Raw genomic sequence first — 271,219 nt, 5'->3', positions numbered from 1 at the left:
TCAATAAAACTGCGAGAGAATTTTATTTCTGAGGCTAATTTTAGATGGAAGCAAATAAAACTAGGAGTCCAATTGTTTCTGCGGTTTCCTAGAGACGCACGTTGTTGTTTATAAACAGCAATTCGGGCTACTTTACCTGTGGGCTATTTCTGCTCATGGAGGTGATGTTTGTTTTTTTGGCCGGGCAGCCACTTTGCGGTTCCTGATGTGACCGCGTAGAGTGGTATTCAAAGTCTAGGTAACATCCTGTTCCTAAAACGTCAAACAGAAAATCCGAGTACTTAATGTCTAGGCGTTTATGGATTTTTAATGTCAAGGTCATCATTAAAAGAAGACCAATGGGAATAAAGAGGACGTAAACAAAGTGCTGCTGTTGCTGTACCAGAAGTTTTGATTAACGTCAGAAACCCACCCTTGTGACTGACCGTGGCACTTTCCTAGTGTTTGGATTGGATGGAACATGGCACAATTCAGGATAGATTGTGTTGATTTTGAGACAAAAGCAAATGTTTTACAACTCCTGGAAGCCCTAGAGTTTTGTCAAGCTTATCGGACTTGCATTGCGAAACTGCCGTGTGATCATTGCTAATTGATTCCAAGTCGCTAACTGGCCATCTCCTAGGTTCTTAATCATTCTCATTTTTCAGAATGAAACAAATCAGTCCAGTTCAAATACGTGCAATCTATTTCAATGTTAAGGATTCAGCATGTCATAAACATCATGCCCCTCAAAGAGGTTAGCAGAGGACAGAATCCATACAAAATGAGGACTCGTTTAGTCTATGTTCATGGATTTGGATGTCTACGTAGAAGCAAATCTACATGGTCAGAACAGCCAAATTAAAGGGAAAATGAACGCACATCCAGCAGTAGTCATAAACCCATGGCTAAGCTCACAGAGACTCATTGTGAGATCACAGCATCTGTCAGCATCTGTCCTTTTTGACAAATGACCAATCGTGACCTTGTGGAGTGTGTGGCGATGAGTCTGCCGTCAGGCGATGCCGATGCACTCTGTGGGAAAGCCGTGCAAAAAGTTTAGAGCCCTCCGTCCCACCCAAGGATTTGTTTACACAACCCTGCCTTGTTGTTTGTTGAGCAACCTTTAAATGCCTGATCGCACGCTCCAGCAGGGACCAGGCCTGGACGCAATTTGACCAACATGACCACAGAATGTGAGCCGGTTTTTATGGGATGGACCACGACCTGATACGTTGAGGTTTTACAAGCTGATATCGGGTTTTAGGCTCATATCAGTGGGTAAATGGAGACAGACGCTCCTGACGGGTCCAGCGTTGCTGGTTTATGGTCTGTCCTGCTGCCATGTGTGTCTGAGGGTGTCTGTGGGGTCTGGGAACTGGGAAGTGCTTTGTCATTCCTGGCTGTGGTCTGGAGAGCAGGGGCAGATGGGAGCATTACAAGGCGACTGAGGGGAAAGGGTGACTCGGCTCCTGCTGGGATTGTGACATAAACACATGCGTTCACCAGTGCGGCATCCCCCTTCCTGGAGGGATGGAGAGCACAGGGGAGGGTTGAGGAGGGTGAGCTTCACATGGGTCAGAGAGAGACAGCGAGAGAGAGAGAGAGAGAGAGAGAGAGTAGGAGAACTGTGGGATTACCTCCTTTCAAGACCCATTTCCCTCCCTACAAACAGGGATACGGGTGACTCTTCTTCTGTCACTGTCTCTCTCTCTAAAATGCAGAATAAAGAAACCCTCTGGGCAGTTGAGATTGATGTTAATCTCCCCCAGGAAGGCTCTGGACCAGCTGCTCTGTCTCATGGTAAATTCTGGCCCCATGTGGAGCAGCCCAGTTACATCACACCCGCCTTCTGACAGATTACGCCAACACCATGCCCATGTCTCTTCCCATTCCCAAACCTCAGAATCCGGCCTCTTCATCGTGCCACCACGGCGCGAGCTTCGAGGAGGCCCCCTTCGCCCATCGAGGCCTCCTCATTGGAGGAAGGCCTTTTTTTCCTTCTCCTCACCTGGTACAAATCTGCAAGAACAAACCGACAGCTGCCGTGCGGGGTTTTTTTTCTCTCCTCGCGGCAATGGCCGATGGCTGTAATGGGAAACAGGTGAGGACATCAGTCATGTGTGACACCGTGCTTCGCCGAACATCTGAACCGTGCGATGAGCCAGTGGGAGGTGACTAATGGAAAAAATTAAGAAAGCCCGCCAGTTTCAGTCTTTCATTTTTAAATGTCTTCATTTGTGACTTTATCTCAATTATTTATCTGACCCCAATGGTGCTAGCAGTAGTTATATTCCCACAGTGGTACAGTGCATTTCCCTGTAGCTAGCTCTAGGCTGTTTGGCAGATGGAAAAAACATTAAAGAGGGAAAAAAATGCTAAATGAAAAAGGCTTGTAAGTTTTGTAGATAGTACAGTAATTTACCTATGATTAAATATCTGATAACTACATACACATGTAGTATCACATATGTTCTACTTCCTCTGACTCTATTTGGTCCTGTTATTATGCATACTGTACTTTGGTTTAAGGGCAAAAAGTCACAACAGCCTTGTGTAGTATGCTGTTATCAGGAGCTGAATTACTGAGTAGAATATTTTTTACGTACAGTAAAGAGGCATTGTGATGATGAGCTGGCTGAACACATCTTCCTGAGACCCCATTTTTATTTCTGCCCACTGTAGGGGACATGAGTCCCTGGTCTTAATCTCAGGAATCATATATTTTACATGCTGAGACCTACACTACAAGGACATTCAATAAAAAACAAAATAAATTATATGTTAAAAAAATTTTTACTCTAACAAACAAGACACTTGTATTCTGTAAAACAAAAATTATAATACTTAATACTCTGCTGGGTCTCATGTGGATATTATACATGATGTGGTATTGATGTGGGGAAATTTGATCAGCAAACATAGTTCGTTTTTCATCTTTTACTTACAATGGAACATAGTTAGATTAGCATCACTAGATGGCAGAAGCAACTAAAAATGCTCTTCAGAATGTGAAGGTTAGTGCGCTCAATGTGTACCTAGTTGAAGGGGGGTCCATTCCCATGTAGGGAACCCAGTCATGCACCATTGCTCATATTTATATGTCTCTGAGAACAATTATCTGGAGGGGAACCGATGGGTCTCAATCAGGACGCGATCAACCCCCGGTGGTGGGTGTAGCTCACGGTACCAATTCTTTACTAACAGACAGATCCCTTTCCCAGCGACATTTCTGCTGAGTCGGGACTCTACCGTGAGCGGTATACATTTATGCAGAAATTAGCGGCCCGTGGAGCTTGCTTTTGATGGTTCGCTTCAGACATCTGAGGTGCACATGACCGCAGGCCGGTCCAGGGGAAGAGGAGCGTATCAATGAAGGGCCGTGTGTGCCACATTGCCCCGTAAGTTCACGGGAAAAGGAAAGGAAAAAAAAACACAGGTTTAATGCAACAACAAAAAACTGGAATAGAGTCACTGTGGAAAATGTTACGGGAGCCACTGTTTAAGAAGTGATGGGGAGATATCATGTTACAAGCTTAGAGCGAGCTGTTTTTTCCATTTCGTGATCGGCTGCATTTGGAAATCTCACATTGAACAAAAACAAATTGACAGCCAAGATATACTGAACGTGTTTGTATACACTCTTTGCCCGAGGTCAAAAAAAGAACGGCCCATGAAATTGTGACTTCCAGTTTTGTTGTAACATGTAATAGACTAACCAGAAATGAGAGATTGTAAAGTTAAGCAAATAAATGTTTTTTTAAAATGACAGAACTTTAAAGTTCATATAAAAAGTGTAAAAAGACCTCTTGAGCTGAAGTGTAGGGTTTATTCCTTCTGGCCTGAAGGAGGCAGTAGATGATTAATTTAGGTTATCAAAATTTTTGTTAGGTCTTCTTCTGTTTGTTTTGTGACCTAACAGTCATACATTCCAAACGCCCTGAATGCTACATTACATACAGGGTTCTGTTTGTGTTTACAGACCTTATCTCACTGTACTGTAAATTGTGGTTTTCCCCAACTCTCCCACCTACTATTCAAGTTCTCTTTTAATACAAATTCAGCTCTTAAGAGAGTCTAAGAGAGAGAGTGAGAGAGAGAGAGAGAGAGAGAGTGAGAGAGAGAGAGAGAGAGAGAGAGAGTTGTGACCCTGAACGGGGTGGGGGCGGGCGGGGGGGGGGGGGGGGGGGGGGGGGGGTTTGGGGGGTTTGGGTGGAGAGCTGAGGACATTACCTATCTTGTCTAGACGGCTCCAGTGCATGACCCACCATGGGTAAGGGTGTCACCATGATGATGACTCAGCTCGTCTTGAGGCATCCCCTCCACATGTCAGGGCCTAGCAACCCATTAAGCACTTGAGTCATGGAAGAAGGACAAGGAGAAATGCATATAAGGATCTTTAAGATCCATTACTGTTTCAGGAAGGAATGAGAACCAGAGATGCAGGGGAATTTGAAGGTGTCATCTAGCGGTTTCTACTACCTGCCCCCTCCAAGCTGAGTCTTCTGTTTGTTCTTGCTGGAATGGGGGAGAAAGACTTATTAGTCTGACACTGAGTAATAACCACACAGTGATAGGGGCCAGAAGATTAATCGCTGAATTGTTTAATGTTTATAATTTAACTGAGCGTGTCATAAGGCCATGGGTCGAAAGGCCTTCAATTACAGGAAAAGTGTATTAGTCCAGACATTGTGTGTGTGTGTGTATGTGTGTGTGTGTGTTTAAGGTGAGGTTAGAGATTTGTGCAGACACATTTTTTGCTTCATGGGTTAACATGGATTCTAATATGATTGAACATGCATGCTGTATGTGCAGGCGTTTTGTGTGATTTGTTGTGTCTGTGTAGGTTACATATGTGCATGCATATGCATGTCTAGACTGTTAACTCTTTTTTTCTGCAGTTTTGTTGTTCTTACTCACTTACGGGGCACTTTGACAACTGCACATCAAAAAGATTAAAACTACAAATAACTTGCTTCCCAAAAGTTTTCTGCCAAGGGAAAAAGCACCGAAGTGCTTTTGCTCCAACCCTTGCTTTTGGACCAGTCTAAGGATGTAGCTCTGTGTTAAACCCGCATACCGACACGCATGGGCTATACCAAACAGCCTGGAGCTTGGCATTGAGGCCGTGGCTGAGCTTTGGGCCGGCAGATCAGGGTCCCCCCCCACTCGCTGATAATTATGCCTGCCTCAACGTTAACCCTGCATAGTGATCCGATGAAGCTTTGGATACTTTTCACCCAAGCCCTTCATTCACAGCTCTTGCGTGGCAAAGTGGCTCATTTACTCACCCATTAACACGGCTCTGAACACTGCGTAAGCCGGTATTAATCAAATAAAAGCAGCCAGGGCACATTCAGTCATTTTAATGGCATACTTATCCTTTAAGATCAAAAGCACCACTGCGCCTGATGTAATTTAGCGCTGTGGAAATTGCTTGAGAATGAGCTTATTAAAGAAGCATTAAAAAATGTGAATGAGTTGAGTTAGCATCTCATGAAAGTATATGATTGATTCAGACCTTTAATGGAAGCATTGTAAATCTTGTCGCCTGTGTGGATTTCAAATGATTCACCTCGCAAGCATCCTTTGTGGTGGCTCAGGCTGTTCCCATGTGGCAGACCATAAAAACAAAGGCTAAGTATAAACTAGAACATGACAATATTTCCGTAAAAGGAAATGATCAAGAAAAGTCACGGAACCTTCTCTCCAAAAATTTTAAAATACATTTTAGACCAGAGGAAATCACCACTGTTTCAACTTCTTCTATTTCTTTTGCATTATGACGACCTTCAGCAATAATGCTATTATTAGTAGACCAGGATTTATAATTATTTATCAAATACCAATATAATATTTAAAACTTGTTTTCAAAAGTGTCTAGCAAGTTACCGTTATGCTACCTGCATCCTCATTAATAACACTGAAGCTGAAGCATGTGCACTCCTCTGATGTACAGTACTCACCTGTGAGGCAGTGATTATATTCTACACAAGCCACACAGTACTGCAGGAAAGCTAGCACCAGTGTTGCCAGCTGCTTCTCAGAGGAACAAGCTCCCAAGCTTCAGATTTGTCCCTAGAACTTGTCTATTTGCATATTTGAATCATGTAATTTGCTCATATACCCAATGCTCACTGTATTTCCTTTGCTGAAGGCATGGAACTAGATACCATTCAGACAAATTAATCATACTATGTGTAGCCAAATCCAAATAGTACTGAAGACATTGATAGATTAAAGGAAGAGGAAGTGACAACGATCTGACGGATGATGGAAAAGCAACAGAGCGCCTACGTCGCCCCTATGTCACCTATGGCATTTGTGCTGTCTGGGGAAATTGTGAATATGTTCCGCTCATATTTGTAGCAACCAAATACAATTGTGAAGTAAGCAGAGAATTGGGAATGTACTTTCAGTGCCTGATTACAAGTTTTCAGCATTTCATAATGCGATTTGTCATTATGCAGCAAAGATACACAAGGGCCCTGTGCTAATCATTGGGCTAAGCAGGTTGTAGACTGACACCAGGTCTGGTCCTCTGCCTTACACAGTGTGTCTCTCTCTTTCTTGTGGCAGCTGCTGCTGACAGCTTTCACTTACTCCTCTCCTCTCATTTGTGAGGCCCATTATCATGAAACACCCAGAAAATTATAATGGCTACAATATCTCTGACAGTCCAAAAAAAGTAGCTACATTTGTTACTCGTCATCTTTGAAAAATACAGTCACTGGGTGGTCTGGAAGCTCACTGAATCTAGTGACAGCTGACGTGTCACTGGGAGGAAACATGGCCAGCCTAAACCCCTGGCAGGATGGAATTGATTGTCTCTCACCGGTCATAACAGAGCCAAGGCTCAAACACATGATATTAAAGCTACAGCTTTAAGTCGAGAGACCTCTCAGATTGTGGTCGAAGCAAAACCACAGACGGCTGAAGGGTTTTCCATTCACTACAGGACTTCCTGAATACTTTCCCTTCCAAGAGCACAAATATAGCTCACGGTTTCTTTTCCACTCATTAAAATAAAGAACTCACATGTAGTAAATCCCATGTCATCAGAATTCTGCCTTAAAACAATACAGCAATGTGCAGATTCAGCATTTCCTGTATAGGTCCTCTTAATACTTCATTTTATTGAGTGTTCAGAGTGAATGTAAAGTGCACTTCAATGCTCTGCTCAAACATACTCAAATATATGTGTCCTGTCTACACATTTTATATGTCATTTTTAAAAATATACAGTGGTGGACAGGACCTTTCAAACCTCCTGTTATACATCGCTTTATGAAAAAAACTAACTTGCATACGGAGGAGTGTGGCACAGTGGGTAAGGAACTGCGCTTGTAACCGAAAGGTCGCAGGTTCGATTCCCGGGTAGGACACTGCCGTTGTACCCTTGAGCAAGGTACTTAACCTGCATTGCTTCAGTATATATCCAGCTGTATAAATGGATGCAATGTAAATGCTATGTAAAAAGTTGTGTAAGTCGCTCTGGATAAGAGTGTCTGCTAAGTGCCTGTAATGTAAATAATGTAATAAAATCAAGACCATGTTCTCATGGAAACAGTCTCAAAAAATTGTGTGATCACAATCACTGGAACAGTGTGCAATGAATGGTTTTCATTTTATGGAAGTTAGTATACAATTCAGGTACTTCATGCAAACTACATTTTGCTAGGAACTTTCTAATTTTGCATGTTCAAAAACACAAATTAGGATGCAGTATGCCCATGGGGCAAGGCAAAGAACTCAGAAGAAACAATTCAATGGGGTATTGCCTGTTATCAGGAGATGGTTTCAAGAAAATACAAAGCTAAAGATACCATTTTTCCCCAATTAGGTCAATAATGCAGGAATGTAACCCAGCATTGGTGGTAACAAGTGTTTGTTTACACTGAGAATGACAATTCTATTTTCCAGAAGTAAATCAAATTAATAAAAAAACTTGTTCTGTATTTTACAAAGGTCTCTAGTTTTGGGTTGTCAAGGTCCGTCACTAGCTTCCCCTGAGATTTATGCAGGAATCTATCCAGAAAGATATCGCCGTAAGGCCAGTCTGAGGACGTTGCGACTAGACAATGATGGCAGGACTGAACCCTCCGTTTACTTTAGTCCACACATTCTGTTCAAGGACCCCAGATGGTAAAATGATACACCATGATCCCGTATAAACAATGCAGTCATGTGACGGAATTCCCCGGCTGAGTCTTCCAGGACAAACAACCCATGCCTTCATCATCAGTCTGGATTCATGTCCTTCCTTGTTTGTTGAATGTAAACTTAGGCAAAATTAATGTCCCTTGTAAGATCATATGCATCTTCTTATTGTAAACTCTGATGCCTTACATGGTATTTCTGGGAGGGTTTAAGGACAGCCAGAACAATGTAAAGTGTAAGTAATCGTCTGGCCTTGTGGCTATATACACCAAGACTGATAACACCGGCTCGACTCAGGGTGAACAAATGTCCTGGCAGATGATAACTGCAATGTGGTGGCAGCACAAAGCCATCATAAAGGCCTTCAGATTATTCTTCTGTTGGTCTGGAGAATTCAATAGGAATGTCTGTGACCATGGAGAGCTTTCCAGATGTTCTTTTCACTTAACCACAATAAGATCTGTGGAAAAAAGCAGTGAAGAAGACCCTGTGATTTCCCCCCTCGCGGCAAGCCCATGCACTGTGTTTGCTAGCAATGGAACAGCAATTGTTTGTGCTTTTGATGTGAAAGGGATGTTCAGTAGAGTATGTATTGTGCAGACTGGGCCAGAGAATGAACACAGTATAGGAGTCATTTGATTGCCAGCCATGAAACGCTAAGTGGCTACTCCCTTGATAGTTGAAATATGTGTTCCCATTTTTATTTTGCTTTGTTGTAGCAGTGGGAAACTGAAAACACACCACGCACACTACGGATTAACTAAACACTGTGTTCCAATGAGAGTTGCTGATTGTTTTCTTACATTTTAAATTCCCAATCATTTCACTATCAGATGTATACCTGTGATCACAAACTGACAGGGGCAAGGCAAAGACCACACACACACACACACTCACACATTCACAAATTCAAGGACATACAAGCATGCACGCCCGCACACACAGACGCACATATTCTTGTTCTTGCTCTATCTTTACATAAAAATCATTCCAAATATCTCCCATTTTTCAGTAGAGTTGGTAATGAAATTGAAAACACCACGGTAGGTGTTTTTCGTCACTTGTCTCCATAAGAATTATAGATACTTTACTAAGGATTTTGAATATATTTTGAATGGTGTGCTTGTGATGCAGGAAATTGCTGTCTACTTTAATTTAGTTTTAACTTCCCAGAAGAAAGGGTGGACCAACACCATATTAATGCCCATGATTTTGGATGAGATGTTGGATGTCGGGTGTCCACATGCTTTTGGCTATGTAGTGTATAATCACAATTCACCCTACATTGCAGTTCTTTCCCATCAGTCAGCCAGAAGTTTTCTTTATTTTTCCTCACACTAGAGGAAGGGGCCACAGACATAGCAATCACCGTGTGAGCAGCTCAGCTACTGCTGTAAAAACATATTATCACTAAAGACACTAGAAGGAGAACTGCTCACCTGAGAATCCGAATCCAATGTGAACATGGCCAGGTTAGCTCTTGTATGATGATCACCACCTTTAGCATCCCCTTTTTTCACATCCCCTATACTCGTCTCAAAAATAAACAATGAACAAAATAGGTGTAGGTATTGTACATTATCAGTGACTCTGGTTTGAATCAGAACTAGTGCTTGGTATGGAGATCTGATCATTTCGATTTCTCCGTACATGTCAGGGAATGATGGGGTCAGGGAGGCAATACCCATTATGTGGTTAGCGAAGCCTCACACTCCTATGTATTGTATGTATACAGCTGTACGGCAGAGTTGCCAACTCACACAGTTTTGGCGTGAGGCATATGCTTTCAGGCTTTCACGCTATCCAAAGACAATCTCACCAAATAAAAACAGCGTAACTATCATCAAAGCCACACCCTGCTTGAGCAAATAGATAAAATGAACCCAACACCCCTGCCCCCCTGCACCATGTGCGAATGAAACCACTCTCTCAGAAATAAAGGTACAGCAGAGGTACATTTTTGTTGTTTAGGGAACGCATTTCCCACATGTACCCTGAAAGTATAATACTGTTCTATGTGGATACAGTAAATACAATTTTCTAGCAACAAAATATACAGCTGAATTATGTATTGCTGGCTAGGGGTACACTTGTATGTACCTATTGGGTGCTACCTCGTGACAAGCATTTGTACCTTTTTTTAGTTTTTGGCACTTTTTCATACCTTTCATTCTCAGAGTGCCCCCTCTCCCCTTAGTGAACACAATAAGTCTATCCCCAGCCAGCTGACCAAAGCTGGCAATTCCATGTAAGGCACAATCCAGACCAGGGACAATCAAAATGTGAACCTTGCGCAAAGCCAGCACGGGGCATCTGTTATGTGCGTGCATGCAACTCAAGAGTGAGATATACATTGTCATGTTTCTAAACCATTTTCTTTGCCTTTTCTTCTTCTGAAATGCTACCCCAGCTGCACAAGTAAAACCACTATAACCACTGAAACCACTGCAATTGGCTTTCAAGAGAATGCTTATCTCCATCTGGGGTGTGTTAGAGACCACAACCACAGAAATGAATGGAAATTCAGTTGCATGTTCCATTTATACCCAAAATCAATTGCCTTTTGCTGTGAGTGATTGCTTGTTGCCATGTGCTAGCAATGCTGAGTAACATAAAGGCTTTGGTATGTATTATAAATGCTCTGTAAACAGCTGAGCTCTCCAACTACATTTTGCTAAAGCTGAGCTCAAGTTATATGTTTTAAGTTGACGTAGATACGTTTGCAACGGTTGTAGGCTAAACCAGGCTACCTTTCCTAAACGGCTTTTATAATTCTATTCAAGCTGTGCAGACACTGTTTATCTTAAAAAATATTTTAAAAAATAAAAATGTTTCAAACAGAGCTGACCAAAGCAAAAACTTTTTTTCTTTTTTTGATACAATGGCAAAGAGTTTTTTGCTTTGTCCTGTGAGATTCTTTTTGGATTGTGGTTTTGTTCACTCTTGTACCATCTGCTGAGGAGCTCAAATACTGTTAAATCACAAAAGCGATACATGTTTTAGGCCCTCACCTTTATGACCATGTTTCTCAGGTCATAACAGCAATAAAAAGGACTGTGACACTGTTCGCTATGAATGACCCTATATCATTAGACTGGATAGGATCACATGAAAGTGAGTTATGTAAGACAGATTCTCTTTTCTTGCTTTTCTTCCCAAATGTTTTAGAGTTCAGAGGTCACAGGGAGCCCCTGGCTTTGAAGTGTTAACCACATTAATTTTAGTGAAGGACACAGGTTACAGCACAGTAGAGGCACTTTAAGCTGAGCATTTCTGAATGCAGAGAAAAGTAGTCACGGTCAAAACAAAAGTAGCTGTCAGTCTCCACCTTTTCCAATGACAGTCATGTTTAAATGCCCTCTTTCAAAGCTATATTTAGACAGTGGTGTACCAGTTCTTTTGTTTTGTTTTGTTTATTGAGGATATTGCATCCATCATATAGAATGTTATTTTCTCTTCCTCAAAGAAATGTATGTATGATCCTATGATTTTGACTTGAGGGCAAAGTTGTCTATGTTTTTTGAGAGGAATGGTATATTTTGGCTGTAACTAAACTGCCGTGGAAATAGTTGCTCTGCCCACAATGTCTGCAGCTCCCCCAAAGAAAGGACAATACCCATGTTTTGACACTAGGTGGCAAATTATCCAGGTAAACTTCCTAAATAATGGTAAATGGACTGCATTTATATAGCGCTTCTATCCAAAGCGCTTTACAATTGATGCCTCTCATTCACTCATTCACACACGCACACACTCACACACCAATGGTGAAAGGCTGCCATGCAAGGTACCAATCAGCTCGTTGGGAGCAATTAGGGGTTAGTCTTGCTCAGGGACACTTCGACAAATAATCTAAGCATCAACGAGTGCCTGTTCTCGTATGATAGTCATTAGAAAAAAAACCCTAGGGCAATAATGTATTTACTTAATTGTCACAGATACACACACACACAAGCACACACAAACTCACATACACACACACACAATCAACATTCACAGAATGACATTTTGTGCTCTGTGTGATGAATAAAAAGACAAAAGATGAGATGGCACTTAAAAAAGTCTTTTTTTAGCTGGAATCCCATGGCTGTATTATTTTTGGACTGTAAGCCTTAACAGAACTATATGCTACAGCTGCTATTTTGAGAAGAAATTACCACACACCATGGCCAATAAAATGTGTTTACTTCATCTTAATTTCATTGGATCATTACATAGTTAGGACAAGACTCTCTTACAGCTAAGAGCCTTTTCATTTAAATGTTTTTCCACTTTAGTCCATGTGTTTACACCTTTTAGGTATTCTGCCAATGGTAATTCATCTTGCCAAATGCCAGGGAATTAACAACGCTGACTATATCAGCTGTGCCCATTGAATGGCATGATATTTCATGATTGCCCTTTGTAATTTTGTAATAACATAGTACAACTTATAATGAGGAGATGGGAATGGTAATATTGCCATTATAATTCCCAGTAAATTGACAAGAGGATGGATAGCATCGCCAAATTCACTGCAGCAACAATAACAAAAGGCTTAGGATGTTCAGATATGCACAGACATGTTTCAACCAAGGTCTCATCAAAGAACTGTTATTATTTTCACAATTTCAACTCTATCAGGCCTGATTTATTTATTCTAAACATACCGTACATGTATTCTGTAATATATAGGTTCATGAAATTAGACCTTAAAAAAACATGGACTTACGCATACCTGGTCACTAGATGTCACCGTAGCTCTGCAGAGACGTCTCCTTCACTTGCTGGTTGCGGGCAGGGGGAAACATTTCTGCTACATTGCTCTTGGACAGTGTATAGCACTACATCATTTCAAGGCTTTCAACCCCCCATCTGCAGTCTACATTCCAAAAGGCCCACCAGAGAGAGATGTGAAGGGAAGCAGAAAAGTCACTTTTTCCATTAGAGCATTTCACCTTGTTGTGAAACTCTACTCAGGTAATCTACCAAAACAAGCTAAATGTAATGTATTTTTTGATCAGTACCAGCATTCTTCATAAGCCACCAAAATGGTTTAAGTATTGAACAAGCCACCAGTGCCAATGTTTGAAACATTGCTATTTTGGAAGGCCTTGGAAGAAGAAAAGTTATATTTTACAAAGAAGGGCTTTCCGGAACCCTCCTCCCCCAGGGAGTGGCATTCAAGGGAAGATACAAGCGCAGACACAGAAGATGTTAATCCAATTAGCCAGCACGTATGTTTAAACACTTATCCAAACCCAAAATCTAATTCCCAGGAAGGACTGAGCGATTACTCTGCCCTTACTTTCCCCTACGGTGTCATTTGACGGCCATGTATATAAAAAGCATCACAGTGTGGTCGAAACAAATCATCCAACCAAATATAATATAACGGCTAGGAAATTAATTTTATTTGAAGCTGTATCATAATTCAGATGTTTACAATGTGAAATGAATTGTGAATGTTGACAGCTCATCACATGAAGACAGCATTGATGGGCTGCTGGGCGGCCCATCCTGTTAAGGCACTGTTCCAATACACAGATGGGCCCCACAATCTGAACTACAGTCCAGAGTGTGCGAGTGCTGAATTTAGCTGGCAGCCCCATGGTGTGAAGCGCACTTTGCTCCAGAGTCACCAAGGGATGGAAGGGCTTCAGTGGGCCAAGATTACAGCGTCTGTTGGATGATTGGGCATGAGCAAATCTGCCTAGTGAATCCAACTGTCAAATGGACTGACTGATGAGAATAAGGGGGAAAAACATTCTAAATAAACCAACAAATACAATATTGATTGACTGAAACATAAGATAACATTTTTCAATCTAACATGAACTTCTCTTGTGGTGTAGCTTCCCGTTTTAAAAAGGTCAAGGAATCGAAGGCTTTAGAATGTTAAACAAAGAGGATGTTGGAAGTTTTTTCTGTTAGAATGGCCCAAGCCTTTGTTTGTGTCTCATTGCACTTCATACCTGATATTACATCTTGAAATTCACATGATAGACTAAAGGGAGATTAAATGAAGACAAATCATCAACTATAAATATACAGTAAAATGTGAACTGAGATATATTTAACCACCAAAAAAGGGTAAGCAAGACAGCTGTGTTGATGGAGACAAAAAAAAAAAAAACATTTCCCAGAAATCCCAGAAAAAGAATAAATACAAATTCAAATAACAAATTTGATTTATATATGACAATATTACACAATGTGTCTTCGTATTATTGAAATGATTTCTTGGAAATGTGCTGATGTATTTTGGGAAATGTAATACAACTGATCCTAAAATTTTTATCTACTTCAAAAAAAAAAAAAAAAAAACTTAAGGGGCACCAGATGCTACTAAGTCTTGTTATTATCAACTATAAACAACTAAAGATATTATCATAGCCTTCCAAAACATGGGACGTAGAGGTGAGTCACTGGATTTTAGTACTGATATGTCCACATGAAGAAAAATCGTCAACATGATGCAGAGACACTTTAGCACAAAACATTTCCACCACTTTAATATTAGAGTGCCATGAAAAAGTATTTATCCCCTTCCTGATTTACTCTATTATTGCATATTGTCACACCGAATGGTTTCAGATCTTTAGACAAAATTTAATACTAGACAAAGGGAATCTGAGTAAACATGAAACACATTTTAAAATTATTATTTCATTTATTTAATGAAAAAAGTTATCAAACACCCATATCACCTATGTGAATCAGCTTCAGCTTCAGCTCATGAACATGTGACTGGACATTCTCCTTAAGATTTTACGGCACAGAGCAGAATTTATGGTTCCTTCAATAATGGCAAGTTGTCCAGGTCCCGAGGCAGCAAAGCATCCCCACACTATCGCACTACCACCACCATGTTTGACTGTTGGTACGATGTTCTTCCTGCGAAATGCTACGTTTGCTTTACCCCAGACCTAAAGGAACCCGTGTCGTTCAACAAGCTCCACTTTTGACTCATCTGTCCATAGACTATTATCCCCAAAGGCTTGGGGATCATCCAGATGTTTTTTTATTTTTTAATGTGAGATGCGCATTGGCGTTTCTCTTGGTTAGCAGTGTTTTCCGCCCTGCTACTCACCCATGAATCCCAGTTTTGCCCAGTCTAACCTTTTGTGGAGTCATGAACACTGAACTTAGCTGAGGCTAGAGAGGTCTGCAGTTCACTGGATGTTCTTCTGGGACCTTTTGTGACTTCCTTGGTGAGTTCTCCAATTAGCACTGCTCATAGTTCCGTAGATCCTCTTCTTTTGACATTCACATTGTTCAGAATAAGTGAGTGCTGTTCCCTGGTCTGCATTGCTACATGGCACCACAACCTTTGGAATTATTTCGAATTGGGGCTGTTTACTGTTCATTCACATCCTGGCCTTAGCTTTGGGATATTTCTGCTACCTCTGCTACCTCCCTTGGTGCCCATGGTCATGCGGTGTAGGAACTGGACCTGCACATTCTCACTTTCTCAACATAGTGTGTTTCTGGATGGACAGATAGTTTCACTATGGTTGAGGATGTTATGGTAAGATTGGTTTGCAAACATTTAAAAAAAGTTCTCTGAGGGAGTAAGCCTCTCTATCACAGGGTCCCTCCAAGATTATTAAGGAATATTTATGCAGGTATTATTCAAGCCCTGCATCATGTGTACCCCAGTTACGCATCAGGGCTACTTGAGAGCAATTACCTCTTGGCACCTGTGGTTTTATAGTTCAGTACAAATGAAATATGTATCTGGGGTGAAAAATAACGTCTCATTCAGAAAACGCTGGCCGTTATCCTCTCTGCTTGTACATTCAGGCCATCCAGGTCATTATTTCAGATCAGACATCCAAGTCTCTGGCATACGATGATATGCAGTATAATATTTTCACTGCAACATGATTTTATCATCTTAGACACTTATATTATATAAAAACATTTAATATTGTAACTTTTCTGCCAGGTCTCAGGAAGATATCACCAAAATGTGCATTTATGTTTTTAGAGAATCAGTTGTGGGAAAATGTTCTTTAACACATTTCTAAAATGCCTATTCTTTTATTAAGCATGTGGAAGCAATTTTTCCAAAAACTTATCTAGCCTGAAATTTTTAAAGATAATTGAACTTTTGATATTTTTTTAATAATGAAAGAAATATTTCTAATAAAAGTACACCCTCAATCCATTTTAAATATTTTTCACTTGCCTGATTTGATCAAGCTTGTTTAAAAAAATAAACAGAGCAAAACACACAGTGAAATGATGCACCTGGTGGTGATTGAATGGTACTGGCAGCACATTTTTTAATGTATTTAATTTCGCTTGAGGTCCTGTTTCTCAGGCCAGTATTTCATTGAGTTCACCTTTGGCTCATTGCTGTAGGATCTTTAATGATGCTGAATTGGCTCAACATCGCAAAGTCTTTAAAGTGTCTCCTTTATCATAAACGAATCTCTTCAACCAGCAGATGAGGGGAAAAGAAACAAGCTTTTGCCAGGGAAGAAACCAAACAAGAACAGGCAGACTCCTCAGCCTGTTGAACAAGCTCAAACAACAGCCCCTTCATAATATGTTCCCAGGGCTTTTAATGGTTTGGCCACAGTCACAGTCTCTTTAGCCTTCTCTTTAATCTCTGAAGTTATCTGCCGTATGCCACGTGTTTGGGATGCACTGCTTGTTTTAAATGGATGGTCTGAGGTTCTCAGTTATGTTTACATGTTTTAATCTTCTTCCCTGCTTGGTTTGGCTCTTTCTCGTTCTCTGACATTCCTCTTAAAATGTCATTAGCCTGCCTGTCTCATAATGCATCATAGCAATGAGTCAATTTAAAATGGAAAATTTTATTTATTTTAGTAAAATGTGTATTTTAAAATAACAATAAAACCATTTTTATTGTGTTATATTTTCTGAACTGCTGTTCCTTTCAATGCTTTCAGTATTAACAAGTAAACAAAGGTAACAGGACTAAATGTATGTTCATGTGCTTGCTGAATGGATGTGTGTTGGGCAGTTGCGTGGGTGCGGAATTGGTGTGTGGGGGTAGTGGGGAGGTGTTTGTGGATGCGTGTGTCTGTGTGTATATGTTTGTTGATGGAGGCAGGCGCGTGCATGCATGCCTGTGCTGGTGGGTTGGTGGGAGTCTGTAACTAGTAAAAATAGCTTTTCTGCTTGACATGGTTAAATACAGTTAAATGCAGTTAAAAGATTTACACAGCTGAATATATGAAACAGATCAAGAATTTTGAAAACCATGGCAGATTTGCACCTATCTTTATTTCTCCAAATGAAAGTTTTATTTTCGTAAGCTTCAGTAATATACATGCATTGTACTTCCTATATATTCTAAATTGTGGCAGGCAGGTTGCTCCACAAACAACTGCATAATTTGGTAACAACAGCAATTCTTATGTCACTGTGTATTTTGGTTTGGGGGCTTTTTATAGATAATTTAATATTTGTTTCGTCATGTTTTGTTCCGTGTAATTGGAATGGTTTTTGGCCTCTGTAAGAAGCTCAGTCTTCTGTGTCTCTTAATTGACCGGATCTACTCTTTCTTCCCATTGTTCATTCCAATTTGATTTATTAACATTCCATCAAACTCTGGCCTGACTACTGTTCATAATCAGAAACAGTGGAACTTGTGTTGCAAGAATGAAATGAAGAAAATGCAATGTCCTATGTGGTACTGGCATATCAGAGCAATGTACAATAAGTAATGCAGTTAGTGAAGAATGTAGACAATGCCGCACTAAAGGCACAGCCTAAATAACCGAACTAAACTCACAACAAATGTATAAAGTTTAATCTTGCGTTTTTTCTACATTGGCAAAGTGCTAAAACTCACCAACAACATATAATCCACATGACTCATTCCTGTAACATAACCGCTATCCACCATTAAAAAAATGTTTTCCACCCGCCCATAATCGTTATTTAATGGCCTTTTTGGGAATTTGTATAAGGAAATAAAAACTAAAAAATATGTCATACTATATATCAACAGAGTATGCACGTACATTAAACCTATATCTTCTTTTCTGTGAGGCAGAGTCCCCAAGAATTCCTATGTCATGGTTTCCAGTTGTAGTCCAGAGCCTATTTGGGAGTAGAAAATGTGCTGGAACAATGGCCCCCTGTGTCCGGGCGTCATACCTGACAGGCCCCGAGGGGCTATTCTCAGTAAGCCGACGCCGGTTTTATTTGCTCAGCTTACGCGTCGCCACGGCGACTCTCTGCACGGTAGCAGCACGGACGTGCGGCAGCGGCTTGTAAAATAAAACAGGCCATCCGCAGCTGATGGCCCTGTGAACCCTCCGACTAGCAGTTTCCATGGGACACAAAAAGTCTGGTCCCCACGCAGTTTCTCAGAGGCCGTCTCCAGACTCTACCCCATGCCACGCTGTTGTCCTACTCTTCAGAACCATTTAGAATCTTATAATTCAGTACATGTGGTTTACATTTACCCGCACACAGATTATAAACTTCAAATAGTCATACCAATTAATCTATTTATTGATACATCAATAAATCTATTTACATATTAATTTTAGCTTCATTAAGTTTTTGTTTCAAATCCCCAAATACATTTCTGTATGACATTGCATGTCTTTTCTGACTGTTCTTTTTATGAAACATGCAAGCTGTGCAGGTATAGCTTGGTGAACATTTTAACTTCCATTGTAGCTCTTTCCAAGAGGTCTCACAGGAAGAGTTGTTTGAAAGTCTTCACACTACTTTCTGACATATGTCCCAGGAAAACCATCTACCACACACGTGCTTTAGAACCGCACCTCACCAGCTCTGGCAACATGAAGACTGGCAGGAATGAATGTCTAAACTCTGTGGCCATTTACCACTGTACATAGCCCTGGAACTTCTTGCAAAATTAATTTGGCAAGCAAAGTTATTGCATGGGTTGTTGTGCTTGGACCTTGTGATAAAGAGAAAGAGTGCTCAAATCTAAAGCTTTTAGCAGCACGTGTGGTTGGATTTGTTTTATACATGGTGTAGTCTGACTTGAGAACTGGATTCAATCAACATCTGGGCTTAAATTACTCACAAGTGATTGTTTTTGTTTTTTTCACATACACAACTTGGCAAATTAATTGTAGTGATTCCTGAATTCACTAACCTGCGGTAATGAAATAAGTAATGAAAAGAACACTTCCTTTTATTTATAGGTCAAGTCAAGGATAAACGTTGATTGAATCCAGGCCTGAAACCATCTACTCGTAAAACAGCATGAATGAACAAGACAAATCATTTCATTGGTAGTCGGTGGTCTGGTTTAGCCTCCACTACACATACAGCAGCGACCTGGTTCTTGCCTTTTAAAAACAGTCCCTGCTGCGGTTTTAATGGGGGCGAAGTGTTAAATGTCCGAGTTCTGACATTTGTCCGTTTTCACGCTTGGGCAACGCGGAATTAAAGAAAACACCATCCAAGATCTGCAGTGACAGTGTATTTACATGTTAAAGATGGGCCTTTTTGTAGAGGAGAATATGGCGAGGGTCCATTTACCCTCTGTTGAATTGCCCTTGGGCCGGAAGGAGAGACCCAGCAGGTCTTTGTCCCACTGTGAAAGAGACATAGTCTGAGAGGATCTGGATCGTGTCCCTGACAATCGAAAAGTAGAGGCTGTGCCAATGTAAAGGATCTCCAGTGAATTTCCTGCCAGCTGTTTTCATACTGGAATAGCAGACAGCACAGGGGGAAGCTTCTCCACAGATGTTCCGTGGCATATTATGCCCTAACCCCATTCATAATTCAGCCCTTAGCTTTAAATGAAACTGCAGTGTTTGGAAACAGCTTCCGTCCATTGCACGCCAATTGCCTCTGTGTTCTGGGTCCATTAAGGATGTTTATTTTCCTTTGAAATTTGAGGAGTATGTTTGCTCTCAGAGAAAGGCCACATTCAAACAGCAAATTAGCCAAAAGAAACCAAAACTGCCAATGTCTATGTGTAGATTCAGATTTTTGCATAACTATGGGTTGGTTTTCTGAATAAGCTGGGAATCATTCAAGAAAGATTATGAAACACCAAGCCAGAAAAGCATTACAATAGTCCATACCTGAAAAAAATGAAATTGTTTATAATCTTTCTCGCATGTGACTTCATAAAAATCTGAGCTCATGTGTTGGTGAGTTGGAGAAAATTGAGATGGATTACATTTTTTCCGTCAGAAGTTATAAAAATGTCACAGTTTTATAACTTCTGCTGTTGTCACCTGACTACAGTCTGACCAACCACAGCGATGGGCCCATAATTCTTCTGCGCCTTAGTTGTGGCATAGAGAGAAGAGAGAAGCGGGGAAATTGATTATTTGTTATAAACATGACAAAGAGACATCAAAATTAACACTCAAAGCTAGTTTAGAGTTTTCTGCCAGGAAGCCAATTTCTCAATTTGTGGCAGATGTTGTGAGATGGACATACCAGATACTGGTTATTCATATCGAGGCCCCTTCAGTTACAATTGCTACCAGAAATAGAAGAAACCAGACCTCAGTTTGTCAGAATTTTCCATTACAGTTGATGCTACCATTCTGTTGTTTATGTACTGATCGCCACAAAAGAGCGGTTATCAGATTTGTGAAAACATTTTTCAATTCCAGTTCCCTCAGTTTCAGAAAACCATTATGAACTGTCATTTATGAGGTTATCAAGTAATCGTTGCTAACATGTGAAATCGTATAAGGGATAGTTAAAATAATTAATGGAGTAAAGTTCAGAGTGAATATCCCTGCCTATCTGTGGATAAGTCCTAAAACATCTTAGTCTTAAAGCTCCTGTTAACAAAGCAAATAATAGCATGTGGAACATTTAGTCAAATGTAATTGTTCTTGATTACACCATTACGTAATCCTAGTCAGGGAGATTATGAATAAAGAACAAAGGAAAGGCAAATTTTCCCAGTGTACCAGCAAAATAAATGAATGCTACAAACCTCAGCTTTTGACTGGCAGCAGCTAGTGTACAAGAAAGTTATTTTGTGGATAACACCATGGATCTGTGAAAGGGACTCAATATTGCTTAAATGATGGGGCACAGAGGTATCCCATGTAATTTCACAGAATATCACATTTCAATTTGTAAATGTCCACGAAAAAATGTTCTGCACTGCTAATTTGATTTTAGAGGAACACTTCAGAACTGTCGCGCTAAAGACAAGTTCTCTTCTTGCAAGGTAATAAATAGTACTGTTATATAAGCCTTGCAGACAAGGTACAAATCCTTTGAAAAATGTTAGGTAAAAAATGTTTGTGTGATCTCATATCTCATTATCTGAAATTTTTTTCCCTTTACTGGAAATCGCTCATTTATGACTTGTACAAAATGTATAAGAAGGGTAGTTGGGCATGTACACACTTGCATGACGGACATTGAAACCATCTGTTACTACGAATTAGTTTTGCTGTTTATGAATGAACCCTGACAGTGTTCCAAATATACCTGTTATTTACACACGTCGAAACTTTGGGACCCATATGTAACGTCACTTAGAGAGAAAAGTGTAATTCGCTCTCTGCCTTGACAAAGAAAATTATGCTTTTGCCAGTTTCAGTGGAAAAACATTGCAACTGCGAAGGAAAACCAACAGCATATGCACACATTATCAAACTAGTCTCAGCTGCTTTATCATATTTCTCCCTGGTGAGGTCAACATAATTTGGGGAACTATTTCGGCTAATAAAAAAAGACAAGGATGAGACCCAGATTGCAGGGTTTCAGATTTTCCTGGTAAGATCATAGCATTCAAATATGAAACACACTGTTATGTGTGTCTGCACTCTTAGAACCTTCTGACCGCAATTTCTGGAAAGGAGACACAATTATTCACTGATGGAACCAACGGAACCAGCTTCAAATACCATAACTGAAAAAGTACAAAATAAAACGAAGAGAAAAAAGAATCCTTATTGGCATCCCATATTGATTGAAATGCGAGAATTTTTTCCCAGTGGTACGGAAAATGTCACATGGGATTTTAGATTTTTTGCGCTTTTCCTATTTGAGGTAATGACATCTTTCCATCTCAAGCTCCAATGAAGAGTTCTTGCACAGCAAGATCTTTACTCAGACCTTTTGTACTATAGTTAAGACATAGTTAAGACCTAAAACATAGTTATAGTTTAGTTAAGACATATAGCAAATGCAGATAATGAAAAACAAATATAAACACAAAACAAGGAGTAAATTTACACTGGTTGAGTCACAGGTTGTGAAATACATCTCTCAAAATTCTCATTCCTCTTTTACTATAAGTTTAAAATGGGCCAGTTTGACCAAAACTGAACACAACCGTTAAGCACATACAGACTACTCTGTCTTGTGTGTGTGTGTGTGTGTGTGTGTGTGTGTTTTTAAACCAAAACAGGCTGTTCATGCAAATTCATGTACTATTTCAGGTTTCTGAGGGTGCTTTAATGAGATTTGTGTAAGATGAACATACAGCACAGACATTCGTGTAATGGAAAAAAGATCCACAGTGTTTGAAGAATTTTATAAAAAGCAGAAACTGGGAAGCATAGTGGGACTTGAAAAAAAACTGCTGCTTTATCTTGTGTTTTTAGAAAAACAAACTATTAAAGGTGCTTTTCTCACCTTTTAGGTTACGTAATACCTGTTCATGACACATTTACTCTTGGCAGAAAGTTCACCTGCTGGGGAAACATCAACAAACCTGTGGCGATGTGTTTTACTGGTCAATATATTCGCCACGTTGTATTTTCAACATTTTTATACAGTTAAACAATGTGTAGGATTTAAGCCAACACATGGACATAATTTATCAGCACATTCAACTAAACATTCAATGCAGTTCATTTGAGGAAGACATACCTATACAATGTTTGATTGAATAAGTGAGTTCATGCCCTTCTATGAAAAAGATGTGATGTGAAAGAATGAACCGGTTATACTTTCCCTCGTGAATTCCTGAAGGTTGATACAAAACCAGGACCTGGAAATCTTCCTGTTTCAAAATCGGTGCCGATATATGCTGGGCTTCCTCTTTGCTCTCTGCTGACTCATAAACTCTGCCTTAATAATTAAAAAAAAAAATTTACGGGAATGAAATTCTTCCTCTGAATTCTTCCCACTCCTTCCGATTAGACGGCAGCTGAAGGATAGCACCTGTATTTCTGGGCAAGGGCTTTCATTGGTCTCCTTGGAAACAGGGATTTGTGCCTGAACATCTACTCGGGGATTCCCCAAAACATGTTCACAGACAGAATGAAAACGGTGGTCTGTCTCGCTAATGAATTTATGCCTTTCCTCAAGACCATTTTGGGGAAAATACATTGCCATGGACTTTGCAATTAAGTGATCTTTGTGATTAAAAATATTTACATTAGGTGGGAATAAAGATGAACAGATGCCAAGAAAGAAAGGAAACGGAAATAAAGCATGACAGGGTTTTGCTGTTTTTGCATATCGTGATGCTGAGTATGGATTCACATTTGACTGCTTATGCCTTTACTGAGAAAAGTTCAGACAGGAGACGGCCACTTCCTAACAGAACATGTGCACACACATGCTTTTTCATAGAGTGGAAAAGACACATTACGAAAAAAAAATAATCAGTGATGTGGGATCTCTCTTTTTTTCTTCCAAGGGCTGAATGGAGATAGTCGGTATCCAAGCAACAATGTGTTTTTGAAAATGATTCCACCTCCAAATGGTACATTCAAGTCCTTGCATATTTTCCCTTTGACATTATAGCAGGGAGTAAGACTGCTTCTCTTGGGCCAGGGAACAGTGTGGGTTTAGGGAGATACTGCTCCCTGTGAGAACTTGAATGAATCAGGCAGGGATCTGAATCTGCTCATCAGCATGATATCCATCATTTTTAAAACACATGCTAATCAGCATGATATCCATCATTTTTAAAACACGATGCTCAAGGCGAAGGTGCTTGGTATTTATACATTGAGTTAAATGGTTTTTTCCTCCCTAGTTTTAGTGAACAAAAACTTGATACTATTAGATCTTTTGAGTTATTTATTATTTCTTTTATGCATAATTAAAATTTTATTCAGATAACATAAGTTTGCCATTCCACACGTATGAACAATCATATGATGGCAAAAAAGAAACGCCTAATGTCAATTTTTTTCATTACCATAGTCTGTAGAACTTGGCTAATTGCAAAATTGAATTTCAAAATGCATGGGCCAGCTTTTGAATTACTGGAACAGCACATTTTCCCAAACATGTTAGCATGCAAAAATGCTTTCATTCAAATGCTTTCATTAAAAATATTATTTTACTAATGAAACTTAATGTAGAGCATAGCTTTTCAGTTTCTGAAAATTCTCCAGCTTCATAATGCTGCTGCTGCCCATCTACTTTCCAGAGCATTTCAACACACACTATTTGGCTGTGATTAGAGGTAATAGGTCTGGAAACCATTGTTTCAATTCTTTATTCACTAAGTGGCTTCCCAACAAAGTAATGCTAGTAACAATGGTTTGCCACTACGGTAAAAAGAACAGCAAAACTACTGTTGAACTGAAACTATCCTGCTGTTTCTCCAAGGCCAGAATACCAAGGAAATACAGTGTTCCTATACTTAACTTTTTAAAAAAACTTAAATTCACCTTCAACCTACTTATTTCACATTTTTCTAAATTGTAACATACTAAGTATTGTATAGTATTACATTATTTTTAAATTGGGTAATTTTCATTTTTTAGCATGCTGATTTTGATTCCCATAATCGTTTATCAAAAAAACTGGGAATTTGCATCCTGAAAAGGCTTAATGGAATCAGCCAGTGGCAGTGAACTCAGTCAGTGACATTCCTGTGACAGGGTTCAGTATATTGTTTATCTTTTCACTTGCATGAGGCAAAGACTGGCCAATTGGAAGTATACAATGCTTCTAATACTATTGCTGTCCAGCTGTCTTTTGAATACTTGTTTATTAAGCCACTTGGCTTGGTGCCACAGCTTTTCTCATTATCTCCTCATAAATTTTATGGGTGTTTGTATTTTGTTCAAGACCAGTTCCACATCAGTTCTATTTATCATTATTTGTGAAGTTACCATGCGGATTCTCCTGTAAGTATATATTTTCACCTCTGTTATTGCTCCAGGTTGCTGGGTGTTCTTTCTTGTTCATTGTCAATGAGCCAAGAGTTTGACTGCCAGTTCAGTCAGGTAGCAAAAAATCTTTAATTTATTTTATGCTAAGGCAATTTTTCTACCTTAAGACTCTTTATTCAAGTAACATGTCTTAGCAGTGGATTCGTTTTAGGAGTTGCCAATTCCCCTGTCTAATCAGCTATGCAAAAAGTCCCTCCCAGGTGTTACCAGGAAACGGGCCTGGGTTGTGACAGTCTTTTTTTTCTTCCTTTTTTTCGTTTTGGATTATCACAGAGAATACAAACAGGACTGGATACGCGTGACAATTTTAGCTCGGTGAGCTGTGCATGTAGACGGGCATGGCAATTTGGAGGAATGCTGTTGGTGCATGCAGTTCTCCTGACAGATTTAGCAAGGTACTAGGATACACTGCTATCAAAATCAGCAAGCTGGTTAGGTCGCATGGGGCTCCGAGACCAATTTGAGGGTATGATTCATTCTTGTCAGCACGGTATCTGACATTCATGTGACATCTGTTTTTAAAATCTGTGCCCAACTGGTTGCTACTTCAGAAGGAATTGAGTTGGGATGAATCCAGTTTTTCAGTCAGACTGTGTGTCATCGTTTTATGGGATTAGTCTGCATTTTTTGGTATTTATGCATGCTAGCATAAAGACGGTGAGACACTGGGGCTAATGCAACAGACATTGCACAATGCAGTGTTGCCATAAAGATGATGCAGAGTGATCAATTCATCACTCCTGTTCAGAGAAATCAACAGATGAAGGTACTGTGTTCCTCAGTTTTGGATACTGAAACAAAACTTTCCAAATGAACCCTGAACAAACATAAGGTGTTATTTATTGTATGGAAAGTTATATCCCACCAGTTTCACCAAAAAGTTGGAAGAGTTTTGCTGAGGGATATTTTACAGCGTAATTTGACCATCATCTTGACTGTCAGAAGAAAATAAATGTGTTATATATCATCTTGTGACCAGGCTGTTTATTTGTGGGAAAGTGGTAGTCTGTATTTAAGTGTAGAAATTCAGTAATTGTAAACAGGCACAGGGCTTACTCGGGCTTAAGCTATAAATCAAAACTGACTACTCCACCGTTTAAGTCGCAATTTACTGTACAGAGAATGGAAAGATACACAAATGCAGATATTTTAGGATACTGTGGCCAGGATTCAAGAAACAATTGTCCTTATAGTTTGATGATTAAGTTATTATTGTATTCACATAGTGTGGTATCTTCAGCAATTATCAGAATGAACTTGCCAAAGCGTGTTTGCAAACAAAACACTTGTCAAAGGACAAATGTTAACTGAATCTAAGCCTATAATTTCTGTTTTGAAGGACATGGATGGAAATCAATGGAACCCTGGAGTATAGCCAGGTTTGAGGATGAAGGCATTGTTTTCAGGTATTTAAGGCAGTTCACTATGACATAAATATTCAGGTAGCTTCTGAAGGAAGACTTGTCTGCTACTATAAATGTGTTCTCAACAATAATGGTGAGTGAGTCAGAAATTCTGCAATCCTGTCTTCAGGTGGTAGACATTAAGTGGCTATCTGATGGTATTGTTATTATCATAACTGCTCAACCGCAAAAAATGGAAATGAATAACTATTGGCACTACTTTGTCATTCTGCAACTACCTCATGTCTTGAGAGATGTTCTGCACTAGGGCCCTTTTAAAAGTTTCTCTCTGAGCTCTGTTCCTTGGAAGTCATTGCATCTCATGAAGACCTCACAAAGGGCCTGGAAGTCTTTAGAAGCACAGGCTGAATGTTGCATTGTGCGCAGCAGAACGTTCTGTCTTTTCCTATCCTAGAGTGATGTACTACTCCCCTGCCCATCCAGACTAGTTTCAAAATCAAAAGCAGTACTATTCCTTGCTAATGAGGAAATCTGGAGAAGAAATAATGACACTCTGTTTAGATTTTTGACAGGTTGTTGAATTGTATTCCTACAGTACATCACTCAAGTTGTGACTCATAAATGCAATGTAATAATATAGTGAGAACAAGGATATAAATGCAGAGGAGCAAATTACTGGTTGATGGGTTACATTGAATCAAATTAAATTGAATAATGGGCCTAGAACTGTATTTTAATTTGGAACACATTTCTTACAGATATATTCATTCATATATATCTTAAGACTGAATAAAGGCCTTATAGCCATGTCTTAAAACTAAATACAGGTCTTTAAGCTGTATTGTAAGGACATCTCCTGTGGTTTTGTTTTTAAGGGGCATATGCTCTGAAGTCCACAGCATATGCCTTGTTTGTGTTTTTCACCAAAATTATAGATTAAACCATTCAAACATGTCCTTGATGTAAGTGACATTATTTCACTCAGTCAGAAATTCAAAAGAAATTCAGGACAATTCTGAGAATGAAATCACACTGCTGTGGAGAAAGAAGATGTCGTAAATGAGCCACAAAGAAAATGAAGACAGGGGACATAATTAATAGGCAATTGTATGAGATGGTTGCTTGTGATAATTACTTTGAAAGACCCCGACAGAGCTAGGTGAGAGAGGTAAATAATATTAGCAAGCATGAAAATAGTTGGTTGTTAGCCAAATAGATACTGTTGTCCAGCTAACAGGCTGACAATACATTAAATACATCAGTACTTGCCAGAAATAACAGTCTGACATACTTGAGTAAACACAACAGCTTGCAGCAAAGTGGAGATATTCTTGGATATTTCAGCCAGAATCAGTCCTCACCCTCATGCGAGCTGATAGAATCTGTAACTATGGATAACAGTAATTAAACAAACAGTAATTAAACAGTAAACAAATAACAGTCTGGCACACTTTGCACCAATACAACAGCTTGTAGCATAATAGACATATTCCTTGATATTTCAGATAGAATCAGAGTTGACAGAATTGCTGAGTTGCATCTTTAATTATGGATGAGAGTAATTAGCCTGGATGGCAAGATACTGTAGCTTGAAAGGTTGAAAAAAAAGTTGAAAAAAGTTATATAAACTATCCATGTAAAATGAATAATTTCAGATAGAAATACTACAAAATAATGATTGGTCTGTGAAATAAAAGCATTGAGAAAACTGACCATACTGTAGATTTCTGTATGAGGCTTCGGTGCCAATTTTGGCATCTCAGTCTCGCAAATGAATTACAGACTGGAAAACAGAAGAGGTGAAAAGAAATAAGAATCAACAGACGTACTGCACTGTACTGTGCGTCTTATACCCCGTCTGTTCCATGGAACCGTCTACCAACTGTTGCGCATACAGACCACAGTTTACGGCATCACAGTATTTTAATGTTTTAATTCGGTGAAGGAGTGTTTCCGGATGACGTTCGCTTCAGTAGCTGGAACGCGAGGACAGCGCAGAAGGCTGTGGGGAGAAGCCTAAAGACAAGGCTGCTTTATCGCTGTGGGTGGGCTCCGCTTGCTGCTGCTCTGGGCCACTCATGCGTGCGCTTTGAGTGTGAAAACAATTTTTATTGGTCTGGAGGAGAGGATCCGCCTGCGCCCTGACTGTACTTGACTTGAACCGTGGAACAAGGCAACGCACTTGCCTCTCCTCGTCCCAGGCTCCATGGTACTTTCAATACAACTTGTGTTCACTGTTGACCATTTGGTGAAACCCGGAAATATATAATGCATGCCAATAGAGCAGGAAGAATAAGGACAAAGATGCAAGTTACTGTCTGTTGGATTACATTGAATCTGGTTATACTGTGAAGTGGCTTAAAACCCTGTCTTAAGACTGAACAAGGGCCTTGTAGCAGTACCTTAAAACTGAATACAGATCTTTAAGGTTTAACGTGAAACTGAATGATTGTCTCATTGCTGTATCTCAAGTCTGAATAAGGGTATTAGAACTGCATTTATTTTATATTTGAGTGAAATGTAAATAGTTGAACTGATCTATTTTGATGTCTAGTTCATGGTGAATTAGATTATGAAGCTGTTGTAATTTGTTTTGGTTCAGTTGGAGAGGAATTTTCTTGATATGATTCCAGTCCCCTCTCAGCGAGTCAGGGTGGTCAGCGTATTATGTCAACCATGTTACCATACTGTCAGCTGTGTGATGAAAGTTCACATCCCTGACTGATGGGTTCTGACTCTGGATGGTTTTTCATATTGCTCAACACCAGAATCATGGCTTAAAAGATGACACACTTGTACATTTTGTGACATCAGTTAAACTACGACGAGAAAAATAATGGTCCACTGATTGAGACCTGATTGAATTAAAACACTGGAGTTTTAGATGTATTATACATACAAATTAAATAAAGCCAAATTATGACTCTCATTAAGACTTATTTTTCTTACTGGTACTGGTAAGAATTATTACGTTTTCATGCATTACAATGACCTTTATTGTGATGCTGAAAACAACAAAAACATTTTTTCGAAACTAATAAGAATTCCACATGGCATTGATTATGTATAAACAGTCTGTTTTTCAAAATTCAATCTGGTACATGCTGTTATTTTTGAGAAATGGGTAAAGTGGGCTTTATTCAGGTAGGCTTTGTTTGAGTTACCTCTGCAATACCTCCAAATGGCATTCCAGTTGCCCACAGGCGACCATTGTCTTCAGTATAACACCTTGTTGCTTAGGCCTCAACAGTAGCTCAGTGTGGCCCACAGTGTGTAAAATGGTCACTGGCTTGTATTAGAGTGTATCAGAGCAGTGCGTGTGATTCAGCTGCAGTGTTCCTGGTTTTGGATGAAGGTAGCCAGACATAATTTAAGACACGCAATTGCCAATTTCAAGTTCCAAGACAAATGCGTAATCCACTGCAATGCAATTTTTAGCTTGTGCGGTTGAGAGCTGGCAGACATCATATATTCCATATTTATTCTGGTTTGTAGAATTTATGATGGTATTGATAAAATTCTAGTTTTAAACAGTCAGCCCTCTGCGGAGGACTGGAAAAAGTGGATAGAAGATATTTAGGGCATTAAATAATTTATCCATTAAAACTGGAAAGAGGTACACCAGCTGTCTTGTGTATGCATGCCTATGTTCGTCTGTGGTCTGTGGATAGGCTGGCTGTTATAAATTCAGTGCCTACAGTATATGTAGGCTAAGTAAAGGAGAAAGGAGGCTGAAAATGGTTGTGGCCTGCAGGTGGGTGTGAACAATGGGAATGGCCAGAGAGTGTGCATGCAGCGGTTTGCCCACAGTGTGCATGCCAAGAAGCTGGAGGACGTCATGGCAACCAGTGTACTCGCTGGGAGAGTCAGTGAGCATGTGCCTACCCAAATTGGTGGAGGACACGGGAGTGGTGGGGCAGGTCTACATCAGTGTTTACTGATGAAGACCTGTGTTATCAGACACTCAAAGGCACTAATTAGAACATTTTCTACTTTGACTGCTTTATTTTTCTGAACTGATGGAAGCGTGACTACTGCAAGTAGGACGGGAGTTTGGAAGGCTACTATTATGAATAAAACCGTGAAACTAGAAAGTGGAAACTTTCAAATCCAAGGAAATTTTCAAAATTTCCACTTGTCAGTCCCCGCCACCCTCCCCTCCCCCTCACCAAAAAAAGCCAGAAAACATACAGTGCCTTGCCAATTCCAGCAGACGCACAGTATCAAATGGCTGTTTAGCCTAACGCAGCATGTACCATTGAAACATTCCATTTCCCAATTAACAATAAATCAAATAGCAGAAAGGAAAAATGACCCACTCTTCATTCAGTGCATTTGCAGAGTCCAGAAAGAAATTTAATATGAAGCGAACTGGTTGTGCTCTTGTCATTGAGGGCATCTGTTTCTCACCGCCCTGTATTCTTGTCTGGGATTTTCAAATGATGCCTGCGAGGTGTCCCAGACAAATGAACACTAAGAAAAATAAAAAATAAAAATAAAACAATAGCAGGCAAAAAATGCTGCCCTGTCACCCCGAATCCATTAATTTAATCTTTTGTTTTTCAGCAATAAGTGAATGTTTTGGTATGCCTTTTGAGACATTCCAGGTTTAGACACATATAAATCTGCTATTTTTGTCAAACTGAGTTGTAAAGCGACAAGCAGACATGTTAACATATCACATTTGTACAAGGAATGTTGAAACATTTTATGATAATTGCCTTGTTGGTGATGTCATGCATAAGAGGTCTTTAAAGATCAATACCAAATCCTCCAGCAGTGGGCACGTATAACTCATGTGTTATAATTTTTCTTTCTTTCATTTGACCGAGTCAGTTTACTCCTCTGAACGGAATCCCTGACATTGTATAATCTCCCCTGGTTGTATTTTGTTTAATAAAACGTCATGATACTGTTGTCGTTATTTCTTAGTTATAGCATAGAGCATTTCAACTATTTAGCTACAGGTTTAATAAGAATTTAAAGCTGACCCACGATATACTGTCAGGCAATGTTCTCATTCGGAAGGAGGTAAATTTGATCCAATCAGTTTCTCGTATTTATGAGATTTGTTCAAACCCAATTTTTGAAAAAAATGTGACAGTCCAACTCTGCACCTCAAAAGAACGTCTTGCGAGAAGCATCTGATTAGTATGTAATTATCCTCCTCTTCCATTGTAGCAGTAGGCTATGGAAACTGGCAGCACGCCCTGTGCAACGCCCACGGCTCTTAAAAGGAATTAAAAGCGGTTCTTTGATTGGCTATTAATAAATGCAGCTGCACCACACCCAGTATAACCCAGCCCTGTGTCCAGGTGCACCACAGGTTTTGCACCGTGAGTTCCTCGCCTCTGGTCCCTAAAATACGAACAACCGCGCCCAGTGCGCCACGTGCGGCGCCATTGACCGCGCCCATGCACCGTACGACATGGATTCCGGAAAACTGAGACCGTGGAGTCATTTCATAACATATTAATATTTTCAAATGAACATGGTGATAATATCAACAAAGATGTTTAAACCAGGAAAGGTTTGTTTTTATCCAAAAGTCTAAAATACACAATTCATGAATTATGAAAATATAAATTCTTGTATCTTAAAAATATTTGTAAAAGCGGAACTATATTTTCCATTTTACTGAGGGCCGCTTGGGAATCTTCCATGGACCCACAAGAAGTCCGCTTGACATCTACCGTACATACTGCGTGTCAATATATCATTGCATTGCCAGGGAAAATGCCACATCGATTCTCTGTAGTAGGTATCCATCAGAATTGGTCTATATGCATAAGTTGTAGACAACAGAATAAGAAATCATGACTGCATTCTAGTCAGCCTGAAGATGTTAAACATGCTGACTAGAGGGAGCTGTAGCAACAGATGCAAGTGGAAAAGAAGCTTGTTTTAATCAAATGCACGAGCTGCAGTGGAGGAAGTGGAAAGATTCTGGAGTCCTGTTGTTTCTGAGACACTATAGGACACCTCACAAAGCACGCTTTGGGAGCAACGTGTTGACAAATCCATGTTGGCAAAATGACTATTTCCACTTAATAGTGGAAAGTTCACGCCAGTGCACAAGTATGTGCTGTTTTTTTTTCCTGTCTGCAGATAACTGGATGGTCTCCAAAATAAACCACAAAGTCTGACTATACTCTTTCAACAAACACATCAACTACTGTGCTTAACTTGTTCCAGGAGACAGTAACTGCATTTTCAGGTGAAGCATGCAGCTACTTTGAAGCAATGGTTCCTTCAACAGACATTTTGTTTCCCACTTGGAGCTGAATTATTCTCCCTAGTTGAAAAGTATGGATTTTGGACTGATTTCAGATTTTTTTTTCTCCACCCAATTTCCATGCCTGAGTTTTGCCTCTTGGCTGCAACACCCTCCTTTGATTTGAGCACAGACAAGTATGTCCCATTCTTCAAAATTCATGCGGCCAACCAGTTCGTCTTTTCCCTGTGCAGTTCAGCTGCTGAGCTCAGTCATTAGTCATTAGTCATTGCATCTAAGGAGTGCATTTCCACTGGCACAAGCAGACATTTTGAACCAAAAGAGTCATGGGCACACGATGAGACGCAGGCAGTCTAAACCTTCTGACTCTGGTGGGGAGACCTGTTCACACAACTGCAACCCAGGAGGATCTGCAACTCAGCAGCCTCAAATGTTCATTTTCAGACCTTCCGAGATGTGGAACTTAATGAAAGCAGCTGTGCAAGATTCGATGGAAGCACTGCTGGGACAGGAAACGCTCATTAGATTCATGGGACTTGGTGGCTGAGAAGAGTAAAATGGCTTTATTTCAATAATTTACAGTGGGACTGCAAAAATAAAACCGCTCACAGAACACACCTGCACTCTCAGATAACCCAATAAGAAGGCGCAGTTTATCTATCTAATTTACTCTGAATTTTTCTTCATCCGCTTTTTAACAATTCCAACATATTCTGTGTCGATCGTTATCAATTACTTTGAGTCTGTGGATCAAGTGGGATCGCGCTGTCCAATCTATACATTATACATTTATTGTGTATACATTACATGCTCAGTTCTGAAGCAAATCACCTAGATTTGCTTCAGAACCGAGTATATAAGGTACACACAGTAAATCATACATTTTCAATACTATGACACGTTTTGAAGACGGTTTTGGATCGCAGTGTGAAGCAGGTTGGCTGTTTTACAATGAAGAGGTGTCTTTAGCAGGTCAGTGTGAAAATCAACAGTGTGCAGATGTAACTTTAGACCTTTCCTATTCCAAATGAGTGGAGCTCAATCTGTCCATGTTACAGTTTCCATAAATCATTATTGGAGAAACAATAGTGACCCAGTTTTGTTTCTTTATTCCTTTAACAGTATTTATGCAAGACACAGCTGGTAGGTTTCTGGCTTAAACAGAAGCTAGATGTTTCTGAGGAAAATAATATGAAAACAATCAGTTTTAAACATTTAAGAAATTTAAACATTCAACAAATACTTGAATGTATTACTTTTAAATAGGACTTTTAATGGCATATAATTCGGAATATTAGGTCTCTAACAGTTTTAAAAAGTGTGAATAGTTTAGAAGATGGGAAAATGACACAACTTGTTCTCTTGTCTCACTTGACCTGTTCAGAGAAGCAAGAAATGTAGTGAGGCAAGTATAATACATACTATGGAATGCATGAAAATCTTTCCGACTCCAAATGTACAGTATGAAGCTCGTGCCCTGTAATTGACCTCTGAGTAAAGCTGCAGGAACTATTTGTCATTTTCAATAGCTTACTGTATGTATATGTGTGCAAGGAGCACATATACATTCTGATGCCTAGACTTCATAAATTTGACATTTTAATACTTTTCAGTTTGTCATCCAAAGGCTTTATAACCTGATTAAAATAGTGGCTAGATTATACAAAGTGAACTTTGAAAATATTTTAAATAGTGCGTTAGTTACCATGTATTTATTATGGAATACAGAGTATGAAAGTATTGCAGATGCAGTAGTAGCTTTATAACTAGCAAATAGTGTCTGATTTCAACACCATAATCTGTAGTATTTTGGAGTGGCCAAAATGTTTTTATTTTTCCTAACTTTGGCTCAATAAAATAAAAGTTGGACACCCTTTGACAGTCTGTGCATAGGCTTAAAGCTAGAATTAACCAAAATAAATGTTTAACTATTAGTTAATCTACTATTACTAATAGATTGAACTGTAAGCCATATAACTGCTCATATGGTGGGGGGGGGGGGGGGGGGGCTTCTAAACAATTAATAATAAAATATGAATACATTTGCTAAACAACCAGGGAACATAGTCATCTTTAAATTTACTAATTTAATAATTAATCCTCTGCCAGTCACTAAGATGCTGAGTAACAGGCATTCTATACCCCCACAAAATTTAGGACTATTCCAAGGTGGGAGAGTACACAAATTCTGCAAAGTATGCATCATTGAGAGTGAAACAGGCCAAGACTAATTACAGCTGGACACTCAAAGTGTGGTGTTGGCTTTAAAAAAGGAAAACATCACACTATCCTTGGAAAAAGCTGACCAAATCAGCAACAGGAAAAAAAAAAAAAACATGTTCACAGTTCTGCACCTCAGCGCTGCCCATGTCCTAAAGGATACTGTGAAGCTCTGTGGTCTGAAAGAATTCTGAATATGTCACGCACCTGCAAGATGTCTTAGGGGATGCTGTGAAAGAAATGGTTGTTGAAATGTGCTCTTTTTTGTTTTTTTTTGTTGCAAATAATGCCTCAAAAAATGTGCCGGGTAGTGTGAAAGTACTGAAAGTAAACATGAATTTGAAAATGTGCAGGCGTGCAGTTTCCTGATGAAGACACACAGAGAAAGGTAATATTTCACTGAAAGGTCTCCATTTAGAGCACAATTTAGGAAAACCATTGAAGGAGAGCATTCTGAAAATAACAGTGATTGAGAACTCCATTCACTTTGAACAAAGAAGCATGTAATCCTCTGACTTAGTGAGGAGGATGCACGTGTCTTTGCAGCAACGATTCAGAGAGCATACAATACTGCAAGATCTCTCAGACAAGCTTCTGGTAAGGGCATTACGTCCTTACAGAAAAATCACATGGGATTGTCCTTTTCACATTTTCAGACGTGAATTAAAATATTCACGTGAAAATGAAAATTTTTGACCACAGTGGGACCATATGTACTCTGTTAGAGCTGATTGTGTGAACTGGACATTTTCACATTGGCTTTGGCTTTTTTTGTAAGGTTGGGCATCCACTGTCCTTCAGATACTGAAGACAATTGCTAGAATCAGGAAGAAGGAGCCAGAATTGAAGAAAAATAATTCGAAAAATAAAAAATATTTCAACACCTTCTGACAGCTTTTACTTAACTTACCTATGTTGTGTAACTTATGCATTCTGCATTTGTCAACTATGAAGAATGAATGGATGTGATTGTATGAAGTATGCTGGCTTTACTTGATTAAGACAGAAGTAATTTGCAAGCAGATGAGGAGCCTGTGGTCATTGTAGTTATTTCTGTAGGAACTCCTATCAGTGGTAAATTATGTATTTATTATTATGCCTTATCAAGGCCTAACTTATTGAATGCCATATTCAAGTGACTGTTGTCAGATATGGTTGCCAGGTTTGATTTCCTCAGAAGAAGCATATTGTTAGAAAACTTTATACATATTGTCTAATAGTGAATCATTTAGAATGTGTGGACATTTATGGACTAGCAATTGGGGAATTTGAACTTTTGCCTTTGGGTTTTACAGTGCAGATATGTGGGATTTAACCACCTGCATTCTCTTGCCTAATTTAAAACCTGCTGGCAGACCATTCATCATTTCTTTCATTTCAATGTTATTGAATAACAAATAAAAACTGGGTTAATAAATCTTAATGGTCAGGCCCTGACACAATGACTACACTAACTAGTATTGCATGTCAGATGGTAAAATCTCCTTCACATTTAATTTGGCAGTGGCTTCCCTGTGGCTCATCCTGCTAAAACACAGCATTCCAGTGTTTTAGCAGGATGAGCATGCACCCAAATACCTAGGGTGTAATCCTGGCCTTGCGAGTTTAAGACTTTTGTTGCCACACCTACAGGGTGGAGCATGATTGGCTATAGTTACAGCCAGATGGAGATTTTCTCTTGATAACATTGTCCTAATGTCATTCTGCCCCAAGCATCTACAGAATTTGTGTCGGACTGACCCAGGATTTCCTTTATTCCTCCATATTTTTGGCTAAACCTGATCTCTCTTGAGATATCAATGAGGAATGAGGCCTGGATTGAATCAGCATTCATCATACATTCTTATTAAGAAAAGGGCAATATCAGATATAGAATATGGCAATATAAGTTGCTTTTCTGGTAGGCCAAGGAAGACCTCAGCTGTTGATGACCAAAGAAATCTCACCATAATGAAGAAAAACCCCCACGTGTCCAACAGATCAGAAACATTATTCAGGAGGCAGGTGTGGATATGCCAGTAACTACTGTCCATTGAAGACTTCCTGAACAGAACTACAGATGCTACACTGCAAGATGGAAATTACTAGTTAGCCACCAAAACAGGATGACCAGGTTACAGTTTACTAAGAAGTACTTAAAAGAGCCTGCATAGTTCTGGAAAACGGTACTGTGGGAAGATGGGACCAAGATTCACTTGTATTAGAGTGATGGCAAGTGCAAAGTTCAGAGGCCAAAGGAACTGGTCAAGATCAAAAGCTGAAATGTGAATACAAATTTGAATTGTGAAGTGAAAGGGAATTTTTTGAACCACCAGAATCTTATTTTCCTCTGCAGGGCAGAACTTGAGCTTTGTGTGACATACAGTTCTTTAATCAACAAAACAAGCCACATGAAAGTTGACTGCGAAGGGAATAGCACATGACAAACTGACAAAACAAGTACCACTGGCATCTTGAAATAAGTTTTCTTTGGATGCAGTGAAGAATAATATTGTTATATGCACAGTATAATATTGTTATATGTTGATTTTGTCATTTGTGACAGTGGTAGAACAACCACAGTGATACATTTAACAGGAGCCTTTTCTTTTTCTGTTGGGACCCCTTTGTTTAACTGTGTAACCTAGATTCCGAAGGAAAAATGATATCCTGAAATCAATTTCAACATTAGATGCAGATGCCAAAACTATTTGTTTCTTCAGAAGAATAAACTTTTCAGAAAACAGACCACTGATTGAAATGTTTGCTCTTTAATTCTGAGTGTTTGGAACATGTATGGGGGGGAAGTCATTTTTTTCATGTTACAATTAGTTCCGCACTCTCAGGAAAAAAAAGAAAAAAAAAACCTTTTTGAGTTTGTCTCCAAAGGAGAACCCTTTTTAGTTCTTCATGGAACCCTCTGTGGTAGATGTGAAAAGTGTAAAAGTTCCCAGATTTAACCATTTTGCCTGACAAAGAGCCCTTGAACTAGATAATTTTCCTCTATGGAGACAAAGAGTAGCCTTTGGGAACCCTTTCATCTGAAACTGCAACTCCAGCCTTAACTCAAACAGTAACCGTAACTCTAAAACTAATCCTAGGATCATAAAATCCAACACAAAATTTATAGCGGGTTTGAACATGCATATCTGCTACACACAATGTTGAAGACACATCAGAGAAACAAATTATTTCACTTACACTGCATATGCATATACACATACATGAAAAAAAAAAAAAAAAAAAAAAAAAACAACTACCATCACAGGCCTGAGCCAACCACATCATAGTTGGAGTTGGCTCTGTACCCTGAAGCCAAACCCCATTCATTGTACTAATAGTTGGAAGACAAAAAAAACAATCAAATAAATTATAAATTAATATGGAACACAGGTTGCTCTGTGTGGCAGACACTTGTGTTGGTGTTGTTTCATTGTAAAATAGAGGCGAGTAAATAAATACAGAGGCCAGACAAAGTGAAGATTCAAAAGAAAACAAAGCAGCAAAATTGATGATCGATGTCCTCAATTCAGAACGCAAGCGACTGATAGAGCTTGTGAAAGACACTCGTGTCTAGCGGAAACTGGCAAGCTGCAAGTTTGAAATGTGAACAAATATATACAAAGACAGGGCACAGGGGAGGGACCTTGATGCCATCAAGCCTATCACACTGCAGCTTTAAGATCGTGTTCCTTTCAAAGATTGCATGCTTATTGGAGCATCGCCATTTAGTTTTGCCAGTTTTGTCAACAAGGCTATGTATAGAAGGCTATGTATTTACCGAACAGTTTAAATTCTTACTTTTTCATTTTAGGAATTAAGTAACACTTTACACAAACATGTCAAGTTTGTGTAAGTTTCAGCCAAGTTATACAAGAAAATGGACCCTAAAATGAGGAGGCCAATATCAATAGTGTTTCTGTAACCACCAGCCAAGTAAGAATCAGTATGTAAACTTTGGTGAATATACTTGTGCCTCAGTGAGTTTGGCAGGATCAATCTGTCATGTTTAATTTAAAAAATGTTCTTCAGACATAATGCAAGCAACCAGACTGCTACAAAGTGGAATTTTTATGTAGGAAACCACAACTGTTTACTGTTAATTGTTAATGAGAATGTTGATCGATTAATTTTTTTAATTAAACAGTTAAATATCAATAAACCATATCAATGAATAAACTAATGTTGGCGATTGAATTTTAGATTAGAGAGACATTTCTCTGTCTTTAGACACAAAATCCCTCAAATGGTGGAAAGTTGACGAGTCATGGTTCTCTTGACTGGCAGCATTAGCAAAATGATATTTGTCTATTCTTCAAACATAGTTGCCATGAGCTCGTCTTCTCAGCTGTTGGTATCACCTTCACCAGACTGCACACCAGACTGACCCTATAGAGCTTGCAGACATGCTCATATTCCTTAACAAAAATCTTTAGGTATTAAGTTAGGTAATGGCGTGTGTTGTTCATGTTTCGGCTATATGTTACAGCCTTCAGGAAAATAGCTTATTGGCTGTCTTTTGTTGGTGGTCTCACTGTGCTGCATTCTGTTGTACTTCTTTACTGACATTTTTTGTTTGCTGCACATCAATAGGCCTACTTGGAGAAATTGCTACTGTTTTGTTAAATGAACAGCCTATGGCTTGCACTAAGGAATACGATTTACACTATTGAATAGATTGATGTGTGTTTTTTATAATACCCTGTTAGCAGCTACAAGTCAAAACCACTTAATTTATTACAAAGTTAAGCATTAATAAGCATAATAATATCTTTTGTCACCATCGCAGTGGCAGTTCAGCCATCCTATAATAAAAATGTCAGCGGTCTCTCCTCTCCTGCACAGATTTTTCAATCTGTGAATCCACTTTTTGCAAATCCTATTTTAATAATTGTTTGACGATGTCTTAATAAAGCCCAACTTTGATATATGAGACTCATTCATTTGTAGGCTTATTTCAAGTCATTCTTTTTATAGACCATATAGCAGATCAGTTAAATCATTATTTTAATCAGTTAATCATTATATATTAATTATTTTCCCGTTCCCATCTTTATTTCAATGTACAATGAAGCTCAATAACTACATCAGTGTTTTGCCAGTTAAAGTGATAAAACATTCACTGCAACGAAACAGTTCTGTAGACGTCAAGGCATGATTAATGAAGGATTGACCTTTCCATGTTCACATCACAATGAATTAATCACCTTTGCATAAATCATTGCGCTTGCCCTGGGCCACCTCATCCTGTAATGGAATCACAGAAGCCATTGGTGTATATGTGTTGGGTTAGGGGACCCAGGCAGGCTGCAGCTGGGAGCACCTCACACTGTGACTGAACAGTACAGAAGACAGCCCTGGCAAATCTTTAGAAATAACAGGACCCGCTGAGTGATTCATGGGTAAACTGCCGCTAAATGTCAGGCTGTGGAAAAAGGGGACATTTCTCATAGCTTTGCATGAACACAAGTGCATTTATTTGGCAGTTTATTTTTGGTCATTTACCACTGCCAGTTCCACAATAATTTGTTTCATTCAGCTCAATTTCACATGTGAAGGACCTCTAATACAAATCTTTTCTTTTTTTTTAAATTCTAGCTCAGTGCATTCTCTTGTTAAAACAAATGTAATCACTGCACAAAATGTGAGGGTAAAAGTACATGAAAATTTCAAGTAAGTGCTACTAATGACAGGTTGCACTGACCAGTATTCAAGGCATTATGTGTGTGGTGTGGCTACAGGCATGGTTTTGATCCTACATGACTCTCAATTAAACAGGCACAAAGTCTAGTGACTTGAAATTCAATAATAATTCAATAATACCAAACATAATGTATAACTTATAATATGTAATACAAATAGAGCCAAATTAGCCTACTGTACTTGTGAGTGCACTAATCACAAGCAGTATATATATCAAGTCCTGTGAGTATAGATTGATTGCAAGATGGGGGCACTTATATTCATTAATCAAAACAGGTTCATGATAAGCGCTATTCTGGAAATTCTAGGAAAGCAGTACTGAAATCAGTCCCCTAGAAATTGCCATGCTTCACATTATGGGATAAGCAATCAGCCCATTGGGAATTGCCACACAGCACATTAGAGGAAAGTAACTCATTACGCAATACAGAACCAATCGAACGGGCATACCTCTGCCATTATGTTGCCTGAGAGGAAAATCACTGTAGATGGCAATCTCAGACTGTACAGCAATCAACAGCTCATTACACTTTGGGGGAAACGGTATTTCGTGGGGGCCAAAAGCCAGCACGCACGGAAAGTTCCGGGGCAGGGTTTGAAAATGTCCAGCTGCAGGCCTCATGCAGGTCATTGTGAGCATTGATTTGCACCCGTGGCTAATCTGCGACTGGTCCTCGTGATGGTGCATGAAATGGCATTTTTACTGCTTTTTGAACTTTCTTCCATAACGCACTACTGGCTTTCTTAAAAAAAAATAAATAAAAAAAAAAAAAAAAACTGTTGTGTGTGTGTAAAGCAACAGTCAGGTATGTCAAAGCGCTCCAGGGGATCCTCCATATGTATACAATAATGAGCATATAATGAGATGTGAGAACCATCCTTCAAAACACTCCCGGCTGAGCAACTCTCTGCTTGGTCCCTTGCGTATGAATCAGTCTCTGACCACAACTTCAGATATCTGTTGTCAAGACAGCCAGTGCACACATATCCAAAAGTTTAAAGGTAGGGAAACTACTACTAACAGCAACAATTATCAAGACGACCTTGCTTTGCTACCTTTCCTCAAAACAAGTACAAATATGTACTTAAATATGTACTAATACAATATGCCCTTAATGATACTGGCACATCATTCGCATTAGTTAGACCGTTTTCAGCACTGAGGAAACGATATAAGGATACACACAGTAAATATCTTCCCCTGTAGACATACATGTACCTACAAATTCAACAAATTAACACTGCTTGTTTTATGAGGCAGTTTCAAAGAAACATTCACTTTGTCTCAAAGGCATAACAAAATGAAAGTTGAAAGCGAAGGTGATTTCAGCTCAGCCTGGAGAGCCAAACTGCTAAATCTGAAAGCACATCTGCTAGTGCTTTCCACAGTCACCAAAGCGACTTTTTTTCCCTGAGAAGGAATTCCCCCCTTCCTAAAATGCCTGACAGCCACCGAGAACACTCTTAAGAAAACACGAGGTCGTAAATTGACAGAGGTCAGAACTTCTTGTGAATGATGAGCTGAACAATAGCACTGCATTGGTTTCTCTTCCAACGGCTGCCATCTTTAAAGGGTTGGTGAACATGAGGATGAGGACGGGAGACCCCAGGATGTTTTAGTGACGACACTAAAGAATGCAGGCAGCTGTCTCTAGGCATGAGATTGCAGGTTCATGTCTTGGGTAATTCAGTGGCTTGTTGTAATGAGAAAGCTGCAGCTGCATCTCAAAGTTGGCGTCAACCAACTGGATTATCCTGGTTACTATTGTGTGCACTCCTGCAAACAACACAACCCACTACCATTGGCCACCATTTTCATCTGAAAGATATGTGCCTTTGGCGTTAACTCTCTTCTTGCACAATACAAAATGGGGTAGGGTACAAAATATTCCTTGGTCATGGATGGGTGCATCAGACGACTGCTCACGCTACATCTGCAGGGCATGGACGACATGATGGAAACTCAAGAGGCATGATATATGGTGTCAAATTAAAAAGGTAAATACAAGATGAAAAAGGTATGTCAATGTACAATGTATGCTTTTATGACAGAACAATCCATTCCTCCTGCATATAAAAAAGTAGCTCTGAAAGCAGATTAATTTTTATTGAATCAAAGGAAAACTTTCAAGGGAAACCGTGGGTAGGAATCAGTAGGTGGTGCAATTTCCTTTACAGCACTTTTCTGTCCCTAGAGTGCAAAACACACATTGGCGTAATGTGTCTTTTTACTTAAGTGTGTCAGGACATCGCAGAAATAATACTGATATTGGCCCTTTGCTTTTCCGCGACAACACCAGATGTTTTTTTGTTACGTATTTCTTCTCTATTTTTTTGATAACTTTCAGTGTTCCGGGCATGAATTTTTTTTTGTTTGGAATTTGAGTCAAGATGTGTTCTCTCGTGGTTCTTTCATCAAGAGCCCTACACCAAGTCAAATGTGATTGATTGAGTGGCATAAATGCTTCCACCTCATGCTTCGATATTTACTTTGAGGCAAAAAAAAAAAAAGTGAAGGAAGGCCCAGTAAACAAAGCCGCTGAAGACCTGTCATATTTGTCGCATCCAATCACCTAATCATTTCTCAAGCTGGTGTGCTGCTTGCTTGCGGGTTGAAGAGCTGACTGTTTTCACCGCTGTCTAGATTTGTTGTGCTGTTATTCCATAATAATGCCCAGATTTACTGAGCATGATGTGCAGTGCTCAAAAGGATTGTGGGAACAGACAGTGAACAGAGACCAGGCCCGGACACTACCGCTTTTCCCCTTCGCCACACACAAAAAATGCACGTTATACAGTACAAAGCTGCAAAATGTGTTCATATAATTGCAACAAATACTTTGTTGGACCTAGCTCGCAAGGACTGCTTGTAACTATGAACTGTACAAATTTGTTATTTTTGACAATACAATGTGCATAACCAATGTAAAAAAAAAAATCAAATAAAAGCAAATATTAGGCACTCATCCTCAACAGTGCACCCAAGATATTTACCCATGAACCAGTTCCCCTAAACTCAGCACCACGCTGTCCTTGTGCTGATCCAACAGAATGCGTGGTTCACACAGTGGGAGGGTGCTCGTAACTCGGGTGATCAGAAGTCCACCAGAGCTTGTCAGATTCCACCACCCTGGATTTGACTACCGTGACCAGGGCAATAATGTTTACAGCAGGTACACCTCACTGCACGAAACCCAAACCCATGCCAGAAAAACTCTTGAAAAAACTGAAATTTGAATATGACATGGGAGAAATAAAATGTCAACTGAAGTTACAGTATTTGCAAAGGTTGGCACGACGAATAGATATTCACAAACAGTGAGACTGCAGCAGAAAAAGCGAATGTATATATGTCCAAATGTATCTGGAAGCCTCCTGTTCTGGGGCTGTTTTTCATCATTGGGGCTAGGCCCCTTACTTCCAGTGAAGCAAAATACTGAACAAAGAAAAATACAAAATAGCTGCAACAGAACTATAGAGGAGCTACTGTACAATGTTCCCACACGCTAAGAGGTGCACTCAATGTAAAGTTCGTTATAACACAGCCTAATTACTGTTACCATGTATATGGAATCATTCATGTTGCTAAAAATGCTATTGTCAATATCTCTGACCACCTCACCTCTTTGCTAGACATTTTGCTCATAGCCTTCAAGGTCAAATACTGCTGCCAAAGGTTAATATGGAGTATTTGTACGTTGTTTTTCAAAGCTAAAATCCAGATTTTTGCACAGGTTTTTATGCATTGACAGAATTTGCATTAAGAGAACTTAACATTTGATCAGTCATGATTCTGACTAGAGAGTGTCTTTAATAATAACACAGGTGCATCCCAAAGATCTATATCGGGGTGGGCAAGGAGGGCCGTATCTGTACTTGGATTTCATGCCAACTTCTGCTCTCAATTATTTAACTACCTCAATCACTTAATTGGTATCTGAAATTTTTTGATAAATTTTTGAATGGCAGCTGAACACTGATTGTGTGTCTCAACATGAAATGTCTTAATGTGTTTAATATTCTGCTAAACCAAAAAAAGTGTATTCAGCTAATTAGCTAGTGTAATTAGTGATAACAAAAACCTGCATACACACCAGCCAAGGATGAATGAAACTGGCCGCCCCAGATCTAAATAAACTGACGAAAGTTGTGAAATAATTAGATAAGATGGCGGTGATGGTCCTCTGATAGCAGATCCTGGCTTTGATGGCATCTGGACAGAGCACTAGTTCCCCACAAGGTCAGACAGATGGAGAGTCCCGTTAAGACACAGATGTTTCTGTTTACTGCATCATCAGGAGGTCTTTGGAACCTTATGCATCCATACAGATTAAACAAACAAAACCAAAGGTTCTTTGGAGTACAAAAGCCTTTCCTTAGCCCATTTCTAAATTTAAAATCAACACTACATTGTTTCAAATGCATCTGTTTGGAAACAGATCCAAAGTTAATGAAGGCAGGATTAGCCTGACATGTGACAACGATATTCTGGCTTGCATGCAAGCTTTTCCTCTGTCTCATTTGTAGGGGAAGTATTATATTTACCAGACTGATTAACCCATTATAGCCTAATGGCAATGAAATTAGACACTGGCATCTAAAAATAACATTTTCTGAAATTATTGCTTTGATTTGATCATGTGCAGTGCTACAACTGATATATCGTTTTTATCACATTTTTTATGCTTTTGTGAGTTGTGTGCCATGTGATTCTGTAAATTTGGAAAGGAAAAAGGAAGGAAAACTGTTGGGAAATGCTAGCATAAAGGACATGGGACTACTGATCACGGGCACAATATTATTGTAAATCATTTATGATTTGATTATATATTTTTGTAAAATAATTTTCTTAATAATTTTCTCCGTGTGGGCTCTCACCCAGTTATATTTCTTGCTATGAGCCACACCAGCTGGAGTAAAAAAAAAACAGTGTTTTGAATTGAGTGAATTGAGTTTGTGTGATAAGTAACCATTATGAACATGTTTTGTACATAGAAGCTCTCCAAAAGGACACCGTTTGACTGAAATGCAGGGCTTGGTCAAAAAGAGAAAAAAGGTAAATAAAGAATATTTGTTTTTTGGAGTTCCAGAGGGTACCACCCTCAATCAAATTAGCTTCTGGCAGTGGAATATACCTGGGAACGAAAGATATACCCAAACTTTTTATCCTGGTGTTGTATACATCCTGATGTACAACTTAAAAAAGGTTTCGTCCAGTATCAGAAGTACATGTAATCACTGCATTAAAAAAAAAAAAGAAAAAGATTTTTGGATTTCTTTGTAGTTTTTCAGAATAAACATGTCCAGTGTGTTTACTGAATGAGACTCGCATACTGTAGGATCAGAGGATTTTTGTCATTTTGGTACAAATGTGCTCTTTATTTCAGGCTTTTAACCATGTCTGTACTGTAAATAGCTTTGGAGATAATGTGGTTTATTTAAGACAGGGAGGGGTTCTAACAAAAAGCCCTGGGTTTTAAGTGGGTATTAATGGATTGAACACATACACTCACCGGCCACTTCTTTAGGTATACCTTCAACTGCAAACTGTACCCCTTAACGCAAATATCTAATCAGCCAATCACATGGCAGCAACTCAATGCATTTAGGCATGTAGACATGGTCAAGACAATCTGCTGAAGTTCAAACCATGCATCAGAATGGGGAAGAAATGTGATTTAAGTGACTTTGAACGTGACATGCTTGTTGGTGCCAGACGTGCTGGTTTTAGTGTTTCAGAAACTGCTGATCTACTGGGATTTTCACGCACAACCATATCTAGGGTTTACAGAGAATGGTACGAAAAAGAGAAAATATCCAGTGAGCAGCAGTTCTCTGGGCGAAAATGCCTTGTTGATGGTAGAGGTCAGAGGAGAATGGCCAGATTGGTTCGAGCTGATAGAAAGGCAACAGTAACTCAAATAACCACTCGTTACAACCGAGGTATGCAGAAGAGCATCTCTGAATGCAGAACACGTCGAACCTTGAAGCAGATGGGCTACAGCAGCAGAAGACCACACCAGGTGCCACTCCTGTCACCTAATGAAGTGGCCGGTGAATGTATGTTTGTACTGTAGGTAGTGCCAGATGCATAAAAGAATTTGCTCATGTTATTGCATATAAATATTTTCGGTTGGTTGTATACTTAAATCCTTCCATTAGGTGTATTTAAATTAAATGCCTTCCATTGCCTCAACTTAAACAAAAAATAAAATAAATAGCAGCCATACCACCATGTACCCTGCTCCTGCTGAATGGCTGAAGCTAAGCAAGTATGGGCTTGGTTAGTACTTGGATGGGAGACCACCAGCAAATACTGAGTTGCTGCTGGAAGTGGTGTTGGTTGCCCAGCAGGGGGGCAAGTGAGGGGGGCACTGTACTGTAGGAGACGCCGTCTTTCGGAAGAGACATTAAACCGAGGTCCTGACTCACTGTGGTCACTAAAGATCCCATGACATTTGTCGCAAAGAGTAGGGGGCTCCCCAGTGTCCTGGCTAAATTCCCAATCTGGCTCTCTCCACCTTGCCAACTAATCATCCCCTGATTTAATTGGCAAAAAAATTTCTCTCCCTCTCCACCTTAGCTAATGTGTGGTGAGCGTTCTGGCTCAAAATGGCTGCCGTGCATCACCCAGGTGGGTGCTACACATTGCTGGTGGGTGAGGTGAGTTTCCACTCATCACTGTAAAGCACTTTGAGAAAAGTGCTATATAAATGCAATGATTAATTTAATTAACTAATAAATAAATAATAATAATTATTATTGAATCATCAGTGTTGACCAACACCTGGTTCTGTCCTTCATTATAATTTTTATTTCTGCCATGATGAGTGCCACAAAAACTTTGTACTCAGCTAATGTGTAAATTTGGAATGTGTTCATTCCTTTCACTTAAACAATACATTCTACTGCTATGCACATGGCACTGTGTCTCAACCGTTCTCAGTGCTGCTAGCTCCTAGTTTTTTTGTTCAATCTCAAGAATGACATTTTGTTAATTTTCAAAAAAAATTGGATCTGACAGGATCCACAAATGAATAATAATATTAATAATAATTTTACACATACTCATAATTCATAAAAAGACATGCTAATTTATTAGTAACTATTACATTATTCAATATTAAGTAAAACTGAAGTCAAATTTAAACATTTCAAAGTTAGCCGGGAGTTCCCACCTTTCTTATTCCAAGCTAATGCACACAAATTTCATTGTCTGTGTCAAAAAACCATGTAAAGACACTGGAGAACAGTGTCTCTTGGGAGAGTTTTCCGGTAAATGGGTGTTCCTGAGACAGTCTGAACAAAAGAATGTGTGAGGATTACAGATTGCATTGCTTGAGGTCTAAGATGATGTGACTGTTACCATGCTGTGGTGACTCACGGGGGAAGATAATCAGAGAGCGAGCTTTGGAAACTTGCATCAGTAGCTGGGGTGAGATGACTCATAGAGATTTAAGGTCCAGACCTCTTAACAATGCAGTCGGATTACAGCAGATGGCTCAGGCATAGGCCTGGATTAAACATTAGTCCTTAACTTTGATCTAAAAAAATTAATGAATGAATTAAAGAATAAAGTAGAACATAAGCATTCAAGTTTATTTTTAGAGGCAGTTTTGGGAAATCCATTTTGGTGATTGGAAATCCCAGCCATGGTATGTACATGTGTTCAAAAAATACCCAGTTGTGATAGATCAGTAAAAGCGTCAATGCTTTCTCTGAGCAAGTCAGACTCAAATAGAATGCAGGTGTTTCTGATCCTGTGAGTGTAGACAGAACTGGGCTCTATGTCTGAGCTGTGAAGTCAATGTGCAAATAAAAAAAAAAACCCAAACAGAAAAAGACAGACTGCCAACTTTCAAATGAAAACCAGGAAGGTTTTCATCGGCATAATTCAGTACCAATAAATTTCCCTCCTGCTCCTCCCAGCTCCCCCCAGACAGAGTTAAACCACATGAAACGGAATTTAGTTGTTTCAAACTCTGAACCTCACTTCCAGCCTCCTCAAGTGTATGAGCTGTCCTGTCATCAATTACTGTGATTAACTGGTGAGTGATCAGGAGGAGATAAAATCGCAGCTTGAGTTTCATGGAGAAATGGGTGCATACGGACTGAGAAAATGTTGCTTTTGGGGAGAAATGTGGGTTGTGGCAGAATTAAAAGCCGAATTCAAAGAAGGTGACCACCAGGTCATACTCAATGTAGAATTGAAAGAAAAGGTCAGATGAATTTAACTTGTTGAACCAGGAACTTCCCCTCTTTGTGGTCTGTCGTTATAATCCCTATATCCCCCCCCCTCTCTCTCTCTCTCTCTCTCGCTTTCTCAATGTCTTTTCAACATCCACTGTTCAGTATGTGATTAGGCACGTTCCTGCTCTGGCAACTGCTTGACTTCTGGACTTTATCAATGGAGACCCTAAATCTGATACCGCAAAATGTTTAGCCCTGTGGACATTCCTGTGCTTTTAAAATACTTTTCCTGGTCTTTGGCCTCACACACGTCTGTCTCCACCATTTGGTAAATTACCTGGGCTGAACATCTGTATCCCCTCTCACAGTACCAGTTTCACATTTATTATGGCCAAGATTAAAACAGAATTCCTAAACTCTGACTTGCATAATTTTTGGACATTTGTCCATAAAAATAATTCCTGCCTCTAACCCTGGCACTTCACATTCCAGGCCTGTTTTCTGGATTTTCAGTCCTTATGGCTAAAGCATGAAGCCCACTGCAGGCAGGGGAAAGACAATTAACAGAGTTAACCATTTCTTTAAAACACCCTGATTGGTTAACAGATCTAGTGATACATTCAGCTATAAATTTAGTGACATTTCTTGCAGTCACTTCATCAGTGAAGATGCTCCTGCCCCATTGCATTTTAAGGTAGTTAAATGAGGTAATTAGATAATTTGAGCAAACTAAAAGCATTTATTAGTTGTGTACTGACTGGTTGATTGATCATTTGATTGACTGATTGATTAAATTGGCTGATTAACCTAACTTGTCTTACTGTCAAGTCACCAGTAGAGGGCCGGTGAATCCGATAAGATCAGCTGGCTGAGGCTTCTCTGCTCATGGTTTTCAAGCGCCTCATGGAAAAAGAAAGAAACGGATATCATTAGCGTGTCATTCAAAACGCTTTTCCGCGACCGGGGGAGCCAACAACAGATGCAGATCTTCTGTTTGATGACGGAGGGAGCCAAGCAGCTTAGCGCAGTGGCTCGGAGAGCGGGGGCGAAGGACTTCCCCCGCAGACGAGACGGCGAGACCGCACACGCTCGGCGGCCAGTGGGGATGGCGGCGGAAGTGAGCCGGTGGGAAAGAACGCGCAGCGAGGGGAGCTCGAGTACAGATGTTCGGGGCTCCCCTTGGGGAAGTTCCCATCATCCCGGAGTCATCCCGCTTACACTTAGAGGCGGGAATATTCACATAATCCAGGAAGTCATCTGGAGCAATCTTTCTTCCTGCTCTGAGAGAAAGAGAGACCAAAAGACAGACAGAGAGAGAGAGAGAGAGAGAGAGAGAAATGGAGTGATGGAGGGTGGGTGGACAGGACACAAAAAATGTTGTTTTATCTGGGATAACTTCACTTAACAGATAAGACATTGGCGAGATAGATAGAGAGGAGAGAAAGACAGCTTCCTATGGGAACTGAGGTTCACATGGGCCAGATGGGCCACTCTAAAAGCATTGTTTTATTGTTCTCTTGATTCCTGGCCAATTTGGGAACAAGGGCCGTAGTAATTCTCCGACACACGTGCGAGTTTGTCCTCTCAAATACAGAGACTATTTGTAATTTATACACTGTGCTTTGGCTGTTTAGCCAGCCAGTGGGAGAAGCTTCTGCATTTTGTAGTGGTATGTGCAGCTGGTGCCTGCAGTGAACCCAAGTTCATTAGAACTGGGAAACATACAGTATACTGCCATTATAGTCATTACTTGATAATGAGACCATGCTGTAAATACTGTTGAAGACAGATCTGAGGTCAGGTGGCTCTGCATTGCAACAAAATGGCTCTAAATACCTTTGTAATTACACTGCTGTTACTGCAGAACAGCTACCTGAATACCATTACAATTTCCAGTAGCATTATTGTCTTTTCCCATTTACCATTATTAACATTATCATGTTAATTATATTTTATTATCATTAGATCCATCTTTGTTGGCATACTACATAAAGAGGAAATTTCATCTTGAAAATAGTTTTGAATAGTTTGTACTATTGTACGTACCTGTAAGACGTTCAGTCCATGGGAAAAGAATGCCTTGCATTACGTTTTATTTTTAGAAATAAATAACTTGCCCGTTATACTGTAAAACTTTGAGGGAGGCAACACCTCTCTCCTCCTTTCAAGTCTCACTGGAAGAACAAAACAACCATACTTTAGTTATAAATGGTTGTTCCTGGGGTTTGTTATTGAAAGAGATCGTTCTAAGAGACATTTGTAGCATTTGACAAGGTTAGCATTTGTACATCCTGGAAATAATTGAAATGCTACAAGGATAATTTACATAAGACGTCCAAGCAGTCCACAACATCTGTTTGTGTGAACACAGAGCATTTATACATCTGTGGTTAAAACAGAAACATGTGAAATGGAAACTCATGCACACAATACATGAACATGTGTCTGAGAAGCTATATTTAGTAAGCTAATTGGTTGCTACACTAAGAAAACTATAAATCTGACAAGTGAGTCATTTGAGCATGGTAATCAGCATGGAGTACTAAAGAACCCTTACAACATGTAACAATATGTTAGCACCAATAGTCAGATCATACTGCTGCATCTAAGATAATTAAAGGGAGAGTAATTGAAGGTGTTATCCTGAACACGACAATCTGTGTAGTCATGTATGTTTTGAAGTATAAATCTGTAAGCTTTTGGTTGATTAATGTAATCTCCAGCGCACTGATTGTTTTCTAGTGCATAAACTATGTATAATGTATAGTGTTCCTCTGTCTGATTGGCTTGTTTCTCCAGCACAGCTGAGAAATACATTTTGTGTAATATGATCACAGACCACTCTATATCATAAATGCTTACTTCAGAAACGTACAGCCTGAGTAAAACAACACAAGAAAGAGAGCATGAGTTTAAAGGAGGCTTTGCCTGTGTAAAACTGTAAAACAGCCCATATCTCGCAGTCTCTTGTGGATAAAAATACTGTACGTGATGGAAAAAGAAAATACATTACAGATGATTACAGTACTTTTTTCTCCCCAAAATGATAGTGCCTTTTTTTCTTTCCGATTGCCCTCCACCCCCTCCATTTTGGAAACAAAATCAGTGTCCACAATCCAGTTCCGCACCCCCGGTTCAAACACTAAATCCTCCAAAAGCCCTTTCTGCAATGGAAAATGGGACCGCACTTGGGAGAGTGTTTCCTTCCAAATGTACAGTAGAGCCACAGATTGCTGAGGCAATTTTGATGTCAAGACTAAATGTGCAACTAAGCTTTTCTTCCTTGGTCTCACTGGTCCATTTCCAATACCAGTCATCTAGCTGATTGCAGACATTGTACAGTACATACAGTCATTACTTAAGTTCAGATACAAACTTTGGAGCTCTTTGATTCTTTCTCCCTGCTATGTGTTTATTTGTAAAGTCAGAAATCTAAATTAATTTGTGCCTTTTGTGTTTACTTTTGCATGTTTGGCTGCCTATCTGTAATTTCACATGTAGTCAAAAAGCCACTTACGGCTTTACGATATGACAAAATGAGTAGTGTTATTCTTCACCAGAGTTAATTTGTTATTGTGAATTGTGGTTTCACTGTGCCTGTGCTCAGCTCTTTATTCAGTAGTAACAGAAACACTGAATAGTGGAACTTTAAACAATTATCAACCACAGTTACTACAGTAGGCTCCAGGTCTGAATCTTACAAAAACGATGAAAGGCATAACATCTCAAATGCCATCTCACAATTCATAAAATTCTTATGAATACTTATACAAATAATAAAAATGAGGAACTGGAAATGTGCAATCAAACAAACTTGAGAGTACAGTTTGGACATTTGCACAATGATTAGCAACACCCTTCTACTCAATTAAACAGTACCTACAGGTATTGGGGCTTGTAATGATAAACTACCAACAATACTTATCATAAATCAAAATTGAGATAGGAATTTTATTGTATATTTTTTTGCTTTAGACCACAACCCCCTGATTGCATAATAGCTGCCATCGTAAAGCCAGCAGGTCATTGGAAATTTCTATGAATATCTGAAATATCGTTCATCATACACAAACCCTCTGGGCCAATCAAAGACATACACAAAATCCAAGATATCAACAAAAACTCCAGAAAGAGAGCTTTAACCAAAACAAAGGAAAGGGACTGCTCTGGCTCAGCCTTTGATGGTTTCCTTGAAAATTCACTTTGACCCTTGTTTTACCCTAATGTCAGCTTGTAATAGGAGTATAACCCCCACACTGCTTGTTTGCTGGCGACCAAAAGCATTTCAACCTTTCTTTTAAAGAAGCATTCTAAAATCATTAGCAGTCAGGGTAATTACAGCTAATTAAGGCTGAGGGAGGCTGAGATAAGCAAAGAAACCTCTAACCCCAATTACAGTACTAGAATGGGCTGGGTTGAGTTCACTTTTCTTTTTCTTTTTTTGCATTTCTAAATATAGCATTCTTGAAAGCTTCTTTACATCCTGTTTGTTTTTTGTTTTCTCCCTCCACCCCACCCACCACCTCAGAATTGACTTCAGATTGAACTCCCAAAGTTAACCTGAGCAATGCAAGATTATGTTCCAAGTCCTTTAGTCTATGGTTAAGTGTGCTCAGAAACACAGGTTTGCTAAGGAACTGCTCTAGAATAATCCTGCTTTGTTTTTGTCATTTCATAGGCTGTCATAACAAAGATCGACACGTCTTCATGAAAAAGGAGGATTGCATTACTGTGAACACTTTTCCTTGTTATATATGTACCAGTATTGTAACCTTGAGCTGCATTTTCTCACTCTGTTGACTGAAATAATACATTTGCCAAATGTGTATTAAACTTATCTATAGTATTTAATGATTTGTTTAAAGAGTTTTCAGAACAGCTATTATTTTCCTCTTAGTTGTATGATCCTATGTTGTATTTTTTGGCAAATCTTTTTGCTTCAAGCTACAATTTGGTAAATTTTGGAGACTGCAGATCAACAATGCATTTTTAAACTGTGCGTAATTCAGTTACTAATCATTTACTGTATTGTACCATACCATAAAAAGAATGCAGAAATGCATGCTGTTCTTCCAACTAAGCACTGAGTCAATGTCGATCCTGTTTTTTTTTTAAATACACTTACTGGAATTATTATTACAAATTCCAACAGCAACAGAGAAATATGTATCATTCTACCCAGTGCTTTGGTAAGTGAGAGCCATTCTGTGATTTCTCTAGTCTATGAGTAGCAAGCATGGTCCATGGCAGGCAATTATTCATAGAGGGTGATGGGAGAAGTAACATGTTTTTCCGCTTTATTTTACAAACAATGATCCCTGTTGCTTTCGGACTGCCGGGAAAAGACTTGGCAGTGACAGTGCACTGCGGCGGGGATGTCTGATCAAAGCCCTCCCACTGCATGCACAGAAAAAGTGTGTCTCCTATGAGAAGAAGCAAGAAGAATTTAGCTTTCCACCAGATCTGGGATAGATTTTCTTTTTTTTTTTTTTTGGCGGTGGGCTGCTGGGAGGTCATAGAGGAGAGAGAGCTGGCCTTGATCGTGGCGATGTGGGATGCGATAATTGTGAGTGACAACAGTAATACACATTGCAGGCGGCTGAGGCTATTGCACATCTCAAGGAGACCAAGCGCTCCTCGCAGCAGGAGGTGTCAAAACAAGTCACTGGCTTCTGCCTTCCGGAGTGGGCGGGGGGGAGGTGAGGTGATGTGCTTTCAGTAGCGTGCTTTGGTACTCAAAGGAGCAATATGTAATACAGCTTATAATAACAATAAAGGGGTCAGAGTAATCACTTGAAGGTTTCATGTTCAGGATAATTCATGCAGGTGTTTAATGACCACACCAAAACACCGGAAGAAAAAAGAATTTGAAAAAAAAACTTTTTTTTTGGTCATCCAGCCATTGCAGCATCAATTGAATCTATAAACATAAAACATGTGCATTAAACATGCCTTGTTTGAAGAATCACACTGGGAGCATAATGCAGGGTGATCAGAATCTGTAGCATATTCTGAGGTCAGACTGGTGAGAGAGATCGCATTCAAAAAGTGCTGGTGCTCATTCCTTGAAGTTGTGGGGAAAACTGGAAGGGAAAATGTGTTTAACACTGAATTGCAACTGGAGCTATGGCCCTGGCTATGTAATTATGTAATAACTAATGACTTTTCATCCTTGTGAACCATGAACCATTCCTTTTAAGATGCACTGCTTATTGTGGGTGCATCACAGGGCTACGCAACATGGAGGGGCTGTTTAAAGTCAGGAAGACAAAAAAAAATGGGGTTCCCCATTTAAAGTCCCTTGGCAGGTCTATGCATAAAAAGAGCCCCTCTGAATCATTAAGTGAATTCTCTGTTGAATGAAGCAAAACTACCTGGTTAATGTAGCTAAATGCAGCTTTAATTAAATATAGCTCAAATAATGTCATTTGCTCGCACGTAGAATACTGCATACAAGTGCTTACCATACTACAGTGGTGAACAGTACACAGTGGTTCACAGATTAAAAAACAGACAACCAAAAAATATAACCACTTTTAATTGAGTACAAAACAATAACCCAGATAGGCACTTGTACATTGCTTTCTGTCTGTTCGTTCATTAATTTATCAATATAGTCAATCGTGAGACTAATCTGCTATTTTGCATTTAAATGCCTTTAAAACTGTGTCTTTGGTCAAAAATATGCACTGGTATTCATATAATCTTCTCCATTACCTTTAGGGAGTTAGTTCTCAAATGTTTACTGCTTGACTACTTGACTCCTTTATTTTAGCACATGCCTTTGGGATATAATTTTGAAAAGCACTTACACATACGGCCAAGGCAGATGCATTTATCACATTTTATAACACGATTCCAGGGACGTCCTTACACTTCTGTGGGAAGGAAATGCTCCTGCACATTTACAACAGCAGACATGATTTAACAGCAAAACCATTTCATTTCTCCAGGAAAGCATTAATCCTGTGTACTTTTGTCTTGTCATGGGAGATTTATACCTTGGATCAATCTCTAACAAAAAAGTCAAAATTATTTTGAAAATTTAACAGCATGCGCATTTTGTGAAGAGGCTTTCGGCCAGAAGTGAGAGCAGATCACTTCACCAATGCACAGCGCAGTCCGTAAGTGAGAGAGTTTTTGTTGTTTTGGCTCTGTACTCCAGCACACTGGATTTACAAATTAAATGATAAATATGGGATAAAAGTGCAGACTGTCAAATTTAATTTAATATATCCAGTGATGCACGTACAGGAATTACAGCCATTTTTATACAAAGTCCTCCCATTTTATGGGTCCAAAAGTAATGGGACATATGAACATAATCTGAAACAAAGTCATTATATTTTGTACTTAGTTGCAAATCATTTGCATTCAACGACTGCCTGGAGTCTGTGACCCATAGACATCTCCAGACACTGGGTATCTTCACTGGTGATGCTCTGCCAGGCCTATACTGCAGCATCTTTAGCTCCTACTTGTTTTGGGGGATTCTTTGACTTGTCTTCAGCAAGTGAAAGACATGTTCATTTGGATTCAGGTTCCATTTTTGGCCCTGAAAACTGCTTTTTTGCTGTAGCAGTATGTTTGAAGGCATTGTCCTGCTGCAAGGTGAAGTGCCATCCAATGAGTTTTGAGGCAGATGGTTGAATCTGAGCAGACAAGTTGTTTTGGAACACTTCAGGAGTCATCTTGCTGCTACCATCAGCAGTCACATCATAAACGAAGATAAGTGAGCCTGTTCCAATCACAGTCAAACGTGCCCAAGCCATAATATGACCACCACCATGTTTCACAGATGAGGCGAGATACTTTGGATCATGAACAGTTCTTTTCTTTCCCTTTTTATCTTTCCATCACTTTGGTAAAGGTTAATACTAATTTTATTTGTCTATACAGTTTCTTTTTTTCAATTAAAGTTTTAGCAAACTCTAACCTGGCCTTTCTGTTCATGAGGCTTACTCGTGGTTTGCATCTTGCAAACCTCTAAGATTATGCTGGTGTAGTCTTCTCTTTATTTTAGTCTTTGACATCCTGTTTGACAGTAGTCTAAAAGGTCTTTGGACATCCACTACAGTGGTCTCCCATGGCCTGCCAGGTTGTTTTCTATTGATGAGCTCACCTGTGTGTTCTTCCTAACAATGCACCAAACACCCAATGTTTTGGCTATATCTCCACTCTGATTTATTCTTATTTCTCCACCATGGTGTCCTGCTTTAGCGCCACTGACACTTTGTTGGTCCTCATGTTGAGAGACAACACCAACAGCCTCCAAATGCAAATTCCAGACCTGGAATCAACTCATTGTATCTTTCTTGTGCATGAACTAAGCTGCAATAACACACAGCTGGCAAAGAAACAGAGGAGCAGGCAATCATCCAATTACTTTTTCTCCCTTAAAATGGGGGGTCAATGCGTGGGTGTACATGGTTCACTAGATATGGATATAAATACCTGCAAATTAAATTAACAGTCTAAACATTAACCTCCTTGTTTCATTTTGGTAAATGGACTGCATTTATATAGCGCTTTTATCCAAAGCGCTTTACAATTGACGCCTCTCATTTGCCAGAGCAGTTAGGGGTTAGGTGTCTTGCTCAAGGACACTTCGACATGCCCAGGGCAGGGTTTGAACCGGCAACCCTCTGACTGCCAGACAATCGGTCTTACCTCCTGAGCTATGTCGCCCCTGCGACCACCATTGGATTTTAAATCCAATGTGCTGAAGTACAGACCCAAACAACAAAAATTGTGTCACTTTGTAAATACTTACGGGCTGCACTCCAGTTGGCACGCTTACATTTAATAGACAACTCAGACAAGTATCTTATTTCTCAGAAACAAGTTACCTGTGTCCATCCAAAACTAATGTCATTGACACAAGTTTATGGAAATGCCAATGGACTTCTTTTGCAGCATTTTTTTTTTCAAAAACAATTTGTAAGCTTCTGTTATAGATTATGACATGTACTGTAACATTCAATATTAAGTCACTTTTTAATACGGCAAAGGCTTCTTATTGAGGTCATCTTGCCATATTTGTCAGTTAATAACAGGTGACATAGCATTACAATTCAGAAGACTATCATCAAAGTTTGAACATCTTGTGAATGTATGTGCAATTCACACATTGCTGAATCTGGGTAATAGGCACCTGTGTAAAAAGGTGTGTTTATGTGAAGTACATGCATTACTGACAGTTTTGAATAAAGTGTATATATATATATATATATATAGTTACTTATCGGTGCCCAAAAACTTGGAACGTTTCTTTACCTAGTTAGCTCCTCTACATGGTGTAGAGTTCATGTTACACCCAAAAAAGTCATCCGACACCTGCTTATTTCACACTTTCATACCTGTCACATCACCTCCTCAGTGATGATCTGATGATGTAATCTTTTCCCATTTTCGTTCTCTGAAAAGCTGCAGGCTTTTCTTGATTTTATGAAACGATTATCGTGTCAGCGGTGACAGCTGGTTGCCCGAGGCTGTGCATTACATCAGAAGGAAAAAACGATTTTCTCTTGTGTGACCCTACCATCTCTGATTTTACACCCTTTGGTACTCTCTCTTCTTTTTCTCATTCAAATCTGTGATATAATTTATGTCAACACCACCCCACCCAACAATCTGGTCACACTCCAAGTCAGAACAACCTCCAGAACTTCATGCAGTTTAATTTATTTTTATTTTTAAGTTTAATAAAATCAAATGGCTAAATAATATGAATTTAACAGTCCTTGAAAACGTCTCTTTGTATGCATACAGAGAAAGAAATTGTACATTTTAAATTAAATGACATTACTGCACGAGCATTTAGCTCTTATCCAGAAAACTGGATAACAAGAAGTGTACAGGTAAAATGCATTCAAATAGGATTTGACAGATGCACTTGTGACCCTAGATGAATTTTAAGGATCAATCCAACCTTCTCTGAAGGAGATATGTTTCTATTACTAGTTCCTGTTACTAGTTCCAATGCTATTTAAGTATATGCTGTTTACTGTATTTGAGTTTAGTGTCTCTTCAAACATCTATGGCTGCCTTCTTCACTATTCCTCCTTTAAAATGTCATATCTCCACGGAACTTTCTTTGAACAACAAAGGATAACTTAACAAAAACTAAGAGCAGCAGTACAGAAAAGTCATGTTGAACTTATTGGCTGAGGCTAAAAAAAAACCCTGAAAACGGTAGCGTGCATGACCGACTGAGCAACTGCAGTAGTAACAGCATGTTACCACTAGAGGCACTCGAGAATAAACAGAGGAAGGACAAAAAAAAAAAGGACAAATAAACCTTTGTCCTTTTCTAGGTTTTGACAATGTGTGTCCCTTACTAAAATTAGTTATTGTGGTTAGAGTTTAAACCAGTTAAATGGACTAGGCCTATTTGAACAGAGAATCTGGGAGAAACTGATCTGGGAGAGATCCAAGCCACTTTTGGAGTACACATCCATTTCAGTCTGTGTACAGTCGTTGTCTGTCTGGTCAATTCATACCTTAGTTGCTAGTTTATGGGGAGTGGTGTTTTATTTGCTTTGGGACATTTGAAGTGTATAGACTGTATGTCTTTTCCTGCTTATTTCTTGACATCACCCAATTCAGTTTCTCACCTGTATACTATAAAATAATAATATAATATAATATTCAGAGTGATGCATCATATGTGTAAAGCATGGTAGAATGACCCATGAAATGATAGCATTCTAAAATCCATAGCTGTTTTGGTCTGAGAAGTGTACTGAAACAAAAACAAACAAAAAACCCAGCACACTATATTGTGCATATTTCAGTTTCACTGACGACACAACAGAAAAAAAAAAAAAAAACACTGCAAAGCACTTTTCAGGGTGGGTTGAGGAAACAATAATTTTACCATTTGAAGCAACTGGAGAGTATTATGGAACATCCTGCCAGGCCACTCTTCACAAATCTGGTGAAATTTATTTTGTAGGTTCTTAAGTCTTGACCTGGATTTCCCAAAAAGTCTTGTCCCGAGGCGATAACTGATGTGCCCCCTGGATAGGGTCTCCTAGTCCAAAACCATCAGTCTTCAAACATGCTACAGACCTCAAGGGCTCCATCTTCAGATTTTTTTTCAAGTCAACTTGTTTCCATGAGATGTTTTTGCTAACGATGTGGTCACCTGGAAAGCCCATGCACTCGTTTGTTTGTCTTGGATGCCTCTACAGAACTTCCAGAACTTTCCAGCCTTTCTGGCAGTTCAGATGTCTGCCACAGAGGGAGAAGATTTGGTATTTCATATTTCCATGTGTGGTTGTTAATAAGACATTCACATTGATTTAGTGTCTTGGGTGAAAATGTGTCTCATCTGAAATGAAAACAGGACATTTATGATAATTAATAATCAATTATTATCTCAAAGCCTTCCTTTTTAATGATTTAATAAAATGAATTTCACTTCATCCAATGTACTAAACTGATGACATTTGCTGTTTCCCATCATGTGTCATCACAGAATTATACAAATCAAACTTAGATTTTCTTCTGGTTAACCAGCTAGTGCTGTTCTTGTGTGGTAACACTTACTTCAGAAAAGATCTTTGACCTCTATAGCCTAAAAAATTATAAGAAATGAATAGTGGAAGTTCACCTTCACCTTCCCTGTAAGTTTTTCTAAATGCACAGATAGTAGAGTGTACTTGTCAAAGTACAGAAAGCCAGAAAATAAAAAATAAAAAAGCATTAGAATAATCACGGCCGGCGGTGGCTATGGGCAGGGGTTGGCTCAGCCCACCCAAACGTGCGTCTTGCCCACCCAATCAAAAGTTAAGAAAAATAAAAATCAAAAATTTGTTCAGCCAACGGAAAAATAGCACAGAAAATACCAGTTCCATTTCTAACTTCTGATTGGGTAGGCAGCCTACGGGTTGAAACAGCTAATTTTTCTGATGCAGTGTACTGCCGGTTGATTTAATTAGCGGTATTAATGTGACCCCCCCCCCCCCCCCCCCCCCCCCCCCCCCCCCGTCAACAGCATCCATCGGCAGACCCCCCTCCCCCCGGTCAACCAAACTGGGTGACACTGACCCTAGTGACGCGCCCAAGTTGCCAACCTATTATTTCTACCAGCCCACCTTAATGTAGCAGGCTAAAACCAGCCCAGAGAATAATTACAATGCCTCCCAGAACATCACATAAAACATAGGTAAAAAATTTAAACAATTGAGCCACTTTTAAGCTCATATTTAAAGCAATGCAAAAAGATGCAAATGTAAAACACATCACTGTTTTGAAAGTACTGTAATCTAAAAGAAAACAAATAAAACCAGCATTACAAATTCAGAGGGAAACCCATGTTTTGTACACAAACAGGTGGCTGAACTTAGATGAACACAGGGAAGACTTTACTGCTGCGATCATCTGGATTTATGGGTTTGCTTTTCCACTGTACAGTGTTGAAGTGGCAGGGCTCATAGCTGGGGAGTCCAGTCACTCATTTCAGAGAGCTGGATCAGCAGCCATGACCACTGTATGGGTCAAACGATCGACCATAATGGGCACATTCACTTAGTCCAACATGGAAAACCATTGATATAATAGTACAATAATCTAAATCAAGTCGTACATATGTGAACAGCTAGGTACATGGAAAAAAGCATTGGCAAATTCTCCTTATACTTTGCTATGTTTATGCCATTAATCATGGCTGGGGTAGGTGTCTGTTGTTCAGTATCTTTTAAAAGCATTCTTGTCAAAGCACTCTGCTTCTTGAAAGCATGATTAATGGAGGATCAACATGGCGTGGTTTTAGAGTAAGGCTTCATACTGTGCCATGGAAACTGCTTTCCCCATTCTTTGATGTCAAGAACAATAAAATAGTGTTGTCATTACGTTACACTGAAATGGTTGTGTATTATAATAGTTTGAAAATCAGACTTATAACTGAAAGATAGCTGGGGCCCTGCCATTGTACCTTTGAACAAGGGTCTTAACCCAAATTGCTTCAGTAAAATATCCAGCTGTGTAAATGGACTGCATGTTAAAAAATGTAATGTACTGAAGGCGAATAAAACTTCTAGACCTTGTATTCCCCTTGGAAGTCATTGCATAGTTCCACAAACAAAAGACAGAGATTACTCCTCTATGTACTGCAAAAGGTTTTCAATTATAGTTTTGTTTTTCTTCCAAAACTGGCATCATTCCTTCCCTGAACATATGTAGGTAAACTTTCATCTAAAAATAAATAAAGTTTTTGGTCTGAATATGAATATCTCTGTGGCTAATAGTAAAAAGGAATTAGGAAAAAGGAATTGAACAAAAATTCTAGTCAGATGTTTACGTGAGCCATAATAATAATCAAAACTGGGTTGCTGATTCTATAAACTGTATTGTAGGATTCTGGCAGCCATGTAATGCAGTTTGGAACTGGAGAACAGGAGATACACAGTATGCTTTATTTCAGTTTAGTTGCTGTAATCTTCCAAAAGCAAATGTTATCTTTACTCTGAACTTCCCTCATGTTTCTCAGCAGCCCATAATTAAAGGTATAAGTAGTTTTAGTGTATTCCTAAACATGTTGTTTAAATAATCAGTGGTTGAGTGCGCAAGGTATAAACATCTCCCTCTTTCAAAAGTGCCACAGCAACAAAATTAGAAGATACATCTAGTGTGCCAAATTTATGGAGATTTTTTGTGTCACCAAACCCTCTGTGGTTCCATTAACTATGATTCAAACAGCAATGTGGAACACCATATTCAAAATATTTCGTTATTACGCTCTATCAAAGGACTGATAAACTGGCTGACACTTGACCAGCATAAATGGAAAAAAACTGTCCCCAAACACACCCCCTGCCACAGTTAACAAAATTATTTTTAATACCAGTTTCAGATATCCAGATTCTGTGCTTGGGATAGAGGAAGTCACTGTGTCTAAGGACTAAACCCTGAGGGCCAAACTGTAGGTGCTATAGATATGGAGTTTGGCTCATACCTTCCATGCCAATTTTTGCTTTCTTGCTCAATATCTTGGAGTGCCCTAGCAATACAGAATGAGGATGAATGTAGGGTTTTTGTGCCTCTTAAAGGTGATATGCGTTTCAGCTGTTTTACGGAAAGTACTGTATACCAACTGTCTTGTCCACATCTGTTTTCCCTTTTTTGTAATGGATTCTCTGAGTCTTTTTTACATGCTGTCATATGTCATGCTGGCTGTTCAAAGATCCCTGACTAACCCCTGACTAACCCCTGTACCATAGAGGTCAGCTCTGTGGTTTTACAGTCACCACTGGATAACTCTGTGAGCTTGGGGCTTTAGTGACTTGAGCACTAGAAGCACGCATTTAACAAGAGTAAGTTAACATCATCCACCATGCTCTGGCAAGGGGTCAAATTTGCTTCTGGGCTCCCAATAGGGGAACAGATGTACTCTGCAAGAGCCAGACGATCATGCTGGTGGATTTCTAGAACATACCTCGGTTAACCCTGATTTCACTTCTAGAGTCATTTACCTTACAGTATACAGTATGCTTGTTTAGGTGCTGTTCTCAGATCTCCCTAACTTATGAGGCCCCACCCTTATCGTGAGTTAGAGGTGTTTCTCCTCCCTCTTCCATTGTGGCATAGATCCTCAGGCTTGTTATTTCAAAAGCAAATTATTATAGTTTTTTTTTTTTTTTGTAATTCATGGGCCTTGAACTGCCAGTGTACCCAATCACCCCTGCACAAGGGAGCCTTATCAGCCAGCACTGTTCTCTGTGTTTGGAGATATGTTTCCTGTGTTTCTGTACAGGCAAGTATCACTAAGGAAATGTTAAAAGGAGATTTTTGTTTATTTATTTTTACTCCTTGAGAAAATTTATTTCCGTCTTCAAAGCTGTAATGGACCTTATAAACTGAACGTGTGGAAACGTGGGGCATTATTTAAAGATTTTCTTTTATTTTATCTTAGCCCAGTGAGAAAAGGCAGATGTTGGATTTTGCTCAAAGGCTTTACATATGCTCAGAATTGGGTGGGCTCTGTCTAAACAAACGTTCTACAAGGCATGGGCATTTAACCATCTCTACCTGTTCAACCAACACAATTGTCTGTATTTGATTTCCAATAGAAGACCAGATGTACTGTAAATGTGTCTTACTGGAAGTTGTGTAAATAAGCAAAACTGCCAGCTTTCTAGATAGCGTAATGTACATTTACATTGCAACTGTTCTGCTTTCAAGGCTTCAATCTTGTGATTTAATACACATATCATTAATTGTGAAGGATAATAACACATCATGTCTCGCTAGCTCATAATCTAACTAAAGCTGATCTGGTTTTATTGAGACACCAAACAAGCAACAATTCTAAAAAAGGTCATTAGTTGGCTAGCACTTGTGATTGTAACATTAGTTCACAATTTAGCTTGCTTGACAATAGTGAGAGTTAGGTACAGAAAAGCTGATGTTTGCAATCTTGCAGACAAGCAAATATTTAGAAAATAGTCATTAGCTACTTCTAGTGGACTACTAAGCTAACAGCTATAGCTAACTGGCTACAGTAGATGGCATTGGAAACTTCAAATTGAATTAATTCTAACAATAAAAAAGCCTGCCATCTAACCATATTTTAGATGCTCAAAATTGGCAGTGAAAGACAGACAGATGAATGACACGTGTCCAGATCCTACCCACTCTCGACAGTCAAAGGAAAATAATAAAAGCCACGGGTATCTGGCATCTTTTAAAAGACAGTCTTGATTCCAAGCCTTGAATGTTTTCTCTTATAATCCAGTACAGTGAAACTACAGATATTTGAACGCTTCAGGAATGGTGGTCATTTGGAAAGGTTTGTAACTTTTAAAGTGAAATTTAAATGTCTCAAACTGAATCTAACTCATTTATTGGAATAGTTACTTGCTTAACTCTGGCGTTGTTTCTTTTTTAAAGCTATTCTATTTTTGCTATGAATATTTTTTATTAACCAATTAACCCAAAGTTAATAACCAGTCATCACACAAGTCAGAAGATGGCTCTCTTTTACATCCCATGTTCGCTCTGGCCAGTTTGTTAGCCGCCGTGACTTGCGTGTAGTTGGCAGTTTTATTTCTGTGTTTATGTGCAACTAACCAGAAACAGTACACTTTGAGTTGGTGCCAGTATTTGCCAATAGATCATTGGTGATGTATGCAGTAAGAAGGGCACTCAGCCAGTGCACACGGTCTTAGTTCTGCCTGTCTTATGCTGCGCATGCCTCCTTTGCTTTCTGAGTTAATAAATGAGCAAAATAGCAGAAATGCAAGATTTTCCCCTGCCCCCCCCCCCCCCCCCCCATTGAAATGGCTACAATATCAACCCATCTAGAGTTTAGAACTGTTTGCAAGAACCGTTTCATGTTTTTAAAAACCAAAACACTGCAAACTGCAATCTATTATATACTGCTAATTCGAAGGCTCAATCTGCAAAACAAGGCCACAATATGCAAATGTTGTATCCCAGTTCTACGTTTCATATTTTGTGACAACACACCTTACAGTATGATTTGTTGGTCACCTTCGCTATCCATAAAGGATAACATGATAGATCCATGACAACAATGCTCCAAAATTATGTAGAACTATGCTTGACCTTACACATATCAGTTCACTAGGTTTTATGGAACCAATTCCTCAAAAAATAGAACTTGTGTTCAGTACTGCTCCGACACCTGAAGTGTGCCCACCTGGATCCACGCATAATAAACTAGACCCAAAATGACTCAGAGCGAGTGAAACAAACATTGTGGACAAGAATACTGAATTAAAAGCAAGATTTCAGCTTCTCTAGCTTGAGGCCAGCAGGTTTTGTTATCCAATTTAAAGTGATGCATTCTAGAAATTGATCATTCCATATTGGCTATATCAATGAATGCTAAAAGCCATTCTTTTGAGAGAGATTGTGGAGGTTTCAATATACATACAAGTATCATTTTAGCCAACCACAGGCACTTTTCCTTAGTTGAGAGGTCCAGATTTGAACTACCATTTAATAATAAAAAAGGAGGAACTGCATTTGCAAAGAACTAAACATAAGGAAAACTGTTGATAGATTTCTGACCGCTGTCCTAATCTAAAGACTGCAATTCACATAAGGCATTTTGAGCCTTCTTTTGTGGTTATACATATATGGCTGATGTCATAACCAAGCACATCTGTTGTTTTAAATGTTTTAAACAAATTTTTTGCCACCATTCACATAATTGAGAGGCACTGGCAAAGCTGGTTGGCTACTGCAAGGTGACAAGAATTAATTAAAACTGCAAGCATGAAGTGTTCCTTGGACCACAACGTTGGGTGAAACACCTCTTTACGTGAGGAACGTCAGATCCCCATCCGGCTGACTCAGACTCCCGACAGACCTATGATTAATGAGATGAAAAACCCAGGGTTCTTCAAATGAGATATCCTCCTGGCGCATGGCTATCCAATTGTTCACCAACGCATTAAAACCCACAAAGATGAAATACACTGATTGTAAGAGCAGATGAAATTCATATTTTTGGGGAGGGAGAGTTGGTGAACATATCAGAGCCCACTTACATTCAGACAAAAATGGCGTCATCGTCTGCCTTCCTTGTCCATACACAGCAATTGTAAAGCCAGGGGTATAAACACAATGTGCGTGGAGACTTTCCGAGCCCAAGACTGAAGTCTGGATGTATTCCCCCACAGCGTGTTGTAAACAACTGCAAAACACATGATGTATGCAGGAAATGACCGTTACCTGTTTTCTGCATTTAAAAGACCTCATATTTTAAAAGCTTCAGACAAATCTTGTGTTTTCCCATTAAATGTGCAACAAAGCCAACCGGATTTATTTCTTGTATGTTAAGCATATGGTGGTGTCTGTACACTTGCACATGCTCTCATTTGCTCAACTGTATTGTTTTTTTTTTTTTTACCAAAAGGAAATGGGTGCTGCTCTCTGGCTCTTCAATCTGGGACTCATTTTGTGGGCTTCTTGAGCTGAATCAGTCTACGACATCCACCCACACGGCTCTGATAAAATTCCAGCTCTAAATTCTAAAACCAGCCAGAATGTTTGGTAATCTTTTTGCCATGTGCGAGCCATCAAACAAATCTCCCATTAGCCTCCTCTTTCCATGGAAGTACATGGCTGTGGAGCTCCACAGAACCCAGCACCATAACACGTAAGGGCAAAGAGGGGAAAAAGTGTACTGTAGACCTTAACATGTTAGGTTTGCTAGTTACTGGCAGGAAGCCGCATGCTGAACTAGGCTGAACATGAAGTGATGTTGTGATGTCATACATGTGTGAATTTAGGTCGTACACATCATTCATGAATGAGTAAATGAAACAAACCATGTTCTTTGTTTTCTATCCTAGAGTATTGAAGACCAGTTTATTTATGATGAGAGCCCTGTGGTGGGCCCTCTCAAATTGCTCTTGGCTAACATATGACCTTTTTATGTGTGTTAAATACATTTGAATATTCTATTACATAAATTAATATCATACATTAATAAATTTTTATTTCAGGGATTCCCAAATATTTTTTTGTGTCCAAGGGCCCCTAATATGGCCCTTTCTCCAATAAGATAGTAAGAGCTCTGTACAGAACTTCTGACAGCTTTATTGAACACTCAGTATGGTGCACTACAGTGCAGTGGCTATTTAACACAGTCATACATGAAAGCAAATCATGATAGATTGTGAATCTATATAAGACTATTTTGTTATATTGTACATTATGAATATTTGAGAAATTATCCCAGCATTACAAAAGGTGTTTGGTTTTTTCTGAAAGTCTCAAGTTATGGAATATGTAAACATACATTAAATGTTCCCTAAAGGGGAAAAAAATCCCCCCACCTCAATGACTTTCAGAAATGCAAATACTCCACGCATGATGGTCAGACCCATAGCCTCAACTGCTACCCTCACAAGCACACACTGTCCCAAAATCCTTTGCTGTCTCTGGCAGACCCATTTGTTCTTCACAGGAAGTGACTGATTTGTGTTCTGAAACAGTGCTTCACATCATCTCTCGACAATGTACAAAGACATATGACCAGAGAGCTATGCATGACGACCTTTATCATTTTCATCTGGCTCTAGATTCCAGGTGTTCCTCCCGTAACCAATGACAACGCCAGGTGAAAAGAACAGGCATTTCCATGAACCATTCTCTTTAGACGTTGAAGCGGAAATAATTGCCTCTTTGGGCCAATAATTTGTGGTACAGATCACATTGTTGTGTAGAAACAAAAATCGGTGTCCAGACTGCTCATTTTTTCAGTTTACCTCACAATTACACCAACAGCAGTAATTATCAACACTATTATTTTCAAAGCAATTACTGTTGTAACAAGGCCCCTCATAAAAATTTTATTTTTAAGGTAATTATTGTTATCATAATTACCAACCCTGGGTACGGAAGGATAATGCATACTCCAGGTCTGTAAGGGGCCAAAATTTTTTTACATTTGCAGTTGTCTCATACGATCCCCACCCCCGGAAAACTGGAAGCAGTTACAGAATGGAGAGGAAATGTGAGAGGCCTACGCTTGGATGAAGCACGGGTTCTCCTGCTGAGGGTGCAGTTTAGGGGAACTGGATCTTTCCAAAATGTTCCACTTCCTCACACCTGGTACTGCATTCAGTGCACCCCCCCCCCACCCCCCTTTCAATCCCATCATCTAAGCCCCCAGTGCATTCTAAAACCCCCCAATTTTGCATTACTTAAACGGTACATTCCAAATTCCAGAATGGCAAGAAAGTGGTCTGTACATTGATGACCTCCCAGACTTGGCTGTCACATCTTGAAGACCCTCTCCTGAGTCAGAGGTATTGGTTCGCTTGTAATTACTCCTTTGCCCTTGCGGTAGTATGTGCTTCATGCTTTGCTGCATTGGCGAGATTTACAATTCAGAACAGTAGGAGAGCTACTGCAGACCACATGGAGGAGCTTTAAAGAGAAATGATTGTGCTCTCACTCAGGGACCTCCCACTTTGTTGTGGAAAGTCCCCAAAAAAGGACTAATTCATGGGTCATCATGTGGGACAGGAAGGATTAGTGGACGTGTCCCTAACTGCTACTGCAGCCCTAACACACAAAAAATCCATCATGATGAAGTACAAACAACACAGACAGAGATATATATTAGTCACGCGCTAACCCAAACACTAAAGTCATCAAATTCCTTGTTGGAGGAGGGGATTCACTATGCTTACAGTTCCTTTTTAAAAAAAATGTATATCCTCTGCCAATAGTGCACATAGTAAGGTGGACATTCAGACTCTTACCACTGCTAATCAAATGTATCAGTTTTGACAGCATTGTAGAGCAAGTGCTGGTCATGTAGCTCAGTGGTTGCTGGTTTAAATCCCAGGTTAGACTCTTTACCCAAATTTCTTCAATAAAGCATCCAGCTTTAATAAGTTAAAGCATTTGTAAAGCAAACACATTTTCAAAACGTCAATCTCTAATATAAATGTAAACTGTCAGCATTAAGCACCATGCAGTGCAGATGTGTGTAATATGCGGAACCAGAGCATTGAGGAGCCTATGTTTGCTGGACTGCTTCTATTTTAAGGTACAAACAAACATCACTCCAGTGCTCGGGTGAATCTGGCATTCACAACGTAGAGCACAGACCATTTGGAAATATACAAAAGGAAAAGAAAAAAAGGAAGGGAAAGGGAATTAAACAGGGAAAAATAAAACAGTTTATCTTCTTTTTATCTTTCTATTTCTTTTAATTCCTGCCATGTGTGACAATATTTGTGGATAATCATGTCTGATATGTCTGCTTTTCCAACTGGTTGGGGTGGAGTTGGCAGTTAAGTTATTTATATGACCTGTGAGTGAAAATACACGACACAGTACGTCTCATGCTTCTGGTCTTCCTACAAAATGTAAAGAGTATAAAATGTTTTTTAGACTTCCCAAAAAGGAAATAAGCAACATTCGTATTCCTTATCGAAACACACTGTGTATTTAAAATGTCAAAACAGATGCGGTTCTGCGGCATCATAGAGACAGCCTGGTGGACGTCACAGGCTCAGATGATGGATGGCTTGCATGTTATCCATTAGCCATATAAAGGCCGTATAAACTGCTGAAGCAATTCAGATCGGCACATTAACCCCATAAGGGACAAGCCAGTATAGTGTTAGCAGCAGCACAGTGGGCAAATTGGTGGCTAATTGTGAAAAACCACAGTCTTACGGCTTTACGGCTTTATTTTCCGGCTGGTGCATGGCTGGTTGCAAGCCATTGCATTGGTGAAGTGGCATTTTCATCATTTTGAGCACCTGAGCCATTTGCTAATTTTTTGACTCATTATGCACTGAAGTGGGAGGAGAGCCGCTGCTAGGGGTGTGTCAGTCAAAACTGTACACTGCACTGCAATTTTGGTGCAGCTCATCGCAATTGTAGTGTCAAAATCCACTCCCGCCTGCTTAGAGTATGTCTACGCCTCAAGTCATAGCCAATGATAGCTACAGTACAGTACAATGTTTTGCAACAATTTCTTTTTTTGGTATAATAAATTTAATATGTAATAAAAGTAATATCAGCATAAAACAAAAATGAAAAAATTATTAACATTTGTTGTTAAACAAGCAATAATCATTACACCTTCCTGCATTTACTACTGTAGTTTATATCAACATAATTGCACAGTCTAATATATCATACTGTTGAAAATTTTATAATCAGCTTGAACATTTATTTCTTTTAAGAAAGCTGAACTGCACAGTGTTTCCATAATTGTAGCAGTACTGTATAGGCAAGCTACAGAACGTTGCCTGCAACATATGCGAGAGGCAACTGCCCTTATTTTTCCCCCTTATCTTGAGAGAAACATCTGATTAGTACATGGTTATCCTTGTCTTCCAAACTGGCAGTATGCCCTGCATGAAGCATATGGATTTTAAAAGGAATGAGACGAGGCCATTTGATTGGCTACAAATGAATCTAGCTGCAACACAGCCACTGATAATACATTCAGCATAATCCAGCCCATGTTCCACCTGCGCCTTGTACTCTGAGCTATACGTTCCTCGCCTCTGGTCACGAAAACACCAACATTCATTACCCACAGCCAGTGAGCCCATGCGTTCCGCAATTGGATGTGCCCATGCACCGTATGACACAGATTCTGGAAAATAGAGCCATTCGATTCAGTCTGTGCCATAGAGCACATAACGCCCCTGGCACGGCTGCTTCAATGGCACACACCTCACCCCCATACCACCCTCATTTTTAATTAAACCCCACTCCAAGTGTAGATCTTTCAAAAGGCAGCGCGCATTCCCAAAATCAACATCCCACAACCTAAAATCCACATATCTGGCTGAAAGGTGGATAACGTGATTTACCCAAATAGGATATGTTCCTGGCTCAACATCCTCTGTGAGAGCAATGATTGGTTATTAGGAATGTTGTTCCAGGAACAACAATAGACGCATATCCATCTTGCCTAAATCACATTGTGTGCTGAAAGGCACTTGCACACAGGAATATTCTTCAAATCCTCAAACCCTCCTGAGAAACATATATGTTCTCGCTCGGGCCATATGCTTCTGTGCGTTCACTACAGACAAGAAAGGCAATAAACCTTCTCATGACCTCATATAAAAACTTCCTAGAGGCTGATATCCTAAAGGTAACTGCATACAAGAAACCTGTACCACATACAGGGTTCAACCAACCTCTATAATTTATACTATTCCCACATTTAGGAAATGAATTCATTATGAAAACAACCTATGTTTGATTTTGAAATGCATCTACTTTTTCTCTTTCTACAAATCGAAGAGGTCACATCATGGTTTTTGTGATGACATCTTTATTCAGAAATATATCAGCAGGCTCTCTTTCGGAAAAATTACAAACTGTCTATTGTCCATTGTTGTGGTTTTATCATAATATTTCAATTACATTAACACTTGTTCTTCACTAATGCAACTAATACTTGTATTATGTCAAATATAAGGACAAATTTTGGTTGGCTGACTCTAGTATCAAAGCACTAGTAACTACTGTGATTCAGCTTGCTATAGCTTGCAGTACGTGTATGCACAATAACTGAGAATGAGCTATGCTACACTTCAGAGGTATATAATCAGAGGTATACAATCACCTTGAAACACAAGGAAAGCACAATGATTCATTGGGTCTGTTGTCAAATCACCATGACAGTGGATCTGAAAAATATAATTGTACAACCACATCCTCAGGCATCTGTAATTACAGTCACTTTGAAAATGCAAGACATGCCCAGTTCTGTGCTCATTGTATAGTTTTGACCGCTACAAATCAAAAACTATCCATTTGAATTTTAAATTTATGATCTCTCAAAACCTTCCGGATTTTATTTTGGGGGAAAGAATTACGTCCAGCTATTTTAACCTGTTTTGTACATATGGATAAAAAGAAAATGTGCATACTATTGTCTTTATTGGTACGCATGGGGTTTCCTGTGGAGTTTGGCTGCTGAACTAAAGCAAGATTTGTGATTTAAAGCTGCCATATCCAGCGCGGAGAAGAATGCATATACATTCCTTTCACAAAAAAGATTAAGTGGAAACTCCTGCTATAGTATTTCACGGTATAGACAATTATTATTATTATTATTATTTATACCTTATTAGTGGCACAACAAAATCTTCCTCCCACAAATGGATTTGAAATTTCTGTAACATTGATTTAATGGTGTATAAATATATATTTTAATCTGTGTATGAAGTACTTCTACGGTGACCGGTTTAGACACTTCATGAAGCTCCCTTCATCCATCAGCACTTATGTTCACCTGTTGTAAGTTTTATTTTTCGTTCTCTTCCCATTTCTTTGATTACACATCAGATTAACTCTCTCTTTTAATAGACAGTGTAATGGCTCCCCATATTTCCTGTGATTACATTTATTGTACAGTACCTGGATGTAGTAAAAAAAAAAAAAAAAAAAAATGTTCCAAATCCATACAACACAAAACTGGAAACATTACAAGCCATTGCCCTAAGGCTGTGTTTAGGTGTCTTGGGTGTGTATATGTATAGTGCATGAGTCAGCAGTATGAAAACATGCAAGCTGTTATTACTGTACAAGGTACTGTACTGGTGCCAAGTGTCATCCTGATGCCTTTTGTGAGGTGGATACTGTTTGCCTGCTGTGGGAGACACACCCAAGCTGTCTCATGCCTTGTATCAGATGTACCTGAGCCAATCTTTGGTGTTTCATTGCTTTTGGTATTCCTGAAAACAATATGGAAGGAGAGCCCACCTGTTATTCATCGATTGATATTGCTACCATATCTTAGAGGCTACCTTTATTAGAATATCTCATCCAGATTTAGTAAGTAAAGGAACATTAAAGTAATTCATTTAGTTTTCATTTAAATAAATGCCTGTTAAGTCACTATCTATCACCGAATGAGGTAACACAATGGTGATTGAGCCTATGGTCCACTGATGAAAGCCCTTGCATTTGCAGTATTACCAAGTATTATGAACTGGGTGTCTGTGGCGACATTCCCAGGAAAAATCACAAGCAGCACACAGTTAGTGACGCGTTTTCCATCACCCAGCAGAGGTTGGTCCACCAGAGAGGGTAGGCGGAGCTAACGCAACAGGCTCACTCTTCAACTCACTTGTGTGTGAGCGGCGCACTGTTTTTTTCCGGTCTCTGCTAGCTTTGCGACTGCGAGTAAACGGTTGCTATGGCCGAACAAACAAAGAAACGATTGATGACTACAGAGCATGAAACTTCAAAAACAAGTGCAAATCCTAAGAAAAAGAAACAAATTTGACATTCAGATGAAGGCAAATAGTCAAAAAAGTCAAGCGACCTGTCAGCGAGGAAAAACCAGAGTTACCATCGGCGTTGCCTTGCCATGGTGGAGAGCATTGAAAGAAGAAAAGGGACTGAGGAGAAATACAGATGTGGCTCTCTTTCTCTTGTACTGGTAGGTACCGCTAACGTTTATAAATATGAAATCTACTCTACCTAAATTGTGGATCATTGTTTTGGGGTAGTCCCCAGGTGGAATTGCAGATTGCCTGTTTGTTCGTCATTAGGTTTGAAAACAACGAACGGGACCGTTTCGGGCCTAATTTATTTCCTCTGTTAGCAAGCTAGCTATGATAAAATTACCTCAGAAAATATAGAAGCTAAAGTTAGACCCTATCAGACTAGTTGGCTATCTGGTTGTCTAATTTAGCACGGACGAACATGACTCAAGCAGAGATATTGAACTTGACTCAAGCAGCCTGCATTTTATGTGTGGCGTAGCTTTGAGGTAACAGTTAGCTAGCTAGCTAATGTAATTAACATAATATAATGTCAGCTAACAATTAGAAAAAACGCTATCTAACGCTACCGACTGGTACCGACCTCGCAAACCGTCTCCTGATTTCAACGCTGCCTTGTAACGTTGCAATGTAACTAACATTACCATTATTTACATCGCCATCAAGTTCATCAATATAATGATCGGAATAAGTTAGCCTAATGTTAGACAATGAATGAGTATGTACATAACGTTACTTTTATAACAATCATTTTTTATTTAGTAAATAGTAAGTGTTATAGTTACCGTCTCAGGAGACATCATTCCCTTTTTGCTTTCATGTGCACTGGTGACCTCAAATTGTTATGGAGGCGTGGCCCAGGTGCCAACTGACTTACGTCACACAGGCGACACTGTTTGGATCTCTGGGACATGAGGTCCAAAAACATACCTGCAATTACAGCTTATCGCCATAGGTACCGCCAAAGACAACGAAACGGAGATCTTCAAGACTGTTACTTTAAGTGTTGCACTACCAGATCTGATAGTTCTCACATTTACAATGCTGCTTTCAATTCTTGGAAATGTGCTGTCTGCTGTACACAGAAATGTGGAAATATTTAAGTGAAGAATTTGGCTGTGTCATAACCACAGCGTGCACATACTCTAGTGATACATACATCAATAACAAAACATTTACAGAACTGAACTTAAAAAAAATAGAGCCGACAGGTATTTTAAAAGAGATTTTTTTCCACAAACCTCTTTATCTTATTCAGAAGTGATTATGGACATATTTCTGGAGTGTTGTCCCGCTGCTTTATGCTTTACAGGTGGTGCTCATATTGTACATATGAACGATTGCAGAATAGAGCAATGTAGTGTAGCAGACCTGGGTTAAATTCGTATTTGTTTGGATTCAAATACTTTTCTGTACTCTATTGATCTTTCCTGTAATTGAGCCTGCCAATATAACCAGAAGGCGGGGTTTGCTCTTTTTGAGAGTGTTTCATTGGTTCCAATACCCCAGACAAGCTCAGTAAAGTATAGAAAAGTATTTGAATCCAAAACAACTACATATTTGACCCAGGTCTGTACTGCAGCTACTGCAGCTTACTTTTTGTGTACAGTACAGTTGCTTTGGTTCCTCTGTGTTAATGACTACATACTGTAAGGTTCTGCTCTATTTTCTAAAATTGCTGCTAATCTGTGTGGAAAATGAGAAGTGTGTGCTCAGGAATTCTGTGCCTTTGCCTTGAACCCCCATCTTTGTTCAAAATGACCCTCATCTGTTTCTAATTTTGTATTTTTGGTTGCAAACCCAATTTCATCACTCAGGATGTTAAAATCCCCATTTTGATAAATACAAAAGTATGCCTGCCCCATACAAAAAACATAAAGTGGGCCTAGAAGTTAATAACCACATCAGCTCACACGGACATCTTCAATGTATTCACCAAAATCTAACACTGTATTTCATACTCAGAGTTGGGCAGTAACATAATGCAAGTAATGGGATTATGTACTTGAAATACAAAAAATAATAATGATAATAAAAATAAAAATGTAATCGTAATCCATTACAGTTACAGAAAAAAGGCTGCAATCAGAATGGATATATAATTACTTATATATCCATTATATAATTTAATTAAAAATATAATTACTTGATTTACTTTCAAATTTTTAATTGTTCAGAGAATAAAATTGTTACTCTAGCTGCTCTCCTTAACCCTAGAGGGTAGATAATTCTCACCATAATGAAAAAAACTCTCAAACACCTGTTCAACAGATCAGAAGCACTCTACAGGAGGCAGGCGTGGATGTGTCAGTGACTACTGTACACAGAAGACTTCACAAACAGAACTACCGAGGCGGCACTGCAAGACCAAGATTCACTTGTATCAGAGTGATGGCAAGAGCAAGGTATCGAGGCCAAAGGGAACTGCCAGAAATCCAAAGCAGCACGACCCCCTCCATCTGTGAAGCATGGTAGTGGGGGTGATACGCTTTGGGCATGTATGGCTACCTTAGAGACTGCCTTCATTGATGATGTAACTGCTGATAGCAGTAGCAGAATTAATTCTGAAGTGTACAAAAGCATTTTATCTGCTCAAACAAATGCCTCCAAACCCATTGGATGGTGCCTCATCCTATAGCAAGACAATGATCCCAAACCTACTGCTAAAGCAACAGTTTTTCAAAGATAAATCTGGAGAATTCTTGACTGGCTAAGTCATTCACCCAAACTGGATCCATTTGAAGATGTGTTTTATATGCTAAAGAGAAAACTTATGGCGACTAGACCCTGATACAAGAAGGAGCTGAAGATGGCTGCAGAACAAACCTGACAGAGCACCACCAGATAAGATACTCAGCACCTGGTCATGTCTATGGGTCACAGACTTCAAGCAGTCACTGCATGCAAAGGATATGCCACAAAGTATGTACCAGGAATACTGTCATATATATATGTTGTACCTTTTAACTACAGTATTTGTGATTGCCCCAGAACCACCCATTGTAAAATCAACAAGTTGTCAGAAATTTAATTGTGTCCTGCTTTTACAGAGACTAAAGTAGGCTAATTACACAGTCCATGCTGAAACCTGTGGTGCCTACATTATCAGGGCAAGAACCTTTTAAAAGCTGAGCCTCAGTAGTCTAAAATATATGAGTACAGAAGAAAAAAAACTTGATTTTAGTTCAGTTTCTTCAGTGACATTTAACTTAGATTGTATTTTGAAGTGATGTTGACAGAACATTAGACCATTTCAACTTATGTAGAACACAACTGTTACAAAATAAATGGGCCTCGTGTCATAATGAAAGGCTTGACTTTAGGCCATATAGGTCAGGTGGGTCATATGTCAGTCAGGAAGACCTGACACACATGTACACAACCTGTCCAGGTAGTTGTTAACCAGATTTCACTTTTTACCACTTTCCAGTAATTACAGATGAGAAGTAGAACAAACAGATGTTTTAGACGTCATAAAGCTTTCCCCCTTAGGAACTAATGATAAAGGGGTGTCTCTGGTACAGGTAGTTAAATTCTCAGAAAAATTCAGTTAAATGTGGAGGAAACTGAGGTTTTCTGACCCTTGCCCCCTGTCTTTTCTTTCTGTTTGTGGCACTGCTGTATTAACCGATCCACTTCACAAGAAAGGGAGAACTTTTTTTTATTTTAGAAAACAATGGAGCATTTATTTCATCCAAACCATGCAACTTCTCATGCATGTTGACCACTAGGTCTTTGTCCAGACACAAGCAGGAAATGTGGGAAATATTTAAATGGAAAATAATTTAGGGGCTGTCAATTCCCTATAAATGCACCCTCACTTTCAGTACATAGTTGTTGTAATAGGACAGACGCTTTCATTATTCATATGTACTCTAGAAAGTTGAGAAACTCTGTGATGTGATGGCAATACAATAATACATACAAAAATATATATACCAAAGCACTTACTGTAAATACAACTTCAAACATAAGAATGTCTGATAAAAAAATGTCTGATAAAAAAAAAAAAAAAAACAGATTCAATCCATCTAGATTCATCTAGCACTGTGTCAAGCCTGGTCTTGTGTACTCCAACAGTCAGAAAAGCTATGGTAGTTAAATGTGATCACACCATTTTCTTAATCTAAAGATTTTGGGTGTATATGCGATTATAAATCCTTATTAAAGTATTTCCAGTTTGTCTCCATCTTTTCAGTTAACAGCCTCATAAACTACTTTTTGGTATAACAAGGCGCTGTTGCAGTTTTGGGAAGCTCATACCTCTTTTGGCATGTCAGTGAGTGAGTGAAGAACACAACCATAAATTGCCCCCACCCCTTTTCTAGGGGAGGCTCTGAGGCTTCAGACAGGGTTTGGGATGAACCAGTTTGGTCCAAATGATGTGACCACTCTGGTGGTGGGGGATTAGCACGCTCATGATAATCTCCCACATTCCAGTGATTCAGAGAGTTTCCTAGCCAAGCTAGGGGATGCCAATCTGTTAATGGCATTGGATTACCAGTAATGCATGTTCCATGTGTTCACATGGAATAAACATTGAAACCCCTATCTCTAATCCCCCACAATTTGCACTACATTACACTTCATTTGGAAGACACGTTTGTCTTTATTTATTATTTTAGTTCTTATCATTTGACTTAAGTGCCGGTGTTTTCCCAAAAAAAAAAAAAAAAGTGCACAGCGGCTAAGAGACAATGATATTATCATTCCCAAACCATTCTCTTGCCCTTGGAATGACTGGGACTACAGAGTGGGACAGGGTGGGGAACCACTGAGGTGATGCTTAATCTTCCAAGGGGAATTAAAGAGTAGCACACAGGTAAAAAATGATAAGTAAAAAGATACAACTTTCTCTCATTTGCGCAACATTAAAAGGCACCCGCACCCCCAGCACATGTGGTCTGCATTAGGTTGTTGGCAAGGTCACATAATCTGGAATCTTCCTCCAGTGGAAGCAGACCAGGAAGACTTTTACTCATCTACCGTCTGACAGCTTCTTAGCGGAAAATCTGTGTTCGGTTATGCTGTAAAAACACTCAGGGCCCAACCTGGCCCGTCGCAACTGAAGAGAAACAAATCGGTACCCGAGTGCCACCATGACACATTAGAACAGTCTCAGACTGTTTCTGGACTCCTATATCAACACCAGGCAAATTAAACCAGGGGACAGACTGGGGACAACCCCACCCTCATACTTATTCCTTCATTCCACTACTGGGAGGACACACCTACAGAAGACATAACAAAAAGCTTTCATATAGAAGTTGAGCTAGCTTTGAAGTCGCCCAGCTTTTTTCAGTTGTGACATAAACAGTGTAGTTTCCCAAATTTACAGTGAGTGTCCGTTGTATCTTCATATGCAAAACACATGCACATACATTGTCGCATTTTGTGAGGAATTCTGGGATGCTTCAGGACTGTCTGTTTGTGTGCATGTATATGTGTGTATGCCTGTGTGAGCAAGCAAGTATGCTTGTCAGTGTAAGTGTGTGCGTGTGTGCACATGTGTGTTTGTCTCATCTCTACACTTCCTTCATGGTCAAGATCTGATGACCTAATATCTCAGAACACTTTAGGTTTGAGGAGGTTTGGTATGGGAGCACTTCGAGGACCTTCACTCACTAGTCCAATCGCCACGTAATGCCAACATTGTCAACAACGGCTACACAGGGTTAAGAAAACGTGAAAGAGTGAAAAGGCTCTTTTATTCAAATTCAGAAGTCATTCTTAAATATTATATAAAATGTTACAGGTGGCTTTAGTAAATAAAAAATTAAAAAACAGAAATTGATTAACTGCAGGTTCATTTCCATGGCCAAAAGGTACTGTGGTCATACCCCTGAGCCAAAGAAAACAAAAAAGGACTCTACGTGAGTGGACCGGACATGCGGTGGATCACAGTCTGTTAGCAGTTATGATTGTTTAATTTAACATCTCAGTGGCTTTGTGAGGCAACAACAATATATACAGCACATAAAAATCTATAAAAAACATATTGCCAAAAAGACAATCAACATTCAAACCACATTACGTGAGTAGCGCTTCCAACATGCCAAAGTGCTTAAACTATGTTCTTCTTTCAGCATTCCAGATGTTGTGTTAAATGTCTGATCCTTTTGTGGTCCAGACATTAAATATCCACTTTGGTGAACGTCTTGGAGACGGTATGGGAGATGGGTATCAATGCTTACCAGACACTAGAAGCTTCTGTGATGTGCACTGTGGTTCTTGTGTTACATATAGATTTCTCTACATCAATGTCAACATACATGTTGTAAACATATGGAAATGCTTACAGTAATGCACATTTTTTTCTCATCTGTATTAAGAGACTTTCTTTTTTTTCATTCTCTATTCCTGCCAGAACTGTAATGCAATTTTATGTATCAGGCTTATGGTAAGCTTATAATAAATACGACTAAGCAACTGCTTTATTATTATTTAAATGAATAACTGAAATTATGCTGCATGATGTGTATTTGCATCGTTGGAACAAAGATTAATAACATCTTAAAGTTAATTTTTAATGGCTCTTAATCCGTTTAATACATGGGCTTAAGTTCCCTGGCACGCGCAATATAATAACTAAGGGACAAATCTGAGTCTGCCCACAGGCGTTCTCTGTTCCAGACGGAAAGAATGTACAGAAGCCATTATTAGATACATAGCCAAGGAGACGGTGTCTTTCATACCACTTAAAAGCAGTCAGTTGGTCTTAAGCTGAACACAGTGTTTCAAACAAATTATTTAAACCCAGTACCAGCTACCAGGATGGACATATACTTCACAAAAGGCCATCCCAGATTTGTATAATCAGGCGAGACAAGAAGCAAAAATGACAAAGAGCCCCATAACATTTAATTCACAATGGACATGTGGCCAAAATAGTACTGTACATATCCTTCACAGCACATTTCATAACATCTGATTCGAGGGTTGAGTACGTCAGTACAAGTGCCTTCAGACAAGTTTTTCCACTGAGAGCCACAGAATGGATAACCTATCTGAAGCACTACAAGAGGCTGTGAATGACTGGCAGCTGGATATGACCAAATTATGGTGCATCAACACAGATGATGTGCCCAATGTAGCAGCTGCTATTAAGATGCTAGACTGGCCATGGTTGAACTGCTTTGGTCCTAATTTCAATCTAGCCATCACCAACACACTTCATGATGAGCGACAACGGACAGATCATGCCTTGGGCACCTGCTGCTCCATCATAGGAGTTTTCTTGCACAGATGGCTGAAAAAATGGGATCCAGCAAATGCAGAGGCAGAGCTAGATCTACCAAAGCATTCCCTGGTAACATCAAGTTATTAATACTAAAACAATGTTTTAGGCTATGTGTAATTTTATTGCACATGCTATTTTATGTCTAGTATGCCTTGGCAACTGCATTAATCTTAGGTCTGAAATAATGACCTATTTTGTGAATACAGCTTCAAATGTATTGTTTGTTTTGATTTGCAATGTTACGTATATTGTATTGTTGCCCTATAGGACTATGCAACTCGCTGGGGCTCCAAGTACAAGATGATTGAGAGGATTCTGGAACAGACACGCACAATAAGTTGTGTGCTGGCTGATGACTGTAGAGCAGAGGTCTCCCTGACCTGGCAAGAAGCTGATGTTTTATAGTCTGTCAGTGATGCCTTAAAACCAGTGAATGAATTCCCTGGGAAGTACTACATGACAGTTTCAGTGCTTCTCCCTTCGTTCCACCAGCAGAAAAATGAAATGTTGGCTTGGTCACAGGAGGACACAAACCCTACAGGGGACTTTAAAAAAAGGAAGTGCAGCATGATTAGTTGTTAAGTACAACAACATTAAAATACAGGAACTGATGCATTTGTCTATGCTTAATGATCCACTTTATCATGGAGATCATGACCGAAGCACTGGACCAAACTAAGCAGTTGATTTAGGAGCGAGCGGTCAACCTCGGAAGTAAAACCCAACACCCCCCCCCCCCCCCCCCCCCCCCCCCGAAAACAGCAGAGAGGAGAACGGGAGGGGGGCACACACTGCCAACCTCCCAAGAAAAAGAAGTCTGAAGGCATCTGACAAGATGGCTAATTCTAATTCTAATGACAAACCTGATTCAGGAGACTGCAGAACTACATGTGATAGAATACACACTCCCAAATTTACACAGGGTGCCGCATAAAGTGGACATGTTAAAAAGCAGCAATCGTGAATTTAGGAATAATCAAAGGGGATTAAATATTAGTTTGTTCAATGAAAATAAATCAATGAAGGAAGTTTTCACTGCTGCAGGATGTGAAAATCCACGGGTTCGGGTCACTACTGAGCAGAAATAATACGTTACGTCATTCGCTGTGTGTTTGAAGAAAGAACTAAGCCCAGGGGGGTCATCTGGGGAAGGGGAAAACCCAAGAAGTTCAACCTGAGGTACGCTGCTCAGACAAGCCAAATTTATTGACGGTGGTTAAAAAAGCATGTGGGGGTAAACAAAAAAGGAACTAAATCTTACATTTCTCGCATACTCATTGTCATTCTAATTTATTTACAGTGTAGGTAAGGTCATATACAGTTAACCTTAGAAAAGTGAGTTTCACTCCTGACACTGGTAGTTTACTTTGCGTGATGGGTTCAGGGCCACTTGGGCCCAGTTACTCATCATAGATTGAGCTTGAATGTTGTTTTGCATCTGACGGTTCTTGACAATTATGTGCTGCAAAATTGCATCGCAGCCCCTGCAGCTTCAGACAAGTCAGGACAGACACTTTCTGGGGACCAGCTGCCCTTCTGTTACACTGCAAGGGGCAGCGGGTTTGAGAAACCTGAAGCATTTGGTGGTCCTCACCTTTTATGTGCGTCAGGAGGTGAGCCTGACAAGCCGCCGGCTTCGCTGTGCTGGAATCACGGGGGAATTAGTTCATTGGGATCCGCGTGTGGAATGCACGCCGGGGTAATTGATTGATTGCCGATTGCACTGGGGTGGAAGCGGCGCAGCAGATTCTAGTTGGAATTAGTTCATGGGCCAGGTTATAAAGGGCACAGGTAAGAGGCAGAACAGAAGGGAGATATGCAGGATGTATGAATGGGTTTCCTCATGAGAGGATTTTAGCTTTGGCTTTTTTAGCTTTATTTTTGGTGTTGCTTTCTTTGTCGTTTGTTTGTTTTTTGTATGAGTGTGTTGTCTCTCGTCCGTCTGGCGGTGGCTTGCTGGAGGGCGGTCCCGGGGGAGGAGGAACGCTGCACTGACCCTGCGAGAGGTGCTGCGCTGGTCCTGTGAGAAGAGACGCCGTGCTGGTCCTGTGAGAAGAGACGCCGTGCTGGTCCTGTGAGTGGCGATGCTGCGCTGGCCCTGACAAGGGTGCTGAATGCAGCGAGTCTCCCGCTTGGCAGTACCGATGTTCGGGACCGGGCCACCGAGTGCGGGGTGCGGCGGTGCAGTCCGGGACATAGCCGAAAGCGGACCAGGTTTGGAACCGGTGCCTGCTCTCTCCTGAGCAGTGTGGGGTGCAGCGAGATCCTCGCGTGGTGGTCTCTAAGACTAGGTCGGAGTACAGCGTGCAGCAAAGTTTCCCGGGACGCAGTCCAGAAGCCTAGAGACAAAGTGTGGACGGGCGGAAAGCAGTCTGTGTGAGAACCCCTTTGCGTTGGTAACTCCCCCGCCCCCAGGAGGCTGAGTGGGGCCCCCCCTCCTGGAGCGGGACTGCGTGCAGGGGAGCCAGATTGGGGAACGATAATTGGTGTGTGGAGTGAACACGTGTGAGGGGAAAACCTGCAGTGGGCTACGTGTGTGTGTGCTGTGTGAGGGGAGTGTGCTCTTACCTGTGCTGGGGCTCCGTGGGAGGGAAGGGGGGCCAACGGCGGGTAGCGCGGTGTAGGAGTGGGTGGGGGAGGGAGCAGTAAGGGCAGGGGTTAGTGCGAGATCATGGCGTACCCTACTAGTACGAATTGTAAATTAAATAAAGAATTTGCCTTTTACCCGCCTCGTCCTGGTTTCCTTGTGGTGGGTGGGTTCCTGTTGGGAAAGAAAAACCTGGTTACTGTTGGGCGGCAGGAGCTAGCGTGTGCGACTCCTGACATGTGTTTGTGGTAAGGCCAGTGTCCTTATCAAGGAAAGAATGCAACAAACAATATGCATGGTAATTTGTTGTCCCGAAAACGTGCTAACTTAGGAACATAAATAAAATGTCCTTTGTTCAGTTGGCAATTCCCTGGAGGTATTATCGTTGTCCATTTTACCGTTGCGTACTGTACATGCCGAAAGTATTGTGCACATATGAATGTTATTATCTCCGGTTTGTATTGACTCTGAAACAAAATGCTGCTCAGATGAGTACTGGCCAAGTACCTTCTAAATAGAAGACTTGTCATTTGAAGGCCTTGGAAGAAATCACTCATCTGAGTGAATATTTGTGTGAAGGACAGTGAAAACTGCTTTGAGTCCACAGCAGAGGGTTTATTCAATAAAGGACCCATTTCATATCAGTGACCATCTCAATACATTATGAAAATATATTTATTATAATTCAGTATGCTTATAAATAAGGAGTAGGCCTGAGTTTAAATAAGAAATTTGGCAATGAATTGTGGGGTGTGTTTGATAACTTAAATCAATGGACTTTATAGCTAATGTAGTTATTTTCTGATACCTGATACCTTCTTTCAGTAATATTTCAAGTAATTCTGATTTTAAAAAATAAAAAATAAAAACTCCCAAGTATTTCCGTACAGAAGAGCCCAGGATTACACCTGTAGTCTAAAGGGTTCAAGAATACGAGCAGTTTTATTTTAGGTATGTCATTTTGAGACTCGAATTAAAAAAGGGTGCTACAGAAGGGGTTAACTTACTCATGTGCGGAAATGGAACCGGAGGGACATCTGGAGGGAAACTCTTTGAGATCTGAATGTGAAAAATGCTTCTCTATTTGCAAGCAGTTCCCCAGAAAACAGTCTTAACCAATAAAAAGATAAATAAAAAAATAAAAAAGGGAAAAAAAATCTAATATGTTTTCACTCATTTTCCTTTCAACAGTCTGGCACATTCTCTGCATTAAAAATCTAATAGCGTAAGTTAGTAAAAAATAATTACAATGATCTTCAATGTGCATAGAAGTTAAAGTCTTATTCCAAGGGAACTTTAGTTGTCATTTATCACGTAAGCTGCCTGGTACAATGTATTTCCCATGGTAAACATTTCAGTATTTTGTTTTAGTGTGATGACGTATACCTTTTGAATTATGAAAGCAGCTCATGCAGAATAACTATTAAAAGCTTGGGGTTAGATGTTGGGGGAAAAGGTCCAAAGTGGCAAATGAGACAACTTCCCAGCAGTAATGTGCTTGGAAAGAATCTCGAAGGTGGTATAAAACACGCACATGTTCCTGTGATTTTATTTGTAAGGTACAGTAATGACTTTTTTATTGTTTTGGAAGCTATGTCTCCCTCCGTTAATTCATATTTGTGTTCTGGCCATTTCTAGAAAGGCGGCAACCGATGGTACGTGGATTTATGTTATTTATACCTCTTAAACCAGGACCTCGCTGTAAGCCAGCAAGCTTTTATGGCACTCCACGCCATTTGACACCACATAGAGTGCCTGGCTTTCCTTTGAAGGGATGACCAGAGACCCATCTAGAACATAAGCATGAAAAAAATTCAGGAAGAACACAAACAAAAATTCTTTGTCAATTCAGCAAGAGCAGACAAACTTCTCCTCTGAAGAAAGTATCAAACGGCGCATTTTATCACATTGAAGTTCACAAGTCAGGCTCCCACAGACATGATTTGGAGGAAGACAATTCATGTGCTGCTTAAACAAAGGAATTGTGGGTGCCTGATCAACCAGTGAGGTTCACCGCACTCCAATCCCTGGGTGATGTACGAGCAAACTGTGCACTGCCCTGTGTGGCTGCTAGGCACAGCACTGACACAGTCCAGCTTTGACACATAGCTGACCGTGAGGCCCATACCCATCCAGACATTAGTGCAGCACCTTAACTGGACGAACCACCCAGCAGCCCAAAATGTGTATATATATATATATATATATATATATATATATATATATATATATATATATATATATATATTATATAATATATATAATATTTTTGAGCTATTTATTTTTTAATATTTTGTTTTCTGGTACTGAAATTCCATTCCTGACCCATTATTTTGAATGTGCAGCTTCAGCAACAATTTTCCATTTCAAGAAATATGAATGCCATGAGGAAAAGAAGGAAGCGTGTGCTCTGTACATGCATGGATGTTTATACATGTGCCATGTCAACTTTTCATTCATTTTATGGGGTAAAGAGGAATTTGGACCCTTAATCACTCTTTAATAACACGTCAGTTCTCCAGATCACTCCACTGTGTCCTTTTCACCCCAGTGATTTCCAGACCCAGATGAAATGAAGTGAGTTTGTGAATAAGAACCTGCAGTTCATTGGGTTTCCAGCCATGCTGAAGTTTTGCTGCAGCCATGCTGAAGTAGTCTTTTGACTTGTAATAATAATAATAATAATAATAATAATAATAATAATAATACATTGAATTCTGGCACTGCCAGTGCCGACTGTGGTTGGCAGTTCTGCAGGAGGACGCCCAGGTTGAGGTTGGGTTCAGTCGGCCAGGAGACAAATCTCGTGCCTCATTTCTCTATTTTTTCTAGGGTGTGCTGTCTTTTGTAACCTTATTCAGACAGAGGGAAAGCAGAGGGGGTTACAGACAGAGACAGGATCACAGTACCGAAACCCTGGCCATACTGAGCGATTTCTAAATGGTTTGAGTTGGCTGCACTATGCACTGTGTCACGCAGTCCTCTGGCTGTGGATTCTTTTAATTGAATTCAATTTTTTTATTTGTATAGCACTTTTTGCGGAGATGCTAAAAGTGTGATTCTCTGCCACTGTTAACAGCATGCGACTCAGAATCACACTTTCCATGCAGATTTGTGGAACAAACGTCCACTTGTCCATTGTGTGGATGGATGCACCTCTTAAAACAATATTGCCTTAATGGTAAACACAGGAAAACTTTCCTTCTGTATATTAGTGGAAGGTAGTTTATTTGTATTAACTTAAGCCAAAGATGTCGTTGCTGTTTAGCACATGACTGTGCAATTCCAATAACATACTTGTGGTTGCAACTGAAAAATATTCCTTTCATGACTTTCTGTGAGATTCATTTTAGTCCCAGTGATGCTTTAGCCCACTCAGCTTCTCTAGTGCTTCCTATATGTAGAAGTTTTCATCATTATTAATTTCTGTTTAATTTACCCCTATTTTCAAGTTACAAGACATAGCTTGTCCTCATGTTGCTTTGAGTAGATGATTACTGACATTTGGTTTGCTTTCATAGTATCAGATGTGTTTAAAAACAAAATCATAAATGGAACCACATACTGAAGTGATTTGTCTTTCAATGGAAGATTTTCAAATGTAATCATTTTCAGGAGACAGAAATGGAAGAGGTTCCATCCGCATGTAGAAGAGATCTGCTAGTTATTGATGAAAATGAATATTTAATAAAACTTCTTAAAACGAAATTGCTTTGAGGACATTTGTTAGTGCAATTAAGAGACACAGTATGATGGGTGTCTCCGGAGAACCATCAAGCAATGTTGTTTGAACGAATTAAATGATCATTTTTGCTACCCATCATCATTACACTGAAGAACAAGCACAAGCAGCAAACATTAGTCAAACAAATGAATGGGATTGATTTTAATTTCACTGTTATTTGTTCTTCTAGTTTGAATCATTGCACATATTCCATGTGTACTGAAACCCATAAAATGTTTTGTTTAAGAGAATATAAAAACATAATGTTCTTATGAGATCCCTGCTTTAATTGGTTTGATCTGTGTAACATAAAATGATTTATGACTGCACAAAGAGAGCCTCTATTAAAAAAGACAAGATCAATACAAGTAATTATTCCAAGTTTGTTCAGACCCCAGGAAGATTAGCTGCACACTGTGTATTGCTAATGGGGATCCTAAATAAATAAATACATAAATAAATAAATAAATAAATAAATAAATAAGTGATTCAAATGAAAATTGGTGGGCCTATATTTAGATGTTGCATTCTGAATCACCCCCATATCCAATGGCTTAATATCTCTTTATACTGTATAAGACCAGGTTTTCATGTTGAAAATTTAGTGTGACTAATTCCATGTGGAAAAGGTTTGCACAGAACTGAGATTGCCATTTGACTGTTACACAATGTGAAAAATAATCAAAGTTGCAATATAAACATTCCACATAGCATTGTTATTAACCTGTAGTCATTTTGTATCATTTTTATTGAAAAATAGTTACTGAGTATCAACTTCTGAGTTGCATTCTGTCCATGTGTTTGTTTAACAATCCCTGACGTAGCTGTCTGTTGGCTCCACATCAGCGTTTTTGCTGCTTTCATGTGCTGGTCAGAACCTTCCATTTTGAAAGCTTCCAAAGTTGGCCAATAAACAGCATCGCACTCACGTGCTATGTCATTGAATAACCAAATCCGGAAGACTGACAGTAAACAAACATCAACTTTTTGAGAGAAATGATTTGGATATGTTTGCAGTTTATGTTAGTTGTAATTACGGCCTCAAAACAAAATGCAGAGCATCCACCATATTCAAGTGTGAAAAGGTTTACATTACATAACTTCTCGGGACCTCTGTGTAGCAACATTTTCCAAGACTCTGATTTTATTTTCCAACTTTGACTATCGTTCATGTGAAATTTCCGATTTCCGGAAAGTCGTGTCTGCTCTGTTTGATAGCACAGGAACACACCATGTCTCTCTCTAACAAGTTTTGACAGAATACATTTTCTGTATTTTGATTGGCTTTTGCCAGTAACTAGTCTCACAAAGTTAGGATGTTTGCAGTGTGTTGCAGCTGAGTTACAAGCAGGTTCAGATGAGTGCTCAAATGCAACACAGTTTCAAGGGACACAAGTTGCACCATGTAAAGCTGGCCTAATGTACACGAACACACACACTTTTTTCCCTTCATTGTGATCAAATGTTTTATTATGATACGAAACAATACAATGGTATTATATCTTACCTAAAAGAAAAACTAACCAAATACAAATCATTTCTACATAACTGGCTTCGTCCTGTACTCCTCGTCACATGATGAATGGTGACTCATAATGCAAATACACAAGCCACCCTAAGTATGCTGCAGCTGGCATGTCCATAAAAATATTTGAGGGGTGGATCCGAATCCAGAGGCTCTGTTGACGACAATGACGCCAGGGCACAGCCAGTCCTGGGATGGGACGGGATGGGATGGGACGGGACGTCCGGAAGAGAGGAGGCGGGGTCGTCTTTTTTTATCCTCTGGAGGGACATCAGGAGACCTGTTTCCATGAGCAGAAAATGCATACCAGCCCAAATACAGAAACAGTTCCTTCAAACATTTATGGCATCTACAAAAAGCCAGTGATGTGTTTAATGGCTGTGGAACCATTCCTTCAGACTCTGCTTTCCTGTGTCATAACATTATTAAATTAGTACTTTATAATAAATAAAGCAAAATATATATATTTTAAAAAAAAAATGTTTTCATTGATTTATTTCTATGATTGTTTTTTAAACATTGCTGGGAAACATTACTAGTCAGGTTATCCACACCCACCATCTCCACACACCACAACTCATAACTCTAAAATATAAATATTTCACAACAGGAAAATATTTTTCCATTTTTAGCTTCAGTTTGCAGGTCAGTCAAAACTGCAACATTAACTGATCACATTAATTTATATTTACATTAAATATACTGAAAACAAGGAAAGTAATGATCCAAAAACCACACTCTGATGTGAACAACCTTAATGTGGACTTACTGCTAAAAAGTGGAAATAGAGTCATCTTAAATGTGTGATTGCTATATTAAGATGGAAAACAATTTAAACATACTGAAACAAAAAAACATGTCCAAGGAAATGTGTTTGAAGTAATTTATTATGAAAAACATGTACTGTATTTAACAAAAAAAAAAAAAAAAAAATACTAAAGACTATGGTGTTGCCTCAAAGAAATTTTGTCCAAAAGTAAAAAAAAACTATTGCCCTAATGCCAGCTCCTGAACATAACCGAAATCCTGTCTCAATGTCAAGACTCACTGTATTCCTAACCCTAATATCAGCCATATTAACTATTCATTCATTTGGAGCTTGTAGTTTCAATGTTTCGTGCAGAATGCAGACTGTCAATTATAAATTGATCATGAATTTTAATTGTTAATTTAACTTTGTATGTTTCTTAACATACCCACCTCTTTCTCTTGCCCTCTGCTGCAGCCGTACTTTGGAACATTAAAACCCCTGATTGTGAAATCTCCACTGTTTTGTGTGGTTTTGCTTTGTGCTCACCTTGATGTTTTTGAAAAAATAAAGCTGTACTTGGCAATGCCGATGGAAAGATAACCTTCAAAAGCTCAGACAAGTAGTAAAAGTAAACTAAGAAATAAAGTCTAGACATTCCTCAAAGCACTGAGCTAATCGAGGAAGTTAGCAGTACTCTAGGCCAAGATAGGTTTGATCAGAATTATTACTCCCGCACAAGATTCTGGAAACAAGAAATTAGGCCATATTTTTCACAGTAATATATCATTAAATTATTCCAATGAAGAGTGTGAAGGTTATTAAATTGATATTAAATAATCCCTTGTACTTTTATTTTTTTTTATTTTTCAGTTATCTATATTATCTATTATCTATCTTCACAGTCTAAAACGGATCAAACAGTTACACACTATTTGGCATGTCACAAGAAGCTACTTCATAGTTATGATTTTGATTTTTTTTTTTTCTTTTTGAAACTGTACAAGGATAAACACTTGGCGACATTATGTTTCTTGATCTGGGTTATTTTTTCCGGACTAAAATGTCACCATGGTTATAACTAAGTACAATAACTTTGAATGGTTATAAATCTCACCAATTTAGAGAGAGTTGTCCATCACCTTCCAAAATTCCTGCCCCCGCAGGGGTCAAGAGAAAGTTCTAGCATAGTGATCCCAATCACCCAAGGGCCATAACGGAATGCGTGAAAAAAGCCACAAAACAATAAACCATCGAGAAATAAGAGGTTTCACCTCGACACTTAAGGCTTTTTCACCTCGACACTTTAGGCCTTTGTAAATCTGTTTTTGCTTTTCAAAACGCAGACTCCTGTACCACCACCAGTTGTAGCATTGAGATATTGTCAAATGGTGATGATATACCACTTTGGCAACACGCAAGAGTGCAACGACAGCACAATTTTTGAGGGGCATGGAACAATAACAATGACTGGGTCCATTCATTTTGCTTGATTAAGAAGTGTGGCAGTTTTATGAATATGTCGACACGTCATCCCAGTTGTCTCATCTCATGTTGTAGGGTTCTTTCTTCTAATCAACTAAGAGAATGTGGCTAGAGATCAAAGACATAATGAAGTTCAATAAAATTAACTTAAAATTTTTCGGTATAAGTTACACTTAAGAGGAAAATCCTCAACTGAATACTGCTCTGAGCTAGTAAATGAACTTAGGCAGATCAGATGAACTGATCTTTATGTTGTCAATATACCTTGGATTTAGGCATGGAGAGCTGATAATAACCAACATTTGTTCAAAAGTTAAAGTAAAATATGTGAATGCAAGAAGGTTATCAGCACTGAAGTTGTGTGACACTCCCTCCCGAGACCTCTTGCCCTATGGCCTCTGGCATTCCTTATCATTTGACTAAAGGTCAGATTCCAAGTTAGATTTCTCTGACCACTGTTATCAGAGACCACCTGCCGAGGTTTGACTGCCCCAGGTCAGTGGTACGCTACCACCAAATGTGGTATTAGAATGTATAGGTAAATGTAAATTTCAAGAGACATATTTCTTGTCAGGCAAGTATGACAATTTTTTGTATAATGTGCTTTTTGCCAAATCTCCACAATTGACTTTTTTCACTCCACAGACTCCCTTAAGCCGTTGGTAGCCGTAAAAGAAAAGTTGCCGCAAAATGGCATCTGTCCTTTTTTAACGGCTTGAAACAGTGTCCCTCCCCATTTTAACCTGGGGGAAAGGAGTGAGACAACCAAGACAAGCACGACCAGTATTGGGTTTGCGACCGCCACTAATGGATTTCCATGAATGCCTCCACAGGAAAGTCTTCAGCAGCCCTTGGGGCACTATACACAGCAGATGGTGCACATCGTTGGTCTCTCAATGACAATGACTGTCTTGGGAGAATGGGGAGTAGGAATGGGACTGGGGGGGACAGATTAGCGCTGGTGGTTACTTCAAAACTGGTGACTAGAGATGATCCAACACTGTCTTGCTGAAATGGGGGCCACTCTGTCCAATCCCATTTCAAGCGGGCTGTTTTTATCATTGTTATTGTCCTGCTCAAGACATATTGTCCAGCTATGAGTCATCACTGGATACGAGATTGGCAGAGCAACAAATCCCATATGATTATGTCAGTTATATTGTAGAGCATATTGTTGGTGTTACACATATTGTATCTCCATTTTTGCTCTTTTGTTTTTTTTTACATACATTCAAAGTTTTCATCCTGCTCTTTATGAGCTCCATAAAGACCTCTAGCCAAGCATGCTGAACTGAACATGCGATTCGTATGCTGAAGAGAAGACTTAGGACTATGAGCGCCCAGAACAAGCAGGAGCTGAAGATGGGTGCAGTGCAATTGGGGAATAGAGCTAAATGAAGAAAAACTTTATCTGCTTTAAATATACATTCTGTCCCTCAGTTACCCATTTGTTTCCACCAACACCTGCATGCGTATACCACAAAACAATACCACAGTTAGACACAATCTCTAACAAAAGCTAGTCTGTCTAACAGTATCTGGCAAGCATACAGATACTGCTAGTATGGCACCAAAGACATTATGAAATTAAATGTAAACAAAGAACATAAAGGGCATATAGATGCTTGCCTGAGGAAGTTTTCATCAGTAATATCCCATTATCTCCATTATTATTATGGACAGGACAAGGACAGGATTCAGTTTGTGTCTTAGTTTCTAAAATGCTTCATTGACATCATGCAGTTAATACTACAATCCAAACCAGTTTATGGATCCTAATAGTTTTAACAGGTTCCATGAGCATCATCTTGAAAATGACGTGCATGGCTCAGTTTGTCTCAATCGCCTTTTAAGGCATCAGTGAGTCATTTTCCAGTTTTCTCCTTAACCATAAATGGGTATTTTTTTATTCCCTCTCTGGAAAATGTCCACCATGAAATGTTTTGTAACCTGATTATGAATGGCAACGTGGAAAATAAAGACTGACTGATAAAGATTGATAGGTTGTTTGTGATGACTGATGGTGCCTGACAGAAAGACTCCTTCCTATGAGGCAGCTGGAAGCAGAAACGGAGATAGTGGTGGTGCTGGTGGTCAGGGGTGGTTGGGAGGGGGAGACTGATGTCTGACCCACCTGGCCAGCCCACCGGATACTGTCTTTGGGAAAGTAAGCCGCGCTGCATTAATCACGGAAGCGCCGATTCAAACCGTAAAAACTGCCGACAGCTGGAGCCACAAAGTGCTTTTCAAGATTTTTCAAATAACCGTTGAAACCCCATTGTAAAACCATAAATGAATAAAGAAATAGAAAGGACGCCTATGAGAAATCAGTGTCGTTAGTCCGGGGCACAAAGGTGCACTCATTTAACTGCTTTTGAATAGCTGCGCATTCCGTAGCAGGCCCGAGGCTCTCTCCCAGAGAGAACAATACAGGCCTAGAGTAGCGCAACTCAACACCCTCTCCACCTGAGGCATTCCAACCACTCCCTACACTACAAATCCATGGGGACATTGCGAGCTCAACAAATGGGAATTGTCAACGGGCAGACATCTGTGTGGGCTCAAACTGAATCCCTTCGTTATCTTGTCCCTTATAGCGGGAGGGATATCACTGATAAGCACTTTCTCAGGCGGAGAGAAAGCCTAAGTGCATTTTTATGGCCCCGTGGACAGCAATCAGACGCCCCAGGACCTCTCAGTGAGTTTTTAATATATTATGCCCACACTGGTAGACTGGAAACCAGATGAAAAACTCAGTAAAGTAGGCCTTGGAACGGAGCGTCTTGGAAAACGCAGAAGCAAATGGCCTGTGGGTTTTAAACGGCAGGGTTGAACAATGGCGACGATTACATGGACTGTGCTGGCGTGTCGTACCAGTGCTGACAACTTCAAAGAGGGTTTTATGTGGTCACTTTCTTTTCTTTCCTTTTGTTCTGCCCATGTGAATAACGGCCAGGAGAAAACCACTGAAGATAAAAAGTGTGCGATATGGAAGCACTGGAACAGCTTACATTCGAAAGTCACCTCCACAAAATCTGAAGTGCACAAGTGTTTAAGGCATTTGGCAACCTTTGTCCCAAATTGTTTCCATAAAAGATAGAAATCCAAATTTAGCCCAATCAAAGCTATATATGAAGTAATATCATAACCACTAGCCCTAGCTCTGGATTTAAGAGACAAGTTTTAAGACCATCTGGCGATTATATGGTGCACTGTTACTGATGGACCGAACTGCCAATATCTAACCAGGAATCACGTAACTTTTTTTTATTTTTTTGCAAAACACATAATCTTATACAGACGGGCCTTTAAAAAATTTCAGAGTTCAGAATGTCACAGAGCTTAGGACACAAAGGACATGCAGTACGTAGAGCAAAGCTAATGCAAATAACATCTGCTTCACTATGTATATCTCAGTCAGGAAGTGGCCGGATGCCAGGGGGCTAGAAAAGTGTATTTTTCTTTTTTGTCACAGTGAAGAAAAATTATCTTTAAAAGGTAAGTGTTTCCACTGACATCATGACCAAGCTGAGAGCAAAATACACAGTCAGCAAAATCTTTGTTCTCCCCCTGATTGGGCGAGAGTCTCAGGCAAGTCCAGTTACCCTGTTTCTTTTGCGTTAAAAGGGGAGAGGGTGCCATTTAGCACCACGCTAGTCCACTAGCTCAAGACAACAGGGCACATACCACTGAACCACTTGTGGCTGCACCACTCACTCTAGGCCTTTGCCCAGACTGTTTTTAAAGTGTTTAATATCTGTGGTCACAATTCCCTCTGGTTTTCTTGTCCCAGGTTATTAAATCCTTTCCCTCTGTCTCTTTCTCTGTCCCTCTCTCCCCCCCTCATTTCCCTCCCTTTCCCTGCCTCTTTCAAGACTTTGCCCTTTGAAAATGAAAATCTTCATTCAATATATTTCTACTGTGGCTGGGCAGGTATCAATCAGTAGTCAGAACCATGAAATCAGAAATGAAAGGACACAGATATATTTTGTTCTGGGAAGCTTATGAAAGGAGGATGTGGCTTCCCTTTTTTGTGAGTAGGTGACGTACATTCTCGTGTTTGGCTTGTCCATTTCACCACTTACATTATTGAATAACGTTCATATTGACTGTCTTTAGAAAAGGGACTGTGTTTTTTTTTTTTTAAATGGGAAGAAAATCGTTTTTTTTTTTTTTTTTTTTACTTAAATGTACAGTACATTTTAAACACTCTATTACTATAGACAAGTATAGTAGACAGGCAGAAGTGCAGGAGTCAGTTTGAATACTGAAGAAAGCATGAAAAATTGAAAATGAAGTGCAATTAATGGATTTTTAAATGGGCTTGTTCCTACAGCTCTACCTGTGTCTTAAACCACTTTAAGAAACAACAAATGGCATGTCTTCACCTTGTTGTTGAAGCTGTTCTGCTTGAGGACCTGGTGAACGTCCAATTCGGTCTGGAGAGGCCGTTTCTTTGGCTTTCTACATTGAAAGCAATGATTTAGGAGTTCTGTCAGCCTGAGTCATACTCTCGAAGAGAGCACGTACTGTACAGTACATGATCATGAAAAGTCATGTCTGCGTTTATTTAAAGGCTGGAAATACACTTTGTTGAATGAATGAAAAGTCTGTCAGAGAAAGAGGAATGTGTGTGTGCGTGTATGTGTGTGTGTGCGTGTGTGTGTTGGGGGGGGATGTCAGAAGAGTGGGAAGAATGGTATGGGAGGTCTCTCAGACAGCCTCGCATTTCCGAAACCCCCTGAGAGAATTGAAGGCTTTATTTTTAAATGGGGGGGGGGGACTTTGATCATCATAAATGGTACTGCCCCTCTGCTGCCGGCATGCAATTACGCACTGGAAAGTTAACAGTGCTGCACTTTCCCAGCATCAGATCGGCTCTCCAAAACCTCTAATCGTCCCATTAATCTTCTATAAGCTCAATCAAATTTCTTCCTAAATAGAGAGCTTTAGCCCAATAAAAATGAAGATGACCACACACTTATGAAAACCACACACATTTTGTTGATTTCTGGGTAATGGCTTCAGAGAGGTCCTTCAGAGGTGCTTCAGAGTGTGTTCCCCCACACACTCTGGGATGGGATCAAGTCAGACTCATCAGTGTCTTAATAAAGCATCCAATCATGACAAGAGACCAACATCATGGCTTCCTGAAAGTGAGATTTATCCACTTTGGCTTGTAATAACTTGCTGTATGTATTGCATACAACAAGAGAATATATTCCGTGTTCTGTTTGCTGTCCACCAAGTTGCACTGAAGGTGGTGAGTTGTCTTAATACCTGGAAATAACTTCAATTATTAAGTTAATGGAGAAACCTGAAGGCCCACATATGGGCAGGGGTGACATAGCCCCCCAGAACTCCTATCAAAGATAGAGAAAGTAGGTGGGTTTCTGCTGTGACTAATGTTACATGAAGCATGCACAGTGCACTCCAAAAGTACTGTATGTGAATGGTAGACTGAAATGAGTTATTTTAGCTATATACTTTAGGCATTTGAAACTGAGACCAAAAGATGAATATGAGACAAAAGTACAGACTTGTATTTCATAGCGTTTACATGCATAGTTAGATCTCAAATACAGATATCTTAAGTACACTACATTGCCAAAAGTATGTGGATACCTGACATTCAACATCTCATCCAAAATAATAACTCACCCTTTGCTGCTATAAGAACTTCCCCTCTTCTGGGACAACTTTACACTAGAATTTGGAGCACTGCAGCAGGAATTTACTTCTCTTCACCCAGAAGACCATTACTGAGGTTGAGCATTGATTGGGCATGGCTTGCAGTTGGCTTTCCAGTTGAACCCAATAGGTATTGGATGGGGTTGAGGTCATATGCACCTCGCTGTGTGCCTGTTGGCATTGTCATACTGAAACAGGAGACGGCCTTCCCCAAACTGTTAGGGAAGGACAGAATTATCTAGAATGTGATTGTATGCTGTTGCATAAAGATTTGCCTTCACTGGAACCAAGAGGCCTAGCCCAAAATATGAAAAAAGCCCCAAACCAAGGGGTGTCTAGATACTTTTGGTCATATAGTGTAAATAGCGAAAATAACTACATTCCCATACTTTTGGAGGGCACTATATTTGCACATGGCCATTATGTGATTGATTGTGCAAGAGCATAACACATTCATGGACAGACATTTATGTATTTGCTAATTCTGTAAAGAAAAAAACTCAAATCTGTTTGAAAAAAGCAGAATGTTGGCCACTACATACATTAGCACCTTAAACAGTGGCTGCTTTAGAATATAAAGGTGAATGACATCTTGGCAGCTTTTTAATGATAATAGTATGTCATCCTTGGCAGGTTTTTTAATGAAAATAGCATTAAAAAGCTGCCAAGACTTCATCCAGCTGCATCTTCTAAAGCAGCCTCTGTTTAAGGTGGAAATGTGTACAGTGGCCAATTTCCTTCTTTTTTTAAAACAGATTTAGTTAATTGTTTTTTTTATTTTCTGGATTAGAAAATACAATGTTCGTCCATCTTGGCAGGTCTTTAATGATAATAGCATTTAGGTTCAGGGTCATCATACAAAAAAGGTTGCTGAATGCAGACCAGATCCACAACATGTTAACAATTAGTGCTTGCCTGTCAAAGTGGCAAACTGTCCAAAAAATGTACTGAGAACAGCCAACCTCAATGAACATAAGGAAGACATTGTGTGCATGCCAAGGCACAGACCTAATGCAAAAAAATGAAAATACTGTATGTTATGAACAGTGAAATGTAATGTTTATGCCGTTCATAATCAAGTAAATTGCCCCTGTTTGGAACACTGAAGCTGCCTCCACAGGGGTTACATAACACTTAGGACTAATATATGACAAATATACTCTAAGTAATGGCAGCAATGATTGTGTCTTCTTAATGTAACTGTGATTCATATTGGTTTTTCCTCTTTGCTCTTCTTAGTATTTGTTTATTTTTGTTGGCTAGTGTCATGGAGAAATAGCTAGTGTCTCTCAGAATACAATACATTCAATTCTTTGTTCTATAAAGTTATGCAATGTCAATGTGACAAGAAAAATCTAGACTTCTTAAAATTACTCCATAATGGTTGGATGAGGCATGCTATGCATTAGAGATAGGTTTGTATTATTTCTTTGATGGTTGGGGTTGTCAAGAAAAAATTCACACAGAGAAAGAAGTGCTATGTTGGGCTTTTTGGGCTGAAGGAGTGTACTATGTTTCTGATCTTATTCATTAGTGTGGTTAATTTTTCAGTCCACCCTGCGCCACATTGACTTGTGTGTTTTCTTCATTTTGTTTATAAATTTCCTGATAAAAAATTAAATGAGATAGTCGTGAAAATGTTTTTATGTTGTTTTGAGTAGTGTTACGCCAATATTGTGGTAGCTCTGTGAATTTTCTAATCAATAGCTGTAACCACATCTCTTCACTTTTTGCTTTTCTTAAGGCATCACTGAACACCATCATCTGAATATGACTTTATATTGTTTGATATCTAAGACTAACCCTGAACAGTACAACTATGGAAATAGCTTCATCTGAAAATAAAAATCCCAAAGCTATATATGGTAGTTAATGCAATACCATATTTAAATATGACACCTAACATTACAAAACGTTAACAGCTATGCTTTTGTATTGCATACCATAACGAGTTGGAAGCTTTTCAAAATAGTTATTTAAGACGCTTATAAAACATAGTAAGGAGTACAGAAAGCCACACATAGCTTTGGGGTACCCCCTCATAAAAACAAAGAAAGATTGTGCAGCGTAAAGCATCTACAGGCCCCAAGCTCTCCTGCTATGGAGGGATCCTCCATGGAAACTTCTGCCATGGCAAAAATAAATAAATAAATATAAAATCCAGCATGAATCATCCTGCTACTCCCTTCTAACCTCGCTCGATTAATTTTGTCTGTGAACCAGAAAGAAAAGGTTGAGAAAGCTTCTTTCTGGTCTGGGTCTTGTCTCAATTTTACAACTATTTAAAAAAAAAAAAATGCTTAATGAACCATGCACAATGGTCTTTACATTTGTTCATTATGCTTCATAACTGACAGCAATCAGCATTCACCGACCAACCAAGAGGGAATTCCCTAATAGCTACTGTTGCACACAAAATGTGGGACACATGAATGAATTACTGACACAACTTTTGTTTGGAATTTGTGTATATGGGATTCTGTTCGAATTTTGTTATACTGATGATCATTTAATTGTGGTTTATGATGACAGGGTTTAAGATCACAAAGAGTTTAAGTATATATTTTATTAATTAGCTGCATACAGTACATCATTATAGCATAACAACTTTAGATTTTTTTTTATATAATATGTGATGAATGTTATGTCACTAGTGTTAAGAATGCTTATATCACATTCCATAACCTTATGTAAGTTGTCTTAAACTGATCATGATACTCATGTATGCACAGGACAAAGCTCATGTCTATCATTGACAGCTGAAAAGATGCTATGAATACTAGATAATTCCTTGAATGTCTTGCACCTAATATCCTTCACCTAAAATAAAAGGTTATTAAATTCTATTATGAGAGTTTATTCTGTTACGTTCAATTCACCACTACCATTTCACGATTATTTTAGCTTTGTTTCCACAACACCATTGAATATCCCATAGTTTGTTTTTCATATATTGTCCATTAGTAATGAAGTCTGGCCATTTTTGGCCAAGAATAGATGACCATAGGAGAGTGAATCCAAAACTTCTCCTTCAAAAATGAGGCTTCACCGTGTCTATATTATTTGCACAAATGAAAAGGGGCAATCACTCCAAGCCATATGTAAATAATTTCAAACCACTGTCGGACACATGTGAATGATTTTAGTATAGTGAGAATGATGCCCCCCCCCAGAAGATCCTTAAGCGTTTCTGTAACAACTTCCTCTGAAGCCACTAGGATTTCACAGCTCTAAGTAACGATAGGCAGTTCAACAGGCCTTCACATCATACAGCATGTTCATGTACTGTAATACACGCCCATCTTTCACAACCTGCCCCGTAAGTCATCTTTGTTTCCATGAATTTTTGGATGGACCCCAGTGAAAACGACGTCTGACAGGATATTTTCCGTAAGTTTTGAAAAAAATTGTTTCCCCGGTCTTAACATTTTTTTTTTCCATTCCAGTAACTACCCTTTTCTTTGCATGGTAACTCACTTTTTTTTTTTTTTGACTGACCGTGTACGATTTCCTGCCTGTATAGCCAGCCCAGTTTCATGCATTAGAGTCAAACTTAATTAATCACAGAACGCCAAATTCCCTTTTTGTACAACACAGACCTGTCAAAGAACTGTACCCCCACTTTGGTTGAAACTCGAGGGTAACTGCCCTGGATGGAGGTGGGTAGGAGGGCTGCAGTAATGTTTCCAGTGCGCTCTGTCCTAAGTACGCCTCTTAGACACAGGCATCATGCACCATAATCACGTGCCACCTTGTGTTACATGTTGACATGCTTTCAGATTGGATGACTGTTGTTACAGCACACATATCATTTGCAATGCAATTCAATCAAACAAGACTTGTTGTTTCATATTCAGTTGAGCAAACCATAGCTCTTCAAGACTGGTGACAAGGTTGGAGGTTTTTTTTTAAGGGCAAGTGAACTTACCTTTTACAAACAATCTGTTTGCCCATCTCTAACATCACAATCCTCACTGTTACAAAACAGTTCATAAAACATAATCATAGAAATAATTAGTGATACACTTGAATATCATCATAGGTGATTTATGCAAAAATTTGGGAATACAATTATTGAATAATGTTGTCCTTTTCTAGTGTTTCCTTTCATATTTTGAGCATATGGTATTCATAAAATTGTTTTTATGTAGCATGGAGATGTGGGAAACAAGCGTTAAGTTATTTGAAATTCACAGAGGGAAAGTAATATAACCATTCAAATTTGATTGCGTTGCAGTATTCCATACAATACATTAATACATTTTTTGTGGTGCTCGAGTGTGATGAATGATGTAGTTTTTTTACAGACTTCATGCAGGCGGTAAATGTACTGTAACTTGCACCTCGTTAAAATGGTATGCCATAGTACCAGTTGCTTCCTGAAGATCACACAGCAGTATAAACATACACTAGACCACAAGTTACTTCATTCTGATTAGAAGGGTTCTTCTTGCTTCTGATGCTAGTATTCCTTCCTGCCTCAGGGCACCAAATACTGTAATGATATGCTTTAGCTTTTTTTTTTTTTTTTCAAATACAAGGTGCTTGGCTCATTTCTGTATTGCATTAAAGTAAATAAATGAGATTGGGCCATCAAATATTAGAATGTTGATGTATAATGAAATGGTAGTTTCTGAATACTACTGCAATGACTGTTTTGTCTGCTAAATTAACTGTAAGAATGAAGCATACACCCCACATAACTGATTTATCCACGTACTGAGTTATGGGAACTAGTTGGGAAATAGGAAAAACATATGTAACAAAACATGATTCTATGTGGTGTTTTGCTGTCCTTTCATGCCTGTGTAATATCATGCATCTCTGAATCAATGACCTCACTTGCGTGGGTCCAGGTACAGGTCTGTCTTTTAAAATAGCTTGGCAGAAGTAAATAAAACATTTTATAAAACTGCATTAGCAATGAAATTGAATCTGTGTTAGATTAAAACATCAGGTTTTGTTTGTAACAAGCCCTGGTGGAATTGGCCTCATCCTTATATATCCAAATATCTCATCCTTATATATCCAAATATCTGGCAGAATGGTAGAAAGTCATCTTGAAGTAGCAGCAGTCTGTTTTTCCAAGGCTTAATATCTTTCTGGGCTACAAAGAACATTTTTTGAATGAATTGTATGTGCCCTTAAACAGTCTTAAGCGGTAAGGTGAGTGCTTGGTGTGAGTGTGTGGTGCACATAATAACTTGGCTTTGGTTTAGACATGAATTATGTCACCCGCACAGTTAGACATATACTACATACATAATTTCCAAGCGCATACATTTATACAGGAAATAGGTAAAGCAGTGAATCAGACAATAGCAGTGAATCAACCGGAATCATTCCGGCACAAGTATATAGTGTCTCCCATAAAATAAATGAAGAATGGAAATGAGATAAGGGAAGTATACTTGATGGTAAGAACAGGCAATTCAGCCCATCTGGGCTAATCATTTTTCCTACTGTCAAGGGAGTATCAATCACTGGATCAAGCATGGTCATGAGCATTCCAAGGGTTTTTTGCTTCAATTACATGACCTGGCATGCCTTTCCATGCATTAACAATATCACAACAGGACATTTCATGGCACATATGGATAAGTAAAGATTGCCTTGATGATCTCACCAATAAAAGTTTTCCTTTTCCCCAAAATCATATATTTTGATTTAATGCTAAGTTGACAGGAAAGGCTGGATTTTGTCACACCTGGCAGTTTTGTGCATTTAGGACTATATATTTTATACCAAGTTCCAAAAGTTCATCAGATATACGAATGCGTGAACTACTTGAGTGAAAACAGTTCTACATGTACCAAGGCTATTGGTTTTCCTGAAGTTTGCTGTGATTCTTACTCATAGCTATCATAAGGAAAACAAACCTGACCTTGGGCTTGGGTTAAAATGGACAAAATCAACAGGCTCAAGTTAAACAAAGCACTCTCAGGTGGTTGGTATCCCCAGCATTCCTGCCAACCCTGTCCTGGACTAAACCATGTCCTGGACTAAAACCTGTTCTGAACTGAAATCTGTTCTGGACTAAACCCTGTCCTGGACTACATTCTGTCCTGGTCTAAAACCTGTTCTGGACTAAACACTGTCCTGGACTAAAACCTGTTTTTGACTGAAACCTGTTCTGGACTAAACCCTGTCCTGGACTAAAACCTGTTCTGGACTAAAACCTTTCCTGGACTAAGCCCTGTCCCGGGCTAAAACCTGTCCTGGACTAAAACGAGTTATGGACTATCTTCCTTGTGAACGTCAAAACATCCACCACAATTCTTATTCCTCCGGCCCTGCCATAGGGAATACCAGCTATAATGGATCCTCTCACCAAGTCACTGGCCCCTGTTTGATGATGTGACTAACACGTGCTAAGGAAAAAAATACATAACAAAACCCTAACCCTAAGTTTGTCGAACTTAAACAAATGCACAGAGGCATATGGGTAGTATTAGTTCTGTAAACTGGAGACTTTTGGTCTTCAGCATGGAAAGCTAATTATATATTGATGCACCATACAAACAGCCAGGGCCCCAGCTTGAAACCCACAGCGTAACTACTTACATTACAGCTGTGATCATAGAAGCCTGCCATGTCAAACGAGACCTTGCGGGGATGTCAGGAGAGGGAGGAAGTGAACAGAAAAGGCAAAGAAAATCTAAATTATATAGTTTTTTTTGGAGGTTGGAAAATGGAAAATGTATGTGCATTCATGGTTGATTTGGGGTAGCTCCCCCCAAGCAGGCCTTTATCAAAGGATCTCTAAGCTGGCCCTGTTTACTGTGAGAATGGAACTGGGAACTGCTCTTTGATAAACAGCCACATTACAAGAGCCATGTTATGAGGACCAGCTTCCAGAAAAGTCCAGCCTATTCAACCTTGTAAAAGTTAATCTACTCTTTATGGAGCTAACCTTCAACACTGCAAATAATACACTTCTGAGAGTAAAAAAATAAAACTTCAAATAAAGTCTGTCCAGAAGCCTTGTGTCTTTTGTGTATTGTAAGCTGCTATAAAAGCATGGTTGTAAAAGGGTTTCAAAATCTTTTGTGAAAAGACTTTCCTGTTTTCATAAATGGATGACATTTAGATATTATTTACATTTGAGCTTGTGGTTATTCTTCATAGTCCTTTTTGAAGATTTTGAGGTTGAATTAGATTTTTTTTGTAATTTTTATTTTCAGAATAAAGTGGTGATAATGAAGGCAAAAAATAGTAATGTTGCAATTATCAGAAATTAAGTTTTTGTGACTTCTGAATTTAAATTGAAATACTATTTCCAAAATAAAAGTGGTTCCTGTCAGCCTGGGAGCTCTGTAACTGCATACATTCCTGGTAACTATATTATTACTTTTCAGGCCTATTATTAGTTAAGTGGCTGGTATCTGGGAAACTACACTTTATAGCAAGGGTCACCAATCACCATTTCTTTCTAGTGTGTGACCCATAGGGATGTAAACTTACATTACAATCAATATCCTTGTGAGCCCCATAGGTAAATATTGCACAGAAAGCAACATATCCATTCAAACTAAATCTGTTCAATGCAGACACATCTCTCTGTACAAGTTAACGCTGGGAATCATCATGGAGAGAAGATACTGTTAAAAAACAGACCACAATTCAATTCAGTTGCAAAGTTTAAAACTTGCATTTTAATTGAATAGTTCTAATCAATTTAACTTTTCATTCGTATGGGAAAATAGCTGTAAATCATCATTGAGCAGCAATTGACTTTTCAAGGTGGATGCCTGGGAGGTGTAATGTGACAATTTTGCAACGCAGGCTATGAAAGATGGCTCTACTGGCCTTATGCTGAGGGATAACTGTGGGTGTGAAAACTGTTCTGAGAATAAAGGTGTCCCTAATTGTAACATAAGCACTTGTCGCTAAACATGTTTCTGGCTTATGTAATTATGCACGACAGATGTTACAATTATGGTGTAGTCACTGTGCTGAACTACATTTTTACACAAAGATAAAACTGCCTAATGTGAAGTGCGGTGTGTGTTTAAAAGGGTCAAAGAATAACCACCTGTACATATGAGGAGCACTGACATAAGAACCTTTTCCAGTTCATAAGCAACATACCTTGCTACTTTTGGATCAGTGTTATTAGCTCATCTGTGGAAATGATTCTCAGGTGACTCTTTTTAAAAGTTTGGTATTTGGCAATTCTGAGAAAGACATGTGAACCACAAATGAAACAGACCCTCAAAATCGTGTTGTAATTCACATGTCTCTTTACCCTGCTGAGCTAGACACGTGAACCACAATGAACCAGACCTTTAAAAAGCTCACTGTAGTTAACATGTCTCCTTGGCCATGGTTCTCTTAAAAGTTGTCCATTTCTCAGGAAATACAGCCCCTGCCCTGCTGCAATAGACATGTTAATCACAATGAACCAGATCCTCCAAAAGTTAATTGTTTGTTTGTTTGTGTGTGTGTGTGTGTGTGTGTGTGTGTGTGTGTTGCACAAGAGCACTTTCCAGCATGTGTGTGTTTGTGTGTGTCAGTCAGAACCTTTATTTAAATTCTCGGAGGTACAATTGAGGGCCAGGCCCTCATTTTCAATGTAGCCGAGATTACAAACACAATTAAAACACAATAGGTGTAATAAAAGATCATAGAATATAGCAACAGCAACTAACATAGTAAATAATAAAATAACAGTAATAAAATACAGTAAAATATGATAAAAAATAAAAATAAAATAAAATAATAAAATAAATATTAATATAAATATATATATTTATAAATAATATAAATATATATATATATATAATAATATAATAATAAAATATAAAGTGTGTGTGCATGCATGCGTGTGTATGTGGGTGTGCATTTATTCCATCACAGGGTAAGAACACTGTCTATTTAGCAGTGTTTTGAGATATTCAGTGATTCTGCAAACAAAAAAAATAAAATAATAATAATACAAGATGAAGAATTTTTGGAATTCTTGAAGGTGAAATATGATGTTTAATTTGGGTCACTGCTTAGGACCCTTTCTCTTTTCATTGTATTTGCTGCCCCTTGGTGATTTCATTATGAAACAGAGTATGGAGTTTCACTGCTATGTGGATGACACAGTTATACATCTTAATTAAATTCAAATAAAGCACCAAAGCTCCCTATGTTAGAGTCATGCACTGCTGATAATATGGCCTGGATGACGCTTATTTTCCCGCTGTTAAATCGAGCAAGAAATGTTGGTTTTAGGTCCCAAAATCTACAATAATTTATCTTACCTTTCTCGAAACCTTGACAGTTGCTTGACTGTAGCAAATTTGTCTGTGAAAGTTGAGAATGGGTGGAGCCTAATCTTAAAGAGCTCCTCTACTATGAATTAACCTTCTAAAACATGTTAGGAAATTGGACACAGTCTCAATATTAAGTGTAGTTTAAAAATGCATATTTACAGAGAAGCCTATAAAAAGTTAGTCTAGACACGTGGCTGAAGAAGCATGCATGATTAGTGTATAGTGGGGCAATAAACCTCACTTCCTGTCACCTATTAACAGCTGCGACCCCATTTTCACAAGGAGGCTCTTGAGGGATAAGTAGGTTTCTAGCCCTTTTCATGTCAGTGTGGATTTTCTGTCTCTGTCCTAGTACTTACTGGCAGGGTCATATGTTTTCATCCCCATTCTGTAGCTCTCCTACCCTTCTCTAGCTCTTCCCTAACATGTCCAACTAATGGAGCACCTGGCCCAAGTCTCAAGCCACTCTTGAACCTGCTGTCAGTAACACCACCCCACTGCCCACAACCCACTACCCACTCTCTCCACTTCCCCCCAACACCCGCTCTCCCCCCGTACTGCCAGCACTGGATGCTTCATACACCCACTCCTGAATTGATTAGTGAGACTGAAAGTTCTTGACCACATCTTTTCCCAAAGAAACTGGCCAGAAGAGGATGGGCTCCCCTTCTTAAGTTTAGTTTCTCCTAAGGTGTCTTCCTATTATGCCATCCAAGGCATTTTTATCTTGCCTCTGTCGCCTTTGGCTTGCTTCGTAGGGGTTTAAGCCAGGCGTATTGTGATAAATTCTTTGTAAAATGCTCTATATAAATAAAGTTTGTTTTTGTGTGAAGGAAGTCCTGCATATGTTCCACCGGCTGTCGGCGGTGAAGTCATGATAGTGAAAGCATCTGCCTGGCTGCCTGGTGCTGGGTGCAGTGGTAAAGCTTCCTTTCCAGGAACTCGCTCACCTGTCTGCTATTTTTGATATTTTTCCCGATACAAGTTTTACTGGATCGAGTCTGAAAAACGTCATGCAAAAATATTTTTCATTGCCTAACCTGTGTGATTCATACTTCTCTCGTTCTTCTCTTGTGAGGAGGACAATGACCTATGAGCTAGAAAAATAAAAAAATAATCATGTAAAATAATAAAACAGGTGTTCAAGCAAAAGCAAGCTTGTGACACAACTTACTTGAAAAATGGTAAGAATGCTCACAAAACAACAATGCATGATAAATATTTACTTAATGCATGACAAATATTTATTTGGTATCTTTGTTACGCAATTATTTTTTGAGAAGCTAGCGGCGAATGGCCTGAAATTTCAACAAACTTTAAATAAAGAGAGAATGAAAGGTTTCCACTGAATATGTCCATACTTTTATTATCTTTTTTATGCAATTGTTTTTTGAGAAGCCAGTGGCGAATGACCTGACATTTCAACAAACTTTAAAGGAAAATAGAATGAAAGGCTTCCATTGAATATGTCCAGTTTCATTAAATACCCAAACCAAAACAAAATAAAATGGCTGACTGAAGAATGTGTTCATTTACTGGTCTCCTTGCTTTTATACAGTTAGTGAGTGCATAGTAAGGCTCCTAAACTCTGGCCCCAGAGAGCTGCAACCCAGTATGCTTTCCGGTTCTCTTTACCTGACTGAAAACCTCAAACCTACTGAGGGAAACAAAACTAGCTCCACCAATGAAATCATTAGCAGAATGAAGCGATTGGAAGTCTGATGTTTTCCACACACCCTTCACTGAGGTCATGTGACCTTCTCCCTGCTCCACAGTCCTCAAGTTTTGTGAGCTTTCTATCCACATCACTGGACAAATTTTACTCAGAATAGAATAGAATTCCACAAATAAGTAGCAAATGCAAATGTCATTGCAACAGTGTGGTTAGGTTTTGTGGAACTCTAGCATTTTTACCTTTCTTTTTTATCCCTCCCCAAGTTGGTCCAGATCGTGAGCACATTCTTTTCATACGTTTTTACAGCAGGAAAATAGGGACAGTTTTAAGGACCTGTTTGTGACTCACAAAATCAGAACACAATGTTTCTATAACTTAAACAGCCTTTTAAACTGCAAAACCTTTCCATTGAATTTTACTTCTATACTGCTGTTCATATAAACACTGTCATAAACACATAAAGATGCTTTATGGAAAAACAGGAGATAGGAAAATTGGGAAATGCTGAGCCTGAACCCCCCCCCCCCCCCCCCCCCCAAAAAAAAACCTGCAAATGAGGTAATACAACTCCCCAGCGGGAGGGAAAAAAACACTCAAATTGTGGCGGTAAAAAACTCAGGTGGAGTCCGGCTGTAAAGGGGGAACACTTCCTCGGCTGACTGACCTGGTATCAATAAATACAGCTAGGCTAAATAGTAATAGGGAGGTAATAGGGAATCTGTTGGAGCAAATAATAGCAATCATAGTGATGGGCAGATTAAAGCCCGAGGCATTAAACTAGCTAGTGAAATGGACAATAATATGCAGTTCAGAAGAGCAAGGCTATACATCTTGGCCTCCAGGTTGCGTCATGGCATGTACTTAAACCAGTAAAAATGTCAAGGCTGGAACACTCTGTGAACTCAGGGTGGGGAAAATGGACACAAGCCCCCAAGGAAAAGAACAGGAACGAGAATGGGCAACTTGCAACTTATGCCTACACTCTCAGAAAAAAAGGTACAATTGAAGATAAAGAACTATACCTTTACCAGAAAAAAAGGTACCATTCAGTACCTATAGAGGTAAAAATTGCTTGTCACTAGTACCTTTAGAGGTACAGTTTTGTACAGAATGTGTACCCTTGTGTACCTTTATTTCAGAGAGCGTAGCATAGGAGAGTTCAGAAGCATAAGTGGGAATGTGGTGTCACTCCCTTGCCTGTGGACCTTGGTCTTCAGCTCAGAAAAACTAAATCCTGTTGTGTCATGCATGCAGTGAGATCTGCGGCAGGAAATCTGCAACATAAATGCCGCCCCAGTGAGCAAAAAATGGAATCTAGATATCTGCAGGGGTGGGAATCTAGGCTGAGAGACGTTTTGACATAAACAGACTAGGTTAACCCCAATATAGCTCAGGTTTTATCGGGATACAGCCTGGCTACATCATAGATAGAAACCTTCACTTTTCAAACAAAAGTAGCTGGGTTTTCACCTGAACGCCTAGACGCCGTTTCACCGACTTCACCAACTGTTCACGACAAATGTTCACAGGGTCATTAAACATGCAAACTTCATAATGCCAGTCCCGTTAGAATCACAGCTGTGGTGAGAAATGTATTCTGTCTTCCAGTAAAAGACAGAAAAAATCACAAATAATCCTTACTAATTGTTACGATATAGGCCTGATCGCCTGTACCAACAACAAAACTGTGAGCTTGCACAGAAAACAACATTAATCGATGCTTTCAGGTCCTCTTTTGTAACTCATTAGAGCAAATTAATGTATTAATTTCCACTTACAGCTGAACAAATAAGAAAAGATTTTAATCTATGGTTTACAGTTAAAAGACACGGTAGAACAACAACCAGTCTTGTTTAGCGGTTGGTATTTTGGGAAATCCCAAAACAGATATGTTCTTATGTAGAGCGGCTTTTTATGAGATGTATCCAAGGCAGCCGGCCAAATCCAGTGCAAAATGCCAAAACTGTAGGCATATTTTGGAGACCCGCCCACCTTGCGGCTCATTACTGAGGCAAATGAGATGTTGCAATTTCTCAGCATAAATGACCGAATGAACTAATGTTCATCCTCTGATTTTTCTCTCCGGTCCCAATGTAGTATCAACATGTCGTATCATATTTGTATCCCTATTTGATCAGCACAACGCCCTCTGATGATTTGGGAGAGGGTGTTGCGCACACAAGACATGCACACCGCCGTCCAAGCCGCAGGCTCACAAATGCATGCTGAAACTGCACCGAACATTAAGGGGAAAATTATGGAAACAAGTCAAAGACGTGCTATGGCTGGATTTTGGACTGACGGCTCTCATGGCAGATGGAAAAATTAGCGGTCTGAGCTCCAACACTCGAAAAGCGGCAGCCCTGTTTTGAGCCGGTTTAATTGCAGTGGACAGTCCTTTACTTTCCATAGGCATAGACAAGGCCTCAGCCCTGTGAACACACTCGTCTGGAAACAGAGCATGAATCAAACCGTGAAGAAATACATAAAATATCAGAAGAAAGTGTCCAAAGGTTTTTCCATCTTCATTAGGGTTTTTTTCAAGCCGTGGATCTAGGTTAACTCCAATGCCAGATGCCCAACATTATAAATCATTGCATTGAATTCCATAAAAAATCACAATTGAGAGAGATGCCAGACATTATGTGCTGTCAACAGGTAAATGCATCATTAGACAAAGACAAAATATAGCCTGAATTCAAAAAGCACGAGCAGACAAACCACACACCAAAGTAAAACCACAAAGGGCCTACAATATGTTCCAATCTTCCTTCATGTAATGCTACATACAACCTTCCAGTAATCCATGTTGTTCAGAAACTGTGCGGAGGACATTTTCATTTCTTTCATTGGACTGAACCATCTCTTGGCCCAAGTTACACATCCAGCACCACGTGGGCGTTGGATCAATGCTTGACATCCTCATCATCTGAAAAAAACACCTCACAGGTCTGGAGAGCGTTGTAAGAATCCCTGAGAGAGAGGGGCTCATCAGTACGTGTCTGCTGCAGCTAATATCCTCTCGGAGGCCTCCGGTGGTTTTATAAAGCTCAGATCTTTGTTTTGAAACTGAATGGAAAACCCTCTGATCTTTAAAAAGTCTGGACAGGCTGTCCCACGGTCTGCGACTGGGCGAGAAGCCGAAGCTGCAGCTAAAGGAAGGCCAGTTGTACCATCCAAAACATCTGACCACCACTCACACACACGCACACACACACGCACCGCGTGAACACGGACACACACACACACACACACACCACATGCACACACATACGTACACCACATGCACACTGAATATAATGCACCAAGGGAACGTGCCCCTCCTTCCCCGCCTCTACCCTGATTCCCGTTCACCTTTTCCACATCTTCCCACTCTATCTACCCTGTATTCCCCCCAAAAAATTCCTTTATCTACCTTCCTTGCCACATGTTAATTCTTGCGACTAAGGATTACCCATCGCTGCAGTATCTTGGCATGACCATTGCTCTTCTCATTAACTGGTACTTGAAATATTGGTGATTATAATATCTAGGCCTTCTCCTCATTTGCACTCATTGTAAGTGGGTCTGGATAAGAGCGTCAGATAAATGTCCAATTTGAAAATGGAAATGGAAATATTTTTACTTCAGAAATTTGTTCCACAAAATCCACAAGTGAACCTTCATTACGCCCATTCAAGGCAGAAAATAAGAAAGCCTCTTTTTTGGCAGAGGAAGAATCAGAAAATGACTGTAAAATGATCCCGAGCATTAAACCTTTCCTTTCGCAGTCACTACACTCCTGACAGTATCGCCTGTACAAACCCCCGGAGCTCTTAGGAAAAATAGTTGTTTGGAAGCCTCGCTGAAGGACAGCGGTGATTGTCACCAGATGGCCGGCACATTGCAGAAACCAGCCAAGCGGCACTCTCCCGTAGCGTGCCGCTGGGCGGGAGGCGCAGGCCGTACCCCACCTGCTCCGCTCCAGCCGCTCCAGCTGCGACTACGGCCCCGCGAGCCGGAGCCGGGGGATCCCGCGCTCCACTTAAATCCCAACGACTCGCTGGGTGGCACCCCGCAAGCAACTCGACCCGCGCAATTGCACAAACTACGCGCTTTCCTTAACACTGAGCCAGGTCATGAAAGCAAGAGTACCCCCCCCCCCTCTTTTCTTAAGTCACACCACACTCAGTCACTGGAGTGTCATGTCAGAAGTTCAGCTGACGGGGTTAGGCAGTGTATCCCTTGTACAGGCTCTAAAAGGAAGCTCAGCTGGGTTACGGTGCATCAAATTTTGGCATTAGATTTTGGGCCGGTGCTAAATTTGGAATGGTTAGGTGTTGCATCCTAAAATTCAGTGGTGGCGGGTTGGGGGGAGAGAGTGACGGTTGAAGGTTGGGCAACAAATACGTTGTAACAAATGGGTACAAACCATCTGCTGAATTTGCCAAATTATATCTGCAATATAGTCAGCAAATGCTAAATACTAGATGGGCTGTTAAACTTTGTACTCCCCATGAACAAACTTAATAACAGTCCACAATGTATTTAAAGAATGTATATGTAACACATCATGTAAACATTTGTTTTGTTTTCCATTCATCCATTTGCGATGCATAGAGTGTTTTAAGTTCACCTAGTGTCATAGTAAGAGATTTGTTTTTACCACCAAAAACTATTTGTCAGCTTCCTCCTTTGTTCATTTTTCTTATGCTGCATCCAAAATATTTCCCAACTGTTTATCCCCTGATCATAGGAGATAAAGAGTATCATTGTATTATATTTTAGTTGTTCCTAGGAGCTATTCATAAATCGTGGCTTGTAATCCCTATGAAATGTCTGCTGTATATCATAGGCTGATTTTGCTACATCCTTGTGGTATTCCTTATTGCTGTAAATTACATACCGGGGGGAGGGGGGGTGGGGGGGGGTGTTAACATCCACAGGTTTTCCTTATAACTAACTGGAAAAACTGTCTGGATTCTATAAACATTTGTCCAAAACTTTGACTCACAAATGGATGTGTTAGATTTTTTTTTCTTTCACAAGCACAGTCTGTCATTTGTGAGGGATAAAAAGTAAGCCCAGATAAGACAAGCCAGCCATTTTTATTCCCTCCTAAATTTGTGTTGCACTGTAGGCCATCTTTGATTTGTCACTGTGATGTATTTTTCAATATTTGCTTAACAGAGCCTTAACTAATCTCAAGCAGGAAATGGGGGAGGACAGAGGCCTTCAAATCTCAAAATTTATAACAACTGTCCCTGGATGTCCATATTGTACTTTTGTAGTGTATGTTTTTGACAGACTTTTAATTACGTGTGACTTCTCAGCTTTACAATTTATCAATCTAATCTATCAATCGGAGCTACAGTCTGTAAAAGTCCGTTTTTATAAGTGAAGGCATGAATGACGGCAGTACTCTATCATATAAACTGCAGCAAAAGCCAGTTAATAATCATTTAAGAATGAGGTATTCGAATAATGCAGTAGCCCTTGTTTAGCGGCATTGCACAATCACTGAAGTGCTTACTTTTTATGAGGACATCCAACCCTCTGTCTGCAGGGCTCAGATCAGAAGCGCACACCTCCTTCCTCAAGCTGTGTTTATGACTTCCTCTAAAGAGCTGCCTGTCTCAACCCTGAAAAAGGGCCCTTCATTGTGATAATTAAGCAAATTATTCCAATATTTAAGCATGCCAATACATATGTGTAGAGTAATAAAAATGACAAAGAAAAAAGAAAGCAAGGAAAGAATTTTTAGCTTCCAAACTTTATTGCAAATGGCATTGTTGACAGTAATTTCATTTTTAAAAGCCAAAAATTTAGACCAGCAAGTAAACACTTTGTGCAGTAAATATTTAAATACCTATGCATTACAGAGCTCAAATTGCCCTTTAAGGATAAGTATCTAAAACCATGTGTGGGAGAAAACAATGCAAATAAATAAATAAATAAATACTATATATAACATCAAGGATGTCCCTGCTGTTCTGTTCTTGAGGTAAAGAAAGATTTACAGCCAGAGAATAGCTATTGCAAATTTTCCAAAACCCTCTCCAAAAAAAGGCTGCTGCTTGAGTCCCAACCGAAAATCTCACATTTTTTGGGAGTGGTCCTTGGGTCTGTTCTGTGTGGATTGATTCTGTCCCTGGAAACAGGGAAAAATAAAATGAAGTTTTAAAAGAATCCTATCTTGACAGTTGCCGTGACTATCCGCAGGATCAGAAATGTAAATCCAGATGCACACGTGTATCGTATGAAACCTGCTCTGGGAGGAAGTGGTGGATTAGCCATGACCCACCTCTGGCACACAGGAGGGCTCTTTTAATTATTCCCTACTTCCCATTGGCGGGGGGTGTCTGGGATGGGGGCGGATAATTGTACAGTCCTGTGTGCCTAATTGAAAACAGAAATGGAACGGCTATAAGGCTTGTGCTTTTTTTTTTTTTTTTAGCTCTAATCTATGATGTGTTGTACACCCAGACCCTTGATTTTGCTTCTTTTTTTGGGGGGGTGGGGGGTGGGGAGGTGTTAAATAAAAGACATCTGCTGAAGCCTGGCAGGGCTTTGTTCATATTGTTGAAATATGGACGCCAAAGTGGCTCATCCTGTTAAGAAACTGATTCAGTGTGTTCGTGTTCCCCACATTATGGCATGAAACCCTAACCATGCCAATGTCGACTGGCCAAAAGCCCCACTGGGCAATGAATAACTGGCAGTGGTGTGGGGAGAAGAGGGATTCAGTCGGTGGAATTGTCTGCTTCTTATCACACACCAACCTCCAATATATCTATGCATGAATGCATGGATAAGTTTACTCCTCCTATGCAATTACTGTGAACAACTCAGCTCTTTCCCTGTGAAAAGAAGTTGTGGTTGGCAAACGTCACAGGACTGCATGCTTGTCCATACTTTCTCCACAACTGAGGGCAGACATGGCTGCGAAAGAGGAGGCTGGCCTACAAATACAACAGAACATTCCAAATTGGGAGAACAAACAGTTATAAGCTGAAGTTCTCCAATTTAACAAACAAACTCACCCCATCACGTACTCAGTGAATGAATAGCGCCTTCTGTGTTAACAGCAGTGACCGCATGTCACCACTAGAGGGCAGAAAGGCCCGATAATGTGCTCAGAGCGCCTGTTTATTTTCCGTTTCAATTTTTTAGGTAAAAAAAAAAAAATAAAGATAAAAAAGCAAAGAACCTTCCAGGGTACAGCAGCCAAACAAAGACCAGAGTTTGTGTTTCTTAAATCGATGCTGCAGATTTGCTGCGGAGACATCCCCACGGAAACATTCAGTCCCCACAAAGCGAAGAAATGCCTCCGTTTTCAGTCAAGAAAATAAACCCCCCCCCTTGGGGACTCTCCAGCGTCTCATAAAGTCCTCACCTCTCAGTTAACACAAATATAACATTACCTGTTTCTGCAGATCCAATGGAAATAGTCATACAACTGCCATTACTATGCGTGCATTCCGGATCAACTTAAACTGCAGTTCAATAGTACAGTGTGTCAGAAGGACTCAACCCCATAGAACAAAATGTGTTTTGAGTAGATGCTTGAAAGGCTTTTTGTGGACAGGTAGAAGCATGAGGAAATGCACACACTCATTCATTGAGCAGGAGGCCATGAGGTAAATGAGGCAGACATGCGTCAGTATTATTCTGCAGGGAAAGTTTTCCAGATATGAACAGAGCCCTAACGGCCATTCCTTTTAACAGGAGGAGTCAGCATAAATTGGGAAAGAGTCACTACATTCCTTAATGCCTAGTGCCACCCCTTTGCCATTACATTTACAGAGCTGGAGAAGGAAACTGGAAAATGACTCTGGTATGGGAATGGAAATGATGGCACGATGGAGAAGAAGACTTCCAGGAAGAATAGCCAATTCAAGACCACTCTGTCAGACTTCTGTCTGTGAAGCAATTCATGTACACCAAGCCCAGAACAAGACAAGTGGCTTGTTTTCTTTGAAGGAGCATTTCATTTTCATGGAAATATATCAGAATTTATAGAGTTGAGCAGGCTAGAAGTTAGCTGAAGTGGAAATTGGCTTTGGGGACAACACTCATCATTCATCACCGTATTGGTGGGGTCTGGGTATTTCATGTCCCGCATGAGCTTCTGGAGAGACAAGCCCTGGTTCCCAGGATTATATATACATAAAACATTCCATATTCATTACTTGGAATTTGTTTAATTAGTTTCAATAGGCTGTTACTTTCTACACTGGACAGTACCTGTTGTGTGTTTCCTTTAGTGTACATTTACACAATTAGGAATGTCATGTGTTTTATATGTGTTTTATGTGTTCAATGTGTCAAAATTTGATCTGTACCTGTATCTATATCATTAAAAAGTCCACTTTACTACTACTTTTACAACAGCACTACTTGGAGGACAGAGATCCCATCTTGAATAGACTCCTGATATACTGTTCTCTGTTGCTTGAGAAATACAGCTTCCTTCATCTCTAGCCAATTCAATATCTTTTTTAAAATAAGTTGATTGATGTTCTCACTACACTTTTTATGATGTGGCTTTAAATGTGAAAATTGTGCTCTGTTCTTTTTTATTCTGATTTTGCTAGAACAAGACATTAAATATGCTCTACTGAGTCATGCGACTCAAGCCATATAACTCCTGGTTGCCAGTTCTTCAGTTCCTGAGAAGAAACCTAAGGCATATTTTGAGAAGAACATCTCAGACAATAGAAATAGTCACCTGAGTGTAAATTACTCTAATGCATTTTCCTGTCTGTACAATCCAGAGACCCATGTGAATTAACAGCACATTCAATGTCTTCAGAAGGAATGTTCCAGAAAGGCTGTTCAAGTTATGATTAATTATTTCATTTAAAGGTTTCCTGTCCAGTTTAATGTGAGAGGTTGCTTGGAGTTTGTCTGGTTGTCTTGGAAAGAACCTGTGCTATAATGGGCTAGTAATAATAGAATACTTGTGTAAAATATGGTCATGAGCTTTTTAGAGAAGTATTGAAAAAGTTGGGTCACCATTTACTCAAAAGTATTCTCACCTGCATTTCAGTCATCCCTCAAAAAGAGGTCAGTAGAGCCTTCTATGATCACACATATTAGACAATTACGGCATTACACCTCTGCAGTCATCCATGATGATAAGCCCGTTGCTGCTTAATGATGATTCAGTGTTTTCATAATGTCATGGGGTGCATTCAGTGTGGATATTTGAACCACATACATGTAGCAGTGGCAATGATCTATTTTTTTGTATTATCCTTGATAAAAAGCAGCAGCATTTTTATATTGTTGTGCTACATCTGTTGTCTCCATGTCAACTTCTTCCATTACCATACCACCTGTTTCATTTTTAGTGCAAACCATGAGGCAGCATGTCCTCATTTGATGACAGAAATGTAATTTGAAATGAACAGCACACAACACAGCACTCTTCCAGTTCAAAATTAGGGCCTCTTCCTTCCACAGTCTTTCAGCAACAGTCAATATGTCCTGCACACGTGGGACAGCTGGCCATAGATTGGAAGGACAGCATCGACATTCTATGGAATTTATCATCTGCAAACGCAAATGGAAACAATGTGTTTTGCTGCCTAGGCTAATGTTTTGTCCCCTATAAATTCGTGTTGAACCAAATGAAGCAGAAGGGCTGTTTGTAACATTCCCTGGCATATCATCTTTAAGAGATCCATCCTAGTCCTCACGACTGCTGCACCTCTCCTTTCATCCAAATGCTACAGGAAAGCTCAAGCAGATCTTTTGTGCTGCAAGAAGCCTTGAGATAACCCTAGGTGACTAGCTCTCCTTCTCTCTCCATATAGCTTTTGTGAGTAGATTATTTCTAGACAACATTCAAAGAATCATCAATATCTACTCTATACAGCTCCGAATCCTGACTTTGGTATTCTCATGCCTGGACCAGGGCATAAATTAAATAGTGGCTATATGGCTATTGCTGTCAGTGCCGCTAGCCAGACATACTGTATTTTGTAGTACAATGGAAACATTTTTTGTGTTGACATGACCGTGCAACACAACCAACAACATAGAGGAGGAAAATAACCAATCACAGCCACCACAACGTGAGCTAACGTATCCTCAATCTGTTAAATAATTCCTTCTTCTCTTCAATCTTCAATATACTCATCATGCCAACCCATCTCATGTCACTAGCTACCTGTTTCAGCTTGCACCAAGTTTAAAACCTTGTTCCCAAACCAACACTGGAAACACTTCAAGTGGTTTACACTCAAATCAACACCAGTACCTAGACATGACCTTAGTGCCTGTCTTCTTCATAGCTGAGGTAGGGCTCCACAAAATGACTTACAATTGAAAGATTACAGTGCAGGCCTCAATACATGACACAAATCTGTACCAAAAGTGAAAATAATTTTGCTACAGCTAAAAACAGACAAATAAAAACAAATTAAAAACCCTCTTTGCACAAATATGAACTAGACTGAGTTTCTGCTTGTTCCACCAATGGCAGTGTTCTGTTAAAGGTCACATGTTGGTGACCTCTGAAGTAACTGCAAACAATTTTTGCTTTAAGCCTAAATCACGTTTTTATGTTCATGTCTTGCTTCGGCAGGAATTCCCCCTGCTTTCATCGCCTGCCCCCCTCAGCAGGAAGCTCGCTTAGTCAAGCTCAGCGGAGGGAACAGAAGGAAAAGGCCAAATAAGGGCACTCAGTCGTAGTCCCAAATGAAAGCTGTATTATTTTTTTTTAAGCATGAAGTACATAGAGTGTATATATTGTAGCCCTCCAACAGTGACAGCTCGGTCTTTTTTTATTACTGTGTGACTTGACAGGATGCTTGTTCCACACAGTAAACATAAGGCACTTGTAATGTCCCAAGCCACCCGAGTCCCTGAATAACACTTTAGCCCATGTAATGCTTTATAGCGCATGGTGTTCTCTGCCCAAAGATTCGCATGTTTTATCGTTTTGACCGTTTATTGCTGGAAGAAACTTTGACTTAAGGTCATGGAGTTTTTCATGCCGCCATGATGGCGCAAAATGAAACATGGAGGTAAGCTTGTTTTGAAATTTGCGCAGTCTATGCTCTTTATTTATCCCAATTCGTCAAATCCAAATACAGAATGTTTGTGATCCTCAGGACAAAAGCTGAGGAAGTTTATTGTTACATGTAATTCGGAAGTGGAAGCAGATCTGCGGGGGGGGGAGACTAACTGACTGCTATTTGGGTGCACCCTTCATACCACCAAAAAAATCCCTCCTTCCCTGGGCAACACAGTACAGCCAATTATATGCCCCACTTGGCATATACTTGGCTGTACTGTGTTGCCCAGGGAAGAAGGGATTTTTTTGGTGGTATGAAGGGTGCACCCAAATTGCAGTCAGTTCGTCTCATGTGAACCAATCACAGAAGACTTGGCCTTTCCTAGCAAAATTATGTGATTCATTCAGATCAGTGAGTCCCTAGTGGCACATGAACATCCTCTGTTTGTTTTGTGGTTCATAAAGTCTCACGTTCCCATTGCAACCAGGGGTCACCCAGGCAGCCTGAACTTGTAACCTGCAACAAGTTTCCCGAATGTCAGCATTAGTCCGGGCGGCAATTTCACACCGCTTTCCTGTCGTCTGCTCAGATTAATCAGCTACGGTACTTTCTCACTTTTCTGGCAGCTACCCCTGGGGTCATTCGGGTTGTCGTCAGCGAAGACAGCTTATGCTTAACTTTCTACCCCAACCTCTCCTGCGGTCCACTGCTACCAAAAAATATATATATATACCAAAAAATATCAAAGTGTTCCATTGGATTTTTCTAACAAGCCTCTCAGCTGTTATCACAGCAGATTGTGGCCGGGGTCTGTGATTTCTACAGACGGTGCAGTAATTCAAGCTCTGCCTGTCCGCCCCCTCGTCACAGCGCCGTTGCTATGGCTGTAACTTTACCCACCTATGCTGCCGCCAGTGGTTCACGCCGCTGTTTTTTTTTTCTGAAACCTTCCTCTCTGTTATTCCAATCTGAGCGCAGGACTTTGGTATGTAGACTTTTCCTACTTCGCACGTACGGTTTGCCACATGGCCGGGGGCAAATAAGCACAGACTCGTGCACTTTTTTGCCCCAGCACCGTCCCGCTGAGGTGAGCACTTGTATGGAGACTAGACTCAAAGAGATAACTCCGCGCTGCCGCAGTCCAAAGACTGGCTACTGTTTATGGCATCATGGAATGGTAAGCATAAGCATAGAACAGCACGGCATTAAACAGGAACTTCCCCACCTCCTTTTACCAAGGCTCGCACGACACGAATGAGAAAGAAGAAAAATGTGACAAACCCTTGCAGTAGCTGAATGGATGATTTTCCTTTCAGTTCTGGGCCAAAATCTCTCAAAATAATTATCTTTTTCAATTCTTGTGTAAAGGTTACTCTGAGAAACGTTTGAGAACTTCACCTAAAAGCAATCTGTGGACCTAACAGTGCTATATGAATTGTGCAGCTAGTCAAACAGCTAAAATGCGTGTGGGATTTTGTAACCGCTGACTGAACTTAAATTCAAAATAAAGGACTGTTTTGGGGGAACAGCATTCCATTTTCACAATTCTCAATTCTCACAATTTTCACAATTCTTCACATGCAGTACTGTGATGAAGGTGCAAAAGACATACACAAGCCAATATTAAGAACATATCTGTGTGTGGATTTTTGTAACTTTTTAAACACAGACATTAATGTTTTTGTGAACAAAATTATGTCCTGCCGGATATACCATAAATGCCCCAAGATCCTTCGTGTCCTCAGAAATATTACAGCTCCCTACAGGAGACATGACAACCTGTTCGCATGTCATCCTCACAACTCCAACTGTACACACTCCAATGCAGTTAGTCAAGCTTATTCCATTTCACCCCATAAAAGTGATCTTAATCATTTGCCGTTGTCATAATCCTCAAATATTTACAAAAAAAAATCCTTCTTTATTTCCTTTTACCCATTCATAGCAAACATAAGAGAGTGTGACATCTGTAGAAAGTGAAAGTTATTATATTTTATATACTATCAATTGCTTGCTTTGTGTTATTTATTTATGGGAATAATTGCGTATGTCTTGACGTTTTGTGATTGAACCTTTAAATATTTTCCTATCATATCAAGGCCCCCCTGGCAGATCCTGGAGGCCCCCTTTGCTCCCTCACACACCCTGTTGAGAACCACTGCTCTATATAACTACTCCAAGAAGAATAGTCTATGAATTGTTTTACCTCATACTTCAGGTGATATTTCACTTATTTAACATTTTCATAGTTTATCCCAAAATCCAAAATCCATTTAATCTATAATTTCAGTTATCTATGGCTTCAAGTGCACCTGTTAAACCTCTCAAGAAAGCAATGTATTGTCCAAGTATCTATATATCCAATATCGATTTGCTCTCCCAATCTCATGATCCTGGCTGACTGATCTTGGATTTAAATTAAAATAAAATACTTACAGGTCAATGTAATATTGTATTACAAAAAAAGTAACTCCCTGGATACAATCAAAACTGCAAAATAGATACATCTCAAGGGTTTTTTTTTCTTTCTTTTTGTAACCCAGTTGCAGATTGTGCTGAGAAATTTGTTTGATTTCATTTATTTTTTCACAAGTCTTTGATTGCCTCTCCATAGAAATGTACATACAGAATTTTAGCTCCATTGGAAGTACAACTGATGCAATTGCATTCAACCCCATACCCTAACCAGATAACCAAACACAGACTTTCTTGTTTGATTTTCATATCCAGATGCAATTTGCATCCATCACCACTGGGGTGAGAATTTGCATAGAGCACCTTTACCTTAACAGTCCTAATATTCTGTATGTATATGTGTATGTGTATGTCTGATTCTGGCTAGCATTTAAATTGTCATTAGTTGGATGGTCAAAGTATGACATATATTATTCCAGAAAGTGTCTTTAGTTGGATGAGCTATGTATTTTTTTTCAGTTTGAGGCACAAATAAAATTGTAGGACTATGACATAATTCACATTTCAGTGTCTTGGAAAAAATGAAGGATGGGATTGTGGACATGAATGCAGCATAGTTTGATATTAATCATTTACGAAGCATATTTCGAAACTGAAGAAAAGAAGAGTGCTGTACCCAAAAGAAAGTGTGTAGGAGATTTCAGTCAATGATCCCATAAACCTCGGTAAGTGTATTTGGATTGAATTAGTCAGGAGGAAATTAATGGGGCCCTATCGCGGCAAAATGCTTTACACGTGCTCATTCCGGTGGGCCAAACGCCTGTCAGAAAACTCTCTTTCACGCACAATTCCATTTCCTCTGCCTCCCCTTGACAACCCTAGATGTCCCAGTGGGGTGGGGGTGGGGGGGCTGAACCCCTGGATTGGGTGCTTAAGGAGGTCTACCATTAAAGAACCGTGGACATCATTCTTTTACCACTAACAGCATGTGCTTATCTTTGAAGACTGTGGCCTGGATTCTATCAACATTTCTCCTTAACTTTCACTTGCAAATAATTTAGAGTGTGTTTTTTATTTCTCATCACAAACACTGTTTGGCAGGATAAGTTCGGTGACTTACATAACGTGTCAAACCGTGCTTATGGAGGTTAAAAGATATTGCATTTAATTGTGAGTCGAAGCTAAAAAACAGTTGATTGAATCCAGACCTGCGTCTTTGGTTTAAGCACAGGTTTTAGCAGAGGGAGAAGGCCAATACAGGAGCCCATTCTGGAAGAATGATCTGTAAAAGATGTTTTATGACTCCCTCTTCATACTCACCCTCCCAGTGGTGTCTTTATTTTGTGTGTATTTCAACACAGAGGTTGTATAACAGAGGATGACGTATAATTGGCATCCCGTTTGTCCTTATCTCTTTTATCTTAATATGCTATTCCTCCTCCTGTTTGTCCCAGAATTTCCCAGTAGTTCAAATCCTTTGCCTGCTATGTGGCCAGGCAAACATTTCCTGGTTTTTCCCACTTTGGCACAACATATTATTTATTTTCTGTGTTTGTATTCACTCTACAAACTATCTGTGAAGCGTTGTGCAAATAGTAACAACTGGCAGTATTGGAAATAATGGTGTATTCATTGATTAATTCATTGATAATTGGCCAGGGCATCACACAGGGAATGAGCAACCTCTTTGCTCATAATAAATGCTGCCTTCTTTTAGTGATCATGGTCTTGCAGTTCATAATTGTGCAGCTCAACAGGTGGTTCAGCTGGGGAAATGATTTCTGGAAGATTCTCTGGTATTTAAATTGTAAGGTTTTGGTTTAGGTTCTGCTCATTTTGACTGTGTTGCCAGAAGACATCGTGGACAGTAAACAAGGAATAGATGAGAGACACATACGCATGTGCATGCACACACTAACTCCCTTATCACACATGGAGGTCACACTCCTGGGAGGGAGAGAATCACTGGAAGGGAGATCGGCAATTCTAGTTTTCGCCAGTGCTTGATTTGCAGTAAGATGAAGAGTGAAAGAGAGAGAACAAAAACTAAGGTAAATAAACTAAACATACAGTAGCAAAAGCTTTTCAGTTCTCTGCTTTTCAGCTGTCCAGCTTTTCAGCTCGGTCCTGGCAGCTCATTCTGCCTCTCTCATGGACTCTCTCTAGGTGTGCAGGTGCGTCTTAACGAGTGGGCGTGGCTGACCACCACAAGCCTATTTTAGAGAAACTCAATTAGTCACATTATTTCAGCTTAACATTCACAAACTGTTGCTGTCTTTCTTTCTCACATCGTTGAAAAAAAACATGGTGCCTCTCACTCAAGGGCTTCCTTGAGCTTTGGGTGTGGCTATCTAATGAAAGACAGAAAATCCAGAAACTCAACAAACAAACAGTGCCTTTGGACACAGTGCTGCTATGGAAAATATTGAAAATCTTGAAGGGTACATTCTCAGCTTCCAGCATTTTTCAGAACTGTTCTCTTATAATACATCTACTCTGACTGGTGCTCTTGGTGTTTAAAATGTCACATCACTGTTGTGTTTGAAATGTCACTGGATAAGGTGCATCATCTTCAAAAGACCCGCTGCTCTCCTTTTGTTAAAAAAATGCAGTTTGTTGAGATAGTGACAGTGACCAAAATCAAATTGCCAATCTGTGTTTATAAAACAAAGTTATTGAAAATACTCAATAATGTGTATTTGCTATATTCATTATGTAATTAATCACATAAATGTTTAACAAAAGGCCTCCCTGAATAACAAAACAATGATGAGACTTACACTAAACAAATGCCAACACATTTGCTTGTTTGTAAAGAATAAAACATTCTGGATGTATCCGCAAGGGAAAAAAGTAAATCATTCCAAGCAAATGAAGATATTGTTTCCTCTGACTAAGCAAACTGAGTATTATTGTGATTCCTTGAACTCTGTATGAAACAATGCTTTACTCAAAGCCTGCAAGGCACACAAATGACTCACACACATTTCTCTTTTGGTTTTACAAGACAATGTGTTTAGGTGTTGTCAGTGGTGTTCAAATTCAAAGCAGATTCAATGCTTTTGGTCGAACCCATATGCTGAACCGTGGGGTCAACTAAATGTCTCTTTACACCAAGGCATGATGTGCAGAATAGATGTATCTATGACCTTTCTATAAATCTGTAGAGACTGTCACTCGTCACATGACTTTCATTAATAACATAAGATGACTACAAATCATTATTCCCTTAAACTGAAGCTTTTTCAAGGGGCTGAATCAACATTTAAACATGCAGAGCGACCCAAGGTCATTTGCAAAGACCATAGTCTGGATTCAATAAAGAACTGTCCTTAACTTTTGCCCTTGATGCGGTAAAGTGTGTTTCTTCCCCTTCATTAACAAATTCTGTCATATTCGATTAAGTTGTTACAGCTGAAAAATAGGACTTGCATTTCTTTGTAAATGAAACTTAAGTAGAAACGTTCATCAAATCCAGACTGTAGTACCTACATTCAAGGGCACTACCATGGATTGTGGGCCCCATGAAAAGATCTCACATTGGCCCCAACCACCGAAGAAAATCCTATGTTCTTAAAATTTTGTGCGGGCCCCCTCTCAGTCAGGGCCTTTGGAATCATCCTAGCTCCCTCCTTATGGCCCACCTGTCTACATTATTATTTGATTTCTACAAGAGTGACTATTATTGTAGTTCCATGTAGCCATTTTCTAGAAAGCCATTAAATAAGTCAGAAATCAGAAAAGTTTCTGAAAATGGATGTTGTTGTCTTAGATAATAACTGTCACATTTTACAAAGTGATTAATACAATTACTCACGCTTCTTTTTGCTAAATAAGCCATTTCAGACTTCATCATTTCAAATTGATTCCTCATGATGTATGGCTCCAGGAGGACATTTTTGAGTGTTCTGCAAAACCCGAAACAACACGCAAGAACACCCAGGTAGTAAAGCCAGCTAAAGCCTGGAGAAATGAGGCGTTGCAGCCCAGAATCAAGACTGTCCTGTGACTGCTTGTTGCAAGCTAGGAGAGACTGTGGGTAATTACAGACAAAAAGCCCACTCAGACTCAAGGCCCTGAAAAATCACTCACAGGGCACATACAGTACAAAGCAATTTTATGATAAAGTATCTCCCGAAGGCTATGAAGATGCAGTGATGGACATAGTTTTCAGCGTATGCTCTACACTAGCATAAATTATAATCACTGTTTTGGGTCTGTTTTTGGATGCTTCAGACTTGTGAAGCATGTGGAGCATCATTTCCCTCCACAATAACAACCAAGATATCTCTGGTGCACAAAACAGCCAGCAGTGGCATTTCAAGGACAATATTGCCACATAATTAATTTGATCTGCAGTCAACTTTTTAAAATAAAATTTAAAAAAGAAAAATGCAGAAAAATGAGACAGAAGAATGAACAAGAAGTAAATGAAAACTGAAAACGTAATGGTTGTTGATCATTCCCAGATTAGGGCATCTGGCAAAAGGAAATAACATTTGCTTCAAGTACTTAAGAATTTCCTTGGAATAAACATTTCATCCAGAACTTTCCGTGGTGTCCGTAAGTGATGCTTATGAACTAGGGATTTGTAAATCACAAACAAGAAAATGCAAGGCGATGTCTTTCACTCAGAGCATGTTTTCAATAAGGGGAAAATCTACCACAACCTTTTCTTTAATTACATGGCAGAGTGGGGCATCTCTAATTCCTTGGTTGAGCCTCGAACCTAAATAAGCCACAGACGCAAGGCTTCTGTTAAATCAGCAAGTTAATGCACAAATTATCAAACTACCAGGGTCCCATACAGCAAATAATTGTGCATGGGCTTCATTAAAAAAAATAATACAAATAAATGAATAAATACTCTCTGAAAAGGATATCATGATAAAAAAGAAATATGTTTTTCTGAAGTTTCTGAACTTAACATTAAGAGCAGATATGCTTCTTGGAAGCACTTCAAAAGTCACAAAGATTAATAGGGGTGATAACTGAAAGCATTATCTCCAAAGCTTATCTACCTAGCAGATGCCTTAATAAGCACAATGTCAGTAGTGTCATACCCTGTAATCAGTGTCCACCATGTCTTGGGTGTCCACCTTTTCTTCTTTAAATTACCCCTACCTTCAAAGTATTGCCCATGTTCAAAGTTCTGAGGTCAAGCCTGTCAGTGATGAATTAGCCCCAACATTGTCAGTCATTCTCATTTTAGTCGAAATAGTTTTAATGACGAAAATTTTTGGGATTCTCTTCAGGGGCTCAGAGAGGGCACTGGGGGGTATTTTTCACCAGGGGTAGTGTGGGATTTTGTCAGTTGTGTCCTTGTGTTACTACAACCTTTATTTCCTCTAAATGACTCGTCAGGCAATCAGATGTCATCGGTGAGGCCTACACCTCTCCTCAAATTGTCTAGCCCTCTCCTGTAATGCTGTATGGCTTGTTGAGTGTAAAGTTGTCACAGGCTCACAGGATGGGCTACCAGGGGAGTGCACATTCGGTTAAATGCAAATGTATTGGGACAATGACGCATTTGTTGTTGTTCTGGCTCTGTACGCCAGCACATTGGATTTGAAATAAAGCCATGAATATGAGGTTCAAGTGTAGACTGTCAGCTTTAATTTGAGGGTGATTTGTGTAGGAATTTCATCCCTTTTTAAATATAGGCCCCCCATTGTAGAGGAGCAAAAGTAATTGGTAAAATTAACATAATCTGAAATAAAGTCCTTTGCATTCGACCTGTACTACAGCCATCTTCAATTCCTCTTTGTTTCTGGGGCATTTTTCCTTCAGTGCTGTTTTTCGCAAGTGAAACACATATTCAGTTGGATTCAGGAAGGGTGAGTGACTTGGCCAGTCAAGATCATTCCACTTTCTGGCAATGAGAAACTCCTTGGTTCCATAAATCGTATGTTTGGGGCCACCCAATGAATGCTGAGGCATTTGTTTTTATCAGAGTAGCTGTTTCTGTTGACTTCATCCTTTGGTGCAGGTTAATACTTGTCTCATCTGTCAATTAGACTTTGTTGCAGTACTCCACAGTTTTTTAATTTTTTATTTGCTTTTTAGAAAACTATAACCTGGCCCTTCTGTTCCTGAGGCTTACCAGTGGTCTGTATCTTGTGGGGAACCCTCTGAAGTTATGATGGTGTAGTCTTCTCCTTTAGTCTTTGACATATTATCTTTTTCTACAACCTGGAATGTCTTCTTGATCTGTTCAGCATGGTAAATGGTAAATGGACTGCATTTATATAGCGCTTTTATCCAAAGCGCTTTACAATTGATGCCTCTCATTCGCCAGAGCAGTTAGGGATTAGGTGTCTTGCTCGATGACACTTCGACACGCCCAGGGCGGGGTTTGAACCGGCAACCCTCCGACTGCCAGACAATCGGTCTTACCTCCTGAGCTATGTCGCCCCCTCAGCAGTTCAAAAGGGATATTTTTGGTCATCCATGGCAGTGGTCTCCCATGGTTAATCAGGGCTTTTGCTATTGCTGAGCACACCAGTTGATTCTTGTTTTATAACAATGCCTCAAACATTTGGTTTAGGCTCACCCTATAACTATGATAGATTTAGTCAAACTTTCCAGCCATGTGATGGCCTGCTTTACCGAATTCCATAAATTCCACGCCTAGAACTAACTGTAGACCTTTTGTTTGCTTTTTTGTGCATGACGTAATGATGCAAGGACACACAGTTGGCCAAGGAACCACAGAACAGCCAATTTGTCCATTTACTTTTGCTCCCCTAAAATGGGGGGGGGGACTATGTATAAGAAAGGGCAAATTCAATACAGATCACCCAAAATGGATGCAGATACCCTCAAATTAAAGCTGACAGTCTAAATTTTAACCTCATATTCAAATCTTATGTGCCGAAGTTTGGAGCCAAAACAATAAAAATTGTGTCACTGTCCCAGTACTTTTCCATTTAACTGCACTTCAGCTGCAGAGCTCCTCGCAACAGTGGTTCACTGGTGGCACGCAGCTAAGCACAAGGAACGCCCGAATCCGAGAAATAAAAGGTACGAAATGTAAACTAAAAAAAAGACTTGGGCCAGACTTCTCTAAACAGCATGATGGATAACATCAAGGCTCGTTCCCTCACCCAGCCACTCGTGAGTCACACGGAGCCTGCAGCTGGCCTCGTGCCTGGGCTGAACGCACGATCCCGTGCCTCCCACCCCCCCCCCCCCCCCCCCCCCCGACAGCCGCCTGCGACCTGTCATCACCGCGGGAACCCGCCATGGCAGGCTTCCGCAGCGATCCGAGCCCGGATCGCTCCGCACAGCCGTTTAGTACATCACCAATCCAGCAGGGTTCCGGATCAAGGCTCCGGACGGTAGGACGGCTGGTTCTGCAGCGAGGTGGCACTGTGGGGGGGGGGGAGGGGGTTAACCAGACGGGCACTCCCTGCTGCTCTGGAACCATCTTTCTCCCCATCTGTCGGCTCCCCCGGGGTGCGGCCGGAGCCAAGGTGGCCAAAGCAAACAGCTTCCAGGCCGCCTTGACACCTACTAAGTGCCTTACTTTCAACATTAGGTCATTTCCTTTTACTCACTGTGTAGGGAGTGGGAGGAAGATTAAGAACAAAAGGATGTTTTTCTTTTATTCCCAAGCGCATTACACTTCCAATATAAATGTAGGACTTTGCTTGCATATGCTCACAGAAAAAAATTTGTATGTCCCATTTTGTTTTTTGTTAAGTTTTTAAAATTAATTTTACTTTGTTTTTCCTTTCTATTCAGTGGGATATGCCACCTGGGGGCACCAGAATATTTAATAAATAGCAAACAATTTAGCATGACATGCATTTTTCTACACATCTCAGACAGCAAAGGCCTTCAGGAATATTGGCAGGGTTGGGAAATATTGTCAAAAACATAATTTACGTAAAATAAAATTAGTCTAATGTTATTTCACATTAAAATGTTTTTATTAAGATTAATTTCAGACTTCAGAACAATGGCAAGAATAGGAAAGTTTGGGAAAGACATCACTGAATTTAAATAAACTTGGTCTAATGTGATTAGACATTGAAATGATTTTATTATGTTCAATTTCATGATACACTATATACAGTATATGCCTACACAATTTTACTCTTTTCCTTACACCCCTCCAAGACTGAACACTAAAAATAAACATTTGCCATCTACTATCAGTATCAAAAAACCTAAAGAATTAAAGACACTGATCATGCCACAGTATAAACCTCAATGGCCCACCCAGTCTCATAAGCCTCACTCTCATTCCTCTCAATAGATCAGGCAGATGTCATGTCATTTCCAGTCAGTATGCAGGGCATAATCTGCTTTCAGTCATATACCAGTCAGAGTGCCCCTCTGGAGCCTATCTTTGGAGATGCTATCTCAGAAAAGACCTGGCAATCAAACACGAACATGTGATCAGGTAATTACAGTGAAACGGTGCAGCCGGTCTCTCCTCTGTGATCATTGAACCTGGATAACTTTTGTCATTTCGGTTATAACGGTTAAGGATACGGTTAGAAGTCCGGTGCTAGAGGCAAGAAGGTTTTTGGAACCAATTCTTAACACATGCTTTTTTTCTTGTCAGAATATTTCCATTTGTACTCTTTTAGTGCTGTCTCATTGCTAAAACATACTCTTGCAATCAATCAACTGATCTGCACAGTTAGTACACTTGATGTCCTGCTGGTGCAAGAATAGTTGCTGGTCTGTGATAAGGCATACAATTCCACCTCGGCGGTGCTATAGCCAATACTATGCTGCCTTCCAGGCTTCCAGCTATAATTGACAGTGGCAATGTTAAGGTTATTTGAGGTTATGTTATTTAAGGCCAGGGCATAAACAACATCCATGCACTGGAACAGTGCCTTAGTAGTATAAACTTGCAGCTCCATGGGGACTACAATAGGAAATGCAATTCTTGATGAACAGCTTCTTCAGTCACCACATGAGATAACTTGCATAGCTGTTGATATGCCATATGTTCCCCATTAGTAATTTTGAGGGCCAGAAAATGTTTCAGGTATCCTAAACCATGAGAACACAGTATGTCACATGCAATAATATGACTTAGTCTCACTGTGCTCAGCATTACACAAAGGTGGTGGCCTGTGTCTCATTTGGAAAAGTTTCTGCCTTCCAATGGGAACTGCTGAAATTCCAGCATCGTTATTCTGAGTTTAACAATGAGAAAAGCTTTCTCAAAAGAGGTCAGCACCACCCCACATTGTCATGACAATGGACAATGTTGTGAGACAAAATAAATTAGTGTGCTCCCCTCCCTCTATCACCAGTTTTACTCAGTGATTTTTTTCTTATTGACTGCAGAAATGTCTATTACTCAAAACACATTTGGGGACAGTATCCTCAGGCTAATATGCGTAGTGACACAGACATGGTCTTTTGTTAACTTCTGCTCAAAAGAAAGAAATTTAAAGTCAGACAGGCGCACATTCTTGTTCTGTGATTTAGCTCGGGCAACTGAGAGTCTTGGTCCGACCCTCAGGAGGTGAGAACTTCATAAACATTAATGGCCGCTATTTTATTTTTATCCTAATTTTATTATCATAACACCAGTGGGAGCTGGTTCTCTTGGTAAAGACCACAGCTGGCTATGACATAGAGTAACTCGCTGGGTTTTTACTTTTAACTTTTTACTACAATAAATGCATTTAATAGCAGTCAGTGCAATTCTCTTGCCAGAGTCCAGTCCCTACTGTTAATCTATAGTGTCTAAATGAGGATGTGGAGGAGACATCTAATATGCTTGGAGGATGGAAATATGTCGTCCCAAAAGAGGAAGTGAGAACTGGGGAGAAGTCCTGGGACTTTGGGATAGTCATGGCAGCCACGTTATAGCTGTCATGCAGGTGTGGGGAGTCAGTGTGCTCCTAAATCAGTTGTGCTGCAAAATCAATAGTGTTTCCAGAGAGTCCGTGGAGGGAATATTTCTTCAATTCTACCGGACTTTGCCAAAGGAGTCAAAATAATGTTCTTTCCACGCTATATTTGATTCTGTCTTTGCAACGGCAATTTGACGATGAAAAAAAAGTTATTGCTGTTCAGATGATCAAACATTTGCTGACAAAATAACAGTAGGGTATCTGCTGAGAAATCATAGTATTAAAGCAAATAAATTGGAACAATACTTACCTTTCGGCAAAGTTTAGCGAGAATTCCAATTTCATTCTAACATGAAGTCTTCAGAATAATATAACGATAAGGATATCATTCTTATTCATAGTAGCCATCCTTGCATCATTATTCACCAAATTACATTCTCTACTGTACCATATGTGGTTAATTGTAAAAAAATTTTTATTAGAAATACCGCTATTATCTTAAAACCAAAAAACCATGAAAATTAGTAAGAGCAAACATTTGATTGAAATCAGTAGTCTACATGCAAAGGACCAGAGGAATGTGCAGGGGCAATGGACTCTGAATTCAGTAGCACACCAGGACCTGGGTAAGTCAAGAATCATTGTTTTTTATTGCTACCTACAATCATAAATTTCCTCTTCCCCTGCATTCGCTAATCGCTTTTCATGCAATGTGATGGACCGAAAATACTTCCTACGGTACATTTAGTTCAGTTGCAGTTATTTCTTCGCATATTTCATTCACCAGCTGTCAAGATCCTCTTCAGAGAGAATCAACAATTACTCCTGCACACTAGCCATATTCAGAACATCAGCTGGAGTCAAAAAGATCCTGTCATTGCAGAAGCTTCCAGAAAATTAGGGGGTAAATATTATAAATATTCCTTGAAATGAATAAACAGCAAAGTGTGACAGAATATCAATAATAAGAGGCAACTGCAGAAGGAAGAGCTCCTACATTCAATTTATTGCCAAAATATGTGGGAGCTTGTTCTACTTTTTTTGAGCTTGTTCTACCTTATTTGGAATGATTTCCCTTTTTTAAAAGTTCCTGGGTGTCTCTACCTGGGGTACAGTGCACCTGTTTTAACAACGCCCAGTAAAGACCGCATGTGTAGTGAGACACTCTCACTTCCACTTTTATTTTAAAGTTTTGATCGAAGATACCCACAACTAGAGCGCAGTTTCTTATAAGCACCTAAACTGTGTTAGACATTCAGAGTTCTGTTCATTTACCCTCTGATGTGGCGAATGAGTCATCAGCTTTGAGTACTCGCTAGAAAACAACAAAAACTCATCTTATGTTTTGATCTCCTGCATGTAATTTACCCTGCTGTCTCCAAGCAAGATCCGTGTATAATGCTTTATGCACAATTTATGCACAATTCATGATTCATTTTAGGTAAGAACAAATTTGTGGGTGGCCACCCAAGCACAGCTTTCATTAGGTCAAGGACATTACATTTTTTTTTATCATGTTAACACTTACGTATCAGATGACTGTATATTGCAGTGAAAAACCCCAAGAACTACATAAATGCACCCAAGGGTAGTGAAATCAATTATTATTATTTCTCAGTAGAGGTCTGCATGGGCATGAAATGGAAGCCTGAACCCAGCCTGTACCTGAGACCTTGAGACCCAACCCGACCATGCTTTGCTCGGCTGCTATATGCTTGAGATATAGCATTAAGTATCGTAGCCTATTGAAATTGGCTATATTTTACTTCCATATGGTATAGTAAACAGCAGCTATACACAGCTTACCAAGGCACAAACGCCCATCAGTCGAGCAGCCTATCGCACTGCTCTGCTGATGGGCCGCGGAGCCTTGGTACTAACCGGCATTGATACCAACCAGGAAGACCGATAGTTTAATTTGTTAGTAGCAATCAAGCACTGAACAAATTCAGTTTTTGTCAGCTGGCTTACCAGACCCATTTGCTTTACACACTAATGCCTTCGTTGCCAGCATCGGTGGGATCATTCTTCTTCCTGTCATAGGTTAGAATAGCATTGCAAGCCCTACACTGTATGTGACCAGTGAGATTTTTATCTGTTGTTAGGTCATAATATTTTCATAATGAAGCCGTTCTCTACTAATTTGGAATTAAGTTTTTGTTTTTGTTTAATTTTATCCACTGCAAAGTTAGGGACTCACACACAAACTATAAAGAGTGATGAGTTGAAATAAGTTTTTTCTTAAAATAAAAATACTTTTGAAACATAAAAATAGTAACTCATTTTCACTTACTAAAAAACAAACCTGAACCTGGCCTGAAACCATATATCTTGCTGGGTCCCGTTGGGCTTGGGTCGGGTTGCAGACCTCAGTTTCACAATGATCATGGTTAGGGCTGGAATTCAGGTTAAATATTAAGAGGGGTTGAGGGGGTGAAGATCAGTAAGCCGTAGAGCTTATTTATATTTGGTGGCATAAATAAAGCCATACCAGCTTAATATAAAATGCCAGTGGCTGGAAAAATAATCCTCAAAGAATGTCAAACTAAGGGCTGTTGCAGTTTCAAATTTACATAGTTCAAGGTTGGGAAATATGTGTTTTTCTCTTTTCAAAACAAAATGTCCAGTTCAGCAAGTCTTTCCGGAGTCAAAACCATCTTTCAATCATTTCAAGATGTGATTGATGAGACCAAAGAACAGATGCAATAAAACAGTTCCTTCTTCTCACGACACTCTGAATCAAAACTCTTTACATTTCTATAGACAAAAAGCAGAAATAAACAATTGGTGGAAGGTTTTGTGCAATTGTTGGAGATGCATAACAGTAAGTACATATGTATGAAAGCTGGATTGTGTTCTAGCAAACCCTTTCATTGCAGCTTTGATTCTAGCTTTCTGGATGGCTATAAATAGATTAGCATGACTACATATAATGCAACATTTAATAATTTATTATTTAAAATTATATACATTTTGTATATTATGTGTTGGTCTGTCTATCTGTCAGGGGAGTACCAGAATACAAATAGGGGAGACCAGAGAAAAAATGATTTTCATTCTGAAAATATTACAAGATGGATTAATCATTTTTAATACAAACAAGCTACATCCCTTGGCTATGATTACACTCCACAATGAAATTTCTGGGACATAGCATTCACAAGCAATTTGAATGAAAGCACCAAGAGTGAATTGTTACATTTAACCCCAAGGTTGGCTAAAAACTAACATGGGGCAGGGTATACCTAACAGTCTTAATTGCTTTAAAAATAAACACAAAGTTCAGCAATTCAATACAATTTCATGTTATATGATATAAACAGTCTTTAACTTTAACTTTAACTTTTATGATTACATTTATATGTTTTTCATGGCATGCCTATATTGTTGAAAATATTTAACTGGATGGTACATTATTCTCTGGCTTTCATCTAATGTCTGTACAATCCAAACAGCTGTATATGTCAGACAATCTACAGTACATGACTCGTAATAATTCACAATCCATTACAGCATAAAATGGCTCATTAAACACAACAGTTCTCGTCTACTCTATAAACCATTGTCAGATGGGAATTAAGACTGTCTCACTGACCACCACACCGATATGCAGTGCGGAAGGGATGCAACTTTTTGACCAATTCAATTCCCAGATCCACAGTCTGACTGTGGTTTTATGTAGGGCACTGACAACTGAAATTTGCAATGGCAATCAGATCTCTCTTTCTCTCTTCCCTTTGCCACTAGTAGTCCATCTTTTCTACCTCATGCTTCCCTTTCCTTTCTTCCTCCCTTTCTCCACAGATACTCACAGCTGCGTCTCTACTCCGCCTGCATCACGGATCGCTCTGGACCTTGGGTGCTCATGTACTCCCACGCAGACACTAAAATGCAGGCCCCTCCGGCCACACCACATGTCAAAACGACATACAGTACCTGCAGAGCTTGGCCTTTCAGGGAAAAAGTGCTTCCCAGTGTCCTAAAGGCCCAGCAGGGTGTATATCACTCTCCTGCAGTCCGCATGGCTCCAGAGAGCTGTAACACATCATCCTACTCTCCTAAAGATTAACCTTTGTCGGTGTGTCTCGAGTCTGTTTCTTGAAAGCATGCGCACGGCCATCTCGAAAACGTAGACATGAAGATACACTCTTGCACCTTCAGTCACAAACTTGCATTTAAACTCATGTGCAAACACACACACACACGCACACACATACACACAGACACACACAAATTCAGTTGAAATGTGTGAGAAAAAAAAACTTTCACGGAGTCCATCCATACAGATTTCAAATTCATCCTATACTGGCCTCCATCCGCTGTCTCCCAGTTAGGTATAGAGTTTAACGTTTTATTGTTTGTTTGTTTTCACTGAATGGGTTGGCATGTTCTTATATTTCTGATCTCCTTTGCCACCATTCCAGCTCTATGTCACTTAGATCCTCTGACAAAATGTTACTGCTTATTACACAGGCTTGGTTAAAGTTTGAGAGTGACCGTGGCTCTGCTATCACTTCCCAAGGATATGATTTACCTCTTTGTATAAGGTCTTCCCCCATTACCAAAACTTTTAAATCCTGCCAAAAACTCTTTGTTTCCTGGCTTTTGAGTCAAGATAAGGTCATTTTGGTAACAATAGAGGCAAGTAAATAAATACACAAGCTAGGCAAGTAAAGATATAAAAAAATAAGAAATAAAATTGATGATGAATATCCTTGAATGCTAGCTACTGATAGTACTCCTGCTCCAAGGGGAATATGAAAACGGCCTTACTATAGGTGTGTGTTACTGTTATATAAACAGATAACAAAGTAACAGCTTTACTTTGGGGAGAGCATCTAATGAAAGCACATTTTCACATACACGTGTATTTATGTGTGAAAGTGATAAGAACTTCATTGCCTTAATTTAATTTCAGTTAAGTAAAATCTGAATGTAATTTTGCTAAGTGCAACCAACCCTTGTAGCACTGGTCCTTGGCCATCAAATGTTTTTTGTGGTTATTGGAGGATCTTTACTGCCATGGCTTCACTTACTTTTCTACAAAAGAGAACAAGAACATTCTTTCTGGTTCTGTTCACTGATGAGCTCACATTAATAACACACTTTGATCTGGCAGTAATTTTTGTCATCACATGTTTCAGTTTTGAACTCTTTTGATGTGAGAAATTGACATTTAATTTGGCTGCAGATCTGGAAATATGAACATAATAGGATAATTTAATTTTAACAAATAAATATTGTGAAGTAAATTACATGAAAATATTAGTGCTATTAATTAGAGTAAAGTACTGGTGATCTCATGATGATCTGAAAGTATTTATAGAGTTTTTTGTTGTCTTTAATAGTGGGACTCGGACCACAGAAGACATAACACTAGTTTCCACATTTGACATGTTCCCTGTCACTTTTCTTCCTATGTTTGTGCTTATTTAGACATGTATTATGTTAGAATGAACATGAAACCCAAAGCATACAGTAAACATTTAAACAAAAATTTTATCCTGGCTCATTCTGTTGAAACACAGTTCCAGTTTGTGGATCTGGTATCGAATCCTGACTGTCAGTGCTGGCTATAATCCTATAATTGTCAATTTGGCTCACTCAGGAAGAATTCAGTTGTATCTGTCCACATAATATTATCCACCGTAGCCAATTGACCTGCAGTCTGTCTGCCATAGCTGTTTTTGAAATGTACTCCACCAATGTGAGGACCGTGTGAAAAAAGCAATGGGCAACGGAAGATGCATACTTTTCTGTGCTCTTCCAAATTTACAAAGGTTGCTGCCGCAATGTGGACATTCCAAACTACTGGACATTCCAAATTGGGAGGATGGGAGAAAAATCAGGGTGAGAAATGGGCTAAATAAAAAAACACTGGTTTCCCAGGGTGTTGCTGAGTATCTTTCAGTCTTCAGAAGGGGTGGCTCCTCATTCCGCCAATCCTGGCCTCTGGCTCATAAATGCTGCAGCTCTGGGTCTTGCAGTAAACAAACTGCAAGGCTTTGAAGATGAACCCCTATCAATCATACCAACAGCCACACAGAGAGCAACTCTAAGTGATCCAGCCCAGCCTTTTTTTAAACCTCTGCCTCTCTTCAGTGACCACTTTCATAAATACGGAACCAGTGCACCATATTTCGTCACCTTGTCATGGATAAAGACCACTGTGTGGGGAAAGGTAGTACGTGTTTGGAATGTCTTCCCGCATGATTTTGCACATTGTCAGTGCTGGCAGAGGAAGAGACATACCTAACTGAAGTGAGGGATTGAGGGTGAAAGGGAAAATCTCAGACCTGTTCAATACCATTCATAAATATGACATTTTAATGAGTGGTGCCTCCTGCAGCTTGGCCCTAACTCTATGAGAAAAGGCTTGAGAAGAAGCAGCTGTATATCTCTTAGAATGGAGTTGTCAGGAATTTTGTGTGGACACACGTCAGTTGAAAATATTTTGTGGGGAATCGGTGCGTTTGTGCACACCTACAGTGTGCAAACCCTCACCCAATAAAATTAAACAGGAAATATATTCAAATAGAAAAAAAAATATTAAGCAAAAAAGAGGTTCCATTTTACTATGCCAAAAATGTATGCTGTCCGTGATCCACCAGGCACTTGTCAGTTTATTTTTATTTATTTTAAAAGCTGAGGAACTTGGCTACAGAAATGGAACCTTTTTGGAACAATGAGCCCACTGCCTCTATCGTGAGGAAGACTAAAATAAACTGATTTAAAAGCGTTCAACACAATCATAAGTCAGCGACTCATTAAGGGCTTTTTTTGTTTGTCTTGTAATGCGAGTCATAAGAAATGTGAGTCAGGAGTCAGAAATAGGCGTCCAGCACATGTGCCTGATTACGTGTCTTGTAGTCTGTAACCTAATCAATGCACGCAAATGGTCTTCATCGGTAGCACCATAGGCCTGTGTCTAGAATGGGTCTGAAACAGAAGAAGAGAGAACCAGTTACAGCAGAAGCTTGACAAGACGTTTAATTTGTATATTTTCAATGTCATGAAATCAAAGCTGAAAAAGACAGTGGTAATAATTATTGCCTGTCGTAAATGATACAAACTAGAGTTGTTGTTTTTTTGGGGTTTTTTGTGGTTGTTTTTTATTTATTGATTTTATTTGCTCAGCATCTCTGCTCAGTCTGATTTGTAGTTTTAATCCAATTCCGCACCTGTAATTGTTGTAATTGATGGTTTAATTTACCTTCAGTAAATATTACTCCCAATTGTCATGCATTCATTGAGATTCACAAAAAAACTGCAGACTGGCCTTACATATACATATATGACAGCTGATTCTGAATGAGCAATTGGAGGAAAACAAATATAAAATCAGCCAAAATGTAAATCAGTTTTTTACGCTCAATAGGAGAAGTGTCATCATTTTGAAAATGGATTAGTTTCTCTCCATGTTATCGTCTTTGAAAGATATTACCTTTCTATCTTGTATAATTATTCTATAATTCATCTATAAAGTCTATTATTAAATCAGGAATGTACAAAAAACATTAAGTGCCTAAATTTGGATAGGATTTTCAAAGATGCTCATGGTTTGACAAATAATATCACAATAAAAGCATATGGATACCAGAGGTGGAAAGTCCAGTGGTCAGAAAGTAAAAGTCCTGCCATGTGTTTCTTCCTCCCATGAACTCAGCCAGCCAATATGACTGAACAGTTCAACCTCCTGGCAGAAGAGGTGTACTAGTTTAGAAAATCCAGGTGATTGGAACCAAATACTGGGGAAGATTTTAATTCCTAAAACTGCCTAAAGGTCCCATTTTTTTTAAATGGGACCTTTAGTGATGTGGCTGTTTAAAACTTTCATTGATCACTCATTGCACTGCAGTATTTAAGGACAAATATTCATGAGCCTTAGGTAACACCTCTGAATAAGGCAATAACTCATCATCAGTGAACTGTGAGGGATTTATCCTTTGTTGTAGTTCATGCTATCTGCTATGATGAATAAAACAGGTAGTGAAGAACAAATTAAGTGTCCCAACATTGGGACAAGGGTTCTGGTGATTCCATAATGGAGTGGATCACATTACCCTGCTATGGTTTGTTTTTTCAGCTAAGTCTTCCATCAACTAAGCACAGGTTGATTGACATCAGAGTAGTTTCATACCCCCCTGCAGAATTCCAGGGACTGGTAGATTCTATGCCACAGCTCTTATCGGCTTTACTGGTCACAAGTTGTGGTCCAGTACCCTATTAAGTGACTCTGTTTTTTTTATTTTCATAATCGGTACAAACACACAGACTTCAAATGACAGAGACAAGCTTAGATTGACTTGAGAGAATGGAATGGAAGCTAATTCAAAGAGTGGATAGGGCTAAGGAACCAAAAGAAAATGTAGTAATGTTTTCCCAACCCTCACTCTAAAACTTCTCCACAACAGTGCAATGTGCAAATGAACTTTATTTCCTCTAACAGGACACACAACAAATTCCAAAGGTAGGACAGCTTATTAGTTATTAGATCCCTGTGTCAATCACATTCAGCCTGTGGGTGACATTTCATTATATCACTGTACCTTATCTGTGGAACTTACAATCAAACATACAGGATGATCTGTTCACTCATTCATTGTAAATGCCATAGAAATGAATTATTAGTACTGCTATTAAGTAAAACATGCACAGCATGTTGAAGTAATGCACATTACCCAGAAGGACACTCAGTATTACCTTTTAGTTCATTTTGGTGATTTTTCCCCTGGCTTTGCAGAATGATCAATAATTGAAATAGTTTTACACATCTTAAAGGAAATTGCATACGTAAGTCACAAAACATGGTAATGTTTCACATGCAAGAAATTGAATCATTATTTTCTCAATAAATATGAATTGTATTAAAATAAGTTTTTATCCTCAAAAGAATTAGCATGAAGTCGCATTTGGAGGCATGGATTCTGTATTGTTATGACAAGATAATAAATCTATAAGTTGGGCTATTGAAGTACACAAACCAACTCATCCAACTCATAACTGAACCTTCCACAACTTCTGTGACTAATTAAACTGACCTAGCAAATTTATAGTTTATGAAGAGATGTATTTTCCTTGTAAAACAAGCACTTTGAAATCATGAAAAAACGATTTTATATTAATATAACCCAAAAACACATTAATGATTTTAGACATATCAAAATAAATGCCAAATAAATATATTAAGTGCCTTATACAGTTTTTAATATATTTATAACTAACAATATTAGAATTGAAAAGCAGAAACCATTGACATTTATTCCAACATGAAAATACAGGCATATTCTGACATTTTCACAATGTGTTCTTCTCTGGTTCCTTTCCCCAGCCTTCGGCAAAACTAACTAATAACTTCTACACACAAGCACACAGAACAGAAGCATTGAAGCAATCCATTTATGTCAACATAAATTAACTCAAATGAATGGGAATGGAAGCTCGTGCAATAATAGTCCTTGAATCTTGAGCCTTACAAAAAAAAACCCTTTCACAAAATTTAAGTCTGTAATGATAAATCTGTCAAGATATAGCACATCTAGTTATATGCCAACTTGCAAGTATCACGCAACTTAAGAAAATGTCAAATAGATATCCTTTTACGTTGCTTTTAACATTGAGCATGTACTGTAATGCACAAGACCATTTTGAGCCCTCTTTAAAACTTCATCAGTCAGGGATGTTCTATGCAATTATCTTTTTGAAAATACAATAGTTTTTTTTTTTTTTTTTTTTTTTTTGTCAAACACAGAATGTTGGATATGTCTCAGGTAGGTTAATATTTACAAATACATTTAAAATGATGATTGTCAGCAAAGGTGCAGCAAGTGTTTATAGTTAATTAGCTGGTATATAATTTGTTTTGCATTACAACTGATTAACATTGTGATTGATATTGAAGATGTGCTTGGGTTTCTGTGTCTTCAAATATAATTCAATATTTTCTAATAAGCTGTATGTTGCTTGTCCATGTTGCCTGTTATTCTAGGTAATGGAATGTCAAGTCCACTAAAGTTGCATTGGGTGAATGGAAAAAAAAATGTAATAGTTAAAATGAATAAACATGCTTCCCTCATCCCAAATGCTCCTTTTAGCTGTCACAACATTAAATATTTCTTGAATACTTTAGGTTCCACAGAATATCCGTATTAGGGTATTGTGGTGACGAGTAGGACCGAAAAAAACACGAAGAGACATTTTGGACTTAAAATGAATATTACTTCCCTGGGTTAGCCCCACTGAACTTTTATTGCAAGAAAGACTTGACTGAAGAGGTCATGAGAAAATATTTCGGTCATAGATGGTCCTAGCACTGCAAGATTTTCACCCGTTGCCTTTGCTCTGTCCTGCAATAAATATCCCAGCATATCAATACCAACCAACCACACTTGTGGTTGATTGCTAACATACACCAGCATTTAAGCCTGACTGTGTCAGTGGAAAATGGTTCAAGGGCATAGCATTATAGTGGCAGGGTTCCTTCACTAGAATTCATCACTGGTATCACTGACAACAGAACATTGCTTGTTACTGAAATCTTGGTGATGCCTTAATGGTCATGTAATGTATGTCTACCCCTTTTACAGTTTCAACACATTGTTCTCTGAAGAATTTGATGACATTTTGCGTGAATGGGATTTCCAATGGAAATACTCTCTTTGGTATGAACTGCTATTCATTTATTCTACAGAGATTACATCCAGTGATGATTTGCTAGCCAAATCTCTTGTAGAAAATTTGGCACATAACAACAAAATGATACTTGGTGGCTGAAACAACTCTCAGCTGTTAACATAATACTGTAGGGAAATTGCATAATTACTTAACTTCTCAATTAAATCTGAGATTTGCAGATTCAGGTTTGTAAATTGATGCATTTTCATTATACTGACAAAACTCACACAAGTGCAATATTTAATATATCCTGAATTATAAGTACGTACTGAGGAATAATTAAATGTTATAACCATTTAATTCAGTAATTTATGTATCAATAAATACTTTTAATACAATTAGAACAGAGAATTGGAGCCATTGTAGATATTACATTACATTACATTTATTTAGCAGACGCTTTCATCCAAAGTGACGTACAAAAGTGCATTTCATGGTCATGGACAACTACAAAACACAGGTTCAATAAGATGCGATACTCATTTCGTACAGCTATTTCTAGCCAAGAACACAGTTTAGTTCACACAGTGAACATTATTCTGACCTAACTTATGCCAAGCAGATATTACATAACCAAAGCATTTGGCAGTAACTAAAGTAAAAGTTTTGCTTAATCGAGTGAAGCTTTTTTTCAGTGCAGGTGTGCAGTAAGGACTCCTTCATGACTTTGGAGGCCTGGTGCACCCCTGGATTAGGTTTGTCACTGTTATTTATGCTGCCCTGTGCCTGGATGTTCAGTGTACCACAGGCAGGCTTTTGAAAAGGTTTCTAAAATTCCTTTTCAAAAACCTAATCACAAACTAATAATAGATGCAGTTCTACCGGCAGAGGATGACCAGAGAATAAATACTGTACGTGATGATCATCTACAGCAGGAACTGCAAAAGATAAAGCGGAGAGAATATTTGTCAGGGTTTTAGTGATGGGTTTAGTGCTTACATGTTAGCCATTTATTTGTTTCATTTGACAATCACTCTGTACTGTTTCTTTGTAATTGTACTGTCTGATACTTTATACATACGTACATGAATTTAATGTCGGAATGGCATTTTCATATTTCATTTTCATATCGTACCATTCAACATAAAAGTGCACCCAACCCCCCAAGCTAATGAGCGACAATTGTTGATTGTGCAAAATTCACAACATTCTGGCATTGATAAAATCTGCAATTGTCTTTTTTTATTTAGGTAATTTTGTAAACATTTTTGTAAACTAATTTGTAAATTAGTTTGAACAAAAAAAAAAAAACAACACTTTACTTTTAAATATTGATTTTTATTGAATACAGACCACACAGAAAATCTTGTTCATCAAACCCAACTACACTGCCATACACCGTTCTGTATACAGTAGGTGAGTGAGTTAGCAACATAATGAAATCTGTTATGAGCAGGAGACCCTGACAACGCACATGGCCTCCATCCAAGTTTACTGAGCACTGTAAGCGGAAAAAGCAGGAGTCAAGCTCCCCTGTGGTGCACTGAACATCCAGGCACAGTGCAGCATTAATAACAGTAACAAACATAATCCAGGGGGTGCACCAGGCCTCCAGAAGACACTGAGGCCATAAAAGGGTTGTCACTGCACACCTGCACTGAAGACAAATGCTTCATTGGATAAAGCAAAACTTTTACTCCAGTTTGTTACACCTATTTTTTTTTAGGTTTTCAAAATGAATTAAAAATTTTAGGTTCATTCAAATGAACTGAAAAATGTTCAATTGAGAAAACCTTAAAAAAAAGTATAGGTGTAACAAATTTTAGTAAAAGAAAAAAAAACAGAAACTTTTTTTTCAGTGGGGGTAGGGGCATGCCAGATGTAAACCACAAATTCTTTTTGAGGGGAGAAGTCAGAAATGGAGGCATTTCCCAGCATGGAAAGTTTATTTCTTGTTGCACCGGCTCGCATTTGGGCGTAAGTGGGTTTAATTGCATTCATTCTGTTTTTTTACAGTGAAATTTTCAATCAGTCTGGTCTAACAATATACCATTTGAAAGTGTCAAAACGCATGATTTTATCTCTGTAAACTATTTTACGGCACCAGTGTTTTAGCGACAACGGTTTCTTATTTTGTAACGTGGGGCGGCAAATCAAGCTTGTGGGTCCTCACCTTCTATGCATTTTGGAAATTCACAGCTTGGAGAAGCATTGATAGAATGTCCATTGCTTACTTGCATTTCTCCTGAGGAATTATCATTGTTTCCCTTTTTGCCATTATAAACACGCTGAAGGTATTGTGTACATATGAATGTTATTATCTCCAGTTCGGATGGACTCTTTGGAACAAAATGTAAGCTTCTCTGATGAGCACTAGGCAAGCTGTCCTGAAAAGTCCTTCAGTATAGCTAATGCGACCCAGCAACAACTTGAGTTGGACAGTATAAGTTCCCAGTATGCAGCCAGCCGGTGGCAAGATATTATATTGACAACTGAAAAACAATTCAGCCAATGAAATGGCCTTTCTAATTATGCATAGTTTGTTAGGCTTGAATGAAAGAAAACTCATTGTTTCTGCTACGTAAACAAACCATAAGTTTTTCGGTATGCAAGCTGAAAATGTTATACACTGGCAAGAGAAGTATTGAGTCTTTATGTCTAAAACAAAGTGTGTTTTGAAATGCTTAAGTCTAAACAGAAGACTCAAAATTTGGAGGTCTTGGAAATCTGACAATATTTTTGAGGACAGTGAAAACAGATTTGACTCCACAGCACATGGAATGTGCAATGAAGGAATTGGTCCCATTTTATATCAGAAAGCATCAAGAATGCATTCTGAAAATATATGTATTATTCATATGCTAATAAATAAGGAGTGGGCCTGGTTTTGAATAATAAATGTGGGATGTGAAATTGTTGGACATATTTGACATGTTGATGGGAGTGGGGTATTTGACGAATATCAATGGATCAATCAATTGACCTCATTCAATGCATTAGCAAACTAGTTATTTAATGTACTGTAGTTATTTCTACAGCTACTGCCAGAGGTGGCAAGAGGAGGGGTCACATTGGGACGAGAGGGAGAATGGGGGGGGGGGGGGGGGGGGGGTGGTGACAGGCAGGGGAAAAGTGAACTAATTTCCACATATACAGTGTATGGTATTTTGCACCTCTAAACATCCATAATATCATTTGGTTACAAAGTGTCCTTTTGGAGTCTCCAAATGGCCTTTTTGGAAACTCTTCTAGCTTAGAAAAAAATGCAAAATTTATAGTGCTACTGTCATAAAATTTGAACCAGGATTTCTCCCATGTTCTAACTGTGACTTCATTTTGTTTTTAAGCCCACCAGACAAACCCACAAGCACAAGACCTCTTTTTTACTCCATCATTGTGGCAAGCCTCTTAAATAACCCTAAGTGAAATTAATACCTGCTTGAGGAAATACATCACATTCCGACATCCACTATTGCCACCCAGAATTGGCCTACTGCATCACCGACCTTCCATGAGGTCATTTTATGGCAGGAAATATCTACAAAATCATAGTTTTAGTAAGCGCAACTTCTCAAAATCCTCCACACGGAAGATTATTTTCACTTTAATAGCATCATTATGAACCATGTGCCATAATATAGGCTGTCATTATCTAATGGTACTGTTCATATTTGGCAATTTGTTCATGGGAATTATGTTATGTTACATCTGATGCATGTTACATCTTTGTAATGACCTGAAAGTCTTCTTTTGTGCCTACCTCTTGGGGACTCCCCATTCTGGATCTCATGAGTATCTCTTTGTATGGGTACAAAGTCATCACAGCATGAAAATGCTTTGTAAATGCATTTATGTAACAAAACATTGTAAACATGGCGATAAACATATTTGGTAGTGTAATATGTTTATATTTTAAAAGGAGAGTAGACAGTTCACTCTATTTATTCAGACAGCGGGAAAGCACAGACATTTACACAGAGACATTGGTTCAGAGTACAGAACGTGCCTTAGTGGGCAATGAAAGCATATCATCATCATCATCATCATCATCATCATCATCATCATCATCATCATCGTCGTCATCATCATCATCGTCATCATTATCATCATATTCAGAAACTAGATAGATGCTGCTGTCTGTCACATTATTGTTATAATTATTATTATTATTAGCAGTAGTAATAGTGTTGGTGTTGCTATTTATTTTCATAATTGGGTGCTACAGGGGAATATATATATGACTTTTAATTATTACCTATTTAAATGCAAAATACATTAATTCTAAAAAAAAACTTATTTCTTAAAGAAGAACATTTATGTTGCACATGTAAACTTGTGATTCACACCTAAGCCTTAAAATCTGTTGTCTTTATTTTGCTTTCTATTTTAACATTATCACATGTTTATCCTTTCAGCAGACTTTATGTGAAGATCAACCAGTGAATTCCAAGCATTTTGATCAAAGTTCAAAGGCTTAATATCAAAATAAAGGAAAGAGCCAGCTTGAAAAGCCTTTTCTTAATGCACACCAGATTGACAAAGAAACATTCCATTTTTTATTTTAGTTGTCATAAACTTTATATTACTTATGTGCACATTCACACTATGTTTATACTTGTGAGGAAATCTCATCTTGGATTCCTTTCAAACACATTTCCATTTTATTTTTTGCTCTCCTCATATTCCACACAAAATTTAATTGCTAGATACACATGTGCATTTGTCACATCATGCTGTGTATTTAGCAATTACATTTTAGTCCACAGAGCATATGATTAATGAGGAAACTTTTCGAGGAAAGAGGGTGTAATTAGTGTAGGAATAAGCGGTGCTGTTCCTGGACGGCTGGTGTGTATGTACTGTATGTTTTTGTTTCCAGCAATTACCCTGGCTAAATTAGCTGATTAGCTCTGCAGTATATCCCACTACCAGTTAATTGAGCCAGGGTAATTGTTCACAGTAGATTACAGTAAGCGTTTCATATTGGGACACACAAAAAAAGATTACTTAAATACTTGAAGGCAGAAGTTCAGAAAGAAACCCAGCCCTTCTTGTGCCCATCCATTAATTAGGGGTTTGGCCTAGCAACAGAAACAGTGACTAAGTTGCTAATTTATTTGCTTGGTTAGCTGCATTCCTTCCATTCATTTTTGTTTTGTAAAACAATTTCAATGCTAATTGTTTCAAAGTTTTATGTTTGAAAGTTGTTTATTCTATGGACTACTTAACTTCTGTTTATCTGATGGTAAAAGCTGAGAGCTGTGCCACTTGTCTTTTGCTGATTTGTGCTGTTTGCTATAGCTGTTACATTCTTTTTGATAGCTCAGAATTTATGGAATAAAGTCAAATGAGGACAGTACGTGTGTATGGAATGTCAAGTCGATATATGGAATGTCTAGTTGCATATGGCTTCGGTAATTCCAGATTACATTTAATGGAAAACATCCTACATTCCAGAAAAGAATGTTCCGCTAACTAAGAACCATTAAATGAATTTCCCCCACTGAAAAGAAGAAGCATTCTTCAAACCAGAATGTCTCCCACAAATTCATTTATGACTGTAAGTATATATTATAAGAAGTACATAGTGTCCATGGCTGTCCGGTAGGAACTTACGTTGATCTGTGTGGCTACTGCTGAATTCCTACTGTGGTAGGACAGAAGTAGCCAAGCCAGTAATTACACAGAAAAGATAAATCTGCCTGGTGACAGTTCCGATCTGGCGTAGGACACACTGTTGACTACTGTGGAATGTGACTATTTTTAAGATCAGAAAAAAAGCAGCCACGGTTATCTTCATTGAATCAGACAGTTCCAAACAGAATTGTTTTCAAAGCAAATGGTCTGTGTGAGATAACTCATGGTATTTAAGATCATTCTTTTTGTCTTAAAGAAGAAACCATCGTAATAATATAAACGATAAAAGTGACTGCATGCTAAGACTGACATGTTGGAGAAGGCGCGTTTCAGCACCTTCGAAATACAGCAATCTTACACTCACAACTATTTACTTGTCTTTCATTTTAAAGAACGTTAGATGCTTTCTCTTATCTGTGTACTATAAGGGAGAAGACTGGATTCAGTCCTCAGCCAGGTCTTCATAAATGGTACACAATGACAACAGGCAAAGGCTTCATCATTGTAGGGATAGAAGGGATGATTGTGTCTGCTGTGATTGCTGCTTGACATCTTGTCCATTGGGGCATCTTTGTATGTTCAGACGCTTAACACCATATAAATCACCTAAGGCGCTGACTTGAGAAGCAATCCTGGTCTGGACATGGTTTCTGTCCATGTGCAGATTTCCACAAATAAATCAGTAAGAGATGAAGAGCATTATTTGGATTTTCCAGTAGTTGGTGCCTTGGATCAGATGCTGAAAATGTGTGAACAAAATGTACGCTAAGTGGCTATAGTTCAACATGTCAACCATCACCATCAATGGCAATTCTTTTGTGAATGAAACATAGTAGATCTCATCTTTTGTCACTAATAGCCTTAAATCAACATGTTTAGGGTGGTTTGAGTAGTAGTTATTGTTCACTCACCCAGAGGTTTGAATGTGCAGTTTTCACTGACTGTGCATGTGCTAACCAACCCATTTATTTTGTCCTGTCTCTCTGTGAAGCTAGCCTAATTTCTATGCTGCTCAAGTCCCATTTTTACCATATCAAGGAAGCGAGATTGACACAAATGATACATTTTCAGTAGTTTTATTGAAAAATGCCTCTTCTGTTTCAGAAATAAATAAGGAAATAAGGCTGTGAAATTCACAATCTGCAGTTAAAACATGAAAACAGCAATTCTATATTTATAGTCTTGCAAACAAATTCCAACTGCATGAGATATTGATAAACAAAACAAAACAAAACAAAAAAACTATATTCTGGTTTAAAAAATCCTCACTAAATATACAACACAGACATGCAATTCCACCCTTGGTAAAATCAGCTGTGAGTTGGAATAATAAAACAGATAAATATTTAGTCTAAAATAACAATGGAAGCCATATTTAGTGACTGTAATGGAGTTTGGAGTACTGTAGATAAATTCAGGTCTGGATCCCTTAACAATGAAAAAAAATCAAGACACACACAATGGCAATATAACTATAAACAACTTTACATGAAGACACTTCTGAACCTTGATTAATACAGATTGCCATTTATTGCTGAATACTGTTGTGCTACAAAAAAGTTGGCTTTGCTCCATGAATTCTTGAATGTAGATTTTCTTCTTTTTACATGAGTGGTTTAAACATCGGACTCTGATGAGCACTGCAGTTATATTACAAGCAAAGAAACTGAAGGGAACAGATGGCAAACAGGTTTAAAAAAAAATAGCTTCCTCCATATAAATTCTAACTAATTTCTTATCCTTTAGGAAGTACCAAAACTCTACAATTGCGTGTGTATTTTATGTGTGCGTGCAAGTGTAGTGTGGTTGCATACGTGTGTGTGTGTGTGTGTGTGTGTGTCTGTGTGTGTGTGTGGTAATTTCCCTTATTTCAAGCGCATATGCAAAAACAGAAAATCTGAATTGGAATGATTTCAAAGGAACACCATGCCCAATTTTTATGTTGCTATGGTTTTAGCTCCAGTCCTCGTAGCGATCTCTTTCGGCGCTGGTTTCGTGAGTAATCGGGCGATTGTATTTCTGTTTCAGTGTCTTCGGACAGCTCCTCTGGTATTGGGACTACTTGGGGATCTGGTCTGGGCTGGTAAGGGTCTGGTTGGAAATATTTTTTGGCCGATTCAACAGGGATTCAGTCTGAAGTCTGCAACTCGCCATTAACAAACACCACCTTTGCACTTTTCTACTGACATTATTTCCACCTACAAGCTTTCATTTCCCAATAAAGCACAGATGAATGTTAACAATACGAATGCATCAGATTAGGTTTTTTGTTTAACTACTCACTTAACTGTCCTTAGCTTCCAAGGGCATAGTAGGATGCTACACATACGTGCACAATTATTCTACACTGATTTTGCAATATAACATTAAAAAAAAACATTTATGTATTTAATACATTCCTCAGGTACGATTAAGTGTCATATTTCGACAAAAAAGAAAAGGGTACCATTAAAAAGTACTCCTAGTCATGTTCAACGCAATACTGTATGTTCCTCTACAACATAATATATGTATTTGAGAATTCTGACGACAGTCTTTCTATACATTTGCGATATTTGGAGCTTGCCCTCATAACAGTGAGGTATAGGAGGAACAAATTTAGCGATGCAAAAACATAAAAAAAATTAGCAAACATAACAAGAAGAAAAAAAAACCAGAATCAAACTACTCGTTTGCATGTACAAATGGCACATGCTTTGATGTGGCCCAGAGCAGAGGCGATACAAAAACATTTCAATCAGGAAAAGAGGTTACGCTGGCAGTCAGCAAGCAGCAGGCTATGAAGGCACAAGCTCATCAGCTGGATGTTAACCCGATTTTAGTCTATGTGATTCAGGAATCATTTACAAGGCACACTTAGTTTTATTTACAGATATCACCTCTACAATCTCATGTTAACGTCATTGTTTGTTTTTGTGTTGTTCACAAATCCACCTTGTTAGTAGTTTTGCATGCTCCATCGCTGGCTGAAGCTTTGTTTCATTCTCTCTCTTTCTCTCGCTCTCTCTCTCTCTCTCTCTCTTTCCGTTCGATGTTTTGGTTCAAGATGCAAACAGGCCACTATGTTGCCATCGCTGTTGCTTGTCTAGTAGCTGTAAAGTGTTGTTAGTGGCAGTCTCCTCCATCTTATGTGACGGTCAGCAATGTTGAGTAATCATTTCCATGAGGTTTATCCTGTGCGGGCCCATAAGCATATGAGCAAATATCTCAGAAACAGGAAACAGCTTATTTTCGTTCAGAAAGCAGCATAGCCAACTTAAAAGATGTACTATGCCGAACCTGAAACAGGTTAAAGAAGATGTTAGTTTGTTTTTTTGTTTGGGCGGATGGGGATTTGCTTTTCTGTCTAAAAAAGCAATGGAATATTATGGTAAATAACTGCCAGAATGAATCCGTTAATGAGAGAAGCATTGCAGTATATTTAGGGAAATATACAGTACTGACACAAATTATGGAAACACTGCATATATAAACAGAGTTTGACAATTAATGCAATATTTTGCAACAATTTCTCTTTTTGCCATAATAAACATAATATATGTAATATCAACATTAAACAAAAATGAAGAAATAGTTAGCATTTATTTTAAACAATTAATCATTACACCTTTCTATATGTATTCGTATTAATTATGTATATTAGTCATACCCATATAATTCAGCAGTCTAATGTATCTTACTGTTGGAAATTTTATAAGTATGTATTTCTTAGTCCAGTATTTTTCTACATAAAATTATCATATTCATGCAAGGAAAACCTTTTTTTATTTTTTGTGTACTTTAGTTCAAATTATTGATGGTCACATAATTTCACTACCACCCGCAGTCTAGAAGATTTGGATACGTTTTTACAGACCAAAATGGCTCCGAGATGCAACAACAAAAGAGCACAGATGAACGTTTTAAGAATACTAAACTTCCTTAAACAGTGTTTCCATAACTTGTGCCAGTACTGTATATATACAAATCAAAGTAGTTAATTTCATGGAGGATTAAATGCTGTGTGGCAATTTATTACTACAATTTACATGTTCTTTTCCATTTGCCTCACAGCATTACGGATTAGTCACATGCCACTTTTGTAATCCACAGTGCCGGGCGACCATTCTTTCAGGGGGTGGGAGGTGTACCATAACAAATATTATGGATGTAGAAGTCTAACATATATGTTGTATTTAGTGGCTTCTACCATCGTGTTCTAATCGATTACGAGTAACGGTTCCTACCTGGGTATCCTCCTCCACCATTGTAAGGAATGCCAACGCACTGGGAGGAGTCGCAGTAGCCAGGGGGGCCGGGTGGACCCCGGACCCCTGGGGTACCATTGCGACCAGGTGGCCCACGAGACCCAGAGGGGCCAGTGGGTCCTGGGGGGCCAGTTCGGGACTCGCCTGGTGGGCCTGTGTGGTGGGGGTTTAAAAAAATTCAATAAATAACAAATAACAGTGGCTCCCCAGAACCATCATGACATAATCATCCAATTTCAAATGGCAATCACAGGGGAAAATTGGTTTGCACCACTGTAATTTAAATATTTAGACTGGTCAATTAAAAAAAAAAAAAAAAAAAAAAAAAAGAGTGCGGTGGAGTTACCCCCTGCCCTGGACTGTCTAGACACTGTAAAGCTGAAATGGAATTTTCCCCTCTCTCTCTCCCTCTCTCTCTCTCTCTCTCCCTCTCTCTCCTTCCCTTAAGTCAGCACATATGTTGTCAATAAAGCCGCCACAGCACGGCCAATTTGTACGACAATCCGATTGGCCAATTGGAACAATGACTCATCATCACTACACTCTCTAACGTTTAGGCTATTTTTTTTGTTTCTCTCCCTACACTGGATCAGACTTGGCAGTCTTTGAATGAACTGTGTGATATTTCCACTCCTGTTTGACCTTCTTCCCCCACCCCCCAAGGGAGGCCTTGTTCAGACCATGTATTCGCAATTAAACTGGACGTTTCAGCTCCGGTACCCAGAAGCCCCGGGTGGATGAGGTCATGCTTTTTTTGGACCATGCTGTAATTGCTGAAATTTAAACCTGCCTTCCTTAAGGGGTAAAATGTGAAAATTCACCAGGTGGTTGTTGGAAAGGTCGTTGAACCTCAGGATCTCACTGTGACAAACAGTCCACTTGAAACGACAATCAGTGAAAGCACCTTGTGAAAGTGACCCTTTGAAGATTACTCATCTTTTTGAAATTGCTTTGAAAAAGCTTCTTTTTTTTTTAAAGAAAAAAATCTTATTATATCACTTCAACTTTCTGTACGACATAAAAGTAAATGTAAAATATCACTTAAATAAAAAGTATCTAGCTTGATGTGAAGATGATCAAAATATGATCTTTTGGAGAGAAAATTGACCAAAAAATAGATCCAGCCAATCATTTTCAGAACTAACATTCTTCACTTCTGCAATTACTGTAATTCAGTTCTGTTATGGCATCACGGCCATCCTCAGGTCACTTGTGACGTCATCTGTCTACAGATGTCGACAGAACAGCATTTGGCTGAGCAATTCTTTTTACACAGCTAAAATATAATTTAATAAACACATCTTCCACTGTTTGAACTAAGGTACGCTCAGATACCTCCATGCAAAATACAGTTCGGTTTGCACTACTGTGGCAGCGCTTGGAGAGATAATTCAATTCCCTAAGAGCTCAACAGCACAGACATCTTTGCCATCACAGAATTCAGCCTTAGGTCTGACTAACAGCAGTTATATGCTGCTTTGCTTCAGGCTCTGTAATTCTGTGCAATACGGTTTTTTTTGGGTGGACAGCTGGTTTTGGGTATACGTATGGCACTCACCAGGTAGTCCGTTTTCACCTCTTTGTCCTCGTGTTCCAATACCTGGGGCACCCCTCTCCCCCTTCTCTCCAGGTGGCCCTGTGTCATCAACAAAGGCAGTCCATGAACAAGCAAGTCACCTTGTGCTTTTTAATTTTTAATATTTTACCTACAATGTATTTCCATAGTACTTGTGTAATGATAATAATAATTATTATAGTGTCTTTTTACTCTCATAATCTGAACCACTGCATTTATCAATGTTCTATCTATGCTATTTATACTTTTGTCCTTCTAGACATTACATACTTTACATTTTACCCTGTGAACATGTTTTAGGATCATTTGATGAATGGGACAGAATTTGGAACAAAAGAGAATGAGAAACATCACATGGTTTTCTGTTAAATGAGAGACACCTGGGGGATAGCTGCACTTGGTCACATGATCACACTGGGGCCTCCAGAATTCCCTAGGTGTTTAGTGCACTTGGTTTGTGGAAACGCACAATATTACGGATATTCTGGCTGCAATTGTATGGTCTGACGACAAACTACAGTAGATTCCTTTACATAAGGGTGCGCAGGAGGAACACACCTATTTCACCCTGAGGACCAGGTAAGCCCGGGTTTCCAGGGAAACCATTTCGTCCCGTTTGACCTGGTTCTCCGCGGGAACCGTCGTTGCCAGGTGGGCCAGGAGGGCCTGCTGGACCAGGGCTGTTGCTGCGGTAACCATTGGGGATTTGGTTCAACATCATATCAACCCTGCTCATTTGACCTGAAATACAATGGGAATTTTAAAAATATTAGCAATATGCATAAGTACAGAAATACAGCCAATGCCATCTGTAAGGTCTAATGAGAGATATGACAAGGAGTGATGTGTGTGTGTGTGTGTGTGTTTTATGTGTATTCTCAAAATCAAAAGTTTTGGCTCAATCACTTACTATTGACCACCTGCTCACACACTTGTCTGGCTATGGACCGCATCATGTTCTGAGTCGCAAAGTCTCCCTAAAAGAATTCAAAGGAGAATTTAGTCCCAGTGAAAGCACCTTTTACAGCAATTTATTAACAAACATGATTGTTAGCACTCACCCTTTCACCCTTTTCTCCTTTCATTCCAGGGTTTCCCTACAATCATTCACAAAAAGAAAATATTCAAGAGTGAACAACTGTTCCAAGGAATTTCAGTATTACAAGGTTAAGGGTACTGTCACCCAGAAGCATGAACCTGCCTGTATTGTATGATTATGCTGAAATAAGTTCCCATTTGGAAATGACTTCTTTTTGAGACAATGGAAAACATGTTTCATAAAAAACGAAAATAAAAATTGACTTGTTTTCCAATTTGGAATACCCTATCTCAACATTGTCCAACCCAGTGCTGTGACCTCCACTGTCAAATTTGTGAAGGCGGAGACCAGTACACGAACATGTGCCACTGCTCCCTCTCATTACTGCAGTCCTTAGGCCGAGCTGAACAGCCGCTGTGCTGAAGGACTGCTTAATTGGCCTTGAATGTTCATGCTGTTGCCGATTTTTCTTGGTGGTTCCGTAATACATCCTTTTCACTTGATTGTCTGAGACAGAAAGCAAGCAGCCACATAGCATGTAATATACATGACATAACATGATTGTGAGTAAACAATCAGATATCTCTTTTCCACACACACACAAACGTGTGTGTGGGTTGCACAGTATACTTCTGGAAAGGTGGTGCAAACTTTAAAATATTTTATAACATTGATTTTTGGCTGGACCGCAACTGAGGGGCCAGCCCTACAAACGCGAATGTCCGTGAGTGACTGACTGACTGACTGAGTAATGAAGTTACACCATTGGTCGGCCGAGTCATGTGTGTTAGGTCCAGCCATATACTAGGTTTTAACCAGGTTAAAATAATAAATAACCTACTTTTTTTAGGTCATTTTCCATTAAGAGAGATGATTGCTCCTTCATGGTTAATAAAGCTCAACAGTCAGCACATGTGGTCTGTTGCCATGTATCCCTTGCATTGTGGTCGCATTTGCATGAAAACTGATACAAAGGAAATCAAGGCAAATCACAGGATCTCCTCATGGGCAACCCCAGACAACATCTGATTCAACTTTGGAAAACGCGGTTTAAAAAAAAAAACTCTATTCTTTTTAAACTCTAATTTCCATGTTATTAAAAACGTATCTGTGATTCCCATTTAATTCTGAGGTGGCTCCCCATCCTTGAAAAATCTGTACTTTGGCAAGCAAAAATGACTTTCACAGAGAATTTCCAGGGGGTGTTGATATATTATGTTTTCACTTAAAATTTTGGTAAGAAACTGGATGCCCGTGTCCACCGAAAAAAAAAATCTTCCTCAGCAGATGGTTTCTGAATCTCTGCCCGTGCAATCTGTCAAAGTACTGCAACATAATAATCAATGTTACATCGTTACAGTGTTTTCTTTTGGATAATTTTCACTCTTGTGCCTAAAGATTCAAAAGTTTACAGCCATTAAATAGTGCACAGGAGGTAGTTCGATTAGAATGTAAAGGTCAAGGCTTACATGTATAAGATACCTGCCGGGCTGTCCATCCAGATCATATTTTCTCATTTAAAAAAAATTCTAGTTGGTTATAAATAATTTATGGTCAGTTGTCTTCATACATGTGGAGAGAAAAATTCTTGACCTATGTTCAAATGTCCATATGAAGTCTGGTCAGAACTGAAATACTGTATGTTAATGTGTATTTCTTTCACTAATGCCGGGCCCAGGAATGTTTTATGTTAACCATAAAACTGTGATTACGTGACTGGCCAACCTGATACAGGAACTATGCCAGATAGTACTGTGGTAAATGGCCTCTCCTTGTCTTGAAATCACAAATTCAAAACTGTGTTAAAAGCTTGGCATATTTACAGCACCCATCAATGCATACCTGGCGCCCTGTGTCTCCAGGCTTTCCAGGTTTTCCACTGGCTCCTGGCATTCCAGGATTTCCAGGACCTCCCTAGATGGGAAAAGAGAGCATAACAGCAGTGAAAAAAGGAATCACCAACTGTGATTCCTTACATTCATACAATCACTCTTCAAACTTGCAGGCATGGTGAATAAAAATTTGAGCACTGATGCATATGGTGAACAGTAAAAAAGCTGCAACCTTTTCTGAAAAATTATATAGAATAGGTATATATTTTAGCTTGACATGATTTATTTTAAATTATGAATTGCTCTCAAGGGAGACTGTGGCAAATGGAGTCCACCAGGGATCAGTGTTGGGACCGCTGCTCTGCCGTTAATTAGAATACATTCATGAAGACATGAGTTGCATAAATGTTATATTTTACAATTAAATTAAGCTCATGGTTGTAGAAAATAGTATGGAAGTTCCAACAATATTTCAAGATTTAAATAAAAACTGTGTGGCTGGAATTATTTTGGCATTATGTTCTTTGGTTGGGTGAAATGCAAAACTTTATTCACAATAGCATATAAAGATGTTTAAAACTGCTTATACACACGTTTGTGACTGTGACCTTTGCATGCAATAACACAGAAACCCCTCTGACTGCCAGATAAATATAATAGTTCCCTTGTGAATACGCACCATTGGTCCAGATGGGCCCCTTGGCCCTGAAGGTCCTTCCTTTCCTGGGGGGCCCTACATTACCAATAAAAAAATGGTAAGAAATGAAACCAGTTCATACATAGATGCAAATTCAAACTGCACAGTAAGACAATGCATGTTTTTCAATTTATAATTAATCATTTGTAAGTATTGACGATATCCCAAAGACTTCAATACAGCTTTAATTGACAGTGAGACACTAAAGCACATAAAAACATAAGAAAGCAAATATTTTTCAACATCATACGATAAAGTCCATGAACTTACTCTTGGGCCGCTGGGTCCAATTGGACCTAAAGAGCCAGCAGATCCAGGGACACCCTAAGAAGAGAGAGAGAAACATGCTGTTGAACCAAAATGTCTCCTCATAATCCGCATTTGTGAATATCCCCCAATTGGTCCAAATAACTCTGAACAGTTTGTATTAATGCCAATATTATATGCATAAAATAACAATGAAGCTCTATCTGGATCTTGGCTGTGAAGGGCCGCTCTTTTAACGTCAGATGTTTTCCTCCTTTGAAGCCCAGCAGAAGATTTAGAGGGAAGGTAATGCACTCCAGATCCATTTCAGTGTTATAAACCTTGTCATGTTATGAACTTGGTTGCACACTCTGAGTTCATTAAATTCATATTGCCTCTAAACTACTGTCTGCTTTTAGCTTCATAACCCATCTGTACCGCAGTCACTTTGAATGAAGGATTCTTGACAAATCGTAGAATGAATTTCCAAAACGTATTTAGCTTCTTAGGTGAGTATATACAGCCATGCAAATATTGTATAGCTTAACCTTTCTGTAGCATAATCAGGTTGTTTGAGGAGAAATTCTTGAAGAAAATGCTGTAAAAAATCATTAAAACTGAGATGTTTTTTTTGTTTGCTTTTTAATTTTTTTTGTTTTGTTGTGTCCTGTATGGGGAAATTTTAAATAAAGGATTCATCATCTGACCACACAAGCACACAAAAAGTCAATTTAATCCAAAACGAGTACATTCCAACAGGAGCTTTCTTTCTAGTGTTGAAGCAGATTCCTGAAGAGTGGAGATGGCACCAGCAGTGAAAATAAAAATCCCAAAATGTTGGAGCTGTATCATCCTCCTAGTGAGCAGAAAATAAAACCAGGCGACCAGGCGTGTTTTTCTTTATCTGTGGTTCAGACTGACCAGTTCATTTCAGGGCAATCGTTAAATGAGAGCTTTCAGTCAATTCAAGGTTTCCTCCTTGCATCAGCAAACAGTCTACACAGATGAGAGGACAGGTGTGCAACAAAATACAAAAACTACAACAAAACTGCTAAAACGACAGAATCATATTAGGGTAAAATGATTGGCCAGGACTGATTAGCCTATGAAGTTGGAATTGTTGCATTGGTTTATCACTCTGAACCCCATTTAGATAACCTCGTTCCTGTGTGAAAAGCCTCCCCACAAGACCGCCCACATGGTCCCCTGGCAGCATACACTGTACAATCCACAAGGAATTCCACGCATTGAGGGATGCGGTCTGGTATCCAGGGACAGCGTTCCTCCGGTTTTCACGATTCCTCTTCGGCCAGGAAGAGGTATCTTTGGATAACCTTGGAGGCAAGAATGTGCAGGGGTGTGGGAACTGCTGTGCACTCGGATCCACGTTGAGTCAGCTGGAAAAACCTCTCCCATGGTGCCTGTCAGCGCCGTTTCTCCATGGGACAGAAGCCCACCTTGCCACACATATCCAGAAAGCCACGATGCAACAGTGGTCCATTTTGGTGAAGGCCGGTTAGGAAAATCCTCAGACACATTCCATTGGGTTTGGCTTGGGCCACCTATTTTCACTGTCAACCCATCCAAAGAGCACAGTAGCAGCATCCGTCATGTATCAGAAGAAAGCATATAGATTCACAGCTCTGACTGATGGCAGCTGTTCCGTGTTGAACTTTCATAATATTTTCTGGAGCCTGCCACGTGGAGGGCTTCCAAAATAGTAGCATTAATATTCACTGTGGACAGTCCACAGTTTCCTTTCCAAACCCCACTGTTAATAAAATTGCCTCAAACAGTACTCACTGCGCGTCCCTGTTGACCTGGATCACCAGCATCTCCTTTAGGTCCAGGACGGCCCTGTGATAAATAAAGAGGGGAATCCTCTCAATTTTAACACCTTCAAAACTTTTTTAATTTACTCTTTCTTAAAATAAACAAAGCAAACACTCATAGGCAGCATCGCATTGCCCACATTTACATTCATCAGTTATCTCTTACGATGTGCTGCTGGAAAAAAAGGATGTGCCGTTTAAATATGTAAAGGCCTTGTTTATTTCACAGTTTCTGAACACTCTCCCTGTCTCCCTGCACCTCAGGGAGGTCATCCGAGATGTTAAGCTCATATCCCAGACAAGAGAACAGTGCCGCAAAGCCTATTGCCCACAATCTCCCCACACCCAATAAAGAAATCCTCTGAAAAATAAATATGGGAAAATAGGCCTCATTATCTCCCTTCAAGTGAAGGAAAAAAACCCCAGCAAGATGACAACGCACCACAGGGTAAAGAGCTGCGTGCGGCGGCTGCGGTTGTGGACGCAAACATAGACTTACAGGCTCTCCAGGAAGGGACAGGCCACTGGGTCCCTGAGGGCCAGGGGGCCCCATAGGCCCCGGCAATCCCAGCTCTCCTCTCGTACCTTGAGGACCCTGGAAGAAAAGAGTTTGTGAGATTTGGAAAAACCTTTCCTTTTAAAAGCTCACACATTTCTTTTGGTATCCTTTTCTCTGGCTGCAGTTATTATTGCTGGAAGATGGCAGCAAAGACCGAATGGGGATGTGTTAATAAGCTCCGATTGTTCCATTGTTCTTCCCCAACCTCCAGGCTGAGTGTTCTTGAAGCATAGCAGTGTGCTTTCAGAAAGACTTGCACTCTGGAGCGATTCCACATTCGTTCTTTTACCACTGACTTAAAAAAATAAATGTACGTGTGTGCTGCTTTTCTTCAATATGAAACAGTTTAACTTAAGTTAAATGTCAAATTTTACTTTTTCTCCACTAATTTGGGCAATTGTTGAACTTAAGCATTTAATGGTGAAGAATAACCACCATGTTTTTGTCAACACTTGGAACTGACATTTATGTGAATAGCTGACAGCAAGAAAATGTAGTATCAATCTATTAACTATAAAAGTGCAAGGTGGAATGTGTTTGTTAAAAGATGGATAGTTAGGACTTGTGTTTGTTAAGAGGTGGATTGTGCAGGTTTGTGTTTGTTAGCAGTGGATTTTGAGGATTTTGTTTAGCAGCTGTTTGTGCAGGTTTGTCTTTGTTAGAAGTTGACTGCTGAGATTTAGGTCCATGGTTGCTTATATCAGTTTGTGTTTGCAGAGGTCGTTCATGAGCGTTTGTGTTAGAGGTGTATTGTCAGGGTCGGTGCTAGAGGTTGATTTTGAGGCTTTGTGTTTGAAAACTACTTACCGATGGACCAGATTCTCCCCTTTCTCCTCTGGGGCCTTTAGATCCAGGGCCACCCTAGGAAGAGAAGATAATTATGGACTATTTATTTGTAGTACACATAAAGCCTCCAGTCCTATATATGTTTTATAACATAATAATGCATAATGGTAGCAAGTTCAGTCTAATGGATCTCTTGATTCAAAAAATATATTTTTACTCTATTCAATTAACATTTGGTCTTATCTTTGACTTTGTTGTTTTTTATATTCACCAACACAGTGTGGTGAGTTTGGCCAAACTTAACTTGCCAAATGCTTTAAGGAAAAAGGCAATACTTCATTTAATAGTTAGTGAAAGTTAACGACAGATGCGGCTTGAATCAAGGCCAGTGACAAAGGACCAGAAGAACAGCCAAAGATCCTTCCAAATGTTTTTCCTTCTGTGCAGTTATCATCATCATTATGCCATCATCACAGTTGTACTCCGTATGTGTGTATGATCCCACCAGCGACAACAGGAGAAACCAGCTCTGCCAGATGAGTGTAGCTGAACAGAGATGGAGACAGAGACAGATATGTCTGATGTCTTTACCGGAGGTCCAGCGGGTCCTGGGGGGCCGATGCTGTCCTGTGCACATGTGCAAGAGTGGGGGAGCGACGGACATTTCATCTCATCTCTCTGACACCCATGATAAAAAGAGACAGAAGGAGGTAAAAAGAGAGAGAGAGGGAGAGATATGAGCAACTGTTTTATGTGTGCTAAAATTCATATGGGGCTCCCTGCCCCACGGGATAGTGCTCAAAGTCTCCAGGCCATTTCCAGAAATCCACAAAGTGAGCAGCGGTAGGAAGGTCAAAGATGTCAACCGGAAAACAAACTCTTCTGACCCGGTCACCGGAAAAGTAAAAAGGCATCTTTAAAATCCATACATCAGAGTTATAACTGGCCCAAATGGCACAAGCTTTAAACCCAGTGCAGCATATAGGAAATGTGCTGCAGTGCGATTTTAGTAGACATTTTACAACCAAACAGCAAAATGCTTCTTTTTTTTTCTTTACAAATTATATACAATTATCACTCAACAGTTTTTTTTCTGCAATAATGCAATTTTAGGCTGGAAAAATAACACACTGTCATAAAATTAATCATAGACAAGAATGTTAATATTTAGTATATTAAGTTATATTTTAAAACAATACTAATGCAAGGAAATCTACTCAAAATGTATTTACTATACGTCCATTAATATTATGGGGCCACAGATTGTAATCCCCTGGAGTGCAACACCTCACATTACATAACAGAGATAATGGAGGCTAATCACAAAAAAAACGCTAATCTGTTACATGCCGGAGGCAGAGGATAACTGAAGCTCTCTCCAACTGCCTGAACTTCAGCCAGAAAACTGTCTCACTGACAGACACCTAACCATTCAAGCAGCAGCAAAGTATATTTTTTAAACATTGAAGGGCACCACCCAGGCTGTGCTCTGCGTGAATTTCAATACTATTTCAAATTTTATTTTTAAATCATAATAGTTATAGAGCAACCTATGAACAATAAAGAAATAAAACTGGATTCCACAGTCAGTTTCTGAACATAACACTGAGGGAAAGATCATTTTTTTTCTATAGGGCCAAGATTCGCAGGATGTACGGACTATATATCAGTTTCAATGAGGCATGCCACTGAAGAACTTGAGAACTCTTGAAAAGCACTTGGGCCCGGTAAAACTCATGTATTATAATGCTTCATTTTCTGTGACACGTAGGTTGAATAAATTACATTTTATATCCTTTGGAAGTTGTGTGTACTACCAAAGAGGAAATCTACAGTGCAGAAGCTGTTGTCAAGCAACTTTGCCAAACATGGAGTCATCAGATAAGGAGAAGGTCTTACAAACTCAGCATCATGTCAATGGGGACATAAATGTATAAAGCAGTGGTTCCCAAACAGTGGCAGAACAGAGGGTCCTAACCCCAAAAATAGAAGTGAAAGATTGTAACTACACATGACAATAAATATTAAAAAGCTATTTTATTCCTCTTCCATTCATATTCAAACCAGTCAAATTATACTCTGCACCTGTTATATGCACTGTATTACTTTTGGTGTAGATGTAGCTGTTTGGGAACCACTGGTACACAGAAAGGCTTTAGGTGATCTCCACAAGGCTGATACAAAGCATAAATGCTCCATCTGTCTCCCCACACCCCAGTGAGATATTTATAGAGGCTTCTCTTACCGTCGATGGCAAGTCGCAACATCTGTCTCTGCTCGTCCAACCCAAGCTACAGACGATGTCAAACATCTGGAGCTGGAACTGCATGGGAAGTTCAGAAACAGCATGTGTCAAAAAAAGCCTCAAAGCATTGACAGAGTATCATGGTAAGTGATAAATAAAATAAAAACAAATTTTAAAAATAACATCTAATATAGAATGAGAAAAATTAGTGCAACCAGCTTTGCCAGGATTTACTCACTGTTGCTGATTCGCCCCTGGAGCCACCAGCCATTTTACCCAGAACTTCATAGCCATCCAAGGAGACGTTCTTGGCCTCCTTGATCTCTTTCTCTGCCACTTCCTGACAGTCCACGTTCAGCTTGACGCTCTTCGGGGAAACCGTGATGTGAAGCTGGAAAGAGTCGACAGGGTGTCACATTTTTTCTTTCCAGTGCAAAATCATAAAAAATCACGAAATGCTGATATTGCAAAGCTCAGCTAGTTTTCTGAAGATTGGAGGTCGGTCAAGAGAAGCTGTCTGCTGAGGTGTTGTCTCCTTGAGAATTTTTACAAATTTAAAAAAAATTATTTTGGCTATGCCGAACCTTGATGGAAATGTGATTTTCTCTAATCCCAAGGAAAGTTACTTGGAACTGAAGACAAAGGAAGCATTGAAGGCTAAAGAGAGATTCTCCCGGAAAGCATATGAAAAAATATGGCAAGAACAAGTTGAATCCACCTAAAAGGGAAATGGAAGCAGTAAAAAAAGATGCATTGCTTTACAAATGTGCCCCTAGTTGCATTCACATTTCCACTGGTTTCTCCGCAGATTAAAATGAATCAGAGATTATTACATGGAATATATGGTAATATAGACACTGATGCTGCTGTGGGAAACTTCAACGTCAGCTGCTTTCTCATTAACAACACAAGGATAACAGTGTTGCCCTCGCCGCTGGTTACTGGAAAGGCTCCCGTCTCCCCAGCTGCGGCATAGAGGCAGCACTTGTGGTACACCATTCATGAGTGCTCTTTTCAGGAGTCATTTCCACAGGGCTGGTGTTATACTGAAAGTTTTTAGTTCCCATTCCAGTTGGTCAAATTTTGTTTTTTGGGGAGCCATCAAAAGATCCCTCACATCCCTCACGTCAAACTCCCTATCGTGCATGGTCCCATTAAAAAATTTTGGTCGGATTGACCCTGCGACATACCAAAGCTGGGGCCAGTTGCCGTTTTCACTTCATCAGGAAACCATGAGAGATGGACTGGCAACCAAGCATGGCATTACGGTAAACTTCCTTGGCAATCACTCAAATAATTATGTTCCACGTTTTCTGCAACACCAATCTTCTGCAGCTTCACCCAAAATCTGAAGCTAATGTCTAAATATTTGGATCCTTGGATTTTGCAATCTCTTATGTCAGTGATCCTAGGAAGGCTTGGTGCTAATTATCACACCAATGCTGGAAGATTTTACAAACAGTCGAACTACCACACCATTCAGTCATTCAGCTTGCACACCATGATAGTGCAAGATACTGTGCCAACTACCATAGGTAACATGTACTGTACTTATGAGACCAATGGGCCACAAATATTAGGGTTGGGAGAGACACCTATTGACTTAATTGTGTCTGACACTGTGGAATTACAGGAATGCTGTGCTCGCAACATTATGTAATTTTAAACATAACAAGGGGATTGAGCTGCATTCAATCATTTCAATCATAGCAGAGATTGGAGCATTTTTAATCCTAAATCAGTAAACAGTAGTTCACCATTAGACCAGCTTTTTCTACTCAAGCATTCAGAATCCTGGTATGCTTTCACTTCTGTTTCTGTCATGCGGTCTTTTTCCCCCACAATTGACAGGTTACCATGACTCCCATCTCACTTTTTGTTTTATTGCTCTTGGTTAGAGCCAGGTGGGTCTCCCAAATCTCTTGATCCCCCCACCCTCTGGATCTGCCTGCAGTTAAATCAAAAGGTCATGGGTTCAGCAGTCAGAATCCAGTGAGGTCCCCACTGACCTTTGTCATGCCATAAAGTGGGCTCAATCAAACAGTCACGGACAGATTTTGCAAACGCACTAAAAAAGTAGTCATTGCCTAAGTAATAATGCCCAATTTGTCAAACAACAAAAATAGGTATGTGTGTAAACTGTGATAATTCCGCTGTGGTTTCCACATAGCCATTACTCCTTATCCCACCAGTCTACTCCACAGGAAGCAGATATAAAATCGTTATGGGTTGTATAAAAAATGTTGTATAAAATGGCCTGAAGTCCAACTGGAGACCTCAATGACTTTGAAAGAGAACTGAATGTTGAGATGTCTTTGATGTTCTCTGACCAAAACCAACAACAGTATCTATGATGATGTCAACATGGAATGAAACAGTAAGTGGAACCACACACTCCAGGACCATTATATCCCTGCATAAATTTTAAGTGAAGGGCAAAATAGGAGAGCAACCATAGATCAGCTAACCTCAAATTTAAAGCTAAGGCACGAGGGGCCAGTGGAAACAATGATAGACCCAACCCCTGTCAAGGGACTTCACATTTTTTGTTTACTATGATTGTTTACAATGTTTTGATTTCCAAGTTTCTGAAACCATGCAATCATACGGTCTTGTTTTTCCAATCCATTATGTGACACATAGCAATACCGCAGTATGAATGGAAAGCTAAGTAAGTCTCCCTGGACAGCAGTCATGCATTCATATAAGATAGTAAGAAAAAACATTTCTAGTGGGATAGACTGCAACATCAGTAACCTCAACATTTTGTTGTTTAACTATGGGGACACGGAAGAATGAACAATATATTCATGATAAATGCACATTCTCTCCTCTTGCAGGGAGCCTGTGAACAAAGTGCCAAAAATTTCTCCTGTTGAGGTCCCCTCTCATGGAAGACAGTGGCACCCAGAAGTCTGTTGAACTAATCTTTAAAGGTTTTGCTTTGCATTCCAAGTGAGGCAGACTGATCAAAGCAGACAGATTTGTTATTCCATGCTCCAAGGGCAAATTTAAGATAAACAAGTCTACAATTCAAAACATTCACCACCTGATAAAATTGCACGAAGGGAACACTGCACATTGCAATACATTCATTACAAAATGCTCCAAATGCAACCCTGAAAATACCACAGAGAAATTACAGTGAAATATGGACTAAAAAAATCAAGAGCTCTCTGGGTTGTTTCAGAGCTCACAAGCAGACGGGTACTCTCATGCTGCCTTTGGTGCTGGCTGAGATGACCTTTCACCATTTCTGAAAATCTCATTAACCTTCTCTTCCTCTTTTTTTAAAGAGCTGCTCCTCAGCATCAGACAGGGCAGCAGACACCAGCACTGATGTGTAAACCTTAATAAAACAGTACCCTCCTTGTTCCTGGCACCTGCCATTTAGCCAATAGGAAGCGTGTTCTGGGAGATTTATACAGATGCAATCGGTTTCCCTGCAATGATGACCACCTGTCATCCGTTACACTGAGAGAGAGGAGGGAGAAGTGGCTGCTCGGTTCTTGTTAGGGTCATTGAGCCTGGACCTTGGGGCGCATACAGGAAACAGGACTGACAAATCACCTAACTGACGGCCTGGAGAGGTCCTGTGGGCCACCAGGGTCACCTCCCCTAGGAGCGTTTAGCTACTAGAAGCAGCTGCTATAGAGCTAAACCAGAAACCAGGCCACCTAAAGCCCCCAGATCGAGGCCAGGCTGCATAAGAAAAACTCTGGCCTGGCACTTCCTGTTGGAACAGCTCTGTATCCATAGCATCCACATTCTCCAAACAGACAAGTCAGCAGGGGGACTGCATGTCAGTAGCTTCTCTCAAACGCTGTATGGATTCCCATCATGCAGCCTTCAACTACTGTGCGTGATTGTGTGTGTGTGTGTGTGTGTGTGTGTGCACATGTCCGTCAGTCTGTGTGTTCATTGCAAGCAAAGGTAAATTTGTACAGCTAAATTACCCTGGGTTGGAGATTACACTGAACCTCACATTCACACATAGCCAAAGCAGCTGTAAGCCTGTCCACAGTTCATGATGGGCCAATGGCCTCCACGTTGCTTTCCTGCCGGCCAACGCAAAGATAATTGCACCAATTCCAGAATTCCAGTAGTTCCTCTGAAACTGCAGTGTTTAGGCACTACAAAGCCAAACCATCTATAATGCATGAAGGCAAGCTGAAGATTTAAGCATACTACCTATGGCACATTGTTTTTTTCTGGGACTAGTCCTCAGGCAACCACACAACATCTGGGGTATTTCACAATTTGACAGCTTTCTAATGTGGATTGCTTTTTATATGAATGAATGTTAAGTCTTCTCATCCATTGGGACTTTAAAACCGGGAGTTTACCTTGTGAAAGCTTCCGTGGAAGACTTTCTTAACTTGATCATTGTCGAACGTGGCCCTCTGCACCTCACCCCTGGTGTCCTTGTTGTAGAAGGTTAGTGCTTGTTTGGAGGCTGAAAAATAATTGAGTGTCAGATGGAAGCTTCTGTTTGCTGAGGAAAATCAACACAGGTCTGCCTCAATTAAGTAACTGTCATAAATATCTTGTGCATATTCAAATTAGCTCTTAAAATAAATAGTGTTAATACATTTTAATATGTAGCATTATAAAGACCTATTTAGGACATTCACAACCATTGGTTTGTTAAATTACCTCCGATAATACCACCTTAATTGCCAACCGAATAGTTTATTGTATTTTTTTGCATGCTTAGAATTTTATCGTAACAATTAAAAGTAATGGCATAGCATAGTGCGCAATGGCTGATGCTCCATACAGGAGCAATTTGCTCATGTACACAGTAATTCAGCTGAGACGGGGGGTGAGAGAGCAGGCGGTAGTCAGCTGCTTCCACTGAGTCGCAGAGAGGTTTCCTTACGATCAAGGGTGACGCCGACTTCAGGCTTGTTGTTGCTGTCAGATATCTGCCAGATGTCGAAGGCCCGTGTTGGCGAATCCGGGAGTAGGCGCAACAGCAGGATAATCGTGTAGCTGGGAGGAAGGCCCTCTGGATGAACATCTCTGCAAAGCACAAAAATGAAAATACATACTTAAGCTTTGTCTCATTCCTTTTATGCTCACCAAGCTTCAGGACTGGCAGTCAATGTAACCTTGAATGTGTTTGTTGGAGCTTTGTATTTCCTTATGTAACTTTTTTATTTTTATGATTTTTAATTTAACTTCACAAATCAATGGAGTCACTGTATCATATATGAAAAAAGCTGGTAGGAGTAAAAAATATGAATTGTTCAATTTAAGATGATACTCGCCCCAGTGTACATAGAAACTCTAAACTCAATGGATTTAAATGACATTTGCTGAAATTGCTTATCCAATAGAATTTGTACCAAAATGATAAATCCTCCAGGCCAGAATAACCAGGTGACATTAAGTAAGGACAGTAAAGCAGTATCACTTAAATTGACCTAAGCATCTTGTCTCAATTGGCCTTATTTAGTCAAAGATGGCCTCAGCCTGACCGTGATTGGTCTAGCGTTGTCACATTATCAGCACAAACTAATTGCAAATCATTGCATAAAAAAGGCTTTAGGCAGTACAGGTCACAGCTGTGTCCCTCACAAACACAATCATCTCATTTTATGAAATTGATCTCAGCACAACTGCGCTCCTTAGAGAAGCTGCAAACATTTTTCTTTTCCCAGAAAGAACAATTACTGGAAGTTTCCATTCACACGCCATCGATCCCTCACACAAAGCAATAGGGGAGGTGTTTACGAACGAACAACGCTTTTCCTGGCTGTGGGTGTTTTAAGGCAGTCCTCTGTAGCTCTGCCATTGGCTGAGGCCATTTGCAATCAACTCTGGCTGGCTCCTCAAGGTGCTCCAGCACCCCCCTCTATGACACACACAGCAACTTCTACTGACTAAAGTATCACTAAACACTTCATTCTACAAGCTGAAACAACAAGAAGGTCCAGTGAGAGGAAAGGTCAAGAAGGCATTGATGGATTCCCAAAGAAGGAGTGGTGGAACATGGAAGGTTGTCAGAAATAATGACCACTGCTGCACAAAACAATGCTAAGGTAAAATGAATAGTGGACACCCCTGGGGAGTGAAAGGAAGAGAGAGGAAGATGGTGCTGGTTCCGGCTTACTTCGTGGGCTGGTTCAGGAAGGCATTTTTGTGGAGCCTGTAGGCGATGTAACTGTTGAAGGAGCCAGGCTCCATGGAAACCCCTTTGGTAGCAGCAAAGGTCTTGTCCGTGATGTTGAAGGCCTCCAGCATTCTGAAGCCTGCAAGTGCGATACACAGCACCAGTCGCAAATTGTATTCACAGACACAAAACAAAGGGAAGACATTTTGTGTGGTTATCACATGCACATACATATACTGTATGTAGGACCCGTGCTCTGTCTATTTGTCAAAGTGCACCAGGTTCTCCAATAATATGGCAAGCCAATAGTGTTAGTGTTTTTTAACCTTAATTCTATATTGAGATGGGAATTGGCATCTTTGTAATACTGAATGTAATCTCAAAACGTTCAGTGGACTGAGGCATGGTCATTCATTAACAATAATATGCTCACTGTGTGTACAGATGACAGAGCATCAAACACAGGCTTTCCTTCAGCCACATTCGTGTTGTAGGAATTAAATCCTTACCTGGTGATGTGAATCCATCCAGGTAAATCAAAGGGCAAGCTGAGAAAATGAGTCACAAAAAACAGCAGTTAAATCACAACGCAATGTTGCCACACAGTTATAGACACAAACAAAATCAACCTGAGATAAAGACCTCCTGTCCTATACTTCAGCATTACTTGTAGAGGTATCTGACAGTAGGATACAAAAGAGAAGTGGTAATTACTTGACGTTGCAGTTTCACAGATGAATGTGATGAGGTTGTCCTGGATCTTGGTAAAGGCGTCAAAGTCATCCACTACAAAGACGTGGCGCTCACTGGGCTTGCTCCCGATGTTGCGTAGCTCATTGATGTCAACGTCGGCAACACCGATAACAAACACACTGTAACCTGGATGGGGAAGGAGGTAGGGAGACACCAGTTCAAGATTCAATCATTTCAAAAGTAATCAAATAAGCTTTAAAGCTGAATAAGACTCCAAGAAACAGGAAAAGGTGTAAAAGAAGGTGGAGCTTCTTTAGATAGAATGGGAACTTGCCCTGAGCAAATAATCTGTTTTCCTGTCACCAGCTTTATAATTCTCACTGTTTAAATCAATCAATAAAATATAACACAATTAAATGATTTAATAATTTGAGAAATATCATCATAATTGATTGATGCATCATCTTAAGAATAATATAATGAAATAATAGTTCAGGTATTTCGTAGTAATGTGTATTCTGAGGTTTAATGAGGATAAAGGAGTTCAATATTCATACTGAGCCTGAGAATACTAGTGTGCTTTGGTTGAGACTTCAACCACTGCGTGGATATACACGGTTGGCATACTTCATATAAAGTAGTTTTCGATGGAACTGTACACAGATTAAGCTCTGTGGATGTTTGTGAGTAACCGTGGAAAGAGACATTGTAGTTGAGTTTTTCAAATGTACATTTTTGGCTCTTTGAGTCCACAAAAGTTTGGGACCGTCTGTTGTATCTTGGTGAGCTGCAGCGGATATCTACAAAACTTGTCAAATCTCAGCGAAACTATTCTGATAGATAAATAGTACTTTAGGTAAGTGGAAATATACCTTAATTTCATTGGTTAATTTTGGTTGAACTGCCCCTTTAAGGAGACAGGAAGTGAGCCTGGGTAAAGGCTCACATCAGCACTAAAAACACCTGATTCAACAAATCAATGTCTTAAATAAAGACTATAATTAGCTGAATAGTTGAAGCTGGTGTTTGCCCTAACAAAAGCCTGCACCCACACCAGCTTTCTCAGAAAAGGTTGAGCACCACTGAGGGGTTTGGGGTTTTTACATGCATGATTAAGCCCGTTCACTCTTACCAGACTGCTGCAGTTGGGCGGCATTCTTCTTGACCTCATCTTGAGAGCGGCCATCAGTGACGACAACCAGGACTTTTGGAACGTTCCTCCTCATTCCGCTGTCAGAGGTGAACACCTTGTCGTAGACGTGCTTCAGTGCACCACCTGGGCAGAGACCGCAGAGCATGGACATCAGACTCAGCTTGCAACATGGGAACTTAAATGATGAGAACAAGCCACTCGGGTCATATATACTTGCCATTTTAGTTACTGTCTAGGGAGTAGTCAGCACTATTAAGCTTGGTCACATGTTTCTGGTTCTACTACACGAACTAGCATGCTGTTAGCGGCTTAGCAGCTGTCTGTGTGGAAAAATACCCTCTGATGTCACTATATAGTTTACCTTTAATTAAGTCCATGTGTGGAAAAAATACCCTCTGATGTCACTATATAATTTGCCTTTAACTAAGTCCAAGCTGTGGTGCCTGCTTTTCTGCTGACAGGGCCCAATTTGAAATATTTCCTGTAATCCACTTTATGATTCCTTTTCACAAATGCAAGTTATGGTGTGCTAATTAACCAGTCACACTTCTGTATGTCTGAAAAGAAGAAATAAATGTATAAAAAACTGTAAAAGCATAAGGACGGGTGCATGCCTGTCTTGGTGTTTCCTCCTCGGAAACGGACGAGCTGAAGAGCGGCCAGGACCATTCCCTTCTCCTGGTACGTGTTCAGTTTGAACTCTGTCTTTGCGTCATCGCTGAACTGCACGAAAGACACCTGTTCCCAAAGACAATGAAGACAACAATGAATACGGTGACAAAAAAAGAAAAAAGAAAAAACTACAATCAAAATTAAGGCAAGCGTAGGTGTGATAGTTCTTAGTTGAGCCACACACCTGCATTCCTGTGGGACTGACAACATCCAAGGCGCCAACTGTGCTGAACACAAACTGCACCACCTTGTTGAAGTTGTCGTCGCCGATACTCCACGAGCCATCGATGAGGAACACCAGGTCGGCCTTAGCGCCTCTGCACACTGACACAGAAAAAGAGGCGGGTCAACTTTGGAGAAAAGAGACACGAGCCAATATCAAGAGAGAAAAGCAGACGAGGTGATGACAGACATCATTTCAGTGATTGGATAGTAAAGATTTAAAGGGTTTAATTTGTTTTTTAGCCACCCAGGAAGCAGCTCTCAAAAATCTCAAAGCGGTCTAAATAATACAGAGTAGGGCCTCAGTCGCTTCTCCTCCTGTGCTCTGATGTAAATTAAGTTTGTAAACAGAACTTCACAGACTGGTTTCTCAGAAGTGGGGTATCGCACATTTGTCATTTTCATCGTAGCATAACCTTGTCTGAAAAAAGACTATTCAAATAACTGACCCATCACTCAAAAGGTGAAATTCTGTACTTTAATGACACACATGCGTCTTTTTCATTTCCAAATTTCAGACCTCCCACCTGGTCTTTGATAATGAACAAAACTGGCATAGATACAATCTGTAATAAACACGGCATGTCAGGCCCATATTTCGCGCAGTGACTCCTCGAGGCGAAAACGCTCTTGTGAAATTCCCTCAGAGGCACGGAGCTCGAGCCGGCCGCGGTTAACCACAGTCGGCATTCTGAAGCCATTAGTTCAGCGGTCTGCATCGCCCGTCTGCCCCGAGGGGGGGCGGACGGCCCAAAGTGGCGGTTTCCACTGATCCGCCGGCTGCTCTCAGAAGACGCTGAGCGTTCTACCGGAAGAGAGTAAAGCGCGCTCATGTCTGCAGCCAATTCCGGCCGCGCGGTTCATGGGCCATAACGCGGACAACACTTGTGATGTCACAGCGGGTCCCCTCCGCACCCGAACATGTAATGGTGATGTCAACATTGTGCCCATGCTCCTGATCATTTCCAGGCAAGTGAAATTGCCTTCTACACCGAAAGCAAACTGCGATCATAAAATAACAATCTGCTGATTACGGTTATTGGACTGTTTTTATCTTTGTTATATTATATATCCCCCCAATAGCAGTGCATTACAGCTTTCATATCTGAGGGTCAATGATAACTGCGCCCTGGGCTATTTTATTAATACAAGGGTTTTCTTCTGTGGATCTATAATGCCCATAAATGTCCTTACCTTGCCAGGCAGGGGGAATTGTGGCTGGTGGAGGTGGAGTTGGAGGTTCTGTTGGAGGCTCTGTGACCTTTATCACTGCAAATAAAGCCAGGCATATTCATTGTGTCAAATCATCTTCACTTCAAAATCATGTCAACATCACAGCAGTCAACATATTGTCAACATCCCCTCGATATCACGTTGCAAAATGGTCAATGTAACAGTGGTAGATTTTGAGCCAGGGTCCCAGGCAGCTGCTCCACACAACAAGAGATATGATCAACCTGATGAGCAAAAGGCTAAGGTCCCAAGACAACCAAGACAGCTGATCATATTCGTACTGTACATCCAATGGTTGGGCCACATTATGTTGCATAAGTTCAAGTGTGACCTCACTTCCCTGGTCTCAACATCACATCACTGTAAACCACACAGCATGCTTCTCTCACTGGGTTTTGTTGGAAAGACAAATGGATTCTTATTTTCTGGTTGAAAGCTTTGAGCTTACAGGTTCTTTCTTTCACGGTGACTCCTGGTCCTTCGAGGTTAGGGGTTTGGACATAAACGGTGGCATTGTACAGGGCGTCCTGAGAGAGACCATCAAAGCAGTACTGGCTCTCGGAACCAGTGACGGTGATTTCCTGTTGTCCTTTGCTGGATGCTAGGGATAAAAATACAAATGTGTTGGCTTTGCTGACAAAACTGTACTAATTCAGAATTGATGGGATATTACAATCACATAGTCTGGTACAGTTTCAACTATAATGTTCAGTAATTACATTATTGTTAAAGGGAGTGATGCCCCCCCACTTACGGTCAAATGGGTTCAGCTTAATCCTGTAAGAGGTGGCTGATCTGTGAGCGGTCCACCTAATGCAGAAGGTGTCATGGCCGACGTTGTACGTCACCAGGTCAGTGATGTTCAGGTACACTGCAAAGAGAGGAGAGGAAGTGTCATAGAATTAGCACCATTTCTAAGGCTTTCTCGGGCAGTGTATTTTAACAGAACATGAGTCATAAGACTAAGGAATTCACAAGAACAGCGACAAAATGTTTAGCCTTACGCAGTGTGAATTCATTGTCAGTTTGGTACAATTTCCTAATTTTATTTTGACTTGATTTCTTTCATTTCAATTTTTCAAGATTCAAAATGATTAAGGTTAATTGTTAAGCTCTCTAAAATGACCTCCCTGTTGTTGAGAACTCTAAAATGACCTCCCCTTATCTAACAAAATGGTGTGTGTTTGATAAATTTACACGCAATTGGGAAATAAATCTGAAATGTGAACGTTTAAAATAGTATAGAAGTATAAGCAACATATTTGTTTTCCAATTTTCTGGGGTCCCTCTTGAATTCTACTGAGTTTCTAGTCCCCAATTTTGAAACCGCTAGAATAAGGAAAGTGTGCACATGGGAAGAAACTCACGTGTCGTTCCTGGTCCAACCAGAGGTCCACTCATGCCAGCTTCATATTGGGCCAAGACTTTGAGGTCATAGGTTGTGCCAGGTTGCAGATTGTGAAGGAGGTACGTGGTGACGTCCCCAGTGAACACCTCCATGGGCTCATCTGTGCCTGAAAATGCAAACCCTCATGAGTCTCCTTTTTTGAGAGACACAAAGAAACTCCCACAACAAATGCTTACTGACCAACAGGATCTTTTACTCAGTAAGGCCCCATTTGGTCAACTTTCACTCATTTAAATCACAAGAACAAAACCGAGTATAAGGTATTCTAGTACACATTTTGCTCGCTGTTTTAAATTTCCATGTTATTTGTTCTATGAAAATTACCCCCTGACGCTGCCCTCCCTCTATGGGAGCTCACCTGCAGGCTGGTAGATCAGTTTGTACCCTAAAACTCTAGATGGAGCGGGGTCCCAGGACACGCGGAAGCGGGTGTACCACTCATCGGACACACGCAGGTTTCGTGGCTCCACAAGGCCCACTAGAGAGTTGCACAGAAATGAAATGGATCAGACAGTCAGACCCACTTTCCAAGAATATGCACACTAAAGGCTTATCCTGTATTCCTTGAAACTTCCTGGCCACAAATATTTATTAATAATAATAATATTAATAATGAATAGGACCAGGGTTAATGACTTGGGGTAAGATTAATAGCTGCAAGTAGGGTCACAGTTTGGTGACAGGCTTACCTGTGCGTCCGTCCCCAGCAAGCTCTCCACCCGGTCCATCGGGGTAGATGGCCGTCACCTTGATTTTGTACGGTGTGTCAGGGTCCAGGTTCTGGAGGATGACATTGTTCCTATTTCCTGGCACAACAGTCTGTGTGAAACATCAAGAAAAAAAGCTTTATTCCACATACGCAACAGGCACAAACACACAGCAAATACATACATTAATAGACACATACAGTTGGGTACTTCAAGATGACAAAGCCCCCCTCTACAGAACACGAGTAGCCACCTAATGGTTTGAGGCGCATGACTGTGTGTCACGGTCTTCTCAGTCACTATTTGAGCTCATTGGAGCACTTGTGGGATATTTCGGCACAATGCCTGAGGCAGATTCTCAATTTTTCCACTTCTTGTGGAAAGGTGTATCATATTCCTCTCGCATAATTTCCAGACAATGGTACTCTCTACGTCATGGCACGCACAGGCTGTTCTGGCCACAGAGGGATGTATAACACACCTTAGTGAAATTATATTAGTGTTGCCTTTTTCCTGACTACTTGTGCATACATCCTTTGAAAGGACATACATTCATTTTTTTTTAAATCTCATTATGTCATAACAATATTGTTGACATGGTATTATCATCAGAATATCAAATGTCATGCATCAATGTCTACAAATGCCATGACGCCTCATTTGTATGTCCATTCATTATAAAGAAATAATTGCATGCTTATAACAGTGTTACACATTTTTGTCATTACGCTATAATGATATGTTTATAGCAGTGCAATACATGATTTGTGAAGTTATAATCTCATGCTTATGCCAATGAAGAATGCTTTATGAAGAGTTAAATGACATGTTTATAGCGGTGTAATGTATCCTTTATGAAGAAATAATTTCATGTTGTAAAGTCTGACAGCGGATTCTTAGCAGCCAACCCCTCCGGTACTTACATGCTCGTCGATGGGGTCCCCGGTGGTGGGGGCATAGGTGATGCGATACTGATGAACGGGCCCATCTGCATGCTCCCAGTTGACACTCAGAGTGCTGGTGGTGGGGTCAAACACAACCATGTTTCTTGGTCCGCTACGTGGCACTGTGGAACAGATTACAGCATTGTGTGATCAAAAGTTATTTATGAGAAAACAAATACACCTGCTGAATGCTGTACATGATTCTGTTTTCTCGGTGTAATCAGAAATCTTAGTCATGTGTCGTACAATAGGTAAGGAACTGGTCTTATAACCTAAAGGTCACAGGTTCAATTCCCGAGTAGGACACTTCCGTTGTCCCCTTCAGCAAGGTACTTAAGCTGCATTGCTTCAGTACATATCTAGCGGTATAAATGGATGCAATGTAAATGTTATATAAAAGTTGTGTAAGTTGCTCTGGATAAGAGTGTCTGCTAAATATCTGTAATGTGTTTTTCAGTACCGGTGCCTTTATGTATTTGCTGGATTCTTTATTGCCCCTGCCCTGTCTGGGCAGGTCTCACATGATAAGGAGGGTTTAAACTCAACATCACTTCCCAGGATGATAAAGGTTGACAAGATTAAACTTTGTATGCAAGTTTGTATTTTCCAAAGCATGCAGTTTTGTCAATATAAGATAAATGTGTCCAGTAGAATGTCATTGTGACAATCATTCAATGATGCCTGCTCAGTTTTTGTTTAAAACATAAATGATACATTTCCTTATGCAGTGCAGTACATTTATACATAAGAGGGTATGTCTATAGAAAAGGGGGGTCTTACATGTCTTGCCGTCATCTGCCACCGGCTGCCCCTCCCCATCGGCGTAGAGAGCCACAACATTCACAGAATACGGTGTGTCAGGGAGCAGCTGGTCCAGGAATGCGGTGTTGGTGTTACCTGGCACCAGGACCTGCAGGTGAGAGGATGAGGAATGAGTGAACACAACCCCGCCCAGATCTTCAAATCTTCTGCACCCCGCCCAGAACTTTGAATCAACTGCGGCCTGTTCAGAATTTCAAAATGACGGCACCACGCCCAGAACTTCAAACCTTCTGCACCCCACCCAGATCTAAAAAAACTACTGCACCCCACCCAGAGTCCCACAACTACCACACCCCAGTTATCATCCCAGAGCTATTGCATTTTTGCCTGAATCCCAAAACTCCATTGTATTGCACTGGAAACTGATTGGCTCTGTGCCACCCGAGATAAATGTATCTACCAAAAAGCACTATCCCTGCTACTCCTACTACTCCTTTTACAACTACTACAACTGCTACTACTACTACTATGACTACTACTACTACTATTATTATTGTTATTATTATTATTATTATTATTATTATTACTAATAAGAAGAAGAAAAATAAGAAGTAGAAGAAGAATGACAAGAAACCAGAAGTAATGATGGCACTCATCATGATTTGATTTAGGCTTGGTTAGATGGGTGGAAAGAATTCAATATTTGCACACTGTCCTCCGTCAAGGGAAAGAAAATCCCAGCAAATGGGCAGTGACAAGACAGTATTAGACCTCCCACATGCAGCACCTCCAGCAAAGAGATGAATATTTAACAATTTCAGGGATTTGGTCGTGCCCAATGAACAAAAATTATTTTGTTACTGTTTAATTAAATGCATAAGAAATATTCCTTTACTGAAGCAACTTTACGAGCAGTTAATATAATAACATGTCTAAAGCGGTCATCATTCACTCCCGAATGCACCCCAGCAAATCAAAACTGCATATATAATAAGTCTTGTTGTACTTAAATTACTGTACAGTAAGTACAATACATCATCTCTGATTATACATAAATAAATCCAGCTCTCTTCTCTGGTCCCTGTTATTTATGCATGTCCACTGTGATGCAAAACGTTTTCACTGACCCAGACCACCAACTTGTGTCTGTACATGCCTCGTAACCCTCTGCATCATGGTCATGTTTTTGTCTTGTGCCTTTCATACTGTAATGTTTGATAAATAAATGCACACCTTCTGTGTAACTAGGAGGTTCTATCTGGGGGCAATCGCAATACATAAACAGCAAGAAAAGACTGAGGTTACGTTCTATTTTTTCAAGGCACGTTGAGTGGGTGTTACACAAGCCACGCCAAGAAACTTTCATAATTTCAAATTAAAGCACTCAATGGCGTTTTTCCAGAACACTATATACCTCTGATATGTTGTGACATTAATTGCATTCATTAACATGTTAATGCATGCTCTGAGTTCAAAGGAAGTTCATGCCTCTCCTTCAGGTTGAACAGCAAGCAGACCAATGAGACCAGTGAGATTCAGCACCAAGCAAAGTGAGCACAGCCCAAAGCCCACTTGATGTGGTACTGGTTTCAGATGCCTGGCTCTTCATGTAAGGAAAATAATGAGCCATAACCTAAGACTTGCGCTCTTATTAATGGGCAACGCCAAAGCTTTGCACGCTCCATCTGGTAGCGGCATGTGAAGCTAGCCACATTGCTACTGACGTAGAAGTAAGCTGGCTGCATTTTTGGAAATGCAATAAACTCTGTAATAAGAGTTCTTCCCCGCAGAAACAAAGGCGGTGTGTGGAAAAGTTGAAAATGAGAAAATTGTCATAGCATCTTACATACGGTTTAATTTACTCAAAAACCTTCACATACGGCATCTTATCTTGTGCATATTACCAATAATATTAACTATATAAATTATTTATGGTGTACTTATGGGGCTTTGTGATTCTAAATATGTGTGTGAAATTATGCCGGTATTTCTGTGTCCTGTGAGTGTCATAGTCACAGCTCATACATCAGACTTTCAGCTTAAACATACTTCATATCATGTCATAAACTTGTGGAACTGCCGGAACAGTTTACGCAGTCAGTGAGACTCTTCTTTTGCAAGATTAAACTGTAACATGAACTCCCCAAACTTTAAACCACTCCCTTAGTACCGCGAGCCCTGTCATTATAGGGAGAAAATGATATTTGTTGGTACAGTAACTCACAGACTCAGAGGGCCTGGTTGCAGTCAGAGGAGCGTACATGACACGGTACTGTTGAACGTCACCAGAGGCTGGCTCCCAACGGACATTCAGGCTGTTGGTTGTGGGGTTGAAGACCTGCACGTTCCTGGGAGGCGTGCGTACCACTGGGGGGGGAAGGGACGAAAGGAGAGGGGAGGCATTGAATGCATAATCACAACCCATATGCACACACACACACACACACACACACACACACACAAATACAGGCGCCTTACAATAAACACCCTTCAAACGGCGCGTCGGGGAGCAGTGTGCTGTTGTTAGCGAGGCCTGCATTAAGTCAGTAAACACGAGGGGGCTTTTTATCCAGCACGGTTAGGAATATCCAAAATGCTGAGCTAAGCCACATCGCCATGCTACAAATCTCTTTTTTTTACAGGCCACACATTGCACTGAAGTGACGGAAAGAGGTTTTTTTTTCTTTCGCTCTCGGCTGAAACCGCTTCACTGGCCTTTTAAAACCGAAACAGATGTTCTTATTCTTTGTACGGCTCAGTACCTGTGCCCTCTTGACAGTAACAGTGGGAATGTGCGTGTATGAGCACACTTCAGCCTCAGAGGGCATAGAGTACGACCATGACTCAGCCATCAATAACAGCCTCTGTCAAAACAGCAGAAATATGCAGCCACTACATATATTACATGCCATTTTAAGGAAGCAGCCAGTTCCCTCCAACTGGAGAATACTGCTTTTGCTACTTGATTTTCCTTTTAATGGACAACATTTCTGCTCACCTGTTACTGTTATTCAACCACAATCCATCAACCACCCAACAACCCCCCACCCTGCAAACAAAAACTAAACACAAGGACCTAGAAGCAGGGTGTTTATTTCATAAGAGCTGCTCCATATAATGACAGTAATATATTGTAAGACAGTGACTGATCTGAAATCCTGGCAACAAAAAAAAAAAAAAAAACACCTCAAACAAACAGCTGGTGAGGACCTACACTGTAATCATTTTTGGAAATCAAACTGTTAGGGCAAGAGTTCCTTTCCAAATATATGACTGGAACTGAAGCCTGTATGATTGATGTGGTAAAACAAACCAGCAATTTATCTTCTCAATTGACACCTGGCTTCCTCCCCCCACCCCCACCCCACCCCCACCCCCATTTTACATGAGCACTACTCACGTGTCTTTCCATTTTCAGAGAGCCGTTTGCCATCCCCTGAAGGGTACACAGGCACCACGGTCACCGTGTAGACTGTGTCCGAGAGAAGATTTTTCAGAACAGTGCTGGTCGTGCTCCCAGAGACTTGTTCCTGTTCAGAAGCACAGAAAAAACAATGTGGCTAAGTGCTCTCAAGCTTTCTTAATCACGATAATAGCTGATTATGGGACTGTTGAAAGACTTGGTGAACTAGAGAGGGTGCTACCGTACCATGTCCTCGGCGCCCCCTGTGGCAGGGACGTACAAGATCCTGTACTGGCGCACATTCCCCTCGGCAGGCTCCCATGTGACCTTCAGTGTGCTGGTGGTGGGGTCAGTGACTTGGAGATTTCTCACTCCACCAAGAGGTTCTAAGCAGAAACCACAACAGCACAATGCAGTTAAATACAATACAATACTATACAATACAAAAGGGATGAAAACTACATGCCAGGAGTACCATTCCAAGTGTTACAGGAAGCATGCTGTGTACTGAGTGGGCAGAGGTGGAAAGACCAGGTGTCATAAAGTAAAAGTCCTGCCTTGTGTTTCTTCTATTCATGAACCCAGTCAGCTGATTTCACAAATTAGTTCTACCTCCTGGCTGAAAACTTGTGCTAATTAGCATAACCAGGTGATTGGAACGAAGCTCTGGGGAGGACTTTTACTTTCTGAACCTGGGTTTTCCATCTCTGCATATTGGTTGCTTCCAATCAGTAAATCAACAGGCATCTAGCAGGACATGGAATGGCTGAAACTGCTATAATACAGCAAAATGTAATACAGTTCCATACATCCAATAAGTAGAATTACAATTACACACTAAAATGATCAGTGTTAATTCAACAGAGTACATACAAGGGACCATATATACTCTGTAAGAGCTGATTTAACACTTTCACTGTGTAAATAAAGATAACACATGAGCCAGCACATGAATGGGGTTTGCACAGCAATCCCAACCACAATAATCATGATATGAGTGATTATTTTTCATAAGCTTTGACAAGTGTGAACAGCTATTTATTGTTCCACTGACCAACTTGTCAACTGTGTGTATTGCACATATGAAAAAGTTCAGATGGCAATAACATCCTGCACAGACATGTAGATCAAGGCCCTCAAGTGATAATGGGGAGTTACACTATAATTTGAAACACTTGAAACACTGGCCTGGATTTGATGAAAATGTTCCATTAGCATCTTGTCTGACTTCAATAAATGAAAATGTTAGATTTTTTTCTTCACAAACACAAAAGCATGGTTCACCAAAATAAACTCACTAAGCTGTGTGTGAAGAAAATAAAGTAACATTTACATTTACACATAAGGCAAATTTAACAAAAACCTTGATTGAATTCAAACTCCTGTCCAGTTGGTGAAAAAAGACAGCGTGTCCCAATCCCTTCTGCACCACCTTAAACACACTCCCCACCCAAAAAGCTGCCCCCACCTTTCCCTTAATCACTTACTGGTCTTTCCTTGTCCAGATATCTCCGGGCTCTCGCCAGTAGGGTACAAAGCTGCCACACGGATGGCGTAGGGTGTGTCTGGGGTCAGCTTTTGCAGGATAACGCTGTTCTTCTTTCCCCCGACTTGGGTCTAGTAATCAGAACAGGGTTATTCTTTTAGTAATAGGATGTATATTTGTCTTACATAAATCTTAAAGGCCCCGGCCCTACATGTAGCCTACAAAGTGGCTAGCTTCATGGTATGCGTGATTGAGATTTTTGCAAACATTGGTTAATCAGCTGAAGTGTGAATTAGCTGCAGTGAAGTTACAAAAATCATCAAATGCACTTCATTTCGATGTTTAGCATGGCCCACTGCTACAAAAAACCAAAAAGTTGAATGGATGGACCCCATGGTCTGGTATCAAATTTGGATCATGTCGATACCAACTGCGACTAGCAGCCCCACAAGGCTTCACACAGTGTTACGCTTGAGTACACAATATGTCTTGCACTGACCTCAATGTCTGTGTGACCTCAATTAGTGAACTGCAGTGTGATACGTTTGTGAACAACAGTCAGCCTACTTTTCTCAGAGAGCTCTTAGACTACATACTTATTGGCCACCTGGAATTCACTTCACAGGCAATGTGCAAACTTTTAAATAATAACTTAAGCTGTATTTTTCCAGTGCCATTTCAAGGCCAATGTAAATTCATATTCTGATCTAAAAAACAGAAAAGTCAATTTACTGGCATACATTTTGACAGACAAATGGGGCAGGATATGTGTGTGTGTGTGTGTGTGTGTGTGTGTGTGTGTGTGTGTGTCCGGAGGCGTTAGATCGTTTTATCAGATATTCATAACAGTTTGTGTACTTGTTGAAAACCTGATGAAGTAGCCCACCAGGTAGAGATGGAAAAGAAATGCAATTAATGAACAGCATGTACGGGTTGAGCTATCAGGCACTGTCAATCACTAACTCACATAAAGCAATTATAAGTTTGCCCCTCAGCAAACACTATAACTGCCTCAAACCATTAAGTGTGAAGAAGCCTCTACCAATTTTCCCATCACTGCTGTTGGGGTCACAGAACAGATAGCATGCCAATCAAATACTCAGCACCCTACTGTTAATATTCAGAGATCTGTCTCTCAATTTTTGAAGCTATGACATTTCAAATTGGTGCATGTTACGGATATTTCGGTATGGTACAGTGGTAATTGATATTCTGTCCATAGACATATATCTTCACGTATATTCATGAACTTCAAAAATAAAGTTTTTTTATCAACCAAAAACTCCTAGAGTAAGGAAGAAAAGACCCTAAAGGAATGCAGAAGCTGACCATCTGGTCAGTATAAATAATATATGTAGGTAAATTAATTCAACCAGAGGTATCGCACCATTGGCAATCTGATTCCATCAAAGCAGTCTCCCACATGGTTCTAAGCTACAATGGGATCCCTCTCCCTCTGCTTTCTTCAAAAATCTGAACATACTAAACACACGAAAAGACTGTGTAATATCAGCTATTCCTGTCTCCATTACTAGGAAGCAACGTGCATATCTCAAGTTCGTTAAAACCAAAATTATTTCTCATTTAGTTGATTAATGGTCCTCAATCCTCGCAGCAACTTTACATAAACATACATCCAGTGAAACAAAACAAACAAGACTAACTGTACAAGCTGAAGGCTTCTAATGGAGGATGCAGTCCTTAAATGCTTTGACCCTGCAACCCCAATAAAAGGTTCACTTCCCTTCCATGACCCCAGCACTGATCTCAAAAGCAAACTACCAATGCAATATACAAAAAAGCAATACTTAAATCAAAAACTATTTAAACTAAAAATACATTTTAAAAGTATTTCACACACTCAGAAAAACGAGTCTTTGGCTTGTCTCCATATGGGGGACCCTTTTTTGTTATTAATGGTACTCTATCTAGTTGGTCTGAAAAGAGTGAAAGCCCCCGGATTGAACCCAGATTTTGCCCAACAAAGTAGGCTTGCACTAGATAGGGTATTTCTATGGAGACACAGAGGAGCCTTTTGGAATGGACTCTTCTGAGAGTGGCAGGATTATTTGAATTCCGTCTGGCAACTCCTGCATGGCTTAAACAAACATTCGGCAACTGATGCACTCTTGAGCTTACTATGCATGACAAAATCAATGACTTAACTTGATTGTTCATGTTAAATGCATTTTTTCATAAGAAATGTATACAAGCACATATATCATTTGCTGGTGCCCAGTGGGGAACTAATTGAGAGGCATTCATCATTATTGACATCACTTCAATTAATCTCTTCAAGAACCTAGTCCAAATCTCCTAGGGTATGCAATCAGCCCATTAAATTAAATTTAGGTGGGGCCGAATGCAAGCTTCTGCTTTACCTCTGAATGATGTCATCATGACAGCATGTACAGAAAGGAACCCTCCCCCTCACTGCATTCATAAGTGGTCCACATAAGGCCCTGTGAGTACTCACCGACAGGGATTTCCCCCCAGCTATGGGTTCGTAAGTGACGCGGTAGTTCTGGACTTTGCCTGGAGCATGGTCCCACTTCACTGTCAGGGTGGTGGTGGTGGCATTGTACACCTGCAGATTCTGAACGGGTTCTGTTGGGAGTCGAGAGACATATCAACAAAAAATGCTGGGTCACACCACACACTAGCACACGTGAAAAGTAAAGAATCCCTTCATTTAAATATTCTCATCAAAGCAAAAATAAAATAACTTACCATTTTTGATTTCGGACACTGATGAGGGAAAAAAAACAGAGGCATTAGTATTTGACATTAATATGTTTTAGGTTTTTTGTTTGAGGACTATGAGTGATTGTCAGTTTGGCAGAATTCATTATTTGATTGGACGTACATGTGCGCTGACTGCCCATGAGGTCCTCGCTCTCGGACTCATCCGGATAGATGGCAGTGACGGAAACATCGTACATGGTGTCAGGGTCCAAGTTTTCCAGCACCTGAGTGGTCTCGTCATTGTTTAGGATGGCCTTTAAAGAAAGAGAGAGAGAGAAAGACAGAGAGAAAGAGCTGACGCTTGACCATAGGGCTCATGAATACAGAACTTCATCCAACAAACGGCATCTGCAAACGTCAAAACATGGGGTGAGGGCTCTTACGTATTGTAAGTTGGAGTCACCCTGCTTGGTCCAACTGATTCTGTAGAGGGCAACATCAGGTGCTCCATGCTCCCAGGTGGCCCTGAAACTGGTCTGGGTTACCTCAGAGAATCTCAGATTTTTTGGCGAGGGCACGACACCTGCATGGATGAAATCGTAGGTTCATTGGTTTGGTGTACTTGGAGTCATTTGGAATTGGACAAGTGTCCTTTGTGAGTAAAGATGTGTCTAAGGCTGTGTCTCCATTTGTAGTACTTTTTTTGTCAAGTAAATTGTGACCATTGGAGAACTATAAGCTTTCACAATAGCCCCTAGCAGAGTGTCCGGATGTGTACCACGGAGCTGGGATATAATAACAGAAACACTTCACGAGTTGAGCGATTGTTTCAAGGATGACATTCTACAAATACAAAGAGATTACAAAGCCAAACTGTCCTCCCCCCACACTGACCATATACTGACTCCCACCCACACACTTGAGTTGCTTCTGCTAATCATATCCCTCTGAGGTCACCTGAGTCCTTTTCACACAATCAATCCTACAGCATACACCTGAAGGCCCTCATAGCACACTAGGGCTGGTTGATGTCATCAAGGCTGAATGCAGGTAAGAAAGTAACTAAGAAACCTCTTACCAGTTACAGCTTGTCCAAGCATCGGGTTGCCAGTCCCTTCATCATATACTGGGGTGACGGCAACATCATACTCGGTCTGGGAGATGAGGTTATCCAGGCCATTCCTAGTCACAGAGCCCGGGACTTCAAGCTAAAGGGAAAAAAACAGAGCTAAAGTCTCACTCTGTGTCATTTACACTGTGCTGGGATTGGACCTATTTAGCAAATTAGTCAACTTGGTTTCATGCTGGTTTTAAAACATTCATAGTGGCACAAAAAGAACGCTTGTAAAGGAATCATAAGATTGACAAACATGCTATCATTTTCTCCAGTTCCTGCTCTTAATGTATGTACTGTGATGTCAGAGCCAAGACCTTTAATGGGGAAAAAAAGCCAAACTCTCTATATTGAACATGAAGTTCAGCTGTAGAAGATGGTTATCTACAAACAATCTGCATGCCAAATAAATGACAGAAAAGTCTAAACAATTTCAAAAAGACTTTTCTCCTTGAGAGTTGTGTAACTGAACATGAAGGTTAGCCACTGGAAAACAAATTTCAGTTTCCTTCCCAGCAGTCTAGCCCATATTTATTCAGTGTGATAAAAATCCACTTTCAACCATTTTGTGGAAACCATCTGTAAATGAGACCGGAAAATCTGTTAGCCAGATCGTAGACATTTGTAATTCTACAGAACTTTCAAAATGTGGAAAAAAACAAACTAAAGAAAAATCATAAGAGCATTTTCTGTATGGCTCCAGCAGCTATGCACAGCTCAGCAATGCACAACACAGAATTTTCCAGAAGCGCAATGATTCTAGAACCCAAGCTCTCAAATGCCTCAGCACACCTTTGCGATCAGGCTGTGAATATGCAAAAAAATAAAAATAAAATGATTTACAGGACAGGAGGCTTTCAAGCAAAACAAAATCCACAGAAAATCACTGTTTAAAGAGTCCAAAGAATTTCCTGTTTTCTCTGTTAAAAAAACACTCCTTTATGCAATGGGGTACTATCCATCATGCAGGGGAGATCTGGAACTTTCTCTTTTTGGGAAGCCTTTTTTGGAGAGCGTTGCTCGGTAGAAATCCCCATGTGCTCCGATGTGTGTGTTTTTGTTTTAATTCTCTCTTAAATCCAGCCCAGGAGCTGAGAGGAGCACCGCAAAATGACTGATGTCTCAGGATGTGGCCCGGGACTGCAGCCAGACAAGGCAAGGCCAGAGCCACCGTCTCTCCCAAAGGACCCCTGGTTGTCGGTTAGAACTCCAATTTGACTGGAAAGACGAGGCAACTTGACACTCCCCCCGGCCTAACTTGACCCCCCCCCCCACCTCCTGAAAAGGGAATCACGCTCTTAAGACACCAAAAGGAACTACACTGCTAATACAAAATAGAAACTATGAGTCAAAACATAAAAAGGAACTACGTTCTTAATGCAAAATGGACCCTATGCTCTGAATCCAAAAAAGTATGTGCTCCTGTGATCGCAGTGCAAATATACAGTATATACCTGCAGCTGCTGCCTAAGCACAACAATTAGAGCACAGACAGGGACAGTATTTTCCCAGCTCTGAACTACAGCAGCCTCCTGAAAGCTTCACATTTTGAGAAGGACAGTGGCGACTGTTCCTCACCTCCTTGGCCTCTCCCTCTTCGGCCTTGTAGGTGATGATGTACTTGCGAACGTTGCCTGGCGCAGCGTCCCAGTCCAGCTGCATGGTGCTGTGGGTGACGTCCGTTATCCTCAGGTCACCCGCAGGAGGCAGAGGCACTGGAGAGGTAGAGAAAGAGAGAGCGAAAGATGGAGATACGTTAAGAGTCAGGGCCAGCTTGGACTCAAAGCGGGATCTGAACTTCTAGCACGGAAGGCGGGAGGTGGGAGGAGGGGGACGTACATGTCACACCCTGGTCCACCAGAGGATCGCTGGTCGCGTCGCCATGGAGGGCGTAGAGAGTGATGGAGTATGCAGTGTCTGGGATTAGCCCCATCAGCTGGACATTGGTCACATCAGCCCCAACTCGCAACTGTGGGAGGCAATGAGGACAGAAGTTACCATTAGATACCATTAGATATCATTACTCACGATGCGTGCCAACACCGATTCTCCAGACTAACTAGACGGTCAACTACAAATACTTTGTACTGAAAACCCAGTTTCCTTCCAAACTCTTGAGGCTAAGGACCAGATCAGACAGAGGGGATATTGGAGCTGAAAATCTGGTTGCGGCAGAGAATCGTTGCAGACGTCTATACTAACCGCAGCTTCGGCACACATCATAATGGATGCTTTGGAGAATGTGTCTTTCCAGTGCACTACTCAACTGTTTCCAAAACCATACGTCTTTGTGAATTTGATTAGGCAGTCAATGCCATACAACTAACCACTTACATTCTCTGGTTTTTTTATTTTTATATTTGACCATCTCAACATTCAATAAAATGCAAAACTGCTTTGTTGTTATTTATCAGGAGTTACTTGACTAACTTCAGGGCCAGACAAACAAAAATATCAATGTGAGCTAATCCTTCTTGCTGCCTCCTTTGTACAAATGGCCTGCTTCTTCCTAGACCCCACTTGAAAGGCAGTTCTATGCTATACTAAGAGTGGGGAGTTTCTGAATGGCCTTTGCAACATGGGCACCACAGACTACAGACAAAGGGGGTCTGGGCCGCTCAAGGAACCCCACGAAAGGTTGAGCATGCAAACTGAAGCAGATAAGGGCTGCCCCTGGTGCTCACTCATGTTTTCGGTTACGCCTCACCTCTTTCTCATCTGTGGGCACAGTGGCATTCCGGGCGCTGTACAGAAGCATGTACCCAGTAGCACCAACAGCAGGCTCCCACCTCACCCTCATGGTGGTCGGACGCTCATCGTAAACCGTCATTCTCTTCACAGCGGACAGAGGCACTGCGGAGAGAGTTGGACTCTAAGGTAAAACATTTTACCGGCCTCAGTGTTCTTATTTATTTATGTGTTGGGGACATAGCAAGATCCATTGTCGCAATGTTAAAGCAAGCTTCAAATTAATTGCATTGCTTGTTTATAGCCATACGCTTTAAACTCCTGCCCTCAGTTAGGTTTTAAAGTAAAAGAACAAGTAATAATGATAATGATAATGAAAGCTAGATACAGTTAAATGCAAATGAACTGGGACAGGGAGACAATTTTTGTTGCTTTGGCTCTGAACACCAGCACATTGGATTTTCAATTAAACAGTGAACATGAGGTTAAAGGTTACAACCCTTTTTATGCATAGTCGACTCAATTCACATTTTCAACTGTCAAACTGCTGGTAACAATGGACCCTGGTCGGACTGCTCTCGACCGCAATTCGACATTCTTGAATTGATAAATGTCTATTCAACCGTGTATTCCCAAATATAATCATATTTATAAATCGCTTATTGTAGACTGAATGTAGAAACATTAGCTCTGGGTAAAGGTGTTGGTTCAAATGCTAGAATAACTGAATGAACAGATCCGTACTCTTGCCCACTTGACATCAGGCCTGCTGGCTGCCACTAGCGCAAGTCCTGACCACTGCTGGGGCTGGTGAATAAACCAGCAGGCCGCATTACATGGCTGCGTGCGTCCTGAGTGTAGCCAGAGCATGCAGGGAGCGACCGCAATGGAGCATGGCCCTGGAGCTTTTTTTGTAAGACAAACCACAGTGACCAAACTGTGGAGTCCAAGCGGCCGCTTTTACAAGACTTCTAACACAACGTGTAATTTTCACAATAAAGGTACATGCGCATATAAATATAAGCAGAACACACAAGCACACGGAGCATTGACAGTATAGAAAGACACAGCAAGCAGTAATTACTGAAACGTTATTACTGCAATGTTCTTAATATTTCACTGAAATTATCAAACCACAAGGTGAGAAATTCCTGATTCAAATCAAAGTCACATGACCTAATGCTCTCCAGCTTATTTGAGAATAGGTGCCCAAAATGTATCATGGAAATGGTTTTGTTCTGAAATGCATTATTACCTCATAAATCAAAGGCACAAAATGAAAAAAACACAGCATGAAAGTAACGCTGACAGATTTTTGGGATCCTCAAAACTACCCTGCAAAGTACATTCATGCAACTGCTCCAGCTGAATAAAAAAACCAAAATGAGATTACCAGACATTGGAGCATGTGCCACAGAGTTTTAAAGGTTTATTTGGACTAATTGAAAAAAGTAGTGGAGGGAAGAGCAGGCAGGACGAGATCAATTAAGTCACACTCACAGGTGGTTTCTGAGCCCCTTAGTGGCTCACTGCTTTCTTCCCCAACAACCGAATAAACGCTGACCAGGTATTCTGTCAGGGGGTTCAGGTTCTCCAGCACAGCTGTGTTCACTGTCCCATCCACAAAAATCTGTGAGGGCAAAAAAGGAGGATGAGTGTGACCACGTTGGCCCAAGAGGAGCAAGCCCACTGCCCCTAACATGAAGCAGAGATGTGGATATGCCAAGCCATCACAAGCTGATCTCTGGCTGGGTTTCCTTCCACATGGAAAAAGGCTGTTCTTTGGTCTTTGGTTTCTATTATATACAAATTATTGAACTCTAATGGTATATGGCAGGGGTTCCTAAACTGTGGGTCATGAGAGGTTGAGGTGGGTTTCGATGTTCACGTCAAACACATTATAGCTATATATAAATGGTTGCATTTGAAACTGATACTGAAGAGTCACTTTTACAGGTGAAGGAATGACTTGGAATGTTGAATCTAGTGTCACTTTTGGTAATAGAGCGAAAAGTATCTCCTCCTGTCATATTCCTAGAAGAGGCAAAATGGAAAGGGAGCAGGAGGAGAGTTGGAAAGAATAGAAAGTGGGAAGGAGAGAAAAGAGAGAGGGAAAGGAATAAAGATTGAATAAAGAAAGAAAGCAGAAGGAAGGGAATAAAAGGAGGAAAAGAGACAAAGAGAAAATCAGGGAAAGAGAGAGAGTGAAAAAGAGAGAGAGAGAGAGAGAGAGAGAGAGAGAATGAGAGAGAGAGAGCAATAGATAAAGAGAGAAATACATCACTTTTGATGACATGGCTTGTGGTGCTCACCTCTCTCGGCTGCCCAGACAAGGTCATGTACTGAACACGGTACTTCTCCACAGGCCCATCGGGTGCAGTCCAGGTGGCCCGGAAGGAGTGATGGGTCACCTCAGAGGTAACGAGGTTAGTCGGTGGGTCCGCTCCACCTGGGGAAGGCAGTACACAGAGAGAAAGAGATCAGAATACCACCCTGAACACACAAGAAGAACAAAAACAATCTCCTTAGAGGTTGTAAAGACCACAACCCCATTTCTGGCCTTTCTGATCATGCTTTGCCTAAATTAGGTTAAAAGCAAAAAGGCTCTTTTCCTTTTAAAGCTGTATTTGCGTGCCAGCCTGGAAAATCCCTTCACATGGTGAAATGTTTGCATGTATGTAGTTCTGAACTTTATCACTACCTCAACCAGAACCCAAGTACATTTAGTAAAAATGTTTAAAAAAAAAAATTAAAATAAAAAAACATTTAGTAAGAAAACTGCACTCAAAGAATCAATTCCATTTGTTCATTTATGCTGATCATAAACCTTTAAAATGAAGCTTTTTGCTAGTGTTTTCAAAACATATTTATGTGTTCCAAAACACTACAGGATTTTAACTGAGTCATTGTGGTAACAAACAGAATGACAGCAGAAATCTTTGACTCCCAAAGTCATCACTCTCTGGAGCGGAATTGTCCTATAAGCTTGTGGCAGCCATTTCTCTTGGCATTTTAAAACACTCAGAATTATTTAACGAAACCTTCTGTCTGTCTGAGCACACACACAATCTGGCAGAACCTTCATTCTGTTGATGAGGTGAAGATTGAGAAGAGCGGATGAAGTTGAATATTTCAGCGAAACAGAGCATGAATATGGCCGACAGTATTACCTGGGCCTTTAACGCTGTTGCAGATGTTGTCCGAGAGGTCGTCCACAATGTCGAGCAGGAAGGAGAAGTCGGCCACGTTGTACATGTGGGTCTCAACCGGGTCCGAGGCGATGGTCCTCAGCTCGTTTTCGTCCGCATTTTTAATGCCTGTGATCGAAAGGGAACGACGATCTTTAATTCACCTGTCGCTCCCTCCCGCACAGCAGGTAAACAAAAATGAATGCATCTTTTCATTCCCTGAGTGTGTAACACATCATAGCCCACCTGGACTGAGATGGCTGATGCTAAACTCCCTGAGCCTGACCTCTGACATGGCTCTACCTCCTTCTCACACCACACATCGTTGGTTAAAAAAATGCAAAGAACAACCTTTGATGACACGTGACAAAAAATATTCTCACCAATAGCGTACAGCTCGATGCCCTGGTCTCGGAGGTTTTGGGAGTTTACGACAATGTCATCCTGTGATTTGCCGTCGGTGATAAGCACCCCGATTTTGCGAGAGTTGGGTCGCATTCCAACATTGGGTTTGAAGTTGTTCTGGAGGATATAATTCAAAGCAAGCCCTGTTGGGAAAAAAATGTTAGCTAAGTTCTTGAATTTCATTTAACAAATGTAAATATACCTCCATTAAAGCCACCTTTACTACTCAATTAATTAACTGCTTGCGTACCCTTGTGCTTCACAGAGTTATTGAATTACAGATATGCAAGAGATTAACGATCTAGAAGTTAATCTAGATCGTTAATCTCAAATTCCCTGTAGAATGAGATGAGTGCCATGTCGAGCCCCACATCCCGTGTCGTCTCATACCTGTTAATGTGTTGCCGCCTTTGTAGGGTAAGTTGGCCACAGCCTCCAGCAGAGACTCCTTTGTCTGATGGGCGTTCAGGTGCCACTCCGTCTTGGGATCGCCGCTGTACTGGGCCAGACCTGCGGCAGGAGGGAGGGAAGGGGTGGTAGAATCGGGGGGGGGGGGGGGGGGGGAGACACTGTGACAATCTGCCCTTGCGAAGAAAACCAAAGGCCTACATCAAAATCTCCAGTGGCACCAAGGGAAATCTCCTCACCGATCTGGACTCTGTCTGGTCCGATATCGAATACGCCCACCGTGCGACCGATAAACGCCCGGATGGTTTTGAAGTTTAGGCGCCCAATGCTCCAGGACCCATCCACCAGCAGGACGATGTCGGCCTGAGCAGTGGTTCGGCATTCCTGGTCTACGGGGATGGGCAACAGAAAAATTGCAGTCAGGGACATACGCTGGTCCACATTGCACTGCTGCCGATGGACATCAAATAAGTAATTGCATTGCAGACAAAGAAGGATAGAGAGACTGGAGGGAAGGGGAGAAATTCAGGTTTTACAAATTGGAGGAAGATGGTAAAGTGATGATGAATACAATGCCGGTGGCTTTTACAACACGTAGGGAAAACATTCTCTTTCACAAACAAAAGCTGTACATGATTGTTTCATTTCTTCGCAGTTTTTTGTCACAAGTCTTTTTTGAAGGTCTGGGGCAGAGGAGGCATTTCTGGATTTTCCCTTTCTCTTCATGCTCCAAATTGACCTGTTCCAACTGCCCCTGAAAGATTTTGGGAGCTCTCGAGAAACTCCTCGCAAGGAATGAGAGATGCCCCTGTGGCCAATGATGTGTGAAGGGCTCCTCTTCCACAGTCATTGCATTCCATAATGGCCACGCCCCTTGTTACCCCAGACACCTGCTGGATGTAAAGCCTTTCTCATCCTCTGTGCAATACAGGCACAAGCCCATCTTGGCCATTGCACAACCTGCCTGCTAATATCTGCAATTGAAAAGAGGTTAAATGACATATAAATTATAATTCTTTTTTTTAAATTACCACGAAAAAATAAACACATATTCAGAAAAAGTTGGAGGAGAAGAGTATTGTGTCATGTCAGGACTGTAGATTGTTTGAGAGATACAGGAGAAACAAAGAAAAGGAGATCTAAATGCTGGAAGAAATGCCAGAGTAAATGCTTAGTTTACACTGTAATGCATTACATAATCTAAAAAATAAACAAACACTGCCTTTTTGTATTTGCTAAATGAATGCTTGGCAATGTAGTTTCACCACACTGATTTCAGCTGACTTGGAATAGATATGATACATATTTTCCTCTCAGTCTGAGGAGTGGTTTATTCAAGACTTTTTCCCTAAAATTTGCTTTAACAGGTACAAAAGTGTATGCTACCATCTGCCATCTTGGGCACCTTTTACCTGGATTCAATAAAAACCTGCCATGTCAACTTCAGGGTAAGTGCTACTTACTCGAAACAAAAACAACAAAAACGCTTGCGCGTTAATCCAGCAATATATTCCAATAAAGCAATCACAGGATTAAATAAAAACAACTATTATAAGGTAAAAATGCACTTTGCTGCAATAAACCACTGAACTATATTTTTACTTTGACTTTTTGTTGTTGTTGAATATGTCAGGATAGTTGATTAGGCAAAGGGCAAAGATGATTTCACCACTTATTTTTTCATCGTTACTATCCTCCTCAGTAGATACTGCTGTTCTTATAAACGTATAAAATTCCCCTATGTTATGTAAGTCTCTCTCATTCACATATAGCTGTTAAATGTGTGCTATGAAATTAAACAAGACGGCGAGATCTGTGTTGCTTTTGATTGTGTAGCTCTTTCCCTCACTATGTCTCAGCAGTTTGTGGCTGAACTCAGTGGTCAGTCTTCCTCACTTTGATCTCCCACCTCAGGGTCACGCCCTTGCTTAGGCAGGCCCTGTCCAGAGCTCCTCGTTCCTCTATCTGCTCCCGATTAGGGGAAGAATTTCAACTCAAGGTCACAGCATTTTCCAGAGCCGTATGTAAAAAACACACCACTTTCCTTTACTTGTGCGATTCTGCAGCTGCCCGCACTTCACACTTGCTAGGCTGTAAAACATTTGTAATTGCAAACAGATTCCTCTTTCATAAAAAACCAACAATAACTAAAGTGTTTAGAAACTTCTGGAAGAAAAAGGAATTTAGCAGAGGGAATACTGAAGTGTTCATGACTTCACAATTATGTCTAAGGAAAGACATGTAGTGTAACTTTTTTATGAGCACAATAGAAAAAAAGTAAAAAAACACCAATGGAGGAGGAAGGCAAGGGTGGAGACGGAGGCATTACCCGATGGCCCAATGAAAGTGGTCTCAGGATCATCCGAGAGGGTGGTCTTCTCCTCTCCCGCCAATGGCATGCTCTCTCCCCCATCAAACATTCCGAACACATTCACTGTGTACTTTGTTCCAGATCTGTGAGACGCACAAACATCAGCCAATTAAAAGAACCTTCCTGAGCCAGTCATGCCTTATAGTCGTCCTGAACCAGTCATGCCTTCGAGTCATTCAAATACTTAGAGTCAGTCATGCCTTAATCCTCAAGATTTTTCACAGTGCATGCAATTTCAGAAGAAATGGATGCAAGATAAGACATGCAAGAGCTTAGCCTTAATCTTGTAACTGGTTACCGACACTGAGTCTTAAATACAGTAGAACATATCAAATATTAACGCATCACAAATGAAAGTCGTTATGAAATACATTATGAAATGTTAGACAAACTTTGAAAGTGATATCAAAATACACTAGTTTTAAGAATCTTAATCCTTTAATCCTTACTTTTTTATTGACTGGAATCATTAAAATGATAATTTTGTACTTATTTTGTATTTGACATTTGTGCGTTTTAATTTACTTTAGGTCAAGTGAAGACATGTAGTGTTAATATGTTGTTGGAAGCATTGTATGTTTGTGCTTATGAGAATTAAAAACTAGTGGTTTTTCTTCTACAGACTAGTGGAAGGTTTTTGTATATTTTGCATATACAATGGAAATGACATTGTCAATATCCAAAAGGAAAAAAAGGTAGAAATGTCATATTTGGGAGCTCATCGGACTCCTGTTCTAACTTTTATTGCCATGGGTCAAATGGCAATAACAAAGGTTGATGGCAAAGGTGACCCACCTGAGTTCTTCCAGAACCACAGTGTTGTCATAAGGCCCAACGAGCAGTTCGCCAAGGTCCACTTCATTCTCGGCTGGGTGAAACTTAACCTTGTACCCACGCACGTCACCAGGAGCGGGGTCCCAGGTTACCCGGAAACTGGTCTTACTGGGCTCAGAGGTCTGGAGGTTTCTGGGCCCTTTGTAAGGTGACACTGTAGCAGAAAAGGAAGACTGGGTATCAGCTAAAAAATGACCAGTACATTGAGGTGTCAGCCAACTGTACATTGCCTGTCCTATGAACATACAAATCACACAGAGAAAAAAGGCATAAGCTTATCAAGGAGTGGGGATAATGTTTTCTTGGGGCTTCAGGGAGGCTCATCTGGTCAAGGCGCCATTCTGATGCATGGATGAGCTGCGCAGTCACAGATGGAATGTCGATCTTGCCAGTGCCGACTGGCTATCAGCCACAATGCTCAATTGCAGATTGTGTCGCTCAGGGACGGGATGGTTCATGCCAGTTAGGGTCCATATTTCATTGCTTTCTAGCGATCTGAACGGGTCAATTTGGTGGCCGGAGTCTGCTCGCTATAGCAGCACATGAAGTGTCATCCTTCGACTCAGTTCTGAGCAAGCTTGGCCTGTGGATTGCTGTGTAAAAAGAAGGAGGCTGGCGACCCCATATAATTTGGTGGAAAACTGTGGATGGCTACACTCTCCCGAATCATCCACAGAGATCGCAGTGTGAACGCTGCCATAAATAACTTGGACATTCCAGAGGGAAATGGGTTCGCAAAATATCTATTTAAAAGTTAAATGTTTCTCAAATGAAGCCCCACTGTCCTAACACTTCTGTGGTGCCTCCCCTTAAGCCTTGCTTTCAATGGTTTAGAGGGGAAGAAGGCATGGATGGCAAGCATATCCAAGATGAATAACTATGTCATGTTCAACTGCATTTCCCAAGTTGGGGTTTGAGACAATGTCAGTTTCTTGAAGAAATGACACCATCCTCTTCCTCCACCCCTGTACAACACTCCAGCCCTCCTTTACTCCCTCCCCATCCCACACAGCATTCAGGCACAGTCTCAGCACACACAGAGTTAATTATGGACACCAACGTACGTGTAGTTCCCAGTCCTTGCCTTGCTTTTCCTTCACCATGACGATAGACGGGGTGCACCGTGATGTTGTAGGTTGTCAGGGACTGCAGCCGCCGCAGGACTGTGTCGGTGGCTGTGCCGGGTACCTTGGCGGCCAGCTGACGCCCACCAACAACGGGCTTGTACGTCACCCTGTAGTTCAGCACATTGCCCGGTGCCGGCTGCCAGGTCACCTTCATGGATTTCTCCGTCTCCTCGGAAACAACTAGAGCTCTGGCAGCTGCTGAAACTAAGAAACACAAAGGAGAAAGAGAGAAAAAAAACAGAAAGGCATCAACTGCATGGTCACATGACTTATATTTTTTGAGACTAGCAGAATATCACATGGGGTAGGGTTTTAATGACAAAATGCCCAAGATTTCAACGTGCTACTCAAAAGAGGACACAAGGGGCACCATGGAGTTCTACTGAATGGGCGTAATGACTATTGTAATAAAACAGCACAAGGCACTGGAAGTGCCAGAGGCTCTGTTCCTGTTTGAATTACTCAACATCAGCGTGCCAGAATAAACAAGTGGCCAAGAGACAGATTTTCTTCTTTCAGCACGGTTAATCTCACGAGTCGTCGCTTGCCACAGCTTTCCGTCAATGTGTTTTTCCCATTTTATCTATGCGTAAACACACAGCCTGTTCCATAGTGCACCAACAGAGAGTGCGTATACACATAGAGTTTCTCAGAGTGCACAGCGGGCCCTATTTTAACAGTCGAGGTAAGCGCTAGCTCAAGGCACTGGTGAATTAGCCCATGTCCAACTCCAGTAATTTTGTGACACCAAGCTTTAGTGCAACTACGGACGCAGTTATGAAAGAGGCTGGTTCCGTAGTTGTAAATTAACTGTGTGCGTGATGCGGGTTTGGTTTTATTATTGCCAGCCAGATCACCACATTTTTTCTCTTTCAAAACAGTGTGCTAGCGCCACAGGCAACTGCTAATTTTGCCATAATCGAAGAGCAAGCGCGTAATGAGAGGGCTGTTACAAGCCTCTCTACAAACCATTACTCGTAAATTTACTAATAAAACATTGCTGTGTGTCAGATGAGAGGAAGCCCAATTAGCCCGAGGCTGCATCATAAAACGTAACTTCCTGCACAATTTTAAGACACAGCTTAAAATATCTCACTGATTGGGACTGACTGTGCTGACCCTCCTGTCTAGTCAGATAGAAATGTCTGCCTGTTCTAAATGTAGGACAGTGGCCAAGAACAATACAAAAGTGGCCAATAAGAAATTTCCCCTAAGTATTCCAATGAAAACTAGGGCACTTTCAACTCCCTCGAGATCAATATGCTATGTTGCAAGCAGTTGGTTTTAATGGGTCTGATATTTAAGACATTTAACGGTCCAAGTTTTAGGTCAGACTGAGATGGAAGTGTTGTGGAGAATAATGGACAAAAAGTTGTCAGGTCTCAGAAGTGCAATTGCACAGAAGAAAATTTTAATGTACAATTTTTTTCTATGACATTTAAGATTAATACAATTTTGGCCCATATTTGAAAAAAAACATAGCAATATTTCTGTATTTGTGCAAGTTGAGATATTCAGGTCATTTTAAAGATGTTGTCATTAATTTATTTAATTACTGCAAAATGGCTGCTTTGTTTTGTATATTTGAGCAGATAATTTAGTATAGGTTTCTGGTCTCAGATGAACAGCTATTGTTCTGTGTTTTGACAATTTATTTAGTTTAACTAAATAAGATTCAACTTAAATATTTGAATTTACAATAACATGGGCCACTCTGAAATACCACTTTTCTTGAATTGGACCACCCCAGGGGCAGACCTATACATGTATATTTAACATATCTGTCTGACCGAGGTAACGCCAGAAGGAAAAGCCATTTTCTCAGGCAGATCAACAGTCAGGTTTCTGCGTATGTTAGATGCATTAATGGGGGGTGGGGGTAGGCGGGGGGCAGGATTACCGTCTGTGGTTTCTTCTCCAATGAGTGGGTCTCCCTCTCCTCGTCCATAGATAGCATAGACGGACACTTGGTACCGGGTTTCCGGTGTGAGCCCATTCAGCACCGTCGCCGTGACGTCACCGGGAACCCTTTTCTGCCCAGACTCATCAGTGAACATTGACTTCCACATGACACGGTAGCTTCGGGGGCTACCGGGGGCTGCCGTCCATGACACACCAAAACTGGTATCTGTGACGTTGTCCGTTACCAGGTTTTTAGGTGATCCCAGCTCTGTGGACAAAATACAAGAAACTTAAACTAAGGCACGACCCTAAAAGATCTTCAAATTATAACTTATGTTCTCCATAGCAATGCAAATGAAATCACCTCAAGTAACACTTGATTTAGAAAATGGCTAATAATTCCACTTTTTAACAAACAGCTGCTTTCAGCTGTGGTTCCTGTGCAACCTGCCTCTACTGATATTTACCGCAGTGCCTAGGTAAGTAGTTCAGCTAACGGAGGTGAATACTGCAAGACATATGCTGCAAAAGAAGGGAGACCACAGTTTCCCAATTGGCCAGAGGAGCCGCTGTTGCATCATGAGCCAGGACATGCCCTACCAACTGAAACTCTCTCTCTCAAAACTGCAGCCAACCGCACATCACTCCCCAGAATGCCCAGCCACAGTCAGCCCCAGAACGTTCCAAAATTCCATCCTGACAGTGGGGTGCATCTCTCCAGCAAGAGCTGATGCTTTGGCAAGTTGCTGCACCAAAGCACCGAGATAGCCACAAAAATGTGGGTTGGGAATTCACATCGGTAATTTCCACGCAGAGAGGGCTGATGGAAGGGAGGCAGGCATGGAACAGCAGCACAGGATGAATGAGGGACAGTAAATCCACTGGTTTCCGTTAACCCTCTGGGTATTTTTGATCTGGGCCATTTACTTTTCCAGGAACCCCCAGGAAACCTGGGAAACCAATCAAAGCTCAGTGCATCTCAGCACTTTTTATTTTTCCATTTCCCCTGGAAACCCGAGCCATAAGACCGTGTTTGCTACAAATGCAGATGTTGCTCTGCCCCCGGGGGGAGGGGGTGTCAATGTATCGAAAAGCCAGAAAGGAGAGGAAGTGCAGATGAGGAAATTCAGATGTAGCTGCCCAGCAACAACCACGGCTCACCGGTGAATATTTGCGCTCAAGCCAACCCCCCCACCCCCGCCCCCCCCACCCCCCCACCCCCCATCGCACTAAGGACCATCCATCCATCCGCAGAGGTGATGCTCATAACCGTTCATCACGAGTTTGGAGGCATAGCTCAGAGGCAAACAGAGAGATCTATTGTAACCCTGGAAGGACATTATAACATGTACTAATATCTAACAATATTTTATAACTACTTTGCATCAAGGGAGCAGAAGGATGTATGCCTAAATTTGTTGGTTGACAGCACTAGAAACAATGTCAACCTGTCTGGGAACCATCTCAAGACAAGCTCAATTGCCGAGCATGGAGAAAGAGGCTAGATAAGAGAAAGGACTCAAGTCAATGTATCATCAACCAATGAGGAACTGTGAAGCCTGGCTGTTGAAGTGACACTCGATATGAAAGTTAGCAGACACAGCAAGCTACGCAGTTCCATTAAGGTAAGTACTGCCAACAAGTTTCATACAAGGAGTTAATAATTATTGTACTAACAATAAATACCTGACAGATGGCAGATACTTTAAATTTGTCAAGATGAATTCAAAACTACGAACTTATTTTCTTGGACATTATCTTACTGGAATTGTATTACCATGCTATATGCTTCGGAAACCAAATTATAACAACCATATGTCCAAAAGGCTGCATAAGGCGGAGCATGAGAAATTGCTTACTCCAAAGCCTGCATTCACCTTCTGTGACAGTCTCCACTTTTAGTGTTAGAGATCACCGAAGATCACACACATGACCCTGTCCTTCTGTTAGGCCAGTGTCCTTTTCATTGTCCAGGGTTGTGCACCAGGGGTGTGACAGCACAGGCACACAGAAGGCTGTTCCCATGGTATAAAAAAATAGCAACATTCAACAAAGCTGTTTGAGAACCCTCAGAGGAAGTGTCTGTCAGGTCAAATACTCACTAGTGACCAGTAATTCCAAGTCATCTTGATCTACACTGTGGGCCAAGTCCTTGATCCCGAGTTGCCAAGTGCCGGGGAGTGACATTCCCAGCCGTGCACCAGGGACAGGGGATCACACACAAACGACTTCAGCAGACAATCACCTGCTCTTTTCCTCATTGATGCGAGGAAGGGGTCAGCTCCGATCACTCACAAAACCCCGGGTCCAAGTGCCGGATTTGATGTCTATTTTCTCTTTCTTTCTCTTTCCCTGAACTGCTGAACCGTCCAAACAAACCACATTACGGGAATTTTCTCCGTGTCACGAGGCAAAAGCAAACACTTTACAAATAGGCTGAAACATATAATTTTGAAGTATTAAACACATCATGTTACAGCATCAAAGCTTTAATTATGACCTATTCATGAGTTTCCAACATGGCCAGTACTGAATTAAATAATTATATTCAACCCCAGGGTCGATTTAAGGTGTTTTGAACATTTTGGCTGTTGTGCTGATTGGCTGACCTGTGCTGATTTGTGGGCATGTAGCCCACGATTCAATTTTTCTTGGTGCAAGAACCACCCTCTTTTAAAACTTTCTTTTATTCTAAGAAATAAAGAGGAAAATTGACTGATCTAAAATGCTTGTGGCAGCCTACCAAAAGAACAGGTATTTGGAACTCTGGGGTATTTCTAAATCCACTGACTTCATTCTATCATTGTTTACAGGATTTCCATCAGGTCAGTGTGGATATGAAACAATGAGCGATCAGAGAATGACTAAGAAGGCAATCGATGGATTATTATTCAACCTTACAAGCTTATGGCTCATTACTCTCTGTAAGTAAATGGCTGCTGTTGGAAAGAATCCACTGGAATCCTCTGTAATTGCTGGATTTCATGAATCTTACAACAACATCAGAGTGTCCCAAAAGGATGAGGAAATATGTATTAGGGTCTAATTTAGCATGTGCCAAAACACTGAACGATTCGATGGATGCAGACATCCACGTCTTTTATAAAGCAGACAAAATAAATTTCAGGTGAAATAAAGTTCTCCTAAAAAATAGATTAACTTCAACCGTGTTTAATTTTATAGATCATCACTAAGCTGTGCCTGATAAAAAAAGAAAAAATCAACTTACCAAAATATAATTTATCATACATAATATTCTTTCTTAAGTAGCATTCCAACATTGAATTCTCATTTGCCTAATTTGTTTGCACATGTTCAAGGTTCACCTCATCGCTTTTTTTTTTCCTAAAGAGCTGCCATTTTTCAGAAAACTTCCCGGACTTCACGCTGGAGGAAAAAAAGCCACCAGGGGCCCCTGGCATGGAACCTGGCACGCACTGTTCCCCATTACACACCGGCCCATTTCTCAAAAAACCTCAACAAAATGAAAATCAGACAAGAAGAAAATATGATTAATCTGGCACTTTCCTCTAGTGCTTCAGCACACTGAAGCCCCACAGAGGGTTTTCTTTTCTTTCTAGGGGAGTCAATCTCATGCCTCCAGTCTTTGTGAGACATACAGTGTTTTCTGCTGATGGAAAAGGGTGTAGCCTCTGCAGACTGAGTGCACCAGGTAGACTGAGGCTTCCTCTAGGCATCAACAAATCACCTACGTGGCTTGATAAATTGCATATCCTTACAGGCATCTTGTTGGCATAGATGTAAAACTCACCAGCTGCAGGAGGCATTACATTTTCTTAAACATTGAGAAAATATTATAAATGATTTGCAGCGAGAACAATATGGGCAATGTTTCACCAAAAAAAAACTTTTAAACAAATGAGCAGCACAGTCGGAATGCGCAAAGCAAGTTCTGTCAGGAAACTCAAAATTGCAGCCGACCAATCGGTTGGCCCCATTAACCGCATACTCACTCGTTTCCACAATCATCCGATGGCATACACACAACACTCTACTCTTACTCATCCAATCACAGGCACACATCACCAGTGGAGCATATTTTAAAACCAACAATCAGACCTCTCAATGCTGCTGCTTGCCTGCGCTGATTTGCATGCTTCATTGCTGCTGCTCAGAATTGCACGCACCCTCCGCCCCCCCAGCACCACCTGTTGTTTTGATCTGCTTCTAGATACTGGGGGGGGGGGGGGGGGGGTTCAGGTATTCCTCCTGTTTAGCAGAGGAGATGTATAGTACTCCCTGTTAGAAAGGGTAGTGTACGCTGGCGTGTGCACTAATACCAGAAGCAGATCCATTAATCGCCAAAGCAAAAATATACATCTTGCATGTGGGTGAGTAAAAAAATGAGCTAAAGGCTACCTGAGCGATACCATCAAAGCTTAGCCTTGTTTTTGCATTTCCCTTCCCTGCCTCTTCAAGTGGAAATGTACACAGGTGCTAACTGTGAGAGCATGGTCCACTTGGTCACGCATGTTCCAGTTAATGTTGCCATTAGGTTTCCCTTCTGGAAGTCCACAGCCCCAGTGTCTCTTGAAAGGCTCCTGGCTTTGAAGTGAATACGTTCCATATGGCTAGTGTGAAAATTTACCTTTCACCCTCCTCTCCCCTCCCTGGCCCCTTATTTCTTTTTTTACCATTTTTCTTTTCAATATATGGAATATAAATTTCCAAAAAATAACTTTTCTTTAATGGCTCAGTTTGGAATTGCAAATGTTACTCCATTCATCATTCTAACATGAGGACCGATGGAACAAGAAAGAAGAAGCAGGTATCCCCCAGACCCTGGGCTACATGCGTCTAACTACATAGCACAAAGCCTCATGGGAGTGGGGCTCTGCCCACAGTGAGCTGGCCCAGCTACACCATCAACAATGTTCTCTCCTTATCACCACTTGGCTAAACACTCACAATACAACCTCCTCTTACATCATCAAAGAGTATGCAATTCTTGTCTACACTGTGGATTACTGTCCAATATTGCAAGACAACATAACAATAAAATTAAAATGTTATATGATTTCCCATGCAAATAAAAATGAAATAAACTATGAAGAGTGTGGCCTCTGGTAGTCAGTGTTATAGAATGAAATTAATTCAGTGTTACAAGGCCTTTTATAAAATACTGTTTCATTACTGTTATATTTGTTTCCAGGTAAAGCCTGTTAAAAATTTCAAACCCAACGGCAAGATTCCCTAGTCGTTCCCCAAATTGCGCATTCAGGCAGCCGACTCCCACAGTGTTTCGCACCCCCTCTCCCCAACATGAACCCGGCACAAAAAGGATCTGTGTCTCGCTGGCGTTACGTCAGGTGAAGTGACGGGGCGCTGGCGAGAGCACACTGAGTCTCTCAGACCCAGCCGTGCGCGTGGGAGGCGGCTCGCTGACTCAGCAGAGGGGCCAGGCGGAGACGTTGCCCGGAAGCCGGGGTCCCTGACGAGTGAGTCAGCAGCCGGAGAAACGCGCAGCATCGTCCGAGGGGAGGCACGGCCGCGGGAAAATGTCAGGGCCTTTAACGGCTTTTTTATTTGTAACAATGAATGAATGGCACTGGGGGGGTGGTAATTTCCACACGGGACACTTATTCCCTTGTTTCGTGCGGCGTGGGAGAGACTGGGCACTGCACAGCCAGTTCTAAGTCAGCTCTCTGGATCTCTAGCTCTCTCTTTCCCTCTATCTTATTCACACACTCTCTCTCTCCGGCTGTTTCCTCTCTCTCGCCTTGTCCACCTACTCAATTTTCCAATTAATTCAAGTACTTTATTTGCATGACGCAAACCACTGTCAAATATTGACTACAGCATTCATTCCCATTTTTGCAGTGGAAGATGGGCTTACGATGAAGAGAAGAGTTTCTTCCCCATGCACTGTGTAGGAAGACACAGGTTTGATGCATTGGAAGCCAGGGGCACACTGCTTTGAAAGACAGCCAATAATATAGCATTGGCAGCCAGCCTTCAACTAATAAAGTGGGGCTTTCATCAAAAGCCAGAGCTTTCATGAGGAAGAATTCTGTACAGCTTAGAACCTGTCCTGGTAAACACCTGGAGTATAATGTTCAGACCGCAAATATACTAAATGTTCAGTGTCAATGTCAATCAAATCAAATCTCATTAGTTAAACGGCACTTGTTAACTCTAGTAGAGTATATTTCTCTCCTGTTTAATAGGTCAATCAATATGTTTTTGTAATGCATATTTTGTTGTGCAGGATGGTGGGCAAAAGCTACAGTATACGTATATCCATTCCCATTTCCCCTTCTCAGATCCTCTGATATCACAAAAGTTAACCTGTCAAATCTTACAGCACTACAATCCCTAAAACTGGCTTCCTCCAATCACTATGGGTTTGGCTGCAATGCAGGGACACTGTAACCCAAATCTCCAAGAAAACCACCACCCAACAAACTGAAGGGTCTTAATTATTTTAATAAGCATAGTGCAAGGGCAATAGTCACTATATTGTTCTTGGACACCCTCGGGCAAAATGCTTAACGCAAAAGCTGAGAAACTGCGCTGGCCCCTGATTTTTTTTTCGTGATCTTTGCCCACCACTGAGACCTTGCAAGGGGAAACAGATGTCTGCTCTTGCCGTAATTGGCTGCCATTATAATATGAAATGAACATGCCTCTCGCAAACAAAAGCAATTACGTGCTCTGAACAAATTAACCCATGCAGTGAGGTCAAGTGCCACTCATGCACTTATTTCTCACTCAGAAACTAAATCAAAAATAATTGCTGTAAGCCAAGCATATTGCGAATATGGCAGAGGAGTTGAGGTATCGGTGGCTCTCTAAAACTGATTCTGAAAGACGCTGTGAAAGCTTCAGAAAAATGGGTGTGATTTCCATCGGTGCACCATTGTGAGGTCTGTCATTTATATCTCACCACACCAGGTAGCAGTGAGACATGATGGTAGAGCGAGGCTTCACAACCCTTCCGATGATGTCAATCCCTGACTCATGAACCAATCAGAAAGACTTTGCTCTGCACTATAAAATACTAACTTTTGTAAATCCATTTTAAGGTTTGTAAAGCATGACCCCCAATCATCAGAGCAACAGCAGGGACAAGAAGGAGCCTCCGTACCTTCCAGAGTGGTCCCCTGTCCCAGGAGCGGGTCTCCAAGGCCAGATGCGTAGCGGGCGCTGACGAACAGCTCGTACTCCGTGGCGGGCTGCAGGTTCTTCAGCAGCACTGCCGTGCTATCGCCCTTTACCATCACCTCCTTCCTCTCCCCGCCATCTGCTGGCTTGTACGCTATGCGATACTGCTGGACCCGGCCTGGTGCTGGCTGCCACGCCAGCCTCATGCTGGACACTGTCTCGTTGAAGACCCTCAGGTCCCGTGGGGTCCCCCGAGCTGAACAAGGACAAGAAAATAAGGCCAGTTACACCTGAGCCCAGTATGTAAAAATGTAAGGAAATGTAAGAGGTATTAAGAGTTATTACAAGAGTTCTGTAACATACACTTATATATTTGTGCCTACAAACCACAAAAACATTGCATTCGAGCTAAAGAAGGTCTTCTGTTCATTGAACTTGCACAGTCATTGTTTTTTAATGTGTTGCAGTCTTTCTCGGCCAAGCTGTTCTCAAATTAAAAGGCAATCAATAAGAGACATACATGCATGTGCACACACATACAGTACATGTGCGCACACACACATACTCACACACACACACTGTGCAGTCTGACCTTCTTTGGTGGTCCCTGTGGTCTGCACTTCTGGGCCAAGTCCGGAGATGTATTCAGCCGATACGCTGACTTGGTAGGTGGTGACGGGGGACAGCCCACGCAGGACGATGTCGGTCTCAGGGCCGACAGTGTACGCCTCCAGCTTCTCCACGCCCCCACTGACCGGGACGTAGGAGATGCGGTACCGTTTCACGGGTCCGCGGGCTGAAGCCCACGACACCCGGAAACTGTCCGTCGTCTCGTCTGTCACCCTGATGTTCCTCACTGGTCCTTGCTCTGTGAGAGACACACAGCATGGTCTAATTGCTTACACTTATTTAACTGAAGCTGTCATGTTGGCAAAACCTCATCCTGTCACCAGAGTTGTATTACAGGTTACTGCAAGGTATAGATTAAATAAACAATCAAATGACCTATAAATGTCCTCTTGGCTTTGCCCTGATAATTAAAGGCAAACCTTTTCACAGACAACAGTTTGGAAAGTTTGGTGATCAGTAATTACAACAATCCTTTGTTTAAAATGTTTTTAAAATCTATTCATAAGTCAAGGTTAAAGACAAATGTCATTGAATCCACACCTAAGTCTTAAAGCAAAAGCCAACACTTACCCTCCAGTGTGGTCTCTTCTCCAGTCAGGGGAAAACTGTCCCCTTTGTCATACTGGGCAAAGACATTGACCTCATATTTCGTCAGGGGGGTGAGGTAGGGGAGGACAACGGTCTTGGTGTCCGCTGGCACAAACATTGTGATGTAGTCTCCAGTGACGTCCAGTGCAGGCCTGAACCTGACCAGGAAGGACAGAACGTCAGTCGAATCTGAGACCCAGGTGGTCCTGAAGCTCCGGGATGTCACCTCAGAGAATTCCAGGGATCTGGGTGAAATCAGACCTGGAGAGAAAGACAATATCCTTCACCTTAGGCTCTATGGTTTCATAATGGGTTACATCAGGTAAAACCAGGTTATTGGAAAGGTCATACTGCCAACTGAGTCTTGGACTTCTCGAATCACCATCTCACTTCTGTTACTGTGCCCAGATACATTTTGTTTCCAAGGAATCAAACCGAAAACCAAGAACTGTAATGGTAAATTGTGAATTTCAGTAGATTGTGAGATACAATGACTCCATAGTTGCCTGATATCAATGTGGAACTCCCCATGACAGTGTCATTGAATTCTTAAGGCAGAGGAGTCCTATTGATAACTGTCACACATAAATTAGAGCAGTGCTGCAATAGCGCTGAGATGCTACATCTCCATTGTTTTTTCAGAAGTTTGCAGTGCAACAGTTAGCAGGATAACTGGGACGAAATAACAATCAAGCACTTGCAATTATTAAAACTCATGCTGCAGCTATCAAAAAGTAAAGCTTTTTTTACACAAGAGAGGCACAAGGACACTCACTTCTCTTCTTAATATTGAGGAGCTCCTGCTCGATGCGGAGGCAGATGGACTGTGTGAGCTCCTTGGAGATTCTCTCGAAGGCATCAAAGTCCTCCACAGTGTAGACATGAGTGTCTGCTGGAGGGTTGGCGATGGCCTCCAGCTCCGAGCGCACGGCATCCTTCACACCCACAGCGAAGATCTCAACATCAGTGTTCCTCAGTTTAGTGGCGGAGTCGGTGAAGGCATCTGATGACTTTCCATCAGTGATGAGGATCATGACACGTGGCACGTTATGACGGGCCCCCCGGGCAGCAACAAAGATCTTCTCCCGGACATATTTCATGGCCCTGCCCGTGTTTGTAGAGCCACCACGGTAGGGGAAAGACCGCACTGCCTTGAGAACCCCAGGCAGGTCAGGGTGCGTGTTGAGGGCGAACTCAGTGTGTGGGTCCCGGCTATACTGCACTAAGCTGATCTGCACCTTGTGGGGGCCAATGTCAAAGGAGTTCACCAGGACCTCCAGGAAAGACCTCACTTTGGCAAAGTTGGCCAATCCAATGCTGTAAGAGCCATCCACTAACAGGACAACATCAGCCTGTACATCTACTCCCAAAGAGCATTCTGTATATGGGAGAGGGAAAAAAAACATTGTTTTTGATTTCTTGCCCTGTGACAATATTTGCTTTAGCATTTATCAGCATGTTTTATTAATTCTGGAAGGAAATCACTGAGCCCATAAAATGATGTTTTATGAAGATACAGACACCTTTACAAGCACAAAGCACGAAACATATAACTTTGAATCAAACTGTGAGTCATAGGACAATATTTTGGCTGAAACCAAGTTACTGCAATGTAGAACATAAGCCATTTGCGACTGAACACATATTGTACGTTCAAACAATAAAAAGATGATTCCCCTGATAATCATCTATTTAGCATTTGGACCCGCAAGCTTTGTTCATCCTGCTAGTGTTGAAAGACTTTATCCTTGCATTGCTTGCAGTTCCTGTCTCCAGCCCCCAGCTGTCTACATTTGCTTTTCTGCTTCATCTGACAGGTGAATGACAGTCACTGCACCTCCTACAGACACAATCTAACACTTTAAAGTGCAAATCAGGTTTTGGAATAATGGAAATGGAAAAAGGTGAGACTGTGTAGTGGGGGTGCCAATATGGGCTAAGTAATGGTGGATAATGACAGGCAGCGACAGCTGAGGCATGCTTACCCAGAGACACTTTAACTGGCTGGGTTGTCACCATGTCCATAACGGGCTCACTGGGGGTCAGGCCCTTGAGGGCAAAGAGGGTGATCTCGTACTCAGTCTCGGGGGACAGGTCTCGAACATTCACCGCTGTCTGGGTGGGCCCAACGTATAACTCTTGTCTCTTCCTGTCGGCCAGCATGGGGATCAACTGCAGCTTGTATCCCGTCACCTCACCGAAGGATGCGTCCCACGTCACCCTCATGGACTTGGACGAGATTTCAACAACCTGCAGGTTTGAGGCTGGTTCCACAACTGTAGGGGATAAATGTGAATATAAGAGCTTTCCATAGAATCAAAAGTTCAGCAGCATTCATATCCATGCTATTTTCATGAAGGGAAAAAAACCTGAATACACAAACATTGAGTAATTTTGGTGTTAAATGGGTCATTTTTGCTTTCATATCAAGAAATCTATACTGTGAGTATATAAACCACATATAAATGGCTCATAAACAAAATGGAAAACTTTGGCATTGACATGCGCTTACCTTCCTCCCCGCTTGCGAGGGAATTGACCTGGTCGTCGACCCCAGCGCACACCTCTGTTATGAGTTTGCGCTGCACTTCCTTGATCAAGTCAAAGTTGGGGACATTATAGACATGCGTGTTGTGAGGCCTGGAGGCAATTTGTTTCAGTTCCTCCTCATCTGCTCCTTTGATTCCTGAATTGGACAGAGAACAACAAAACCAATGTTAAACAACAAAATATGGCTTGTTTTCTGCACACCTATCAGTATTTCTGAGCATTAGTCAAGGGGCTACCCTTTACAAGTTTTGAACTGATCTATAACAAAGGCTCCCTTGTATAGAGTCGACCAACGCAAAATGAAAACCGTCTTGATTTTGAGGATGAATAGTCATGTTTCGTTGCAGGTTTGAAAACCTGTACACATCACATCTCATTAAAATGCCTAAAATGAAATGGAAGGCTCTAGTTCCTTTCCTGTGTTTAACCAAATCCAGCTGGAATTAATGATGGTGGCTCCACTTGTCAGTAAGCTGCTGAATATAATGGCGGTCACAAGCAGCAGTGTTGGAGGAGAGTCAGTTTTTTCCGACCTCAGCAGAATGCTATAAGTTAAAATTAGACCATTGGTGTTAGCAAATTTTGTGGTTCACAAAGCCTTGAATTTCACATTGATAGTCATTAGTAACAATCCAGGGCATGTTTCCACATCACATGAATGACTATAAAACCACGTCTTAATATTTGTGAAATTGTATTCCATTGGTAAAACCATTTTTCATTATTCTTGTAGCTGGTTAACTGTCAGCCAAAACAACAGGTAGTATAATCGAACAGCTTTCCATACTGATGATTCCCAGCTTCACATACCCAAGACAAAGATCTCAACCCCATTGTTCCTCAGCTTCCTGGCATATTCTTCCACAGGGTCCTGCGATTTTCCATCTGTGATAATCATGGCCACCTTGGGGAAAGACTTCCTAGCCCCTGCTGCCTCAGTAAAAGTGTTTTTCAGCAAGTAATCCATGGCATCACCTGCAAAAATTGTTATTATTACTGATTTGCTCAGCCAATAACCTCACACACCTGGTGACTTACATCATCTGCTTTTCTTTCCACTTTTCTTTCTCACTCTGACAGAGACATTTATACACAGAGAAATGTAAATACTTTGTATAAAGCTGGGCTGGAACATGAAAATAATCTGACGATATAAGATAAAATAAACGTTATCCTCTCAGAGGCTTCCATTACCCTTACCGGTCATTGTGTTGCCACCCTTGTATGGCAGTGTGTTGATGGCACGGAGGAGTTCGCCACGGTTGGAGTACTGGTTCAGGTTGAACTCTGTCCTGGTGTCAGTGCTATACTGCACCACGGCCACCCGGGTCTTGTCCAAACCAATCTCAAAGGCACCCGCCATGGAGCTGATGAAGCTGCGGATGTGCTTGAAGTTCTCCCGCCCAACACTCCAAGAGCCGTCCACCAGGAAGGCAACGTCTGCAATAGCGCTGGCTGTACACTCTGCAGGTGAGAGAGAGAGAGAGAGAGAGTGGGGGGGGGGGGGGGGGGGGCGGGTCAGTCACATTAGCAGCACTGGTACCACCACTAGACACCCTTCATTTAACAGGCATTCTGACAGTGTCAACATAGCAAGTAAGGGGATGAATTCTTACATGAAGCTTACACTCATTTGGCTCATCCTTTCTAATCATGACAGCCACATTTATAATAGCCTGAAAATGCACTTCTATTTGAATGAAATTATTCTTTTGGATGCATGCCAAAAAAACATGCCATTAAAAACATTAGACTGTAGCATCTATCTCTTCACCCATGCATCCACTCTGGGGGCATGTGTCTCTATGAACTGCTATTTAGATTAAGTGGTTCCCCACACCATTTTTCTGTAAAATTCAGCAAATTTAATGACATATGATCCTGAATTTTGAAGCTACCATAAAAAGGGGATGCAGGCGGAAAGTTTGAATATTATTACAATTTGGCTGTAGACGAAGGCGCAAAAATTCTTTCAGCATCTTTTAAAATCCAAAATAAGCAGTCATTATTCTTTATGTCTCTCAGGCCACGTCACTACATTTCTCACAGACCATTCTCAATGGCTCAATTTGTTTTAATTGGTCTGATTCATGCGTCCCTGTTTTTAAATCTTCCATCCATTCTCCTGCGGCCCATTGCTCACTTGGCAGACTTGCTAGCCATTAGCCCAGCGCGCTTTGTTCTCATTGCAGGAATTCACCTGTTGACCAACATTCAACTGAACAATGGCCCTTTGGCTTTAAGTGGGAAGTGGTGTAAATGTGACAGCTGTCCACTATGGGATATGCTATATGTTGCTTGGTTGCAAGCTTGAATAAAAAAGGGCCAGTTGCTATGTTAAATATTCAGGTGGGATCCAGAGCCAAACAAAACAAGGTGTGTTAAAATTTTGCTTTTTGTCCTTTTTTTTGTCTGCAACAGCACTATGGAAAAGGCAGCACTGCCTCAAGTAATGGTTCAAACAGAAAGCAAATTCCAGAGAAGCTGACAAGAAAAAGACATCTTAATTAGTGTGTTGCTTCGGGCATTTTGAGGCCAAATTAAAACTTAAATGAAAAGGTAGGTGAGGGATGGTCAAAGATTCCTCATGCAGCCTTTCCTAACGATGGTAAATGGTGTAACTGCTCTCCTTTCCTAAGTATGGTAAATGGTGTAACTGCTCTTTTTGAAATTAAATATGATCTTTTAGCATCTTTCTTTCCACAGCTAGGTATTTAATGCCTGGATTTTGTTCACGATGTCCCTGGTGTGGCTGTTTAAGTAGTGAATTCAGACAGCCCCCTCTGTCAGCCGAGCAAAAGGAGCCTCATTCTTTATATGGTGCGCGACTGGGTCCTCTCAAAGCTCTGACACGCAGGCTTTTTCCAGTTACGCACAAATATGTACATTTCCAGCAAATTTTTAAGCCCCAAACTTGCTATGAAAGCTGGAACGGCTTAGTCAAACCAGTACAGAATAACCCACAAGTTTTTCCATAAAAAAAATGCAAATGCATGGATTTAAATGGAAAAAAGGGGGAGGCTTGCAATCTTTTCAAAAGCAGACTATATAAAAGCAGCGGTAAATGTACTTACTGATTGCATCAGTAACCTGTGGCTTCCTCTGAGTTCCAACAGAGTCACTGGCTTGAACTGAAACACAGTCAACACAAACAGTTTTACATTATCATTAAAACAATGCAGGGTGTAACACATGTAAAGTAATTACAAGGTTTAGACAAAGTAAGTAACAGAGAGAACACTGTTGCTTCTGACTGTGAATTTAACAGTTACAAGGGCAACATTTCTCCAAACATCTGTGAGGTTAAAACATTCTCATAGTGATTGCAAAATATAGCATCACATTTGGGAGCAATAGCAGCGTGCATGTTGCTTGGCATTTCAGTACGTACCACTGATCGAATATTATTTGTTGATTCTTTACAGTGAGCAGAGAGAAAACTCACATATGACTATAAATGACTATGTCTTAAACAAAGTCACCCCTCAGTCTGAACCTCAATTCCCATTATCTAAGCATACTGTAAACACAAATGCAGCAATATATCTATTGTCACATCAGGCATCTTGCTGTTATCTCCAAATACCGTCTGATCCCAGTGGTGCTGAGGTTCAGGCTTTAGAGTAAAGCCAAGCAATGAATACCGTACGTCCTCAGGTCCATGCCCAGCTATTCCTTACAGCCTTGTAACATTGCTCACTTAGCCAACACTCCACTCTTCCAAAGTGATATACATAGCTCATATATCTTTCCATTGATGTGGTTGGATATGCACTGAGAAGATTCAGATTTGAGATCCTTGCATGTGAGGCAGTGCCCTCACCAAACTGAGATTCAAACGTGAAGCCAAGCATGCTACCAGGTTCGAACTGAACTCAATCTCAATCAATTAAAAAAAAAAAAACTATGTAATTTTACAATGTGGTTTTAAACAGGTTTTAAATGCAACATGGTTGAGTTTATCCATATCAACACTGAGAGGAATGCTGTGCATCAAAACACAGCGAAATTAAATGCTTGTGCCATATGTTTTCATATAAATTAACTTTCCTTTGATTTCTTGGCAGTCATTTACAATCATATTACATTACCTGTGTTATGTCACACCTGAATCATTTCATTTTAATGCAAACATATTGATATATATTGATACAATATATATCAAATGTATTGATTTGCTTACAAGCATATCAGGGAGCAGGTGTATAATAACCGCTTACTTGTGATCTGGCCAAAGATGGGGATGCTCTCCTCTGGTCCATTATAGGAGACAATGGTCACCACATAGTCTATGTCCGGTGTCAGCTCTGAGATAGACGTCTTTGTGGCAGTGGCTGCTAGGCTCAGCTCTTTCGCAGGTTCATCTGAATCACAGAAGCATAAGCAGAGGCTTATTCAGATGATCGAGGGCAAGCAAACACACAGTACCCAGCACACTGTATCTACAATACAAGCGTAATGTGTTCCAGTACATGCGTTTATGCTCTGTGAAATCCTAACTCAGCTTTGGAAAGTTTTCACATTGCATTCTAAACACACTGTGCCCAGCACTAGCTGCACCTACAGTACAAGCATAATGTGTTCCAGGGCGTGAGTTCATGTTCTGTGAAATCTTAACCCAACTTTGGAAAGTTTTCACATTGACAACTAAATGGATATTTACAGCCTAAAATTACAGCGATTATTTTAAAAACAAAAGGCAAAAACTGAGTTTTTGTCAATTTTTTTCCAGAAGAAAAAGGTCCTGGAAATGCACCATTTGGTTTCAGTGTTATCTTTAGAGAGTTAAAGTGGTTACATGCGGTTTGTCTGAGCACACAGTAGAGTTTGTTTTAGCAGAAGTTAAACTATTTAGACTACTTCCTGGTTGTTAATGAGGATAACACACATGCTGACCTTCTGTAAGCTGTAGTGGACAAAGCAGAGATCAAACTAGGCATAGAGCCAGGGAGTGTTTACCTGTGTCTGACACAACTTGTATTCTGTAACCCTGTATCCGTGTTGATGGCTGTGTCCATGACATTTGTACTGTGTTCTCATTTAGAATTTCAAATTTCAAGTCTGAGGGTGGTTCAACTGCAAATGAGAAAATATTATATATCAGCTCCAAAACAAGCATAAAAATGTAAGCACAAATGCAAGGACAAAATTCATAAGCAAAGCATGGCACTTTTTAGCATACAAGGTGCTTCCCAACGACAAACACTTCAGGTCAGAAGTTCATACGTTCGTTGTTGGGCAAATGCATCACAGTGACGACAATATGACAACATAACACAGTGGACGTGAGAAGCCATTTTGGAGCAAAATGACGTCTGTTTGAGTTGCGTGACCACGCATCCAAGGTACGCAGCTCAAATCAAAAACACCGATCGCACGACGACTCCACACACAAAAATAAATAAAAACCTGTACAGGCACAGACACTGAGTAGACGATCTCACACATGCTGAGTGCAGTCAATGCAAGGCATGCCCAACCAGCCCTGGCAGGTGGCTCACGTGATGGGAGATGAACCAAAACAATACACAACATTTTCATTCCCGAGTTATTGATTATACAATGGAAATCAAAGGAAGCCAGATCTTTGAAAATAAATCCAGGTAACCATATGTCATATATACTTGAGTATATATATACATATTTATATTTTGACCGCCCCACAGTGTCGATGGCACACAGAAATCCATTGCAAACCTCTTAAAAGAGTACACAATTCATCGCGGGAGGATTGTGTACATTCTTTTCATTCTCAACAGTTGTGCAGTCATGGGGCTTGTGAGAAACAGCTCACGCAAGCTGAAAATACAGACACCATATGCATTAAAATAAATAAACCAATCAAAACGACATGAACCGTGGGTGAGGTGATGACGATGAAGCACATTGTGCACATCGGGCTGGATATCACAGTTCCATGCACATGTAGATGAGACGTTACTCGAGCCAACTAGGTGAATTGAACTAAATTTTTAAAAGGAGTCTCTATGCACAAGGAACGTGCATAGAGATTTCCAACATATTTTAAAATGATATTCTTCAGTGGGGGAGGGGGGCAGGATGGGAGGAGGTGGGGGAGGGTGTGTTTGTCAATTAAGCAAAATACTTGTTTCCAAAACAAGTACAGGTACATAAAAGTAAAACAGACACTATTAGAAGGGGAATATACTATATACATAAAAAGTATATAAAAATCTTTTAATATAGGAGCAGATTTTTGGTAGAAATACCATTGGCATTCATACCAAGATGGGAATTGCAGTCTAAAGGCAATATCCAATTGTGTAAAAGCGCTGTGATAACTGAACCTACAGTATATATCAAGGGCAATGAAATAAAACAAGTACCTGGGTGTTGAATGTGAGGGACAATGAGCCTGAGACTAGCAGGTTTGTTTGTCTTCATGGCGACTGTGTTGGCACTTACTGTATATTAGTGGAATCGGTTCACACAGTGAGGGTGTATTGAGTGATACAGGTGAATGTTTACTCAATAGGCCACATGGATAGGTTGATGCAGGCATTAAAGGAGGAGCATGCTGTTCACCAGGGAGGTTGCGGGGCGATTGGAGGGACAGGAATATCATTCTAAAATACTGTTGTCAAGCCACAGCTTAGGACAATTTGAATGCACAGGCAGACGACATATGACCCAAATGAAAAGCTTGACTGGGACGTGTAGAGGTGGGAGCTCACCAACCTGACGGGTCAACTCAGGGGGGGTCGTTGTGTGCCTGCCTCCGTTTGGTCCTGTCTTGTACCCCTTGCCCACACTCCTGCCATAGGGGGGCCGAGTCTTCACTCGCTCACTCACGCACAGTGTCAATTCGGTTTCAATTTTGTCTGACACCAGGCTTTTAAATAACAAGCCTCATATAAAAACCAGAATGTTCAGACTCGATCAGCCAAAATTCCAGGAATGTTCGTTGTTGACAAACAAATGGTTAGTTCCTTCTTCTGACAAGTCATGATCAACTGCATCTGGGGCACTAACGATGATTCAAACGAACTAAGCTATTACCTATTTTTTCAATTATTTTGCTTAACAACACCTTGATACATTATTTTAACTTATTATTTACCCATTGATGGGGTAAAATGAACAAGTCAGCCTATTTAGTTGTTGGTCTTTGAAGTGAAAATATAAGACCAGCCAAAAAAAAAAAAAAGTTTGTATTCTGTATTAGCTAGCCGGCTACGTCACTTCCTTCAGCGCCTCACAGAGCCACGACCATGGGACGCGGTTCACGTTTCCCCCGAGGCCTGCGCCTGCCGTGCATCAGTAACCATTTCCATCCGACGCCAGGGAGGCAGACCTTTGGCTCCCAGGTTTTGCCGTGCCCAGGGGAAGGAGGTCTTGAGGCTCCCGGGGAAGCACAGCCGATGACAAAGTAATTCCGCAACACGTGCTGACATTAAACATGGCCGCGTATTAACTTTCCATATGGAGCGCAACTCAACGCTTTTTCCGAATACCCGCAGAAGCTGAGAAAGACTCTTTGTCCCAGTGCTCGGTTAAAAAAAATGAGAGAAAAGAATCTAATTTGTTATACTCGTATTACATTGTTCCATTCTATCGCAATATATGGGGAGAGACTGGATACCTGGAAATCTCTCAAAGGAGAGAAACTGCTAGTTTCTGGCGTATTTCAGATTTTACAGTATATGTATGTAACCACAGTGTTAATACATTTCGTATTTTCTTTTTTATGAAACAATAATGCATACCTATTTGTAAATCAAAAAGTCCCTAACGTGTTTTATATTCAGGAAAGTCATTCAAAAATCTTGAGGAACATTCAGTCTATATAGTACAACTGTCTGATATATTATGAACTGAGGTACTTGAGAGGAAATGTTAGATGCATGAGGTAAGAATTGGTTATATTTAAAGATTTAGCATGACCATATGAAACTGTAATGAGCCTTTTTTGTTCACACTTAAACCCTTTCATTCAGCTTTATTTTTAACTTAAATTTGCTTATCTGAAATATGCATAATCAAAACAATGATCAACATGTGGAACTCGATATATTATCTCTTAAATTCTCTTTGGCAGACTCAATGTGCTAAAAGATTGCTTGACAATGAGTAATTGATAGAGTTAATGGATCAGAAATAAAACTACAAAGATGAAATGAGCAAGAGAATTGGTAACATTAATCATAAGATATTAATCAACAGGGCATTTGTGTTCCAAATGTGCTGATGATTAATTGTGTTGAACTCAACTCTTTGTTGGACTGCACATATTGACTATGTACATAGCAAAATGTAACAACTGCACTTTTTTATAGACTAAGATCCTCTGCAGCAAGCAGGCAAGTTTTGACACCGTTTTACTGCCCCATAATATTGAGTATACAGAATTATGGAGTCACTGCCTCGTACAATAGACTCTCAGAATAACACTAAGCAAAGCTACTCAGACTTTGTAAAGTCTGCTCTAGGAATGTGGGGAGCTGTTATGACAGATAAAAGATACTGTCCCACAGTACAAACATGTGAGATTCAAGAATAATTTAATCCCAGAATCAATTTGAAAGCTCAGTGCATGAGGTCCAACATGCAATTAAAATTTTATGTTGAGGGGTGTGATCGACAATAAAGTATTATTGCATTGTATTGCATTGAAAATTTGTATGTTGTTGATTTTTTCTTTTTTTTTACAGACATGGTCTATTGCACCTTTTGAGTAGTATAGAATTGCTCCTAAAACAAGTTCTTTATATCTATTCCTTACTCCTAAATAAATATTTCTAGAATATCTATGTTTTCTACTTCTTACAATGTACGTACATATTGTTTTGAATTATAATACAGAGAGAAATTGTCACTGATATCACATTGTAGGGTAAAGAAGTTGGAGTTTGAGAATAGAGAGCTGCATGAGGGGCTTCGCCCACCACTGGTGTGGACTCATCATCGCCCCCCCTTGGTAAACCCTTTCCTAACATCTTCGCTCCCAACAGGCACACACAGTAGGCGATTTGTGGTGGAACTGTGGCAAGCTTAGTCACCTCCCCTGTGTAGACCAGCAAAGGAACAGCATTGTCAACTCCTCAAATGACAGTTGCCATGGTAACAGGTGTCAACATTGTGTTATGACTAGCTTCATTAAAATCAAATGCCAACAATGGTTTGATCAGGGTATTTCACTTAAGATAACATACATAATGCACTTTCTCTTCTGTTCCTAGTCATTACAAGGTTGATGCTGTAGCGTATAGGACTAGAGAATCAGTGACGTAACCCTAACACAATGAAACTTTTTTTGTGAGCAGCAGAACGAGCAGAAAAGGCTTCAATCAGCAGAAAAGGCTTCAGCTCGAGATTGATTTAATTGGCATTTTGCCATATTTCACCTCAGTCCCATTGGAAAGTAATTGTAGCTTATCTTGTGGAAATGTGCAAAGCCCACAATGCCTCTACCAGCTATGTTTATACAATTAACACGTTTAAAGCTGCCTTCAATGAAGGAAACAAAGCATTTTAGATGCATTCCAATTGCGAGCACTGGGAATATACAGCAGCTAGGCTATATGAACCCAATCCCGCAGATCACTTCAAAGACTTTGTCCGTCTACATTTTTCCAGCCGTGCCCTATAGCGAGGCACATGTGTTAGCAGGTTTTAGTTTTCAGCCTTACACTTAACCATCTGATCTTATGAACTCTTACTTACTGCATTACAGCTATTAGTCATGGAAAGAGAGCTAGAAAAAAATAACATATTTCACTGACTACCAAATTAAAGCCTGCCAAATACCAGATAAATTTTGCCAGAATAACCGATTTTCATACAGTATTACCTGCAAAACAGGATCCCTTTAAGAGGAATTGATGTCCCACCCTGAAAGCATCTGCTTGCATCATTAATCCCACATTTGCACATGAAAAAAGACTTTCTTCAGGACTTACTTCAAAACCAACCAACCGCTGTAACAAGTTCAATCAGGTGAACATGAATTGTTTTTTGTTTTTTTTTAACATGTGCTCTGAAATGGCTTTGATATACATCTATATATATATATATATATATATATATATATATACATTTACATTAATATTTTTGGTTTTCAACAAGCATTTTGGAATAAAGCATTCATTCAGAATTCTGGATTTTTTTAAAAACATAATTGAAATACACATATATTTTATTAAAATAAAGGTATAAACATTACAATCATAAATTCACACTATATTAGTTCTCTTCATCATTTAATTGTGAAAACATCGAAAACACACAGGCTATACAAGTTTGCTCTATATTAAACTAAAAGTAAAAGTAAAATGAATGAAACGACGATTAAAAATAGACAGGAAAAAGTGGGGTGTGTGTCAGGGGGGTGGGTGGTACAGAATTCAATCAAAACGTAATGGCTCTTTAAGTCTGAGGAACTGAAAAGTTATAGACTTGCTTAAATGTTACATTGAGCGTTTGAAAGGGTGGCTAAATTAATTAGCCCTAATTAAATAACACTGGAGACATTAATTGGGGGAGGGACACATAGATGAAAGACAGAGGTAGAGAGAGAGAAAGAGAGAGAGAGAGAGATAATTTCGTTAATGGTAAGGTATAGGAGAAGCCGAAGAGCGAGCGTTACCTTGAGCCTCAACTGAGGAAACGAGGACTGCCAGGAAGGCAGCTGCTGCCAGAGACAGCCTGATCTTCATCCTTAGCTTTAGTTTTTCAGTACAACATGAATGATCTACCAAAAAAAAAAACCGACAAACAACAGTCACGGTCACGAATATTTAAATGCAAACTGGAAAAGGTGGAAAAGGTGAAGGGGGGGATGTGCAAGTCAGACCGCAATTGCCATCTGTGAGTAAACTTGCAAGTGTGGTTTTTTTTTTTACAAAGAGAAAGTTCAGGAGTGACTACTAATAGCTCCCCAGACTGGAATGAGATTCGCCAAATGATTTATGCGACCGATTGTCCCTTTATAAAACTATGTGGCTACGTTAAGTAGGAATAGCATTAGGTAATTTTGTATACAATTTGTTCATTGTCAAATGCACTTCCAATTGTCTACATACGTACCTATTTTACTTTGTTCATACGATCGGCTTCTGTTTTAAAATCTTAAAATATTGACCAAGCACAAAAAATTCAGAGGTAAGGTAGCCTACATTTGGAAGAGCCTTGCGGTTTGTAGCCTACGGTTTAAGCCTACATTTGGAAGAGCCTTGCTGTTTGTACGGTTTAAGCGCGCCTCCTACAGTTAGGTTTAACGAATCCCCCTCGAAAAAGGAATTCCATGTGCAAAGTGCCGTTTTATTATCAAGGGGGAATGAAAGGCATAGAATACAGTTTGTTCGTATAAACTACGACTGGTTCAAAAAGAGTGGTTTGTCTTGAATTCAAATGATTTTACGGCACAAAAGATGAGTGTCTTACACTTTCCATGTGACGCGAGTCTAAAGTTTGTACACATATGCGCAAGAAATAGTAGGCTAACCCGTTTCAACACCATAACTGTATACATAATAATAATACTAATAATACTAATAATAATAATAATAATTACATACTTATGATGTTTCTCAAAATGTACTGAATATTAATTTTATAAATTAAGTCACTGTAACATTGTGAAGAGCTTTCACCTGACTGCCTTCTTTCCCTGAAAATACAAATGTCCAATATATTCACAGGTTAAAAACGTGTGTGAAGGACTCGTTTCTACTTAAAAATGTTCCCAGTAAATAGCCAGTCGATCCGCCGACCTGCAGAAATTAAAACAGTTTCACCTGCAACGGTTTTGCGAGGGATATTAAGAGTAATTCACGGTCCCTCAGTAAAGTTGGAAGTGATAGACTAACTAGAAATAATTCTCAATAAGATCACATTTAAAAGAAAGCTAACCTTGGAAAAGGTGTTAAATAAAAAGATGGAAATTCAAGCCTCCTCTTCTGAAATTCTCCCCCAGAAACCGGTACACGAGCTCCGGCTGTGGATGTCCCAGAAAGAAATCTTCTTTCCAAGTGGGAAAGACTCTCCACAGTCTGACACTTAATAGGGGGCTGTTCCCAACTCTCCTTTTACTATCGTAAGCTCTTACGAAACGCTGCATGCGAGCAACCCTGGTTTCCACGGTTTGATGTGTTCAACATCCCAGAAAGCGGGATACACTTTTGTAAACGTGTGCATACTTTGCTGCATTCCTTTGGCATGATGGCCATTATGACGCTTAGTTCCACAGGTCTTCCGCGATAGCCATGTGTCCCTTGAAGCCAAGAATAAGCTTATGTTAGTGCTGGCAAGAGTTGAGCAGAGCTGAACAATGGAAAATGTTAAAAAATCAAACACTTTTTCTCTTGAACATGTTTAAAGAGGCAGCAGTTATATATATATATATATATATATATATATATATATATATATATATATAGGCTATTGGTTTAAGTCTATAGAGGTATTCAAAGCTATTTTCTGTGCGATCTAAGTTTGAAGTCATCAGGAACCATTTTTCAATTTAATGGCCCTAATTTTTCAATAAATCAATTAGTCAATACAAAAATACATCCGAATATCCAGTCTAACAGAGAAGTAAATGTAGTATATAATGTAGCCTCACGCCGAAGTAGTTAGACATATAGCCTACTTTATACAACTATAGCATGCCTTTACAGAATGTGTTTCCAAAATAAGTCTTGCACATTTTAAATCTCAGCACAAAAATGTAAAATCGTTTTTCCATTAATACGCTCATTAATAATGTTCTTATTTAAAAATCGAATTAATTCTGGATTTTGTTGATCTACTGCCTTCCATTTCTTGACCTCAAAGAGCTTCACAGCAGAGGCTGTGGGTAACTTATCACTAAAAGTATGCGGTGTCTGCCAAACTCCTCAAAAATCAAAAGTTGTTATCAGTTGCTCAGGTGGTGGCGGTGGAAATAAGTGGCATGAGATTGATAATGTCCGCAGTGAGTTAGGGCCTCGATTTAACATCATTAATAAAGGATCAGATTTATTGTTCAGTGTCCCCATCACTGCAGTCGGGAACAGGTTTTCGGCTCTTTTCATGGGCACCCCCTACTGGCTCACCAATACCATACTACAGCAGCAAAAGGGAATGCATATAACAGCTGGAAAAAATGCCCCTGAACGTTTCCACTTCGGAAGCAGTTATGACAGGTTGCAGATAATGAAAAAATAATGTTATTTTCAGGCCTTCAAAAGGAAAACTGGAATATTTCAGACACAGATTACCTGTGGTATTACACAATCAATATCTCCTGAAAAAACATTTTAATGAAAAATAAATACGTAAATAAATAAGTAAATAAATAAGTAAATAAATAAATAAAAAAGACAACTGAAAAAGATGATATGCTTGGTGAAATAAATTCATTTTTTCCGTTCACATTAAATATAATCAAACATTGACATCTAAAGACCATGCACCTTACTTTGAGGACAAGTTCTTGCAAATGACGAGAATTGCAAGATTGAGTCTTCGGGCCAGCTTCAAGAGTCTATTAAAACAAATTGATTTCCTTGGAAACACTGTCCTCTAGTGCCTGAACAATACAGTTCAGTGGCTGAGGAATTCCAGGATGTCTTTAGAAAAACATCCCCCTCTGGTGTCTGGGGAGGAGATATTATACGTAAGGTCTGTTGGACGACTCTCAGGTGTAAACTCGTCATAACTATGTAACTTACATGGATAGGCCGAACTTAGATCGAGTTACACTAGTTGTGATTTCTAACCTACTTTCTGTCTGTGTTGGAGTTACAATTTATTAAATTACTCAATATAACTAAATAAGTTTTGGCAATTTACAAGAAATGTGTAATATTGACTTAAAGTGATCCTTTTTGTTAAAAAAACAAGTTTTATTGTATGCGATCGTCTAAATGTAATGTATGCAGCGTTCTGCAATGAAATATAGTGAGGTTCAAAAGTCCACTACAAAGACCTGTCATTTTCATCATCAAAACTAAAATATTTTTACTCAGATCATATATCTGAGGCAATTTTTTTATTAACAAGTCAAAACATTTTGCTAATACTAACAGGAAGTCTATATTTTAACATAGAGCATTGTGTCTACAAATGGTGCTTCTGTGTTTAATAGTGCATGGTGGGTAGTTCTCTCAATTTAAAAGCATGCCACAGGGGCGATCAATAGCATGGTCATTAGTTGCCTTCATTTGTACATTTCTTCGTGTTTGGTGATTGGTAAGAGAGGCACACCGGTGGTAAAGGCAGCATGCAGCACATCTGCAGCAGGGTAAGTTATCGTGAATGCTATTTGTACCTGTACCATTGTTGCTTGCAAATGTACCAGCCCATCCCTGGGTGTCGTCTGGCACAGGTCTAGTGGAATACTGTACTGCTTATTATCGCATTCATTGAAGTCTTTGTAAACCACGTAACTGAAATTTGTCTAATTTTGCTTCAATGAGGGTGATCAAGAAAAAAAAACTAACAAAAAAACTTTGGATTATGAGTGACATTTTTTAATATTTAACCAGTCGCATGAAAGGGAGTTCAGGCACAGAAGCACCGATGGTGAATCTGATCAATTAAGTTACACAGCTTTACGTTTAGACATTCACTGAAAAAAAAAAGTTTCAGAGATTAGACCTAAAATTTTTACAAATTGTTACAGCAATATTTATTTTGAATGAACCTTAAATTCAGTTGAGATACCTAAAAATACAGGTGAAACAAACTGAAGCAAAATTATAGGTTTATCCAATTAAACATTTTTTTTTCAGTGTTTTAATACAATGAAAAGTGCCATTCAATAAAATAGAATGTTACAGTTAGGGGAAGAATTCACTTCTTGCATTATAGCACTGGAAATAGGTTTCTCCTGTTCCCCTTTCCTCACCTTTTAAATTTAAATAGTGGTTTCTCTCAGGACGGTAAGGCGGTTTTCAATTCATTGAATTCAGCCAAACACACTTACAGGAAAAAAAAAGGAATCATACAACAGGGTGTGGTAATGTAATGTTGGATTTATTATTTTCCGTTCATATACAGTACAGTCGATAAATAGTTGATCCCATTCATGTGGTTAAATTTCCAGCATGACAACAGAAATGTTCCCTGATGGTTAAGACATTCTTTACAAATTTAAGAGACCTTTCAAGACAGGGACAGAATGGAAAAAGAAAAAAATCAATTGTTCTTCTTGGGAACTGCTGCACCTATCAGCTGGTACATGACAGATCCAGTTCCTACGGAGACAAGAGAACAATATGTCAAGCATGGCTCACATGTCCACAACAAATATAGCATCATCTTAAATGCATGTACAGAGTATTATCTTGGCCAACATTTTGTGAATGCAAACAAAGGCTGAACATCTAGTCCAGCATTCTGAATGTTTATTTCCATTTAGGGTGCCTTCAAAACTGTGTGGATCAAAAGATCACCAAAAACTGAACGTTACTCTGGGTTGCATGGAACAAAGCCGAAGTTACAGCACCCCCCCACATGCACAGTTACTGCCAAGTCTGGCAATGCCTCCTCACATTTCACTCAAACCAGAGTGATGCATGGTTCATTCATGTACTTGATGCGTTTTAGGGTGCCTCGTCCCTAGGTGAGGCATACTTGTTTGCCCATAAACAGCAGGTGGCACGAGACCACATGTCCGCTAATCCTCCTGAAAGCTAAAACATACAAACGCCCCTTTTCCACTGGGTTCAGTGGGCAGGAACAATCCACAACAGGGCCTACACGATTCCTTGAGCGCGTTCGTATTTGCTTTCCGACCACACCCCAAGAACCACGATGATTAGGTAAAGTCGAAGGAAGTGACGAGGAAAAAAAGCAATGGTTATGTTTAAAACATATTGATATCTTTTTTGTTAACTTGGGTTTTGTGTTAGGCATCAAAGGCTAGATAGCCAAGAATTAACTGCTAACCAACAAAAGCAGGCTAGTTAACTCAGTGGCTGGAGTTGCTGGATTTGGAGCGAAGAGGTTGGCGACAAGCGACTGGATCAAGTGCGGGGACAGGGAAGCCTTTCAGGCTTCAGCCTCAGTGTCAACCGTCGCAATGAAAAAGGCATGCAAGTAAAAAGTTACTGTGTTCTGGAAAAAGTTCCTCGGTTCACGAAAAGGTTCCTCTGGTGGATAAGAAATTGCTGGGGCATCTAGGGTCATTCTGACAGTCTTGGTTGTCACATACTGCCACCTAGTGTCTGAATGCAGAACTGCATTGTGAGGTCACAAATTTATATACGCTGCCGATGTGCAGCCAAATCTCACGATTCTGTGCATCCACAGTGAGGTAGTACAAACGAACCTTGTGGTGGGAACTTTCAGATTTTATAACACACAACAAATTAATGGTCCTCTTTGTACAACAAACACAGCCACAAAGCATCTACGTCCTAAACAATGTGAACAGGAACATTGTCATCTTAATTTCCAGTAGTATAAAACACTTAAGGAGGGATCAGTGGTTACGCACCAAGCAGGGTGAGTCCCATTGTGAGCCTGTACAGGATAGCATCCTTGGCCCCCCCTTTCAAATGAACTGGAAGCCCATTATCCTCCTGTTGGGGAAAAAAACTACACATTACACACCAATATCTTAAGAGGGATTTGCATACTCTTACCTTCACATGAAGCTGTGACTATTAAGCCTTTTCAATGCCTTTTTGGTCATTAATATAACTTCACTAGCAGTCCCTATTGCATCACAATTACAGCTATGTATTTTTCAAGATGGATTCAGTTTCAGTTCCTCATTTCAATACCAGTTCGTTTCTCAATACCGTTCTTTTTCTGGTTCCAACAGACGAAAAACAATTTTGAACTCTATGAATTCACCTGTGAAGCCAAAATAAGACAAAGTAATGATGATTTGGTCCAAAAACACTTTTCTCCATATGGTAACTGTCTGCAATGTTTGAATGTGTCTTTTTTTTCAAGAAATATAAGTGTATCCCTGTCAGGGTCACAAGTTTGAAAACTCAAGTTTTTATCATCCTTGGGGAATGGGCTTTGCCATAGCTTTTTCTTTATAACGTTGCTCTGCGTATTCCTTCCTAGATGCGCAACCAGGCAGAATTTTCCTATTGTTTGTACAGTGTGTGTGAACGCGCGTGCACAGGTGTATGCATGTAAAGCATGCTCGCTAGAGCAATAAATGTATGCAGTGTACTTCAGCACACAACAGCAGCTCACAACAAAGCAATTATCATTTATTGGACTACGGGAAGCACACTAAACTACATAGATCACAACACTCTGGATTATGGATTAGCCCACATTATAAGTAAAGTTACTAAGTAAAGGTAGTATTTCAGTATCAGTATCAGTAGTATCAGGAAACCATAGTACAGCAATACTAAAGTAAATAAATATGCAAGACAGCAATAATTTCAGGGTATGCAATTACACAACCTCCAAACATTACTGAACACATTAACACTGCTGAACATTCTACATCATTGGGTAACTTTTAATGTTGATAATTATTCTCCAAAAACAACAAACTCATTCTCGAAGTTAGAGTTCATCCAGTTCTTGATTTACTCGTATCCTCTGTGTTGACATGATATTACACTTAATTGAGAACTATTGGTATAAAATGGTGGCCCTCACAGCAGTCTGTAGGGGGAGCATAAAATGCCGTTTGCGAGGTATACGTTACCAAGTTATTCAGCTTTATTGTGAGGTCCCATACCCACTTCCGTTCTTACCTGGAACGTCCTTTGCCACTCTGGGACCTTGTTCCCCGACTGCCGGCGCGCAGTGCTACTGATGGTCCGTCTGGAGACATGACGGAGGACCTGGAACAGGAGACAGAGACATGGTCAACCAACAGAGCATTAGCCCTAATTCAAAATCACCTTTTTCGATAAAACGCGATATATCATTTATATTTTTCTTGTTCATTTATACGGAGGCTAGTTAAAAACACGCCAAAGCAGTCTGATTAACGTGCTAGTTATTCGGTAGGAAACAACTGCAGGGAATGACGTTGACGTACTCGTCACTTTCGGCTTTCAAGCAAACCGGCATAATTAACCGCGTAAGCCTAAGATAATTGTACCTTTATTTAGATTACTTTTACATTTACGTTACACCCATATGGTTAATTGAACGAGTAAAACACTTAAACGTACATTTGTCCAGCCAAATTAACTCACTAGTCTTAGCTAATAACAGACAAGGAAGAGGCGGCACAGCGACCAAGCTAACGTTAGCTGCGTAGATAGCCACTTCGCCGGAAACCCGAAAACAAATGTAATCAAAATTATGTATTGTTGTTAAATCACACCAAACAATTCAACGTCAAAGACTGGCTTACCATTAGATGTCTGAACATCTTGAGCTATGTACGCGTAATTCTTAATCGTAGGAGTGTGATCAGTAAACTGGGTCATACAAGGACATTAGCATCTCTAAGTGCGCGTGCGTGAATGAATGAAAACTGCCGGAAATCGTGGCTTCCCAACGTACAAAACCATATCAGTTCACACTGTCAAAGATAGTGGAAGAAAAAAAATACATTCTGCAATTCAAGGAAATGCAGAAAGGTGTCCTCAAATTATAGTCAGACTGTTGTCCGTTGCCGTTGCCGATCAGACATATTGTCTTAATGAATACTCAGACAGCACGCAGGTAATATAGAAAACAATGATACTGAGAACAATAGCTTGCTAATGAGTTTTTATATTTGTTAGTATTGTAAGAAAAGGTACACGCATAACAGCTAGCTAGCAAGCTTGTACTAGCTGTCGAACAGTCATACATGATAAAACCCTGCAAAGAACTTCCCGTACACATGTAAAACCTACTACATAATAAACAAGAGTCAACATACGCATATGAACGTAGCATAACGTAAAACTTTTTTTTTTTTCATAAAATGCACCTATAACCCTAATTTTTACCAGAATGTATGTATGACCACCTTACAGTATTTATGACACGTATCAATATGGTTTACTTTGAGCAAGGTAAGTGCAAATAGCTCAATTAGGACGAGGCTGGGAGGGAAATCCAATTGTTTTCAATCCAAATGAGGATAAACTACTTGCTCTGCATTTTTATTTTGTGTGGCCAGAAAATCCACCTAGCCGGTGCTCTTTTGTTCACTCAACATCTCTGCCGAAGAGCTACCACTGGCGCTCACACAGGTGCGAAAAACAGACAGGATAATATAATTTTAATTAGTCTGTTTTTAGAATATGGTTGCCTATCTATTCCGACCAGCTGGATAATTACAACCTGCATTTTTATTGAGAAACTGAATGACACCAGGCACAGCAACAGTAGTTGTTAAATGAAAGATTTTATTGCACATTAGATCACAAAATCCTCCCCACATCTCAAGTATTTTTCAGGTGACAGTGAATGGATCCAGTTTTTCCACAAGGAAGGTAAACTGTTTATGTATTGCAGGAGTTCGTCTGCAATTAAGTCAGTAACTTTACTTTTCACATTTCACCTTTTCCCTTGGCCAAAAGGCATCAAGTATACATATCCCTTATCCCCATAAGGCAAGAGCCTTTTAAACCTGAGGAAATACAGTGAAGAACCAACAATGAGAACTTATCTCTAAGGGTCATGGGCTGACAATGCAATTTGTTGTTTCCTGTTGATCTAAAAACAATTTTATATATATTTTTTTCCACTCGAACATCATCCATACAATTGGGATGATGCTAATTACCATGTGTCCACTGAAACACAAAAAGGCAGTGGGATTCTTTCACTCTGTAATACACCAGCTAATCTGCATGAATTTGTACATTTGTTGAAGCTCTGGCAAGTTTCTTATTTAGTTCTTGATTGGCTCACAGGCTTAAGACATTTAAAAAATGCAATGCATTATGTGTGATAACCTCCAAACATTTCTGTAATTTATTACCAATTTGTGTTTCGAATGTCAAAAAATTCTTCAGCTAATATTTGCTTTACTTAAAAAGAAATGACAAGTTGCTGGATCACAAATAATTGTGTCAGGTATGGCTACAAAATCATCTGAAAGTACTAAATCTCTCTAGTTCATCTCTAACCTGCATACTATACATTTCCCTTCTCAGGAAGAACATCACATGCAATGCAAAAGATGAAAGAGAATGAAACGGCAAACAGACTCACAGGCAGAATACACCCTTTTTCAAACACGTAACAATTCATGCTGTGTGTACAGCAATTTTACATAACTTGTTATACTTTTGTAGTCCACTGAAATGTAAATGACTGTTCAGTCTTTGGTGAAACACAGCTTCAGTTAAAAAAAAAAAACTGTTGGAAAAGAAAAGTTGAAAAATGCTCATCTGGAACAATTTGGTGCTGCAACAACTAAAAGATCAGCCATACGGCTGTAGTACATTTTTTATGGAAATATGAAAATATCACTTAGGTTATCCCTCTGCTGTTATGGTAGATTCGTTTTTGTCTTGTTTTCTACTGTGTAATGGGGAAGCCCAAAATAATTATCTATGCTAAAAAGACTTAAATTGTCAGTGTTCAAAACCATCCTGATAATTCCAAATCAGTAAAAACTGAAAGATGGTTTAAAAAAAAAAAAAAAAAAAAAAAAAAATGTAGAAACATCGGACATAAAAATAAAGATGCTTTTTATATTTTTTGTATGCTGGCATGCAACCTTGAAATGAAAAAATATATTAACTTCAAAAAAATAAATATTTAAATGAACGCAAATATTGTAGTGTGGCAGGGAGTTTAGCTGTAAAAATGGAACACTGTGACCCACATCTTTTGCAGCTGGTTAGCTGATGGACAGTTGATGGTTGGTTGTTAAGGCGACTTGTCTCTCAGGTGATGTGGGTCAGCTCCCTCTGTCGCCGTTTTAAGTGTCTTTTCCGGATTTTGATCATCCACTTGACGCTTTGTTTGGCAAAGTCAGCTGCCTTGAAGAGAGCCAGGAAGACCCCACAGAGGATGGCAATAGTATTCCAGGGGTTTGCAGTCACAATCTGTTGGGAGAAGCATGATTTTATTTATTTTTTCCCACCAGCCTCTCATTCAAAACTTGCCTTTTATAACAAAGGCTTTACATTACATTGATTTATCAGAATCCACAGCTAGACTTCTCCCACAGCTGACTGAATCTTATCACATCACAAGCTTATCACATGGATGGAATCCACTGCTAGAGTTCTCCCAAAGCTGACTGAATCTTATCACATGGTGAGAAAAGAACATTTATCTGTAGGGCGACACACAATCTAACTAGCCCTCCTGGTTGATCGGGCACCTGTAGATTGCAGTCAAAGCTGCATATGAAAGATCTTCCTTTGACTCTGCTCTATATAAACTTATGTAGTCTGTGGTGTGTAAAGCAGCAGCTGGCAACACTAGGTGTTTCAGAGGACAACTGTGAATGTCTACAGTGTCCCAAATCAGCAGTGGGGTTCATGAATATGTTGTGGCAGTTGCAGACAATTGACCATTTCCCAATTAGGAATTGTATACACTCAGCCCCATGTTGGGTGCCAAATTTATTTTTAAAAATGAACATGCAAAAACAAATACTATGCCACAGAAGCAAATGTCAGTGTATACTCACATCTTGAACTTCCTGGATAAAAGGATCCCTCCACTGAAACACAACGAAGAAAAGCTCATTGGTTCTCTCTGTCTCTGGTCTCTTGTCATTGTACTTCACCACACCGGACTGGGAAGTAAATACAGATTGACAGAAACAATGTCAATCATCCATTAAAACAAAAAGTCATAGGCACTTGGTTCACAGTCAACTCAACCTAAAGAGTGATGTCTTCAATAGGATGTTAGAGAAAACAAACTGGACAGAGACACAGTGAATTTACAGTGAGAAGAATGAAGCAGCTGCTGTTTGTTTTTTTTTTTAACAGAAGTTCCATAATGTACGTCAGTCTGGTTAAGACTGTTTTCTTCACAGTGCCAAAGCTATGCCAATTCTTGCAAGAGTGATCTCCCACTGCACGCCCAGCACCTCACCTCCTGCCGGAACTCCACAGACTTCACTTCCTTCCCAGACGTCTTCACTAGGGACATTTTCACCCATGTACGGAACCCTCCGGAGAATGTCCACATGGAGTAGTTCCTCTCACAGTCCTGCATGAAGCTGGCTTTGTTCCTGCTATAGAGTCAGGGGTTAACAGGACAGATAGGGGACAAAAACAACAGTGTAAGTTTTACTTTAAGCAGATTAATGTACTAAGTGGAAGCTGCCTGTTGGTAGTGCATTGATTTGCTTATGCTGGGTAAACTCAAACCACTATGCATCAGAAGTATTACGCATTAAGTATTATGCATTATTGAAGAATACATGAAGCAGTTTTTTTTTTTAAGGTACACATTTATGTAAACTAAAATAATTTTGTTTTCTGTTGCCTGTCAGCATCTACAGTACAAATACCTGTTGATCAGGTCACTGAATTTGGAGAAGAGCATGTAGCTGATTGCACTGAAATCCTCCTCAGTCAAATTCTGACTCAACTGCAGGAAAATCAGCTCTCGGTTCCTGACATCTGTTGGGCCCTGGACCACCAAAGCCTTCCTCTGTGGGGGGAGAGAGGTGAAACATGTCCCAGAATGCAACGAAAAGGAAAATGTAGCTGTTTGTTCTTTCATAATATGTTCACAGTATACTCAACCCTACTAATTTTATTGAAGATTTTGTCCTTGTTAATGAACCTTCAATATGAAAGGGTGTACCCAATTTAAGTTTGGAAAAGGAAAAAGTCTTCTTTTAAACAATTTCTCTGCCATTTAAAAGTAAAATATTTAAGTGCATCATTGACATCCTAAGACCCACAAAACTGTTGTATAAATGTTGTATAATCATATCCAACATACAACAGGGAAAAATGACAAATGTGACTTAGCAAATACCTGGTGTGATTGGTAGTACAGGGCATTGTAGGCACTCACCGTAGTGTGGTTTGAGTAGGGGGCTGTGTAGGTGACCTCCTCTGTCACACAGTCCCCTATCTCTGGTTGCCCTGGTGACACCAAGGGTGGGATGTGGTCATGGTGGTGATGCATACAGCTCAACAGCTGTGCCTTCCCAAGGTACAGAGAAATGCCTATGTAAAATTTAACACATAAGAATTTGTTAAAATAGGGGCAGATGTACCGCAGGTTTTCAAACCACATCACTGGCCATTTCGAACAATATGGGATACAATAAACCCACTGAGCTAAATGTTAACCCGTGTCTCTGAACTCTGCTACTCCCTCTAAACACCTGTCAGCTGACTGAAAGGCATTAGTCATGTTACTCATTTTCCTGCACCACTGTAACATCAGTTGGCCATGACCAAACCATGGCCCTAGCCAGACACCGCACAACAAAAAATGTGATTAATGCATGTATTGCTGTTATTTGTGTATTTGTATATATTATTATTGGCATGATAAATGCCTTTACTGGCAACTCACCTGCAGGCTCAAAGTAGTCCACCTCTTTGTAGGTGACAGACATGACTGGGTGGTTGAGTTTCTGCATGAAGTCTGTGATGGTCTGATAGGCCAGGAAGGCAGCCCCAGTGGTCAACATCAGGTAGATTAACATCAGTATGGTGGAGAAAACGTTCTTCAGGCAGGCTTTGTCAAACCCCATCAGGGGGTAACTGACGACAGCATGGTCTTCCGTTTCTGAACCAAAAAAAAAAAAAACTTTCACATGACACACACAACACAGCACAAATGTAAATAGGAGTCTGAGCCTTGGCAGATCTTACTTGAAGAACGTGAGTGTAATGGGTTGAAAGATTGAATAGCGAGTGAAGATTCAGGCACAGAAAATTGTTTAGAATCACCATGTGCTGTCGACCAATGACTGTATGAAATAATCTTATAAGTTGCCACAACACAATTGGTTCACTTCAGTGAGTCACTAGTGATGGCCACATGTCAAAGCACTAATGTCAGGTGGGCAATACCTTGAAAAGCATCTTTGGATTCGTCAGGCTCCTCATCCAGTACGTCCTCCTGACACAGGTCTGGAATTTGTTCACCCGCACCATCACTAAACTGAGACAACAGACAGATGAGACCAAACAAAGTCAGACAACTATGTAGTTTTAGAGAGGAGTTTCCTAACTTCCCAACGAGCAAAAATAATGCAGTGGTTTTGTGGATAGGCCTACAGCAACAGATCTAAGCGGGCCTTTTGTTGTTAGCTAAAGCTGAATTTTAATTCAATTAAATTGTCAATACAAAATGTAGCTGAGGCTGAGCTATGAATGAATAATCCGCTTTCCCGGACAATTCACAGAACAAGAAAGTCTCAGGCTACAATGCCCCCGACACAATATACATGAATCAACCTCAATATCACACACCAGTCTAATGAACTTTCCATTCCCAAAGGCAACGAAGGCAAACGAGTGCCACCCAAAATGAAAATGTTTATATCAACTTCGAATAACCTATCTGAGAAAGCTACGCCAACTTCGAATAACCTATGCATGAGAAATATAAACGTGTCATAGCATTTTAGCATTTAACTGAGCCTAAACCAAGCAAACTGGCAAAAGCCAAGCAGAGTACATGGAATCGAGGGACATTTCACATTTGACGACCCCCCCCACCCCCCACATCAGGCTAGGTTAAGATGTGGGATCCGCACATGACCACTCAACTCGTGCTGTGACATAAGTGTAGCAACAATTTCCTAATGCCGGAAGAAAAATAACCAACTACACTTCAGCACGCTTCCGTTGAGCAAGTAGTTAGCTACCTGAGGTAGGTTCGTAAAACTGTTACAACTGAAACTAGACACCACCTTAAATATATTTGCTACATTTAAACAATAGCAAAAATAGCGTTACATGATATCGCTACTGTGGTATTTCACGAGCTCTAAAACCTACCTCTTGGTAAGACTGCGAGGTTTCCCTTCGTAGCATTCCCATACACTTAAGGTCTGCAAAAAGTTCTGAACGTTTAGAAGTTTGGTCCAGTTCACGGAAATTCGCGCTACGCCAAAATTTTGTTTTGACGAATAATAGGCTATTGCATTACCCCGAAGCCAGACGGCGATTGTTTGCCAGTTTAACGCGAATAGAGGTATAGCCGGAATTGGGTGACGTTCGAGGGTGTCACGAGAGCAGAACCTCACAGCCAACGTGAATTTTGTCCGCGAACTGACTTCTAATCACCAAACCAGCCGCTAAAAAGCTTAAGATGTCAAACTCCCAGGACAAGTGCAATTTCCAACGTAGCTTACCATGTTGCAACAAGATTTGCGCAGACTCAAGGTGTAGCAATAGCGCTGAAACTAGCATATTGCTAATGACTACATTTACATAGGAACAAGACAGACAAGTTATCTTGCTACAATCTCGAAGTCTTTGGGCAGTCGCACTGCCTGTAGGATGCTTTCCACTAGAAAAAGAGCCCCAGATTGCAATAGGCTCCAGCCGACACAAACTAAGCAGCCGTGCATTCCTTTTCACATCGTTATATAAATTCTTTTTTTTCTTTTTTCTTTTTTTTTTAACTTAGGGGCTGGTTGGACCAGCTGAGCAAATTGTCTTTATGATGTCTTCAGGAAAGCAGGAAAGAACAGTTCCACTACAAATGCAATACCACCAGGGCCTTTTTATGAATGGGATTAAAATTAGCATATAATAATAGCAAGTATGCATACATGGCTACTGGTTTCCCATTTATTTGCTGTAACTGTCCGTCTCTCCTTCTATGTATCTTTTGTGTAGTTTGTAAATATGCTGCATCTCTAAAATTATCTAACGGGTTTTTGGCCACAGCTTGGTTTTAATTAGCCTACGGATTTGAGTCGTTCAATTCTGAAAGTAGTCGAACAGGAAGTTATCTGCCTGCTTAATTCAGTTTAAAGGACTGACGCCGTACTGTCGAACCACTCATGTTTACTTCTATATCGATATAATTATCGGTGCGAGCTTTTAGCCCATCTAGATGGTATTCATACTAGTGCAATTGCGTAGCACTTGCTGTTAACTGATAGCCCACTTGGAAAGAAGTAGTTATAGTTTCGAAGCTAAGCGAGCTAACAAAAAAGGTTTACAATGACAGTGCTGAAAGTTTATGTCACTTTAGTTCTTGTCTACGCTTTGGATTGCTCAGCAGACGATGCTAAATTGAAATACAAATCCGCTGTTAAACCAGTTCGATTGTTCACCGACGAAGAATTATCAAAATACAATGGACATCAGGTAAGCTATTTTTTATAAGAGTTGGTTGCTATGCTGCATTGTAGCCAAACATAAGCATGCTGCTGTCGTAAAATTTCTTCCGTGAAAAGTCCCTGACTGCTTTGTACGCTTTTGTTTACATTCTGGACAGACGTGGCTGCGGTTGTGACATATCCCCTATATCTACGTTAGCAGTTTTTAATACTATACAGTAAACATGGCATGGCAGACGGTATAGGACATTAGGCTTGCTGGTACATTTTAAAAGACATTTTAGATATGAGGCTGCGAGGCGCCTCTAGCGGCTTAATTCATACTATAGCTACCTCGCATAGTCTACACTACACACTATCATTTGGCTGGTCTACAGTTCTGATATCCGAAATGCTTGCACAGTGCACACGCATATCAAAATGGCATGTGTTTCATAACAAGGATGAAATAGAATGACATTTGACATTTTCTTCCATTTCAGTTTCCGTTTACGCGTAGCTGTCATAAAAATTAAAGATCACAATTTTTATTGAACTCATTATAAATTATTTATTGTAAAGGATGAAAATTAAATATTTACATACATATGTAAGTTTGCGCCTGCTCTATTACAGGAAGGATTGCCCATTTACATGGCAGTGAAAGGAGTGGTGTTTGATGTCACAAAGGGGAAAGGTAATTGGTGGTTAAAGGATGGTCTATGATGCTGCAAAAGAAAAAGGTAACAGGTGTATGATGTCACAAAGGGACAAGTCATTGGTGACCACTCTTTTCAGAACAATGGTTTATTCCCTACTTTACTTACTCTCCCACATTATTTTTCCCACGGTGCACAGGAACTGCCGCCGTGGGTTATGCATGGCAAATTGTGGTAATTCACTCGCTCACTCACTCACTCACTCACAGACGAGGATATTTTGTGGGACGCATGCGCAGGTGGTGCCAGCTAAAATGTGTCTGCGGAAATGAGTTGCGCCGTGGGTCTGGACGGTTACGTGCTTGTTTCTTATCACCTTGGAGCGCTCAATTATACATTAGGTGTAGGCCCTCCCCATTGCTGGGCCATCCTTGATCAGTTCAGGAGAATGCAATCCTCTAAATGCATGCAGCTTCAGCCAGCTGCAGCTTTTTCTCTCCAGTTCACAAGCTGAGCTGCAGAGTCCTGCAGCACAGTTTCTTCTTACGACATATATGCTGCTGTTGCATGAAGCATAGATGCACAAATGGCAAAGCCTTTGTGTGATTAGTAGGGGGATACCCTGCCAATTAAAACCATTATTTCCGGAGTGACCCCATTGCTAAATGTCCATTGTGACAAGGGACTCCCAGCCTTAGACTCCCAGTGTCGGCATGGTCAGGATTCATTTCTGAAACATGGAGCACAGCAAAGTTCTTCAACTGAATACACTGTTGGTGGCCACATTGATCATGCAAACTAAGTCATATCACTTTTTCACATTTATGACAAAAGTACAAAAATGGTCTCGCAAATCTATCCAAAGTTAAGTATATCAACATTTCTGTTTAAAATACATACTGTACGTTCAAATCTCTTTGCTGGAGGTCTGAAATTCTGCTCAAATTCCTCATGTCAGAAATGGAATACTTAAATAAACCATGCTTGAAATGAGCTGACAGCCCTCCCATTGTCTGAGCAGGTAAATTGGTCAAGGTTCATTAAACGTTTATTGCTACCAAACTGTCCAGGTGCGGGGGGGGTCCTTGTCATTTGTTTTTTGACACACAACTAAAAACATTACTCCTCAGAAATGCTTGTAATGGCACACTTCTTACCCCACAGAGTTCTATGGGAAAGGCGCCCCCTACAATGCATTGGTGGGGAAAGACAGCACAAGAGCCGTTGCCAAAATGTCTCTGGATCCTGAAGACCTAACGCATGACACTGTAAGCCAGGTCTCCCTCGCACACATACATTTTTCTTCTCAAAATTTGATTCTCGAATCAAAGTTGTCACATGTTCTTTGCATACAAAAACTTTCAATTGTGCCTTTTGTTATTTAAGTTTCACATTTTTACATGTTGTCGTAGCTTTATACTGCATATAATAAAGCAATTTATGAGAGTATCATTAGTGTTACCAGGCTGAGCTTTTTGAACCATGGAGTTGAAATGTGTCACACTGTTTTGTTAAAATCCTGTCATAAAAGCATGCATTTTGTTACATGAATTGACACTTAAATCTAAAACATGGTATCCTTTGAAAGTATTTTTTAGCAGTGGCTGACTTCAGTTTTGAATTCTTAGTTATCTTGATGCTGGGTGTTCTAGCCAGTTTGGCTTATACAGGCATCTGCCAATTCATGCAGTTGCTGTATTCTCATTCACTGTAGTTATTACTGTTTTGCATTGTAATCTGAACAGCCCATTGTGTCTTATTCTTTGTAGTTATTCTTTGCCTGGATTTGTGTCGGACAAATGCATAAATATAAATAAGTATTAATGTAATTGACTACTCAATGTCAATGTTATTGTTTCTCCTTTTTCCATGGTAGACGGGGCTAACAGAGGAGCAACTTGAGTCACTTGAGAGTGTGTTCAGTGGAACTTACAAAACCAAGTACCCAATTGTAGGATACACAGCCAGACGCATCCTTAACCCAGATGGGAGTCCGAACGAGGATTTCCAGCCGGATGACCAGCCCCAGTTCAGCACCAGAGATGAATTCTGAGCACAACCTTAAAAAACAATAACAAAACACATTTATTTAGAATTTGTTTATTCATGGTTACAATCATGTTGTGTTGGGGCCCTGATCACATTTTTATTTAATTCCTAGTATGATCTCCCCTTCTCGTTGGAAAACATTAGTGTCTTCATTGTGTGCAGGCTTTTTAAGAGTTTGTTACATGTCTCTCCTGAATGGAAGGTATCTCTTGTCTTTAAAGTCTGAAATGATTTTACTTTTCAAAAAGAAATAGTGGATAGTCACAATTAGCTCTTCTTTGTATTAAGGGTGCATCTTGTTTGATTAAGCTATAAATTCACACTGTGATTCCTTGCATATGTATGTTTATACCTAGCTATGTGATGTGTTGTAAATTTCTGCCTTTAGTAGATGTTCTTCTCCAGGGTAATTTACATTGTATTTTTATATATTGGCCACTTATAAACTGGGTATATTATTGAAGCAATCCAGGTGAAGTACCTTGCTCAAGGGTACAACAGCACCCCCTCTAGGAATCTAACTGACATCGTTTGAGTCAAAAGCCCAATTCCTTAACCATTACTTCTGGAAACTATTTGAATTGAAGATGGAAAAGTGGTAGGAAGAATGGCGAGCCTCAGTACTAAATGTGAGCGTAACACTACTGGTATGTCCACTTTGGCAGTTATGCCATTTTTTTGTATAAAGTAAGCATGTTCCCTTGATCAGATGTATTTTATCTTTATCATTCATATGTTGTGACTGTCAATCTCCATTATGTGACACTACATGTATAGTATGTATCCAAATATCCAAACGCTGAAACTGTGTAGTAAAAGAATTGCATAAATGTGTGGTCCTCTGATGTGTACTTAGCTGAAAGCCAATAAAAGTGAAGTGACATGTCCATCCAATTGAAAATTTATTTTCTATTTAGGTGTTGAATAGTCATCACTATCTGCATACCATGTTACTGTAACCACGGTCCTAGCAGTTATTATGATAATGTTTTTGCTTGCTTGAGAGAATGTTTGAGAGAATCCTGAAGAAACCCAGCCCACTTGTGTGAATTATTATGGGCACTTAATTAAATTTGAATTAAAACATGAATACCAACTCATTTCCAATGTTTTGCCTGTGTACATTCATTTTCGCTAATTCATAATGAAAACGTAGCATCTCAGCGCATAGGAAGTTGGAACCATATTGCCCCGCTATACTGGACTGTGGAGTGGATCGCGAGTTTGAAGCGCGTTCCTGCCAGTGGTGACAAACAGGAAGCTGTAAACCTTTGTAATCTGGACTCAGCAGTGAACTGAACGCTTTTACTCAAGGATCAGCCATATTGCAGCTGCGGCTATTTCTGCTGTGCTCCGAGTTTGTCTTCAGTCACATCGGCTGCACCGCAGAGGTGAGCGAGTCACACCTAACGATATTTGAGAAATCGCACGTGCAAACTAGCGGTACGATCCGCCTACGTTTGAGGCATAATCCTGTGTTTTGTGTTGCCCTGTTCGCCGTTAACAGGTGCTTCAAGGACTATTGGGGATGGGGCTCCGTGTTGAAGGTTAGCTAAATTGTTAGTTTGCTCGCAAGTTATCATAGTACTACATTCACATATGTTGTGTCGGGATGTGTTAATTTGGAGAGTTAACAGATTTTTATTATTTTATTTTCTTATTTCTTATTTTAAGAAAGCACACATTGAACTGTATTAGTTTATGAACTTCTTCAGGGTATACCTGTTGGGAGGGGGTGGGGGTGGGGGTGGGGGTGGGGGTGCGACGTGGTAAACGGTAGAAACTCAAAGGCACCAGGATTGTTTTAAGAAAGTAAACTATTGAATGACATTTTCCAGTGGAATTAAAAAAATAAAAAAGTATTATAACACTGTTGTTACTTATACATTAGCCTGTGTCATAAATTAAAATTATTAAAGAGCTGTAACTGATTTAAAACATAGGTCAAATACTCTTTCCTTGACATACTGTGTGAAGCACTGTCAAGATTTGGAAGCAAGTGGCAATGTTTCATATAACAAATACTTGCACTCACATGCCGATATGTTGACTTTTGGGTGTTAAACTGAGAGAAATATCTTACAACACTTGAAACTAGTTGGAAGGCGGCACGTTTTAAGGATTTTACACCTTTATGTCCGGTCAAGGGTCGTATCTTTAGAGGTGCTGAGGTAAGTATTTACAGAGAAGGGTGGAGGCAGGGTGACCTTTATCTAATGGCAGGGGATGTATATTCACACTTATCTTTCAATTCTTCTGGGCAAGGCTCATTTGGAATCTGGGGTAGCACGTCTATTAATGATTAATAAGACACTGTGCTGTACGTCAAGACTTGGCAAAAGCCGAGAGCCAAGTCTATCGACAGGGAAAGTCTTTGTTACTGAGGGGAAGCACTTTTTAATTTCAGGGGATATTCCAACAAGAAGAGGCCTGGTAGCTGGTTCCACACTTGACCTTGAAAAGGACACAACATGCCAAAACCTGTAAGTGCAATTAGATTTTTCGTATTTTTTTTGCCTTCAAGTTGGATATAAGATGTCTATTTCTTAAATGGGTTTGACCCCCAGAAATGCATGGTTTAAGTTTGATTTCCAGGTGGGGAACTGATGTTGAGCCCTTATTCATGATACTTAACCTGAATTGTTTCAGTAAGTATTCTGCTGTATAAACTGATTGTATTTTACAAAGAAAGAAAGTGTGTAAGTTGGTCGGGATAAGTGCACCAGTGAACTGCCTAAAACATGTTAAGAAAACTGTATTTGGCATGGTCCACGGTTTGTGAAGTCCATATGATTCACTTGGTCCGTATGTATGTCACATCTTTTTGTGAAGGTGTCCAATCAAATATGTTATGATTGTGCTTAACTATTTTATTTTGATACTTTTGATAAATGAATGTCTTCATTTTCATACATATTTATGACATTTTAGGCTTTATTTAGTGCAATATCGGGCATTTCAAGAAGAGCACAGTTTATGAGTTTATACTGTTTTTACAATTACTGTTCAATAGTTTCAGTGTATTTTGAAGCAGCTTTATAGATGCTCAAATATTCTATTAAATATGGCAGCTGAGACTTTTGAACTAAGTGAAGGCTAAGCACCATAATGCTAGTCAATGCTAGTGAAAAGTTCTCATTGGTCGAGGCTTGTGAAATTAACTGCATGAGGGTGTGCAGCAGTTTTGGTGTGATGTCACTTTTGTTGACCAAAGGAACAGCAAGGTCTGTTTGTGCCTGTTGATTGGTCTCTATGGCACCATGTGAGGTGTGGTATTGAACTTGTGCATTTTTCCTTGTGCTCAAACCCATTGCCGTCATCAAAAAAACATTGCTTACCCATAAGATTTCCAGAGAGGGAAAATCCAGCATGAGCAAATGAAAGGAATTAAGAAAAAAGTTACTGTCGAACTGTAAACGTTTATTTTGCATGGAGTGCTGTTAGACGCCAGGTACAGGTGGAACTGACCTTTGTTTAGCTGGCACTTGATTAGTCCTGCCTGAAAGTTCTTCAGAAGCGAGTCACACTTTCTTGCTGCCTGAACAATGCCAATTTTTTCACATTTCTGCTGACAAATTGGGACACACCTTCAATCAAGTGGTCATTTATTAATATAAATAACTAATGAGAATGAAATAGCTATTGTCAAAGGGAATGACGTGAAAGAATTCTATGGCAAATGCAAATGTTAAATAATTGTATTTGTTGATGACACGTAACCTGCATGTGAAGCAAACACTGTGGTAGCAGCTGAAATAATTAAAAATGATTTAGACACCTCAAAAATAGTATTGAAAATATTCAGTATACAGTATTATTTTAAATGACCCAAATCAGAGGGTGTGCAATATGAAAATGAAAGGGATATAGTGTTTGAACCAAGTATCATCATCTGTATAAGACTTAAAATTAGCAAACAGGATGCTGAAATTCATAACAAAAAGCATTGTATATAAATGAAGCTCATTTGTGATATTAGACATTTCATTTATAAAACCACATATAGAGTGACCAGTTTTGGGCATTGGGCTGTAATGTAGTGTTGTAGCTCTTGAGTGCAGAACAAGGGATAATCTTTAAAGTTATTATGAAAGACCTAAAGCAGTTTGGAGTTGATTTTGAAAGAACATACAATGAGTTACCAAAGTTGACCAGCAATGAATATTTCTCTTTTCCTGTGTGTGGAGTTCTCACTCTGAGATCATCATAGACCTTTACTGTGAAAGCCTCTCACACGCACTGTCAAAAGCTTTGGTTAAATTTGGCACTTCAGTGCAAATCACTCTTTACATCTGGCTTACACTTGTCTGGACCAGTGGACGAACCAATCCGTATTTTGTCATTTATATACCATTTATATACCATGTGTGACTGAGGTGGTGCAGGTAGGAATGAGTTCAAGGTCAGTTTCTCTCTGATACTTGGTAGTATTTTTTCAATGCAGTAAATAGTTTACCAGTTATTGTAGTGGAAACTATGACCACTTTAGTGCTCTACTTTAGTCCTTGTTGTTCTTTTAACTTGAGGAAACATGTCAAACTTGCATGCACTGAAATGGAATATAATCATTAAAATCTGTTTTCATGTGCTTAATCAGTGATATATACGCACGTTCTTGGAGAAATACAGCATTTCTGAATGCCCTGTTGCTACACTGTAGTTCCTATTGGCAAAGTGCATTTACTCTGGACAAGTTTCTTTCCTCTCTTTCAGGAGAAAGAAAAATAAAAAACTTGTAGAAAGTATACATACTGAACAAGTTATTTTTCATATTGCCTCCCAGCAGTAAAAAAGAGAATACACATGTTCATAGTTATGCTGCATTGTCATTATTTCAGCAGTGATCACATGGCCGCACAACTTAACAGACTACTCATAAAGCCTTTCTTGTAGTTAAATATTTTACCTTCCCCGGAGAACAGGCAGACAAGGGAAAATGGGCTCCTGAAACTCTGTGGCAGTGGCAGCTCTTCTGCTTACTTCAACCTGTTAAAAATGTACTGATTAACCACAGCGGTGTGACTGGGATCCGGGGCAGGGGTCACAAGCCCAGAGGTAGCCACGGGGCCCAAGATGAGACCTCAGCTGAGCTCAGATACGCTCTTACAGGGGACTGTTCCCCAAGAATAACTAGAACAAGGTCAATGAAAGTGGATTCGGATGGACTGCAACTGTGACTGTGACTCAGAGGGGGGCCTACACTCTGGGCAGTGGAATGGGGGAGGTGGTGGGCATTGTTGGATACTCAAATCATGCATATTTCTTGGGTAAATTTGCCTCTTTGAAAAAAAAGCTCTTTTTTAAGGGAGGAGGGGGACTGCACTGCTGGTTTTTAAGCTCTTTTAAATTTTCAGAACGTCTGTGTGTTTCGCAGATTAATGTCCGCGTCACCACGATGGACGCAGAGCTGGAGTTCGCCATCCAGCCGAGCACTACTGGGAAACAGCTCTTTGACCAGGTCTGTCCCAACATTCGCAGTCACATTGCTCATTAATCTTTTCCTATCTTATCAAGATTTCATTCCACCTCAGGAAACACTCCTTATCTGCATGTTTCACTGGCAGCCATTTTAGACAAATTCATTTGCACCACTGTGCCTGTTTAAAAACAGTCACTGTTTAAATACCAGTATACACCATCCTGTCGATCTGCTGTAATGCTTTTAGATAGCTGCAGTTTTGAACATAACCTCACAATCAAGTTCAAGCATGAGTAAAATAATGAAATAAAATAAAATATTATTGTTTTTATTTTATCAGTGTCTCTGTCCTGTAACAAACTTCTTCTGACTTGAAACATTCTGTAATCCCTTCACACTACACTGGTTTTTCATTATTTATTAATTTTTTTCAGTTACTGTATTTTTGCAGAAGGAATCAATAGTCACTTATCTCCAGTATAGATAACCTGCCTCGCAAAACTGCACTGTTTTCCTGTTTGGAACCGCACTTAGATGTACCTGTCCTCTCTGCAGGTGTTGAGGACTGCAGGACTCCGGGAGGTGTGGTACTTTGGCCTGCAGTACACAGACAGCAAAGGATACCTCACCTGGCTGAGAAATGAGAAAAAGGTGAGGCTGAAATTAAGTTTATAAGCTGCCATGAGTATATCAAAATGTACGACTTAATTCCATCCTAAATGATCTTTAGTCACTGCTAAAATTGTTTTGCTGCTTTTAAAAAAAATTAAATTGGCTGCAAAGAGCTTTAAGAACACTCCTCCTCTTCCACCTCTCCTTCCTTCTTTCCTTCACTCTCGCAGGTGGTCGCCCAGGAGGTCAAGAAGGAGAACCCACTCCAGTTTAAGTTTCGGGCAAAGTTCTTCCCAGAGGATGTCTCAGAGGAGCTGATCCAGGAGGTCACCCAGCGCCTCTTCTTCTTACAAGTGAAGGAGAGCATTCTGGGAGATGAAATCTACTGCCCTCCAGAGACGGCCGTGCTGCTCGCCTCCTACTCTGTCCAAGCTAAGTTCGGAGACTACAACAAGGACGCCAATCAGGCTGGCTACCTGAGCTCTGAGCGCCTGCTGCCTCAACGGTGAGTGGGACGGGGGCAAGCTACAGCTTACTGTGATAGCCTATGGTCTGCGGTGTGAATGACATCATGAATAATATGTGATTGAGATATTTTAGACTGAATAAGGAGCACCCAATGAGCAAATGACTGTAGACTTTCCCTGTCTCCCTCTCTAGTGTTCTGGAGCAGCACAAACTTTCCAAGGAGCAGTGGGAAGAGCGGATTCAAATATGGCATACGGAACACCGTGCTACACCCAAGTATGTCTGAGGGTTAAATCCACATTCTAGTACCACATTTCATTAAACAATGCTTACTATTTAAGTGAACCAGCTAGTACAGTGGATGATAATTCCATTCCAGCAAGGCCAGGGTGGGTGTAAGCTTTTGTTTCAGCCAATTGCTTGGGCATAGTAAGTGAATTAACTGTATACACTACTACCTGTTCAATTTGTATATTTGTATATTAGAGACCACAGTAAAACATCGTACATGGGTACATAAGAACAGTCTTCAGCAGTCACTTTTAGTCTATGACAAATTGTCTTGCACTTGATTTGGTTAATTGCATCGTTAAAAAAGGAAGAAATTGGGAAGAAATCCTGGAATAGATGCAGCCCTCGTTGGTCACTCATGCCCTAGTACCACATTCCAGCAGTCTGTTCAAGCCAAAATCCCAGTGCCATATTTAACAAAACATTCTAGCATCCCATTTAGGTTAGAATTCTATTACCACGTTTAGCTTCAAAAACAACACTGAACTAAACATGCTTGTGCAGAGCTCTGCTGTATTAGTAGTCTGAGTGAAAACAATTTCTCTCTGATTCTTGGGTCATTTATCTTATAATGTGGCAAATCCAAGCGCTCATTTCATTTACATTATATTATATGTTCTCAAACAGGAATGATGCTATGTTGGAGTACCTGAAAATCGCTCAGGACCTGGAGATGTATGGAGTCAACTACTTTGACATCAAAAACAAGAAGGGATCCGATCTATGGCTGGGAGTGGATGCCCTGGGGCTCAACATCTATGAGAAGGATGACAGGTGACTGCATTAGATTGCCCCCTCTAAATGACAGAGGACAACTCACTGTTTGAGTGTCCCCAATACACCAGAAAGAGAACAGAGAACAGGTCACTGTGTAGAGCATCCTCACTGGACATATGTGCATTTATCACAGCTAAAGCCAATGAGTAGGACTTTCCAAGCCTCTTATTCTCAATATATTCTCACTTCTTCTAAAATGTATACTATGTCTTAGGATCCCAAATGATATATCTACAAATTATATAATTAATCTAATTTGTTATAGATGTAATTAATACAAATAATAAGACTCATAAATGTATCTACCATTCCCAGGCTGACTCCAAAGATTGGATTTCCTTGGAGTGAGATCAGGAATGTCTCGTTTAGTGACAAGAAGTTTGTGATTAAACCCATGGACAAGAAGGCACCAGTGAGTGGTCTTATCTTCCTCTTAAGCAGCAGCTCCCAAATCTGGGACGAGACCATGGGAATAACTGAGTTGGGTAGTGACACACTCACACAACATGCCTTATACCAGGCCTCACAGCCCTGAGCAACACCTTTGGGATTAATTGGAAAGCCAACTGTGAGCCAGGTCCAATCACCCAATCAATGTCTGACCTCACTAATGCTCTTCTGGCTCAGTGGAAGCAAATTCTTGCAGCAATGCTCCAACATATAGTATAAAGCCTTCCCAGAATAGATGTTATTATAGCAGCAAAGGGTGGTCCAACTCCATATTAATGCCCATAATTTTGATGAGATGTTGGATGTCAGGTGTCCACATACATTTAGCCATGTAGTGTAGTTTGTTCATACATGAGCACCCATTAACAATTGAATATTGAAATATGACATAGGTATACACAAATATTTAGAAACATGGTACGTAGGAACGTGAACATGGACATGAACACGCCATGCAGTCACCTGATATGGCTAATTCAGCTGGATGCCCAGTGTTTGGCTTGGGTCTTCATACTCTAAATGCTATTGACTTCTGGCATTCCTTTACAGTCATTATTTATTAATTATAGGCATTTACCAGGTGCTTTTATTGAGACAAGCTAGCACAGTTTATTCTCTTTACATACTTTACAGCAATTCAGAAGCAATTCAGGTTAATTACCTTGATGATCAAGGTTCAGTACCTGCTGGGACAGAGGCTGCATCCTTGTACTTACAACCCCAGTTCCCTAACCATTACGCTACACGGACAGTCCATAAAACCTATTCAGTGGGTGTGGACTTCAATGCAGTTTACATTAGTTCAAGGGCCTTAGATGATGTCTTAATTTCTGGCAGGGAATTTAACCAGTTCATTATAATTGTATATTGTTACTTTTATTATATACATAGTGCATTATGTGTGATAAGGTTATCTTTCTCATAAACCTATTATTTAAAAAAATGTTTTAAGAGACCATGCTTTTAGTATTTGCTTTTATTAGTTTTTTATACCACCAATCCTGACATAAGTTCAGTACCCAGCCTCACTAGAAAACTAGTTGTTAATTGCAATGAGCAGTGTTAAAGTTAGAGTCCTCGTTTACAAAATCTCCAGTTGTTAGACAGTTTAGCCCAAGGGGAAAAGTGTCTGCTGTCTGTGACTGTGTGATGATTGCAGTTACCTTATTGGACCAGAAGAGGGAAACAAAAGCTAAATGTAGACCCATTTGCAGTTTATCTTTCATATCGTGATGGGAGAAACTACACCCCCTTTCATTTCTGTGCTTTTACATATTAGGACATAACTAACTCTCATGAAGTCTTAAACAACTCTTAACAGTAAGATAAATCTAACATCATGGGACAAATGGCATGTCATTATGTTTTTGTAATTATTTTAAAAAACATGCCATCATGCAGAAGCTACCCTCATTGTTTTCATAAGAAGGAATCAAATCAAATATTATATTGAGAATAATCCTTTTTGTTTAATCTGTTGTGTGCACAGAGCCATCCCTAGAATTTTAGGGGCCCTGAGAAAAAATTAATTTGGGGGTCCCTCCAGAATATTGTAGTCATACTGAAACCTTTAAAAAAGCGATCTGTCAAAGGAAGGCAAGAAGGTGGGCACCTGACTGAGAAGATGGGGCCGTAGGCACAGTGCCTGATCTGCCTAGTGGGAGGGATGGCTCTGATTGTGTGTACGGCATGAATACAATCGGTAGTGTGATGATGTGGTTTCATTCTTACTCATGACATCATGACTATTACAATTCTTGTGTTTATAATGTAAAGTACCTTCTCCAGGTTACTCCTCACATGTTCTCTTCATTTTCTCTCTCTCTCTCAGGACTTTGTGTTCTACGCCCCTCGCCTGCGCGTTAACAAGCGCATCCTGGCGCTGTGTATGGGGAACCACGACCTGTACATGCGCCGCCGCAAGCCCGACACCATCGAGGTCCAGCAGATGAAGGCCCAGGCCCGTGAGGAGAAGCACCAGAAGCAGATGGAGAGGTGAGGGACCCGCACCCTGTCTGTGTGTGCATGTGTTTGGGTCCGCGGGCCTGTGTGAGCGTGTGCGAAGAGAGGGGGGCGAGCGTGAGTGACAGCGCTGCGGTGTGGTGTGTTGTCTCACCACCTGTTTCTGCCCCGCAGAGCCCTGCTCGACAGTGAGAAGAAGAAGAGAGAAGCCATGGAAAGGGAGAAGGACCAAATGGAGAGAGAGAAGCAGGAGCTGATGATGAAGCTGTACCAGTTTGAGGAGCAGTCAAAGAAGGCGGAGAGAGGTAGGGAAAGAAGACCCGTGCTTGTGAGCTGCGGTCCTGACAGCACCTGTGTATCTGTGTGTGTGAGAACTGCGGTCTTGACAGCTCCTGTGTTTCTGTGTGTGTGTGAGCTGCAATAATGACTGCGTCCGTGTCTCAGCCCTGCAGGAGCAGATAGACAGGGCCCTGCAGCTGGAGCAGGAGCGAAGGAGGGTGGAGGAGGAGGCAGCCAGGCTGGAGGCAGAGCGCTACGCCGCTCTGAAGGCTAAAGAGGAACTGGAGAGGCAGGCTGAGGACCAGGTCAAGAGTCAGGAGCAGCTGGTGAGAAGCAGAGCAGCTGTCACACAGAAGAACACTTACAGAGATAGCTCCTGAGCTGCACTGCTGAGCTACGAGCTTAGCCTGTCACCCCAATCAAATTTAGCTAATGGTAGAAGGACTAGACCACCCTGCCTTGTATGCTCTCATTTTTTACACACAAGCTTTTATGCACAAGCTTTTCAGTATTTTGTTAAAAACACAGGAACTGTGACCCTGTGTAGCCATGTGCCATGCTTAAGGGGATTTGTACAAACATGTCTTTAGTAGCATTAAGACCACTAGCTATGTAGATTCCCTCCCATAGCACTTCTAGCCATTTTAATCCTCAAACTCCTTTAACAACCATCCAGATTGAAAGGCATGCCAAATGATTTTTCATTTACTAGCCCACATTGCTTATTGGTGAACAGACTTGGCTGCATGGTTGCCATCGTAATAAGTGACCATCTGTGTTGTCAGGCTGCGGATCTTGAGGAGTACACCTCCAGGATTGCAATGCTGGAGGAGGCCAAGAGAGCCAAGGAGGAGGAGGCAGAGAGGTGGCAGTGTAGGGTGAGTGTCTCCATGCATAACACACTGTGACAGCGGTCTCTATACCAAACAACTGCACTGTAATATCTGGCTCTATACCATCTAAACATATTGTAAGAGAACATATACCATCCAACCACACTGTAAACACTGTAGTGTACAGCCACAATAATTCCTGTATCTATGTCATACAGTCACACTGAAAGATTTGTCTCTCTACCATACGACTGTACTGTATGAGCTGTCTTTATCATACAGCCATACTGATAGAGCTGTTTCTATACTATACAACTGTACTGTAACAGTGGTCTCTTATGTTATACACCTGCACTGTAAGCACTATCTGGCCTGCAGAGCCACTGTTCGAACTGGCTTCATAACATGTATGGATTCAGGCTCAGGAGGTGCAGGATGACCTACTGAAGACCAAAGAGGAGCTGATCATGGTGCAAACAGCCCCGCCACCGCCTCCTGTTGCCCCCCTGGTCGAAGAGCACGTGGACGAGATCGAGCAGGACGACAGCGAGGAGAACAGCAGTTCCTACAGCGCCGACTTGCAGAACGAGGGCATCGACGACCACCGCAATGAGGAGGAGCGCCTGACCGAGGCCGAGAAGAACGAGCGTGTGCAGAAACAGCTAATGGTGAGGTCACGCTTTCTGGCAGTGGGGTTCACAAACGGTCTTGTACAGTTAGAAAGTCTTAGCTGGCTTGTGGTCCCTTGTTCCTGAGCGATTGTACAGTTGCTATGGACTGTCAGATTGTATTCGTATGAACTCCGACTCCTCTCTTCTCCTACCAGGCACTGAGCTCGGAGCTGGCCCAAGCCCGCGATGACAGCAAGACGACCCAGAACGACGTGCTCCACACAGAAAATGTGCGCGCTGGCCGGGACAAGTACAAGACTCTGCGGCAGATCCGTATGGGCAACACAAAGCAGAGGATCGACGAGTTTGAAGCCTTATAATAGAGTATGTGCTCTGAAACCTTGCCAAATGGAGCCCACTGTACCCAGGGCCACACCCTCTTTCGCCGCGGCCATACCTACTATCTCCATAGCTACACCCTCTATCCCCACAGCCCCTCCCACTGTCCCTGCATATAAAGCTAGACCCACCAACAGTTAGGATATTTGCATGAAACCGCACAGAACTGTAGATGTACCGATTACAATGATGTTTCCATAGCAGCTTTGGGTTTACAGCACTAGAGACAGTAGTTTATTCTGCCCTCACCAAATGGATAGCCCTATAAATGTATTCCTATGGCTAAATAAAAAAGCCTCTCTTACTTCAGAAAAGGTATTATTTTAAAGATAGTTTCCAGTCTGCCTCCTTTGGCATCTCAAAATTTCAGAATGAATTAAATGAAACAGCCAAACATGTTAGGAATGACTAGTATGTAGATTATTATGTTAATGTGCTATATATATATATGACTGAATTAGTCAGGTTGAGCTTGGAAAAAACAAAACCAGTCAGTTTACAAATATTGTAAGCATGGCAGTTAATTAAATCATAGATAGTGATAAAGTAGAGGAAATTTTTGCTGATTTATTTCTGGACCTCAATTTGCCAGTTATCTTTGTTGATCACTTAGGATCATTGGTGACGATTGCTTTACCAGACAGTAATATAGCCTTGTGTATACACATAGGCAAAATGACCGCTGTTGTAGAAATGTTTGCATAAACCCATTTGATCAAATTTGCCTGCAAATGGAAAAACGTTTCCGCTTTTACCTGAAAACAGCCGTGGGAACATGGTCAATTAGCTGCATTTTTTACAAAATGATTTGTGCTTTGTGAAAACTTTTGCGGTGAAATAACAGCAAGTCAGAATTCTTTACTCATTCTGCACCTGTATTTCATATACCTGTTTATAATGCACATATTATAACTGCATTCATCATCATCTGTTGTGTTTCATTGTGAATTATAGAAGCAAGTACAGTATTTTTGTAGTTTTATGAAACTGTACTGTGTTCAAATTAAATAGGTAAATAATCACCCTGGTATTGTATTGGTATAGCTTTTAAAAAATGTTTAGCTTATATGTTACTAAAGATAAGCAACCTTATATTCATATGTAGGCAATTTATTCCATATTTGCTTAGTCTGATGCTTAGTCTGACTTTGGCCAGGGGGGTGCTGGTGTCTAGAATATATGCTATTTTAAAAGAAATTAAGTGTTTTTGGATTTGCTGTAGGAATGGATCATGAAAGCTACACAGTGTAGTAACATATGGATTCCAGTGAGTGCCTCATAACCTGTGTGAAGGCGAAGTGCGGCTATTCAGAAAGGTGGAAAGCATGGCGTAAAATTTTAATTTGATTTTCAGAGATACACATACACACGGATCATTCCTGGAACAAAAATTATGGGTTATTTAATCTTAGATGTATATTTTTCTCTTCTACAATTATATTAAAGTTTTAATTTTACTGTGAGGTCCCTATGTAAAGAGCATTAACAGTTCTGTATTTTTTTTTCCATGCCATGTGGTGTTTAACCAGTTGAATTTAGCTTTGAATTGGGCCACTTTGCTATATCCCGAATTTCTTTAGTTAACATCCAGACATATATTACTAATAAGCTATTGAATTGCCATTGATAAGGGCATATTCTAAGCATTTGAAAAAAGTATAAATATATCAGACAAAATTTCCAACTGCTACAAACCCTGTCATCTGTCATCCTGTCCTCATTCAAATAAACATTTTCCTCATTTAAGCACACAATGTTGTTTGGCCCTTCATGAAAACAAACGTGAATAGAGATATACAGTACACAGCATAAATGAGTACACCCCCTCTGAAACCTAACAAATCCATCTCTCTTTACAAATAAGACCTATTCAGGGTTCCTATATCATGTAATGTTCCAGAAACATGGTTTATCAGTTCCCAATGAAACATGTCAATACTAAACAGGAATATATGATTTTCTTATCAAAATGATAAAAGGCCATGTTGAAAAACTGAGTACACCCTCCTGAAAGTTAAAAATGTTTTCTGGCGCTAGTTAAGGGCAATTGATCAGCAGATGAGTCTGTTGAACCACCACACTCAAACAGGTGTAATTGGTTGACAATTGTGGTACTTAACCAATTGAATCACTCTCAGACTTAATGCTGACAACAATGGCACCACATGGGAGAGAATTGTCTGGAGACTTGAGAAAAAAGTTATTTCATTGCACGAAACAGGACATGGGTACCAGAGGATAAGCAAATAACTGTTATTAAGTCAGAACACAGTGGCAAATGTGATACAGAAATTCTGAAAAGATGTACTTGTGACAAGCTCCCTGAAACCTTCAAACCTTCGTGATTTTTGCTGAGCAAAGTGCTGGAGCATTGCAAAGCAAGTGCCTCAGAGCTGCCAAACGCTGTGGAAAGCCAAACTGGAGTGATTGTTTCATCTTGCACTGTAAGACACACCCTGCATAGAAGTGGAATGCATGGTTGTCGTCCATGCAGGAAACCACTGCTGAAGCCAAAGCACAAGAAAGCCCATTTAGCCTTTGCCATGGCCCATATTGACAAAAGTGAAGACTTTTGGGAATCCATACTCTGGTCTGATGAGACCAAAGTCAAATCTTTTTTGATCTGATGGCATCCAAAATGTATGGCGTCGCAAGGGAGAGGAGTACAGTGAGAAGTGCATGGTCCCCACAGTGAAGTACGGCGGTGGTAAGGTTCTTATATGGGGATGTATTAGTGTTGAAGGTGTGGGGGAATTGTATTTCATCGATGGCATCATGAATTTGCAGACGTACTGCAAAATCTTGAAAGAGAAGATGCTACCCTCTCTCCACACCCTGGGCCGTCCGGCGCTTTTTCAACATGACAATGACCCTTAACATTCTTCCACTTCCATTCAGCCACTGCTGCATTCTTAAGGAAGAACAAGGTGAAAGTGCTGCAGAGGCCAAGTACGTCACATGACCTCAACCCGATTGAGCACCCGTGGGGAATTTTGAAGAGAGACGTTGAACAGCACTCCCCATCAAACATCAAGGCACTCAAGGAGGTCATCCTCCAGGAGCAGAACAGGATAGACGTGGCGATATATTGTGAACTTGCACATTCAGTGCCAAGAAGGGTCAGTGCAGTACTTAAAAGTAATGGAGAACATGCTAAGTACTAGAATATTACATATTTGTAGAATCTAACCAAGCGTGTACATTTAATAAAGAAATATGTTTAATACATTTCAATTTCATCATCTTTCCATGAATTGTAACGGTGATCATTTAGAAGTAGAAATATATTTTTATGTTGAGAGGGGGTGTGTTCATTTATGCTGTGTACTGTATGCAGTCAGGTCCAGAATTATTGGCACCTTTGATACAGAAATTATATAAAACAAATAACATGCAGTTTCCAGTGTATTAATGATTAAACTCAATAAACCAAAATAACATTTTTAAAATGAAAAAAAAAAACTGGTTTCACAATTATTGGCACCCATGTGATTAGTGCAGCCTCCCCTGGCAAGGATACACAGACCCTTTTCCTGTAAGATAATGTTGGAGAGCACATTTGGAGGGATCTCAAACTATTGCTCTATGAAGCAGAGCCTTTTATCCTTGATATCCTTAGGTTTGCACTAACGGACTGCTCTCTTCACTCAATTCAGACCACAGGTCTTCAAAAGGGCTTATGTCCAGAGACTGAGATTGCTATTGCAAAACATTTTGTTGTTGATTTCAAGGTATTTTTGGGTCCTTCGCCGAGAGCCATGTATTGCCATGTCTCAGTCTACTGGCAGAGGCAACCAGGTTTTGGGTCAAAATGTTCTGGTCCTCTGTGGAATTAATCATACCATTGTTATTAGCAAGTCCCCCTAGACCTCTTCCAGCAAAACAGCCCCAAAGTATCAATGATCCAAGTAATTCAGTGTGTCGTCATGTGTTTAGTTAGACCAACTTTGTTAAATCCTGATATTTCCTACACTTTAAGCAGTTGTTCTAAATATAATAGGTAAAAAAACGTCCTGATTTAAGAACAATAAACAATAAAGAAAGTAAAAGAGTACGAATAAACACAATTCCGCAAAATAAATCATTTTATTCAGAGCATCGTTGAAACAGATCTCATTGCACCACGCCAGCACAGTAGGTGGCGGTAATGTACCTTTGCGGTGAATTACAGTCCGCGAGTCGAATAAAAGAAGAGGTACTGGTAAAACTTCGGTTACTGATTTTCTGTGATCAAAGTTCGTTGCAACGTCAATTGTTAAAGATGGATCTGAAAGTCACGGTGAAAAATGCATTTAACGAAACCAGCAAAACCCTTATATATGCTACGGGAGTCGTTCTGACTGCACTTGCATTGGGATTTGGATATATATATTGGCAAAAACCGAAAAAGGTTACTCGTGTAGGAGTTGTGTCGCAACTTGTTATCTACCCAATGAAATCTGGGAAAGGTATAAGTGTGAACACGGCTGAATGTCCAAAAATTGGTTTGAAATTCGGCGAACTAAAGGACAGGTAAGTAAAGCTACAAAATGAGTCGTATATTCCAGGCTCCAAGAAGCGACAGGTATGCAAGCACCGTGCATTTAGCTACAAAAACCAAGCACAGAATAACCTGAATGCGTTCATGATTGAGAAGGCCCGTTAGACGTTCCCTTTGAATGGTGCGCGGACTTTGAGCAGTTTACACTATTGTGTACACTGGGGAGGGGGGTGTTGTGTAACCAGGAGTAGTGATTGACGTTTAAGAATCGGTTTCTCACTTTATACAATCAACCAGAAGCACACTTTGGAACTTTTTTCTTATATTAGGCATAAGCTCACAGCCGGTCGCTCGTCGGAACCTAGATGGGGTCGTTTGGACTCGGAACGGATAATCTGGTGGTGGGAGCCTCCAGATGTGGTTGTTGATACGTCGGGGATGCCCTGATAATTTCAAACATGTTTGATTTTTATCGGAAGAATTATGGTGGACGCTGGGGTATGCTCCGGCACTTGTTTATCAGTACAGATCACCGCACACACAGTTGGAACACCGAGCTGTTGCTGGGTGTCAAGCTCCATCAGTTCCGTTTGGGACTGTCCCGTGCCCGTGGTCTCTATGGCAACAAGTCTATCGCTGAGTATTCAGAATTCCGAAAAAAAAGTCGTGTAGTGTGTGATCCCCGATCTTTGCAAATAGTTAAATGTGTACACCATTACGACTGAACAAGAAAATAAGGACGGACGGTCGTTTAATGTGAGCTGCTCACGGACGTTAGGATGTTTAAAGTCGTGTAGTGGGAGCCGGCATACAGAATTTATACAGCAATTAAAAATATAAAAATGAATCATGCTGAATGGCATACAGCTCATATAACCTACCAAATTTGCCCAGACATCGAAGATATAGCAGTAATTACTACTAGCCAATGTGGCCCAGTGCTGTAAAATACAGTTAAGTGAATTTGTGTTTCTAAACTAAACTTGGAAACATGCCAGAGAAAAATTAAATTATAGCTGTGTGGTCCATTAGCTGTTGTCCAGTCCGTGGAAATTGACAGCGTGCTTCTGTGCTATTGCTACAGACAGTGACTTCAGTGGTTGCATGTTTTCGCAACAGACACTGGCTTGTCATCACAGAAGACGGGAGACAGGTAACGGGCCGACAGGAACCGCGCCTGGTGCTGGTGACACTGGTGAGTGAGGGGGGAGAGCTGTGTCTCAATGGTCCTTCCATGGAGGAACTGAGGATCCCCCTCAAACACCCAGACAACCCTGTGGTCACCTGCAGGTATGCAGGCTTGCAGGGCTTACATTATCTAAATGTGCATCAGTGAACATAAAATCACTAAGTATGAAATATAAGAAACATATCTTAATAGCCAGTTAATTAGTGGTAATGTAAAATGTGTTACGCTTTACTGTATATTTAGCTGCGATCATATTTGTGTTTTTAAAATATGGTCAATTATTACAGCATACAATTCGTATATTCAATGATTTTATTTTTTTAAATGTCATTTGAAAGAGGCAGGTTGCTTATATATAGGGTGTAGGCTTTTTGTACATGTACAGACCAGCTGAAATCAGTCTATGTACCAAATTATTGATATCAACATGATGGCAAGTTGCAACAATAAAGTTGTTCATTTCAGGGTGTTTAGTGATGATATTCAGGGCAGAGACTGTGGGGACCAGGCCTCTCTCTGGCTCACCCGCTACCTGGACTCTGGCAAGACTTTCCGCCTCGTGCAGTATGAGTCACAGATGAGCCCCAGGAGGCCAGTGGAGAAAGTGCCCCTCTTCTCTCCCAATGAGAAGGCAAGCAATTTTTAAACAAGCCTTTTTTGTGAAACTTTTTATCGTTCAACAATCTCACATAATTAAAACACTGCAATACATTTATCAATTACCCCCTCCACCCACCTCCCACCCCACAGCAGTCCTCCCAACCCCTCCACCCCCTGGTCTGTGTCTAAATAATAATAAAATTAAATATAAAAGTGAAGTACAGATCAAATAAGCAGATATAATAGAACAGAAATTACATTTTACCCAGAAGATGAGTAATCAACTGTCAAGCCCTTTGCCATGTTTCAAGTGTTTTTGCTTTTGCTTTATTAAATAAACCTTTTGATATTACTGTTAATGGGGTCAGTCTTCTTGTTTCAGATAAAGGTTGTCCTGCCGCCTTGTTTTGGTTGTAAATGAAGGTTTGGTTGTAAATCAAGGTCAACCTTGAATTATTTAATTATTTTCGGGTAAAGGGGTAGGCCTTATGATCATCTTTACGCGGTCGGCTTACTTTGGTATTTTTTCTTGTTCTCATGTAGGCCCACTCGACAGGAAGAATAGATTAGGGCGTGAGTAAACGGTTGCGGTTCTGCCGGTTGGTCAACAGGTGGTGTACCCTGACCTTGCTCCGGTCAATCTGCTGTCCGAGGCCTCGGTGGCTGACCTGAACACGAGACTGGAACGTGCTGTGACCGTGGCCCAGTTCAGACCCAATATTGTTGTGAGCGGCTGCGATGCCTATGCAGAGGTACTTTGTGGGATTTGAGGTTTTACATGCTTCCATAAATTTCTGTAAAAACAGACCAGCCAAACTCAATTTCGGTCTCATGCTGCACATGTGAAGACTGAATAATCACCCAGCGTTATGTGCCAAGTTAACTAGCAGACAGGATAACGTCATATCAGGTAGAAACAGCTGAAACTCCAGAATCAGACTTGATCCTGGGGACTAACTTTCTATGCACATTTTTGGCCCTACCAAAAGTGAGATGACACTGCTTCCTCTCTGTGTGGAGTGAGATGACACTGTTTCCTGTCTCTGGAGTGAGATGGCACAGTTTTCTCTCTCTGTGTGGAGTGAGATGGCACTGTTTCCTCTCTGTGTGGAGTGAGATGACACTGTTTCCTGTCTCTGGATTGAGATGGCACAGTTTCCTCTCTGTGTGTGGAGTGAGATGGCACTGTTTCCTCTCTGTGGAGTGAGATGGCACAGTTTCCTCAATTTTTTTGAGGATTGAGATGGCAGTGCTGATACTGTTCCCTCTTGTAAGGACTCCTGGGACCTGATCCAAATTGGCAATGTGCAGCTCCAACGAGTGATGTCCTGTAGCAGGTAGGGTGTCTCATTGTGTCCACTTTTGATAAAAATCAGTTATTTTTATAAAATTAAATCATTTATTTGAGCAGTGAAGGCAGGTCTAATTTTAAAACAAAAATGCATGTATTTTTTGATCAGGAATGCTTTTGTGACTTATGTTTAATATGGGTAATTGGATCAACTGTCGAAAGAATATCCGAAGTAAATGTTGAAAAAATAAAGCTTTTTTTTTATTAGAAAAAGGGTGTGTAGTCTATGAGCTGGAGGGAAATGCTGACTGTGAACTTGTGTGTAGCAGGTTACAGAGGAGTGACTGTGGCTGTGACTCTCTTTATTCCATCAGGTGTATTTTCACTACTGTGGATCCGGACACAGGGGTTATAGACAGGAAACAGCCTCTGGAGACTCTCAAGAGGTAAGCATTACTGTGTGTTACTGAAAGCAAGATAAAAGTCTGCATAGATCCACTCTGTGGGTGTCTGCACACTTTCCAACCTGTGTATGTAGGAAAGGAATTAATAGTTATATCCTTGTAGTTATAAATTTGCAGCTTGAAGAATTTGTCAACTAAACCTTTTTTCATGGTCACAATGGAAAATAGTCATTGTAATGTGTGGAATCTTTCTGATCTTTTGACCCACTTTCTCTCAGAACTGTAATAAATAAATGATTGAAATCAATGTTTCCATAGTTACCGTCTGTGCGACCCATCAGAGAAGGAACTCTATAAATCCTCCCCGCTGTTTGGACAGTACTACAGTGTCAAGAGGAGCGGAATTGTTCAGGTCGGCGATCCTGTGTACATAATGAGCTTCTGAGCTAACCACCGAGTCGCTAACCAGGAATGAGGAAATCGGCTTCAGCCGTAAAAAGGATAAAAAAGCATGATGATGTCACCTTATCAGAAAATTCAAAATCACTTGAGAGAATATCTGTGCCGAAGGATATATATTTTTAGTCGAGTTTATAGATTGTGTGGATTAATCTCTTACCGTTTCTGTTCAGACACCTCACAGAGCATTCTACCTTTTAATGAAATCCTCTCTCTTGTTCTCACATTATCATCTTATATCCATAGTTGTGAAACACATTGACTTGATCATAAACCTCATTAAAATTTACAGTTGAATGCAAATAAACCTTATGGTGTAATTTATGTCAACAGATGAACCTGCAAGTGTGCGTGCACAGTGCAAGCAAAATATTTTGCTGAATGTTGCGCTGTTGTGCATTCATTTGAAGACGATTTATTTTACCATGAAGGGTCAGCTATTCAATTAGCTGTAACAGGCTGTTTAATAATTTGCAGTTGATTTAAAATCCAAATGTTAAGTCACATTATAAGACAAACTGACAGCATGTGTAACATGCAATTTGTGTTGATTCATCTGTTTATGAAATCCAAGGAATGTTCAGGAGAATCCAGGAGAAAAGCGAAAAACATTTACATGTCTCCATTGGGGTGGAACTCCACAAGCTGTGGATTCCCCAAGATGGGGAATAATAAGGAACTGAAAATGTACTTGTTGCCTTGAAATATTGTAAATATGACTTCAGTGTAAACATAAGCATTTCAAGTGAACGTGCTTTGGGTTAATTCAGGCAGCAGTCTTAGTCTAGGATGCTAAACTACTGCCCCTTATTCAAGTATTTAAGTTACACATTTGAACATTTGGCAATAAGTTATAGGGTACATCCCAATACTCAGGAAATGTATTCACCCTTCCTCCACTACTGCCTCGTCTCCTTTGTGCCTCAGAAACAGTATCTATTTGTGTTCTCTCCCCCTCCAATGTCCCAATATTGGAGGATACGATATTGTTTTGCAAAAGCAAAAACAAAAATCTTGTTCATGTATTTCAAGCACAAACTTGTATTTTGAAAGCTCTTCTGATATTTAATGGAAAAATGGCCTCTTTCTGCAGCTATTATGTGGCATGCCTATGCTCCTAATTTGCCTATATCCACAAACTTGGAACAAAGCCATCTTTACTCATCATGTCTTCGGAAGGAGAGCTTTGGGCCTCAGACATAAGTCCTCAAAGTTACAGACAACTTGGTGACAGAGGCGTCAAAAAGATTGATGTGTCAACTAATTACAGTGTTCACCTCCAAAGATTGTAAGGAAGTGCTGGGTTTAAAAAAAAACAGGATTTGGAATTGGATTGTCCCAGTTACAGGGTAAGACTTGGGGCTCAAACTGTACCAATGTAGCAAACAGTAATGGGTTGTTGTAGTTTAAGCAGGTATTGTGAATGTACAAGAAGAGGGAGGTACCAAATTCTCTCTGAAGAGCCTAGAGAAAGAGGTTTGGAATCCCTGAAGTTGAAGGAAAGGCAGAGAAGGAAGAGGGTTCAAAGGACAGAGCTCAAAATAAAGCTGGAATCGCAAGTTTAAACTTGCCTTTAATCTGACCAGCTTTGGCATAACCTGGTATTTTCATACCACGGAGAGAGTAATGGCCTTTCAATCCACAAGCTTTTCCCCATCAGTCATTTCCCCTCTGCTTCTATTATATTTTCTCTTATGTGTTATTCTGAGCGATTTATGCTGCTTACAGTAGTCTCTAGACTCTGAAGACTTATTTTTTATCGGTGTCATTAGTTCCTCATACATTGGTGTGGGTATGGATATAAACAGAAGAAACCTTGATATTTAGAATGGGATAAAACTCACAAATGTATTTGACTCATGAGGCCACGAGGAGTTTTGACCACAATTTTATGTTATGTTGTGCCACCTTCAGATAAAGCATTTTGGATCATAACTCTGCCATTTATTTTTCTTTGGCCGAACTTAAAAATGTTGTATCTATACATTCAGTAAAGAGGGCTGAATAAAATTTACACAGTGGTTAAATTTCTGCCATATGTTATTTTCGATAAATTCAAATATTGCATTTCATGGCCAAAATGAACTCCCCCAGGACCAGGGTGTCAGTGTTCACTAAACACGGGATGCTCATCCATTGGAGTATGCTGATGAAAAGTTATCAAAATTAGTTTTGTAATCAAAGCAGTTGGCCACTGTTACGGCCACCTCGAAGGGCCTCCACAACTGAGTACAAATATGTCCAAAAACAAGACAGAAACTGATCTAAAAACACAAACCCAGACATTTTATTAGAATAAATAACAAACTAATCGCAAACTAAAACAAACAAAAACCCACAAAGTTCACAAAAACAAAACAAGCTCCAAAAACACCAAAACCACAAAGCTAACCACAAAGCTACACAAAAGAAAACCCCAAAGAAAATCCTCTCCTGTCCTATACTACAGGGCTTATGCTGGCCACAGGCAGGTGGAGGCAATCAAACAATAAGGCAGTGAGGCAACTACCTCCACCTGGACCACCCAGACCAGCAGAGGCAGGGGACGTAACAGCCACAACGCACTTTCAAAATTTGTGGTGAATATGAGTAAAAAGGATGCAATGTGTAACCTCTGAATAAAGCATGTGGCCTGGATTGAACTTACATTTTTGAAGTTCGCCAAGCACATTGACTACAATTAGATGTTTTAGCAGTTAATATTGCTTGTGTTCTTTATTCAGAGTCATTAAGAGTGTCAAATATTATACAAGTACATTTTGCAAGAAACTGGCATTTTCTACAAATTCTCACTTGCCAGACATCTTCCATGGAGTTTCATTTCAACTCTCTTAGATTAACACTGGAATAAGATTTACAATACAGTATCTTTGTGTATATGTATGTATATACATATATATATCCATTTAAATTATTTAGCATGAGTTTACATAGTTCTGGGCTGGTGGTACTTCTAAAGCACTGATTCTGGTGGTATATCTAAAGTACTGCTTCTTAATACTGTGATGCACTCCTGGTCTGGAGCTGGATCCTAACATGCATGTGTCAACTGTGGACTGCAGCCTAATGGGGAGGCCAGGAAGTGATGGTATTGAATGGCAGGTTTTTCACCATCTCATTGCTCAATAGCCACTCTCCTGGTTGATCTGGCATCTGCAGTCTGCTTACGCTAGGTGTGCAAAACTTGCGGTCTTACGGGCAGAATGGCTACGCAGCTCAGCTGGAAGAATACACCATCTTGATTGGATGGATCTGGATGGATGGATGGTAGTGATTAACATTGCTGTTAGTCATTCCAAAAGATCTAGCTTATCTTTCTAAACATGATACATCCTACCTACTAAACTCACTCATGCCTTTAATTATTTTATTTTTCTTATTTTTTTCTTTTAGAGAAGAAGGCTCCTGCTCAAGTATGTCGAGCACAAACTTGTCTTTTGAAAGTTTTTCTGCCCTTTGATGGGGAAAATGGCCTCTTTCTGCAGCTTTTACATAGTATGCTTGTGACTCTGATCTGCCTTTATCCACAAACTTGGACCACCAGATCGTGTCACATCATGTGTTTGGAATGTAGAAAGCTTTAAAGCCTCAGACAGAATTCCTCAGAGTTACGATTTGGTGACAGAAGTGGCAAACAGCTATGTCATCTAATGATAGTGTTCTCCTCTCTGAATACAGTACTAAAAGAATGGGGGTCCTTGTGTTAAAAACTATGGATTTGAAACTCAGCTACAGTTTGTGAGATGGCATTTGCAGGATGGCTCTTGTTAAAGGATAACACATTAACCAATGTTAATGTGCTGAGCTGTGGGATGTTTAAACATTTACTCTGAGGGAAGCCTACAAGAAAACAATCAAAGGGCATATGTCATGGCATGTGCGGCAATGAAATGGTTTTTCAACTCTGATGGTCTATAAGTTTTGACAGAAGAACTAATCAGCAACCCCACGATTATTGTATATCATTAATGTTTAATATAATCGCTGCTTCAGGAAACATAGTGGGCCGGTTATATCATCTTTAACAAATACCACTGACACAAAGGTATCCAGGTGTTCATAGCAATTGGTTTCTGCTTTGTATTTTTTTAAATGTCTTTTGATTGCTCTTGTTCTCATACCTGTTTGTGAAAGGTTACTAAGCCCAATTTCTACTGAAAAGTTGATAAGAAAATAATATCTATTGTTTTTAAATTTCTACAAACTTACTTCCCAGATGTAAACACCTTTCAATTATAAATTTATCCAGTGTACACTACTACAGCCTAAGGTTAATTACAAACAAAAATGTATAAACAGTGAAACCTTGACATGTCTTATTCTGAATGATGAATGCATCTCCCAATGGATCTTTTCCCTAGACTCTGAAGACTTTTTATGTTGTCATTATGTCCTTGCAAGTTGGTGAACAATTTTCCTTCCATTACTTGGAAAACATATCAGATTTTTTTTAACATATAAAGGAGAGCCTCAGGTAATATATAGGCTGTTTCTACACTTATTCAAGGTAAGATTTTTGATGACAGCTAATGTTTATGTCTCCTGTTAAAATGCAGAATGGAGGTTTCCTGACTCTCTCCGTAATTCAATTTTAGGAGGCTTCTTATTCATAAAATATTGCAGTAACCACAGGGCATTTGGGCTGTCTGCTGGTGCATGACAATGTTACAAAGTGTTACAAATGTTACAAAGACTGGCATATGAGCTATTTCCCTGGATGTTATGATTTCAAAACCAGGCTGGCTGTCTTCCTGGATGTGATGATGTCACAAAATGCAGCCAGCTTCTTCCCTGTGTGTGATAATGGCCAGTGGAAATGCTTTCTCTCTGGGTGTAAGGGCATCACAAAAAACTCAACAATAAACTGATCGTTAATTTTCAGAGTGCATACTTTTATAACAAGTCAAAGCTGTTTCTTTATTCTTGTAATAAAAACATTGCGCTAGTTTTTGGTGGGATTATGATCTCTTCTCTCACATTCTCCCAGCCCCACGTCGCCCCCCGTCCCTCCTCCATCTCCCCTCCCGTGTTGCACTGTGTGGGCTGTTTCTGCCCCTGATCATTCCTTTAGCTTCTAGTCTTCTGTCCTGCTTGTTTGTTGTGACTCCACTCAAGGTCATGTTCACACCAACCCCTTCCATGGGAGTGGTCTTGTTCATACTAACTCCTTCCAAGATCTCATTCATACCATTTCCATCCATGGGGGTGGTCTTGTTCACTGTAACTACCTTCAAGGAAGTGGAGTTGTGCATGCTATCTACCTTCAAGGAAGTAGTCTTGTTCACACTGATTCCTTTCCTGGGGGTTGTCTTGTTCGCACTCACTCCTTCCAATGCAGTGGTCTTGTTCATAGTATGTCCTTCCATGTGGGTGGTCTTGTTAATACTAAGTCCTCTAAAGGGAGTGGACGCATGCACACTAACTCCTCTCAAGGCACTGGTCTTGTTCACATGGATTCCTTTCCTGGGGGTGGTCTTCTTCACACAATTCCTTCCCTTTTGTCCGTTCTTCTTCACCTTTCCTCCCTTCACTTTTTTCTTATGAAATTTTGCAGTTGGAGACTTGGGGCAGGACTTGGTTTTTAAATCTTCCTCCTGTCTGATGGGCTGCTGTGTTGGTTTCCATGGTATAGTTCCTCGTACATCTGTTTCTGTGGGCAAGGCCACGGGTGAGGCCTTGGTCATTGTGGGAAAACTTGTTGCTGGTAGTTTAGTGGTAAATTTAAATTTTTTGAATGGAGGCCTTGTAGGTTTTTCATTCAACTCTAACACAGTCCCTGGAAATTACAAAGACAAAAATCTGAAATTCAGATTTCCTTTAATGTCCATATGTATGATCAACATTTCATTTAAAACCTTTTTTTTTGGTGTTTAATATTTAGAGCAAATCACATATGGTGGCTAGGTTAGATGTTAAAGACAGAATATGTTTTTGTTTGTTTGGTTTTACTCACGTTCTCGGGCCACAAACGGGACCCGTTTCCCCTTCACCTTCACTGGAAGCGTTTTTATCCTGCACTTCCCTGGCGGAGCTCTCCTGCAGAACAAGGTGGACCATAACTTTTTGCTCCTTTTAATTTATTATCACCTGCACACTAAAAAGAAAAATTGCTTCATTGAATAAAACTAAAATTCTAGTTTAATTTGTTACATCTATATTTTTGGGTTCATTCAAATGAATCTAAAATCTTTCAATTGAGAAAACCTAAAAAAAATATATAGATATAACAAACTGAAGTAAAAATTGTAGGCTTATCCATTGAAACTTTTTTTTTCAGTGCATAAGGAAATAGGTCCATCATTTTTTAAACAAATGTTTCATCTTAGATTTATTGTTTTATTCCACTCCATTCCACTATTTGTAGAGCCAGGTAATTACTGCGACATTCAAATTCAAGAGAGAGCATTGATAAGAATGTCGTTTTTCTTCTCCATAGCATGTACTGCCACCTGTTGATACTTTTCACCCGGCATGGTGATATGCTCTGTGCACAGGGGGAGAAGGGAGGGCAAAATGAAGTATTGTGTTACTTTACATTAAACTATAACACACGGTTACCTGGACGGGTCCACAAATTTGTAGATGGTTCCAAAAGGAGACTCTGAACCAGGGTATGAAGTAGCCAAAAAGTACAGTTCTCCTGAAGAGACAGAAAGCATTTTCACTTAGTGTTAAATCCAAATCCATGGCTGCATATAAAACTGTTGTCATTATTGGCAGTCCTGACAGTTTCTGCACTTGCCATGTAAACATATGTATTCCTTATACTGAATTCATACTTCAATGTGAAGACTTCTTTTGGTGAAGGAGGGGCACAGACCTGCTTGGTCTTCGGCGAAGGAGATGATGAATTTGTGGTGGTGGTTGATGAGTCCAGGGAAGGAGCAGGTGGCAGTGGTTCCCATACACACACTCCTCTCACTCCATCTCCCTGATCCCCTGTCCTCCTGCAAGGCCATGAGCCGACTGGACACAGAAAATACATAAATATCTATAGAATGGCGTGATTTAAACAAACAAAAAGCTAATGTACATGAGGTGAAAATGTTAGCTAACATTTTGGAATCATGCATATTTTTATAACTATGAAATGTCTTCAAAGTCAGAAGTTCCATTAGCAGCCAGATAAACCATGTCTCTCAGTCTACAAAAATGTGGTCTCTTTTAGTACCATATAACAACCTATTTGGTCCTGTGCAGCTCTTTGTGTTTCACAATGACTAATAAAACTTTGTGTTGTATTTTAATTTGTCAAGATTAATTATTGTTTGGATGTGCGGTGGATTTGTATCAGCAAGTGTTATGCCTTAGGCTTTTTTCTGCAATGGTTGTGCTGAAGCTGATAAAATAGTAGGTGTTCATGAACAGGCTGATATGTGTCAGCAGGTGTTAGTGCGAAGGTAATTTATGGCCACCACAACAAAGGTGGTGCAAATCTTCAAAAGAAAAGTAGCATGTAAATTGTTTGAATGGGAGCCCACAGACAAACAATTTCTTTATGCATGCTTCAAGCTGGATATGCCCCCTATAAGGCAAAAAAGAGAAGAAAGGAAAGACAAAAGAGGCTTACATTACAGGCAGACGCTCTTATCCAGAGCGACTTGAAAGAGCTTGCTTCTGGAGCACAGGTAGCAAAGAAGAATGCATCGGACACATACACCATCACGAAGAATCGTACATGAAACCAACAGCCAAACCAAGAACTTCACTGAAAACAATGATGGGAGGGAAGGAAACTGGCTACTATATTTACAGCATCTGAACAGATGTATCCCAATTACATCAGCCCACATCCCTGACAAAGAAACAGATCTTGAAATAACCTTGAACCTATCAATGGACATGATGTCACCAAGGAAATTAAATGTGATCAAGGCAGAACCAACAAAACATTTCTGCTGAACAATACAGTCTTCATACCCTGCCCTCACCCACTCATAAAGTCTCAAAACCCCACACTCACCCATTCATAAAGTCTCCAAATAGGTATAGGCCGTTCAGATTGGGCGATTCACATCCTCTATAAACATAGCCACCGGTCACTGACTTCCCCACGTGATGGTCATATGCAAAAATGGGAAGAATGTCTCCTAACAAAGTAAAAACATTAAAACACAAGCACTTGAACAGGCCATAAAATCCATGAAGACTCATTATTTTGCCTCCTGTCTTGAGGGCATCCAGCACTGTGCCATGCCTGAACATGAACTCCCATAAGATCTCTGCTTCTTGAAAGAGTCCAGGTAGACTATTGCACGCATTGACAAGTAATTCCACACAATAATACAGGATAATAATAATATAATCATTTAGTTTCCTGGATCAACACAATTCCACAAATATACTTCTTGGTGGTTCATAAATAATCCACTTGTTTAGCCACCCCTATAATGTCGGATATAGACCTTACAATAACTGACATTTTGCATTGTAACATACAGCAGAATATGTATGTAAAGATTGTATAGGACAGACAACAGGCAGTTCCATTTTGAAACAATTGCACTCACTCAGCGAGGAGTTGTAGCACAACTTGACGTCGAAACACTCGAACCCTTCCTTGGCTCTCCAACCGTAGTTTCCTCCTCGCTCAATGATATCAATCTCCTCATACCGGTTCTGACCCACATCCCCGCAGAAGATCCTCCCTCGGCCATGCTGGCTGACTGGGTCTCCCCGGTCGACTGAGCAGCGCCACGGGTTTCTCAGCCCATAGGCATACACCTCCGGCCTCACGCCAGCATCCGAGAGGAACGGGTTGTCCTCAGGGATTCGGTAAGGCTTTCCATCGCTGCTGTCTCCATTTACATCAATGCGCAGGACCTTCCCTAGGAGAGCGCTCCTGTATATCAGAAACACACGGTGTACAGTTATGAGAAAATTACAGCTACAGATACAGCTGTCATAACAAACCCAGTTATAGCAGAGATCAGTACAAACTGTTCCACAGGTCTAACTAGAAACAGGTTAAATATACATTGGGAGTGTTATTTGCTTCCTTTAATTTTTTTAAAGCTTTATCCCTGTTTTTACACCTCAACTTGGAATCATCAAACATGTTCAATAGTTGTTATTGCTGCCATCTTCACTATCAGTTCAGAAGAGCACAGACATGCATGTGCTCTGTGTCAAAGCATCTGTTCTCAACTGCCATTCTTAACACACCAAAGATCACAAATCAGACTCACACAGACGTGAGTCAGAGGAAGACACTTTCTGTGCAGCTCAACAAGCAAATTGACACCATCCTTCAGACCATCACTGTCATCCTGAAACCATCCCTTCCCTGGGTGGAGCCAGAGTCTACCGTGTGTCACCCTGCAAGGTTACCAGCCTGTTCGTACTGGCAAGGTCAAATGGAATACACTTCTAAATGAAATAAAATACATAAATATTCTGGGGAATTTCAAGAAAAAACTCAAATACGCGTTAATGAACAAAGTACAGTATGACGGCCACATTTAATTTTATTTTTTACACTTATTTTAGTTAATGTTATATGCTTATTTTTATGCATTTTATTTATTATATGCTTGTTAAGGCTGTTAATAGTGCAGTATGATATGTAATAATCTCAATAATATATGTCATTTCTGCTTGCTATCCATAGAAATATATTTTCTACCTTGCATTATTCACACCACATTTAAGTGCAATTATTATGTCTTATTTCTTTTGAGATATGTGTGATGTTGTTATATTTTAAGTGTCAAATAAGATCTATCAATCATATATGTCATTATAAACACGGTAAGTTAAATGTCATTGGCCTTAATCGATTAACAATGGCTTCATTTTATAGTCTTATTCTGTACAATTTATTCCAAATGAATTAAATTCCATTTACACAGTGTGCAACACATGCTGCTTATACACATATGAATTAATATGTCCCATGTTCAATCATTTGCTAATGTTAAGAGCTTTTTTAAAAACTTCTTATACTTAAGCGCAGGGAAGTAAGAATAAAATACTTAACATAGGCACAGACTACAGTACATAACTGTACTACCATGGTGGATACCACAAAATGTTTTAAAAGTAGTCAGAATTTTAGGCAAAATGCATTATATTAAAATGGACAGGAATGCAGGCTGTGCTCTACAGTTTGAGAATCCAGCCAGGGATATGTCAGTATCCGATTATGACTGGCCATCTTCAGAAAGCAATTGGCTTCATCCCAGACAGGGAACAAACCAAATTATGTGTCACCTCACTTGTTTTGTGCATTTCCAAACTTCCCAAAGGGGTCCCCAGCCCTTCCGCCATCCCCAGTAAAGATGTAAAGGTAGCCGTCTAAACCAAACAGAAGCTGGCCTCCATTGTGATTGGCTGCTGGCTCTTCAATTTCAAAAATGACCCTAAAAATAATAGGAAAAACACAATTGACATTTGCCCTCTCTTCTTTATTCCTAAGCGCAAACCCTCAAGCCTACACATTGCTCTTTTCAGTGTGAGTCAATAGCTGACATTACTTTTTTAACCAGTTCATTCCTTTTATAATAATTGATTTTATTCTTTAAATGTCAAAGCATTCTATTAACACTCTCAGCAAAGTAATTCAAGGTCAGACACTTTGTTAGACCGGTGGGAATCAATCGTCAGCAATAATGAACAACAATAATTACTGATAAATAACAATATGAATGTTAACCATCCCAATACTGATCATCACATTCATCCCAGTGATCATAATAATCATAAAAACAATCATATTTCATCTGTCTGCCTACAAGCGCCCAGCACCATGTGCCTAAACTGACACTGGGCACCGAGGGGGCTCACCTCTCTGGCTGTGGATCGGCCTTGTTCATGTCATGCATGGAAACCCTCAATTCACTGATCCGGATTTTCTCCACCTTCTGCCCTACCAGCACAGAGTAGTACACGAAGAAGCGGCCATTGTCGCGGTAGTGCGGGTGGAAGGCCATCCCCAGGAAGCCCCTCTCATCCCCATGCCAGGGAGTGGTCAACACCTCTCCACTCAGGTCCAGGAAGGGCTCTTCCAGCCGGCTCCCATCTGCCAGGTACACCCAGACGAAGCCCAACTGCTCGGCCACGAACATTCGGCTGGTGTCGTCCCCGGGGTGAAGGAGTAGCACCGGATTTCGCAGGCCATTGGCCACCTCCGTCAGGCACAGCTGCAGGCAGCCCTTGCGGTCCTCTACCACGTGGCCCAGGTTGCGGTTGAGCAGGGAGCTCCGGAGGACGTTGGGGTAGCAGTAGTCCTGGTCGGCCAGGTTGAGCAAGTGGCAGAACTTGGTGCGGTCCTTCTCACAGGCATCCCGCAGACCTGGGTCGTCAGTCAGGTGCTTCACCACCGAGCCGCACTTCCTGTGGAACTCTGCGCAGTAGTCAGAGCAGAGGCCAGGGAGGACTCTCACTGGGGTGTATGGGTCCTCTGCGTCAAACAGATGAGCTGCATAAGGAGAGCATTCCTGCTAACATTGAAGGAAAACCATCAGCTCTGAATAAATGCAAACACAACCACTACATGCCCAGTTTTATTCTTTATTTATGCTAGTAAATCAACACCAAAACTGCAAATAAATAACCTAGTAATCATTTCCCACATTCATCTTTCAACTTTTTTGGTTCTAGCGCCACCTAATGGTTTACCGGCCTATTACTTGTCTAGCAACCAGGCAAAGGAATTAGAATGAACAAGAATTTCACCATGCGGTGGGGCGCAGGTGGAGGCGTAGCATATTAACACCATTAGTATAGTGTGTGTGCGTGCGTGCGTGCGTCTGTGTATCTCCTGGACTTCATAATGTAATTACAATAATCCCGGTAAACTTGTGCTCCTAGTTTTATTTCCTATACCGTAACGTTAATTCGTACGGGAGACGCATTGCGTAATTTTTTATATTTAAACGATGAATATGTAACTTCATGCACCTGCTTTTACAATATACCTATATTTCAGGTCCTAGGAGAAATATCTGTAAGTCGACAACGAATATGTTCAATGAATATGTTACATACACCATAGAAGTACATTCTGGTTTATTTTATTTTATTTGTCTTTGTAGGTGCCACAGTACTTGGGTTTGTTGTGCCAAACACACAAGCGATCTACAGGTGTTCCCGGTACTCAGAGCGTGAATACGAGCCGCTACAAGTGCGCTGGCGCGCGAAGCTAGAACACCAAAACCAGAAACTGTGGTCACAAAGCTTTACGTTTATGGGTTAATACTGAAATACATTGTATGCCATATTTCACTGTGAAAGTAATAGTGGTTCGCTCCCACTTGAAGAATCAAATTTAATGGTTTCACGAAGATATGTAGGCTATGAATATTAGGCTACAATTCAAAATTGCGTTAATTATGAGAAAAAAGTTTCATTAAAGGACGATAATGGTACCTGGCACAAAATCTCTTTGACGAGCTCACCACAGAGTTCGTATTCCCGAATGTCATAAAATTCCATGACGTCCCAGTACCTCTCAGCGATTATGTTGTCCGTAGTCTGATCGCAGCAGCCAAATTTCTCGTAGTCCTTACAGAATTCCAGGTGGTAGGGAGGTTTAAATGGGGGTTGGAAGTCCAAACACTGCGGATGAGGTGCAGCATCTTTCACAAAGGTGAATAAGAAGATTATAATAAGCAGGCGCCCACATCGGTGCCAAACGATGAGCTCACTGGATGATTTGGCCCCTATTTTGTCATCAGAGTGGGGGCACTTCACGCAGGTAGCGCTAGGATCGTGCGCTTGGTCCAATTCGGTCGTCATTTGTTGTGTAACTGAAGCGGAGATGTTATCTGTGTGAGCGTGTGCGCTTATATCTGCGCCTGTTATGCCGGTGTATCCGCCCTCGTCCACAGCGGTGGATGCAACTTTATACAGCTTTTTATGGCAAGCCGAATGAGTATTCCATTTCCCTGATATTCAATTTTCTGTTTCTCACTAGATACCTGTTTTTCACAACGTGTTCTACATTTTGTCTTACTAGTTGAACGAAACAGTTTAAATATCAAAGATGTGCACCTGTTACGTGTTACATTTATGATGCGTTACTTTTATACCGACTCTCCCCTACAGTAGAAGTGCAACGAGTGGCTCAAAATGAATCGCTAGTAAGGTGCAAATCTTTGAGAAGAAAGGCTAAAAAGCGTACCCGTTCCACCTGTAAGTGTGATACAATGCACAATTATTAGATGAGGTATTCAATTAAGGATGAAAACAGGAATCATCACAGCTAGTTGAACTTCAATAAAACCCCCTTTTTTGAATATTCTTGGTGAAGTGGTCTAGAAAATGTGAACCATTTTACATCTTTACTAAGGATTGTTAGCTGCAAGGATT

General features: G+C 40.2%; 7 protein-coding genes across 12 annotated transcripts; 3 read left to right on the top strand and 4 right to left on the bottom strand.

The window, feature by feature from the left end:
* Positions 1 to 148,166: 148,166 nt before the first annotated feature.
* LOC118211926 (collagen alpha-1(XII) chain-like) lies at positions 148,167 to 220,675 on the bottom strand. Of its 3 annotated transcripts, none has more exons than XM_035389517.1 (66): positions 220,453 to 220,675; positions 219,188 to 219,292; positions 213,541 to 213,657; positions 212,802 to 212,945; positions 211,656 to 211,712; positions 209,782 to 210,045; positions 209,392 to 209,556; positions 208,544 to 208,717; positions 208,017 to 208,307; positions 206,807 to 207,409; positions 206,014 to 206,292; positions 205,406 to 205,681; positions 204,797 to 205,069; positions 197,687 to 197,956; positions 195,724 to 195,990; positions 194,621 to 194,813; positions 193,784 to 193,908; positions 191,694 to 191,843; positions 191,437 to 191,556; positions 191,025 to 191,189; positions 190,624 to 190,770; positions 189,766 to 189,902; positions 188,954 to 189,083; positions 187,473 to 187,618; positions 186,605 to 186,734; positions 186,344 to 186,480; positions 184,730 to 184,859; positions 184,095 to 184,234; positions 183,833 to 183,965; positions 183,697 to 183,714; positions 183,443 to 183,573; positions 180,968 to 181,097; positions 179,727 to 179,866; positions 179,478 to 179,607; positions 178,302 to 178,444; positions 176,096 to 176,225; positions 175,295 to 175,437; positions 174,354 to 174,483; positions 174,023 to 174,142; positions 173,624 to 173,770; positions 173,011 to 173,127; positions 172,705 to 172,857; positions 172,218 to 172,292; positions 170,986 to 171,125; positions 170,744 to 170,867; positions 170,109 to 170,252; positions 168,998 to 169,162; positions 168,793 to 168,831; positions 168,284 to 168,422; positions 167,048 to 167,190; positions 166,512 to 166,621; positions 162,404 to 162,556; positions 162,166 to 162,243; positions 160,512 to 160,598; positions 159,942 to 159,995; positions 159,075 to 159,170; positions 158,547 to 158,600; positions 156,768 to 156,821; positions 156,480 to 156,533; positions 155,811 to 155,882; positions 153,991 to 154,026; positions 153,840 to 153,906; positions 153,488 to 153,670; positions 152,912 to 152,989; positions 151,333 to 151,506; positions 148,167 to 149,197 (listed from the first exon to the last, which is right to left on the bottom strand). In XM_035389517.1, the coding sequence occupies exons 2-66, from the start codon at positions 219,255 to 219,257 to the stop codon at positions 149,052 to 149,054; spliced, it is 9,330 nt and encodes a 3,109-aa protein (XP_035245408.1). In that variant the 5' UTR covers positions 219,258 to 219,292; positions 220,453 to 220,675; the 3' UTR covers positions 148,167 to 149,051. The 3 variants fall into 3 exon arrangements, with proteins under 3 accessions (XP_035245408.1, XP_035245421.1, XP_035245415.1); XM_035389524.1 differs by lacking the exon at positions 148,167 to 149,197 and adding an exon at positions 150,089 to 150,280; XM_035389530.1 differs by lacking the exons at positions 193,784 to 193,908; positions 194,621 to 194,813; positions 195,724 to 195,990; ... (10 more) ...; positions 212,802 to 212,945; positions 213,541 to 213,657 and having other exon boundaries at positions 220,453 to 220,667.
* Positions 220,676 to 223,539: 2,864 nt separating this feature from the next.
* Positions 223,540 to 227,026, bottom strand: LOC118219725 (cytochrome c oxidase subunit 7A2, mitochondrial-like). Its single transcript, XM_035403066.1, has 4 exons — positions 226,874 to 227,026; positions 226,263 to 226,352; positions 225,026 to 225,110; positions 223,540 to 223,781 (listed from the first exon to the last, which is right to left on the bottom strand). Exons 1-4 carry the CDS (start codon positions 226,889 to 226,891, stop codon positions 223,723 to 223,725), a joined length of 252 nt encoding a protein of 83 aa, XP_035258957.1. The 5' UTR covers positions 226,892 to 227,026; the 3' UTR covers positions 223,540 to 223,722.
* Positions 227,027 to 227,840: 814 nt separating this feature from the next.
* On the bottom strand, positions 227,841 to 234,041 carry pacc1 (proton activated chloride channel 1). Of its 3 annotated transcripts, none has more exons than XM_035378998.1 (8): positions 233,759 to 234,041; positions 232,470 to 232,560; positions 231,967 to 232,182; positions 231,457 to 231,611; positions 230,942 to 231,084; positions 230,521 to 230,662; positions 230,108 to 230,215; positions 227,841 to 229,514 (listed from the first exon to the last, which is right to left on the bottom strand). In XM_035378998.1, the coding sequence occupies exons 1-8, from the start codon at positions 233,759 to 233,761 to the stop codon at positions 229,353 to 229,355; spliced, it is 1,020 nt and encodes a 339-aa protein (XP_035234889.1). In that variant the 5' UTR covers positions 233,762 to 234,041; the 3' UTR covers positions 227,841 to 229,352. The 3 variants fall into 3 exon arrangements, with proteins under 3 accessions (XP_035234889.1, XP_035234878.1, XP_035234898.1); XM_035378987.1 differs by having other exon boundaries at positions 233,403 to 233,808; XM_035379007.1 differs by having other exon boundaries at positions 230,108 to 230,140; positions 233,403 to 233,808.
* Positions 234,042 to 234,180: 139 nt separating this feature from the next.
* On the top strand, positions 234,181 to 238,482 carry nenf (neudesin neurotrophic factor). Its single transcript, XM_035379019.1, has 4 exons — positions 234,181 to 234,725; positions 235,313 to 235,373; positions 236,500 to 236,603; positions 237,212 to 238,482. The coding sequence occupies exons 1-4, from the start codon at positions 234,579 to 234,581 to the stop codon at positions 237,386 to 237,388; spliced, it is 489 nt and encodes a 162-aa protein (XP_035234910.1). The 5' UTR covers positions 234,181 to 234,578; the 3' UTR covers positions 237,389 to 238,482.
* A 171-nt stretch (positions 238,483 to 238,653) lies between these two features.
* ezra (ezrin a) lies at positions 238,654 to 251,236 on the top strand. Its single transcript, XM_035393550.1, has 14 exons — positions 238,654 to 238,775; positions 239,792 to 239,867; positions 242,759 to 242,842; positions 243,359 to 243,454; positions 243,646 to 243,920; positions 244,076 to 244,159; positions 244,802 to 244,948; positions 245,267 to 245,363; positions 247,233 to 247,396; positions 247,538 to 247,668; positions 247,808 to 247,968; positions 248,428 to 248,520; positions 248,895 to 249,143; positions 249,302 to 251,236. The coding sequence occupies exons 2-14, from the start codon at positions 239,856 to 239,858 to the stop codon at positions 249,464 to 249,466; spliced, it is 1,758 nt and encodes a 585-aa protein (XP_035249441.1). The 5' UTR covers positions 238,654 to 238,775; positions 239,792 to 239,855; the 3' UTR covers positions 249,467 to 251,236.
* A 2,376-nt stretch (positions 251,237 to 253,612) lies between these two features.
* marc1 (mitochondrial amidoxime reducing component 1) lies at positions 253,613 to 258,215 on the top strand. Of its 2 annotated transcripts, none has more exons than XM_035395451.1 (7): positions 253,613 to 253,680; positions 255,050 to 255,255; positions 255,620 to 255,785; positions 256,366 to 256,506; positions 257,030 to 257,091; positions 257,420 to 257,491; positions 257,768 to 258,215. In XM_035395451.1, the coding sequence occupies exons 1-7, from the start codon at positions 253,633 to 253,635 to the stop codon at positions 257,892 to 257,894; spliced, it is 822 nt and encodes a 273-aa protein (XP_035251342.1). In that variant the 5' UTR covers positions 253,613 to 253,632; the 3' UTR covers positions 257,895 to 258,215. The 2 variants fall into 2 exon arrangements, with proteins under 2 accessions (XP_035251342.1, XP_035251332.1); XM_035395441.1 differs by having other exon boundaries at positions 253,659 to 253,997; positions 255,085 to 255,255.
* Positions 258,216 to 261,368: 3,153 nt separating this feature from the next.
* On the bottom strand, positions 261,369 to 270,646 carry hhipl2 (HHIP-like 2). Its single transcript, XM_035384012.1, has 10 exons — positions 270,278 to 270,646; positions 268,694 to 269,346; positions 268,126 to 268,269; positions 266,419 to 266,750; positions 265,872 to 265,998; positions 264,729 to 264,874; positions 264,467 to 264,548; positions 263,862 to 263,944; positions 262,857 to 263,684; positions 261,369 to 262,683 (listed from the first exon to the last, which is right to left on the bottom strand). Exons 1-9 carry the CDS (start codon positions 270,644 to 270,646, stop codon positions 262,882 to 262,884), a joined length of 2,739 nt encoding a protein of 912 aa, XP_035239903.1. The 3' UTR covers positions 261,369 to 262,683; positions 262,857 to 262,881.
* Positions 270,647 to 271,219: the final 573 nt, after the last annotated feature.

Source organism: Anguilla anguilla, chromosome 1 (genome assembly GCF_013347855.1).
Source record: "Anguilla anguilla isolate fAngAng1 chromosome 1, fAngAng1.pri, whole genome shotgun sequence".
NCBI lineage: Eukaryota > Metazoa > Chordata > Actinopteri > Anguilliformes > Anguillidae > Anguilla > Anguilla anguilla.
Note: the sequence above shows the minus strand (reverse complement) of the source record. Positions and strands in the feature narration are given on the sequence as shown.

Coding starts and splice junctions, on each gene's coding strand:
- LOC118219725 (XM_035403066.1), bottom strand. Junction 225,111..226,262: donor AGTGGCAAAGGACGTTCCAG/GTAAGAACGGAA, acceptor TTTCCCCAACAG/GAGGATAATGGGCTTCCAGT. Junction 223,782..225,025: donor AATGGGACTCACCCTGCTTG/GTGCGTAACCAC, acceptor TTGTCTCCGTAG/GAACTGGATCTGTCATGTAC.
- hhipl2 (XM_035384012.1), bottom strand. CDS start 270,646: ATGACGACCGAATTGGACCAAGCGCACGATCCTAGCGCTACCTGCGTG. Junction 269,347..270,277: donor TCAAAGAGATTTTGTGCCAG/GTACCATTATCG, acceptor CAATGTTAGCAG/GAATGCTCTCCTTATGCAGC. Junction 263,685..263,861: donor CCCGTTTGTGGCCCGAGAAC/GTGAGTAAAACC, acceptor TGTAATTTCCAG/GGACTGTGTTAGAGTTGAAT.
- pacc1 (XM_035378987.1), bottom strand. CDS start 233,444: ATGGGAATGCTACGAAGGGAAACCTCGCAGTCTTACCAAGAG. Junction 230,216..230,520: donor CTGTGGAGTTCCGGCAGGAG/GTGAGGTGCTGG, acceptor TTTACTTCCCAG/TCCGGTGTGGTGAAGTACAA. Junction 229,515..230,107: donor TTATCCAGGAAGTTCAAGAT/GTGAGTATACAC, acceptor TTCTCCCAACAG/ATTGTGACTGCAAACCCCTG.
- nenf (XM_035379019.1), top strand. CDS start 234,579: ATGACAGTGCTGAAAGTTTATGTCACTTTAGTTCTTGTCTACGCTTTG. Junction 234,726..235,312: donor CAAAATACAATGGACATCAG/GTAAGCTATTTT, acceptor GCTCTATTACAG/GAAGGATTGCCCATTTACAT. Junction 235,374..236,499: donor TGATGTCACAAAGGGGAAAG/GTAATTGGTGGT, acceptor CTTACCCCACAG/AGTTCTATGGGAAAGGCGCC.
- ezra (XM_035393550.1), top strand. Junction 247,669..247,807: donor GTCAAAGAAGGCGGAGAGAG/GTAGGGAAAGAA, acceptor TCCGTGTCTCAG/CCCTGCAGGAGCAGATAGAC. Junction 247,969..248,427: donor TCAAGAGTCAGGAGCAGCTG/GTGAGAAGCAGA, acceptor CTGTGTTGTCAG/GCTGCGGATCTTGAGGAGTA.
- LOC118211926 (XM_035389517.1), bottom strand. CDS start 219,257: ATGAAGATCAGGCTGTCTCTGGCAGCAGCTGCCTTCCTGGCAGTCCTC. Junction 176,226..178,301: donor CAACCAGGCCCTCTGAGTCT/GTGAGTTACTGT, acceptor TCTCACCTGCAG/GTCCTGGTGCCAGGTAACAC. Junction 159,171..159,941: donor GGGGAGAATCTGGTCCATCG/GTAAGTAGTTTT, acceptor CTTTTCTTCCAG/GGTCCTCAAGGTACGAGAGG.
- marc1 (XM_035395441.1), top strand. CDS start 253,747: ATGGATCTGAAAGTCACGGTGAAAAATGCATTTAACGAAACCAGCAAA. Junction 253,998..255,084: donor TTCGGCGAACTAAAGGACAG/GTAAGTAAAGCT, acceptor TTTTCGCAACAG/ACACTGGCTTGTCATCACAG. Junction 257,492..257,767: donor CCTCTGGAGACTCTCAAGAG/GTAAGCATTACT, acceptor ATGTTTCCATAG/TTACCGTCTGTGCGACCCAT.